This window comes from Stegodyphus dumicola, chromosome 1, assembly GCF_044657685.1.
Source record: "Stegodyphus dumicola isolate Sdum_Otavi_A_Nest chromosome 1, ASM4465768v1".
NCBI lineage: Eukaryota > Metazoa > Arthropoda > Arachnida > Araneae > Eresidae > Stegodyphus > Stegodyphus dumicola.
The window spans coordinates 180,716,535-181,004,892 of NC_140768.1; the positions used below are offsets into that span (position 1 = coordinate 180,716,535).

General features: G+C 33.3%; 2 protein-coding genes and 1 pseudogene across 10 annotated transcripts; 1 reads left to right on the top strand and 2 right to left on the bottom strand.

The window, feature by feature from the left end:
- Positions 1 to 1,439: 1,439 nt before the first annotated feature.
- Positions 1,440 to 26,310, bottom strand: LOC146999402 (uncharacterized; annotated as a pseudogene).
- An 8,376-nt stretch (positions 26,311 to 34,686) lies between these two features.
- Positions 34,687 to 57,759, top strand: Polr1H (RNA polymerase I subunit RpI12). Its single transcript, XM_035353239.2, has 4 exons — positions 34,687 to 34,875; positions 47,886 to 47,998; positions 57,362 to 57,471; positions 57,582 to 57,759. Exons 1-4 carry the CDS (start codon positions 34,749 to 34,751, stop codon positions 57,604 to 57,606), a joined length of 375 nt encoding a protein of 124 aa, XP_035209130.1. The 5' UTR covers positions 34,687 to 34,748; the 3' UTR covers positions 57,607 to 57,759.
- A 5,295-nt stretch (positions 57,760 to 63,054) lies between these two features.
- Positions 63,055 to 240,779, bottom strand: LOC118183599 (grainyhead-like protein 1 homolog). Of its 9 annotated transcripts, none has more exons than XM_035353214.2 (20): positions 240,197 to 240,779; positions 194,930 to 194,962; positions 146,476 to 146,712; positions 127,316 to 127,661; positions 125,138 to 125,344; positions 113,637 to 113,846; positions 96,569 to 96,741; positions 95,213 to 95,304; positions 94,977 to 95,047; positions 85,733 to 85,886; positions 83,707 to 83,801; positions 82,833 to 82,889; positions 82,161 to 82,262; positions 81,497 to 81,563; positions 80,243 to 80,361; positions 79,661 to 79,728; positions 78,524 to 78,597; positions 73,443 to 73,528; positions 68,612 to 68,676; positions 63,055 to 65,757 (listed from the first exon to the last, which is right to left on the bottom strand). In XM_035353214.2, exons 1-20 carry the CDS (start codon positions 240,328 to 240,330, stop codon positions 65,640 to 65,642), a joined length of 2,508 nt encoding a protein of 835 aa, XP_035209105.2. In that variant the 5' UTR covers positions 240,331 to 240,779; the 3' UTR covers positions 63,055 to 65,639. The 9 variants fall into 9 exon arrangements, with proteins under 9 accessions (XP_035209105.2, XP_035209094.2, XP_085679563.1 ...); XM_035353203.2 differs by having other exon boundaries at positions 73,443 to 73,546; XM_085823437.1 differs by having other exon boundaries at positions 73,443 to 73,555; positions 85,775 to 85,886; positions 113,637 to 113,831; positions 240,197 to 240,778.
- Between the last annotated feature and the right edge of the window lie 47,579 nt (positions 240,780 to 288,358).

A 288,358-nucleotide genomic window follows, 5' to 3' on the forward strand; every position in this document is an offset into this window, starting at 1 on the left:
TTTTGCCTGAAGAATCATCCTTTTATAAAGTGGCCTTTCTCTTTGAAGTGTTGTGAGAATAGACGTCTCGGTGCCGTTGCTTCTCTGCCGTTCTCGTTTGAGTCGACGTCGGAGGGCCCGGCATTTCTTCTGTTAAACTCTCAGTTCACTGGTCCACCAGCTCAGTGTTTGTAGTCTTTTAGTTGATCTTGCTGGAAGAGTTTCCTCGCATGCATCCTGTATTGCGCTAACGACGTCTTCAGTGAGTTTTTCTAGCTCCGTCTGAGTGGACTCCTTAACTACCCTGATACGCATTCTATCCAGGTGGGTCTTACATCGCCTGGTGAATTGCTTTACCTTGTTTCCGGATAAGTTGTAGCGTCGTATGATAGAAGTAATCGTCTCACATGCTATGGTGAATTTTATATAATTGTGGTCGGACACGCTTATCTCTTCTACTACCTCCCATTCCTGTACCAGAGGAGCAACACGAGTGGTTGAAATAATCAAATCCGGCCACCCTTTGGCGTAGATCCTGTCAAAAGTAGGGGGTGCATCAGTAGAGTTATGGATTACTAGATTGTTGGCTGAGATAAAATCCTCCAGATGTCTTCCTTTAACATCGGTGTCAGCATAGCCCCAGCACACATTGTGCGCGTTAAAGTCTCTGGCGAATACAACGCCATAATTTCGAAAATCTCCGAGCACTTTAGACATGAATTCTGTGGTGGGGTCGGATACCTCTGTGGGTGGTGAATAAATAGAAGCTAGGACTAATTTCGTGTCATGCATTTCTAGTAGAACAGCTACATGGTCGCGCTCTAGACAGATGATGCTTGGTGTCCATGACGGATTGCAGATAGTGATGGCTGCTCTTGGTGGGGATTCTGGATCTTCCTTCTGGAACAAGCCCCATGTAAGAGGGAACCCAACCACTTTACCCTCTCTGGTATATGGTTCCTGGAGAAAGATTACGTCTGTATTGCTTTCCAGGCTATGGCATGTGCTGTAGCTGCACGTGCCTTTTGCAGGTTTATCTGCAGGCATCTTATCGGGTTGGTGTCACGCAGCTTAATTTCGTTAACTATGCACTTTGGTATTTCCGGGCTTGTGTTACTTGCTGAGGGATCCTGACACTGTTCGTTGGAGCTTATATTAGTACTCAACCGTGTCGCGATATTTCTGGACTGCCAGCTTATACTCTGGGCAGTCTCTGTTATAGGCTGGGTGCTTGTGATAACGTCTTGCTCCACAGCGGTGGATGGCATCTCCACAGCTAATGCATGCCTCGAGCTCCGATCTGCAGTCTCGCACACTGTGCTCCCCTGCGCAGTACGCGCAGAATTGCTTCTGGCTATGGCAGTTGGCCTGGGTGTGCCCCAGCCTTTGGCATCGGTAGCATCTTGTGATGCCGTAGTATTCTGATATGGAATGCGCATTCCATCCAAGAAAGAGACGTTTTACTTGATTGCTGCCGTGAAGCTTGCTGGCTGACATTCGATGATCCACTTAACTCTATTGCCTCGTCGTTCCTTGAGACGATAGAGCGCTTTGAAGTGACTATTGGGAGAGCTGGTGATGGCGCTGAGCTCATCGATGATATCCTTTGGCTGCGTATGCGCTGGGACATTGTGTACTGTACAGCGTGGTAGTCTTCGCTGTGGTCTCTTAATTTCTGCAGGTATGGCTGCCTTTTGCAGCTCTGTCTCCAGCGCCCCGACGTCATCGGTTGAGTTGCAAAAGACTTGGTATCCGCCTTGGCGAGTTGGAACGATCTTATCAATGAGCACTTGTAGTTTAGAGATCGGGATCTTTTCTTTTAACTGTTCTCTCAGGGAGGTCGGTGTTGTATCCCCTTTAGGTTGAATCAGCAGACTTGGTCTTGTGCGCCTGCGTGTGATCTCTGCGTACGTCTTAGTTCTTGGATGGCTCTGCAGTATGGGCTCCTGTGAGCTGCTAGTCTGTGCGGCTGGAGTCTGTCGTATTGCACTGTTGTCAGTGGTGGTAGCAACGTGCGCTACTGTCAGTACTTCCGTGTTAGTTGTACTGTCTGCAGTAGTTGGTGGATGTGTTCCTGCAGGGCCTAGGAATGCAAGTTCCTTGAAGGCTTCTAAGGCTGCCAATAGCCTATGTCGCAAGTCCAATGTCAAAATTCCTGCCCCTTTCTACTGTCGCGATGGCTACACGCTTGTTGAACACTGTGGTAACTTTATCGACAAAAGCAATTTCGGTTGAGGAAAGCAAGGACTGGAGGGCTAGGTCACCTTCGTAAGCCGAGTTTTCTAGATCTGGCATTTTATATTAACCGGGAATCACTGTGTAGGCTAGCACTGACGGGTTCCTCAACAGGTGCAATTAGTACTGCACTCCTATGGAAGCCTGGATGCTAATTGTTCATCTGTTTTTTATCTGTGTAATTTTAGTGTAATTCAGATTTTTAATCCAGGTAATCCGTATAATGGAATAGGAACACACACAAACACTGTAAGTACACACAGAAATAGCGAATGCTCGCACAAAAAAAAATGTAGAAATTCTAAGTCCAAAAATTAAGGCACAAATTTGTAAATTCGGTTCTAATAGACCGAATGACACGAATTTTGAAACGTGATCTCCTGAGGCACACTGATGAAGATTGGCGTTGGAATGGTCTCAATCTGATGAGCGGTTGTTTAATTAGAAGATGGTGCAATTAAGGCCACTACCCCTTTTTTAACAGGAGAAGAGCGCATTTGAAGCAAATGACTCATCTAACGGTCGCTCCAACGGTCAAAAACGCTGTAGCTCCTTCAAGAACGAACTTTTAGAACAGTAATTAAATCATAGTTAATTACATAGTTAATTGTCGGATCGTAATAAGACTTGTATCTTCTTTTTGAAGTACAATTTACAGGCTACACAATGATACCCAATTTATGCAGGCTCAGTCCACGACGGCTTCTGTAGGTGTTCTCAAAGACGAACAGAGCGGCGTTAGCTATGCTTCACAATACACTACAATTAGCGAAAAATTGAAAATCGATAAGTTCTAATTATCGTACAATCATGAAACTTAGCTCAATCTCTTCCAAAATTCTCCAGCTATACACTGCAACTACTATGTTGATCCGATGAAAACTTCCGAAGTTATTAAACGAAAACTCGGAGCGAAAAAAAAAAAAAAAAAAAAAAAAAAAAAAAAAAAAAAAACACGACTGCAACGTGGCTAAGCAAGATTGGAGTTCTATACGCGAAGGAAAAGTAACAACAAGAATAAGAATAGTTTATGATGCCTCCTCTAAATCTGAAGGAGCTAAATCGTTAAATGAATGTTTGATATCAGGCCCTAATTTAAATCCTAACTTGTTGGATATAATTTTAAAATTTCGCGTACATAAAGTTGCATTTTGTGCAGACATAGAGAAGGCTTTTCACCAAATTCAAATTGATAGTGAAGATAGAAATTTTTTAAGGTTCTTGTGGTTTGATCATTCTTACGACGATAGTGACAATAGTTTAGGCTTTAAGGTTTTTCGAATGTGCCGAGTGCCGTTTGGAATGACAACAAGTCCGTTTATTTTGTCCGCCACTATCAAACATCATATTAAGGGTTATGAAAAGAAATATAGCAAAGCTGTTGACATGTTAAATAAGTCCTTATATGTTGATGACCTTATCCATGGAGCAGACTCCGTTGAAGAAGTTTTCTCATTATCAACTGATGCAGTTAAAATTCTTCAAGACGCTGGTATGAACTTAAGAAAATTTGAATCAAATTCCGTATCTTTAAAAAAATCATTGGCAAGATATTGGTTTAATTAATAAGGAAGATAATTTGGATAAGAAAACGTTAAAGGTGCTGGGAATAATTTGGGATTTGGATGAGGACACATTGAAATTAGATGTACAAGAACTTTTACAACCAGTTGACTGGAAACACGTTACGAAGCGAAAGGTGTTACAGATTGGGGCAAAAATTTATGACCCAGTTGGCTTCACTGCACCTTTTGTTATCAGAATAAAATTCTTATTACAAGAGTTATGGAAATTGGGTATTGATTGGGACACAATTTTGCCCAGCTATTTGAGTGAAAAATTTAAAACTTGGTACTTTGAAATTGAAGTTATTCTCAACTTGTGTATTTCTAGAAAATACATATTAAATGATGAATTAATGATGAATGTGTAAATTTCGATAAAATACTTTTTGTCTTTTGTGACGCCAGCCTCAAGGGATATGGAGCTACTGCATATTTTCGTGATCCTGATTCTTGCTGTACGTCTTTTGTTCTTTCAAAGAGCCGTGTATCCCCACTTAAAAAATTAACCTTGCCTCGTTTAGAACTTATGGGAGCCATTATTGCCGAAAGAATAGTTAAATATTTAAGGAAATTATTTAATATCCAAGAAGATAATGTATTTTTTTTAGTGACTCTAAAATTGTTCTTCACTGGATCAGGGGTACCGCTGATAAATGGAAACCCTTTGTTGCTAATCGTGTACGTGAAATACAAGATGTTGTATCAACTTCACAATGAAAATACTGTAAGGGAAATGACAATCCGGCTGACATAGTTTCACGTGGATTAAGAGCTTCTGATCTAGTGGAAAATAAACTTTGGTTCAATGGACCAGTGTGGTTAAAAGAGAAAAATTTACATTCATCATCTTTTGATCCTTTGATCGAGCCTATGGTGGAAGAGGTACGGGTAGAACAGCGTCAAACTACTGTATGTTCTGTTATTAGTCAAGAGGCTGAATTTGAATTGACATCCAGGTTTTCATTCTGGAAAAAACTGAAACGCGTAACTGCATGGTGTTTAAGATTCTGCCACAATATTAAACCTACATCTTTAAAACTCAAGGGTTTTTTAACAGTTCAAGAATTGGATAAGGCAAGCAATTTGATTTTTAAAATCATGCAAAATTCCGAATTTAGAGAAGAAATTAGACTTTTGAAAGCAGGGAAGAAATTGAATCTCAGAAGTAAAATCCTGAAATTAAATTCTTTTCTTGATAGAGAAGAAATCCTTAGAGTCGGTGGTAGACTCTGTAACTCGAATCTTTCAGAAAGCACAAAGTATCCAATCATTCTTCCCAAAAGTCATTAAGTTACTGAATTGATAGTCAAACACTTTCACGAAGTGAACCTTCACGGAGGAGCCACATTAACATTATTTGCTCTGCGACAGAAATATTGGATCGTTAATGGCCAAGAAATTGTGAGAAAAATAATTTGAAATGTATAAAATGTTTTAAAAATCGAACAAGCACATCCAGTCAGATAATGGGCGACCTACCTGCTTCTCGCGTATTGCCGGATAGAACATTCTCGAATACAGGACTAGATTTTTCTGGCCCCTTTTTAATTAACGCTAGGAAAGGAAGAGGGGGGAAAGAGATATAAATGTTATGTTTGCCTTTACATATGCTTCACTACAAAGGCCATTCACCAGAAGTGGTCAGTGATCTAACAACTGAAGCATTCCTAGCATCTCTGAAAAATGTCACGCAGAGGAAAACCCAAGAAAATCTTTTCCGATAGAGGAACCAACTTTGTTGGGGGCTGATCGAGAATTAAGAAGATACATAGCTACACTTTCCTCTGACGAAGCATTTCAAAACTACCTGAGCGGTGAAAATATTCAATGGATCTTCAATCCTCCTGCTGCCCCTCACTTTGGAGGCCTTTGGGAGGCTGGAGTGAAACAAATGAAGATTCACTTAAAGCGAACTATTGGGACCCAGGTTCTGACATACGAAGAATTTCACACCTTAATTACACAAATCGAGGCGTGTTTGAATTCCAGGCCAATAGTTTCCATCTCATCTGATCCTGAAGATTTTAATCCTTTAACATCTGGACATTTCCTAATTGGGACTACATTAACAGCAATTCCTGAACCTGATCTTACAAATAATAAGATACCCCTGCAGAAAGATGGAAATTGACACAGCAAATTTTCCAGAGCTTTTGGAAACGTTGGTCTAGAGATTATCTTTCACAATTACAAGGTCGTACCAAATGGTTGAGGGATAAACCAAATTTAGCCCTCAATGACTTAGTCTTGATAAAGGACGAAAATTTGCCTCCATTAAAGTGGTGACTTGGACGAGTAATTGAACTATATCCTGGTGCTGATGGAAAAGTTCGTGTTGTGAAACTAAAAACTTTATTGGGCAAAATGAAGCGTCCTATACATAAACTTTCCCGCTTACCATTGAATGAATAAGACTCTAAAAAAACATTAATTGGATATTCATAATTTGTGTCTTTACTGTTATTAATTCAATTATGTTTCAGATTCAGAGAATGGACCACAATTGTGGATTATGGTAATTTAGCAGTTTTATTATTTTGTTTTCCTTCTAGAGATTGTAAGTATGTTTTATTTGTAAAATATTGTGCTAAATTTAATGTTGTTATTTAATTTAAATTTGTCATTATGCATTGTTATTTTATATTATATACTGTTGAACTTTTGGGAAACTTGTTTAAATCTAAAATTGAAGATCTTTATAATAATGTTGTAATGAACCAATGTTCATCGGGGCGGAGTATGTTCCGTCTTTTCGGTAGGTAGGTGGCGCTCTTGATGCGCGCCGAAGAAAAATATTCTACTTGACGCTTGAACTTGAAGAATGACGCATGTCATACCCTTTTTATGCTTGATTATGTTTCACGGCCGCTATAGGCGGAAGTAATATGCTATATCATTAAGTTTATCGTTAATAAATGTTATTTCTGTGTTCTGTGAAATCTTGAAGTTTTGATTTGAAATTCTAATGCTCTCCCAACCTGTTTTCTGCAAAACTAAACACCTTCGAAATTATGACTCACGAAGGAGACACCATATATATTTTATCTAGAATGGTAAGCTAGCCCAAAATCGAATCAATAATAACAGAGGATACAATAAAAATAACTGTAACAATAACTTAACAGAATTAGTTCTCATTCGAAATATGCTTTAGGCTATTAACTTCTAAAATGTCATCTAGAAATATTTCAAATCAAAACATATTATATATGCTTACTTGTACAGTGTCGCAATGCAACTACAAGTTGTTGAAACATTATTTATTGGCTGCCACATTCGAAGCAATCCATTTTTTTGCCTTTTGGGTTGCTTTTCTTTGGGAAAAAACATATGCATTTCTATTTAAGAAACGTATTCTAATAAAAGTTCTCACTCTGCAAAATAAACGAATTGCTTCTTTGTTAACTTCAGGATAATGTTTCTCCAGTTTATTAATTAAAGAGCCAATTACATGCTTCCCTTTATAGTAAGTTGTACCATGAACTGCACAAAATATGTTTTCGAACTCATAAACTGTATTCATCCATGAATGAGAAGGTGTAGTCAAACCTCCTAAGGACAATAATTTAATCCATTCTGAATTAAATATTGGTTCATCAGCACTGTTTTTAGATATTGTTCCCAATGGTGGGTCTTTGTCTCGCACACGATAGGCAATACAACCTGCAACATATCTTAATGCTTCTTTTTCGGCTGTCGAAAATTGTCTGTCGGAATTCAATTCTAATTCCCAAGCCATAGGAGAAGGTTTCTCTATGAAATCCAAATCCAAATCATCAATAATATTTAATGGAAAAGCATCTTCGTCCTCAGTTTTCAAAGCCCTTTCAAGTATTTCTGATGTTAAATATGAATCAATATTTCTGCTTTCTTTAGTCATGCATACTTTTGAAGATACATTTGGCAGCTTATTAGCGAGTATTAATTGCTTTAAGCGGCGTATAACTTCACTAATGAGATACATTCCGCTGACATCATAGATCACGTGACTTATGTATACCTTTTGTAAACAAACAATGCAGATGACCTCAGAGATCACGTGACTTATGTACAGCTAATGCAAACAAGCAAGGTCATTCTTCCTCTTCTTCTCTCGCGGAATGTATCTCATTGATGGATGGTCATTAAACCTACCAAGCCCTCGAATCTGACTAAAGAGAATTTCAAGTGCATCCTGAGTTAATCTAGAGGTTAAAATATATTTAGCATCATACGATGATTTCAAATCATGGTGTAGGCCAAAAAGAGAATTTATTGAAATTATTATTCCTTTTTGGAAAGGCAGTAAGTTGGCTTTTCCCTGAACTCTTAATCCACCAATGACTTTCTACATTAATTCGAAAACTTGAATTTGTTTTTCATGATTTTCATTTAATCCCAATGGTGCTTTAAGTATTTTATCTGAAGGAGGGTATGCTTTGGTACTATTCATAATATCGAGAAAATTGTCGATTAACTCAAAGAAGTCGGATGCTTTTTTATTTCCTGTGAGGTGGAGTATACCTTTTGCGGTAGTTCTTGAAAATAATGTTTTCGCTGGAGCGACTTTTTGTCTCTCGTTTCCCTTGACCATTAAATAATTTGGTTTTAGTTTGTGACACAATTTAATTTCTCCTGAATCTTTATTTAAAACCTCTTTAATAATATCAACATTTAAAACAATTCCATCTTCTAAAACAAATCCTTTATCTAAAAAGTGGTTTCTCAGTAATTTGAGGCAGTGCGCTAAATCTGCAAAAACCCATATTTTTTTCGTTTGCAATACTGGATTTGGAAACTGAGAACTATTAATCGAAATCTGTAACTCTTTCCACAAAGTACTACATCCTCCTAAATTAGACAATATTGCTTTCACTTCTACTGAATTGAATATGTCTTATGAGCGAAAAAAGAAGTTCTTTCTTCATTGGAGTGTTAAAATAAAAAAATATTGGTTCTTTCCACTGCGAAATGAGACCTCTGATTAAAACAAACTGCACTTTCTGAAAAGGACCGAGAATTTGGTCCAGTTTAGAGTCATAGCAGAGTTTAGAATCTATGTACATTTCGTCGAAACTGAGAACGCATATTTTTTCTACAGAATTCAAATATTCGCATCTTTCCTTCATTACAGCAAGAACATCACTCTGAATTCCTGGACTACATGAAAATTTAGCGCACCATCTCTTTAATGTGCTAGTGCTAGGTAAAGGAATTCCCATTTTTTCTTTCCAAAAATCGTAGCTTTTAGATGACAGAGCTCTTATGACAATGCAACGTGAAATATCTTTACTAGTCCACCTGATTTTTTCCTTCTTTTCTAGCAATGCGTTAATCCGCGTCTTTGTAAAAATATGCTTTAGACGTTTTTCCAAATTCTCCGATCTGTGCTGTTTTTTCCTAAATTTAGCTCTTTCGGATTTTAATTTCTGAATTTCCGATACAAATTTCTTTCTAGATGTAGTCCACCTTCTTTGTCGCTGAGCAAACATTCTAAAATTTTTCTTTTCTCTATTTTTCAATATTTTATTACAATTTTCTAAGGATATTATTTTGTTCTTCAAATTATCAATACACTCTTGTTTATCTTTACACTTAGGGCATTCAGGGATATTGTCACATAGGGCATTTTCACTTGTGAGTTTTATTTCAAAATCATTCACATTTGATTTATTATTGTCAGCTTCAATTTCGTTCTCGGCCTCAAAATAAATTTTCTTTGGGCTTAATTTGTATAGTCTTTCAAAAACACTCTGCATTAGTTTTCTTTTCAAATGTCTCCGATTTGGTGTTATTTCGTTTACTGCGCACGATAAATTTATTTTCGACACAGTATTGCATTTCAACAGTTTCTTTTGCGGCAATCTAAGCAAGCGATTTCTCAAGTCATCTTCATAATCACTGCACAGAAAATGTTCGCTGCAAATTCTTGCGTTTTTCACATTAATAGAATCCTGTAATCGACATTTAGGTATCCATTCTTTCGTCAAAAGCAAATTGTCCTTGGGGGAAGCATGAAATACAATATCTCTTCCTTTCGTATTTCTATAAGCTTTACGGCATGTTGCTACAGCACAAGAAGCCATATTACATAAAGGATATTTTAAATATAGAATTTAAAAGGAAAACTGACTAAAACTATATATATATACATAAATTATTTTAAATATTTGCATTATTAGAAAACAAATATGTATGATTAAAATTAATTTGGGATATGCGACCTCCAGAAAATCGTCTCGCAGCTGAATGAAACTACAGTTTTAAAGGCGCGAGCAGGTGCAACAGAGACACGTCAGATTACTTCCAGTTCCCCCCCCCTCCATGAGGCTCGCGTCGGCGAGGAGTCGAACAAAGGAATGACCTAGCCCTTCTATTTATCCCTGCATCGCAACCACAATGAGGTAACTGGCATATACTTTGAAAGATGGCCAGCATGTACTTCTTCAGCAATGGTGCTAATTTGGTGCCAAGGTCGGATTAGGGTTTTAAAAATTTATAGTAAACTATCACAAATTCTGCAAAAACGTGCCTTGTGGTATATAAAAAATTTCTTCAAATTTTGTACATGCCAAACAGATCTTCTTTTGTGATCTAGTTTTGGCTAGCCTGTATCAAATAATATAACAAAACAGTTTGCATCATACAGGCAATCAGTCTCTTCAAAATTTGTCACCAGTCACTGAGAAGTTATGACCACTGAACACGGGTAGTTCTACCAGGTTTGAACGCACACAAATGATCTAGCTGTATGGTTGTTTTTCTCCATGTGTAACATGAATATGAGCTAGTTTCCCTTAGAAAGTTCTCCACAAAGGTATCCCTGTCCTTAGGCATGTAGTCCTTGTGTACTTGTGCCATATTAAAATAACCTAACCTTAAATTTGAATGCAGTTTTCACAGTTATGGTAAATCAGACATTTTAAGGTATTTTTAAAAAATTTCTTGAACTATAGAGAAAATTACTCATTATCTGTAATATTTGTTATTGATCGTTTCGTATTCCTAGACATCCATACTCTGTAGGGTCATTAGGCCTTTAACTGTAATGACTCATTTGCATCTTTGGAAAGAAATATTATATCTATTGCAACGATTCATCCACTTCCACTTGTTTTCCTATATTTTCCTTTTTCTATATAACACACATATACGTCTAAGTTTTTGTGCTTTTGTTCTTACCATATACACAGTCATCTGTTTTCAGGTAAGAAAACATCTGAGAATATTATAAACTTGCTATTAAAATTCTAAAAACAAAAAGAAGAAAGAGATGCATGATGTCTTTAAAGCAAGCCACATTACAGTGTATGCATGCAGAATGCTAAATATGAGATTTTGCCGAAAACAATCAAAACTGCACTATGCTGTCCACCACTAGGCTAAAACATTAAAATTCCCATTGGAGGGATCACAATCTGCAGTCGTGCTACTGAAAAACCATCTGTGAGAATGCTATACATATGCCTGGGTTGAACAATAAATATTTTTTGGTAACATCATGGGTTGCCACGTAAATGCTTCTTGGCGACATGGCACATTGCTTCATGAATATATTCTCATGGCTTATGGGGGGGAGGTGTACAAAAAAAATCAACTGGCAAAATATTAGGTACTGTTCTATTATCAGGACCGGATTAGCAAATGTATGCATGTACACATACATTCGTACTTACATATATGAACACATACATCCATATATACATGCATACATATCTACATTTCTGAATTAGGTCCTGATAAACGAACAGTGCCAAATATTATACAGAAATAGATAAATTATGTGTTTAATAGACAATACCGTGGCTATTAAAATAACGCCCTTATCAACCAGTTAAATATCCTTTACCTACTTCAACACAGCCTCCTTTTGCTCAAACATTTATAGATTTAGAAATTTCCTGTGAGGAGACATCAGTAAATTTTCAAGTCCAAGTGTAATGTAGAGTTTTATGAAATTAAGTAAAACATACGTAATACAGAGTAATGACACATTTCTATATTTTAAAAAGAAACTAAAAGACATTCATCATTGGAGGACATCAAAATCAAAACATACTGATATGGCAACGAAATGAACTGAAATATAAACAGAACCTTAGTTTTAAAAATGTTACGATACTTCTTTAGTATTGCAGCTTCCATTTTTTTTAAACATCAAGCTGGCATCAGAATTATTGCCAACTTCATGTCTCATGTACACTTTGTTACTGCCCTGCTTTCTCAATTGCTTTTAATATGGCATAAGAAGCATTCCAAGGTCTCAAAGATTTTTGCTATATTAACTCTGCAAAGTAAGATTCGTGATGATAGTGAAACATGCCTCTTCAATTTTTATTCCACCGCTTAGTGAAGCTCCACACTCTTTTTATATCTTATATATGAGCAGCTGTTGTTAGATCAAGAAAATGAAATTTATCGTCCGCAGAAAAATATCTGTAAGCTGGTATTTACCAATTCTTGTCTTTTATATTCTCACCAGAAGTTTGAATAAATTGTCACTCCCTCATCTAGATGGTCGACAACTTTTGGCATGAGTGTGGATGGAATTTCTATTTAGAAACTGAGCGAGAAAGAATTTTTCAGTTTTTTGGCATAACTTGTCATTTATACAGCATTATGAAGGAATCATGCCAGTTTTGGTTTTTTGCTGTGTAAGCAGATTTTCTGCTATGTTTAAAATTTTTTCAGGGCCACCTATTCACATATTTGGTTGACGGATCATATGCAGAGAATATATCTCTCTCGTAAAAATGTTTCAGTGAATAGTCACATTTTTCTAGTGTTTCTTTCATTTTATACTGTTACAAACAGTATTCTGAAACCACTAAACCAGTTGTTAAAACATATACTTTTCTTTCATTAGCAAATTTTCAAGCTGCACCTCTAAATGCTTTCTCTGATGTGAAATTTTATTGAATGTCCATTTTTGCATATTCGAATGTGATGTAAAATATGTGTATTTCTTGAAAGAAAAATATAGCAAGCCTCTTCCTCACTTCCCAGTAAATTAAGAATTTTAAGATTAAAATATAAATAAAATTCATTAACATATAGAATGCTGAGAGAATTCTGAGTGATTATGAATTATTAACATTTGCATGGGAAGAAATGTGATCACATGGTCTCCTCGAAGCTCTTCTCATTATAAGCAAACTGTAAATCATCATTGTTGGGGCTGCCAGATGTTTCAGAATAGTTTACATTGGCGATTCATCAAAAATCTTGACAACTTTAAAAAACAGGATCCATAATAATAAGGAAGAAAGAATATCACATCCTTATGAAAGCTTGGTTTAATTTATTTGATTATACCACATAAGGGCTATCAACCTAAAACGAAGGATGTCTTCGTGAAGGACTTTCTGGGGGAAACTGGCTCGTATCTACACTAGAAAAGCCTGGAATCCATCTTTGAAGTAATTTTTGTGTATTTCACGGGATAAAAATGTGTTATTTAAATTTAGTGTGGGTGCAATATATTTTTCAAAACTATTCAGAACAAACTTATATACACATTAAAAATTCTGAACATGTAAAAACTTTAAAAAAAAAAAAAAAAAATCTTCCAGTAGATCTTTTGTTTAAATATATTACATGATAGTTTTTCCATCCAAAAATTATGTAAATAATTTATATTTAAACTAGATTCCTTTCAGATATACAATAAAATAATACAAGTTGTCACATTTTTTACAAAATGTTCGTAATTTTAAATTAATTAATTATTCATTTGAATAATATATAGAGAAACAAATATTTTTTTTCGAATACAATGATGAAATTAAAGCGCAAAACACTAATTATTAGATGAAATGTATTTGAAATATTAACAGAATGAATTTAAAACTGAAATCTCATATGTTTCTCAGTGATTTAAAATAAATACAAGAGTATATTGAAAAGCTATACATGTTAAATGTTAATATTTGGTATGTATTTAGTTAGCATCTATAGTATTTTCAGAAAAATTTTCTCTGCTTCTGAAATTCATATTGCGCAAGCATGTTTCAATTTATGCTCAGAAATTTACTGAGCTTAAGGGGCGTATCTTTGATGCGACATCATGTTACACACAGGCGTCTCAAGACCAGAAGAGGAAAATGCGTAACCTAATGCTGATTGATTATTACAGGTCACGTGGTTTTCTTTCCTTTGGACGTCAGCATTAACACTAGAACTTAACTGTGTAAGTTTACCACTTTTGGCGAAAATTTAATATTTAGAATCGCCAAAATAAAAACGCCATATCATAATTGCTAGTTGCATCGTTTGTGATGAATTACCAAAATAATTCATTAGTAAGATAGGGAATATTAAAAGGAGGGTAAAATCCTAGTATACGGTGCAGCGTTGGCGCGATTTTGAAAATTATCGCCAACACCAAAAATGATCCAAAGAACGTCTATATATATACTATATACTACGTGTGTATATAACACAGTATATACTATGTATAACTATATATATTCTTTGAATGATCCGTTTACTACTCATCGTATATGTCGCGTTTTTACTGCTCATCATAAAGTCGCCAAAAGTAGCCAAATCCCGTGTGCACCGGATATTAGGATTAAACCAAAAGTAGCAACAGTTTGCTTAAAAATTTACATTAAGGTTCAGAAGTGGTGTCAGTGTTTTCAAAGTGAGCCAGAGTCAGGCCTAAATGTTAATACAACATTTTGTTTATTTAACACTGTTTATATTATATTGTAGTTCATTAGTTTGCGATGTGCTGTTTACCACTTTATGAGATGAATGTATTTCAAAGACTAAAATCATATTTTGATGTTCAAAGTAAAGATATGATCACATAAAAATGGAATATATAACGCATTTTATAACATATGGAATTATTTGCATGCATTTCTCCGGTCATAATTAAAGAATTATAAAACAAAATTAAGAATTCAAGTGTGAACAGGCATACCAAACAGTATATTTGAAGTATTATATTACACAGGAATTATATAGAAATTGATTTGAAATAACTGGGTTTGTATTATAATAAGTAAGTTGCAATGACAGGAATATTATAGTAATGCCATTGTGAATTAAAGTATATTTCTGCTATGCAATAGTTTTGCAACTGATGTCAAAATTAAAATTGCTATATTTTATAACTGCAGACTGGTTTAATAGTTATAAGTGTATCTAGTTATAATTTCCATTAGAATATCATTTATGTTATTGATAATTTGTCAGTATGTTTTCTGATGTTAAGGAATTACATATTGTTACGAATTTGGTATTTAAAAAGCTAATGTTAGTTCAATTAGAAATTAAATGGTTTTATTTCTCGCGCAGTGCAGCGCGTGACGAATATTAAAAGAAAGCTAAGCCGGAAAATTGAAAACACAAGAGCGCGTGCATTAAATAAATAAATATCTCTTTTTGATTTCGAGAAAGTACTGGAAAATTCTAGCGCGTGATTTTAAAATCTTATAAAAGGAGGAAAACATCTCAGTTTGTAGTAGTTGCTTAGTTTGTTGTTGTTTAGAAAACTACTGTTGTTGATTGTAGCGAATTCGCGGATTAGCGTTCTTTAGCTGTTTTGAATTACGTTCTATTGACATTTGAGTAGTTAAAAGAAAACTACTGTGAGATATTGTAATACTGCATGATAATTTGAGAAAATTTAAGCATTTTTGTTGTGATAATAATAAATTTTTGTTCATTTTTCATCGGACTTGTGCATTCATTTCATAACGAACCCGTACGCACGCAACAATTTTTGGTAGCAGCGGTGGGATTTGAATGCCAATAACAAGAGCGATGGAAGAACAATTGAGACAGCTCATTAGTGCTTTTGCTGCATTCCAAGAAAAGATGGAAGCTGGCCAAGCATCATTTAAGGAAGAAATGAAATTGGGCCAGGAATCCGTTAAGGAAGAAATGAAATTGGGCCAGGAATCCGTTAAGGACGAAATGAAAGCTGTTCAAGCTGGTCAAGAAGAAATGAAAAGAGAAATTACTTGCATAATAGAAAATAAATTTGAAGCTATGGAAGGCAGAATTGACGCAGTTGAAAATAAAGTTGGACATATTGAAGAAAGAGTTTCTTCGGTGAAAGAAGAAATAGAAGAAAGAGTTTCTTCTGTAAAAGAACAAATTGATGAGAGAGTTTCTGCAGTTGCCAAAGAAATGGATACTTTAAAGAAATTCGTAGCGTCGGCAGGGAGCAGGAGTGATGATTTTAAATTCTTACCAATGCCTGCTCGTCCACCTCTGAAGCTATCCACATATGATGGGAAGACCTCCTGGCAGGTGTATAAGACACAATTTTCTATCGTGGCGGATGCGAATGGATGGGATTCCCAAGCTAAGGCCTGTCATCTCGCCGCTTCTCTAAGAGCCGACGCAGCGGATATCCTTCAGACTCTTCCCGAAAACAAAAGGTTAGATTTCGAAGCTCTGTCCGGTGCCTTGGAGTTGCGCTTTGGGGAGAAGTGTTTAAAAGACTACAGCAGGCTCCAATTAAAATCTCGTCAACAGAAGCCTACCGAAACACTTCAGGAGCTCGCCGCGGATGTTGAAAGGCTGTCCCATCTCGCCTTTTCGGAATGCCCGACAGAAACAAGGGAAATCCTGTCCTTGCAATACTTTATCGACGGCATCCGAGATACTGAAATACAGAAAGCTCTACGAATGGCGGATGTAAAAGATTTAAAAAGTGCTCTAGTGTACGCCATGAAATTTGAGGCAGCCCAGCAAGCCACTCGTCGAGACCGCCACCCAGTCAGAGCTGCTCAAGTCCAGGAGCCAGGGGATCAAGTCACCGCTCGACTTGACGATTTAACTAGACAACTGAACGCCTTGAGACGGAATATTGGTGAGAAGAAACCGACCGTTAAGTGCTGGAACTGCGGTGCTGAAGGACACATACGACGAAACTGCAAAACACCCCAGGGTACTGATGTTAAGACCGCTTCTAACAAGCAGCAGGGAAACTAATTAGTGGCCATCTCGCGGGGCGGAGGTTGCCAGATAATGAAAAGCCCCCGTTTAAAGCGCTTCAGATTTCTGCAGTGAGAGGCGGCAGTAATGGACTTTTCATAATAGGACATATTAATGGAGTTCCGTGCAATATGACTATAGATACAGGAGCCAACGTCACCATCATCCGAAAAGATTTGGCTCAACAACTAGGAAACAAACTTATCTGGACGGCGCCCTGCGTTACCCTCCAGACTGTGTCCGGTGAGAAGATCGACATCGACGAAAAAGTAAATGTTAACATCACGTTTGGAAGTGCCGCTTACCATCACACGGCATATGTAGCAGAAATCACTGATTCTTGCATACTCGGATTGGACTTTCTAAGGAAATACAATTTTTCCTTGGATTTTAAAAATAACGAATTGCATTCTACATCTGAGGACATAGCGTTATTTCTCGTTAATGATGAAGAAGTTAAATCTGTCCATAAAATCATAGCACAAGACTATATTACAATACCGGCAAGAACAGAAATTTTACTTCCTGGATCCATAGCCGAAAATAGAAATTTCCGCTACGGCATCATAGAATATCCCAATAACTGTAATATCCCAAAAGGAGTATTAGTAGCCTCAACACTCGTCGACCTATCCAGAACGGTTATCCCGGTGAGAGTCGCCAATGTAACTGAAAAGTCGAGAGTTATTAAGAAAGGTGAAGTGGTTGCAACATGTACTCCAGTAACCAGCATTGAAAAAAAAAGTAACATCCCAGAATCCGTGTCCTCAGAGAGCATTACATCGGAGTTATTGCAGAATGCACAATTAAACGATAAAGAGAAAAATGCTGCCGATCGCGTCATTAAAGATCTTCAAGTTGTTTTCTCCCGCTCGTCTTCTGACGTGGGTCGAACTAGTTTGACACAACATAGAATAGATACTGGCGATCATCCCCCGATCAAGCAACATCCAAGACGTCTACCGTTTGCTAAACAGGAAGAGGTGCGAACACTGTTAAAAGATATGGAAGAAGGCGATGTCATCGAGCCTTCAGCGAGTCCATGGGCATCTCCCATCGTTCTCGTCAGAAAGAAAGACGGCTCAACAAGATTTTGCGTTGACTATCGCCGGTTGAATGAGGTTACGAAGAAAGACAGTTACCCTCTTCCTAGAATTGATGACATTCTAGACACTCTTTCTGGAAGCAAGTGGTTCTCAACACTTGATTTAAAGAGTGGGTATTGGCAGGTAGAAATCCATCCTGATGACCGAGAAAAGACGGCATTTACTACGGGACAAGGACTTTGGCAGTTCAAAGTGATGCCGTTTGGACTGTGTAATGCGCCGGCAACATTCGAACGTCTTATGGAGACTGTTTTGAAAGGCCTTTCCTAGGAAGCCTGCCTGATATACCTGGACGACATCATCATCGTCGGAAAGAGTTTTGAAGAACATTTAGAAAATCTTAGAAAGGTGCTTCAGAAACTGAAAGAGGCCAATCTGAAGCTGACTCCCGCTAAATGCAAATTGTTTCGAAAGGAAGTGACTTACCTGGGACATGTCATCTCTGCAGAAGGTGTGCGCACGGATCCTGAAAAGGTATCAGCGGTTAAATCCTGGACGCGTCCCGAAAATGTCCATCAGCTGAGAAGCTTCCTAGGGCTTTGCACCTACTATAGGAGATTCGTGAAGAACTTTTCTTCCATCGCAAGACCACTTCACAAGCTGACAGAGAGCAAGCAAAGATTCTTGTGGACAAAGGAATGCGAGGATGCATTTAACAACTTAAAGGAAGCTTTAACATCTGCTCCAATCCTGACGTATCCTCAGCTCGACAGACCATTTATTCTCGACACCGACGCGAGCAATGAAAGTGTCGGTGCTGTTTTGTCCCAAGAAATAGACGGCCAAGAACGTGTAGTAGCTTACTGGAGCAAGTGCCTGTCTAAACCGGAGAGGAATTACTGTGTCACAAGGAAAGAGTTGCTCGCCATAGTCAAAGCTGTAGAACATTTCCATCATTATCTATACGGGAGAAAATTCCTTCTCCGCACGGACCATGCCTCATTGGCGTGGCTTTTAAATTTCAAAAATCCTGAGGGTCAAATAGCCAGGTGGATACAGAGACTCCAAGAATATGACATCACTATCCGTCATCGTAAGGGATCATCACACGGAAACGCCGACGCCCTGTCTAGAAGACCTTGCCAAGAAAACTGCCGATATTGTTCCAGGGTGGAAGCGAAATACGAACTGCTGACTCCGGTCGCAAGACAAATTACAACATCAACATCGCTGCTCGAGACCCGTGGAGTGATGATGAAGTCAGGAAAGACCAGCTGGAAGACCGCGACATTAAACCCATACTTGATTTAATAGAGTCATCAAACAGAAAACCTACATGGCAGGACATTCCTATCTGTAGTCCTAGAACAAAACAATACTGGGCACTCTGGGATTCACTTCACATTCGAAACGGCGTCTTATACCGGAAATTCGAGTCGGATGATGGGAAGACGTTCCGATGGCAACTGATACTTCCGAGATCCCGGATTCCTGATGTCCTCAAAGAACTACATAACAGCCCTACAGGAGGTCACTTTGGAATTATGAAGACCTTACAGAGAGTTCGTGAGCGCTTTTACTGGAATAATGCAAAGAATGACGTGCAAAAGTGGTGCCGATCTTGCGATGCCTGTGCAGGTCGGAAAGGACCGAGGAAACGCAGCCGAGGCAGACTGCAACGTTACAACGTAGGTGCGCCTTTTGAACGTATCGCCTTTGACATCCTGGGACCTCTGCCACGAACTGCTGATGGCAACAAATACATACTCGTTGTCATTGATTACTTCACCAAGTGGCTTGAAGCTTATCCTATTCCTGATCAAGAGGCAGTCACAGTAGCTGAGGTAATGATACAGCACTGGATTTCCAGGTTCGGAGTGCCTCTTCAGTTACATTCCGATCAGGGAAGGAATTTTGCCTCGGCAGTAATCAAAGAACTATGCAAACTACTTGGCATTGACAAAACTCAAACGACGCCATTGCATCCCCAGTCGGACGGCTTGGTAGAGAGGTTCAATCGAACCATCCTTAATAACCTCTCATTAGTGGTTTCCAGAAACCAACAGGACTGGGACAAGAAATTACCACTCTTTTTACTGGCTTACCGCAGTGCTGTCCACGAGACTACCGGCTATTCTCCATCACAGATGCTCTTCGGTCTTGACCTTCGTCTGCCTTGTGATCTATTGTTTGGCCGCCCTTCGGATGCTCCTTCATCGTCTGAGGAATATATTCAAGATCTCCAGGCCCGGTTTGAAGTGATGCACAATTTTGCACGAGAGCGAGTCAACTTGGCGACGGAGAAGATGAAGACCCGATACGACACAAGAGCTACTGAACATCAATTCCACGAAGGAGACAAGGTGTGGTTGTGGAATCCGACTCGACGGAAAGGACTTTGTCCGAAATTACAGTCACCTTGGGATGGGCCGTACACAGTCCTAAACAGGCTGAATGACTTCGTTGTTCGGATTCGTAAGTCTTCGAACTCTAAACCTAAAGTCGTTCATTACGACAGGTTAGCTCATTACTATGGCCATAGTACATAATGTAAATAATTGTAAATAGTATAAGACCATGGTCCATTTTTGTTTTTAAATGTGTATTTGATTTGTATTTGATAGCATTTGATTTGTTTTATGTATTGCATTTATTGTTCATGTTGTTTATTATTGTAATGTAATGCTTATTAATGCATTTATGCCACAGTTGTAAGTTTTGCTTCCTGTCCAGGGATTGTACTGCCCGGGACGTGCAGTCCTTGGGAAGGGGGCAGTGTTACGAATTTGGTATTTAAAAAGCTAATGTTAGTTCAATTAGAAATTAAATGGTTTTATTTCTCGCGCAGTGCAGCGCGTGACGAATATTAAAAGAAAGCTAAGCCGGAAAATTGAAAACACAAGAGCGCGTGCATTAAATAAATAAATATCTCTTTTTGATTTCGAGAAAGTACTGGAAAATTCTAGCGCGTGATTTTAAAATCTTATAAAAGGAGGAAAACATCTCAGTTTGTAGTAGTTGCTTAGTTTGTTGTTGTTTAGAAAACTACTGTTGTTGATTGTAGCGAATTCGCGGATTAGCGTTCTTTAGCTGTTTTGAATTACGTTCTATTGACATTTGAGTAGTTAAAAGAAAACTACTGTGAGATATTGTAATACTGCATGATAATTTGAGAAAATTTAAGCATTTTTCTTGTGATAATAATAAATTTTTGTTCATTTTTCATCGGACTTGTGCATTCATTTCATAACGAACCCGTACGCACGCAACAATATTAACATATTGTTTATTTTGAAGATACAACTTTTGTACCTTTTTTTTTTTTTTCAAATCCATTTCACTTAATAAATAATGTGAGGCATTTCAATATATATTCTTTCACAAGATATTTTGGCCCTGTTCTGTTATCGGAACCAGATTCAGAAATGTATATATCAGAGTTGGCCAAACTTCATTTCAGTAAGCACGTTTGAATTCAGGAATGTTCGAGAGCTGCATTTAAATTTTCTAAAAGCCACAAGTTCATATTTACATCATTATAGAAGTAGTGGAGGAGGTTTTAAATAGAAAGAAATCCCTGATAACTTTGTAAAAAGAGTCTAAACTAATTAATTACTTCCTTTTGGACACTGAATAGTTTTAGTTTACCATATTTCATACATATATTTTATATGCATGAGCCGCACAAATTGCCTATGAAATTGCCATATGAAAACTATGTCAGTGCTTGCATTATTATAGTATTCTGTATTAAGAATTAGTCAACTTTTTATATAAACCAACAGATTTTTAACATCTGAGATAAGTATGAGTAGTGTGCTCTCTAAATTTTTTATCGCTTAATATTCAAATTTGGCATCTTCGCTTATTTGTTATCTGATGAAAGGTTTTTACTTGTTTCATTCTCGTTATTCTCCATAATACAAATGAAATAGTTAAAATTATCTTTCAAAAAATTAGCAAAAATATACAAATTTTATTCAGCTTTATTTTCCTAAAATAAGCACTTGCATTTATGCTGGAAATAAAGCAAAGATAGCAAATTTTCGTTATTTCATATAGCCCACCAGAGGCCGAGCGGTTAAGACACTGAACACTGGTAGTTCGGTCCGAGGTTCGAATCCTGTGAATGGGCTGGCTGCATGGGCGTTTTCATGGTTTTTCCCATGTGTAACGTGTATACGAGCCAGTTTCCCTTAGAAAGTCCTCCACGAAGGCATCCCTTCCCTTAGGTAGATAGCCGTAATTAAATAAACCAAACCAAAACCATTATTGATCTTCATCAGTAACTAATAATAATATATGTAAAACAATAATAATAATTCATAATAAATTCTCCTGGTCAAAAGACAAAAAAAAAAAAAAAAAAGTTAAAGTGAGACATTGAAATTAAATTATGAGCCATACTGTGCACTTTTATAACAACTTTTCCATATTAAGGAACAAGTAGTACAACAAAATATACATGGCAGTAGATAAAAAAAATAAGTTGCATTTTTTGTTAAATTTTTATAAGACATTATAATAAAAATATACAAATTGCACCCACACAGAAAAATAATCTTAGTTGTTAAAACTATAGTGTTCTGAAATTATAAGTTTTATAGTAATTAATGTATGCTAATTTTTTCAAATAAATGTATATTTGTGTGCTGAAACAGCTTAAATTAATAATACCATATATATGTTTTTTCAAATAAATGTGTGTGCTGAAATAGCTTTAATGAAAAACACCGTATTCATTAAGCTATTTAATTTGAATATAAAAAGTTTAAGGGCTATATACAGAAGTCATGTAATATATTTTTCTTATTTATAATTGAACTAAAGAACAAAATAAGGAAAAGATCATTACAAACCTTGTTTTTTATGGAACTCTAAGTTTCATACATTTTATCATGTTATTATAATTATGGCGAGTCTTTAATCTTAATCTTAAAGTGACTTAAAACTAACTTAAAAGTGAAATCTTAAATCTCCTGTGGTGAGAAACAGTTCTAGACATCCTACTTCACTGAATTTAATATTTTTTTCACATTACGTTATGAATGCATATTCTGTGTTTGCTTAAAATTGATGACGAATATGGCGTAACTTTAGCGACGGTATCTTTGTGCATACGTTTATGTGCTTTTAAATATCTCATCACATAGAAAGATGCACTGCAAGATTTGCATTATGTTTAAATATCTATATAATATGCATATGTTTAAATATCTATCTCAGTAATAAAAGCAAAAAGAAAGAAAGCGAAGTGCAAGCTCTTTGATTTAAACAAACTGCTAACAATTGACAAGATACGCAGTTGGAGGAGAACTAGAAATAGAGCCAACAACGTTTCAGGACTGTCATGTGATATAGTCAATGACAGTAAAGATAAGCATTTTGCGTTATCTATCTTGAGATGCCTGTTGCAGCATGGCTCTAGAAACTTCTGGATGAATTGGTCACAGGGCTTCGAAAATAGGTTTTCGTGTCATAACGAACTTTGCATTTATCTTGCATAACATATCCTGCAGAGTATAAATATGGGTCTGAGAACAAGAGAGCTTGTGAATCAGGTGCCAGACTTTGCAGTTAGCTGAATTACAAGTTAGTGAGTGATTTAGGAAACTTTAGAATTTATTTCATGAGCTAAATATGAATTGCTAAATATCCCTATTCTCCTTGATTTGTTTTCAGCCATTTTTGTTCTGTGTGTAATAGTATTGTGCCTATTCTCCTAATAAATTGTTCATACCATCCTGCTTATCTGGACTCATTATTTAAAGAAACATCAGCAATCCTATCACCTAACTGGACAATGATTACGTATATGATAAATGTGTAATTCACATTTACAGTAGAATGGTTATTATAAAGCATGACTTTATAAATAGATTTAATGTATGCGTAGATTAAGTATAGGATAAATGCATAGCTTAGATATACAGTAGAACAGTTATAACAATTTTATTAAATTTATAACAAGATACATAATTAAATTAAAATGAGACATCCAGATTAGTTACATAAAAATCAAATAATTTGTTATAAATACACAAATTTTAAAAATACTTAAATAGCATAATTTTCTTAAACATTATTTAGTGACTTTTCTTTTAAACTTTTGGCATTCAATTCACTGCAATACAAATGATCATAGCTGGGATCTGAATTAACAATTAATTGATTTAATAAAATAGGTTTGGTATTATTTTTTTCTGCTGTTGAAGGATTTCCAAACTGTACTTTTTTACACACTTTTCGTTTTTTAACTGAATAAAATCTCTTTTGGGGAACAATTTTTTTATTTGTTGGTTCTTTTGAAACTGAAGCATGTGCTTTATCTAACAAAGGAACTTCTAATAAATGTTCAATTGCATTTAAATGCTTTTTTATTTGTGTAGCAAGATTAATGTCCATATTTTCAATGCAGTGTAATTTTTCAGAAATTGAAAATAAAGATTGAATAAGTTCACTAATGCATGTTTTACTTACTGTTAAAGATTCATAATTATTCCTAGTAGGTATTCTGTTTAGAGGGCCTATATAAGGTTCTGTCTTTTTTTCAGACATGATTACAAAATGTATATGTTTACACATATTATTTAAAATAGAATAATCATGGCATGTACATTTATAAGCTTTTAAACAGCATGAACAAAGTCTACAAGTTATGAGGCATAAATCATTACAAACATGATCTCTGATAATTTTATAAGAATTTTCTCCCAGTTCTGATGAAACTTCCCATACATCATCTTTTTTTACACAGTTAGCATTTAAAAGCTCAGCAGCTTTATGACGTTGAAATGTTTTTGTTGTCTTCTTTGTTATTTTTCCTTTCTGATATTTTATGTAAGTGTCAAACTTTTGATCATTGACAAGATTAATTAACTCGATGATACATTTATCAACCCGTTTGGTTTTCTTCCCATCTAAATAAATATATTTTAATTTCCGATGAAATGTTTCAACATACATATTGGTGTTGATTTTAGCCCCTTTTCTGAAACAGTATGCCCACATTTTGGCTCTTTCAAAATAGTATGTCATAAAATATTTATGGAATTCTTGCATGTCTTCATCTTCACATAGTTGCTCAGAAAATGTTTCTAACATTTTGTTGAACATTTCTTCATCTAATTCATACATTAAAGTTTTGTACACTGCTTGTCTTTTATGTTTTGGCACAGAATTCAAATGACCTTTCCATGCTCTGTCCACATGCCAAGCACATAATAATTTTTGGCAAGAACCAAATGTATGCTCCCATGCATTATAGAACATGGGAGCATCATCGCTCATGAAAACCTTTGGCTTGATATCAATGATCTTTTTGATGCAGTTAAAAAAGTTTACCAAAATTTTTTCTGATACTGTTGATGATATTAAGAAAGCAACTGGTATGCCCTCTTCATACTTATCAACGACAAGCAATGTTACAAGTTCAAATCCATAAGCAGAAATTCCATGTGTAGAATCAATACAGATTCTATCATTACCAAATTCTATCAAAATTTTTTTTTTTTTGAAATTCTGTCATTATTGCTAACATGAAATCATTTTTGTTTACATTTGCATATTTTTCTCCTTGACGTTTATACATCAGAACGGGGTTGAATTCCATTTGCGACATCGTATTAACCCAGGACCAAACACTTGTCTCATCATCTGTTAAAATTAATCCTTTAGAATTAATGCTCAGACCAAAATCCCTCTTAATGTTATGCAGGTCTTTTCTCGTTATTAACTGTTTTGTTTCAATATCATCTCTCGAAGAGAATCTTGCAAAATTCGTTTCTCTTCCACCCCCTGCAATAATTTACCTGAAATAATTTAAAAAGATAATTAGGAGATAAAAATTATATATACTATATGCAAAATAAAGTTTTTCATTTATATGAACTTGAAAAGAAAATTTTATATTATTTTATACCTACTAAATATGAATTCCATGCAAACAATGGTATATTAGAATATCAGCTTGCAACTGAAATTTTTTTTTAATGAACATTTCATTGCCCTAATCAATTCTTTCAACAATATATAAAATAGTAAGTGTTTTGAAATTTGAACATCAACTTAAGGAGTACAGCAACTGAGACCAATATTTATCCAGCGCTTTTTGCATTTCTGCCTTATAAGACACAAGCAACGTAAGTTGCAATGTTTCAGGAAGTGAAATGTTGGTACCCTAAGTAGAAGCCGGACATTATAAAATTTGATTTTGAAGCCGCAGCCATCAATAGCTGTGTGTTAGAATTTCCCAGTTCGACTATATTCGGTTGTAACTTTCATTTTAATCAATGTTTGTGACATAAGATGAATGGGGAGAAATGGGTGTAATAAAGGAATATAAAGAGAACGAGCATATAAGACATGTCTGTAGAATGATTTCTGCCTTAGCTTACTTGCCAGTAGAACATGTAGATGATACTTAGAGCATTGTATAGGAAAAAGCTTTTAGCATTGACAAACTTACCACATTCATTGATTCTTTTGTCGAGTAGTGAATGGAAAATCAAAATATGCCCATTAAAATACGGAATGTACATGGACAGCATCATAAGACAAATAATTCTGTTGAAAGGTGGAATTCTAAATTAAACACAATCACTGGCAGAAACCAGCCTATTGTGCACTTATTAGTTAAAATACTAAAAGAAGAAACACAAAAACGTGTCTTTTAATTTGAAAGCCAGAGAATTAGGCGACCCTGAAATAACAAGGAAAAAAGCATATGTAAAATTGGATGAAAGAATTAAAAACATCCTAAAAGAATTCGAAACATCAAACAATTTAGAAAAATGTCTAAAATCTTTAAGTTTTGTAACTAGGTTGGACTAAATTGTAAATTATATTTATGCCTTTATAATAAAGGATAGCTAGTATTTATTTACTAGTATCTGTTTTGTATATTTTACTTCTAATATTTATTTTTACTTACATTAATGCAGCTAATTAATTTTATGGTAACTGCACCTGTTCTAATATTTGACTCTAAAATACAGTTTTCCACAAAATCCCTGAAATTTTTATTTTTATTACATTTTATATTTACACAAAAGTTTTTATTTTTATTACATTTCGCTATGTTTAAAATGCATTCGCACTATAATATCATAACAATTTAAATACATATAAATAATTAAATATGATTGGCAAAAATGTATTTATCATTGTAATTCGATAATCGAGTGCAAAAACAGAGAACATCGGTAAAAGAGATTTGCCACTTAAAATACTGTTTTAAATTATATTTGCAATTTTTAAAAGTATTTATTTACTTATTTATCCGCACCCTTTATCTGTTCTAAGATGGGGAAAAGATGTGCAGCTCTAACCACGATGAGTTTCGAAGTGTCTGCTCTGATCGCGAAATTGTACGTGTCCGCTCTGGCAACGTCCGGTGTAGCAACACCACCTGTTCACAAATGTGACAATAGATTACTGGCGAAAACTCTAAACTGACTATTAGCTCATTAGTATAATATAGTTACTGAAAAATGTAAATATCATGACAAATGTATCTTATATACTAAAAACTAATGGAATAAAAAAAGTATCTTTAAATTTACAAATATGCCTATACAGTAGATTAGTAAGAAATATGATACTTAATTTAATAATAAGAAAAACAATTGTTACAAATCTCAGGTTACTTAAATATAGATAATTAATCACTTTTATATAAATATTTAATATGCTGTTCATAAATACAAGAGAAAACAATTTACCATAATTTTAAATCAGGCAAAATATTAATCTTAGTTTCATCTAGATTTTGAATCAAACTTCAGCATTTTCAAGGTCCCTCTTCTTCAAGAGAATTATCCAAATTTATATTAAAAGCAGTTGACAGAGAAACACAAACATTGAACCATTCAGATAAAACAGTAATGAAATATAACAAATTAAGATATTAAGGCCCGTCCACACGAGGACGCTCCCGACGTAGTTGACGCAACTTTTTTGACGCCGGCGTAAATTCGCATGACGCAGAAGACGTAAAACTGAGGACGCTCCTGTTCAGCTTTTTCGCCCGCGACGCGCGCGTTCGTCCAATAGCCGACCGAGTTCTTATCACGTGTCATAATCAGAAAACCTTCTTGCTTACCCGTTTCAATATGGCGTCAGAACCACACAGAGATGAGTTTTTGCTTAGAAATGTGTATACAGCAATAAAATAATCACTCCATCTCCAGATTTCTCAAACCGTATATATTGGTATAAATTTAAAATTCTCATTAAAAGGAAAAACTGTATATTTATAAAACAATGATCCGACCAGTATATGCTTCACCTATTTATAACACCGTAAGTAATAGGAACCTAAATAAATTACAGTTTCTACGAAATCAAAGTTTCTGCCTTACAAAATTATCCTTAATTATTATAAATATTGGCTATATCATGTGTAATAAAAAGCTCTATAAATATCCCAATATTAAATACACCAAAAACTAACTTCAGCAATATAACATCTTCTAAAATAAAGCAGTTGACTGTGAAAGAGTATTCAATAAAATACAATTACGAAATTTTGGAGGAAAGTTACAACTTGTGTCATACAGGATTAATTTATTGAAATTTAATTAAATTACCTTTGCAGCGACTTCTACTTGTTACATTATTGTTCACGAATACTGCTATCACAGATAGCTGAGTGGTCAGCATGCTGCTTTGCGGAGCGAAAGGTTGCGAGTTCGAACCTCACCAGTAGCCAATACATAAATTCAGTAGTTTTTCTCATTTTGAAACGTGTTTCTCATATTTAATCATGAATCATTATATTATTACCTATTATTATTGTTTTCATTTCTTATTTTATTCATTATTATTATTGTTTTTAATTTAGTTTAAAAATGTGCATTGCAAATAGAAATCCTTATATAATAATATATCTGCATCTCTTTATCATATATCATCTATAAATTCTCTTTATTTTTACTTTATTGCATATTTTATCATGCACATAATTTCTCATAAACTGTACAAAGTGTTATATATGTAACTGTAACTGTATCTATTATTATCTTAACCATAACTGTAATATAGAATAGTTGATGAGTAATGTAGAATAAACGATGTTTGTGTACATCTTGTAATCATAACTGAGCAGTACCCAACACATATAAAATACAACACATGGCGCAGCCCGTCGTTGATTAAAAAAGAAAATCTTTTTTTAAGAACCATGCAGCCTCGGTAAAGATGTTCTAAACAAAAACATCATGGGAAGTTGTTTACTGTGAAATCGAAACTTATATCGCTGGTAAGTGAGTTGTTTATTTTTATTGGAAGTGGCTAAAAATACGTATATATAAACTATTTAATGTCCTAAATTAAATATGGATGGATTAAAGCCACCAAGTAATCTCAGTTTCGAAGGAAATTTAAGCGAAAATTGGAAGAAATGGAAACAAAAATTCCAAATTTATATGTTAGCGTCTGGTGGTATTACTAAATCACCTGAAATTAAAGTAGCTATTTTATTGCATATAATTGGTGAAGAAGCACTTGAAAAATTTAATACTTTTAATTTAAGTGAAGAAGATAAGAAGGATGTTGACAAAGTAATTGAAGCTTTCGAACATTTTTGCATACCGAAAGCAAACGAAAGTGTTGATAGACATATATTTTTCTGTCGAACACAACATGTAGGTGAATCGTTTGATGATTTCTTAACCGATTTAAAGAAATTAAGTAGCAACTGTGGATTTGCAGAATTAAAAGATAGTTTAATAAGGGATAGAATAGTAAGTGGAATTCTAAATAAAAATCTCAAAGACAGATTATTAAGGGAAGATCAGTTAACATTGGAGAAATATATTAAAATGTGTAAAGCTTCTGAATTAGCAGAACTTCAGCTGAAAACTTTAACTGAAGAAAATAAAATAGAAGCTATCAAACGTAATAAATTTCAACCTTCAGAAGAAAAAAGTCAGCCTTGTAAGAAAGACTATCATGTAAAACAAAGTACTAAATCTTCTTCAAACTATCAAGGAAATAAGTACAATAATCCAAAACCATGTAGAAAATGTGGAACTTTTCATAAGTTATACAACTGTCCTGCTTATAATAAGATTTGCTTGTACTGTAAAAAGAAAAATCACTTTTCTAAAATGTGCACTTTTAAAAATGTTAATGTTGTACAGAATAATTTAGAGCATGAGTTACATAATAATGGTAATGAATATATTTTAGGGTCAGTAGAAGATATAAATCCATTTTCTAAAAATAAAACCGAATGGTTTGAAAAACTAAAAGTAAACATATCTAAATATTTATTTGTTAAGTTGGATACTGGAGCTCAGTGTAATGTGCTACCATTGCCTAAATTTAAACAATTAAATTTAAGAGAGAAATGTTTGACTAAATCAAAAGTCACTTTAAATAATTACAATGGTACTACAATTGATGTAGTTGGAAAATGTAAATTATTATGTGAAACATCGAAAGGGGACAAGGATGAAATAGAATTTCAAGTTGTAGCATGTGATAAAAATGTTCCAGCTATTTTAGGGTTACCTACATTGCAAAAATTAAACCTAATACAAAGGATTTGTACAGTAAATCCTGATTCTAACGAAAAGTTACCAGAACTTTTAAAAGGATATCAAGATTTGTTTAAAGGAACTGGGAATTTAACTGGATATACATATCATATTAAATTAAAACCAGGAGCTGTTGGTAAAATAGAACCCTGTAGGAAAATTCCACTTAGCTTATTAAATCCATTAAAAAAGGAATTAGCAAGAATGGAAAAAGATGGTATTATAAAGAAAGTTAACCAACCAACAGAATTCGTGAATTCATTAGTGGTAGTAAGGAAAAAGGATGGAAATTTAAGAGTGTGTTTAGATCCTCAGCACCTTAACCAAAATATACTGAGAGAACATTATCACATACCAACCTTTGAAGAAATTTCATCTCAAATGACAAATGCAAAGGTCTTTAGTATTTTAGATGCAAACAAAGCATTTTGGCAAATTAAACTGTCAGATTCAAGTTGTGAATTTACTACATTTAACACTCCGTTTGGTAGATATTGTTTTTTAAGGTTGCCATATGGACTGAGTTCATCACCAGAAGTTTTCCACAGAAGTTTTTCTGAAATTTTTAGTGATTTAGAAGGAGTTCAAATATATATAGATGACTTATTAGTTTGGGGTAAAGATAAAAAAGAACATGATTCAAGATTAAAGAAGTTGTTGGACAGAGCCAGAGAAAAGAATGTTAAATTTAATTTAAATAAATGTAAATTTGGGCTGAATGAAGTGAAATATATGGGACATATATTTTCTAAAGATGGTTTAAAACCAGATGAAGACAAAATTAAGGCTATTCTAGATTATAGATGAAACCGAGATACATGAAAATAGTAGGAGCACTTCAAATTTAGATGTGCCTGTAAGTCCTTCAAAATCTAACAGAAGTGTTGTGTCACCAAATAGCAAAAGAGGTATAATATCATCAAATTTTTCAAATGGACATAACTACGTCACTCGATCTGGTAGGACTGTTAAGAAACCTTATTATTTAAAAGAATATGTTTAATTTTACTACTATTATTATTTTTTATAAAAAAGGGAGATGTTATATATGTAACTGTAACTGTATCTATTATTATCTTAACCATAACTGTAATATAGAATAGTTGATGAGTAATGTAGAATAAACGATGTTTGTGTACATCTTGTAATCATAACTGAGCAGTACCCAACACATATAAAATACAACACACAAAGTTTGAACCTCATTCTAAATTCAAAAATAAATAAAAAGAAAAACAAAAGGCCAATCGAGGGGGAGTTAAAAAATATGAAGTTGGTTTTATTATATGGTGTATATAAAGAGAATTAAGTGATTTAATTCTCTTTATATACTGTATTCCAAACCAATTTTATAAATCCTAATTTTCATACAATATAGAATCTGCAAGTCTGTCAAACTGGTCGATACTCATCCTGAAGTAATTACAAAACAAGTAAGATTAAAAAAAAAAAAAAAGTTAATTCCTACTTAGGTCCACAAAGAAAAATTAAAAAAATACAAATAAATAAATAAATAAATAAAAATACAAACAGAATTTTTTAATTAAAAATTTAAAAAATTTTAATATGTGAAAAAGCTGTATTAACATCAAGTGTCATTCACTACAAGTTTAAAAAATTGTATTTGAACTTGATGAATAAAAAGCATTTTATGTACTAAAAATTTGAACAAAATATAGGGAGAGTGTGAGATAATAGTAGCAATTTAATGATTCCGGATATTCCTTTCGTAAACGAGGCAGTAAAAAAAAAATCTAAAATCTCTTTGAACATAAATAAATCTTTCGGACCCATTCTTGGCATTTTTTGCGGTTTTGCCTCTGCTTAATAATTGCACTTAATAGTAAAATTTCAGCTATTAAAAAAAATCATCCGATTCGGACAACTTACCGCAAACATACAGAAGCACGCGAAGTAATAAGATACAGCTCTGTTGACGCTATATTACAGCGTCACGTGATTTTTGCGCAAAATAATTCTATTGGTTAAACGCACTCTTCGCAAGCGTACTCGTTTGGACGCTTTTACGCTGGTAACGTAAAAGCGCGTTCGTCAGCTACGTTTCGAGCGTACTCGTGTGGACGGGCCTTTAGAATTATAAATGTGTTAATTCCTTCATAACACATTTAGAATTATAATATCTTGGTTTTACATGCTTCATTATTATTTTCCACAGCAGACAGTGTTACGTTCATCTTTACTTTGCTCTACCCACTCCTTCCATTTTGCAAAAGTTTTGTACTCCTGAAGAGATACCTGTGTCTGATTGTCCTCAAAGCTGATAATTTTATTTAAAATCTATGCAAATTAAGTCTGCTGTTAAGCCTAATTTTAAATTTCACACTCGCGTGTTTCTCTCCCAATCTGAATTTTCCATGAATGATTTTCGTTATCAACTTCATTAATATTAAAATTCATTCACTTTTGGAATTTTGAACCACCTGTATATTAATGACAGCTAGAAAGGCTCCAACTGCATAAGTAATTATAGTTTTATTTAAGAGAAATTAATACAATCAAAATACGGTCTAACACATAACTTGCCTGCTATACTTTGCTTTTCTTGTTTAGGAATAGGGAGATGATAAAGGGATTTTTCATGTTTGTAACGTTCTTTAAAATATACAGCTTCAAAACGATTGCCAAAATCTTTTAGTATGACAGTAGCTGTGCAAGAGAAACCTGTTTTGGAAGTCCCTTGTGCTTTTAGCTGTCTTTCACCTTTGCCTTTTGCTTTGTATGTCCCACTTCTATTACAGCAAAACAGCGTCCTGGTGTAATTTTTATGTTTCTGCCCAGATGAATCTACCACAAAATGAGTCTTTGTTTTTCTTTCTTCATCCGATAGCCATGAATAAAAGTCTAATAAATAAATAAATGTATAAATTTTCCTAATAAGGGCATCTGATTAGTAAATAAAAATATGCAGATTGCAGCCACACAGAAAAATAATCTTAATTGTTAAAACTATAGTGTTCTGAAATTATATGTTTCAAAGTAATTAATTTGTTAATTTTTTCAAATAAATGCATATTTGTGTGCTGAAACAGCTTAAATTAATAATACCATATATATGGTGTTTCTTCAAATAAATGTATTGCTGAACTAGCTTTAATGAAGCTATTTAATTTTAATGTAAAAAGATTAAGGGCTATATACAGAAGTTACGCAATATATTTTGCTTATTTATAATTGAACTAGGAAAACAAAATAATAAAAAGTTCATTGCATACCTTGCTTTTTTTGAAACTCCAGTTTTATACATTTGGTCATATTGCTGTAATTATGGCAAGTCTCTAAGTGAGATCTTAAATCTCCTATAGTAGAAAATAGTTCCTGGCATTCGTCTTCGCCGCATTTAATATTACTTCGCCTTATATTATGGATACGTATCCTATGTTTAGCTAAAGAATTTTTTGTACAAAATTGCTTCGTACAATACGTACACGAAAATGGTGCAACTTTATTATTTAAATTCGTGTATTCTTTGTGCATGCGCTTTCAAATATCTTTTCGCATAAAAAGATGAACTGTAAGATTTACATTTAAACATATCCATTTTGATAATAAAAAAAAGCAATATCCTTGATTTAAACAAACCGCTAACAATTGGCGAGAAACACAATTGCAGTTGGCGAAAAACCAGAAATAGCGCCTAAAACCAAAGAATCTCTTACAGATTCTTTGCCTAAACGTTTCGGGAGTGTCACGTGGTATACAGCCAATGACAGTGAAGATAAGCATTTTCCTCTTCTGGTCTTGAGACGCCTGTATCTTACACGTAGTTCGAATGTCACGTGACCTCCCTGCGCGTTTGGGGATTTAGCGCTGACCGATTTGTTTATTAAGATATACGTAGAAGATGAGATTTTAGACTACTGAGCTGGTGAATAAAAAATTATATTTGATGTTGATATGGTAATCTTTTTTATTTTATAGTAAGAATTTATTTGCATTGTATTATATTGTTCCAACTGAAGATCCATAAAGGCGTGCTGTTTATATTTGTTATAATCTCATGAATATTTTCCACGTTCAGCGGTCATCAGCGCGTCAGGTAGAGTTTCCTGAACATTCCTAGTGGTTTTAGCTTTCTTGACTTTCTTTTTTGGAGATTTGATAAAATCTGTGATTTCGTTGATCTAAAAGATTTGTCCGTGTCCGTATCGACATCTTCCGTAGCATTCGAAGGTGTCCTAAAAAAGGACATATTTTAATGTAACCGAAGGTTTCTGCAAACATTAGAGTTTTAAGCAAAATTTGCGAGAGAACTGAGCGTGGACTGGGACAGTCTGCGCGAATATTGATGTCATGAGTATAATATGAGCGTGTTTGCGTTTCATCCTCAACTAAACTTTTCGCCCTGTGGGCAGAAAGATTTAGCTTGTGCAAAACATAATATCAGTCTCGTTTTAGTATGTTTTGTTCTTGTTAATTTAATACTCATGTCGTCAAAAAATTTCATTAACTCAGATCCTGATTTTTGTGCTCGTTGTGGAGGTGTGCTTCCACTCCCAGGAAACGAAGATGTTGTAGTTTGTTCTATGTGCGCGTATAAAGTTGATGTTAGAAGTAAGCTAAATTCCGCTGAAGTCGTTATTTATCGAAAATATATCCTTCAAGATTTCTCGATTGTGATGAAATGTGTAGTTGTCTTTATGTCAATTCATTTTTAAATTTTATCGTTTCACATACTCGTATGCTATCGCCCACCAGCGGCCGAGTGGTAAAGTCGCTGAACACTGGTAGTTCGGTCCGAGGTTCGAATCCCGCGAACGGGCTGGCTGCATGGGCGTTTTCCCCATGTGTAACGTGTATACGAGCCAGTTTCCCTTAGAAAGTCCTCCACGAAGGCATTCCTCTCCTTAGGCAGATAGCCCTCGTGTGCTTAGCCATAATTAAATACACCAACACCAACGTATGCTATCCGTTTCTAGGCTTTGTAATGTATAATCCACTTAATAGACAACTTAGGATTACTAGAATGTGATGAAAATTCTTCAAGTATTTACGGATATTGCTATATTATTGTTTAAACTGTTTTTGTGTTGGTTGTAAATGTAAATTAATATTTGGTGCATTTTACGTTTATATTTACTTTAATCAAATACCAATACTTTACGCATACCAATGCTTTACGCATGCGCATTTGATTTTTCCTTCCATAATAAAATATGTGGAGATTTTTATGTAAAAATTCCAATTCTTAATTTCACTTAGGCACTAAATAAACTACCTCGTTATGGAAAAACAATCATGTAAGCATTAATTTGTGAGATTAATAATTTGGCTCTGTAGCTGAATATCTACTTGTATATTATTTTGTAATCTCCGTAGCTGAATATCTACTTGGCCAAAATTGTGGACACTTTTGGAAATTTTTATGTTTTTGAACTTTTTATGCTTATAGAAAATGTTACCTTTCGCAAAATGCTTGTATATATCATTTTAACTTGTATATATCATTTTAAAGAGAATTTATTACTGAATTCAATACAAAACACAAAATTAAATTATTTTCAATACGAAAAAAGTTATATGTACTTTAATATAAATAAAAAACACAGTTATGAAGTGGTTTGTGATGTCTAGCTTTCCGGTCCAAACACTGTTCTTGTTCTGAGAACCAATCAAATGTAGTAACTGCCAGTAGAAGCTGACATCATGTTTACACTTGAAACAATTCATTATTTTGCTTTATTCTGTAGAAGGAGGACCTGTTTCTTATACACTGCAATCACAAGTAGGAATTTTTGTAAAAATTTTTAATATTTAGTCAAGAAGCAATGGCATCAAATAAAGGAGTAAATTGGACACTTAGAAAGAGATGTAATGTTATTGTGTTACGAGAAAGTGGTCTTTCCTATGCTGAAATTGCAAGACAGGTGGGTGGTTCAGTGACTACATCTGGAGTCCGAAAGTTTTGTTTACGATATCAGGAGACAAATTCATTAAAAAACAAAGAAGGAAAAGGCCGAAAACGGTGCACCACATCTATTGATGACAGAAGAAGAAAAAGACTATGTCTCCAAGATAGAAAAATGTCATCTACGGCCATCAGAAGTGATCTGAATGATGCTGGTGTTTCTGTCAGTTCAAGAACAATCAGGAGAAGATTAACAGATGTTGGACTGAGAGGTAGAATTCCATGAAAAAAGCCTTATCTTAATTTTCAGCAACGAAAAAAAAAAAAAAAAAAGACTACAGTGGGCAAAGGAACACATTAATTGGACAGTGGTCACAAGTTATATGGAGTGATGAAACTAAGATATCGTTATTCGGTAGTTATGAATTGGAAGTTGATCTGTCAGTACTATCCTTATCTTCAGGGCAGATGTTTTTATTTTATTTGGCTTATATTTCCTTACTAAATGTAGTATTTCATCTCAATGTACTCCTTCTTTGATATGATTTAAATCAAATTCCTCGTCATTAGTTTAATAAAGTAAACAAATAAATATTAAGCTTTTTTTTTTTTTTGTAAATTTTGTTACCCTTTAGATCATAATTGCTCTTTATTTCATAAATTACAGTTTCATATTTTTAATTTTATAATTTCTGCAAGCAATCTTACCAGATTTAAACTGATGATCTATAATCCGGAATCGCCGAAGTCCCGACGATTCCAGATTAACGACTTTTGACTGTATTATATGCTCAGTATACAGAATGTCTCAAAACTTCACATACAGATTTTGAGGAGCCAGAGAATATATTTATGTACCATATTTATATAGGAAAGCAGGGCTGGAAGCAGATAGGGGCATTTTATGCCAGACCTGAAAGTAGATATCTAAGGCTTTCTCTTCAAAGCTTACAGTGATGTATGAAGGACATGTTTTATGTATACTGAGTTGGCAGAAATCCTTTTTTATATGGACAGTAATGTAGGGTTGGAGCCTTGTAAGAATGTATGGCTAATCTTTGGAATATGGTGACAGGTAGTTTGGCGACATTTTGGTAAGGCGATCAAGGTTACTAGCTGGGACTTTAAAAAAAAAAAAAGCAGTGTACATGGATATAGTGAAGAGTGTGCGCAATGCCATTTTTGTGCAATTCTGGGATGTTTTTTTAAGTAAAAATAAGTCGCCGTGTACATGGTTTAGTGATATTTTAATTAAATGATAGTTATTTTGTGAATTTTATGTTTGTAGGAATTTGGTATATGTTTAAGTAAACGTGCATGGAAATAATTTAAATATTTGATACTAAGTATTTCTAATGCTTGCGGTATGAATTCGTTGGTGACGTGTATAATGTAATAGATGATTTAGAGGTAAAAGTTTTTGGATATTTTATTTATTTTATATGTGGAAATGTTCATATTTGGAAAGGGTAAATACTTTTTCGCGATCAGGTAATTTCATATATGTTCCTTTTACCGAGTTTAAAGATTAAGAAAATTGTCATGTATTTTCGTGAAATTTTTCTAATTTATGAGAAAAACGCAGTGTACATGGATATAGTGAAGAGTGTGCGCAATGCCATTTTTGTGCAATTCTGGGATGTTTTTTTAAGTAAAAATAAGTCTGCGTGTACATGGTTTATGTGTATGTGTTATTTTGAAAAACGCGTAAGGAGTATGGTATTGTGCACTTTTTCCCAATTTTGCAGTGAATATTTGTCATGATTAAGCAGTTTTGTTAGATAAAATTTCTAGCATAAGTGTAATTCGGCTAGTAGATTGTTGGAAGAAGTGTTCAGTAGATAAAAAGAAAAGAAACATGTCTTTACTTCGGGAAGACAAAATGGCGGCGGGAAAAAAAAATAGAGGATTGCTGTAGGAGAGTTAGTCGCCAAAAAAACGCCAAGTTACCATAATGTAAAGATCAACCGAAGTTCTTCATTATATTTAAGATTTTAAAAGTGTTAACTGCTGCTTTATGATAAATTTACGCATTTCCTTTCAATTCTTTTCACTGATACTGGTTTGACCCGTGTTTGATAGAGAATAAGTCTGTACACCATTTTTCTTCAGAACGTGTTGCCAGTTTCCATTCATTATGATAATTAGTTTAGCAGTATACATGGATATAGTCAAGAGTGTGCGCAATGCCATTTTTGTGCAGTTCTGAGATGTTTTTTTAAGTGAAAATAGGTCGATGTGTACAATGATGATACCGTGTATGTGCAATTCGTAAAAACGCGGCAAGCAGTGGGCGATTCTGCACTTTATCCCAGTTTCGCACCTAATCTTCGTCATGATTAAGAAAGACTAATTAGAAATTATAATAGATCAGCTATTATTCATCTAAATAAAATGAATATGGAATTTGAAAACAGAATGTCTGGGGAAATCTTCGAGTAGTATTTCAAGATTATCTGAAAACGTTTCATTCAAAATGACAGTGTGTTCACGTGTGAACCATAAATAAACTTCCTCATTATTTATAAATAAAGTCTTGATAAATAAAGTTCTGGTTGATCTTTACAATATGGTAACTGGTAGTTTGGCGACATTTTGGAGGCGAAAAAGGTTACTACCTGGGACTTTGGTAATAATGTGAGCAGTACTCAGTTCCGATTACGCATTATTTTGTGTGAGGGAAATGAGAGATCATGGGATATGTCATGTGATATTAATGGACGAATTACGGTTCTTTAATCGGAAAAGGGGGGAAATCGGGAAAAAATATGGAAATTTTGTATTTGGCTTTATTCTGTGTTGTGTGAAACAGTGTTCGTGAATTTTTGGATCCCATGGCCGTAACTAAAGTGAATTCGAAATGGGTATTTATGTATGTATTAATTTAATGTATGTGCTCATTTATATTTTAAGTAGTGTTTTTGAATTTAATTATATTTTAATTAAATTATAGTTATTTTGTGAATTTTATGTTTGTAGGAATTTGGTATACGTTTTAGTTGAAGTAAACGTGCATGGAAATAATTTAAATATTTGATACTAAGTATTTGTAATGCTTGCAGTATGAATTCGTTGGTGACGTGTATAATGTAATAGATGATTTAGAGGTAAAAGTTTTTGGATATTTTATTTATTTTATATGTGGAAATGTTCATTACTTTTTCACGATCAGGTAATTTCATATATGTTCTTTTTACCGGGTTTAAAGATTGAGAAAATTGTCATGTATTTTCGTGAAATTTTTCTAATTTATGAGAAAAAAGCAGTGTACATGGATATAGTGAAGAGTGTGCGCAATGCCATTTTTGTGCAATTCTGGGATGTTTTCTTAAGTAAAAATAAGTCGCCGTGTACATGGTTTAGTGATATTTTAATTAAATGATAGTTATTTTGTGAATTTTATGTTTGTAGGAATTTGGTATATGTTTAAGTAAACGTGCATGGAAATAATTTAAATATTTGATACTAAGTATTTGTAATGCTTGCGGTATGAATTCGTTGGTGACGTGTATAATGTAATAGATGATTTAGAGGTAAAAGTTTTTGGATATTTTATTTATTTTATATGTGGAAATGTTCATATTTGGAAAGGGTAAATACATTTTCGCGATCAGGTAATTTCATATATGTTCCTTTTACCGAGTTTAAAGATTAAGAAAATTGTCATGTATTTTCGTGAAATTTTTCTAATTTATGAGAAAAACGCAGTGTACATGGATATAGTGAAGAGTGTGCGCAATGCCATTTTTGTGCAATTCTGGGATGTTTTTTTAAGTAAAAATAAGTCTGCGTGTACATGGTTTATGTGTATGTGTTATTTTGAAAAACGCGTAAGGAGTATGGTATTGTGCACTTTTTCCCAATTTTGCAGTGAATATTTGTCATGATTAAGCAGTTTTGTTAGATAAAATTTCTAGCATAAGTGTAATTCGGCTAGTAGATTGTTGGAAGAAGTGTTCAGTAGATAAAAAGAAAAGAAACATGTCTTTACTTCGGGAAGACAAAATGGCGGCGGGAAAAAAAAATAGAGGGTTGCTGTAGGAGAGTTAGTCGCCAAAAAAAACGCCAAGTTACCATAATGTAAAGATCAACCGAAGTTCTTCATTATATTTAAGATTTTAAAAGTGTTAACTGCTGCTTTATGATAAATTTACGCATTTCCTTTCAATTCTTTTTACTGATACTGGTTTGACCCGTGTTTGATAAAGAATAAGTCTGTACACCATTTTTCTTCAGAACGTGTTGCCAGTTTCCATTCATTATGATAATTAGTATCTAATTTTATTGTTGTATATATTATCATCTGTAAGACATTTTAATCATTTACAAAATATTAAGGGCTTTGTAACTGTTCAACTGGTTTGTTTGTAATGTAAATATACTGTAAAATTTTCTCTGAGTTTGTAGTAGTTTCAGAAACTTAGACAAATAATATAAATCTAATTATAATATTATAAATTTAATTAAATGAAAAGTCTGAATGTATGAAGTGTAAATGAGATACTTTTCTTGATTTCTTCATTTACTACTTCATTACTACTATGCATAACTTATCACAAAAGTTGAATGTGTAGTATTAATAAAAATATATATACAATTTATCACATAAACTATAGTTCTTAATCTTACTAAATTAACTGCAGGGACTAGTAATGTATTTTGATGGCTTCTCGCAGCAACTTGAGTTGAAAAATTTATTTTATACACAAAATACATAACTCTTATCATATAAATACATACATAACTAAATATATACACAAAATACATAACTCTTATTATATAAATACATACATAGCTAAATATATACACAAAATACATAACTCTTATAAATAAATACATACACTCTTATCATAATTAAAATATATATACAGTATCTTTATCACATAAGACTATAGTTTTTAATCTTATTAAATCAACTGCCCAGACTAATAATTTATTTTGATGGCTTCTCACAGCAATTTGAAGTGAAAAAGTTTATCAAGGGTCTTCCGTTCCTCATTCCCTACTACCAACTTCTTGAGGGGATTTATCCTTGCTGTGTATGTTGAGTGTACCCTTACCATACAAGCACTATATGCTTACAATAATCCATGCCTTCTTCAGAATTACTTAATGCAACATCTTATTGACACAGGTACAGGTTGAAGCAAAGCTGGCACCTGTGCATACAGTTAGGTAGTTGCTAGCTGCTAAGTTTCTCTCCCGTATGGAGTTCGGAGGGACGGCATCCTAGGTTGCGGTCCGCGATGGCCTCCAACACCAAACTTTCGATAAGATTTCAGCTCACCATGTATTTTGAATGTGCTTTTGCTGTGCAGGTGCACTCAGAATGATTTCAAACATTAATGCCATTAGCATCACTAACTATTTTCCCATCTATGTGGCATTTTATTGCCACAGTGAGATCTAAATGATGGATAATTTTATTGGTCAATATGCATATTTCTGTTGAAATATGATACCTGACATTTTTGTGATTACAATCAATACTTTCTTTACTTCATACAAAGAAGTAAAAATAATACATAAGAAAATTCATGCAGCATACATTTCCTCAATCTGCATCTGTTAACTTATTCAAATCTTTAGAATTTCTGATACACAGCCCCGTGCGTTGGAGATAATTTTCTTCCCCCTGGTTCAGTGTTGCCGTTGGTTGCTTTGAAATCGTTGAGTTTCTTTAAAAAAAAATTTGTTGAAGTTTTACAAAATATGAAATAGATAATAAAACATAAGCCCTTCTCTAGAGGAGAGTCACAACAAAAGCATACAGCTTCATTGTTTTGTATTCAGTACAACACTGAATTCAGCTGCTTTATCTGCTTGCAAGAGCCCCCTATGAACGTCTATATATAGCAGGTGGTGGACCTTTAAAAACTTAAAAGAAGATGGATTCTATTACATATATCTGTATTCATTTAAATTTAAACATGTTAATGCATTTCAACAGGACATTCAAGCCCCCTGAACCTTCGGGGCCCTATGCAATGGCATTCCTTGTATAACCTTATTTACGCCACTGGGTCTCTGCCCATACTAGAACTGAAGGTAAGATTTAAGATTCAAAGAAAATTCAATGACAGAAAAACCGCAGGCTTGTGAATTTAATGCCAAAGGTCATTCAGTATTATAGAATTATGAATCAGACATAATTTCAGGAATGAAAAATCAATCCAGAAGGCACAAATTCTAATTCTAGGGATTGCCCAAACTGAATTCAGTCCTTATCTAAGTGTGCCATGCAATATTGATATTGCCTCAGAACATTGGTAGATATAATTTAAAAAAATATATAAGCATTAATTGTCATATGAGCAGTATAGACTGATTTCATCCTTTGAGGAATACAATATCGAAATCTGTAAATACAGTCAAAAGTCGTTAATCCGGACTCGTCAGGACTTCGGCGATTCTGAATTATAGATCATCAGTTAGAATCTGGTAAGATGGCATGCAGAAATTCTAAAATTAAAAATAAGAAACTGTAATTTATGAAATAAAGAACAATTATGATCTAAAGGGTATTAAAATTTACAAAAAAAAAAAAAAAAAAGCTTAATATTTATTTGTTTACTTTATTAAACATTTCTTTCAATGTAAATTGTTTAAGTTGCTTCGTTTTATGTGATAATACTTTCTCTTTAATTCTATAAACAGACATAATTTCTTGTTCAGTTATAAAATTCCGCTGTTCAAGTCCTATAATTGCTGTGTCGAGAATACCGACTAATTTGTCAATCGAAATTTTTTCGTTTTCAATAACCTCTGTGTCACTTTCTTCACTATCAGAAGCGAATTATAATGACTAGGAATTTGATTTAAATCATATCAGAGATGGAGTACATCGAGATGAAATACTACATTTAGTAAGGAATTATAAGCCGAAAAAATAAAAACATCTGCCCTGAGGATAAGGATAGTGCTGACAGAACTTCAGTTCATTGCGCGCCACGGCGTCCCTCTTCCCTGCAGAGCAGCATGAAATTGATAAACAGATTTCGGAATGGTTAGAGAAACAAAGGATATGTCTTTATCCATTTTTTACAGCAATTCCACTTTTTGTTTGATGGACATCGAACATACTTTCACTTTGTAGATCCTTTGGGAGCTCCAGCATTGGAAATTCTATTTGACATAATCGAAAGTTCAAGCTTACTTTTATAAAATTGCTCTAACAGTCTACAAAAAATAATAAGCCAGATCCAATTCGAAGATTAAGGACGCAATCTGCAACATTAACTGAAATAGATAATTAGATAATTTTAGCTTATACCGTCCGTTTACATTAAACGTGCATGCGTAAACGTATTATGCGCATGCGCACACGTGTATGCACAGCCGTAAAGGTCTTGCGCGCATGCGTAAACGCCTATGCACATGCGTTAACACAACGCATGCACAGAAAGTTTGTAGCTTTGAGGTCCGGATTATAGATGATTCCGGATTATGGGTGTCCGAATTAACGACTTTTGACTGTAATTTAATTCATTATACATTCTTCATATTGTATACTGAGATAAGTATAGTAGCTTGGGCAATTATTTTAAATTTTATCTTTATGAATATTTGCTGATGCAAATTTAAATGGTGGAATGGCTAAAGTTTTGAAATATTGGTAGTTCAACATTAATTGTATTTCTGGCAAATAAATAGAATGGCTCAATTTTGTCCTTTTTACATTCTGCGTAAAAAGTCTTCCACAAATACTTTTATTCTCAATAGGAATTTTAAGTGCTTTACCATATTCCAGTCCAATCTGATCTTACATAAAATAATTATTAAAAGGTTTTTATAAAAATGGTTTATGAAGAGATATTGTGCAAAACCTTTAGTAATTTAAAATGGTTTCTAATATTAAAAATGTTTTAGAATAATTTTTATTAGTTAGATTTTAGACCAGGGTTTCTCATTTGGGTTGATGAATTTTTAAAGGGTCTCTATGATGGTCAACGATTCGATATACAAATATGCAATGACAATTGATCAGCACAATTAAGATTCCACTGACTGTAAAAAAAAAGTATTCATAAAAAAGGATAAGTAATAGTATACTGATATAAAACCTTCTTATACAAATAAATCAAGTCATATTCAAAACATATGAGTGCACTAAGTTTGGTAATTTATAAATCATCTGAGAGAAATATCTCAAAATTGAAGACGTTACCAAACCAATATTATAGAATTGTCTTCCTCTTACTTACCAGAAAGAAGCTTTAGTCAAATCAACAACTTACTACGGGAAGCAAGAAACAAGCTGAGAATTAAGCAGTTTTATGCCAAATATTTAAAAAATTATTTCAATACATCAAGTGCAGCCATTACATTCATTAAAATCAAACTCTGGGGCAGTTATAATCTGTGATTTTGCATCCTGTTTATATCTCTAAAGTTCAAAATAATAATAAAGCATAAATCTAAAAAAATATTTTTTTTTCCAAATCTGTTATGCATATTCTTAATCTACTTCTATAATCTTTGAGCTATGTATACACAATTATTTGTATTGATACTATGTTGTATGCTATATATAGTAGAGAAAAATATAAAAGGGTTAATGAAGAAAAAGGCTGGGAATCCTTAATTTAAACTATAAATGTTTAAAAAAGTACTTTGCTTTACAGGGCTCATTCTTTGTACTTTCAGATGTTATGCAATATATATAAAGAATGAAATCTTATAGAAATATGTGTGGGTACTTATATTAATTTGTCTGTAGAAAAAAATCAGAGTAAACGACAAAATTATCTACAATCAAAAGCTTAATTGCACAGAAAAATACAGTTTTTCATGAATTGAAACTAAACAGTGTTTAAAAAATTGAAATAATGTAAAAGTTCAACTGAGAAAAGTTAATAGTATTGGATATGAGTTCTACATTTCCAGTGTGTATAGAAATCAGGGTTGTGCTCTTCTGTTATTGGGACCACATCCGGAAATGTATGTATACAAAATGTACATAATATATTTTGATTTATATATACAAATTCTGCATATTTACTTCTTAAATGTATTTTATATTTTCTGTTTGGTTTACTTTTACATACATACTGACATAAAATTTTGATTGAAAATAAAGTTTCTCAAGTTCACTTCTAAATACGTGAGTAATTTTTTCTTTCAGGCAAACGATTCCCTTTTTTTTTTTTTTTTTTCTTTTTTGTTTTTAACTCACTTTATTCTCATATGAGTTTACCACATTAGGAGGAAAAAACCATAAATTAATAATAAGCATCTTCAAAAGTTTGTTAATTTTCTATACTATTTTTCTTTCCGAAATGAAATTTTTTGTCCTATGACATAAACAGCCTGAAATTTTCAAACAATTTTTTGGATTAAAGGCTCTAAAAATGAGAATAAATAATATTAATTAAAAAAAAGCTATATAAACTTAGTATACGGATCAGTCATTCTCTTGGAAATGCTTTGCTCACTTTCCTAAATAATTGAAATGTATTTTCTTTGAGATAAAATGCCAACGTCGCGTGTGAATCTGTCACATGGCAACCGTTTTTGCCTGATTCATCTAGCTTTAGTTTCTTTTTGTAACAGACCTTCAAGGCCATTGTGCACAGAATACCCATTACTTCTGATATGGAACTGGTGATAAGAATTACCATGACCATTACTAATATTTACAAAACTTTTGAAAATATTCAGCAATTCACGTAGTATCAGTGTTAAACATATATCACTGCAAGTTCCAGGAACTTTTAACACAACTGTATTCTACGTACAGTAGATACATCTGGTGGATAGAGAATACAGTTTATGAAATTGTATTTTGTATCCACCAGTTGTTTACTAACACATAGTACTTTTAAGTTATACAGGGTTGGACAAAAATATGGAAACACCTCATAAAATGCATGTTTGAGCTGAAAGGTTTATTCTTAAAAAAGCTATCGGTGGCACTGATGTGTTTGCTCACTAACACCACTTGCAAAACATCCTCAATATGTCGCAAGTACAATTTGTTATCGAAACAATGTTCTGTGCAGTTGTTAGTGCATCATGTTGGAACTAAATGAATCCGAATGTGGGCAAATTGTAGCTGAAGTGTTTGGTGTTTGAAGAAGCACAGTATTTAAAATTTTTTAATTACAGTAAGACTGGAAAAATAGCATTCTCTAAATCGAAGCACAGACGAAAATGTTTGTTTAATGATCCTGACAGACGATCATTGAAGAGGAATTTGATGAAAAACAAGAAGACTACAGTCTCAAATTTGACTGCTGAATTGAATGTCACACTCTCAAACTCTACCCTATTGGCACCGAAACAGTATGAAAGGAGCTCCACAAGCAGGGTCTTTTTGAGCGAGCTGCAATTCAAAAGCCACTGATCAGAGATAATTAATTAGAAAAGTAGAATGCCTTAAGAGGAGAAATAAAATTTGGACTATAAAGCAATGGATGATGTATTTGGTCAAATGAGTCTTGCTTCACACTGTTTCCGACTTCTGGGCAAGTTTATGTCTGGCGAGGCAAATGCTGTCTCAAGCATATGATGGACACTGTTTGCTGCCAAGAGTCAAACATAGTGGGGGTTTGGTCATGGTTTGGGCAGCCATATTATGGTATTCCATGGGGACACTTCATTACTGTCAAGGATTATGTGATCACTTTTGCTGATAATGTCCATCCCATGGTATAAATTTTCTTCCCCAATAGTTCCAAAATAACAAAGCTTCTGTTCACTGATCTCACATAGCCCAGGACTGGTTTCTGAGCATGAGGGTGAACTTCCTTGTTCTAGCATGGCCACCACAATCACCAGATATCAATATTATTGAGTCTTTGGAGAGAAATCCATGTGAGCTCTATCCACCGCCATCATTATTAACCATCATTGTTTACAGGAAGAATGGTACAAGATCCCCTTGCAAAGCATACAAGACCTCTATTAGTCCAAGCCTGCAAGCTGTTTTGAATGCCAACACTTTTCCTGCACCACAGCAGTGTGTTTTTATTTCCTTGTTTCCATATTTTTGTGCAACTGCTATATTTAATAAAATACTTTATACTGCTTTGCATATTGTGTTTTTGTTATGTCTTTGTCTCTCTATTCTATCTACTACAAGTGGTGTGTCACATTAAGGTTTCCGTTTTAAAAATGGTTCATATCAGTCTTCTGTACCTCCTCTCAAACTTTGTATAAGGAATTTTGAGACAGCCTGTGTATATTTATTATAGTTATTGTTTATTAGAGGTTTGATGTGAAGTTATTACTTTACATTTTATGGTACTTCCTTTTTAAAGTAGCCACATCAATCAGTCACAAAATTGGCAAACGTAATTCTGAAATTTTTAATATGCAACATATTTGATTATGAAACTATTTTGATTAGTGTTGTCCATGTATTATCAGTCCAATATTTCTTTTTACTTTTAAAATATTTACCATTTTTAATTTATAATTAATTAGAAAAGTAGTATTTTTGTTTTATTTATAATGTAATATATTTGTTGTATTTATAATGTAATATATTTGAATTCCATTACAAAAGTGTAAGTAGTTTCAGTATAACATTTTAGCTAATCAGCAAAATTTTAGCTTCATATACATTAATTAAAGACCTTGCAACAGATATTTCCTCTTGTATCTTGAAATAAAACATTTTAATTCTTATTGATGCAAATACAGGGATAATTTAGACATCTATTTTTCACGTATCTGTATTTAATTTTTTAAGTATTAAAAATTTGTTTTTCAGAGTTTGATGGCTTAACTATTGCTTATGAAATCAAGTTTAATAATAAGGGCAAATATAGGAGAAAAAAGGAAAAAGAAAAAGAAGAAAGAAAAAGTGCTGCTCTTGGTCCTTTGGTAATATTGATCTTATAACAGTTTGGCTGTTTATAACTTTATACTATTTTATATATTAGATTGTTCAATAGGAAAAACAAAATCATTTGCATATATTAGATTGTTCATTAGGAAAAACAAAATCATTTGTATATATTAGATTGTTCATTAGGAAAAACAAAATCATTTGCATGACTTGTAGCATTGTTGTGGTGGGTATGTTAGACAATGACCTTAAACTACTGCTGGATGCAGTGACTAATTAAGCCTCTAGTAAGGCCGAGATAAAATTTTAATTTGGGTCCCATTTATATAGGTTGCTTGTAAATGAAATCTGAGGTCAGCAGCTGGCCTCCTAAAGTAGTTATTATACAAAAGAAAACGTGTATATCAGTTTTAATGATTCCAGTTAATGCAGTGTCACAGGTTCAGCTAATAATTGTGTTTATTATTACTTTTAAAAAAATTCTAGTTTTAAGAAATAGTTAAGAACTGTGTAAATTTCAAAACTTTATTAGATACTTTTCTGAATATTGAAATTTTAAAGTAAATAGATGTGCGGAGGCTGAAAATTTTAGCATTTTTTGAAAAATCCCAAAGACTGGTAAATTATGTTTGAAATTCAGAATAAAAATGCTACCTATCTTGCAGTGCCAGTATCAGCTGGAAAGGACCAAAGGAATGCAGACAGAGAAAGTTTGCAATGTTATAGTGTAGGAGCAACCTTTTGAAGGCATTGCCTTCAATATCCTGGGACCTCTGCCAGGAACTGCTTGCTGTTGGCAATAAGTACATCCTCATTGTGATTGATTACTTCACCAAGTGGCATGAAGCATATCCTATTCCTGATCAAGAGGCTGTAGCAGTAGCAGAAGTAATTATATAGCATTGGATTTACAGATTTGGAGTGCCTTTTCAGTCACATTCCAATCAGGAATTTCATCTCGGGTTATAAGCAAAGATGTCTGCAAGCTACTCGGTATCGACAAAACCAAAACGACAATTTCACATCTGTAGTCAGATGGCATGGTAGAGAGGCTTAATTGAACCGTCTTTAATAACTTCTTGCTTATAGTTTCCAGAAATGAACATTACTGCGATTAGAAGTTACCTGTGTTCTTACAGGCCTATTGCAGTGGGGCTGTAATAGGCACATGAAATTAATAGTGCGACTTTGCTGGCTATTCCCCATCGCAGGTGCTCTTCGGTTGGGACTTTTGTCTGTCTTGTGTTCTCTTGTTTGGCTGCCTTCCAGATGCACCTTCATCACCTGATGAGTACAGGAATGATGCACAATAACGACTCAGCTTGGTGACGGAGAAGATGAGGACCCAATGACATGAGACCTACAGAACATCGATTCAACGAAGATGACAAGGTGTGGTTATGCAATCAATTCGATTAAAAGGTCTCTTTCCTAAACTACAGTCACTCTAGGATTGTCCTTTCACAATCCTAAACAGGCTGAATGACATTGTAGTTCGTATCCATAATTCATCAAATTAAGCCTAATGCTATTAAGCTAGGCTAAAATTATACAACGTTATTCATTACGGTGGCCATAGAACATAGTCCTCATTGTGTATATAATGTAAATAGTATACAATACAAAGTTCAAAATCTGGATGTCCAATATCCAGAATGATCTAAAATGCAAAACTTCAAAACCGCCAACAACTTAATGCTTTACGCATATGCTTTTCATTTTTTTCCCCATTCGTAAAACATGTGTAGAGTCCCGATTCTTAATTTCCCTTCAGCACTAAATAAATACAGTACAAAGTCTGTAATCCGGACGTCCATTATCTGGAATGATCTATAATCCGAACCTCAAAGCCACAAACTTTTTTTTATATGCTTTTGCGCATGCGTGTTTAATGCTACGCATGCGAGTTTAATGTTTATGCATGCACGTTTAATGTTTACACATGTGCATTTAGCACAAAAAGCGAAGCAACTTAAGCAACTTACATTGAAAGAATGTTTAATAAAGTAAACAAATAAATATTAAGCTTTTTTTTTTATGTAAATTTTGATACCTTTTAGATCATAATTGCTCTTTATTTCATAAATTATGGTTTCATATTTTTAATTGTATAATTTCTGCATGCCATCTTACCAGATTTAAATTGATGATCTATAATCTGGAAAAACCCTTAATCCGGAATCGCCGAAGTCCCAACGAGTCTGGATTACGTACTTTGTGCTGTACCTCGTCATTAAAGAAAAAGGAACAATAATTTAGCATAAATTTGTGTGATCAATAATTTGGCCCTGCTTGGCATACATCTCAAACCGAAACATTCTAGATAGAAACACCTACTAATATTTTACTCATTGATTTTACACCTACTAATATTTTATATACCTGGCTCCAACCTGGCGAATCATTATTTATTATATTTTGCTTTCGCCACTGAATGTTTATCAACATGTGACAAGTAATGACTCATGCAGCGATGCCCAAACAATTTTTTTTTTCATATTAGTACATAAGAGTATGACATTCTTATGCTTGGCAATGATTACAGATATAAGTTAAATGCACTATAAAATACTGATAAGGAAAAATTTAACAAAAATTTTTCCGTATGCTAAAAATAGATTTTGTTAATGATACTCATTAAGCCAAAAGATTACATTAAGTGTTATTTGAATTAAGAATAACTGATTTGCTTTTCACGTAAACTCAGAGTTGGCACCAGAGATCGTATTGCCACACCGGGTGGCAGAATTTAGAAAAGACAAGATTTTTGGAATTTAGAGAAGCACCGAGTAACAAAATTAAAGGATGAAAATATTTTTAGAATTTAGGGAAAGCACTGGGATCCAAAATTTAGGGGCCACAAAAATTTAGAACATAGGGAGACACTTGGTAGCCAGAATTTAGGACCCGCAGAGACTGCACCCGGCAGTAAGAAATCTAGATAGATATTTAGTGCACGATAGGAGCAGGATGAAATTTAGGGGAACAACTTGTCTCTTGTCACCAATTTCATGATACATAGCCAATAATGTATAGCGAATGCTATTAAGCCAGGCTAAAATTATACTTTACTGATTCCAAGGAATATCAGCCAATATAGCAGATTGTGCTGTTCCTTAACTTTCTGATTTGATTCAATTATTTTTTGAAGGCTGTTTTTATTATAGCAATTTGATGAAAATTAAAGTTTCAGCTTTCGATCATGTTGAAAAGAGTTTCTAATTCTCGAGCTGCAACAGGATCTACAAAATGAAATCATATTTTGATGTACATTAAACAAAATGTGTAATTGCTGGGAAAAAAATGGATAAAGGTATATCCGTCTCAAAATTATATGAGGAGTATGGTATTAGGAAGTCATCTGTATATGACATAAGTAACTTTATGAATTTTTTGTGGATTCTGACACCCTACTCTCAACGAAAACAAAAAATATTCATTATGCTAAAAGGGAAGATCATGACAAATTGATAACTGAATGGGAAGCATTGCAGCGAGCGCTTGTCATTGGTCCGGTCAAATGCTAATGGCGCAAGCTAAAATATTTCAATAAGAAATGTACTTAGAAACTGAGTGCACATATTTGACAGATTGGTTAACCAAATTTAAAAATCGCTATAAAGCAATTAAGAATTTCAGGTAAAAATGCTTCAGCTGATATTATTTGCAGATGAATTCATTGAACTCATTAATATATATCTCTAGAACAAATTTATAACACTGATAAAACTGGTCTTTTCTGGTAATATATATTTGCAAAATACTTTGGCAACCTCTACAGAAAAGGCTCCGACTCGTGTCAAAGATTCCAAAGCAAGACTAGCAATTTTTGCATTGTGGACAACTGTTTAGCTTACTTCACTTAAAGTTTTAGTGAACAATAATGTATTTGTATTATTCTTTTTTCCAAATTGTACATCAATCAATCATTCAGCCGATGGATATCAGAATAGTGCACGTGCTGAAATGGAATATAAAGTAGAATTTTTTAAAATCTATGTTAAATTTCTTGGATAATAGCAACACTCTTCAAGAATTTTTTTAAATATTTTAGCATAAAATCTTTGTGGGAGGATGTGTCTCCAGATACTTTCAAAAATGCTTGGCATAATTTATTGTCAGCTAACATGTTTCATAGTGAGGTTGACGAATATGATAGCTGCGAATCTGAAGGTTTTCAAATATCGCAAACCAAAGGCTAAATTTTCCACTTAATGGAATTTTTAAAGAAATGTGGAGAAGCGGTAATAAATGAAGATGATACAATGCAAGTTTTTCATTATGTTGAAATTGCCCCAATTATCAATCAACGGACGCCAAAATATGTAGTATGGTTCTATATCCAGAAAGTACCACTACCGATAGTGAAGAAAGTGTGAGAGAAGTCATTAAAAACGAAACAATTTCGATTGACAAATTAGTCAGAATTCTCGGCACAGCAATTACAGAACTTGAACAATGTAACTGAATAAGAAATTATGTCTGTCTATAGAATTAAAGAGAAAATATTAGCACAAAAAAAGCAACTTAAACAACTTACATTGAAAGAAATATTTAATAAACTAAATAAATAAATATTAAGTCTTTTTTTTTTTCAGATTTTGTTACCCTTTAGATCATAAATGCTTCATTATTTCATAAATCACGATTTTATATTTTTTATTGTATAATTTCTACATGCCATCTTACAAGCGTTAAACTGAGGATCTAATATCTGGAAAAATCCGGAATCACAGAAGTCCAGACTATGGTACTATTTATATACGTAGCTGTAAATTCATGCATTTATGTTTTGATTTAGTGTTTGATTTGTTTATTTATTGAAATTATTGTTTTAGTATAGCACTCATTTTCCTTAGTTGTAAGTATGGCTTCCTGTCCAGAATTGTACTGTGTGGGACTTTCAGTCTTTGGGAACACGGCAATGTAACAAATTTCGTGAATATGTAAATAATTTTAGTGAAATTATATGTGTATTCCTAGTATTCTTTATATAATATAACATGAAATGCTCGGTGGCCGGGGGAGGGCAAATACTAAGAGCATGATTCCCAGTTATTAGGGCTGGAGAGAGCGTCAATTTCCCTGTTATTAGTTCAGAGCTGAATTCAGAGCTTTGAGATATCTGTTAGAGCTTCGCCTTTTATATGCACTGTTTTTAATTTTCTTAGAAGTTTGAAGTGTAACTACTGATTGCATTCTGTGATACTGTGAAGAGCCGTACAAGTATTTTTGTGGAAAGTTCCAGAAATCTGAAGTGTTTCTTTTCGTAGAATAAATTTTATCGAGCTATTGTGGGTTCTGTGTGCATTAAATCTATTATGAATCCTTATGCATGCAACAATATATAACCAATAAACAGTCACTTAGCTAAGTAAATTATAAATAATTTGACAATTTTACAACAAAGTATGTTAGAAAATTTCCTGAAATTTTGAGGAATCAATTTTAATGGAGCTGTGAAATTATTTGCATCAGTTAGAGTATTGTACATTGTATATATATATATATAAGCGATGCACAAAAAGTTGCAAATTATTCTGCTAATTTCGAACAGAATGTTAAAAATATTAGCAGTAATATCAGTATAAATTGGCAATAAAAATAATGTAAACCCTAACTGTATGTGATAGGGCAACACTATTTTGTAATCTTCTAAGCTTTCAAAATGCTTCTAATTTTTATCAGAGAATCTGTATTTGGGGATAAAAAATTTCATATATGTATTTTATGAATTATCTGTAGCATTTTACTAGCTAATGTTGAATTAATATATATATGTGAGGTAAGAAATATGTAATTCTGAATTGTAGGTTAAATTAGTAATAGCTCCTTAATTCCTCTTTTTTAATTTGGACACTTCCCCTCTCTCTATTCTAAAAATAATAACTTTTCCAAAAGTGTGTCATATCTAAAAATTAAATCCACTTTATGTCATCTTAACCATTTGCATTTTGTTCTTAGCCAATCAGATTAACAAAAAATTTTACTATAAATACTGCTGCAATCCAACTACGTTCTCTCTTTTGCTGCCTAAACTTGCTTGCTAAAATGACATTTCTTCACTTATCGGCATTCTTCCATTGTTCTAAAATGTGACTCCGAATACAAAATTGTGGGACGCATTTTAGCACCTCTAGTGTTGTACCAGTTAAGAAAAAATGTGTTTCTGAAGAATTGTTCCTATTAAAAAATAAAAATAAGGTTTTTAACCCCCAAGCCATTTGTGATGTTTCCTCCAGTCATCATCTGTACAACAGTCTTCTCGGCTATGTTAAAAAGAGAATTGGTGTATATTCCCAAATTAAGTTATTGTAATAATAAGTTATCTGCATTACATACACAGAATGTTTCATATTGAATGAGACAGAAAGAATAGGCAGAATTAGCTCTTGAAACTACAATTATACAGGTTTTATCTGGAACAGGGAAAATTCTTCCGTTATGAAATCACAGCTAGAGTCACTGTTAATTAAAATGGTGCCATCCATGCAGGAGAAAGCGTACTGCATTTAGCAATACGCAAAAGCATTATAATTTATCATCGTTCAAAGGCTTTTTCGCATGAGATATGGTGAAGAACCGCATCATCACAATTGTAAATGCTGGGTGAAGCAATTTCAGGTTATGTGCTGCTTGTGTAAGAAAACCAGCCTAAAGTGGTTGAAAAAAATTTATGAACCGCTTTTAGGAAGTCCACAAAATCAACATGTTCTGCAAGTTCTGAACTCAATGTGCCTCATGTAATGTCCATAACAGTGTGTTATGGAAATGTCTACAATTCTAGTCATACACTTTCAGATGGTGCAAGCGTTAAAACCTTTGATAAACTGTTGCATAAAGCTTTCTGTTAGAATTTGCAAATGAAGTTTCTGGTAGATGCAGGTAAGACACTCAAAAATCACGAGATTTTTCTCAACGACAAAAAAACTTTTTAAATGATAAAAATATATTTTTTAAGAATGAATTAACTTTTAAACAACTCTGAAAGTTCAGTTACTAATTCTTAAACGAAAACAGTATAAAAATACTTACTTATAAAAAACATTTTTATTACTTGCATCTTTAAACAAAAAATAATACTTTAATCAGTTTTTGTGCAAAAATACTATTAACAGTGGCAGTCAACATTTATTGGTAAAGAAGCTGCTCCTTTTTCAGCTGCTAAATTTAAGAGGTGATAGGTGCACCTCATAATTTGCAAATCTGAAGCTTCTTTTTTTAAGATACCTGCAACACCAGTCTTCAAACCTACCATTACTGGTGCATTATCAGCACCAAACACAGAAATTATCCAGAGGAATTGCATTTTAAATCTTTAATAATTAGCTGTGGTTTAATAAAACCTGTCGAATGGCCTTCTAAGGTGGGAACAGAATGTAAACTACACTCAGTTTCTGAAGGAACTGGATTAAAATAAGAAACAACAATTGGATACAGTTTTGAATCAGTATTGTTACGAATTTGGTATTTAATTAGCTAATGTTGGTAGAATTATAAATTAAATTGTTTATTCCCCGTGCAGTGTAGCGCGTGACAAATATTAAAGGAAAGCTAAGCCAGAAAATTAAAAATACAAGAGCATGTGCATTTAACATTTAATAAAGAAATATCTCTTTTTGATTTCGAGAAAGTTCCAGAAATTTCTCACGCGCGATTTAAAATCTTATAAAAAGGAAAAACCTCTCAATTCAGTTAGTTAGCTTGTTGTTGTATTAACAGTTTGTTTAGAAAACTGCTCTTGTTGACTAGCGAATTCACGGATTAGCTTTCTTTAGCTGTTTTGAATTAAGTTCTCTTGAACGTTTGAGTAGCTAAATAACTACTTAGAGATACTGTAATACTGCACGAATATCTGAGGAAATTTAAGAATTTTTGTTGTGATAATAATAAATTTTGTTCATTTTTCATCAGACTTGTGCATTCATTTCATAACAAACCCGTATGCATGCAACAGTATTATTGCTTCCATCCATAGAGAGGCAGAATGGAGCTTTATCAATGCAGTTAATAACTGAAGATTTATTTCTCATACCCATTTCCTTAACAATTGCAGCCGTTTTGGTCCTTGCACTTTAATATTTCTTAGCGATTTCGCTATTGGGAAACAATTTTCTAAATAAAGCTGCAGCATGATCCGATGCATTCAGTAGCAAGTTGTGCTCAAGTGAAAAGGCAGAGAACAGACATCGGTATTAATTACTTTTTGGTCCTTTGTTTCCACGGTAAAATCTAATTATTATTATTATTTTTTTTTTCAACAGAATTACTTTTGTCCTTGTTTATTCATGTACACACATGTTTGAGAACATCGGCTCTTCCACCATGCGAAATTGAAAAATCGCAATGACAAACAGTACACATTGCAAATGTATTACATTTTCTTGTGGAAATAGTAAAAGGAAAGTCATCTGTGTACGATTTTTGAAAAGTGCATGAGCATTTTTCCTTTTTCGCAGACATGACTAACACAAAAGATCGTAATTTCTTAAGCTATTTCTCGAAAGCATGTGTGCTCACACCGGTCAATGACAAGATGAATGAAATAACAACCAAAGAAAGTATAACACATATTCTTTGTAACAGCTTTGATCTTGGTTTCTGCTCATTGGCAGCTAGTATTGAGCCAAGATACATAAAAATCGGGAGAAATTTTAAGAATAAGAAAAAAGTCTGGAGAAATCCATTGAAAATCAGATTGGTGGGAGAACGGTCTGAAATCGGGAGTCTTCCTCCTAAATCGGAAGAGTTGAAACTCTGTAGATGGTTTAGTGAACAGACTCATGTTTATGTATGAAGCTACTTTTCATATTTCTGGCAACATTAATCACCATACGTTGTAATTTTGGGGGACGGAAAATCTGCATGGTGTAATAAATAGTACATGAGCGTGATTTTCCGAAAGTGAATATTTTCTGCGCCTTTTCCAGCAATTGTAGGTTTGGTCCTTTTTTTCTTCATGGAAAATTTGATTAACAGGTACATTTACCAAGATATGCTATTAGAGTGGTTGTTCTCTCAATTGAAGGAAGCGGACCCAGCTTCATTTTGTAGCAAATTCTGCTCCACCACTTTGCCATAAAAACATGCACCAATACCTGAGTGATAGTATATCCAATGTGTAGGGTATGTATTCACAGGCATGCTTTCTTTTTGTCCCATTTAATATGAAACATCCTGTGTATATATATTTGTATTCACGATTATTTTTCTTTCATATTTTCTGTAGTTTGAGGCTTACAGACTTTCCCTCATAGAAGTTTGTTTCTAAATATGAAAACCTTTATAATTGTTAAAATATTGTGTTCTCTCTTGCACTTTTTCATGGTCTTTTATACATATGTTTAGCTGTAATTTAGTGTGTATTTGTTTATCACTGTACATTTTTTTATATACAGGTTGACAGAGAATGCTCAAAATGTGGAAATCAGAATATGACATATGCAACTCTACAAACTCGATCTGCTGATGAAGGGCAAACAGTTTTTTATTCGTGTCCTAACTGTCAGTACGTTATATTTTTTGTATTTATACAATTTGAAGTATGTTTTCATTGGTTTTGAATTTTTTTTTAAATTCGTGTATGTTTGTGAAACACATTTATTTATTTTGTTTTAGACATCAAGAACATGAAAATTCTTAAATCAATGTGGATTATTTACCATTTTGTGATTAAAGAATTTGAGAATTTCATGAGGAATGAAAGATACAGTCCTTGAATGATGTTGTATAGTAAATTTGGGTTTATTTCATATAGTTTTATATTGTATATATAATAAAATTTTTCATAATTTGAGCATTCATTTGATTTTTTCATTTTAATATGCATTTTTGTAAAGGGCTTATTATATTTTACTAAAAACATTGGGACTTGTACAACTTTTTTAAATCAGTCACAAAATCAGTGTTCTTCTGCTGTGTAAATAAAGCCCTGAAGAAGAGTTTGCTGCTTAAATTTAGCCGGAACCTGGCTAATGAAACTTTCCAGTTTTTAATTGATATCTTAATTCCAGCTGGAATGCACTAAAACCACAAACGAGATGAGCTGTAGACTTTCTCTGCTATTATATCATAGGTTCTCAACTGGGGGAGTGGATTCGGTCAGTCCGACTCTACTTGCTTCCTGTTGTGCTGTTAAAAAATTATGTAAATCTAAATAAATGTGCATACATTTTTCCAAGTTTTGAAAAGAGAGGGGACAGTGATCGTCTAGCAATGGTAAAAGGGGCATGGGGCAGCAAAAGAGAACCACTGTATTGCATTAATTTGCAATATCAGTAAAAAATACTGTTATTTCTTTTAACATTTTGCAAGACGGATATTAGCTACTAAATTAACCTTTGAATCGAAATTTGACGTAAATTTAAAGGTTCCTCCCCCCTCCAGTGACTTTGGAAACTTCTTTTTAGGTGACAAGATACAAATAAAATAAATTGAAAGATAAAATCATTTTAAATCTAAGTATATGAGATGTAAGGTTTGCTAGTCAAGAGACCTGAAAACTGAAATGCATGATGTGTTGTGGATAATGCAAAGTAATGTGAAAGATACAATATCTGTTTCTGTGTTATTCCCAAATCTAAAGATTTTTTTTTTATCAGATTTGAGCGATTAAAATTAACAGGTGTAAAACTAGATATCTAACAAACTTTTCATAAAAGTTCTGATATATTTGTGAATGTGATGATACAGAGTTAAATATTTATATAAAGGATGATCATAGCTGTCAGACACAAGGCAATCTTGTAATTTGGAATGGCACATCACAGTCTTCTTGGTATTTCCATAATGTGTGTTTTCATTGATGCTTTGACTCTGCACACAAACTCAATAAGTGGGTTATGTCTGTTTCAAAATACAGTGGTTATCTGGATATCAATCTGCTATGTTTCATCTGTCTCCTGAAAAATCACTAATATATATACCAAGGTAAGGTCATGTCCAGGATTTCAGAACTATGAAAAGTCACCTAAAATTTCAGTATCTAATTGCCAGAAGTTAAGCGATTTCTGAATTTGTTTATCCTCGTATAGCAAATCATCATTAGTTTCAGTTTCTGTTAAAAATTTCAGTTTTTCCATATGAGAATATTACGCACCATATAGAAGAGATATATTTTTAGAGATCACTTTTTATATTATTCCATGAATTTTTTTAACATAACAAAGAATTTATAAAAGCACAATTTTATTATAAACTTTGCAGCAGCAAAGGATAGATTTGATTTTACAATTTGATTTTTTCACTGTTTTAAGAGACCTTACTATTGACATGTGGGCACTTTTCATGAAGAAATAAATTTTATGTTTCTCAAATTCAAACCAAAAATATTACTGAACATAAAACAGTGCCACTATCTAATTGACCTTGTAATGAAAACTTCTGTTATTGTAAGTATCTCAGTGTCATATCTATGTGCATACTACTACAACTAATTTCTTTCATTCTGTTTTTATTGATAATTAGATACTGCTCTATAACTGTCTCATATTTATTTGAGTAAAAGTTAAGCAAAAAGCTTTTATTAATTAATTTTAATTTGGCAGCTATGGAATTCATATAGAAATACTAATTCAGAAGTCAAACAACAAAAATCAGCGTTAATTTACAAAATTTTCACAGGACTAGTTTCGATGGTTTTACCGAACCATCATCTTCAGCTGCAAAACCGCAAATGAACAAGACCTGTAAACCCTCGATTCCAAAGATTTTGGCTCCTATCGAAAAAGCTTTCAAGTTCAGTAAAGTTTCAGATTCACAGAAAGAAATGATTAGGCATCTTATCGCTCATAATGTGAAATTCAATAATAAACCTTTGAAATCAAATCTAACTGCGAGAGAAAGAGCTACAATGCGCGAGATTCATTCTAACCCGGATATTGTCATTTCAAAGGCCGACAAAGGTGGCCAGATAGTCGTCATGGATAAGAACACTTACATCGATGGTGTCACTAAACTCTTAAACGAAGGACCATATAATCCGATCCCTAAAGATCCTTCACCTTCGGACTTATCCAAAATAAAAACTGCGATCAAATCTTTGCAAATCATTTCAAGCAACTTAAAACATTCGCTTATCCCATCTGTTGCGAATTGTGCCAGATTATATGCTCTTCCCAAAATTCATAAAAGTGGTATTCCTTTCCGCCCTATTGTATCAAATTTAGGTACTGCCTCGTATCCATTAGCTAAATATTTAGTTTCTAGATTTTCCACTCTATTAGACAATAACATTTACACCATAAAAAATTCAATAGAGTTTGTAAAAGAGGTTAAAAACATTTCTCCTCGTAATTTACTCATGGTTTCTTTTGATGTAAAATCATTATTCACCAATGTCCCAGTGGAGGGTGCATTAAGATGTCTAGAAACCAGACTTCGCGAATTTCATTTCTCTTGCATCGAAATTGATGAGCTAATTTCTCTCACTCAATTCTGTTTGAAACAAACACATTTTGTTTTCCAAAATAAATATTACAAGCAAACTGAGGGATTAGCCATGGGAAGCCCCCCCTCAGTCCCATCCTGGCTGATATCTACATGCATTATTATGAATCAAAATTGTTTGAAACTTTAAACTTCCCGGCATGGTTCCGCTACGTAGACGATACTTTTACCCTGTTTGAAGGTAATAAAGATGATTTAAATAGAGTTCTTTCAACAATGAATTCTATTGATCCTGCTATTCAGTTCACTTTTGAACTTGAGACTTGCAATTCTCTTCCGTTTCTCGACATTCTGGTCACACGTAACACATCCAACTTCAGTACTACAGTTTACCGTAAACCTTCATCGGTTTGCCTTCCACCACACTTTAAATCATGTCATCCGACTAAACAAAAGTTAGCTTCATTTTATTCCTATGTTTTCCGTGCTCTTCAAGTTTGCTCCTCCAAACTAGCCCTTGATGAAGAACTAAATTATTTAAAAGCAATAGCTATTGACAGGGGCTTTTCACTCAACATTATTAATCAAGCAGTTAAAAAATTCTCATCTCAACACACTAAAAGCCACACTCTTATTTTAGGAGATTATAAAAATTCTGTTGTCATTCCCTTCTTTCCATCAATTGGCTATAAAGTTGCACATATTTTGCAGAAATTTAACTTTCGGGTTGTTTACTCTCTCATCAATAAAATTCCAACTTCTATACTCAAGGACCCCAGTCCGGATATGAATTCCTGGGGTATTTATAGGATTCCTTGCCAGTGCGGTTTAATTTACATTGGCCAAACTAAGAGAGCCTTAAAATTTTGCGTCAAAGAACATGAGGCATATGTTAGAAAAAAGGAAACACAGAAGTCTTCTGTTGCTCAACATTGTTGGTCCGAAAATCACACTTTCAATTTTTCTGCTGCCAAAATTATTCAAAAAAGCATTATTATGAAGGCTTTTTTGAATCAATCAATGATCAATTTTTCTGCTGCCAAAATTATTCAAAAAACATCTTCCATTGGAGAACGGGATTTTCTAGAGGCATTTCACATTCATAAAAATCTTTCTGTTCTAGTTAACGATCCTAATTCCAATCCAAATTTGCCTTCGGCTTTTAGAGAAATTATGTTTTAGTTCTGGTTTCGCCAACAGATGGCGCCACTTGCTTATTCTTGTCCAGGCTTTCTTATCTTATCTAAACATTATTTCCTATCTTGTTCATTTGCGTTTTTTGCAGCTGAAGATGATGGTTCGGTAAAACCATCGAAACTAGTCCTGGGAAAATTTTGTAAATTAACGCTGATTTTTGTTGTTTGACTTCTGAATTAGTATTTATTTGGCGTGTTATTGTGTCTTAATCATATAGAAATCTTTAATTAAATTCAATCATAACATGCTTGGCTTAACAGAAATATAAATTTGTTAAAAAAACAGGAACACACATTTGTTTTTGAAATTCATAATTTTTATTTATTATTTTGAATATTTCTCCCTTTCCCAACTTCGTTTTTAATATAGTCAATGAAACGCTTACAAGAGAAGCAAATGATCATAGTCTCAGCAATTAAAATTTTTGCATAATTATATATAGGATTATAAAGTTAATAAATGTTATAAAAAATCATGCAGCTCCTCAAAAAATATGCAAAAAAGTCAAGGTTGATTTTCTGAATATTACTTCAATTTCTCTTTTATAAATCAAATTCTGATAGGCTTGATTTGTGGATACTTCCAGCTGATATCAGACCAAAATTAGTGAGTAATACTACATATTTCACCTTTCACCAACATTGCCATATATAATGCATTACCAACCCAAAAACTACTACAAGCTATTAAAATTGCTAAAAGTTTACCTATGAATTATTTATTAATGCTTAAAAAATGAAATTATTGAGTGTATAAAGTGATGAAAATGAATTAGTAAGTGAAGATTTAAATAGCAACATAATAAAATGTGTTAAATCTGCAGACAGAAAAACAAGAATCAAGATTAAATCAAGAATCATTTGGAGTCAGGCTGATAAATTTTTAAAATACATTTAAGAAATTCACAAAATAAATAAAAGTTTTATATATCTGAGAAATAATAATCTTTCACATTCTAAAGAAATTTTCTTTTAAATTAAGTGCAGAATCTTTGAAGCAGGTGAGAATTTTGACTTCATGCTACTTAGTGATGAGTTCAGAAAGCAAAAGCTGATTAAATGTCATTAAAATATGAATATATTTATTTGGTAATAAGTTTGATTCATTAAACATGTCTTCAGAATTTATCATATGCAATTTTTAAGACTTATTTACAATTTTAAGACATTTTATTACAATTTTAAGACTTATTTATCATATAGTCAAAAAAGTCATTTTGCAATATTTAATTTAATCTATTGATATGGCATCACATTTAAATCCTGAATATGCCAGATTATTGAACTTTTGCTGTATTTGTTCTTGACTTCATTCTAGTTTCAGCAAAAGGGGTTCAAAATACTTAAAATGTAAATTGTGTGTGTTAGAACTGAAAGTGCTAAATCTTAAATCAAAAATGAGCTATTCTGTTATGTTTGTAAATACATATCAGTTTAATAATGCTTTAATCTAATAATTTACTAAGAATTTAAGGTGGTATGTGATGTTAAAAAAATTCAGATAATCATTTAAGAAAAGATACAATTTATTTTAAAAAAGATGGTATATTTACACTGATATCAAATCATAATAATTCATACTGTACATTTTAGATACCAAATCCCAGATATGTACAAGAAATTATAATTACAGTAGAAAACCTAAAAGCATTAGAGCAAAAATATACTTGAGATTTTTCAGCTGCCTTTTGATTACCATAACAAATATATTAAACAAAAACAGTATAAGTAGATTTGAAAAACAAATAATACATAATATTGTGCGATTTTAACGAGTAATATATATATATTGGAAGACACTCAAAAGAATGAGTTAACTTATAGGAATTTGCAAGTCTAAATATGTAACGAAAAATCTCAACTTTGCACCTAAATTTGCTGAGATCTTTCAGTATTTATTATTTTGGTAAAAATATTTACACTGCAAATGAAAATTATAAATTAATGAACCAAAAAACAGTTCTTTGCTATTGTGCTTCAAATTGCAAGTATTCTAATGAAAAGAATATGATCCATATTCTCATGTTATTCTAATAAACAAAAATTATGTAGTGAATTTTTAAAAATATTATAGTTCTGAATTCATAGTATTATGAAGTTGATTACCACCTTTGATAGGAAGTAAAATTGAAAGTTTTTAAAATTTAAAGGTGGGAAAGCACAAGCTTTAGTATAAAAATATGCTTAAAAATTTTCTATTACATTCAAACTATTCTTTTGTAATCACATATGTTTCTCTATTTTAAAATAGTATCAGTTTCACTTGAATGAGCAAAGTACTGTAAGAAAACATGACAAATCACTAGCAAACATCTTACAACCTTCAGATGTAATAAAATTCATAAAAAGAGGTAGCAACTATCACATTCCCAAAAGCATGAAAGTAGTGGGTATATAAATGATAAATAACTATATTTATGTGTCAGATTCTTTGTGGAACTGCCATAAAAAAACTAACACCCTTCCCCAACAACTCATGAAAGACTCAGTGTACATTTTTAGACACAATATATATACAATTCTTTGAATTATTGAAATACTACATAATCTCAACTTTTTTAATGCAGATATATATAATATAAAAATATCTGATAAGTAGTTTGAAAGCTTTTATTGTTTGGAAGATTTGAAAGCTTGAGAGAGGAAAATCCTTTCTGTCCTCCCTCACTCCCAAAAGTTGTAAAACAACAAATTGCTTTTACTATGTAAATATAGTTTCACACATACTTTCTTAAAACAAGTGTGTCCAAAGTAAATACTTTGTTATCACATTTCTATATAATAAATATTATGTAAACATATTTACAATATCAGGCATTATTTTGATTAAGGCTCAATATATGAGGAATTGGTTGTTTAAAAAAAGGGGGAGGGATAAAAAATTGATAAATGATTTCTTTTTTTAATTTTACTATACACAATTCTAAGGAAGAATTTATAAATGATCTAAACAGAGAAGAATAATCAACATGCACATTAAAAGTTACAAAACACATATACTTTATAAAAACTGTGTGAGCAGTAAGAATTTATAACACAGGCATTATTTTGATTAAGGCTCAATATATAAGGAATTGGTTGTTTAAAAAAGGGGGAGGGATAAAAAAATTGATAAATGATTTCTTTTTTTAATTTTGCTATTCACAATTCTAAGGAAGAATTTATAAATGATCTAAACAGAGAAGAATAATCAACATGCACATTAAAAGTTACAAAACACATATACTTTATAAAAACTGTGTAAGCAGTAAGAATTTATAACAACCAATTATTATAGTCTTCATTTGCAGACTAAACTTCTGTTAATTATATAAGAATTTTCTTACTGTACTTTAGATTATATATTTTATTAAAACATCCACAGTATATTTTCATTTCTACATGCATTCCAATTTTATACAGAAGCTACACATTACCGAATATTTTATGGAAAGTTTAGGTAAATTCATTATTAAACACATCTAGAATTTTAATATTGAAAAGGTCCAGTAGAGCATAAAATTCATAAATTGTAAAAATATGCAAAATACAACATATTACACAACGATGTAAAAACAAAGTTTCATGATTTGGCACCAGACTATGTTTACATTCAATATTTTTAGCAGAATTGAAAGATAAGATTATATTTTTATTGAAGGAATACTTAATATATGTTCACAACAACATTATGACTGATTGTAAAAAAAAGATTTTATACACATTTCATCATATCATTTAAATTTTGAGAAATGCATACAAAAAAACAATGACAAGATTCAGAAAATAAGACAAATTATAGAAGCTCATGCTTTCCATAAAGTGAAAACTTTTAAAATGACATTAAATAACCAGTCCCAAAGCAAATTAACTTTTTAAGGAAAACAGTTTCGTAAAAATATGCTTCCTATGAAATAATAATAGTACATGAATTACAGCTTGAATGATTCCCCAAAATGACATGCAACAAAATTTAGTGAAGCAAAAGTTGTAAAAAATCTTGCATTGCTGAATATCAGCAGGAAGTGAGCTGATTTTTCAATACTTGCTTTATGACAAGTACAGAAATAATGGCAAACTGAAGGATGATTGGAAGAGCAAATAATACATCACACTAGAGTTCTTCTAAAGTTATATCATATTTATTATCTTCTGTTTTGATGATGTCCACAATAAATGTATCTTCATTGCAATATAAGCGAACTATATCATCATCCATTACCACAGTAATTCTAAAAATAAATAAATAAACTTAATGCCTCTGTCAACTATTTAATCATTAAAAAACTTTTCAAAATTATTTATTGTAAATTATGAATAGGTGTAAATTAGACTGATATTATACAAATAAGTCTGTCATTGACATTTATATTTATTAGGAAAGAATACTGTTTGAAAGAATTTCTTAAATGTTATTTATTGTGTATTTATTGATTTCTATTTGGAATTAAGCATGAAGAAAAGTACAAAAATATCATGAAGTTAGTTTATTGATTTCTATTTGGAATTAAGCATGAAGAAAAGTACAAAAATATCATGAAGTTAGTTTATTTTGTTGAAATTGGAAAAAGTCTTGATTTTAGGGACTTTCAGGAATTACATTAGTCTATAAAATTAGAGAATCACCCTTGTTAAATCATTTTATTCAGAGCAGTTGTACAATGTTAATGAATTGTTAAGAAATTCCTTTGAAAAATAAAGGGTCTGCTTTAGAAAGTAGTTCAAAATGCAAATTACCAACAATAAAGTAAAAATTGACATTGGCATGAAAACTTTATACAATGGATGGTTCTTTTAGAACTGTATGTTCTATTACTTCTCACGGGATAAGCAGTTTCTCAAGTCTATCTCATCAAGGTGAGACATAAGAAGGTTGGAAGCTGGTCAAAATCAATGCATCATTATTGGATTTATTACCATTGGAATGAGCTGAAGTATAACTGTAGGTATGTGGAATGTGGTTCCAGGGCACAGAATGTATACAAAGATGTCCTAGCCATGATAACTTGTATGCTAACATATTGGATGATGATTGTTTTTTTATCAGTAAGAGCCCTTTGGAGCAGATATCAAAATGCTACCCCCACTTGCAAAGACAACTTTTAGCAGCAACTGAATGAACACTGATGAAAGCAATTTACAGATCCCTTTGTATATGAGGGAATATGGATATAGGCCAAATGTTTGAGTTAAAAGCCTCCCAACATCATAAGCTCGAAAGAATTGACACAGCTTGAATGAAGACCCTTCTCTCACTAGCCCAGATTCAACCTACAGCTGGATAATTGATGATTTCTTATGTGAAGAAAAGGTGACGCACGATACAGTTCAGTGCATATTAAAGAAAGATCGCATTTTGCTGAAGACAGAGTGCATATTTGGGAGGGAAAAGATTAGTTGGGCATACTAATATAAATTACTTTTGGAATGAGTCTGTGGCAGGTTAAAATTACAGGGATAAAATTCTGAAGACTCTTGATCATGCTTTATGCTGCTGCCATTGGCGATTCTGTTCTTTTATACATTACAATGTCTGACCTCATCCAGTCTGCTTTATGAACCTGATACTTGAAAGAGAAACAATGGAGCTTATGGATTGTATGGCATGCCTCTTGGAATCTGAAACCAACAGAACATGCTTGGGGTACATCAAGCAGATATTTTGCTATTAGACCCTCCACAGATACATCTGCAATATCATTCTCAAAGACTGAGGAAGAATCTCTCAATACCTTAACAAACATCTCATTCATTCAATGCCTAAGAAGTATAAAGCCACTTCGCACATTCAAAGTGGTCACATTATTATTAGACAGCATCTTATTAGATGGTTGAAAGTTCATCAGTGCTTGTATATGGAGGGATTTTCCCAAGAGAAAAACTGTTTCCTTGCTTTTAAACCTGTATATATACATGGTTAAAGAAGCATTTAGAATGAAAGAATTTGATATGAATTAAATTTAATTGAAAGCAATATGTTTTTCATCCAACATTGTTAATTGTGAAAACAGGCAAAGCTGTCCAATTTTTATTATATCAGGCTGTTTATGTTAAGATCTTCCTATGGCATATTTTCGAGAGCAAATGATGGGGCAGAAGAGAGAAAATTCTGCAGCTGATTAAATTCACAAAATGCTAATAAATTGGGATGTTTTTCACTAACAAACTATGTATGTTATACTATGCAACTGTATGCAGTAATAATTACAGTTTAGATTATTAAAAAAAAAAAAATAATGTTCTCTGAGGAGGGGATTATTATCTTTACTGAAGTAATCTATTTTTATGATCATTCTGATACCATGAATGAATGTCAAAATTTTAAATTTATTCTTGCTCATAAATCGTCAAAAACAAGAGTTTTAAATATCCTTAAAATGATTGGTTTGTTGGAATTAGTAAATCCCATTTGGATTTCAAATTTAGAAAAATGTATAAATTAAGTGATATACATACTTGTTAATATAGAATTATGTGTGCCTGTATGGGTGTAATAATAAACTCTATCAGCTAAGAAGAATACTTTTATTTTATCCACAAATGAGTCATATTAATGAAGCAAAATAGTAGGGTAATGAAATTTTATTTTTCTGGATTTTTTATTACTTTTTTTTATTTAAATTTTTTTGTATTTAATGCAATTATTCTTGTTTTCAAATTACTTAAAAATTATACAATTTTAATATATGAGGCTAGGCTAGTTGTTTGTATATATGGCAAAGCACACGAGGACTATCTGCCTCAGGGGAAGGGTATCTGTAAAGGAAAATTTTCTCATGTGTAATGTGAATACACTTTCTCATGTGTATTCACATTACACATGAGAAAAGCCACAAAAACACCCATTCACCTGGGTTGAATTACTGATATTCAGTGGTTTTAACCACTCAGCTATTGATGGGGACTAAAATATAAAGCAGTTAATATGAATGGAGAAAACATTTTTCATAGATGGGCAAACGACTATATACCATATATGAATATTTTCATAGTCCCATTTTTTTAACATTGCTGGGAAAATTCTAATCATTAAAGGTTGCTGTAATATGAATGTTTTAAGAATATTGAAAATAGAAAAATACATACCCTTTCTTGCATCGTTTGTAAAAATTTCTTATTAAGTCAGCTGTAATATTGTATTTACTTTCCAACTGTAAAGAGGGTGAAGGGGGAAAAATATTATTTTATATATATTGTGAAACTAAATTATCAAAAAAATATGCATCAGTTTTAAGTAAAACATATGAAAAAATTGACCAATCTTTATCTATATTCATGTACCTTTGTAAACAACTATACTTACATATTAATTTCTGAGGGATGTCTATAAAAATCTTAAATATGAATTCCAACTTGACTAATAAGCATGAGATTGAATTGTGCTTATTTCTTTTTAAACTGTCTCATTATTTCATTTTATTCCTTCTTTTTGGGGAGAGGAAGGAAAATGAATTAATGACGTGAAACAATGAAATAATTCTAAAAAAGGAATTTTAACAAATTCACTTAAATTTTTTCCCCCTCTTAGTTTCTCATTTTGTAAATCTTGGATTTCCTGCATGCAGAACATATATATGTTAGATGAAATAAATAATGAATTCAATCAAGTTATAAATTAGTATTGTATTGAAGAAAATTTAGCAGACTAACATGCCTGTTCTTTCTATGCAAATTTTGCATAAGCTCATCCGTTCAAGTATAGGATGTTGTAAGTGATGTGCAGGATGTCTCAGAACTGTGTGCAAACTTAAAAAGGCAGTAGAGAACACCGATATGAATCATACTGGCATACGACAGCATTACCAGATACACCACTCGCAGGATGACAATCGATATAAAAACACATCAAAATGCACTATATTTCTATAGTGTATATAAAGTACTTTCTTTGTTAAGCAAAATTTTCCACTACAGAACTAGTAAATGCAAAATATATTTTCACAAATTATGATCAAAGTTTCGAATATTCATAATGATGCAAGCTTAACACTGAAGCTGCATACTGAATGGCATTGAAGGTTTTCTACAGAAAAAAAAAAAAAAAAATTATGCTAGATAAATCAAGTGAACACAGGGACTGTGCAGTAAATCCACTATGTCCAGTCTTTTTATTTCTAAAGATCGGATCCAATATAATTGTACACATTTAGCATAATGGGCTGCAGTCCTCTTGTATTAAAACCACAACCAGTGATGTACATTCGCTCAATAAATGACACAGAATCTCCTCCAGGGAGATCTGATACTTCCAAGTATCTAGTTGGGATAGTTACAAGTATGAGCCAGCTATTCACAACACCCACCTATGCAGCAAAATGGTGTCATTCAACATGAAATAATGTAAAGTATGGGTTTTTGTGGAACATCATGTATTATAGTAATTGAGGGCTATATACAGGAAAAGGATGCTTCATCTATGAACAGGACACAGCTTGTAAATTAGAGGTCACCCACATTTTCTGCAGAAATCACAGTGAAAATGCCACACATCATAAATAATATGTTTCCTTCAGATTATCTGGAATTGGATGTATTGCATATTGATGGATATGAAACCACAGCATGCATAATGCTCCATACACTGGGTCAAGATACTTCTATTGCAGAAGCAATAACACATATGCTTCTGCCTGGATTACTGTCCAGTAATGCAATATATCTGATTTTATAAGGTTTTGGATCAAATGGCTAACTTTTTCCTGAATTCTGTTCCAGGATGATTTGTGTTTACTCAGGTTCCGGTGTAAATACTTAATGCTGTGGTACATAATCTGGTTGGGTACCCCATGCATTCTTACAGTGGTTTGTTCGTTACCATCAGCCAAACCAAAGTGCATGCCCGCTAAACAGCGGTTAGGGTGGGGCAACAGGTGATATTTGTGCATGGGTACAGCATTCAAGGGCACCAAATTGATATTAAGAAATTTTAAAATGAAATATTTTCCATTCTTGGCGCACACAGAAAGGGGTGCAAAATCTTCAGTTGTACATGGGTGCTGAAAACCCTAGCTATTGGAGAGAGTGTCAATTTGAACACCTGCCACTAAACTAGCATTTGTAAAATGATGCATGCTTCTATTGCAGCACTGCAAGTTTTAATGAAAAAATCCAAGGTGCCAACGTGGAGTGCTCCCTGGCTATCAGTTTCTGAATCTGCTTTCTTATGTGATTAAGGCTCATATTGATATTCTTTACTTCCCATGTCAGAGCTCGTATATGCAGTTTTGAGACATCTTGCATATTAAAACTGACATAAATTAAACATGCTATACAACTGATTACTGAACATTAAAAATGAGAAGTTGCAGTTGTGCTATAAGTCAACAATTATAATTAATAAGAAAAATCTTAATTGTTCTTATAAAGAATAATTATATTTTATTCGTATTCTTGAATACAAAATATTTTAGTTGGTATAGTTTAATTGCAGCTAAAAGTGAATGATGGTTATATAAAACTGCAAGATGTCTCGTACTTAATGGCAACTACTTTTTTTATTATTATTATTTGTGTGCACATGTGTGTAATAAATGAAATTCTTTTCATTTTCTTTCTGTAACAGATTAGATTCATTAAATGATATTAGATTTTTAACAAACTAGTGCTTATTACCATAGGATTGTTATTGTTTATTAGATAGGTTCATTTTGCACCTACATGTAAACTTGAAATCATATTAATTTTATATTGCACTTACATTTATTTAATGACATCATTTAGAAGAAATTAAGGTACGTCTGCAGAAAGTTAGCTATTTGACATAAATTGCAGTATGAAAGTATAGATCAGCAAAGCTAATTTAAATGACTACCTGCTTGCACAGCTATCTGTCTAAAATAGTTATTACAAAGAAGGAAAAATATATAATTATTTTAATGATCCCAGCTAGTGGTTAATAATAATAGAGATGAAGAATTGTGTTTATTACTTTTAAATTGCTAATTTGTTATTTGAAAGAAAAATCAAATATCTTACACTTTCCTAGATTTCAGCACACCAGCACTTTGGAAGATAAAAATATTTTATTTTGAATAGTGGTAGCACATTTCTTTTAAATCACTACGTTTGTTGATTAAATTTGAAAGACAAATACCATATGCTTTACAGAGTGGCAGCAGAGGTCTTTTAAATAGCTTAGTTTGCTAATCAAAATTAAGTTTACATAAATTTTTTTTTTTTTTTTTTTTTTTTTTTTTTTTTTTTTTTTTTTTTGTAAATTTAAAATTTGTCTTCAAGGTACACATATTCTAATGGCGGACTAAGCGTGTCCAAAATCTGGCGATTCTAGGTACTGTTGTTTTTCCATAAAATGAGGAAGGAATATACATACACTCTTTTGCAAAAAAAATCGAAGCAACAAGAAGGACTTTTGCGATCGCGGCGAAATTTGGTATGCAAAAACATCTTGCTCAAACATGCAAATGATCACAGTTTCAAGGCAAATGAACAGGAATTGCTATCATAGCGTGCAGCAATTCGCAAAGTATAAAACCAGTAACAGAGGTGGAAAATTGATCTTCTTCTTCTTTTTTTTTTTTTTTTTTTTTTTTTTTGTTGTTGTTGTTGTTGTTGCTGCCATTGTAATTCCCTAAAGAAGCCATTACGACGATATCGAAAACCTTACGGACAACTAAACAACTTCGAATGTAGTCGCATTGTAGGGTTGTGTGAAGCTGGGTGGTCATACCGAGCAATAGGCTGCCACCTACAGCATACGGACACTGCTGGCTCTGGAAGGCCAAGGATTGCAAATGTGAGGCAAGATAGGATGATTGTTCGTCAGGCCCAAATCGTCCCAATGGTATCATTGTCGATTATTCAATGCACTACAGCCACATCTATACTTCCCTTGGTACCGTCCACCATCTCACGGTGCTTGTCTGAGGTGGGGTTATGCTCACAGAGGCCTTTAAGATGTTTGCCTTTGACCCCACAACATCTGCAGAGTTGTCTGGAGTGGTTTCGCAGCCGATCATCATGGCTGCCATCTGACTGGCATCGTATAGTGTTCAGCGATGAATCCCACTTCATTCTTGAAGCAGATGACCACCGTGTTCATGTCTGGAGAGGACAGGGCCAGCGGTCCCAATCAGCCTTTGTTTTACAGACGCATACAGCCAAATAACCCCTAGTGTGATGGTGTGGGGTGCTATTTTTTATGACAGCAGGTCATCTTTAGTCATCCTTCGTACATCTTTAACAGCTCAACGATATGTTGATACCATCCTGTGGCTGGTTGCGTTACCCTTCATGGCATGTCATCCTGGGGCCATTTTCCAACAAGATAATGCCAGGTCACATACCACTCGCATATCTCTGTGCCTTCTCCGTGTGGTTGATACTCTTCCTTGGCCAGCAAGTTCACCAGACCTTTCACCAATCGAGCACGTCTGGGCCACCAGATTCAAGCACCACAAAATATCACAGATCTGGAGCAACAACTGATGAATGCCTGGCAGAATGTGCCACAGGATGACATTAGGAACCTCTACCACTCCTTGCCTCGATGAATTCAAGCATGCTTTGCCGCCAGGGCCAGTTCGACCAACTACTAATTTGAACACACAGTGGGTGACTGTGAGCCGTGAACAGGTACTATGACCTTGATTTTTTAATCATTTTATTATCTGTGTATGAGCTATACCATCAAAAACAACCACTTTCTTAATGGTGCTTCGATTTTTTTGCAAAAGAGTTTTTTCTTTTTATTGTTTTTTCTTTATATTTAAATAATAGAGGTAATAATGAAGTAATTTTTAAAAAAGTGGAGAATCTATATTGAAAGGGTTAGGGGTATTTTAAGAATTAAATTACATAGTGAGTTTATTTATGGATATTACACCAAAAATAAAATGAAATGCATAGTTTGAATTCACATATTATGATAAAAGTTTAAAAAAAAAGTTAATGTACTCACTGCTTTAGCAAGTCCAGCTAATGATGGTGGAACAAGATGGAGAGGATGGAAGACACCTTCATCAGCCCGCTTCACATAAAGTAGCACTGAGTCCCAATAGGACACTGTTAGTTCTAAGTGTCAGAAGTTACCATTCAACATGCAAAATACTACACATTCAAATAGCCAGCATATTTGTCTAGACCAGTGTTTTTTATACAGTATTTAAAAGGATTAGTGTTCTCACTCATGCAATTTTAATCAGATTTTTCAATTTTGGGGGCGCACCCGATATATAAAGATGTCTTTTAGACATATTTGATGGCACAATGAAAATTTTTTGCTTTAGATAGTGAATACTTCATATGCTTAAGAAAACTGAGTTGGTTTAATAGATATATCAGCCACCATTATGGTTAAAGTGATGTGGTAAAAGCTCATTATTGACAAGAGCAGATCAAAAAAGACATACGTGGCTAATATTGAAACCTAAAACCAGTATCACATCTACATGCTACCCTTAATAGTGCATTGAAAAATGGTGCAATCAGTAATGCATCAAGAAAGACATTTGCTAGAATTTTTATTTTTGAGATATTTAATTGGTTGAATTATGTGAAAAGCAGTTGTTTGGAGAAACTGTATGAGGGACAAATGAAACATTTTCAGTTCAGTTTCAAAAAGTCCCACATAGACGTGGGCTCTCAATGAAAGAGCTAGTCAGCTAGGAAACCTCAAGTGGTAGGCAATGGACAAGCTCATTTCTCAGGGAAGTTCCTTCTAGCCTCATGCATCTCTAGATATGATAGCCCCATAAAGGATCTTACAAGCTGGAATATAGTTTACAGCCACACTTAATGGTGTCATTATCTTCCATCTGATAGCATTTAATATTAGCCATACCTCCTATAGTGAATAAGTGAAATCTAATGAAACATAACTGTTTTGGTAGCTCATAGTGAAGATTATGAGATAATCCAATGGGTTTCACCTTTGTTGCATAAAAATATGCAAATTTTTTGCCTCTTTTTTCATGACATGTTGAATGAGTGCAAGGGGTTACTTTAGATTCTAATTTCAAGGACAGAGACTCAAGGCTGTAAAAACCTAAAAGTACCCAAAAGTGTTATGTAAAGAATCTGGGAATGGTTAAGTGGCATTGTTCATGTATCCAGACATCTAGGTCATGTATCCAAACAACCAGGTATCAGAGATTAAATTGCCAGAATAGACTCTCAGGTAATGATTGTTAAAAGAGACGGATAACTGATCTCAGCCCATATTGCAAGGGGTTTTACTCCAGCTACAGGAACTCCAATTATCCAGATATACTATGAGTGCTAAGTTGCATAAAAGAAGGCTGTACACATTTATATCTCATTCATTTGGTCTGCCAAAGCACCCATTTGCAGTGGTGCAGAGATCATCATGATAAGAGCACCATGGACTGAAACTGAATTCTCTTTACAGATGAGTCTCATTTATGTTTGGGGAACAATTTCAGACGTTTTACAATCTGGCGAGAGCAAAACACATGCAATACGCCTGGAACTATATGTGAAAGGCATACGCACAAATATGATGAAAACATGATATGAACAGATATCTTTTTGAATGGCTGAACTGATCTACATATTTTTACATGCATTTGGCCTACATATTTTCTGTATTGAAATCCTACAGAACATATTATGGGATGTCCCCCATATACATTCATATATGGGAACATATGTATATGCACCATATCCACAGCTTGCATCCATCACCAGTACTGTCTAGGAACTTCAAGGTGCTATTAATCCTGAATATACTTTATTGATGCAGGAGCAATCTAGTATGCTGCATGGAAAATTACTGTAAAGCTTGCATTTCAGCTAGGGATAACCACACCTTATTAATTTTTCTATGTATCTCTAAAAAGTTGCAACACAACCATTTCTCTTCACCATTTTATATTTCATTTCCTGTGTTCTTTAGACCTAAATACCTATTAAAGAAACTACCTTCAATATAAGCAGAACTCTCTGAATTAGTGTTGGATCTTGCTATCTTTGACAATATATGTTTAATGTTACGTTATCTTTAGCAGTGAATCCTACTTCTGTGTCAGTGTCAACCATCGTATATTGTGTACAAGAGCAATGATACATATTCTGATAATGCATACGTTATCAAATTATGCACAGCCATCATATCTGGTTAGGAACAGTCTTGGGAGCTATCACCTGACAGCTAATCTCTTCTAGATATGCTATGAGGTAGTCTGTTGGTTTAAAGATAACTGACACAAACTGGAATCTGTATACTGAAGACATTCTGCAGTTGATAGCTCTATTGTCTGTGTTACCAACTTTGGACCTTATTACCAACAAGACAATGTTTAATCCCATGTTAAAGAACTTTCTCAATAGTATCTCTGAGGATATTATACCATTGCAAGTTCCCATAACTACTACCAAAACAGCATGTCTAGGAGATGTTGAGATGGCAATTAGAGCCCTTTCAGAGTACCATTAAAATATTGCATGACCCGTTGCAAAATTTGTGGCAAAATCTTCTACAGAGAGACATATATAACTTAGCAATTTTATGCTGCATCAAATATTGACATGTATACATGCTAAGAGGGTGATTTAATTTCTACTAAAATGTAATCTTCATGTTACTACCACTTCTTAATAAAATGCCTTTCTGACAGAAAAGTCTAATCATTTGGGTATCACCTCTGATAATATACGCATGCTAAGTTTCACTAATGTTGCTTTATTATTATTATTTTGCTTAGTGCATATATTTTTTGGTAACACAGTGTATTTCTTCTTAAAATTACTTAAAATTTTTGCATAATAACCCAGTTTTTATGTACATCAAATATTAAAAAGCTTTTCAGTATATTGTGTTTACTTGCTGAGTAGTCAAAAGACACTGGTCCAGACATTTATATTATAAATGAATGCTGGGAAAGTAGTGTACAGGATGTCTCAAAAAGAAAAGATGTATGAAGTTTTAAATGAGTCTTTAATACATACAATATGGATAAACAAACTATTTTAGTTCAAAGGCATACTCATTAAATGTTACAAACATTTAATATAGACACAGTTTGTCACTTCAAGAATGTCAAAATGGTAATCATGTTTATTCTAAAATGTCAGTGGTAATCTAAAGAATTACTTCTGTATTTTCCCGCTTGATATTTGTAATATCTGCAGCAAGGGTGGTAAAAACCTTAGCCTTTTAATTCCCATAAAAAATCACATGCAATTAAATCAAATGAATATGAGTAAGCTTGAATTTTGGATCTCTTTTATTCACCTTTCATAACTTGAATTTTCTACATAAACCTTAGAAGTGACAAAAATAGAAGGATGTTAGCAGAAGTTATGATCATTTAAAATTAGTAACATCTTTTTGAGGCATCCTGAATAATTAATACTAAAAGAAAATAATTAAAAAATAAGTGATATATAGCATAATTTTATTTGCACATGCTCAAGAAAAAATAATGAGTTAAATATAGACTATTTTCTAATATCTGCAGCAAGGGTGGTAAAAACCTTAGCCTTTTAATTCCCATAAAAAATCACATGCAATTAAATCAAATGAATGTGAGTAAGCTTGAATTTTGGATCACTTTTATTCACCTTCCGTAACTTGAACTTTCTACATAAACCTTAGAAGTGACAAAAATAGAAGGATGTTAGCAGAAGTTATGATCATTTAAAATTAGTAATCAGACCAGATTCTATTGATTGAAAGGAACACCGCCCGCGAAATTTCTCTAATTTTTCGTCGATTGTGACGTATTCACCAATAATGTAAGCCTTTTGGCAATTTTCATTGAAATCGGCAAAAAATTCTCTTACAGCCGCCAGTTTGTCCACTTTTCCCCCCCCCCCGAGATTCACGATCGGTCACATTGTCTAACCGTAGACACCTGAGAAGAAATATAAATCTTTTATACGACATTGTCTTCCATAAAATTTCAATGCCTGATCCATCAGTAGCCCACAAATCTTGCGCATTCATATTTGACGATTTATGCAATCCGCACAGATATAAAAGCCCAAAAAGTGCTCTAACTTCCACGTCATTTGTCGTTTTGACATCTCGCTCTCTGGTGTAATTTACGGATATTTTTCAATATAAATATTTGTGCACTCTACAATGGATCGTATTATTTTAGCATTGAAAAACAATTCCCGACTTTCTAGAGGCTCCGTTATACTGCGTGCAGTACCTTTAAATCCTGGAAAATGAGTTATTATATTTTGAGAAGATGTTTTCACTTTTTGATTTGGTTTTTCTTTTTGCCAAACTGTCTTGTTTTTGCTAAAAAAAAGTACTTTTTCTAAGTCAGGATTTTTGTCGTTTTCATCTTTCTGCTCAAATTCACTTTCGCTGTCGTGAGAACTGTATGTTTCTTCATCAGATTCATTTTCACTCTCTTGATCAATTTCTTCGTCAGAAGACTCTACTTCATCTAATAGAGTTCTCAAACGTTCCATCTCTTTTTCATATTCTGTAAATTTATGTTTGTAAGCCATTATCTATCAAATTAATCCAACAGACAAGTAACGAAAACACTCCAAAGCACGAAGCTAGAACAAGCTAAACTGCTCCTAATGAAAAATTCAGTCGCACAGGGTGACTGAATCACCCTGTTCTCTCATGCATTCCAAGAAACGATTGCTTCTCTGGGAGAAAGGAAAAACAAGTAAAAATAACAATACACATTCCAAGGGGAGTGTCAAACAGGAGGATACTAGAAGGATGATTCATTAACATGAAATATTTCCGGTCTGGATTGTTGATTTTCGACGTATGGGGTGACTCAGTGCCCCGCGCGATCTCTCCCGGGTTAAATCACTTGACTTAAAGTTTATATTCAGAAATAAAATAATACTACAGTAAATTTAAAAATTCTTAAACGTCAAAAATCTAAAAGTCTGAATATTTAGTTGTACTCAATCGATATATGTCCTGTGAAGGACAAAGATTCATGTTGTTCAGTTAAAACTTTAAAACTATGCAGATCAATATCTGATAGAGCTTAGAAACCAAAAATAAAAGGCAAAGTAAAAATTTAATTTGAAACATACCTCGATCTACAGGTGCAAGTTTGAATTTCTTTATTGGAGGTGTAATAGGAATTTCAAGGGGAGCCTTTACCTCTCTGCAAAGAAATACATTTTTAATACAATAAAGTATCTGTTTAATTTATGTGAATATTAACTGCAATTAGACATAGAATAAAAAACATAAGCTGCAGAATAAATGAATTTACGCATATATTTCATCATTTGTGTGGAATACAAACAAATTCAGCCGATTCAAAAATAATTACATAGTGATTTTAAAATTCGATATTGTAAGCAGATTGTATCTATTTTAAAATGCTGTTTATAAGTAGCAGACACTTGAATGTAACTGAATTTATTACCTAGTATTTTTTTTTAGTTTTCTAATACCACAATCAATGTAGAAATACACAAAATTTCCTTTATTAGAAATTTTCAATATTTAACAGAACTCTTCTTGAACCTATAATTTATTCTTAATGGTGTAAATCCAGTGGTTATATTATTTAAAACAAAATTATAGAGACGTTTATACGGGTTTTTTTCCAAGGTAAAAATATTTCATAATTTTATTAAAAATTTTTTCATAAATCTAACACAAAAATGTTCCTGTGAAAATAAAAATAGTTTTATGTAGCAAAAATAATTTTGCTTATTTAACAATCTCAGCATTCCTGTGAATAATAAATATTAAGGAAATTTTTTTAACAGGAAGGGGAAGAGAATGAAGATTAGTTAAATTTTGCTAAAGATACACAGATTATTTATTTCATTTGTTCAGTTGCTTTTGAATGCTTATGAATCTTAACTTGAATCATGACATTTGCCTGATGGTAGAGAATACAAATTTTATTTACCTGAAGAAAAACTGTTATTAATTTTTCCAACTTCATAAATCATTTTCCTTCATAAATTTCAATAAAAAATTCTGAAATTAATTGTTTAATATTTCTGCTTTTTTTCTTGAGGATCTCTATTCAGTTTTGAGATTATTAGCAAACTTGAATTGTTATTTAATACATGTCATGTAATAACTTTAATTACTATGTGCTTTTGACCTTTTTTAATACTTGTTTGAAAGCTGTCTTTTGTATGGTTACAGATATTTGAAAAATATAGTTAATGCATACGATAAATAAAAATAAAACGTAAGCTTACGATACAGTCCCTGCAGCTTCATCTGGTGTTGTAGCAATTGTATAAAATGTTAATTCATGTCCATTTGACTGAAAAAAAATTTTTTTAATGAGCAGTTGGGTATATGAAAGATGGAATTACTCAAATATATTCTTCTAAGACTCAAAAGTACTAGATATTCCAGCAGTTGTAAGTATTCAAAAATAAAAGCAATTCTTATTCTTCTACATGTGGTTTTATATGATCTTATTTCATAAGATGCTATGAATTTAATGACATGATATCTGATCTTATTTCATAAGATCATTTATTTTCCTCCCTATCTAATCTTATTTCATAAGATGCTATTAATTTAATGACATGAATCAAATTATAGCTAATAAACATAATTTCATTTCAACAGATTTAAATAAAAAAATATTCCATCTGAATGAAAAACATCTTAAGACATTACGTAACATTAATATTCAGTTTCTAAGCTGCCTGAATATTTCGCAAATCTACTTACAGTGGTTGCAAGTGAAAAGTTGAAATTTTATTCAAATTGTGATCATGTTATAAGATCTCATATGTAGTTTTCTTGAGAAAAATAAGAATGCATACTTTTTCTGTGTCTTCGTCAGGTGTGAAAAGTATTGGTGGTTTGGAGAGATCACTCATGGAATAGAATTCAGACCTTTCACATGGTGGGTGGTACATTTCTTCAATTTTCTTTCTACTGCCTTTAAAAAAAATAATTACAATTAAACACATGCCAGTATTTTAGATACATAAAGCATTTTTTTTCCCTTCTTTTTGATATACTTAACTACAAATATGAGGAAATTACAGTATAAAGAAGTTTTGTAAATAAATTATTTGATATAATTGGAACTAACATCACATATCAGATATAACAAACAATCTGCTTCTTAGTGAAATAAATATATTTTTAAAGTTCTTCAAAACTTCATACATAAATATTACTGAAAAATAAATTAAATGCAATCCATATTTAAAAAAAGTTATCCAATTATTATTATTTGTATAATTTATTCTAATAATTTATGCAATTATTAGAATTTCAACTACATCGTAAATGTAGTATTAGATTAAATTTTTACAACAAATTAAATAATCAATAGAAATTTTTTTAATTTAATATAATTATTTAATTAATACTAAGCTGTACTTAAATTCACACTCTAAGTAATTTTCTGTATTAAAATGACAGATATATTTCAAGTATAGGAAAAGATCAATAACTAGTATTACAGTATACTCTCTTAACCAACTTCCATTTAGCTGGATCTCTGCTTTAACCAGCTGTAATTAATTTAAATATGAAAATAAAAAATAAACAAACAAAATTAAAATTCTGTAATTGTGTATTTTAAATACTAAATAAAAAATAAATAGTGCATTAATGTATTAACGCTCATTCCTCTTAATCCCAAAATAAAAGAGTTCCGGAATATGTGTAGGGAAGGTATTGACTGAAATTATTAAAGTCTCTGCCAGTGCACTATTGAGCTGTTAGGACTGCCTGGATGACTCAACAGCTATTCAAAGAATGGTTTCATTCTGAGTTTGCTCCAGCTGTGACAAAACATCTCAAGTCAAAAAACTTACCAATGAAAGCACTGCTTTCAGGTTAATATGGTACATATAAAAAAAAAATTGTCACATCATATGTATGATGGTTTGCAAATTTATGGTTATTCACATAGATCCCAGTATCAGTTTTGAAGGCGAGATTAAAAGATGCATCATATGTTTTATTTTATTTTCTAACAGTATTTATTTATTTGCTAATGTAAGCGAAATTAAATTGATAATGGCTGTAACAGTTGTTAGTATTTAAAAATATGCACATACTTCCTGTTGCTGTTAATTTTCTTTTGGCCGCTCTCCTTTCTTCGTCTCGCGTTTTCCTCTCAGCACCCTGTTGGGTAACAAAATATACATATATAAGTAAAATATTTTACACTTGAATTTAAGATTTATATTATCAATCAATAGAAAAAAAGAAATTAAATTAAAAAAAGTGTGATATGAAACTTAGTTATCTTTTTGATGGGAGGGAATCAGGTAAATTATTTGTATAGTGTTGTTACCTTAGCTTTAAAGAATTTAAAAAGGTTCTGTTTTTGTCATCTCATAGCCATTATTCTTACCATGTATTAAAACAGTTTTGTAAAGGACTTTATTGTCTTATAGACTTAAATTACAATAACTTTCTATACCAAAGCAATAACTAGGGCTGCTGCAGTTTTTGGATTATATCCAGTTTATACTTTTTCAGATAGACTCACAGAAGAAAACCTAAGTGTTAAACTAGAAAGTCTGAGTCATCATGACTGTTCATAGTTTTCACTGTCAAATAGAGTCCTAGGGTATTTACTGAGCATGGAACTTCATTTGATTTCTATATGTCATATGCATAATTTATTGAAGTTACAGCTGTGTGGTTTTTGCCGATACCCTACATAATGGATCACAAATTTTTATTTTCCTTAACTACATAAATTATTATACTTACTTTATCGCAGAATACTTTGATTTGACAATAGCCTCTATGTATAGGTAGAGCTCCTTCCCTTAAATCATCTGTTGTATCTATCTGTATGTGAAGAGGGAAACCCTGAAATATAAAAGCATACTGAAATTAGAAATTATACTAAAATAAGTAAAGATGTATATTATAAAAGCATAGTTGATATACAAATCTGACCAAAAAACTCCATAAATGATTTCAAAAATCCAAATCATAATTAGTATTTTATTAACTTTATCTTAACATTTTATTAATTTTTTCTTAACATTTAAAACTGGGCAAAATACTTTATGATGTTAAATTACTGATAAGCATTCAAGATATAAAAAAAAAAAAAACAAATAATTTTAGCAAGTTGATCATCCCTAGGCATACTAGATATATTTTATGCTCTTGAAATACTGCATATGGATAACAATACTATAGAAAACCTCTTCTTTTCTTCATATGAAAATCTTCACATATTCATTTTGTTTTACCACTAATACTGAATAAAGTGATAACCAATGGCATTAGTTTTTTCTAAATCCATAATAAATGGACCTATATATTGCATAACAATGCCATGTCATAAATGAGTGCTTATCTCAATTCAAGCTTTTCAGAATGGCTAATTATTCTCGTAATTCAGGAATAAAATTAAAGAAATTTACTAACCTTTACACCTTTTTGATTACTGAAATCCGTGCTGAGACAGTGAACTGATACACTAATCTGAAAAGAAAGGAGAAAAATTCAGATGTTTAATGAAAAATTTCATAAACTGACATTTCATTTTTATCAGAATGTAATAGACTGACAAGAAGCCATCTACAAGTAATGAAAATGAAAAATGCAAAGGAAACTATTTTCAAACTATGAGGTTACAGAGATATTTGGTCAATCATTTTCAGTAACTATTGACATGATTTATGTCCAATAAATATATTGCGGTTTTGCACTACCTTTATAATGGGATATGCAACAATTATTCTAAATAAAATTTAATATCAAATACATTTAAGCATCATATATTAATACTTAACTACAAAATCACATATAATTTGACTTTTGCGGTTGGGGAGTGCATGCATGTATGGGTTTATTTTTCAAACCACTTAACCTCTGAAAAATTAGGTTCTTCAGCAAGCATAATTGCCATTCAAACTAGTATTCATTCTAGTCCTAATATTCATTCAAGCTAGGTTTTTAACAATAAACTTATTCAAAAAGCAAAAGCACTTGGTTATTAAAATTTTTGTAAAAGATATTGGTACCTTGTTATCAGGACTGGATTTTGCATGTATAGATGCATGTATGTATGCTCATATATGTGTATGTATACACACATACATACATGCATACATTTCTGAATCCGGTCCTGATAACAGATGAGTACCAAGATGTATGTATACACATATACATGTACAAAATATGCATGCATGTATGAACACATACATGTATACATACATTTCTAAATCCGGTCCTGATAACAGATGAGTACCAAGATACTTTGACTAGACAGAAGCATCATATAGAGTTTTCTTCTTACCTTTGCAGGACCTTCCATTGGATTCCAATAGAAAGCTATGGCATTATGGGTAAGTTCTTCAATTTGACCTATGATACCACAACTGTTTTTGGTATCTAACAAGTAAAAAATTCCAGTATATAATATCAAAGCATAAAACACAAAACTGAATATGTAAAAGAGAAAAATGAATTAAAATTCTGTTCATGGAATTTGCACATATTTCAACCCAATCACAAGTATGAATACTTAAACAAACCATACTACATATCAAGGTAAGTGTTTTCCCCTTCACTACAAAAATAAAGCATTCCCATGAAATGTTTCATAAGCCAAAATTCCATAAAATAAAGAAGCAATAACCATTTATTGGCATTGGAAAAAGCTTTAAATATTCTACCATATTCCAATATATATATATATATATATATATATATATATATTTAAACAAATTTAAATTTTAACACATATGTATATTATATAGTTCCGTATATATATAATATATATATATATATGGAACAACTTTTTAAAAACTTAAAAATTTTTTAAAAAGTTACAGAGCTAATGATATGATAAATACATAGATTAAATAAATAGAAAAAACATAAGTACAACGCAATTTTAAACTCTAAAAATGAAATGAGATTGAGAATGCAAAAATCATAATGGTGGTGGCCAATTATGATTATGCAATGAGCCGCCAGACATTTAATAGTGGCAGATATATAGCCTTTATTATGTTGTAGACAAAAATTGAATATCTTCCATAAATTTATCATCATTTATATCCATCAAATCACTGCATCTACATTTAAGGCTATGCTTGGATGCCAAGACTAAAAATTGTTTCCACCTATTGTAAAATTTCTTACAGGCAATTAAAATTCACTGCAAAATTGCCATAAACCATATGCTATATTACAATTAGGCAGAATTTTTTGTGATGATTGCATAAATTAAATGCTGATCTATACTTTCTATCGAAACCTTTCTTCAAAAAGTAAAAATTGCCTTTAGAGTTGTTTTGTTAATTGAAAAGGATAATAAATTATGTCTTTCATAAAAGCAAAGCTTCATAAAGTGACTGCTGTTAAAATAAGGGATAAGTGTATTTGAGGAGACAGAACTGCACAAGAAATTTCATGCATATTAATAAATCCAATATCAATATTTTGTAATTCTAGTCACTCTTCATCTATATGTAGAGTATAATTTTTTCAGTTTATTTAAAATTTTTTCTTTTGATTTCAATAAAATTTTTCACAATTGATTTCTGCTAATATTTTTTAAGTTACAGAATTAAAATTCTTAATATTATGTTATTAATTGAATTAACAATAATGAATAAGATATCATTCTATGATATTATTTCGTGTTTCAACAGCTCATTCTGCTAGCAGCATTAGCCCATTTAAATGTCCTTGTATGAGATAATATATTTACTTAAAAGATCAAATACTTATTGAAAAATTTCAAGCGCATCACACATTAACATTATAGTAGAATAAAACTGATACTTGTAAATGAGTTAAGAAATTAATTTCAAATTTAGCAAATATGCCACATACCAGGTACATCCATCAGTGTAGGCAATAAAATAAAATGTAAGATAAGTATAAAAATTCAAAACATATAACATTTGCAAAGTAAATTACATTTATAAAGCAGTTAATAACTGAGATTTGAATGTAAGGTCAAGTACTTGAACAATGCATACAAATGAATTTCCTGTTGGTAGCCCATATGTAATTTATGAATTTACATTTATACAAATTATATGTCCTCATACTATATGATGCTATTAAAAATAATTAACAGTTAAAACGACATAAAAAAATAAGGGGCATATTCAGCACAGACGAACAAAAAATAGTCAAAACGGAAGTTAAAGTCAATTTCAATGAAGATGATGTATCCTTACGAAGGATTAAAATTTAATTTCTGAACATGAATGCATCTGAAGAACATCTCTCTTGTAAGAGTGGGTTTTAATTTATTATTAAGATTTTATACTGAAAATATAGGAAATTATCTTCTCAGTTTATACCATTATTATTGGAAGCTGAAAATTCCTTTCTATGCTTCTTACCCGCATCAAGTATTCGTTGCTTGACACTATGTTGCCGACTGTGCCAGAATTTCCATGCTTTAAGCTCATCTTCTGGACTCTTTTCTTCTCGGAATACAAGCATCACAATGGACTGCAGAAAAAGAAAAAAACATCCATTGAAGTTGAATTTTACATCAAAAATTAGCAACAACTAGGGCTGCAAAAATAGTAGAGCCAAAAGATCACATCTCTCTCTGTCAAAAAAGTCCAATTTTATTAAAGATTCTTTCATCTATGTGTACTAGTATTGTATTCTGAACTAAATTCCATTCAGCAATGAAAGTGATAGAAATACATTAAAATCATTTTTAATTAATTTCAAATTTTGAAGAAAAAATTTAATATACTTATTAATTTAAAAGGCAGCTTTTTGCAGCATACTTATTTTATTGAACTTAACAAAAATAAGTAGTTGTGCAGAAATTAGCTACAAAAGGCTTGTGTGATAGTTGTTACACTTTAAATTTAATAATTAATGCTATATAAATGGCATAGTTTCTAAATAGTAAATTTTTAAAAACTTTTTAAAATATCATCATTTATAGTTCGTCAAACTCTTCTAATAAAATAACACCAAATAATTATTATGACCTAATTATTCAGCACCTCTTTAGCGCAAATTATGTAAAAAGATAGTGTTAGGTAATGCATAAAATTTCCTTCTTCTTTCTTCCTGTGATATGGTTAGACTTTAAATGGACTCTAAAATGTTTACCTTACTGCCAGGAGAGCTTCGAATCTTTGGATCTTATTGATAGAGTGACACAGTTTCAAAGACTTTTATAAGCATGCATATTTTTATTCGATAAGGAATCAACACTTGTTAAGTTTTATGCAATATGAAAACATGTAATATAATTAAATTTTTTAAATAACACGAAATTAAATTTTTTTTTCCAAAGTGATGCATTAAAAATAGGAAAAAATGGCAGAATTGAGGTACTTTAATATTTATTAACGAATATTGTACTAAAAACCTAATGTCTTAAAACAATAAAATTCTTTAACATATTGTTGCGTGCATACGGGTTCGTAACAATTGAATGCACAAGTGCGATGAAAAGTTAACAAAATGTATTCTTATCACAAGAAATAAAACAAAATGCTGAAATTTTTCTTCACAGATATTCGTACGATATCACAATATCACACAGTAGTTCTATTTTAAACTACTAAAACGTTAAATAGAACATAATTTAAAGCGCAGAGAAAGCTAATCCGATCTCAAAATGACAGCAGCGGTACTTTTCCATTTTGTCGGCGCAGGCGATAAAGTCGCCAATAATGCTACAACTGATGCCAAACGGAATATCTTCCCCATAGAGGAAGTTAGTCCTTTCTTACCTCCATGATCCTCGCTGGCAACCTTTTACACCTCATTTTCAAAAGCAGCCATTTCTTATCAGAGTGATTTTTTCTTTCAATACCAGAATTTTTACCAGATAGTTTAATTTTATGCCTTAAGCCTTCCGACATGTTTGTCGGACGCTTACGTCCCATAGTAGAGGGGTTGCTAGATTTGCAATTTTTTCGATGATTATTTTGCTTTCATTTAAATGAAGTTCTAAATAAATAGTGCATAAATAAATATGCAGTACTGGATGCATATCCAGTGCACAATTTACAGTGGGTACAAAAAGTATTTGCACACATACATTTTTGTTCACAATTTATAAGAAAATGCATTAATAAATACAAAAATTTGCATTTAAAAAATAGAATAAGCCAATTCATTTAAATTAATTACAAAAAATACAATAATATTAATAAAAAAAATTTTTTGCAACAATATTAAAATAGCTTATGTCAAAAAAAGTATTTGCACACTCAACTCAACTCTAGCAAATTTGCATTTTATGCTATATTTGACAGTCATCCCGCAGTAAATAATATATGTAAGACGACTATAAAAGAAGGTGTCGAAACGTTATCAGTTGATTGCCGATTCAAATTGTAATGGCACCTAAGAAATCTGAATTGTCGATTTCATTGCGAGAATTTTTTTTTTTTTTTTTTTTTCTTTTTCTTTACGTGAAAATGGCCTAAGTTATCAAGAAATAGGTAAAAAAGTAAATGTCTGCTTCTCTACTATTTGGTATGTTATAAAGAAAGAGGATCTACATCAAATAACTTGCGCTCTGGACGCCCAAAGAAACTTTCACTGCGAATGAAGCGAAAAATCATAAGAGAAGCATCAAAAAATCCATTTGTTAGTGCAATTACTTTAGCCAATGATGTCGCTTCAACATCTGGAGTTCAAATCTGTGCCCAAAGTGTTCGAAATGTCCTGCACGATGCACACATTTATGGGAGATCACCAAGGAAAAAACCTCTCCTAACTGAACGAAACAGACTGAAGAGACTTGAATTCGCTAAGGAATATATCAAAATGCCAATCGATTTCTGGAAAAATGTCATATTCTCCGACGAGAGTGAGTTCAATATCTTTAAATCAGATGGCAGAAAATTAGTTTGGAGAAAACCTTGTGCTGCTTTTCATACCAAAAATGTGTTACCTACAGTTAAACATGGAGGAGGTTCTGTTATGATTTGGGGGTGCATGGCTAGCAAAGGAATTGGTAATTTGTGTTTCATTGATGGGAATATGACAGCTCGAACCTATATTGATGTGTTGCGAGATAACTTGCCACAAAGTGCAATAAAATTGGGTATCAGTAATCCGTACTATTTTCAGCAAGACAATGATCCCAAGCACACTGCCGGTATAACTCGTATGTGGTTGCTTTATAATGTACCCAGAAAACTTGCCGCTTCACCACAATCACCAGACTTAAATCCTTTGGAAAATCTGTGGAATTCTTTGGATTTAAAAATAAGAAAAAGGAAGATTTCAAGCAAATCTGCCCTTAAACAAGCCCTTATTGAAGGGTGACCGAATATTGAGCTTCTGTTACAGAAAATTTAATTAAATCAATGCCAGCAAGATTACAAGCAGTAATAGATGCTAAAGGCATGCATACTAAATATTAGTTATTTGAAATTTTCTTATATATTTTATTTCTTTTGTATTCATGCAGGTATGCAAATACTTTTTTGATAGGAGATATTTTAATTTTGTTACAAAAAAGCATTGTTATTTATATTATTGTAATTTTTCTGTTTGTTTTGGATGATTAAACTTATTCTAATTTGGCAATACCAATTTTTTTATTTCTTGATGCTTCTTTTTATGAATTGCAAACAAAAATGTAGGTGTGCAAATACTTTTTTTACCCACTGTATTTAGAACAAAATGTATGCAATGTTTATATTTCACTCACGATTTCTAATCAATCTCGTAAATAATTTGTGAATTTTTTAACTTTGTTTTCACTCTTCATTTATATTCGCGTATTTTCGTATTAGAAATTAGAAAGCGAGAACAAAATATAGTAAATACGGACTAGATTTGTAAGTCTGCAGGCTGGAATGCGATTTTTAATAACATATTTTCATTAATAAAATAATGGTAATGACTAATTTAATGAAATAATAATAATATTTATTACCATTAGATGATTAGAATGAGATTCAATACAATTAGGTTTTGAGATGAACTTACAGCAATAATAAAGCTTTACATAACAATAACAGAGATTTAAATCTGCTTTTTTCGATAATTTTGTTATTATAATATAAAAATCAAAATTCGAGATACATTGGTTGCGTTTAATCATTTAACTTTAACAAATATTACATTGGACTATCAGGCAAAGAAGGTATATCTTTAACGAGAATTTTTCTTTGTAAAATTGGCTTTTGTTTATGTTAGCAGAGAAAAAAATCCGTGACCTATACATGCAATCATCAAAAGAATTTTGAGAACAGCTTTAAATGTTCACGAAGAATTAATTATACATCAATTTCTTTTCATGGGTAGAAATTTCGTCTAAAACCATCGTTATATCCAAAGGTTGAAGTCTATTTCATTTTCAACGAATATTCTATTTGCACATAATATATTTTCTAATTTATTTTAGAAAGAGTAATATTTCACGTTTTCAAAAGAATAAGGACATACTGGGTGTTAACACAATGTAGTAAATCTGTTTTTCATATTTCTTCCAGTAATGAAAACGATTACCCTGGAATATTTTCAAAGCAAAATTAAGAAAACCGTTTACGCCAAATTTTGCATAAAGTATCTTCTCGTGTATTTTTTTATTTAAAGTGTGGAATTTTCTCTTTGGAAATATCAAAAATCATGAACGGAGCAAAATTAATTCTTGAGAAATAACTTTGAAATGCAATAATTCCATCGTAATAGGAAATAGTGGAGAAAAGTGTAATACAGTTTATTTATTCACAAATAATCCCCCTCAATATGCGTAATTTATGTACTGTCGATTGAGAAATATAGGTTAGTAAATTAAACCGGTTATTTCAATACTTTTCCTTTATCAATATTTTTACGGGCTCTTCAGTAGAGCGGTAAAGGTGGCTGAAAACTTGTAGCTCGCTCGCGTTTGAATCCCGGCTAAATACTTGGATTCACGGTTTTTGTGTAACGGTTTTTGTGTGTAAATGCAAGCCAGCTTCTCTTAGAAAGTCTTCCGCGAAGGCATAACTCCCCTTATACAGGTAATTGTTGTGTGCTTTGATGTAATTCAGTAAGCGAACAAAATTAATCCAATCAAACCCGAAGAACGGATTGATTACATGTGGAGTTTTCCACCAGGAACGTAAATGCGAGCAATTTTCTCTTAAAAAGGTTTACACCAAAGCATCCATCCCCTTAAGCAGATAGCGTTCGCGTTCTTTTCCGTAATCCAATCCTAATTTTCATACATTTAATAGTAAGTTGACATACACCTTATTACAGACAAAATAACAACCTTTTTAAAGATATTTTTTTATTTGTCTGAATTCCCTTTATCTCTTGAGGAGTATAAGAATTTCAGCAAATAAAACTGGCCGAAATTTTATACAATTTAACTGATGTTTTGATTCAATTTAGAAGTAACGTGAGCTTTACTGATATTTAAATACTTTTTGGCAGATCTCATCCTAAAAGAGAGTCTAAAGATAATTTGATTTTATTTAATTTACAATCAATGAAAATCACTGAAAGCAATCACTGAATGAATGAAAATCACAAAAACTATTATGCATACAATTGTCTCTTATTTATCTCCTGATAAATCAGACAAAATTGCCGACATAATAGAAGCACTTTGAAAGAGTTAACATGTAACTTAAGGGTTTTATGCACTCCACAAAAAAATGTCAAAATAAAATCTTATTATTCATAAGTATGAAAAGGAAGTAAACGATAAAAGCAGTTTTACCTATTTTCTAGAAGGGCATTAAATCTAAAATATTAATCTACTCTTATCTGTTATGATTAAAAAACATTAAATATGGTAAGCTTAAAGAGCGTGCAAAATCGCTGACGTTTTAATCATAGCAAAGGTCAGTACTAAAAAAATTAGCATTAAAATTATGAAACAGATTGAGAAAGAGATGGCCTCTATTTGATTTTCAAGTATATTGGCGCGAGACGAAAGCTGTGGTTTTTGCTAAAATGTCGCCAAACTGATAAGAAGAGGGAAATAATGCGTAGCCAGAGGCTACTCTGAGCAGCGACAATGGACCACCCAGAGATCTACAGATAGGCGATTCTTTAAAATGGGGAAGGCATGGATGGTACGACAGTTGTACCAATGCCGGCTTCAGAAAGTTAAGATATTATCACACCGCTCACCCGAAAGCGAAAATATAGAAAAGGCAAAGACAAGGGTTAAATTCATCAATTCTAATGAGAATGCACTAGCGAAATAAAGCACTGGTTTGGTTTATTGGTTTATTAGATTACGGCAAAGCACTCGATGGCTATCTGCCTTAAGGGAGGGATGCCTTCATGGAGGACTTTTTAAGGGAAACTGGCTCGTATACACGTTACACATGGGGAAAATCACGAAAACACCCATGCAGCCAGCCCGTTCGCGGGATTCGAACCTCGGACCGAACTACCAGTGTTCAGCGACGTTACAGCTCGGCCACTGATGGCCCCCCGAAATAAAATACTGCGGTTTTACATAAGCTATTCGTACGAACTGAAGTAATTCTTGCATTTAAACTTGTATTCCAAATTAAGATTTAACTTGAAATTAATGTAGATAATTACTGAGAGATTTAGATTTTTGTAGCGTCGTTTACGTGAGATGAGATCACTTGCGGTCACGTGTTACGAAACGGCGAATCAGGATGTTGAACTATGAAAACATAGTATATTCTTAAACTAATGTTATTTTACAAAATTTTAAACGATATTAAACGTTTATGCCTTCAAAATTAAAATTCATAGAACTAACATTTGTTAACATTTTTTATGTGTATACTGTATGTTGTCGCCAATAAAGTCTGCTTGGCGAGATTTGCGCCGGCGAAACGGGAAAGTACCACAGCAGCTACGCAAACAACAACTGAGCTGAGATGTCTTTCCAACCTTTTAATCGATTACGAAAAAGTTCTCGTAATTTCCGTTTTCTCGAGATTTCCGGAAAGCAAAAAGCGTAGAATTACGGTTAGAGTTAACACTTTAATGAATTACATTTATTCAAATTAAATATCAAATACGGATATAAACTTTTATTAACTTGCATTTTTACTTTCCCGGCGTAACTTTCTCTTAAAATTCGTTACGCGCTGCATTGCACGAGAAAATAAAACAATTTTAACTACAATTCTAGTAAAAATATCTAACTAAATGCAAAATTCGTAACACTATATTCAGAATTTTAAATTTTGTCTTAATTTGTAGATAAAATATTATGTATTTTACATGCAAAATATATAATTTCATCATTAATTAATATTTTTAATAAGTAGAAAATACTAAATATTCATAAATAACTATAATTATTAATATTATCCGCCTGTAACAAAAGATCTTTTCGGTCCGTCGTATTTGAGCACGCATGTTTTTCCCACGGAAAAAACATATGTGCCGAAGAAAACTTTGCGATTAACATCCATTGTTTATATTCACATTAAGGCTATGGATGTCACTTTTAAAGAAAAGAATAAACGAGTTCTGTGAAATATGTTTCCAAAACGACAACGGCGAAACGACAAAATAAGAAAGAAAAATCCATTTCAAATTTAATATTTAAAAAAAAAAATTCTCTTTATATAGACGATTCTCCAACAGGTTTTTCATGTCGTCTTCCCGCTTGTGTGCTACGTATTCTCCACCCTCTATGGAACAGAAGACGAGAAAAGAGAACCGGTGCTGCTTTATTTAAATTTAAATACTCGAAGTCACGAATTTCATGAAATCGTGAGAAGGGACGTTGAACTCTCTCACTGTTTATTTTTACCTTGAAGAAAGATAAAAAATAATAAACCTAAGTGAATATTATCACTTCATATGCAATTATATGAATGCTTATTTTTATTTGTTACGAAATATTTTATTCATTTACATGACGATGTCCTAAAAATTTTTCTCATCATTCTGACATTTTTCAGACATAACGTTTGCTTAAATGTTATGTCCATAACTAAATCCACAGATTTCGATATAGCGCAGAGTATTAGTGTAAGAAGTATTATTTCAGAAGCAAGTGATAAGAGTCACTAAGTATATGTCTTGTAAAATACTGTCTTGCATGGCACAGCGAACGAAACGGAAAGACGGAGTCTGTAATGATTATTTTAAAGGTAGATGAAGACATTTTAGTGCTAAGGTGATTTAATGATAAGGAGGTGAGGATATAAATGACGCCTTTTGATATTCACGAATTAAACAATCCACTTAACATATTTCTTTAATTTAAATTTCTGATTATATAAAGATCATATACAATGTTATATGTTTCATTAATTTAAATTTTTGACAGCTATTGAATTTAACTCCTTATTAAATCTAACGCCCTGGGCAGCAGTCCGTATATCCCACCCCTTAATTAAGTATATTTAGGCCTCTGCAGGAATAGGAACTAGATTTTCAAGTAGTATGTTATAAGATGAGAAATTCGAATTTTTGAATGTGCTTATTATCGTCTGATGTACTAATTTTGAACAACGGAACGTAAAATTAGATTAACGAAAAGCTGCATTCTTTATTTCAAATACTTGCTTGCCACTTCATGTTGCTATTACAATTCTGTTCTTCAGAATCGCTCACTTCATTTGAAACAAATTAAGCTTTAAAGGGGAAAGGGTATTACTGAAATTTTAAATAATTAATATTTTCAGATTTTGTTTTGATTTTGGCTTGTGTTTGCTTTTAATCGGCGACCATTGTAGAAACTCGGCAATAATCAAAAGAATAAATTATTTTATGCGCATTACGCAAATAATTTGTTTTGTCCAAGCAAAATAACTGTAAATAATTTACTATATTCAGGCCTATTAGGAACGCTCGGTATAGGTTTAGTTGAATGTTATATTTTAATATATTTCCCTTTCTGATCTATTTAGCGCCCACCAGCGGCCGAGCGGTAAAGATGCTGAACACTGGTAGTTCGGTCTGAGGTTCGAATCCCGCGAACGGGCTAGCTGCATGGGCGTTTTCGTGGTTTTCCCCATGTGTAACGTGTATACAAGACAGTTTCTCTTAGAAAGTCCTCCATCCCTTTCGACTGATAGCCCTCGTGTGTTTTGCCATAATTGAATAGTCCAATCCAAATCCAATCTCTGAACTATTTTTCATTCAAAACATGCTTATGAACATTTATTGTCAAGTCCCTGAAATATTTTTATTTTTTCTTGAGCGTTTTATTAGTTTTCTCACTCCCCCCCCCCCCATTTCTACAAGAAGTAGTCAAAAATTACATTTTGACGTATTGAAACGTAACTGATTGCCATTTTTATGTTTATTCTAAATTTCATTTTTGCATTACATTTAAAAACATGTAAATACAAATTTTGATTTCGTCATAAATTAGTGCAGATCTTCTCAACCTTCTTTTCTTTGAAATTATTTGTTGATGAATTTCGATTATAAGAGTAACATTTTATATTACTCAAAAAACTTAGTGAAAAAATCATACCTATAGAAATTATCTTTTTTTAATCAGGTACATATATTCATTACGGAAAAGAATACTTTTATTTAATTCCATATTTCCCTATTATGGGCAATAGCATTTTAACCGCGCATATCCTAAATAATGACAAAAAAGTATAATTACGAACATTATTTAATAAACCACGTATGAAGTTTTGTTCTTACCTTTACAGTACAACTTCTCAGAGGCCTGTCAGGATCAGGAATGTACTCTAGAGTGATACCATAATATTGACCTAAGACAGATAATTTAATTTATTAATTACAAGCAAACTGTGATCAAAATATTAAAAACTAGATTATTAATGGCGATATGAAAAGGTAGATCGTAGAAGATAAGGTTTGATAACATTCAATAAGTAAAGACATTTTGTTGTAAGACTTTTATTTAAATTGCCTACCTTTATTAATATAAGTCATTCTGTCATCTTCTCTTCTTTGACTGGTTGAAATAGGAGATTCTAAGTAGTAATGAAAACCAACATCGGAAAATCTGTTGAAAAGAAACAAATATTAAGAAATATTGTTAATGATCGACGTATAGTATAATCTAAAACGAATTAAACTTCTTAGTACATTCGGTATAAAATAACTAATATTTAACAATACGGAGGCCATTAAGCATTACCGAATTAAAGGTGGTCTGTCGAAAGAAGGTCGAAAAGTAGATGTAAAAAAATTAATTTAAATAAGCTGTTCGCCCAATATCGCATGGTGTCAGAGACGCATCTGCCGTGGGCTAAAATATAATTATTTCTTCGAGTCACTAAATTCCTATGAACGCCAATAAATACCCGACATTTATTTACACTGCGAAAATTTGCGAATTTTGTAAGTTGTCCAGCCATTAAAGCTGTAAGGCCGTTTTGCATCTAATGAAGTGTTTCGGGTTACACTGACGGAATTTAATTAACTGAAACCAAGTTGTTGTCTAGTTTCCACTTATGCTTATTAGTGAGTTCAACAAATTAAGTAAAAAAAAAAAAAAAAAAAGTTGTACAAATGATCGTGGCATGGATGTGCTTCTATATTGCAATCATACTGCTTGTCGTTAATTCGGTCATGCTTAGCCTATATTTTCTATAACGTTTCTGATGTTGTAGCTCTTCCAAAATTTCGATAAAGTAGTCGTATTTTCTCCCGTTTCGGGTTTAAACCTTGCGAAAAAGTGCGAGATATATATATTGTATCACATAATTTCCAAATAAATCTCACAAAAAGAGACTTGATGGCACAGACAAATCGAATTGATTGAAACCAGAGTCTGTGAACCATTGTTGGACTTGAATCATCTCGATTAAAAACAAAAAATCGAAGATTATGGGATTTTTTTTTAAACGTCAAGTGACTTTGCTATGGGAACATCATACTTTCACCACAGAAAACGAAAGGTGGCACTGCCAGGTTTTAAGAGTAACTTATATCAATATAAATTTTTATTTCTAAAATCTTCGATTTCTTTCCTAACTTGCTTTTAAAATCAATTTATTGAAACATGAGCAATTACGTACATTATGTGTACTTACAAGCACATGATCGTGTATATATAAATATACTTACACTAACTCCATACTCACACGCCTAACCTAAGCCAACAGTTTACGTAATAGTTATCTTTTGGAAAAAACATTAAACGTAGGGAAGGGGCACAGTACTAGATACACTTCATAAAATACGAGTACAGAAAACAAAACATATGTTATACTTTTGAAACTACAAGTTGCAGTGTTTGCAAAGACTTTACGAATTACTCTTACAATTTAGGAATCTGGACTTTGTCTAGCTCTGCATTTCTGCCATACTCGTGGTTCCAGGAATTTTTTCTTGCTGGAGATGGCACTGGTGTAGTTCTTGAGGTCGTCGTTGAAGAGTCCTCGTCTGTAGGTTGCAGTATGGGCTGTGCTTGCGTTATTTCAGCGTAATCGAATATCTGGAATGGAGGAGGCATTCGATTAAAACAAAGACCTCAACTACATTTTTGCCAGATAATAGAATAAAAACATTTAGAACAAAATTAAGAGAATCATAATGTTGAAATATTAGAAAATATCTTATAGATGGATATTCAATAATTTTATTTAAACATTATAAACAGGTGCTTGTCCTGCGTGATTAAAACCGAATACTGCTAATATACCCAATTCATATACGAAGAATAATCCTCAAACTATAACTTTATGCCCAAGATTCGGAATTTATCAGTTACGGCCAAGGTCCATATATCATGACTATATTCTGAGAGGTCGAATTGTTTCGGAAAAGGTAAGTTGAAAACTTTATGGTAAAAATGAGTAAGCCTTTTTCAATTGAAACTGAATTAATGCTAAAGTTTGAATTTTATTACAGTAATATTTTCGTTAAAAAATAATAGGTAATATTTTTGTTTTAAAAGATAAGCGAAATAAGCTTCAATAAAGCTTGGCCATAAAATTCGGAATCAAACAATTCCTGTTTAATTTTTTAGGTACTCAAGAATAAATATTCCTCATAAAAATTCTTCATTATCAGTTATTTTCCTATAACAAATATATTCCTATTTATATATAGTGCTACGAATTTTAAATATATGTAAATAGTTTTAGTGAAGTCATTTTAAAATTATGGTATCTTTCGTATAATGTAACATGGAATGCTCGAAAGAGACGAAAATCTGCCGGAAAAGTAAGATTACAGGGACAAGTCGGCTAACTCGCTGAATTGGAGAGATATCGCTAAGCTGGCGATGGTTTTGGCGACTAATTTCTGTCGCCACATATGAGAAGAAATTGCCATAAGTCACCAAACATGACGAACATCTGTAATTGAATAACTGTAACTGAAATTAAATATTATACATATAAAAGTAAGAATTTAAAATCCTGCTGTGGAGTGATATTCAGCGAAACAGGGTACTATACACAATGCGACTTTGCAAATCGAACACCAGTAACGCGATTTCTTCCTGATCTTACGTTTGTAGCAATGCGAACACCTTCGCGTAGGTTTTTTTTTTTTTTTTTTCCCCCGATGTTTCGGGTATATAATCCGGAACATGATTCCTGCTTTATTGGCTTATATTAGGTCTAAATGGCCGAGTTTGTGTCGATTTCTTTCTTTCAATTGCATACGTCGCAAAAGTGTCTTCAATAAATTTGAGCAAAAAGTTGATAAGCGATAAGGTTCCATTATTTTTTTTATATAATATGAATGCATTCAGACACATAATGTCTACGAAATGGAGAAATATCTTCTTGTAGTACTTTTTGAGCCGTTTTCTTGCTGTAGAGTACGCTATGATAATTCCATCACTCATATCCATTCACCCATTTTTTTTATTATAAACAATCACTAGCTCCGGTTTCTTTGTTTATATTTTTTTTCTCTGTTTCTATTACGTTGTCATTATGTACAGTACTTACTAAATAAACCTCTCTTTCCATTTCATTTTACGCATGACGAGTATACTATACGAGTATACGCATGACGAGTATAGTATATAAGAAGCGGCACGATTTTGTGTATTGACGAGTATACTATACTCGTCAATACACAAAATCGTGCCGCTTCTTCATGACGAGTATACTCGTCAATCACAGTTAACTGGTTAAGCTAGGACCTGAGAGATCAGGTGGCAAGTTTAAATTCGGATTCCAATTTAAAAGTTATTTTCATTCTAAATTGGTAGCTAAAATATTATCACTTGTTTGGTGAACTGAAGGATCGCTGATTTGATTTCGTTTGATCTAACTATAAAGTATAATAAATAAACCTCTTCTCACTCCCCCCGGGAGGATACTTAATTCGAAAAAGGTTAAGAAAAAATATACGAAACTCAAAATACTGAGACTGAGATGTGTATGTGTGGAAGAGGGGGCGGGGGTTGAGCTTAAATTCAGCTGGAGCCGAGTTCTGATATTTCTCAATTTTCGAATGAAATTTCAAGTTCAGACACAGTTTGAAATAACACCAGCTCTGGTATGTTACTGCGCTGCTGAATCGCAATATTAACAGAAACTTCTGCTTATCATCCCAGTGTTTAAGAGTTAATGAAATTGATAATAATAATAATAATACGCACTTTCAAGTACTTATTATTCAATTCTTGCTTTCCTTGAAAATAGTAAAACATCCAGGAAAACTCATATATCAAAGCGTGTGACGAATATGTCAGAGTCTTGTCCTCAGGAAGAGCGATTTTCATGGGGTATGCCCACTTGATCAAGAAAGTTTGCGTTATGCTCATCTAATCAAAATTTAAATGGATCTGAAGTCAAAATAAGGAAGCAATTTTCCCCCAGACCACGAGCAATATTGCCTAATTTTTCTTTTATCCTTGGTACGTGTCTTCCTTACTTACGTGACATTTGTGTTGTTATTTTATTTGATGTGATGATTACATTTTAGTTTATTATTAATTTATTTATTTTTGACCTGTTTTGTTATTTTATTTAATTTTTATGGCACTTTAATATTATGTATGTTTTTGTATTTAATTTAATACAATTTTAATTATAATTCATTTATTGTTTTGTTTATTATTATTATTTGTTAGTCCAAAGGGGAAACTTGCCCTGAAGGACTATTATTTTCGTTTTGGCATTTTGCGTTGGTTCACTATAAATGTCAGATTGCTTTTTCAAATTACTGTCACCAAATATCATCGCCCTGTACTATATTTAATAATATTAAATAATGAAGAGTCTGCATAAATGTAGGTATGTTTCTCGCGTTGTCATAAAACAACGGTACCTAGAGTCATCCAATACTGAATAACATACGTTTTCACCCGAATATAGGCAACTGACAGCCCGAATTTGGAATTTGTTTTGTTATCGACTGCTGCCAGCCTTCGTCTGGCTTTTAAATGCACCGGAAAAATGGCTGAAGGGAACACGAAACGTTAAATTTAGAAACTGCTCAGAATTTTACTCTCCAGAACAACTTCATAAAAAAAAGTTATTGCGTAAAACAAATTTACAATGAAATAAGCAATATCCCTTAATACAAATATTAATTGTCCTAATAAATAAATTAACCAACTTCCCTTTGCAAAATCTTAAGAACTCAAATGATATAAAGGAAGTTAAGAACTTTGTTTATTAAAAAAATCACTCAAAACTTTTCAAATCTTAAAGACAGTGAAATGAGCAATAAATAACATAAAAGAATACAAAAAACAAAAAATTCTGAAAAGCAAAGTATAATTAATGATATTTTATCTTATATTTTCAAGAGAAAAAAATTACAATGAAATAAGCTATATCCCTTAATACAAATATTAATTATTCTAATAAAAAAATTAACTAACTTTCCGTTGAAGAAAAAAAATCATGCAAAAGCAAAAAATAACATGAAAGAAACTCAAAAAACAAAAAAATTCCGCACACGATTTTACTCTGCAGAACAACTTTATCAAAAACATCAATAAAAATGTATTATATATATAAATGACAATGAAATATACCAATCTCTTAAAAACAGTGACATAAGAAATACGATGAAAAATTGTTGCCAAACCCATATTTCTAAAAAAAAAATGAAACTATTCAAAATCATGCGATTTCATCAAAAATCTATCAGCAACAATAAGAAAGGAAAATTGTTGCCAAAATCATATTTTTTAAAGATGTGAGAAGTGTACTAGGAAGCTTAATTTAAAAATTTAAAAAAAAAAAAAAATCTGAAATGTTTCAGATTTTAAATTACGTCCAAAGGGGCGTTTTTTAACATTTTGTGTGTTACCTTTCTTTATTAAATATCATGTTCCTCGCACTTAAACCATAAGATCCAGTGCAACAGCAATATCGCAAAATAGTTTTAAAACGAGCATATCTTTAGAATTTCCGATACAGAGACTCACGCGCTGGAGATAAAAATGTTTTTTCTGCACAACGTTGCCATTGCTCGCTTTGAAATCCTTGAGTTTGTTAATCAAAAATTCGTCAAAGTTTTAAAAAATAGGAAATCGATCATAAAACAAATTTCAAATTTCAAATTTGGTCTTCCACATGCTCGTATTCGTTGGAGGATTACGCTATTCAAAATTCGATGACTCTATGTACCGTTGTTTTATCACAATACGAGAAATATACATACATTTATGCAGATTTTTCATTATTTAATTTCTTCAAATATAATGCAGGACTCTAACATTTTGTGGCAACAGTTTGAAAAGTGAACCGACATTTATGAGTCCGACGCAAAATGCCAAAACGAAACTAATAGGCCTTCGGGATTCAAATCCCTTTGGACTAAAAAAAAGCGTAATTTAAAATCTGAAACCTTTCAAATATTTTTGAATTAATTAGTTATTTATTTTGCGTCTTATTTATTTATTATTTTAGCTCATGACTCTTGATGGCTTTCTATAGAACTCCGAAACTTCTAATTTTTAAGTTCCAGACAGGCGGTTTCAGATAAATCTAATAAGAATATGAAATGCGTTGGTTATTAAAAGCTTTGCAGAAAACTTTTATAAATTTTAAAATAACTTGCTGAATGATAGTCAAAGAAAAGCAATCTTAAATGAGTCCTAATTTATTTGTTGAAAGAGTATGCTTTCGAAAATGACCATTTTTAGATAATACGTAATATTTAGAAAAAACGAAATAAGCAGCGGAAAAGCAAATAAGCAAAAACATTGACATGTTAAATGAATTGGCTGGACCGGTTTCAACAGCATTACTGAACTTAAAAAAAAAAAAAAAAACACATTTTGAAGGAGATCGTACGGTGGACATTGTCGAAACCGGTCCAGGTAATTCTCGTTTAATATACCAATTCTGCATCTAATTTTTCTTTCTTTTTTGATTTTTAAAACATATTTTTTTTAAAACATATTTTTATTTTGACTGCTTATGAATAAGAAATGTTAAGAAAAATTGGTTTCTGGAGCTAGATTACTCTTATTCTTTTCTCTTACATCACGGATGATCATCCCCCCCCCCGGAAATTAAAGAGATACTAGTTCTACAGCAAAATCTCAGCGGATTCCAGGTTGACAATTACAGGAGCAAATATTTACTATGCTAACAAATATCAGAAACTAATTACAAGAGTTATTATACTATAGTACCCCAAGTTACGCGAATTCGCAGATACATGATTCTTTATTTTATTTTTATACTATAATTACGTTAGATTGAAATAATTGACTAAGGCAAATGAGAGTTATATGCCTAAAGAAGGGTCGGTAAACCGCGACTCGCGAGCGGTTACGGGCTCTTTAGCCACTCGAGTGCGGCCAGCACCCCTAGAACTTAACTGTATCTACGGTACGGCTCAGCCGCGAATCGATTTGGATTACATATTGGCGAGCGGGATATAAGAGACCTTTCTTATAAGGTCCATGTGTATGTCGGGTTGACGTAGAGCATGGGGCGGGGACTTTTTTGAGAAATGAGATTCTAGAAAGTTCATGAAAAGAAATTTGGTTCTCTAAAGAAATCTAAATTGTAGTGCTAAACTCTGGCTCTTTTTACTAATGAGTCGGCCGACCAATGGCGTGAAGGAAATGATGTCTTCGTGCAGGATGTTTCAAGAGAAACTGGCTCGTTTTCACGTTAAACATTGGGAAAATTACGAAAACTCCCATTCAGCCCGTCCGTTCACTGGGATTTAAATCCGGATCGAACTGCTAGTGTTCAGCGATTTTACTTCTTGGACATTGGTGGGCTTTACACATTTATGCTCGTAGTTAATTTGCATTTGAAATTATCCTCAATTTAGAAAATGTTGATAAAAAAAACATTAGTCTGCCTAAATAAGAACTCACTTTAAAGACATAATATGCATCACAGTCGAAGAATTTATGTTTAATGTTGTAAAACATCGCACTCCTCATCGAAATCTCCGATCATGTTATAAATGTGTTTGTTCACAGGCAATGCAAATGTTCTGTGCTTATACAGGTAGTGTAGTCATTGTTTTAGTCTTTGGTCCAGAGAAAGCGAAGAACAGAGTTCGACATTCTACATTTGTTATTTTCTTCCCGCTTTGTAATCAAGTCCTCAGAGCAATTTGTTAAATTTTATAAAGGGTCGAACTGGCTCTGTATTATGCAGGCATCGAACTAACTCTCTTTTATGCAGCACATTTATTTTAAAGTTATTCTGTCTTAATATGTTATACAGACTATATTCTTTTCTTCTAAACAAGTGTCTTTGGTTCTGTTCAACTAAATTTCGTATATGCCAAGTTAAGAGTCCAATTTACGCTTTTCCTCGGATGCATAATTTTAGGGTATTACCGCATTCCGCTAGGGGCTTCAGGGAATCTCACATATTCCCTAACCCCGAAGAAGCAAATCCAAATTTAAATTTCGCTTATTAACTAGGCGGCCAACTTCGATCAATTTCACTCGATCTTCGGCAGCAGAACAGGCTCCAAGCATTTGCGACTCAGGCAATTGCTTAGAGTACGTCAGTTTACGGAAGGGTGCTTATTAAAGTTTTCTTCGCAAGCGAGTGTATTTTAAAATGTATTTTGCTTTGAATTGTTAATGCGTAATTTATGTGGGCTGATCGCCTACGGCTCCAAAAATGCTGAAGCCAGGCCTGCTCCAGAAACTTAGCTACAGCTTTTCCCGCCTGGGACGGTCTGTTTACTATCCCTCTCCACACACACTAAAAAATCAAATCTATAAATTGTCAAAACGACATATAGGGAAATAAATAAAACTGTCAATTTTTGAAATATAACTTTACTTCCAACGTTCTTAAGTGTTATTTTGCTTGTTTATCTATTAGCAAAATCGTCAATAACATTTCTAGAAGTTTGTTTCATTATTCCAGTTGATGCTCATTTTTAGGTCTTGGGTGATTCTTAACTGATTTGTACCTAGGAAAAAAAAAAAAAAAAAAAAAAAAAAACCCTCACGAAGCGTAATACTTTAGTAGTTTCAGTAATACTTTTAGCAGTATAATATGTATAACTCCTATAATATGTTTAACATGAAAAATACCGCTCCGAAAAATGTGCTGTACATGGCCTGTTGTGTTGGCCTCGCAGCTGAAACTCTTCGAAAACAAAATTGAATGCTTTGGCGGAAAAAGACTGACAGAAAGAGAATCATGACTTTTTACTTCCTTGTACGTAGTAAAAAGGAAGTATTGTAATCGCGAAAAGTTTCAGGCAGCATATTGCAACGAAAATATCCAATTTTGACCGCTATCGAATGCAATTTAACGATGTTTTTGCGTGATATCTGTACGTAAGGACAGAATAAAAGACTCTTTTCCTCCAAAAAGTTATAAAACTGTTTTAAAATTAATTCTGAAGAGAATTTTTCGTGGCGTCTGTACGAACGTATGTATCTCGCATGACTCGAAAACAAGTAGCCTCAAAACGTTGAAATATTGTATATAGGACTGCTATAACATGTAGATGTGCACCTCGTATTTTGGTTGCAATCGGCCGCACCAAACGTATATAAATACCATATATATATATATATATATCCATTCTGTTACTCGGCACAGTGATCTCAGTTTCTTTACTCTTATGTTTGTAAATTGTACATCTTTTGCTTTAAAAATGATTGAATTATGTTGTTCTTATCTTCCGGTTAAGGTTTTTATGCCTTTCGTAATTCTGGAAGCAATATTTGTACAATTATCAACAATTTAAAAGCTTTTTAAGTGCGGTTAAGTTTTAAATAACATGGCGGACCTATTTGTTTACATCTGAGACAGCAGAATTGTAGATTTGTTGCCAATCTAGAGAGACTAAGCTTCGCAACAACAAAAATAATGCCTTGATTTATTATTGCGAATTAATCATGCTTACTCCTTTCTGGAATTTTGTCGAGGAAATAAGTGTTTAAGATTTACTTCGTAATTTTTAATACAGATATTTTGAGTTTTTATGTATTTTTGCCTTGTCGCGAAGTGAGAACTGAATTAATTGAATGAGAAATACTAAATCGTTCGAAATCGTGTGAAAAACTGTTTCTTTTCTGTTTTGTTTACTTAATTTCTTTCATACATTGTTCTAGCTTTATTATAGAATTTGAATAGAACATGTGGCAACGATAAGATAATTCTTCAAACGATATAAATTTTGTGCATTCAGAGTGTCGTTGTTAGTAAACAAATATAGTGAATTTTAAAGAGTGTATTTATTCTATTGTGGTTTATGCGCTGTCGACGAAGTAGATTTATTCAATCCAATCAATTTAGATGAAATTCAAGAAAAAAATGCGTATAATTTAATATTCCGTACATGGAAGTCATGTGGTATACACATCAGATTTTTTTCTCCTTATGTTCAAGAATAAGCATTTCCGGGAACTAAAAGTATTCATTATTTTGTGATAACATCTGCGGAAATCTCTTTTGGTTTAATGCAAAGAAAGCTTATTGCAATTCATAAATTGTTTTTACTATGAATTATTTTTATTAAATTATGTTTCCGGTTAGACAACGAGTAACATTCTCCATTTCTAGAAATGTTGAAAGATTAACTTCTATTTTGAATACGTTACTTTGCCGATGATAACTGGTCCAAACAGATTACTAACATGTTAATTAACGTCTGCGAATTCTAATAATTTCAGTGCTAGAACAGTTCCATCATCTTGCTATATATTGACATATTTAATTACAGCAAAGCGTGCAAAGGTTATCTATCTAATTATAGAGATGCCTTCATGAAGGATTTTCTGACAGAAACTGGCTCTTATTCACGTCACATATAAAGAAAAATGCAAACCAATCCGTTCGAAAGGATTTCGACTGAAGTCCAATTACTCGTGTTCAGTGATTTTACCCGTTCGGCCGCTAGTGGACCATTCATAGGCATTAGATCCTAGGCTTCGGTTTACTCTTTTCATTGCATAAAAAACAAAAAGTTCATTCAATATAGAAAGAGAGTTGAGATAACTGTTGAAATTTACACCAGGAAACACTGACGCGGTCAGACATTCTTAAGGGAATAGCTTTATCATTCTATACAAATTTCAATTTATTATTAACTTTATTACTTAGAATATAATGTAAAGGAGCCAGAGTGGACACAAGTTTACACGCTTTCAACAGACCAGGTTTACGATCTGCAACAGAAAGACAACAGGGGGAGGAAATCCTCAAAGAAAAAGATATATAAATTAAAGAAGGGATAACCAGGTATGCTCATGTGCATCTTATTACAGAAATAGTACTGAAATATAAATAGTTGCTAAAACTACTATATTTTTTTAAGTAGATGCGCCTCTGTAGCGTCGCAAATGTGTGTCTCCCCACATACGCAGCTCAGATGAAATTTATGGATATTTTCGTAACTTTTTGCATTTGTAAATTGAATACGGCACAGTTTCGCTCAGAGTCTCCTACGAAGACATCATTTACCTTAACGATAGCCATTCCTACTCTGTTTTAACCATTTAAACAAGTAATTAAAGCAGAAGCAAAAGAAATATTCTTTACACTGATATAACTAATACCAGCAGAACTACTGCTGTAAAATAATTACCTAAATATTTGATACAGCAAAAGATGAAAATTTGAAAAAGATGACTATCGCATTTGTTGACTTTTGGTAGCGGCGGATTATGTAAAAATAAAACCTAACATTTTGAAAAGTCTCCATAAAATAAAGAATTTAGTTAGCAAAATATTCGCTATGCTTTAATTAATTAGGATGAAAAAAAAAAAAAAAGTTACATACCTTTAGAAGCAAAACTCGCCATGTGCTTAATAAAAACTTTTCAGACCAGCTACAAATCGAATAATGAGTATAGTTTTATCCAAAACCGAATCACCAAAACGAGCAGCTTTTCCTTTCCTTGCGGCTGCTTCTTAAATTTCTTCTCAAAAGCGTTGAGTTATGTCGGTAGACATGGAAAACTGACTTAATAAATACGTCCTTGAATACCCACGTAAATCTCTCATGTCGAAGTGTGGAATTCTATATTTTAATTTATCAAAGCATAATGAATATTTTAATGAGTAAAATCCTTGCTTTACAGTACAGGTCTTCAACCCATTGCCCACTGAAGGCATTTTAGTCGCCCCACATTTGAATTTAAAGAAAAATTGAAGAATTTTAAGAAATTTTGATTTTAAGAAAAATTGCCTTGTCAGCTTTTTGTCGTAAAAAAAACTTTTTTCTTCTCTTATTCTTGATATTCAAAACATTTTATTGGCATGCCTGATATTACTTGAGATAAAATTTTCTCAAAATGACGAATTTTTCGAAAATTTCATTTTATCGTATGTAATTTTAAGAATAAAAAAAATGACTACGCATTAAATCTCAATTCCGTAAAAAAGGTAGATTCTTATCTCTAACAGGTTTGCAACAGATGTCAATTTTTCATCGCCAATCAATCAATTTTTCGCCAAAGGTTACCTTGAGCGTGTCGCTCAAGGTGCCGCATGAGTTTAGTGATGAAAAATAGTTGAGAGACTGGCATTTCTTGTCGATATTACAGGTCATCTCGAGGGTTTGAACTACCGCTTACTGGAAAAGATCTACTTGTTCATAATTTTTATTGCTTTGTGAAAGCTTTTGAGACAAAATTAATCCTGCAGAAAAGTCAGTTGCTAAATAAGAATTCCACTCATTTTCCAAAATTGATGGAGTGTGTGAAGAACTCTACAACATGGAATTCAAATAATTATGTGCAACGCATTTCAAATTTGAAAGAGGAATTCAAAAGCAGATTTTCCGATTTTCGGAAAAATGAAATTTTTATGAGAATATTCTCCTTGCCATTTTCAATAGACGTTGTAAGTGTTCCACCTGAACTTCAACTAGAATTTATAGATTTTCAGTGTGACTCTGCAGTAAAATGCAAGTTTCTTGAAAATACTACATTAATTGATTTTTATTCGAAGTACGTGACCAAAGACTCCAGGAATTCGTAAGCATGCACTCTTCATGTCTTTTATCTTTGGCAGTATCTATATATGTGAACAGCTTTTTAATAAAATGAAAATCCTAAAATCGAAAACAAGAACACGGCTGACAGACATTTGGAGGAAACTTTACGAATTGCAACAACACAGATTAAAACTATGAAGTAATTGCCCTCTCCCGCTAGTAATGAAAGATTTTTTTTTTTTTTAATTGTAAATGCATTTTGTAACATTGTTCAGTGCAATCATCTTTACTTTTTTTCACAGTTTAAAAAAAAATGCAAAACATTTTAATTCGATTTTCATTTAACTTTTTGGAGCCAATGTATATATATACAAATCTGTAACACTATCTCTTCGCTTAGAATCAATTGTAGTGTTGCAAAACAAACCTTCCTTTTTTATATAAATTTTCTGACTACACTATTTTTTGACAGACATGTGGCCCGTGGATCTTTATGAATTTATTGATGTGGCCCCCGGGCGTGAAAGGTTGAAGACCCCTACTTTACAGAATACCATAAAAAGAGAGATTTTATTTTTACCGAAACTCTCCAACTGAAAACATTGGAACCATCCTTTAGAAATACTGTATCTCATATTGAGAAACTCTGTAAGTCTATGCCAAAGATCACCGTTTAAAGAGATCAAAATCTGTAGCTTCCCCCCCCCTCCAACACCTTAAAATATCTTCAGAAATATACCGTTTTTGTCTGCCAAAACATATTTTTATTTCAGTAAAGTGGCAAGCGACTAGTTTGTTCCACCGCTTCTTGCGATGATAACATGAAAAACTCATTTAAATTTGTTTGGCATTTTCCGTCTTTATTGCTAAAGCTTTATTTTAGTTTTAATTCGTAGTGTTGATCTGTTAATTTTTATGAGCTCCTCAGAGACAGATTTAAAATTCAAAGAAAACGAAATTAAAATGGAAGATGTTTTGAACATTTATCGAGACAAGAGGAGGAAAAAGCAAAATTACTTTCAGACACTGCAATCTTTATTTCAAAAACATGCATTTTTAAACATTGCAGCATTTCCGGTCTTCTGAAGTCAGAGACGTAATGAAGATGATTACAAATAATGAACTTTCTAGTCTTTTGAGCTGTCGGTTAGCAATCTTTACCTTCTGAGCGCGTGTCTTCCATTACTTGTCTGACCTATGAACTCTTCATGATATAAACGGACATTAACTAAGATTATCCTCGGGCCAGTTCATTGACGTAGGATGTACTCGTATATGAAGGTGCAGGTTTCTAAGCTCCGCCTCTAAGCATACAATTGTGCAGAAGTGAATATATATATATATATATGTCAGACCGCATAACTTAAGTCAGTGCTTACTCAAAATGTAAATGACGCTCATTTATACATATATTGATTAATCAAGTTATGATTAAATTCAAAAGAATGCTTGTAACTCATGACTGCGACATTAAAAGGTATTTAAGTCAAAGAGTGGAAATAGCCTAGAGGACTGCATCTAATCTTTGAAAACCGCATTATGTAAAGAAGAGCTAAGAGGAAGAACAAAAAGGCAAAAACTATCAACAGCTTTGATAGCATAAATTGACAAAGCATCTGACGCCACTGATGATTCGATAATCATGGTTATACAGGATGTTTCGAAACTCATGGGCAAAAGTTTTAAGGGATGATAGAAAATATCTAAACAAACAATTTGCACAATACCATGCATGGCCAGAGACCAAGAGGTGAACCGCTAGACGGCGATGTAATGTAAAGCATAAAGAGCGAGTTTTCTTGCACATCGGTCATTTCTAGCGTGAATTTCAGAAGGCTTGTCAACGTACAGTAATCAGGAAAAGGCGGACATGCATCTTATGTATGATCTTGCGAATGGGGATGGTCTGGAAGCTGTAAGACTGTACAGGCAGCGTTCTCCGAGAAGACACGTGCCAAACCGGAAAATGTTCGAGCAATTACATCGGTGCGTGTGTGAAACGGGATCCTTTTGTCATCGGCATGCATCGGCATACAGGCCACAGGAGGAGTGTGCGAACATTGTAAGTTGTAGACGACATTCTGTAAAGAGTGGAAGATCGTCTGGATATTAACACGTGAGAGGCTTTTCGTGCCGTAAATGTGCCCCACTCAATTGTTTGGCAAGTACCTATGGGACGAAGGATTACACCTCTACCCATATACAGAAATTGCAAGCCTTCATACCCGCAGAGTATGCTCCACGTGTCGAGTTTTCGTGTTGCCTTTTGCAACATCTAGGAGCGCTGTCTAATTTCAGTGCATATGTGTTATTCACGGATGGCTGCACCTTTACTCGTGAAGGCCTTTCCAATAACATACTTTCCAACCTATGACACTCAAAAATCAGGAGATTTTTTTAAGAAATCAGGAGATTTTTCACAATGTTAAAAATACTTTTTAAATGATAAAAATATAGTTTTTAATGATGAATTAACTTTAAATAGTTACTAAGTCTTAAATGCAAGCAAAACAAAAATACCTTAGACATAAAAAACATTTTTATTACTTGCATCGTTTAAAAAAAAAAAAAAAAAAAAAAAAAAAAAAGACACTTTAATCAGTTTTCATACAAATGTTATGGACAGTGGCAGATTTTGCTCTCGTTAAGAAAGAAACTTCATAATTTTGTTCATAGCAATTGCCACGTAGGCCTGCTTTCGCTAATAAAAGTTTTTCTAATGTGTCATCACTAATATTAGATCTAAATTTAGTCCTCGTTTTCGCAACAACACTGAAAATCCTCTCACACTCCGCATTACTATGGGGAACTGTCAAGATGGCCAACATAATTCTAGAGAGTTCACTATATTTTAAAATTCCATCAGCACCTTTCAATTTTCCAATTAAACTCCACTGGGTGTCAATCCTAGCTGATTTTATAACTTCATCCAAGTTTTCTAATTGTAAACTGCAAAATTGCGACTGCAGTATATCAGTAGCAACATCACTATCGTCATCTTTCATGACTAAACGAAGTAACACAGGAAATCTGTTCAAAAAGTACTTTATATCAGAAAAAGATGCATTTGCTAGAGCAGAAACATCAGCAACTTTAGCATGCAAAATCAGTTCATCGTTGACTGGGAATTTATGTAGTATGTAATCATATACTCGACAGAAGTAACTTCTAACATGAAGATAAACTTATTTTTGTCTTCTTCTGAAAGTTCTTCCACTACTTTTGTAGTTGCAGCTCCTATTACCAAATCTTCATCTTTCTTCTGATTTTCTGTTTCACCATAAATCACATCATATATAGAATTACAAGACAAAACACAGACTGGTTTTACAAACTTTGATAAAATGTCTTTAAACAGATCATAAATCATTGATTGCAAAACATGAATTAATGGAATTCTGCTTTGTAGAATTGTGTTAAGAACATCGAATGATGGCAAAATGAATTGTAAAAAAAAGCAAAAAGCTTTGTTAAGGTCCGAAGAAAAAAACATAAATATTCGTTCTTCACAAGATAAACTTACAGTAATCGGAAAATGTTGTGTTGAGCAATTTTTTTATTTTGAGAGAAATTTGTATCAGCTTTACGCTTATATTTTGCAGTATTATTTTGAGAACTGCCAGTTGAATTGCTGAATGATGCAGAAATTACTTTATTTTTCTCAAACCTATTTTTAACAATGGAAGTAGTAACTACATCTCCATTTACTTTAGGTACTTTATAACTTTCAATAGAGCCTTTTATCTTAACTCTCGAAGCATTTACTTCTTCTTTAAAAAATGCAAGAAGTGGGTTCCATTGATCGAGGATTCTAGATAAGCATTTCTTTAAAGACAGCCAGCGTCTACACACGTTTCAAAATTTTTCTTATTTCAGTATTATGCAGCTGTTGGAACTGTTTCAATTTTTCCTTTCTTTTAGAACTTCTTTCAAGATAATAATAAATATCAACAATGTGTTCATCCACATTTAATGGTAAGAAGCTGCCCCTTTTTCAGATGCTAAATTTAAGAGGTGACAGGTGCACCTCATTATCTGCAAATCTGAATTTGCCTTTCTTAAGATGCCTGCAACACCAGTCTTCAAGCCTACCATTACTGGTGCATTATCGGCACCAAGTGCTAAGCAATTATCCAGAGGGACTGCATTTTCTTTTAAAGTTTTAATAATTAGCTGTGCTATATTAAAGCCTGTCGAATGTCCTTCTAAAGTGGGGACAGAAAGTAAACTGCACTCAATTTCTGAAGACTCTGGATTAAAAAAAGAAACAACAATTGGATACAGTTTTGAATCGGTATTATTGCTTCCATCCGTAGAGAGGCAGAACGGAGCTGTTTTAATGCAATCAATAACTGAAGATTTATTTTTCAAACCCATTTTCTTTAACAATTGCACCTGTTTTGGTCCTTGCACTTGAGTATTTCTTAGCGATTTCACTATCGGGAAACATTTTTCTAAATAAAGCTGCAGCGTGATTCGATGCATTCAGTGGCAGGTTGTGCTCCAGTAAAAAGGCAGAGAACAGACATTCTGCATTAATCACTTTTTGGTCTTTTGTTTCCGAAGAAAAATTTAATTTTTCATTTTTTTTTAAAACAACTCATGTTGTCCTTGTGTTTTTGTGTACGCACATGTCTGAGAACATCTGCCCTTCCACCATGCGAAATCGAAAAATCGCAACGACAGATGGTACACATCGCAAATTTATTACATTTCCTTGAAGAAATAATGGAAGGAAAGTCAACTGTGTACGATTTTTGAAACGTGCACGAGTATTTCACCTTTCTCGCAGACATAACAAAAGACGATAATTTCTAAAACTATTTCCCAAAGGCACGTGTACTCACACAACTCAGGACAAGATGAACGAAATAACGAAAGAACATCCAAATAACGGCCCAACGGCCAAAGAATCTTCTTTGCAACGGCATTGAGCTTGCTTTGTGCTCATTGGCTAATATATGCCAGATGACACGCAGTGGAGCTCGATGCCCATTGGAGAACTGGAGAATGACGTTTCTGGATACGTATGCTGTCACTCACAAAGCAGAAATTCTCATCTGATTCGCAAGGTTTTATTTTAGATATAATGTAGAGAAAATTCAGTTCCAAAATCATTTTTTTTTTTTTTTGGTTCATATAACGAAGTATTAAGCCAAGTTCCATAAAAATCGTGAGAAATATTAAGAATAAGAAAAAGTCGGGAGAAATATATTGTAAATCGGGTTGGCGGGAGAGCGGTCGAAAATCGGGAGTCTCCCGCCTAAATCGGGAGAGTTGGCAACTATGCAATAAGCATGTGTGGGCATCTAGCAATCCGCATGACCCACGTCCTCATGCGTATCAAAAGCATTTCAGCGTAAAAGTTTGAGGTGGAACTGTAGATGACCACCGTTTGATCGGCCCATACCTTCTGTCATTCCGATTGGACGGCAGAATATACCTCACATTTGTACAACAGGTACTGCCAGAGTTACTCCAACGTGTTTCCAGCACGACGGAGCCTCACCCTATTTCAGCTTGGATGTGCGGAGCGCGTTAGGCGCTAAATTTCTATGCGACGGATTGGTCAGGGTGGACACATAGCTTGGCCGCCTCGCTCACCTGATCTGCCCTGTCGGGACTTTCCTGTGGGGCCATTTTGAAAAGTCTCGTCTACGAAAACCCCATCGACTCCGATGAGGATTTAATTGCCACGATCTCTGTTGCTGCCGGCGCCGTCCGGGAAAAGCCAGATGTGTTTGAAAAATTGCGAACGCCTGCATTATCGCACGGGGGTCGCTCTTTTGAGCAGCTTCTGTAATTTTGCCACATATGCTATCAATAATATTACTTAGCACTGCCTCTATCCGTTTGGTGTTTCGTTCTTTCATGTGACTTTCATGTAAATTTTCGCCCATGAGTTTCGAAACACCCTGTAGTTCCTGACTGAAGAAAAATCTTCGCTAGTTTCCAAGGATTTTGATAAATTAAATAAACCAAGATATGTAAAATAAGAGTTATATTTTAGAAGAGTTTACTAACCTGATGCAAGGAATCTCTGGGAGTCACCGTCGATTCCCCAATTCCAGAATCTGGTGATGGTAAATCGACCGTTAGACCATGTGGCGACGGCTTGTAATTTTGTCTGATATACCTCTCGACATAGGCAACATTGTCGACAGCTTCTGGGTAGGTTGCCAGATGTTGCCTCATAGCCTGGGTGTATTGATCTGTTGGCTGGGGAGCATAGTACTAAACATAAGACAGAGATGGAGCAAATGGTAAAAATAAAGAGATTGATAATTGAAATACCTAGATTAACATTATTATAAATATTTATCATATTAATTATTTTAGGTGTCTTTAATACAACACATTTTAATTACACTGAAAAGATAAATTATTACACATAGCTTTAGTGGGAATGTCTAAACGAGCTAGAATGTGCTCAATCAATGGCTAGCAGAGAGATAATTATTTAAAAAAATTGGATATAAGATCGGAGCTTCTGCTGACACGTAAGAGACACCCTCCATGGATCACAGCTGGCGAATAGCAAGACCTCGGGAAGCTTGCATGTTCCACTTCAGCAAGGACCAGACTTTTGGGCATTTCTCGTAATACCGTAGCAAAAGTATCCAATAATATGGTTAAAACCTGTGTTCGCAAAGATTGTAGTAGGAAACAGAAGAGAATACTCGAAGTGAGTGGAGGGCAGAGATTTAGCTGCATATGAATTCAGAGCAGGATGACATTTGGGCAATTTAAGATTTTAATGGAAATGCGCTTCTTCTGAGTTCATATCACTTCCTGTTGCTAAATGCAAGACATAAGAGTTTTGAAGACGCAATTTTCAAAATCTCATCGCCATTGGACCGTAGAGGATTGGAAATGTATTATTTGATCAGATGAGTAAAGGCTCAAACTCATGCTGATAACGAAATGCGCCATGTGGAGGAAATACTATACAAAGGAATGGATCCATTGTGTCAGAAAGGTTAAGCACAGGTTGGCGCGAAATGCAACAGCTTGGGAGGCGTTTACTTGAACGAATGTGGTATTTCTCACATTTCTCTAAGTATTCCTAATGAGCTTAGGATACGTTAACGTAACAAGCGGATCATTTACACACATTTATCAGTAACTACAACTCGGATAACGATAATACTTTTAGCATGGTAATGCTACATTTAACTACTCCCAATTAAGTATTGCAAGATTAGCTGCAAGAGCATTTCAGCGAGTTTTTAAACTCACGTGGGCTTTGAATTCCTATATCGCAACTTATGAGAATTTGTGGAATGAATTTGAATCCTTTCACGCTCCTGATCCACCGCCATGTTCTATAAAGGATCCGCAACAGGCACTTTTCGAATGCTGGGCGAAAATGCTATAATTTCGATTCAGATATCTCACTGAAGCTGCAGTTAAGCGAGTGAAGGGCGCATTATTAAAGAATTATTAAAGAATTTGTCCATTCATTGTGAATTCTATTGATTGAGATTTCAATCATGCGTGGATGAATTTTTAATACTTATTTGGAAGTTTCCAATGCTATTTAAGATATTATAGCAGAAACTGATTTATTCAAGGTTTCACCTGCATTATCTGAAGCGAATCTGTAAATGCAACACACCACTCTACGAAAATGAGGTTTTCATGTTGAAATGTTGTTGTATCCGATATATAATTTTATTCTTAAAAAACGGCACAGCGTTATAACACATTGCATAACATTACGACATGATTTGAATAATGTGTGAAATATTGATTAAATGCATAGAAAACAATATGAGCCTACATGATACATAAAGACACCGTTTTCTTATCCAAGTTGCTTCACAAAAGATTAAGAAAACCTAACCAATGATTACTCCCCATTACTTTTCAAATTTAAAAGAAAATAAAATGCTAAAAATCAAAGCTGCTTTGCCAACTCTATTCTTTCAATAACCCTTCTTTTCGGTTAAATAAAATATCAACTTGCAGATTTTCTTTTTGAGAACTTTCATATTTTCCATGTCATATCAATAGCGAATGATAAAAACAATTGAAGAATTCGAGTCTTAAACGAAGGAACTCAAAACTATGTGAGAACACAAAACGACTCTACACAAAGAAAGTAGATGCATTATCCATCCATGTCAATGAACCTTATTGCTTCCACAGAAGGCGACCCATTGTGTTCTCGTAGTAATTATCACAGAATTACATTATAAATTTCAATGCATACTTTACTAGATGTTTATAACAAAGGTGATTTTATGTAGGGAAAATTATTATCTTCAGGCAAAGAAAATTATTTTTACAACGAGTCAAATGACGTAGCCTATTCAGTCGAAATTCCTCATAAGAGAGTTCATAATCTATATTTGCCTTCCTTAATTTTACAATGGAATTTGGTGTAAACATCAAATTCACTTTTAAATTTTTATCTGCTCAAACCTCGTGATTTAAAAGGATTGAAGTCAGTTACATCTTGAGTGCTTGGGATAATTCAAACTTGGGTTTAAGAATCACAGTTTTTGTAAACTCATTAAAGATTGTTTATCATCGTGCTCAAACTTGCCCTCTTAAGTTATCTGAACTTGTGCCGTTTCTGCTACGAACCACAGACCTTTGTGCCTTGTGTAATCAAACTAACAACACAACGTCTTCGAGAATAAAGGTTTCAGACTTAGCCCATCTTTGTTTACTTTCGGCACTATTTGGGTTCCCGCCTCTATTTGATGTGGAAATCTGAACTCTGATTGCTACCTTTAATTATCATCATAATAATATCATAATAATTTTAGTTCAGTTTTCAAATGAATGCTAAGTTCCGAAATATAAAAACTATATTAATTCTCCCAACTTCTTTGTTGCATACTTATTTTTACTCAACGCATTAAAAGTAATGAATAATTAGTTTAGTAGTGAATGTTTTAAAAATAACGCTTCTTTCTTATTTACTGATAATTCATAGAATAAACATTTAACAACATATTTGATAATGAAAGGGTACTGAGGTATTATTAATTATTAAATTATTTTACATTCTTTCAGAATTAAACTAAAAATAATTCATAACACACAAATACAAATAAGAGATCCAAACTCTCATTGCCAAGGAGGGAGCTTAAAAATCCACCGTCGCACAATATTGTTATTGCTAGTTTTAATTCTCCTCCTGCCGATTTGGTTTTTAATCGCGTTCAATTGGAAAACTGGATTCCCTTAAAGTTTTTTATGTCTTTCTAGTTTGGTTAATGATTCTAATTTTGACTCATTTTTCTGTCAATTTCAAATAGTTTTTCTTTGGCTTTGTTTCTGATTTTTCTCTCCATCAAGCCAATTAGTTCTGTTACAATAATTTCACCGCATTTTGAGAGAATCATATATAAATTTCTTGTTACCCAGAAAAATTATTCAAATAAACTACTATGAATCCAAGTTGCTTTAAAAGACTGGCTGGTTTTAAAGACTTCTGATTTCACTACTTGAAAATACCTTCAATCTTTTTAGTTAGCAGGAAAGATGATTTAAGTATTATATCAAAATTTAGACAATGAAACGCACAGAAAACACTTTCAAAAGACCAATTCATTTAATATTTTCAGAATCACCAAGGAACAGGGAGAACGTACTGCTAGTTGTTTGGGCATATCGCAGAAATTCAATCTAGCTAAGAGATAGCATATAAGTACTAAAAAAGATAAGGGTAAGATAAGACATACAAATAACCTACAGAAATGCATTGTATGTTAATAGATTAATAGATAGGAATCAAAAGAATGACCACATAAATCGCATGATAATACCCGTTTTTGAATTTACCACCTAAATTAGCCAAAAAATAAAGATTGTAAACCATTATTCGCGAGATAAGATAATGTTTCTCAATTGCAGATGCCGTCTCATTTATAGTACTGCTGCGTTCTACGGATTCAGGGATTTGAAGCGATTGACGACAACACTTGATGAAGAATTAAAACGCAATTTATTCGCCAGCAACACAGCACAACGGTGAATACAGCTTCTCGCTAAACGTGATCCAAGATGACGGAGACCACATCCCTTTTCTGTGACGTCACTTCCGCCGGTCGAGTACCTGCGCTTACTACTTATACCTCCCGATTCGATTTGGTCGCTCTCAGACTAATCTCTGAACTCAACACACTTCACTCTCCGCGCACAGGTAGGGTATATATAGCTTTAACCTACTTTCGAGAACATTTACAAAGTAAACCGCTAAGAATGCGTTCTAGAATGTTCTCACTCCGCCTATGGCATATCGCCAATTTTGACGCCAGATGGGCGATTTCGCGCCAAATCTGGCGACTTTCTGGCCACCCTTACCCTACTTTGCAGGGATGCTATCTTACCGCAGCTGGGTATTTCGCAACAGTACCTTGCCTGTTATGAATTTTACCTGCTTTGATTTTCATTTCACTTCTGAATTTCAGCACCGTTTAATTGCTACCTTTTTCTAATTGCATTTTAATAATGTGTAAGAAATCCAAATTGAGTTTTCTGCTCAATTTAATACAGCGTAATAGATTTAGGCAACGAAAAGCTTGCGATCACAGTAAAGTATCTCAAAACCTTTGTTATTTTTCAAATACTAATTATTACCAATTTATTACAAAACAAGTAATTTTCTTCATATTTCCTCTCCTATTCCTTACTGGCTGATGTTTCTACAGAATCCTCTAAGTTTAGATCCCGCTTAATTCAGAACTTGTTTATTCACCACCTTTCGCTATTCATATGCGTTTCCTTCCTTTATCTATAAAACTTTTTGCAGTTATAAAGCAATGATCAACTGCTGAATAAATTTTAGCATCTCTTACTAGGGTGATTCATTACACGTTAGTTAAACTGGGATAGGTTCACAACTTCTCATCACAAAACAGGAACCTTAAGTTAGAGAAAAAAAAAAAAGAAAAATGTAAATTTTCTATTGACAACATTTATGCTTCTATGCTTTCTATCCTCCTTTTTCCTAAGGCTAAAGTCAGAAAATCTTCTTCCACGAATGAAGGAGATTTCCTTGAAATTTACCACATTCATCAAAATCTGTCAGTGTCAGTTATAATTCGATTTCCATTTCTTACTGCATAACAGTTTGTAAGGCACATTGTTTTTTTGAATTTTTCTGATGATTATTTTTTTTTTTTTTTTTTCCCTTTTTGCATATGTGTGTGTTTTCCTAATAGACAACGGCAAGCGCTTGTTCCCCCCCTTTTCTTTCTTCCCCCCCCCATTATGGAACATGAAAAACTAATGAACTGAGGCCTTGCCGGAAAAATAAGAATACAGGAGCAAGTCTATTTAACATTGACTAAATGGCTATCTCGCTAAATTGGTGACATATCGCCAAGCTGGCATCGCTTGCGGCTAGAAATCGCCAAACCTGGAGATCATCTGGTGATCTCCAGGTTCCAGGCATCTGGTGATCTATCCGGCCCTGTATAAATGTTAATGGGTACTGTATCTGAATAACTGTAATTAATCTATATATGTAACTGCAACCGTATCCGACACCTTATGCCTTCCAGTAAATTCGAGAAGTAGTAAGTTCTATAAAGATAGAGAATTCACGGCGGCTGAGGAAGAGGAAATATGATGCGTCACATTCTGAGGTGTTGTTAAGTCAGAGACTCCGGAGTATTAAGTTATCAGTGAGAGCTTCGCCTTTTAGATTCGCTTTGCATTGCATTGTGTTTAACATTCCTAGTAGTTTGAAATGTAACTATTGATTGTGCTCTGTGATACCGAGATGTGCGAGTATTTTTGCGTAAAGTTCCAAAGCTGCAACGTGTTTCTTTGGGTAAAACAATTTTTATTAAACTATCATCGGTTCTGTTTGCATTTCATCAATTACGAACCCGTACGATTAATACTGAACTGCCTGGGCTAAGGAAACGGTAGCAAGAAGTCTCCATTTACGTATTATTTTAAATTCGATAGGCATATACACTGCAACTGAGAAAGATCAGTCGGTAAATAATTTTCTAGTACATAAACCTATAATAAAAGAAGATAAATAATCTAATTAATGAGGTATTAATAACCAAACTCAAAAATGAAGATTAATAACTTTATTATCGAAATGATATTTGTCTAGTCGAATTCACATACACAGGTGTAACCCTGATGGTATGGTGATACCTTGATGATAGGGAAGCGCAGACATGGATGTTTTTAAGTATATGGAAGCATTTAAAACATTGTTGAGTCGAAAGTCTTTAACCCTTTCAAGGGCGATATATAAAAGAATTTAAATTGTGGTAAAATTTTGAATGAACTGTAACTGTAACTTAAAAAAAGTCTAGAGTGAAATCATGAATTTTATACCAGTGTCCCTGCAAAACATTGGAAAAAAAAAAAAAAAAACTGAAAGCCACATTCAACTTGCATTATAAATAAGTAGGCCCACCAGCATCGAGCGGTAAAATCGCTGAACACTGGTAGTTTCGACCTAGGTTCGTTACAGGCGAACGAGCTGACTGCATAGGTGTTTTCGTGGTTTTCCCCATGTGCAACATGCATACCAGCCAGTTTATCTTATCTTATAAAGTCTTCCATAGAGGTATCTATTCCCTTACGCAGATATCCCTAACGTGCTTTGCCATGATTAACTAAACCAAACCATAATTAATTTGACACTATTTTACAAAATGCGATTACTACTGCACTATAGTTGCTTGCATTCAAAAACTTCTATTGATCAAGGATTACTTCGGAGATCCCAATTCGAATGTTGTTATGAGCTTTCTATGTTCTCTTACATTCGTCACTAAATCGTCACTTTAAACTCGGTGTACATAATCTAATCTAATCGAACAATTTTTTTAAAAAAACGTTCTCCATTGTTTCTCTTATTTTATTCTTTTAAACTTTATAACTCCCAATAAATTCGTATTCTCTTTTTAAAAAAATTTAAGCCCTAAAAAGCTGAGCTTCTCTTTGGGCTTCGGAATAAAGCTTTGATATTTTTTCTCAGCTCTAAATATCGAAGATGTCTTCTTCGCTATCATTCATCTTCAAACTAGAATGCCAAACGTAAAATGTTTTTTTTTTTTTTTTTTTTTTTTTTAATGCTTTGCAAAAATATATACTACAGCTTTTTTTTACATCTACTTTTTATTATATATAGCATTATTTATTATACTGAGTAGATGAAATTGTATTTTCTGCTTCCCCGCTTTTTTCATTCCTAATTATTCTAAGTAGTCAATCAGTGTATTTTATCTTAACCAATGTAATTATGTTAAATTCCTCTTAAAAGAAGGTAATGTACATACAGCCATGCAGATTCTTCATTTAATTTCTTTAAATGGTGGCAACAATATGAAAAGCGAAACAGACATTTCTAGTGAACCGAAGCAAAATGCCGTTTCGAGACTAATAGTCCTTCTGGTCTAACGATCCTCTAGGAGCTAAAAAAAAAAAAAAAAAAAAAAAAAAAAAAAAAAAAAAAAAAACGAAATTTTTAATTGGGAAAGATGGAAAGAGAACTTGTCCTTTTGCCGTCTAATTAAATCAAAATTTTTCTACTTCAAATTCAATACTGATTCAAAATCCTAATCTATCAATTAGCAAGGTGAATAACTTTTCCCTTTCTTCATTTTTAGCAGCATAACTGTTTATGAAAAAAATCTGCAATTCGTATGATTTTGCTTCTTACATCAAGGAATTAATTTTAAAATTAGAAATAAATAAATAGACAATAAAAAATTAATTCAATCTGAAAATTTCTTCCTTTCCACCTTTAAAAGATAAATTTTAATAAAACTATAAATAGATATACAGTTTTTTGATCAAGAAAACAAATACGAGACTCCTCGTGTTCCACGAAGCATTTTACGAGGCTTCCAGATGTAAGTAAATAACTCGTAGTAGAAGGAAATACAACTCAATAATAAAAACATAATATCTAGGTTTTGAGACAGCAAAGGAAAATATATAAAATACAAATACTATTATAATAAAAATACTAAAATATATCATAAATAATTAAACTATGTTTATACTCCCATAAAAGAAAAAAAAAAGCAACTTAATAATAATACAATAATAATAAAAATGAAACATCAACAGTATAATACATCAATCCATACCGTAATCATATATCGACAATATGCAAACTATTACCATGAAACATAAAAGAAAAAAAAAAATCTAATCATGTAAATAACAATACTAAAAGTTCAAAGAACAAGTAAAGTGTAGCAAGATTGCAAAGGCTTCGGAACTCTTAACAAGATCGTAGAAAACAGGAGGCCAGCAAATAGGGAGCTGCCCTAAACTCACTTCTGGCACTTTCACGCAACCTGCAATGCAATAAAATATATTCCACATCTTCCACAGAATCGCCGCAAACACAGAGTCTACTAGTAACAATAATGAAACGAAGTAAGTAAATTCCAAAATTTCCATGACCGGTCAAAATCTGAGTAAGTTTATAATCCGGATGGAAATGCCTACACTTAAGTCGTTGAAAAAAGCAAGATATTCAGCATTCTAGTCAACCATTTTTTCCCCAAGCCACATGCTTCCAATAAGACTTAGGAGCAGGCAACATTAATTCAATATCACGATAAGTCGCTTGCTTACCCAAATCTGGTATATTGTGAAACGAATTACCTGCGGGTACGAGGATAGAATTGTATAGTAACAGAATAATACTGTAACATTTCGCACCTGGTTGTCAGCTCTGCGGTTACATTACTAGAAACATTTCTGAGAGCTATTTTGTTGCAAAATGCAATAAACTTATTCTTATTTCTGTTAATTTTCACTACCTTCTTAGTTTCCCTAGCTTCCCGGATAATTTTTTCAGTCTAAACCTACAGAAAAAGTGCAGGAAAGAATGAAGAAGATAAAAGTGAACAAGAGACCATGGAGCCCGTAACCGAGACTTACAGACATTTACAAACATTTTAAGAATTTTCTATACTCAAATTGGAAACAACGGAAACATTCGCTTCGGCGATTTTTCGAAACAATTATTTTCATGATCTAATAGCAAGAGCTTTCCACTGAAGGCTAATTCAGTCAAGAAGCAAAGGACAATGTACTCCTTTCACTTTAATAGGCACCTTTTTTAATGCAATACACTGCGGAAAAAAAAACGGGGGACAGTTGTATATTTCTCGTTCTACCGGGTCGATTCATGAAATTCAACTTACGTTTTACATGTCTCAATAGCGCGGCTTAGGATATGTATTAGGTTTATATATAGCGTTGTTCTAAGTATTTTGACATAAAATCGGACTTTTCTGAAATACCATTTTTTTTTTTTTTTTTTTTTTTTTTTTCATATTTGGATTTTATGACTGAAATTACGCCAAACTGCCAAGTTTTGTAAAAATCGCACGAGTAGTTTTTAAAAAATGAGCTCTCAAAATTTTAGCTCCTCCGTGTTAACTGAATCTTGTATATATTTATTGATGTATCTTTTTTATTAAATTTATTAGATTCTTCCTTTCACATCTCGAAATTTAGGTTCATTCCAAATAAAACTCACCCATTTTTTATGAATTATTTTAAAAATCTTTATTTTTAAATAATTTTTACAAATTTTTCGAAAAAAATTTTGAATTATAACCTATAAAATTTCTACCACGATCTTAAAGCAGATGTATTTCCAAGCATATCTGAAAAAAAAAAAAAAAAAAAAAAAAAAAAAAAGAAAAAAAAAATTCAAAAGTTCCTAATATACGTGAATTTACATGTTAACGCGTTTTGAAATTTGACATATTTGTTATAAGCGTTAATAACGCCATATGTGGTTTACGCACTTAATTGCTTGAAAGTATGAACGATGACTTTTTCCCGCTCGTTTACAATGAACAAAAGAAAAGGAAAATAGGTTGCTATAAATTAAGAAGTTCGCCAAGTAAATTATTCTTGATGAAAACTAAAAAAAAAAAAAAAAAAAAAAGCTAAGATAAATTTTTGAATTTCTCACCAAATTAAAAAAAATTTAGTAATATTTAGGTATAATTCGAGTCGTAGAATCGAAATATTGAAAAAAAGTGGCACGTCATTTCAGAAAAAGTCCGATTTTGTGTCAAAATACCTACGTTAGAATGATGCTATATATATAAATCTAATACATATCCTAAGTCGCGCTTTCGAGACATGGAAAATGCAATTTGAATTTCGTCAATGGCCCAGTAGAACGAGAGATATAGAACTGTGCCCTCCCCTTTTTTTTGTGCAGTGTGCCACACAACAACAACGAATTCTCTGTCGGCGGAAGAAATATGAAGATATCGAATTTTGCTAGTTTATTCCATTCTAGATAGTTTTTTCTACTTTTGTTCTAATAGACCTATTATTATATTAGATTAAATTCTTGAGAATCTATGTTGTTCATTCTTCTCTTGACCACTCCTTATGTTGAAAATTGAAGTCTTATTTTTAATGAACGAATTCCATTCAAATAACAGTCAAGCACACTAATTTGTATAGATGAAGTAAAAAATATTAATGTTTCTAATGGCCAAAGAACGAGATTGAGATTTGTTCCCATTTCATATGCTCACAGCCAGTAAGGAATGCTGGTGGTGGTGGTGAATAAAATAATAACAGGAATGATTTTTTTAGTCTAAATATTAGAAATGTCCTTAAAATTTTTCATTGTTTAGCAAAGTTTGCGTAAAATACGTGTCTAAGTGGATGAAAGACTCTAGAAGCGTTTGATCGACTTTTGCTGCTTCATTTATTATGACGAGCTTAAAAATGCAGCCCCACACTTCCTGTGGAACTGTATACCTCGAGTTAGCAAGAAATCTGTTTTTTTAAAAAAAAGTATTAAATTTTTAAAAGGAATCTAGTTAAACCCTTTAAGATACTGCCAAAAGCACAAATGTGAAACAGCTCTCCATCTTTTATTTGTACATCCAGGAGGATAATAAGACAATCTGACAGGTACATCGTTGAAGGACTATATACCGTAATATTTGATTGGTCATACAGTTCTTGGAAAGAAAGAAGATGCATTCATTAGGCATTGGAAAAATGAAAACATTCGAAGCCATTTAACATCATATCATTACTCAGGTATAAAACACAGAGCAGAATTTGATATTGCAAAACCTCTTTTCCCGTTGTTGGTAATTCCACCAACTATTTGAAGACCTTCAGGATGGCTTATAAACACAATGAATAATTCAATAAAAAAAATGCACAATCAATCTTATCATAATGACACGACTCGGATACGAAATTTATTGAAAATTCAATTCGCATTCACCAGAAAATTTTTTAAGCATTTGCCTCCATTAAAAGGTAATTTCATACAACATGCTTAATTCCATTTTATGAGTGATAATGATGAGGTGAAAGGCCATATTAATTGAGTTTCATACACTCTCCTACCCACTTATGAATAAAACTGTATTACAAGTCGTGAACACAACATAATAAAAAAACTGCATTTGAAATGTAATGAATGAGAGCTGTTTTTATGTCTATTACCGATGCCAACATTGATGAAATTATGAACTACAGATATTCACAGAATATGAAACAAATACGAAAGTTCTTACCTCTCTGTAATAGTCGCCTGTTGTTAGTGTATATACATTGCTGACAGCTGGAGTTTGGGCGCCATACTGTGGAGGTGCGACGGTTACAACGACATTAGTGAGGACACTGTATTGTCCCGTTCCTAGTGGTTCATAAGAGGATGGTGAGAATTCGCCTGACGGATATGTTGCTGCCTCCAGAGGGATATCGCCCGAAGACGTTTCGGCCTGCAAAACACATCGCCAGCAATTAAAAACGTAATCTATTTGAGAAACATATCAAGAGTAATTTTCGGAGGGATAAGAAAATGAGAAATGAAAAGTAACTGCCTCACTACGGTATTTATTTCTGAGTATTCTGCGGATGATTTACAGTTTACGATATTACACTAATAAAGTAAAAGGAAAAATGTGTTATCTCTTTATACTATTTTCAATAAATTAAATTTAGTTAATATTACAGTTATGTGAAAACAATCTGATACAGTACATTATTCTCTGAAATTCAGCATAATGAAACATGTATAAAAAGTATCCTCATTTGCATTGTATATCGTAGACAAATAAATAGCTATCTTTTAAAAAATGCATATCAAATTCGTATCTTATCAGATGTTCGAAAAATAATGCTACAAAAATCATTTAACATCTATCCTAGATATGATTTCCAATTACTCGTAAGATTTGCTTGCTTATTTATTTATTTGAATATGATAAAGCATATAAGGGCTAACCGCTTAAAGAGAGGATTACTTTTGTGGAGAACGTTTTAAGGAAACTGACTCATTTTTATGTTTCACAAGGAAGAAACCAAGAAAATAGTTGTTCAACCTGCCCGTTCGCAGGAACTTTAACCCGGCACGAAATACCAGCATTCAATGGTCTTAACCACTCGGTCAGTAGTGGACTAAACCAGAGGCAACATAAATTATGCATTAAATTAGTTCTTCAACAAATGATTCTGAATTTTATGAAAATGTGGATAGGATGGAAAACATTCTGTAAATATAAAACACAGTTTTTTAATATGCTTCCTGTATAGGAAAAATTCCAGTCATTAAAATATTATGCTTGAATGAAACGCTAATAAAAATTTCCATATTTCTATGAGCAAAATTCGCAAAGATATGAGTAGTTAATATTTTCATGGAAATAGTTGCAAATAACATTTGCTGTTTCACCTAACTATCAAAGATGAATCTCCAAAAGAAGCAATGGTTTTTAATTTAAATCTGGTCAAAAAATCTTACATATCTTATAAAGAATCATTAGCGGCATTCAAAATTGCTTTTTTTTTTATTAAAACGAACAGGAATTTAATCTAGATTTTTATCATCGAGTTTATCGAAGAAAAATTAAACTTTTATTATAAATTAGTAATATCACGTATCAATTTTAGCTTCATGAAAGAGTAAAAATTAAAAAATTAATTCGTAAGCGCAGACGAACTGCACAATCGGTTGACAAAGGTAAGTTTGTTTCATTTTTGAAAGAAAAAAAAAAAGGGGGTGAATAAAGAAACTTTTAATCTCAAGCTGGCTTAAGATTGATCATGTAATATTTTCAAATGCTCTTCAGATTAAAGGAAGGAATTAAATATAATAATCTAGAAATAAGCTTAAATTCAATGCTGACCTTTACAGCTCACATTTACTAAAATTAATTATTTCAGTCCAGTGGTAGATCCGGTGTATATTGACTGTTCGCCCCGGTTTCAAATTCCGGCAAAGGAACTAATTGCATAGGAATTTTCGTGTTTTTTTTATATATGTAACATGGATAATAACTACTATTTGCATCTCTCAAAGTCTTCCACAAAGGTACCCCTCTTCCTGAAACAGACAACCCTCATGCACAGCACGGCATAGTAATGTATTAAACAAGCAAATGTAATAGAAGGATTAACTCTTCCTTTACAGAAAATGAAAAATAACCTAACCAATTATAAAAGGAGTTTAAAGCCAGAATCCTGCAACCTAGAGTAAACAAACACTTTGGACATATGAGCCTGTCTTAAAAAGTAACGCCACTTTTAAGAAACGTTTGTAAGGAATTCAAATCTTTAAGATTTAGAATATAAGCATTTTTCTTTAAACTGCGGTTAAAGTATAAAGAAAACTTGCCAAATAGAAGAACCGAAAATACTTCAGAACTTTAGCACAATTTGTACATTTTTCAGCTATACATGAACATACATACCTGGATATCCCTGGAGCGAGAAGAATCTGTTCCCATATCCGCTTCACCATCATCCCCGTCACTGCCTTGCTTCACTTCGACCGCTGTCGGTGCCAATAAGGGCAACGCCTGACTTCCCTCTTTGTCCTCTGGTTTTCCGGTGCCCTCTACCATACCATCAGGGACCGGCTGGATGACAGAGTCTTCCCGGTCCACAGTCTGAACGATGACCGGCTTATCGCCTCTATGCAGGTATATGGCTCCGGGAGTTGACAAATCGCTCGGTTGTTGCGCCGGGCTCTGTACAGGAGATATTGAGTCTGGATGAGCAGTGATGAGCTCTGGTTCGGGAGATGTCACGGCCACACTGGTAAAGAAAACAAATTGCGAGGTTAAAATTTGCACATAATCTAGTTATTGTGCAGTCAAGAAGCATTTACAGAGAAATCTTTGGACATTAAAATCAATGAAAACTGTGAAAAAGACTAGGAACCAGGAATCTCATTATTTTATCTTTTATATCTGGATATGAGTTTGTTAAAAAAAATTAATTTATTTGATCCAGAAGAGATTTATCGTTTTATCAGAAATACTTATGTCATCGAGGTAGAAATGTTTGAAGAAACACAAGAAAGAAATCCACTTTTCAATCCAATATTTAGTTAATTATAACTAAATTGTAAAGATTTAATGCCAATTGAACAGAAAGCTATTATTTAAAGGCTGATCGTAATTACGTTTCATGGTAGGACTGATACATTAGGTTTCTGATATTTCAAAAAATACTTCATTTAAAAGAATTTGCTTGTTGTTATTAAATCCAATAATTTTTGATTTATTAGTTAGAGCACAACATTCAACAGCTGTCTGCTAAGAAAGAGATATATTCATAGTAGACTCTTCCAGGAAAAACTATTGTATTTTGCCGTACAAATGAGGAAACCACTAATTATAAATGCGGCACGGATTACACCTATCACCAGAAGAAAAGGGTTAGATATACCGCCGATAGTAATTCATATGAAAAGAAACATGAATTATTAATGAAGTAGTTGATAGAAAATGAAATAATTTATAAGAAAACCTCAAAAGCGGCAATGAATGGTATGCTGGTTAGCGAAGCCAACTGCAATTATATTGGTCCTGGGTTTGAATCCCAAAGAAAGCTTGGGTATTTATGGCTTCTTCACGCGAGAAACTACAATAATGTGTAGGTACACTACTGTGTAGGGTGTACATCGTGTGGCACACTTTGGGCGTCAATAAAAATGAAAGATCTAAGATTTTTAAATGATAGGATCAAATAGTTAAGCTTTAAAAAAATTGTTCACATTTAGAGATATATTTTCCTTTCAAATATTTCGACAAATGTATTACAGGGCAAAATAGGCTGCAATCGTGCTTTCGTGATTTTCGCCCACAAGTAAAATAAAAACGAGCCAGCTTTCTATAGAAAAGTCCTCTATAAAAGAAGGATTTTGATTATTTAAGTCACAGTAAAGCGCGTGAGGTCTATCTGCCTTAAAAAGTGTTGTCTTCGTGGAGAACTTTCTAAGGATATAATCGGCTCGTATTCATGTTACACAGAGGAAAAATCACGAAAGCTCCAGTGCAGCCAGCCCTTTCATTGGAATTTGCCTTAATAGCAACATTCTGGTCTTTAACGCAGAAAGCCTCTGTATGCTGTCTAGTATTTGATTGAAAAAGTAAATACAGGAGGAATAACATGAATTCAAAAAGTTGTTGAATAACTTTGTAAAATGCTTCTGTATTTCCAGCCATTGAAGAATCACCTAATTTTTAAATCTAAAATCGAATGCAATTTGCGAAATGCTTAAATATGATTGATCCTTTTCTTTAATAACTAAATACTTACGCTAAGTTATTTTCTTTGGCAGTTGCAAGGAAAGTTAAGACAAAATAAACTAATTGACATTTTAATCCGAGCTGGCATTGTATTCTACGCTATTTTAACTCCTATTACACATTAAATTTAAGTAAACTTGTAGAGACATTAGGTAATTTCGAAGCAGGAGACATGAAATTGAGCAACGCCCTCGCCGAGACTCGAACATGGTCCTCTTGAATTCGCATCGAGAGTACTGACCAGTACACCACGAAGGCATGCTAGGATGGTGGGAGAAATACCATATAAACTAATACACGATTTATTTTTCTATATGTATGGCAATTTGATATGTAGACAAGATTAAATTTCCTTCTTAAGCTGTTAAAAAATAAACATTTGGGCTTCTGTATATTAACGCTTAGATGGAAAGGCAATATGCTCATGTCTTCTAGAAAATTTTCCAACGCTTTTGAAATCCGCCTCTGTCTTTATTTTGGGAAACACGTTCGCAGCAAACTTCTTTTCTTTGTGAAAGGCAGAAAACGTTTTCATCGAAGATTAACTATCTTCCTCCTGATCGAGCGATGTAGGACAGCAATTCACCTACAACACCGCAATTTCAAACCTGCGACATAATCGGTGATGCGGGCTCCTTCACCAGGAAATAGCAAGGTCATATCTGGAAACAATCACCCAAATCGCAATTAGTCACTTCCTGGGATGCGTGGGACGATAGTCGATACGGGTTCGGGTGGGAAACAGTCCCCAAAATAAAATAAAAATCAACTATTTTTCGCCAGCTCGTTATGGCCCCGCTGAATAGGAGCGGAATTTGGCCCACAAGGCTCCGTTTGTAGGCTGTAAAAGGCTCCATTGGTTTCTGGTCTTTGGTCAGCTGGACAAGAGATAACCATTGTTGCTAAAAGAGACGAGAAGGTTCGTTAGTATTCAGGGTGACGGACGCTCTATGCAGCCAGGCGTGAAGGAAGAGGTTTTCGTGTGGGCCGACCCGATCATTTATACACTCGAGCGTAGAGCAGGTACATACACACAGCTGATGAGGTCCAAACAATAGCAAGGTGAAATCAAGTGACAACATTTTATGTAGGTGTTGAACAGCGGCACAAACAGCGGTGTCGGAATATTGTAACAGAATCAACGTTTACTCTCCCGCAATCGTTTCTCAGCTATTATTTGATCAGCAGGGAAATTAATTTATCATCTACCTGGAATTGATTGGTGTTATTTTATCCTCCGAACTGGCTATCGCTTACCACAAACCAATGCTATTTTTGTCTTTATTTATTGGCTTTTTACAAATTTTAAATCATATTAATATGTTTATGCCTTCAAAATAAAAAATTCTTAGAACTAAAATTTTTTATGTGTATACTGTATGCTGTCGTCAACAAAGTCTGCTTGGCGAGATTTGCGCCGGCGAAACGGAAAAGTACGTAATATTCTTGTTAAAAAATTGAATGCTTTAAAAAGAAATATAGTTGCATATTAACAAATAAATGCTATGCTCATTAAGTGAGTCACACAATTAAGCTAAATAAATGTTAAAATTAAGTCCAGTAACATTCCAGATATTGGTACTAACTGGAACACCACCATACTCAGATATACAAAAAACCAAATGCTTGAGCTGTCATTTTTTAAACACAAAACACGTATTCAGTTCAAGTCCTTTCGATAGAATATTAACACGGCTTTCTTATAAGTAATTTATTTACTAAATTATTTCTTATATATATATATATATATAAGAAATAATTTAGTATATATATATATATATATATATATATATATATGTATGCAAAATAAAATTTTAACTTTAATTTTCTGCAGCCCCTTAAGTTTCCCATTTAATTTCATTATTTTACCCTTTCTGTTCTAAAAATAGTAACTTGCTTATAATACATCTCTCTAAACTGCATCATTTGAAAATTAATCCATGCCAAAAGATTATTATAGAGAGATACTAACGCCGGTGTTTATATAACGCTTCAATCAATAATAATGTTAAAATTTGAGATCTAAACCATTACTTAACCGACAGGGATAAAGTAAGACCAAAAACTAAATCATTCTTACTCAAATTTCGAAGTATGATCTCCGCTTCTCTGACTTGCAAGCATGTTGCCATTGTTGCTCTTTCTTTCTTCCAACATGTTACAAAAATGTGTACCAATGTAACTATTCAAGAAGAGGCGCGCTTTTTGCACGTGCAAAAATATTTTACCAAGAATTAAAAAGTTTAACCGTCCTATGAAATCGGCTTTCATCGTTAACACCTACATTGCCATGAAAAATGATACCATGCGTATGCATTTAAGATCAAATTCCATATCTATCCTAAAAAATAACGTAAAATAAACGCTTATCATAAATCATTCTGCAGCGCGCTATTTAAAAAAAAAAAAAAAAAAAAAAAAAAAAGTTTACGATCCCCATAAATTTAACGGCTTTGGTACTTTGTATCCTCAAAGCAACTCGTTAAATCATAACTAGTATTTACTACGCTTTTCATCACGAGCGTTAATATATAAAAAAACAGTCATCATAAAAAGAAAACTCAAAATTTATTCTCATCTATTTAGAAAATATAGTTCGAAATAGCTTCATTCAGAATTTTCTTTAATAAATTCTGCATTCACCGATAAAAACTGCATTCAGCGATATAGCCAAATGCTGTTGTGTTAAATTTAACCTTATTATCAAGTATACCTGTTTTCTAGTATATACTACTGTTAAAAAGTAAAAATAAGGTAATAAATTCAGATTCCCCGTGTTTGTGTACTTAAAATCTATAAATCGGCCTAAAGATTGAAATAAAATTTCATAATCAATTCTCAAAGGACTAGGCTTATTTTCAAAAAGTACGGTGTTCTAAATTTTTATTCTATACTTTTGGAAATTAAAATCTACTGCTGATTTTCATAAATTTTCCAAATAATAATATTTCACTTTATTTTCTACTACATTAAATGCGTTTTTTTTTTTTTTTTTTTCGAGATTTTTTTTCCGCTAAGCCCCCCTCCACCCTTTTTCCTTCATGTAAAATAAAATTCTAACTTGTATTTTCAGCCCTTTAAAGTTTTGTTTTTAATTTAGTTACTTCTTTCTGACCTATAAACAGTAAAATGCTTATAATAAATCTTTCTGAAATGCCTTACTTCAAATATGAATCCCAGTTACAGAATTCACATATAACGCGAATGACAGATTACTTACATAACGTTAAAAGTGAAAGCAAAATGTTAGAACTAATTAGAATTCAACAAAATCAATTTCAGTAAAATAATACTATGTTCGTCTGCTGAAAATCTACTGAATTAAATCATTTATAATCTAATGTCAATATAATATTTGCTATTCTGATGCTTCTGTCTACTTTGGTAACATCTCTTCAAGTTGTCCGGCTCTTTTGTTTCCAATTACATTGTTTTAATATTTGTGCACATTATCTCTACATATAATAAAAGAAAGGGTCTGTCTGTGTGTCTTTTGTTCGTGCTGCTCGTAAACTAATAGACCCAGGGCTACGAAATTTGGTACATAGGTGCATCTAAACAAGAGCCAGTGCCCCTCGAAGCGATTTTTTTTTCAAAATTCGAATCAGATTTTTTTATTTTATCTTTTTTGATGAAATAGCATCATTTTCAATAGTTTCATTCTTTTAGAAATGTAGTTTCGCCAACAGTTTTTCATTCAATGCTTTGTATACTGGACTGCTTACTGTTGAAAATATGAGGTAAAATATTATTAATTATACATTCTTCTTATTTTGACGAGCATGTGTCTCGCCTTTTCTCTCTCTTTATTAGCTAATGGCAAAGAGGTTTGTACATTTAAAATTATGTCAGCCACAAAGCACAATTTTGATTGGTTATTGCCTTCTGAGGATACTTTCATTCTTTTAGAAATGTGGTTTTGGCAACAGTTTTTCATTCATTGCTTTGGATACCGGACTGCTGACTGTTTTCTTTTGAGAATTTGAGATTTATTGCTTATGTCATTGTAATTTTTTATATTATGTTTTATATAATATATAATTTTAATTATATAAAAAGATTTGCATGTTTTTTTTTTTTTTTTTTTTTTTCCAGGAAACAAAGTTCTTAACTTCCTTTATACCATTTGAATTCTTAAGATTTTGTTACGGAAAGTTGATCAATTTATTTATTAGGATAATTAATATTTGTGTTAAGGGATACTGCTTATTTCATTGTAATTTTTTTACATATATAATACATTTTTATTGAAATTTCTGTTTTTTTTTCGTTTGTTTTGTTTTTTTATAAAGTTGTTCTGCAGAAAAAAATTATGTGCAGTTTTAAATTTAATGTTTGGTGTTCCCTACAGGCATTTTTCTGGTACATTTAAAAGCCAGGCGAAGGCTGGCCGCGTAGCAGCTAGTGTTTTAATAAAGTTTCAACATGTCACTTGCTACGCCAGCATTTAAATTTTTTATTATGAACGTATGTATTTTTATTATGAACGTATGTATTGAATTTTTTATTATGAACGTATGTATTTTTATTATGAACGTATTGTTACGAAATGTCAAGGCGCCGTAAGGTAGCTTTCCGGCAAAGCCAGTTTAGAGTTGCCATAAAATGGTAAGGGAAGGCAGAAATGCCATAATTGGCGAGAAATCGCCCATTTGGCGACATAATTGACGATAAGCCATGGAAGGATGGAGAACCTTCTGGAACGAATTCTTACCGGTTTAGCCCAGAATGTTCTCGAACGCAAGCCGAAAGCAATATAAACCTTGCTGGTCCGCAGTCAGTTAGAGTGTGCCTCGTCAAGTGAGCTGCCAGTCAGTCATTGAGCGAGTGCCTCGAAGTCTAGTGCCGAGTGGGTCGTCGAGTGCACCGAAGAGTCTCTTAAGCTCGTATCACACGGCGTTTGTTTCATACGAACAACTGTTTCGAACAATTTTTCTGCCTGGTTTACTATTGAAAGAAAGACGTGCGACTTTTTCCTTCCTTTCGTAAAAAGTTGCAAGTTGTTCGTTTTCAACCAATCAGCTATCAGTGTCGAATGCTGTTAGCTCGTTTGTAATTGGAGAACCAGTTTTCCCTGTGTTAAGCCCAAAGCGATCTGTGGTGATTGGCTGTTGTGACAAAGCAGAAAAATTTTTCCAAACAGTTGTTCTTTCGAAACAAACCGACGTGTGATAGCAGCCTTAGTGTATCGCAGTTAGTGCACCGTCGAGAGAGTTTGTTAAGCTCCGGGGACGACTGAATCGAAGAGTCGGGAGCTGTGCTCTGTGTGTCGCCGTGGAGAGTCTCGAGAGTGCGTGGAGTTCCGAGAACGATCGAGCAGAGTCGGGAACTATACTCTGGTGCTTTGCAGTGAAGCTGTTTCTACCGTTATTGCCTGACAGTGTGAAGGCTGTGTCGCTGATTGTTCCAGCTGTTTATTGTAGATCTTCGACGACTGTAACAGTGCTTTGAAGCTGTCCTGATTAATATTGGTAAATAAAGTGTGTTTGGATACTTCATCAAGTGTCGTCGTTATTCACTCCAAATCTTCAAACCCCGTACGAACGTGAAGGAAGAAAATAACACAACAACCGGTGTCAAAAGAAAACGCAACAGTATTATAAAAGCCAAGATGGGTATCCAACTAATCAGTAAGTACATCCGAATTACACTTAGCTTTGTTTCCGAAATACATTATGTATATGTATAGTGAGAGACAGAGTATTTGATACTCCAGGTAAGATGCTTTATCTTCAAAACTAAAGTAATAACTTCAACCTTACGATCAAGTTTACATGTTTTTAAAGGTTTCTATGTTTTATTCTTTTTAAATGTTCTATGATCTCCATATGCTAAAGCTTAAAGCAAATTTACGTTTAACAGTTACGATTTGCCTCCTAGTTTGAAAATTAATCGCCCAGGAATCCATATTTAAAACGAGCTGTCAAAAGTACAACTCGTTTTAAATATGGGTAAATAATAAATATTTATGAATATTAAAGATTTATAAAGAAGACAAATTATTCGAGACGCGGCAGTACATTTATTTCACAGAATCGCTTGCGCACGAAGCTTGCAACTAATATTACCCTCAAGGAGTAGCACCTTTTATTTTGCCAGGGTATCAGAGCTACTTTGTAAGAATAATAATTACCTCAAAAGAAATTTCTTTGGAAGTGCTTGACAAAACGTAAATAAAGTACACACATACATCTCTACCCCCTCCACGAAAAAAGGACTACACTTATGCTACATAATTTGAAATCCCTTACGCAGAAAGATAACAAGCATAAGATCGTCGCACATGTTCAGTCTCTGCTTACAAAAGATTACTTCTAATGACTAAGAATGAAGTAAATAAAAAACAAAAGGCATAATGGTCAGGGCTGTGGAGTCAAAATCGGAGTCGGGCAGATTTTGGGATAAAAGGAGTCGGAGCTGGAGTCGCTAAAAGCAGGTCGACTCCGACTCCAGTTTTTGTTGGACAGTTTGAATTTGAAATGAAATTAAAATGAACTGAAAAAAATTAATATCAAGCTGAGTTATTATTTTTATTTATGGACTATATACATTAATAAATAGTTATTTTCTATTTTTTGACACATTAGTAAATAAATATAAGAGAGGAGGATGGATGTGATATTTGCCATTAGTGATTAAACTGATTCATTTAGTTATTTAATTTAGTTACAAATCTCACCGGCAAATTTAGGTAAGCAGCAATAACTCCCAAAATTGATGCCATTCTTAGGAAGCGAGCAGGAAAAGTGTAAGGATCCTAAGTTTTACTAACGTTTATTTTATTTTAAAACTGTACTACCACTTCTTATTTTCTACTTCCGGCCAGAATTAAATGCTTTAACTTGTTTATGCAAATTGTCTTGCTAACGCCAAGTACTTAAATTGTGGCTTTTTGCCAAAAGAAAGAGAGGAAGGGGTTATAGGAAGCAAGCCGCTTGCCACTGTAGTTTTACGAGTTTTCACTCTGTTGCTGGTTGCCTTTAAGGCCCGAGGTTTAGCCCTCTTGATAATTGCAGACGTATCGTAGTTTTAGCAGCTCGGCGTACTACATACGTACCTTTTTTTTTTTTTAATAAAGGCCAATCTTAGTGCTAGGCATTTGTATACTAATTCAAAGTTAGTTTTTAGTTAGTAGTTTTTATATTCTTACGTTCAGACCACAATTGGTTGGTCTTTGTATTCCGAAACTCGGAAGATCTTGTAAAAGATTGAAAATAAAGAGTTTCGTATACCCTTCCTGCTTGTGTTGTCTACTTCACACTTTCTTAAACATAGCTTGAGTAAGCTCCCTGTTCCGATTCAGGACCATTCATGCTTCCAACGCAAAGCAAGAGAAACACCAGTCCTGACAAAAAGAGCAATTTTTGATTAAGCAACGCGATTAAGAAGTACATATTTGATGATAAAGAGGTTTTTAGAATTAAAAACTTTTTTTAGAAGATGTAGATAACCCTAATGTTCCACTAAAAGAAAGACTGTGGAATGATCTTGCAGAATTGGAAACTCTTCTTTCTATATCGTATATAGCCACAAAAAAGCTGCAGTCTGAAGAATTGACAGGACGCGAGAATGGGATGTTTGTTCTTTCTGAAATGGAGGGTTTATTGTAGAAGGAATCATTTCTTCAATGAAGAAAAGAGAAACTAGTTTGCTAGACAATGAGATCTTGCTGGGTTCAATATATGGAGATCCGAAACACCGAATTTTCTTGGATGACGAACAAATTAAAAAGGCAAAGAATGCCATCTATGAACTTTCATCAAGAATGAAATTATTCTCAGAACAATTGGAGAATTCGAATCAGGACAGTCAAACTGCAGACATTGAAATTCTCTGTCATCCATTTCCATTCATGAATTAGATTTTGAGAAATATTTTTGGATAATATTGTAAAAAGGCTAAGGCAAAGCGAATGAAAATAAAGAAACAAGAGCCTTTAGATATAAAAATGAAAAAATACAAACAAGATTTCTGCACGGCCTTTGAAGAAATAGAGAAATATGATTGTGCTTGCAAAAGACACCTTTTTTGGAACTTATAAAAATCTATCCTGAAAAGTTAAAAGAAGTAGCCCTAATAGTAAGAGCTCTTCCTCCTACTCAAGTTAGTGTGAAAAGGACACTTCTCAGCTCTGAAGTTTAACATCGGATCTAATGGCCCTCCAATAAAGATCTTACCGAAGCTATACTACTGTTTCTTAGAAATACCTAATGCCAGTTTTTCCATTTCGTAATAAATTCTAATTAATATAAATAATTTGCTATGCCATCATTTTTTTTTTTTCTGTAGCATCTATTACTTCTTTTATATTAAAAAATAAGCTGTAACTCATGCGTTTATGTTTACACACACACATATATATATGAAGGAATCGGAGTCGAGTTGGAGTTAGAGTCTTTAAAATTACCGGAGTCAGAGTCGGTCATTTTCTCTACCAACTCCACAGCCCTGATAATGGTTATGGCCCAAACATGTTATGTACACTGCTCAAAAAAAAAAAAAAAAAAAAAAAAAGAGGACAGTGCTGTATCTCCCGTTCTACTGGGCCGATTGACAAAATTCAAACTGCGTTTTTCATGTCTCGAAAGCGCCACTTAGGATATATATTAGATTTATATATAGCACTATTCTAACATAGGTATTATGACACAAAATCGGACTTTTTCTGAAATAACATATCAATATTTTTCCAGATTTCGATTCTACGACTCAAATTATGCCAGAATACCATGTTTTGTAAAAATCGTACGAGTAGTTTTTAAAATATTAGCTCTCAAAATTTTAGCTAGATATTTAGCGGTAAAGTCGCTGAACACTGTTAGTTCGGTCCGAGGTTCGAATCCCGCGAACGGGCTGGCTGCATGGGCGTTTTCGTAGTTTTCCCCATGTGTAACTTTTATGCGAGCCAGTTTCCCTTAGAAAGTCCTCCACGAAGGCATCCCTCCCTTCGGCAGATAGTCCTAGTGTGCTTTGTCATAATTAAATAAACCTCTTGATGAAACCTGTCTTTCCTTTCATCTCATACCTTCAAAATGTTTAGCCTCCAAAAACTGATAAAGGCTCTGACCAAATACTTCGTGAAGAACTTTCTAAGGGAAACCAGCTGGCATACACGGTACACATGAGAAAATCCACGAAAACGCCCATGCAACCAGCCCGTTTACCGGAATTCGAACACCGGAGTGAACTACCAGAGTTCAGCGACTTTACCGCTTGGCCGTTTGTGGGCCTTTATGAAATGGAAGGCGATAACTTATGATTGTCAGAAATATCAAGATATTTCGAAAAGTTGGGTGCTTTTTAATGTACTTGCACAATGCCTAAAGAAAAAGAGCAAGAATAAAGTAGAATGCCTGAAGAAAAAGACAAGAAAAAATAAATTTTTGCGTAAAATTTAGTATTTGTACTTTTTTTTTTAATTAAAAACTTTTTAATCTTATGATATTTGATTCTTGCGATTTCAAAAATAAAATATTTGACTAAAATATGAATAACATTTTAAGAAACCAAATGTAGGATAAAATTGTGTAAAGCAATGGGCACAATGATAAAACTGTTTAAAGCAGTATATGCAAGTCATCCTAAGTTAAAATGTCGGTTATACATCTCTCTTATTTATATATATCTTTTCTGAATGGAACACTGAAAGGCGTGTTAACTGTGCTTTACTGTATTTTCTCTTTTAATCTATGCAGTTTTCAAACGCATCGTAGTCTGGGTTGCAAAGTATTCTTCCGAAAGAAACGCAATTCAAATAAATAAAATCAAATTCTGGAAAATTTATATTAATAAATATATTTAAAATGCTCAGTTCGAAGGAATAAATAGAAAATTTTAAAACAATTATTTGAAGAGACAATGCAACACAAACAATTAAAATAAAAGTATAAAAATTTAAAAATTACCTAAAATAATAACTACGACAAAAAATATATATAAAGAAAACTATTTGAAAAAAAAAAAATAAATAAATAAATAAATAAATAAACGCTGCACCTTTATTTACGCAGTTCGAATAGGTAAATAGAAATTTTTAAAACAGTTATTCGAAAAAAACCATGCAACTTAAACAATTACAATGAAAATCGAAAAAGAAAAAATTACTTAAAATAATAAGTTATAATTAAAAATATAACATAAAGAATATTATTTGGAAAAAAGGAACGATGGTGACTTTTTTTTCTCTTACGGGAAAGGAAACTAGGTTGCCATATATTAAGAAGTTCGCCAAGTGAACTATTCTTGGCGCAAACTGAAAAAAAGAGTGCCAACATAAATTTGTGAATTTCTCCGTAAATTTCGCTCCAAATTTTACAAAATTTCATATTTAAGCGTAATTTGAGTTATAGAATCGAAAAAATAATTGTAAAATGTAAAAAAATTGGTATTTTATTTCGCAAAATGTCCGATTTTGTGTCAAAATACCTATGTTAGAATAGTGCTATATATAAATCTAATATATATCCTAAGTCGCGCTTTCGATACATGAAGAACGCAATTTGAATTTTGTCAATCGGCCTAGTAGAACGAGAGATATAGAACTGTCTCCCTCTTTTTTTTTTTTTTTTTTTTTTTTTTTTTTTGAGCAGTGTACATTCAACCTAAACTAATTTAACATCTTATTTAAATTATATGTGCTGTAAAGTTATTTTATTATGTCATTTGAATCAACGAAATTGAGAGCATGTAAATGAATTACAAGCATACTTAGCATACTCAGAAAAAAAAAAAAAAAAAAAAAAAAAAGAAGTTATTCATATAACTGGGAGTTCCGGATAATTGAAGGTGAAATGTGTTGGCAATCTGTGGAAATACTGATATTTTGCACAGGAAATTAAGAAATGCTGAAGTTTGGGTATTTGCTATCAATTAAAATGCAAGTTAGTTGAGGAAAGAAAAAAATATATTTCGTCCAAAGATTTACTCAAATAAACATTGATAGTAATAAAAATAGCATAGTGCCTTAGAACATTCACTTATCATAATAAAAAAAAGCATACTGCATTAGAGGTAAAAACATGAAAACTCTTTGCTATTTGGAGGAATTTTTCAGCCCCTTTTCTAAAAAGGAAGTGGTTCGATAGTAAAAAAATTAAATTTCAGAACTTAAAACATAATACTAAGCTGTTGACAACCCAAGCATCTTCCATTTACCTTTCAGTATAATGAAAGAGGCATTTTAAAATGAAAAAAGTAATTTTTTAATTATTTTGATACATTTCAGTGGCAACAAGTATTTTGTTCACGTTAGACCCAAGGGAAACTATAAGACCCAGAAGAAGGGAAGAAGCAGGGAAAACCCATTTCACCTAGAATCGAAAAGTGACAACAGAAGCAGTTTACCAATTCGGGCTAATGATAAGCGGAATCATACATACATACAAACTGAAGAACCATAATTCGAGAGCTAAAGTTTTAATTATCATATGTTATTAGAAGGAAAATTTAAGGTCTAAAAAGAGAAAATAGCTCTTTTATATACAGTAAATGAGCAGTGCTTTATGTGATGCACACGGTATAAAAAAGAGCGATAAATGGAGTGTCTTTGTTTCCGTCTTACTTTAGGTGTAATAGAATAAAATACATTGCTTTTAACATATTTTTCTTTGGCCTATATTAATAAAAGACCAACTCGCTCCAATGACCCACATCTGTAATCCAAAAGTAAAAATGATATTTCCTCTTGCAGCTAAATAAAGCTCTTCTATTCTCTCACTTTGATCAGTAATTGCGGCGGAATTCAGATAATCTTGATTCAAAATCAGTCCAACATGCAGTTATAATTCAGAAGAGAAAGCTATGGAGTTTACTAAAGGAGGAAAAAAGTACTCCATTACAAATAATAATGATAATAAATTAGAAAACTATTATTATTATTAAAAGAGCAAAAATAAATTTGCAAAACTTTAAAAAAGAAAAATGAAAGAAAGGTAAAAAAGGGGGAAAGAAAAGAAAGAAGTTACTAACTACTGAATGAAATGTTACAAGTTGCTGAAAATGAAATGTTACTCAACTTACTAAACTGTACACTAGAGCTTTAATTATCTGGATTCCATATATCCGGTGCTCCAGTTATCGAGATTTCTTGTTTCTTCACTAAGTGTGGTTAAGCTGTTAATATATTTTCGGGTTTTCAGTTTTTTTTTTTTTTTTTTTTTTCCTTATTAAAATTATCAAAAATTATTACAAACTATCAGCGAACAAACATATGCATCATGTTGCAAATCTTAAATAAAAAGTAACGTTATAATGCTTAATTGCGCTACGATTTTAACCGAATAAAAATCAGTTTTGTATGATAAAAAACTATATTATATGCACACTTAATGCGTCGATTTTTATTACCTGTAATCCATTATTTTAACACAGCAACAACTATTAGGCAGGAAATAATAATAATAACCTTAATTTAGAAGTCAAACCTACAAAAATCAGCGTTATATTTGCAAATTTTCCATTATTTTTGTTGTTTGACTTCTAAATTAATCGTTGTTCGGCGTGTTATTTTAACCTAAATAACCTTAGTTTGGCGTTGACTTTGAATAAAACTCCATCGATTTCGAGGACATTCAGACACAGATTCCTCTTCTTCAGGAGGGGGGGATTACCAATTTTTTTTTGGGGGGGAGAGCCTATTTTTTAAATTTTGCAGTGGCATATATCTCTTCTATTAAAAATTGGTTATATATTTAAGTAATTAAAAAAAGTTTTATTATTTCATTTTCTCAAAAAATGTGTTTGTGTACTTTAAATAAAAGGCTTATTTCTTTCTCTTCTACCTGCATAAACCCTGGTTGAAATTAAATATAACAAATGAAAATTTTAATAGTACACTAAATTTATAATTTATAGTATTGATAACACATTTATAGTTTACCTAACTATCTCATTTATAGTACACTAAATACGTATTTGTACTACAAAAACAAGGCAAACCTATTGTCCTGATTTTTCGATTATCTGAACTGGATATGATCTGAAAGAATCTAAATATTTAGATTGCCAGTACTTAAATTTGTGTAGTGCAGGAGGTAATTCTGCTTGTGAAATAATTATTGTCGTTTTAAGTACCTTAACTTTAATCATTAAGCATGTTTCCACGATAGAATTTCTATAATCATAAAATAAAACAAGAAATTCCATAACGCAATTTTGTAATAGCAAACATCCCAAAATTCTTAATAAAAATTGCGCAATTTTTTTACTGCATCAAATATCATAACTTTTCAACATAGACCTGTTTACAATCTCTGCCTGCAGTAAGTTAGAGATGGTATGAAGATTATCTAAACTTTAACAGTCTATTATTGAAAGGCCGTTTGAGCAGTCTCTAGCACTGATCTAAGACGAGATAACTGCGTTTGAGAATGAAGTGTATAAAGTGTGAACTAAGCGTGCACTTCCTCCGTTTATAAAATTGCTGGACTCCATTAAGTTACCATACTTTAACATAACGACGTATTTTTAATTAAAAATTTTCCAAAATACAATTATCTGAAGATTCGCCAAATATTTCTGTTGCCTATCCAAAAAATATATTTGGCCACTCGATTGCGATCTGAATTGAATGTTAGTCATCACTCTCATTAGTGGGATTTCCTCGGATATTCGTATCCATGCTCTGTGAAAAAATCCATTAGCCATTTGAATCTGCCGAGGGGGATGGATAGGCTTTAAAATCTTATTAGCAATTATCCTAAGCGCAGTTGATTACAGCAGTGCAGAAAAACTACTCAGCACAAAAAAGCAATCAAATAGGTTCCCTTGTCTCAAGACCTCGTCAAAACGTTTAGATGGTCTTTTTCCCACTGGACCGTTGTCCAACCATTGCAAATTGTCGCACGCACGCCTTATCTCACGCTCTTTTCGAGGTCGAACTGTTGTGCCCCACAGATTTGAAGGAAGTCCTTCAGGAATTACGGATCCACTTAAAGAAATCTCCACGGATTTCAACATCTCAGTTTTAATAATCTCTCAAGTAACAGTCTCACGTACTTGGGGGACAAAAAGGGGAACCTAGAGTAATAAAAATTGTTAAGATAAAAAACTAACCATCCGCGAAGAGGTCTTCAGAGGAGGATTTCGCAGCCAATGAGAAATGACACAGACCTTCAAATGATATGTCAGAGGAAAGCGGGAGAGTAATAAACTACTTGTTGCAAAATCACTGGCTGGGTTTATTGCACCGCTCAGTGGCGAAACATTTGCTTTCTTAATTCCAGATGAATTTATTTTTCTTCTTTTGTCAGACTAAAGTTTCCTTTTGCCTATCATGCGAAACTGAGAGAAAAATCAGATATTACAAAGCTTTGATTAATTAACAGATGTTAAAGAATTAGTTGTGCACAAGTATTTTAATTTCAGTTTCAAAATTTAAATATCTGTATGCAATTAGGGTGAAGGAAAAGTTTTGCTGTTAATTGAAGCCATTAAACATAATGCCCCCGGCAATATGTATAATGTCTGCTAATCACTTTGTTTTGTATTACTGTCGGAAGATAAAGCAAGATTTTTTTTAAAAAGCCCAGAAGGAGCGTCAGCCCCTATTCTCGAAACAAACGGAGAAAGCTTAGTACTACTTAAACAACATATTTAGAATATCCACCAATTCTTTGTTTAAAGGCGAAATTTTGATTTGAAATTTAAATTAAATTATTTTGTTATTTCACTTTCGGTTTCAATTCTTTGGATAAAGTACTCTTTCTTTAAAAGTAGAATTATGTTTAGAATTTACTTTGTTTTTTACCTTTCTTCGGGGAGGGGCCAGAATTTTCGGGTGAACTATTATAATTAAAATACATTGGAATGGTTCATCGGCTAATTCGGGATACAGAAAAGCAAGGCTTTTTTTGTGGAAGAAGAGATTTCAATTGATTTCAGTGTTCCTCCTCCTGACGAAGTAGCATTGGAGTTGATTGAAGTCTTCTTCTGTTATGTTCTTTTCTTTAACTTTCTTTGAATTTTTAATTTAGGGTATTCCTTGTTTAAAGTTTTTAGTATATTAACATTAAATTCTATTTGCATTTATTGGATTTTATTAAATTTTTACTTATGAATTTCAAATTTTGGTCTTGATAAAAGTGGTTCTGAATTTTTTACTTTAGCCTTTATTGATATTTTTCAGTAGCTTAATGTGCAAAAATACTAGATATGATTATATCAGAATTTAAAAAATTGTATTATAATTATGATATATATATATGAAATGTAATTTCTCATATATTATTTGTTTTGTGCAGCCGGGGCAACAGGAATGAGACAAATTTTGGAATATAAAGTGCTAGGTTTATTTTAGCATCCCTCTCACAAGCGTTCTAATTGTACCTTGAGCAGAAGCCCTACTTATACATATGTGTGCGTCACGAGGCTCATCCAGTCAGCGACATTAATTGAAATCACGAGGTGACGCTATCTTCTCATCAGGAGTGTTCTTAAGGACTTTATGTAATATGACAGATTTATGACATTGGCGATTTGGCGGGCGCCAACAGGTTAATATATTTTATACTAAAGAAAGGATTTCGCCAAAATTTAGGAACAGGGATGCAATTTAGGTAGAGAATCGCCAACACATTATTAAGCAATATTATTAGAATTTAATTTAATCAATTGATTTAAAAATATCATTACATATATATATATATATATATATGTACTCACACACATACGTTTGGTGCGGCGGATTGCTACGAAACAGGGAGGTGCACAACTACATGTTACAGCAGGCCCATATACAAAATTTCATCGTTCTACGGTTACTCGTTTTGAGCTATACGAGATACATACATACGTACATAGAGATGTATGAACAAAATCTCTTCTGAATCCATTTTACAAACCGTTTAGCAAAAAGAAACCCGTATTCTGTTCGTAGGTACAGATGTCACGCAAAAACATCGTTTAATTGATTCAAGAGCGGTCAAAATGGATATTTTCCTTGAAATGTGATACCCGAAATTTTTCGCAATTACAGTACCTCCTTTACTTCGTGCAAGAAAGTAAAATCCCCGCAATCCATTAGGACTCCGTTATTCGTTGAAAGCGATAGTAGTTGAATAATTAAAGCCACATGATTCTGAACGTAGTCAGCTGCGTAAGTTTTTCGATGTAACATAAATATAGGTCAGTTTTCCTCACCCATGAAGGTCGAGATATCACTTCTGTCTCTATGCTCTCAACAAATCTCAATGATCCCTTCTCATAACTGAACAAAGATAAGGAGACGTCTTTTGCCATATTCTGCCTTCTTACAGAAAAGTACATTAGCAGGTAATCTTAACAAGTTTTCCATATTCAAATAATGTAATTCAATATATTATTGTTCTCCTCCAACCAGAGAAAGCTGCTCGCACAGTGTCAGTACATACCAGCTCTTGTATACATAATTGTAGGAATCCTCAATTTACGCTATAGAAGAGGGAAACAGACTAGAAAACAAGTAGTAAACTTACCAAAATAAAATGAAGCAAGTCTTAGAGAATGAAAGATAACTTCTCGGATGAGGTAAAGGAATTCTTAATTTTTAGGCTTTAATTCTTAATAGAGCATGAACCAGCTCCACATGAACATTTTATTTTTTATTTATTCCTTTGTGTCTAGACCAGTGTTTCCCAATCTTTTTTGTGCTATGCCGCACCAAATCCTCTCTTATGTTTTCCCTAGCATATACGTATTTTTTAATATTCAAAAATTGAAATGTTCACGAAAGAAACTTGAATGATAGGTTTTAGGAAGAAATATCTAAGCATTCAAATGTCCATGTCTACAGCGAAAATTCTTATATGAAACTTTTAAAATGAACAGCAATTTAAAAACTTTTTTACGTATACATCTCTTGCATTATTATTTATTTTTGAGAATAAAAATTAAAATTTCAACTTCTTGAAGAAAATTTGGAAATTTGAACGTCCCTTGTTCTTAAATTCTGGGTAAGTCTATTTTCGAATTGCCCCACGTTAAGAAACACTGGCCTAGACAATTATTCGTATTCAACAAAAACTCATTTAGCTATACTTTCCTTATTCACTTTTCATGTAATCGGCAACTGAGACTAACTGCTAGTTTTCTTCTCGCGCAATATAAATGCGAACTAATTTTTGTTAGAAAATCCTTCATTAAATGCAGCAATTTCCAACAACAGGTAGCCCTCGATTGCTTTGCTATAATTGCTAATTAATTAACCAACGAATCAATCAAAAACACTCAACGATATGAATGAAATTATTTTACGCATCATAAAATTTTACGATTGTTCACATTTTCTGATGATGGCGATAAAAACGTATCCACTAAAAGGCTTAAAAGAAGTGCCTTACCTCCAGATTGCGGGTAATTTTCCAACCAGCCCTTTTCCGAACTTGGCAAGAGGTGGCAATTTATATGTCTCATAGATAGTACTGACTCCATCTTCGACGCCTCCGTTAAGTACCACCAAAGGTGGCTGATAATAAGCTCTCCAGTTTTCTTCTGATATGGAAGGTAAAGGAGTTTGATTAGAAGCAACCACAACTGTTGGAGGTTCATCTTCAGGTTCCTCTTTGACTGCGATAATCCTATAATAAAGAGATCAATATTAATCATTGCTTTGGGAAAAAGATAAGGAAAACCGAAGTACACAGTAACAAATATTTTGCTCACAAATAATACCTGCAAAAGTTTTGAAAAGCATATATAAAGAATATGCGTAACTAAAGGCACAATTAAATAAGATGGTTTAAATTTGAATACAGTTCTAAGATAATTAATGAACAGTTAGGTAACATTTATCCTCTCCTAAGACCATATTTACAATGTTATGGATTTGAAAAATCTTTTGAATCAAATTGTAAGCTTTAATTTCGGTTGTGAAGCTTCTTTATGAGTTATAAAATATGACTGATATTTGTTTTTTACCCCTTCCGATCATGGTAATAGTTCAGGGAGATAGTCATAGTATAATAAAATACAGGAAATACTTTCCTTTCATAAAAACATTTGCAGTTTTATACATCTAAAATGTATATTCCGCTTACAACAGAAGATAATAGATTACATATATTTAAGTCTCATCTAAAGAAAGTTCATTTGGAATTTCACATTCACATAGCTTACTGAAGCCTATAAGGACTTTTCTATTAACACATTGCACTAACTGAATTTATATTTCAGAACGCTCTTATCTGATAATTACTTTATTACCAAAATTTTGGGTAATGAAATTAACGGAGAGGGATTGTGAAGTTGCAAATAGCAGGTTATTTACAGATTTCTAAATCTAAAATCCTACTCCATTAAAAAAGAATCATTGACAAGTATTTCGCTCAAAACTGATCATATTTTCTGTTGTTGTCGTTGTTATTGTGACTGACTTGTCTGACGGTAACATGAGGAGAACATGAAATTCATCGTGGCAAGGAGTGCAAGAATGCTCTTATCGTTGGCTCCCATCCCTTCACTTCTACCACTAACCTCTCGAGAGGACGTTCGGTTCATCGCATATTTAGAGTGCCCCCATGTCGCACGGACACTATGCATTTACAAACATCCATGCCTTCTCTAGGATTCGAACCCGGACTACTACTGTTCCACTTCAGCGGCTTATAATTTCTAGATTAGCATAGATAGAAATAACGGTTATTTTTTTGAAACGTATTGAGGGTAAGTATATACCAGGTGAGCGTCCATTGAATTTTGAAAACCTATCAGAACGATTCAAAGTGATTTTTTTTTCTCTCTCCACACCAAAGAGGTCAGACAGCGAGATTTCAATCACCACAGAAAATGCTGCTTTATTAGATCATAAATCAATGCCACGTGGAGACTTTAGAACTGATTTAATGGAGAAAAGAAATAAATATTCGAGATACAGTTACGCATTTTTCATTTGATCACTTGAGCATGAACGTAACGTGCCGAAAATATTTACTGTAAGCCATATGAGCGAGTGTTAACAGCTTCCGTTTTATTGGGACACAGGTGTAATAGCTTCTGTTTTAAGACGCTTTCGCAGAGCGAAAACAACGAACTTCTTCGAGATGTTAATAAAAATGTGGTTTCTCTCAAATATTATTTATCTCCCTAATTGCGAAGTCAAATAAAATATCGCTAACTTTGTTTTAAAAAATTACACTCACCAAAAGTATTAAATAAATAATAATAATAAAAATCTGAAAGGTTTCAGATTTTAAATTACGCCCAAAGGGGCGTTTTTTTTAACATTATGTGTGTTACCTTTGTTTATTAAATGTCACGATCTACGCACTTAAACCATAAAATTCAGTTCAATAGCAGCATCGCATTATAATTTTAAAATGAGCATATCTTTAGGATTTCTGATACATAGTCTCGCGCATTGGAGATAAAAATGTTTTTTCTGTACAACGTTGCCGTTGCTCGCTCTGAAATCCTTGAGTTTGTTCATCAAAAATTCGTTAAAGTTTTACTAAATATGAAATCGATAATAAAACAAATTCTAAATCAGGGCAACCAGATGCCCGTATTCAGTGAAAGATTTACGTTATTCAAAATTGGATGGATCTAGGTACAGTTGTTTTATCACACTAAGAGAAACATAGATACATTCATGCGGATTCTTCATTATTTAATTTCTTTAAATATAATACAGGGCGATAATATTTGGTGGCAACAATTTGAAACGTAAATCAAAGCAAAATGCCAAAACGAAATTAATAGTCCTTCTGGGCAAATTGCCTTTTTGGACTAATAAATAGATTTTATGAAATTAAATAAAAATTATGATATTCCTAATCCGAATAAGACAGCTGAATACGCAGAACTTTCTAGACAACAAATATGTACGCAGAATGTAAATTTTATACATAATTATTATTTCCATTTGAAAAAGAATATGATTGATATGATATGGCACATCTGCTGAATATTGTTAAGGTCCTTTAACAAGTTAGAATATATTTTCGAACATTCCATCTTTTTTGCCTCGTTGCGTCAACTTTAAAATATTTCAATTAGTATGGTTTTATTCAGTATAGATAATTTATTCTACGGTAAAAACAATAAGAAACTGATGCAATCGTAGTACAAGGTGATAAAACAATTGGCGTTAAAACAGTAAGGTTTGATTATTAGAAGGCTGTTTGTTCTACTTGTAGCATTGTACCAAGAATAAATTAGCTAATTAAATATCATTACCTAACTGTGCAAATGTCCTTCAAACAGAATTAAAGCGTAAAGGTCAGAATTAAACACATATTATAATTCTCGAGATCAAACTGAAAATGCAGTATGCTAAAGTTTATTTTTCCGTAAGATTACTCACATTTTAGGATATATGAACTATTTCAATGATATCTTTAATCTCAAATGCCTTAATAAAAGATTAAGGAAAAGCCTGAGGTGGGATCATGGAGGTAGGAAGTAAGTAGTTCTTTCTTGCTTCCATGGGTGTGACTATCTCCCTAAGGTCTTAGAGGAAGATCTAAGTGAAACAAAAACGCCCGCTTTTTCAATGTAGTTTCTAGAACAGCTCAGAACGGAACTGTAGAATTTGGTGTTCTTTATTAGTAACATAAACTGGTATCGAAACTCCTAACAGACTTGGAGTGAATTATGGCTCATCTAAAGATAACGATAATGACTTGAAGAAGAGGTTATAGCCTTTTTACAAAAAGGTTATAACCTTTTATTGAATCAAGACCTTGAACATAACATGCACGTCTTAACAAAGTCTGCCAACTATCTGGGACGATATAAAGTCGCAGTTAAATTCAAATTCAAACTATTTTATCTAACAATATTGTTACTTTTTCCTCTTCTTCTGACACCAGTTGTTACGTTATTTCCTTCCTTCACGTTCTTACGGGGTTCGTGCGGATTTGGAGTGAATAGTGACGGCATTACTTGATGAAGTATCGAAACACACTTTATTAGCCAGTATTGTCAGGACAGCTCCAAAACACGTTTTACAGTCGTCGCTGAATTACTATAAACACGCTGACACAATCAGCGACACAGCCTTCAGATTATCAGGCTATCACGGTGAAGACAGCTTCACTGCAAAGCACCAGGGTACAGCTCCCGACTCTGCTTGGTCGTTCTCGGAACTCCAAGAACTCGCGATGCACTCGAGACACAGAGCACAGCTCCCGACTCTTCAGTTCAGTCGTTCCCGGAACTCAACACGCTTTCTCGACGATGCACTTAGAGACTCCTTCGGTGCACTCGACGACCCACTCGGCACTCGCTGGCCAGCTGCTAACTCGATCGTCACCGCACGGACTAACTAGATGAGACACTCGCACTCTAGACGAGATACACTCACTCGCCCTCTCGACGAGGCACTCTCTGAGACACTGACTGCGGACCAGCAGGGTTGATATAGCTTTTGGCTTGTGTTCGAGAACATTCTGGGCTAAACCGGTAAGAATTCGTTCCAGAAAGTTCTCCATCCGTCCATGGTATATCGCCAATTTTATCGCCAAATGTCGCCAAATGTGAGATTTCTTGCCAAATACAATTTTATGGCAACCCTAAAACTGCTTTGCGGAGAAGCTATCTTACCGCACCTTTACATTTCGTAACAATATTATTATTTAACAATTACTTAAATAAAACAATTTATTTAACACGAAGTTGTCTCAACGATTCCACCAGCGTAACAATTTAATTGTCGGCAATCACAATACAAAGCTGAAGACGACAATCTTAACTGACCTAGCGAAAAACCTAATAATGTGATCTCAATTGGCGAAAACATGCTCTTGTTTTAAAATCCAAAAACCTCCCCTTAAATACTCCTGAACTAATTTGCATTCTGGTAGGGAAACAGAAAGGAGAAGTAGCAGTAAAGTTCTAAATCATAATAATTAGTTAAATTAACAAAAAAGAGCCTTACAAAACTACAAGCTTTCTATGATGTTAGCAAATCGGTTACTGATTAACATAACACAATGTATAATTTCTTAAATAAAATTTTCATGCCCATGTTGTTTCGGGAAGAAAAATAATAAAAAAAAAAAAAAAAAAGATGACATTGGCTCCATTTTCTTAAATACTGACATACTTACTTCCAGTTACTAAATTTCTAAAAACAAAGCAGAGAATTTATTGAAAACAACCTTTTCACCATGACTAGGACAGTCCTGTAAATGTGAAAGTTAACTTTTCGCACTATTTTCGCCTTTAGAATCGTTCGAATTCTAATCAAAAAACCGTGAAAAATTTTAACTGAAAACTTTGAAAAAATTATTTTTATTAACCTTCACCAGAAACGTTCGTTAAAAAAAAAAAAAAAAAGAACGCAATTGTTGCAATTTCATCGTGGCAGCCTTGAGTGCTGGACGAGGATCCCAGACCGAGAGTTAATGTCTGCAGATAATTTAGCGTTTACCTTTTTAACACTTGAAATGATCTTTCTTTAATCTATGCTTACTTTGATTTAAGGGGATTCCGGAAAAATGCAAAAAAAGTTAAGTCTTAACAATTTTTTTTTGGGGGGGGGGTCACATTATATTGAGAAAATGAACCGCAACATTAGAGTTCAATTATGTACTTGATTTCCTAAATTTTATTAGCATTTATTTTTTTTAAATGATTTCTTAAATGTTTTCAATAAAGCTCAAATTTCAAATGCCACTTTCATTAAAAACTTCTAATATTAATTATCCCGTCTACATATTATTTTTTATATGAAGGATTACAAAAAGCTTGAAATATCTGTTTGGGATTCGGATTAAGGGAAATTTAGTATTCGTCTCACCTCTAATTTCCAAAGTGATCTGAGAGAAATATCGACTGTCAAAATCCCTTGCATCAATCGAGAACAAAACATATCATATAATTTTTGCATGCACAATACAAACGTTTACGTAAAAAGTGAAGCAATATAATTTTCTTAAAACGCTGCCTTTCAAATATTACCAGAACATCCTAACATCTTACTATAACAAGAATTTGTTACATATTCCTAGTTTATTCCGGAAAGAGGAAATAGTCGCCAAAGTGACACTTGTTTGAAAACACAGCTGTCACCCATAAAAAATTATCTGCTCATTAACTACAACGCACATCTGCCATCAGATAATAGCGTCGTCGCAAAAAAATTGCACTGGTCAGGAAATCAGGTTTCATTCACTTAATTCGAATTGACACGTGAGAAAAACAACTGATCTGAAACTCTACTTGCTTTCGCTTTATGAAAAAGTAAGAATTCTAAAATTTCACAAATTTGGATCTTTAACGATTCTCAAATCTATCGGATTTCGAATTCCTCGTATACTTCGCACAAGCAGAATTATAAAAGACTAAAAAAGAAAACGTTTTCTAACTATCTAAACTTTTAGAATTAAAACAAATTCTGAAATTCTCTTTGACTGGAATCAAATTTAAGAATGCAATTTTTAAAAATACATTTTTATTCATTAAGAAAATGCTACTTAAACGAATGAAGTACGTAATTAATTTTAATTCTTGATTAGTCACTTTTCTGAATTTAATTTGATAAAACATATTTTTAAAAGAGCTGAATGTTTTATGTTATTCCAAAATTTTTTTTAATTACCGCAAAAGAAAGTTATTTCAAGAGTTAACATTAACACTAAACATGGAAGGCTAAATTCTTTCCAAAAAATAAAACTACGGCACTCAGAGACATCTTGAATTGATACTGATGACCCAGGTTGATTGAATTTGCAGTAAGTAAGTACATTGCACACACACACACACAAAAATGGGACAGTTCTACATCTCTTGTTCTACTGGGCCGATTGATGAAATTCAACTTGCGTTTTTAATGTCTCGAAAACGCGACTTAGGATATGTATTAGATTTATATATAGCATTGTTCTAACATAGGTATTTCCCGGTATTTTGATACAAAATCAAACTTTTTCTGAAATGGCATGCCAATTTTTTTCCATATTTCGATTCTACAACTCAAATTATGCCAAACTGCCAAATTTTGTAAAAATCACACCTGTAGTTTTTAAACAATTAGCTCTCAAAATTTTAGCTCCTCCATGTTAATTGAATTTGGTATATATTTATTAATGTATCTTTTTTTTTTTTTTTTTTTTTAATTAAATTTACTTGATTCCTTTTTCCAGAATTCGAAATTTAGGTTCATTTTATTTCTAAAATTTGCATTTTTAAATAATTTTTATAAATTTTTCGAAAACAAATTCAATTTATTACCTATAAAAGTTTTACTATCATCTTAAAGTTGATGTACAAAGCATACTTGCAAAAAAATTTGAGTTCTTATTCAAAATTTCGTAGGATATACGTGAATTTACACATCGGCGCGTTTTGAAATTGAGAATAACGCTAAATGTGCCTTACGTATTTTGTTAAAATTATAAGAAATAATGAATAATGATTTTTTTTTTTTCCCCGCTCACTTACAATGAAAAAAGGAAAGGAAAATAGGTTGCTATAAATGAATAAGTTCGCCAAGTGAATTATTTTTGGCGCAAGCTGAAAAAATTCGCCAAGATACATTTTTGAATTTCTTCGTAAATTTCGCACCAAATTTTACAAACTCTAATACTTAGGCATAATGTGAGTGGCAGAATCGAAATTTGGAAAAAAAAATTGGCACGTCATTTCAGAAAAAGTCCGATTTTGTGTCAAAATACTTATTTTAAAACAATGCTATATATAAATCTAATATAGCTCCTAAGTTGCTCTTTCGAGACATGAAAAACGCAAATTGAATTTTGTCAATCGGCCCAGTAGAACGGGAGATATAGAACTGGCCCTCGTTTTTTGCGAAGTGTACATCTTTTTTAAATAATCGCTCCCCCCCTTTTTTTTCGGGGAATGGAACAGAGACGTCAATAAAAACTAATATTTCAAAATTTGACAGTAAAACGCTTCTAGATTTTGGGTAAGGATTCGAATGACAATAAGCTAGCAACAATTTTAGTGTCTAATCTTTAGTTAGGATATTTATTGATGGAGTAATTTTACGTTAAATTCGAAGTTGTTAATTTAGTTAAGAAGTTAAGTTTTTAATTTTGAAGCAACGTTCTGAGATCCAGCTCTTCCATTTTACAAGTTTTGATTAATGCACACGATTTGAAAATAAGGGTGAAAATTGGAATGTTGTTGTAAAATATCGGTAATAACATCAGTTGTTTATTAGAAGTTATCTGAATATGGCAAAGCACATGAGGGTTTGCGAGGGCTTTGTATAAGGGAAGAGATGCCTTCGTGGTTAACTTTCTAAGGGAAACTGGTTCATATTGGCCATACATTTATACTTTACGAAATTCGTTAATCACTTTTGTAAAAATCGACAGTATATGCAAGTACAAAATTAGAAAAATATTTAGTAAAGAATAAATATTTAACTTTTATTAAGTTACAAAATTCTGCCTGTGCTTAGACAAAAAAACTGAATACATTAAAAAAAAAAAAAAAAAAAAAAAAAAAAAAAAAATTTGGCATTTAAACAAAAAATTTTGGTCTTGGTTAAACTTTTTGTGGCAGCTTTAAACGTACTCAGCCACATTTATTAAACCCAGGCCAATTATGAGTTGAATACAAAGAAGTTTACCTTTGCCCTTATACTGTCTTTCCTCTTTGTCCCTAAAGGGCCTTAAAAAAGCAGTTCACTTGTTTAGAGAAAGGAAAAGATATAAATGGTTCACTCATATTTGCATGGAAATGGACCTGTGTACATAAGCTTGACTGACGATGAATTACCCAAGCTGAAGTTGATGTCACAACTAATTATTCCATTCCTCAAAAAGCAAGGATGATGAACCCAGAGTAAAGAAGCACACACCTAAGAAATTCATATTCTTTGGGAGCTGAAGAATCATACTGATTGAAGGTAGCAAACTCAAAAGGTTATTTAAGTGATTATTAACTAATATAACTCAAGGAAAATAAATAGTTAAATTTGGTAAGTGTATAAGTAAACATCTCATAAAAATAATACCGAAATAATTATTTTAAATCACTTTATTTTTGTAGTTAAGTGCATGGGAGTGCATTTGTTTGGCTTCCTTATTTTCATTTAAAATTCTTTCTGGAAGTTTTACTATAAGAACTTTAAATGAAATTATCATAAAGTTTTATTTTGTTTAATTTAGCATTTATGCTGAGTAGGTACTTAGAATATGTGCGGTTTTCCTTTCCTTATAACTGCATTTGTGTATCTGAGTAACACTTGGTAAGCCTTTTTTATCTTTTAAACAAATTTATAGGCATACACATTTGGATTATTTTTATGACAATATACTTTTGTGCTCGAAACTTCTGCGGAATTGTCATATAACACGCGTTTTTGATTTAATACGAAGAATTTTAAAGAATCCAAGAATTGTTGTTAGAAAGTGTTAGCGTATACTGTATAGAAGAAATGTATGAAATGACCCCATACGTACTGCATAGTCCGTGTTGTAATGCAAAAGGCATTAAAATATGTTTTGGCCATTTTGCGCGATTCACTGTATGAGCAAGGTAGCTGCAATTTATTTGATCAGAAACAGATCCCCATCATACCACAACCACCTTATATGCGAAATCTCTCACTCTGTTCTTTCATAGATTCTTATACAAGGTCAACGTGCTCAGACAATTTAAACGATCTAAATTATTTAAATTATCTAAAATTTAAATAATTTAGGTATATCTATTTAAATTATTTAAATTATATAAAATTTAAATAATTTAGATATATCTATTTAAATTACTTAAATTGTCTAAAACGAGCTTGACAGTCAGTTTATGCTAGATACCAAAAATTTACTTGTGGACTTTTCGGGCTTTTCTTTCCACGGAAACCTGTGAGAATTTCTAGCATGGTGGCTAAAAAGTAAAATAACAGTACTCATTTTCAGATTAAATTATTCGGTCTTTGAAAAAACCTGTAATAACACCTTTATGCAACTGTATTAACAACATTTATTCATTAAACATTAAAAGTGCAATCTGTAGATCAAATCTGTAGCCTCATTTGGTTATGAATTTTCAGCAATTTGAAACGAGGAAATCAGATCCAAAATATTGCAAATTATAAATCAAAGAATATGTCGTATTAAATCAAATCTTTGTAATTGATATTCTGACATACCATGAAATTATTCGCTAAGTATGTCACACTTGATCCAGTTTATCCTTTGTTATTTTCTTCATTGTAATAGCAATGAGAAGAAGGCTAAAGGTGAAAACTGCACTAAATGAATTAACGGAAACATGCGACTTTTAATCCGATAGATTTTAATAATACCTCAGATAACAAGCTGAGTTGAAAGTTGTATTAGATTAAAACTTCGAAAAGTAGCGTTATAAGGTATTTTCTTCCTCCTTTCTGCATGCCTTCGTGGTGTAACGGTAGCGCACTCGACTCGTATTCGAGAGGTCCGAGGTTCGAGTACCGGCAAGGGCTCGTTTTCCACTTCTTCAGTATCAAAATAATTTAATGTCTCTATAGTGGCGCCCGAACTAAGAGGTGGTGGATGATGATTCTTCACCACCAGGATTTGGCGATTGGGTCCCCTAACCTCCAGTCGCCCTTTAAAAGAAGATTTTCTCCATCCTTTCTGTATGCCCTCGTGGTGTAACAGTATTGCACTCGGCGCATATTCGAGAGGTCCAGGTTCGAGTCCCGGTGAAGGCATTGTTCATTTTTCACATCTCTTGCTTCAAAATAAGCTAATGACTCTATAGCTTTGCCTAGGATAACAGCAAATTTGTATTAAATTACCTAGGATAATTTAATAAAACGCAAAGCTATCGTCTAAGAAAATATAGTATTTTATTTTAAATAACAAGGTAATTATCACTTTTTTTCTTTACACAAACGCCATTTCCTTCAATACAACTACCCTTAAAAATGAATAGCAAAGCCATTCGCGTTTTGATTTCAAAACATATAGAGATCTCATTTTTTTTATTTAAATGAGTGCGTTTCAAAAAATGGAAATCCTTATTCTTTTTTATTTGCGCATGTCCTGCACACCCTTTAATTAATCCAGAAAAAAGCTTCGATTTTCATCTATTCGAGAAAAGGGGGGAGGAGAGCAAGCCCGTTCAGCCGACTGAAGTCAAGGCGTTTTCTGCTCACAGCTGCAGCCTAAATTCTCTCTCGTTGATCCAGGTTCCGCCCTTCTACCAAAGAACAATAGACACAATGCAGTTAAAGGGAGCGCCTTGAATATGAAATTAGGCCTAACTATAAGAAACTATCAGTTAACTCCGTAGTTCGCCAGGAAAAGAAATATAACTTCGCAGAGATACACGACCTTCAATTAATAGGAAAAGTTGATACGCAATCATTCTTTACAAGCAACTTAGATATTGCAGAGAATAAACGTTTACAGTATAGAGTTTAAAAAAAACTTTCCGAAAAGCAATGCATCAAGAATACCAATAATAATCTTCGATCATGTCTACTTCGTCTTGTTTTTATCTCTTTGTTCTTAAAGTGGTGCGTGACTCAAGCTTCGTCGAATCGACGAAGAACCTGTTTGTTTATTACCATTTTAATGATGCTTGAAACATATTTCATACCAGATGAGATCATTACATACCAGTACAGCCTGAAGAGAGCAAAAACATTGCAATTATAAATTTTTCGTTTATATACTTTCGTTTTACACAAGCATGGAAAGTGTAAAAATTACCTATCACAGAGTCTACATGTTATGGACAAGTTATTTACATAATTCCACCCCTCTTAATCGGAGATATTTTATAAAACAGCATCTACTTCTGCAACTCATCCTTGCGGAAATGCGATGAATGGTCGTATAAGAATACCTTTGTCTATAGACTTACATAGGAAATCACTGTCTGTGGTTAATAGTCTAAGATGTAATGATTTTCCTTCAGATGTTTTCACGGACGCTACTGTTGGTCACAGAGGCTTCTACCATATGGAGATCCATGTTCTACCAGGCAAAAATCGAGGGTAAGATTGACAAAGTGTTGTTCAAGGCTACACAAAGCTTGATTGCTCATGTGCTGATTTTGTGTGTGCAGTGTCGGTAGTCCACAATGCAACGTTCTCGATGATAAATTTGTAAAATGGCATATAGATAAAATGCCAAATTAGCAAATGCCCAGGTTGCTAAGCTCAGTTTAAAAAGCAATCTAAAACAAAGCCATTAATACAATGTGGCTTATGATAAATGGGCTGGACTGTTTAGATTACGACAAAGAACGTAGCAGGGTGAACTTGTTGAAGGACACTATATATAGGGTAAAACCACGAAAACTCCTATGAAGTCAGCTCGAACTGCCACTGTTCAGCGGTTTTACCCTTCAGCCAGTGATGGATTGGCCAGTGATAACTGTTTAGCTTTCTAAATTTCTATAAACAGGTAAAAAATATACTTATGTGAAGTTTATATTACTCACTTGAGGTTCAAACTAATAATGAAAGACTTTGTGCTGTTGTTTAAATGCATCAGTCCCCTAGATATACTGGCCATTTATATTCCTCCAAATCAAGAATAAATACCTACATAAAAATATTGTCTCTGTAGCTAAACGTAGATTGACGTGATCAGCAATTGTAGATAATAGTCCAACAATAATTAGCAGTGACATGTCAAGACCCTCTTTATTTTGATTAACATATCAGTCTACGCTTCTGCACACATATCTTCCATTTTGCAAAGGATCATTGGTTCGATCATTTTGAGTAATTTTCTCATTCATTCGAGTCAAATACATAAGTCAGATGAATACAAGCCTGATCAATGATCACCTCAAATAACTCCATTCGAAACCTGTTTTCACAAAGCAGTGTAAATGTTTAAAATGTCCATTTGATTTAAGGTATTCTTTATTATTAATTTTAAGTATGAATATCATTTTTTTAATAGCAAAAGGTTAATAAAAGTTTAACAGAATGATTAACAAAATTAAAAATCCAAAATATTTATCAAAAACTGTGGAACCCTCGGAAATGTTCCACCCAAAATCCAGTTTGAAAATCACTGTTACCAAAGCTGTTTTTGATCCAGTGATTAACTTAACAGACATCCCTCCCATCATCCACGCCCTTCTTGGATTAATTCCTGTAGTGGTTGTTGTTTGAAGTAACTTACCCTTGGGGCAAGTGGAATTTTGAGTGATTTATTTGCCTTGAGAAAAGTTCTGGGTGAGAATTTTTCAAAAGCAGGCGTGTCTCTTTGCAGTTTGGTGTAATAAAATTAACTGTTTTGTAAGTAATTACATTGTCTACTCTATTTCAAAGTTTACAGCATTTTAATCATTTTTACACCTGAGTATGATCTGATAAATTTTGGCTATTTTTATGTTAAGTTTTATTTATTATTTATTTATTAATTATTATTATTTAATTATTTTATGTTAAGTTTTAGTTTTATGTTAAATTTTTACATAATGGAAGCACTGGCAAAGGGAATAAAGCGCTTAACAAGCAAATAAGACTGGGTTGAGAATTAGGAGACGGAGAGAACTTCAGACTTGACAATTCTTATCATTTTTAATTTTAACTTTGAAAGAAATTTAAAATGTCACGTGGTAATATATTATAATTTTTTAAATCCGAATAGCGATCATTAACGCCCACCATTAAATTTACTGCCGACTGTTAAAAACACCAAAAAGAATTATTTCACTTTGAGAAGATAGTCACTAAAAAATAAAAAATAGCTAGGCGTTGCTAATTCAAATAGCTAGGCGTTGCCAATCATCACGTCACCTAAGATGATTGATTTATCTCCAATCAGTACCTTGCTTAGCATTAGAATAAAACGATATCCTTAAAAACACGAATCTCTCTCTCTATATATATATAAAGAAGAAAGTTTGTTTGTCTGTCATTTAATAACTCAGTCACTACTAGAACTGTGGTCGCCAAACTTTCTACGATTCTTTTCAGAGTCCTGGAAAAGGCTGACGTCCACTATTTAAAAAAAAAAAAAAAAAAAAAAAAAAAAAAGAGAGAGAGAGAGAGAGAGAGAGTAGGCTAAAATCAGAGATATTAATTAAAAACTCGAAAAAACGATCATTTTCGCCCTCATTGTTCTGATTGGCAACAGTCTCGCAAGGTGGTGATAAAAATCTGATTTATTTCGAAAGTTGTTGCCACGGGTCGCTTTCAAATCGTAGAGTTTGTTAATAAAAAATTTATATGTGTCACGATGAAATAAAAATAGCATCGCCAAAGATTAAATACATTATTCCCAATTCCAAAAATTCATGGGAAGCCATTTCGACTATTCCCATCTTCGTAAGACTTTAACAGCCGAGATATTAAAAACTCCAAAAACATTAATTTTCGCACTCAGTTTTCCGAGTGGCAAAAGTCTCGCGCGTTGGAGTTAAAAATGCTTTATTTCGAAAAATGTTGCTATTTTGCTCGCTTTTAAATCGTAGAGTTTGTTAATCAAGAATTTGAAAGTTTTACAAAATCTATACATATAAAGAAAAATGTCTGTTTGTGTGTTTGTTATTTGTTCGCGTTATTGATTTCTGATTTAATCGACTAAAATTCACTATAGGTGAAATATTGGATGAAACTTGAGCTTTTAGACCATTGGATTAGAAAAACGAATTAAATACTGCATGCCATTGTTGCTGATATAATGCAAGAGAATTAGATAATTTTTCTATCGAAATTTTTTATGTGGGTTCCATATCGCATCAGACTGAAAAATGTAGGTCTATGAATCGTATTTTTTTGCATTGTTATTAACAAGGATTACAGCGGTATCGTTCTCTTTGTTGTTATATGCATTACTCTGAATCTAACTTGGGTACTTCCGCTAGTTTCTTAATATTTGTGTACGTCTCAATGGCAGCACGATATATTAATATTTATTAATATGATAATAAAAGATGTTTTGTGTTTGACTATAGAAATTCTTCTTAGATCTCCCAATTGTGCACGATAATCTACAAAAATAAAACCGAATTGTAATAAAAATACTATAGCAATGAGTATTATTTTAAGACATGGTAAATACATGGTTTTATTATATGGCAATAATGTACGCTATTTTTGTTCAGAGAAAGAAGCAAAATATTTGTACGATATCTTCCTGGATTTTATTTATTTGAAGTGATGATTTTGCAGACATCAGAATATGATAGTTATTAGTCTCACTTAAAAAAACTAAGATTTGAACTTTCGTATTTCATACTGTTGGGATACTAGTTTATAATACCTGCAAAGTGAAGGACAAAACTGTAATTCTTCAAAGACGTATTCTAGAAAGATTTTAAACAAAATGCCGACAGTTCTTCAAAGTCAAATGAATAATCCTGAAAGTATTTTTTTTTATTTTAAAAATATGAATAAACGAGGTCATAAGTATATTGCGTAGTCTTTATAACTGGTTCTCTCTAAGTGATTGATCGAACAAGGTGTCATGTAAACAGCAAGTATGAAAGAAGCTTACAGATGAACTAAGAAATAAAAAAAAACATAAAAATAATCTTTTTTTAATAATACGGTTTCAACTAAATGCACTAAATTTTTTTTTAAAAATTCCTTCACCAAGAGTGAAGCATTTCAGGATAAAGAGAATACAAAAATAAGTTTCAGTAGATTTGACCTCAAAAAAAAAAGGGGGGGGAATCAATTTAAATGAAAACGTCTAAAAAACCTTCTTTCCCATTGCATATAAAGCGCATTTTTATATATCAAATGCGTATAAAGCGCATTTCAGTATAAAGCGCATTTTTATTGCATATTGTTTACCATTCAATATTTTACGGACAGCCAAACCGGGATAGTGGTTAGCGACGCTGACTGCCGTTCCGAAGTGCCCGGGTTCAAATCCCGGAAAAAGCATGGATGTTTGTTAATGTATAGTGTCTGTGCGGCATGGGGGCACTCTAAATATCCGGCGAGCTGAAAATCCCCTCGAGAGGGTGGGAGACCCTCGGACGCGGCCCTCTCTCCGGGGTGCTCTCCATCAAAACTGGGGGCAGAACTGAGCAAAGTTGTAATGTCACCTGTACCCCCCTTAGACAAATAGCTCTAGAGTCCTTTAACTGAATAAACCAAACCAATCTCACTTGACAGTTAGGATTGATGTTCATGGTAAAAAATTCTTATAAATCCTGGATTGAAGCTATCTTATGCATACAACTGACCGATTACTCATTTGACTTTTTGTTTGTTTGATTACTACAAAGCACTTGAGGAAAATTCGCTTAAGAGGAGGGGTGCCTTGGTGGATTTTCTAAGGAAAACGGTGGGCTCATTTGACTCGAAATAACCGAATAAACGATACACAGAAAAGGAAAGAAATGCATAAAATATAAAATAAACAGATCGACAGGAGAAGATTGCTTTAAATTAACACTGGCAATTATATTTATAAATAATTGATCGGATTATGTATCGTTAGGTATAGTCGTAATATATTCCTTTAAGGCTACGAGTGTTCTGTGTAAGATCTCAAAAATATCCCCCCCCCCTGAAAAAAACAAAGAAAGTGTGACAGGTAGAAGTAACGCTGCCTTCGAGAAATCGGGCAAGCTTTCTTCTTCAGTTACGTCGAAGTAACGGAGTAAGTAAACAGCAAAGGCAACTTTAACAAAGCTTCCATCACGTAAAATTTATGAAGCTAACTTCATGACTAATTTTAGGTGAAGCAACCTTCGTTTGAAATTTCATTTTAAATACCAAATAGCTAAACTAAAAACATCCTTCTCATCTTTGCATGTTACTGTAACTGGAATTTTATGCTCGTGATTGGAAAGGTAACCGCACAAACTTTTCTTATGTTTCTCATCTTAGCCTATTTTTACAAATATCCCTAATACCCTACATAAAACAAACAATATCACTAATGACAGCATGGGGAATATTAATAAGGACCAAGGTAAAGAGTTTTCGGAAAATACCAGAAGGAATAAAGAATACTTCCGCTTTCTCTAATCTCATCACATTTCATTTTCTGGCCATAATTTAAGGAAACCAGTAAGGCCAAATAACCCTGAGAAAGTTGAATAACAACCTTTACACTAAAAAAACTGTTCAGCATTCTTAAATCGTGTAGCTGAAAACATAAAATGCACTAAATTACATTTCTTAGGCTTGAAAAAAGTACGTTCCGAAACCTTGACATGGTCTCATTTCTAAATCTTAATATGCAAAACAACTTCCCAGACACTTCCCTTAATCGTCTAGTGACGTCATAAAAAGGATCGCCGCCATTTTGGTACTTCATTTTTATCTTAATTGCGTTCTGTTTCTTTTGGAAGCCTGGGCTGTTTGAGTAATGGAATAGGCGACCTTCGATGTCCGCTTGCTGTGCAAGTAAAAAGCCAACGAAAGGGTCGGAAGGTCTGAAAAATGAGGCCTTGGGGTGCCTCAGAATACAATAAGTGCCCAAGATCTTCATATCTCTCTTTTTGATAACTTCCATGAAGTGCGTTTTCACGATCGGAGCAGATAACAAATTACAGATACCTAAGGCCCCATTTCCTGCAGCTTGCGAAATTTCAAAAGGATTAGTTGTTTTTGTTGGTAATATGCTGAAAACGAATTCAGGCAGAAATTGGAAGTGTCTCAAGAATTAGCTTTTATTTGCTAATTTTTTGTTTCATATTTATTTCACTTGTTTTTCAATTTTTAGAATATATAGACGTGTACAATCATTTTCTCAGCCTTAGATTTCAATACAAAATGTGGCACAGCACAAACGTTACACTGAGTTCACCAAAAACAATCTTTTTACAAATACGACATGAAGTATAACTGCGAACACAGAAGGAGTTGATTTGGATGATATGAAGTATATTTGCCAGCACATATGATATGGAATTCATTTGGATGATACGGAATCTATTCACCAACACTCTTTTTAATAAAGTTGCTCACAAGTAGTCGAGTGGATAAGAACGCTGATATTTTGTTCCGGGTCCAAATTTTGGTGAACAGGTTATATAGTTGCATGGTTTTTTTTTTTTTTTTTTTTTTTTTTTTTTTCCCTACATGTAACCGTGAACACGAGCTAATGTCCCTTGCAAAATCTCCATGAAGTGATTCTGCTTCTTAGGCAAGTAGTTCTCCCGTACTTCCATAATCGAAATAATCTATTTCTACTTATATTTTTATTAGTTCATATTCAGAGCGATTTCATAAAACATTTTTGTGTGAAGCAATTTTAATTATGATAGTTATTGGGTAACAGAAATTTTGGTTGTGTACTTTTTTTAGCATGAGTTCATATGGCCAAGTTAACAACAGCGTTGAGCACTATCAGACGAACAGGCTGGCTGCATGAGTTTAATAATTTTTCTCATGTTTAAAATATTAGGCAGTTTTCTTTAAAATGTCCTCTACGAATGCAGCCCTCCCTTTTGGCAAAGAGACATCGAGTTACCTCAGTCAATGAACCAAATTTAATTTTCTCCTATTTATTCAGTCGCAGGCCTTACTTCTGTTAGCAGATCTTCTACGGGAGTACTTTACCTAAGGTAGACCTATTACCAATTAAATGTTGGTTAATATGGAAGTTCAAAAATTCAGAAGAAGAATTTTGTCTTTCCCCCCCCCCCGCCTCTTCGCTTTAATGCCACCGCTTTTACATCATTCGGTGCAAGATATTTTGATTGCGTATATAGTCAGATGTAAATATGACTAGAAATCACAGCTTTTAGGAAAATGTTAAAAGGTGAAATTATTCCACTAAGTCAAAAATTCCTTTTTCAAAATAAACAATGATGAGAAACAGATTTATGTATTTATAAAAATATATATTCGATTAAGTAGTAATTGCATTAAAAAGCTAAGAAAAGTGAAATCAGATTTTGCAGTTTTAATATTTAAAAAGCAGACTCAGTTACCATAATCAAGGAATCCGTCTCAGCAGCCTTGTTTAAATCAAAAGGCAGGATTAACGTGAATTGCAAATGTATTGCAGTATTGAAATGGGAACATATCTATTGCAAATGCCGGATATAGGTAAGTTGTCATATCACGCAACAAAACATTCTAAATATAGATTTTTCACAAGAAAATTGTCAGGACTAAGCATAAAGACCTCCTAAGTCTATACAATGCCTGTAAATCATTCTCCTGTAAATCCTGTACATCATTATACTGTAAATCATTTGATCACAAATGGAAAGCATAACCTCACGCAGTCAATACCAAACTTGCGTATGGAGTTTTCTCATTCTGAGGTCCAAACTTCATTTAAAAAAAATATATATATATATATATATATGTATATTTATATTTTTTATGTATATAAAATATATAGACATATATTTTGCTTCCATTAGGATATGCTGTACTGTTTACCGCAACATGATAACATTACAGGTGACGAATACTATTAATGAAACGACTTAAGATATAGCAAAAATATCCAGAAGTTCCATAGTATTTTAATATGAAATTATATAGTCTACGACAACTAAGCTTCAGTAACGAAATAAGGAGTAACCGTGTAGAGATATTAGGTTATTTTTGAAGCAGGAGATGTGAAAGAATGAACAATGCCCTTGCCGGGATTCGAACCTGGGAACTCTCAAATACACCACGAAGGCAAGCTAAAAAGGCGGGAGAAATACCTTACATACTCCCTCTTTTAAAGGCGACTGGAAATTAGGGGACCAATCGTCAAATCCTGGTGGTAAACAATCATCATCCATCACTCGCCACTGTAGAGACATTAGGTTATTTCGAAGCAGGAGAGATGAAAAATGAGCAACGCCCTCGCCAGGACCTCTCGAATACGCGCCGAGCATGCTGGTTTTTGCACCACAAAGGCATGCTACGAAGGCGGGAGAACTATATTATAACGAAAACATTAATTTTATATTGATTATAAGAAAAAACAGGAAGTAAAATATAAAATTACTCTCTAAAGCCTGCAAGATAAATTTAGCCGTTATTTGCTTTTACAAATTCTTATTTCAAACAAGAGGAATTTTGATGCTATCGGCATAATGTTCTAGAAAACAACGAGCCTCAAGTACTGTTTTGCCCGTACTATACAGCAGTTCTCACTTAAAAAGAGTTTTTAAAGCATTTTTCAAATAGCTAGGAAACCTTAAATACGTTCTATAATAACTACAGTTAATAAGTTAACCTGATCAATATATTGTAGATATAAGTTTCCAGTAATCACTGACATAATTTCAATAATCATTGAAAATAATACCGTGGATAAGCAATTTTCTATATCAGTACAAAACAGTACTTACTGTAAAATGCGATACCAAGAAAATCACTGGTACTTAATTTTAACTTATACGGCGATCTGGTTAACTAGAGACTAGTATTTCAAATCTTCATCCAAGGAATTTCGATTCTCCCTTTCTCTCCGTAACGTAACTTGCGTTTTAAACCTTCCAATTATAATTGCTCAAATCTATAACGTTTATAACGAATATGATTATTTTAAATAAGTCATTGATTACAGATTTCAGCTAGAGAATGTTACCCAAATCAGATTTAATCTTAATGAACGGAAGAGTGTAATATATGACTCGAACAGCTTTTTTCATTCATTTAAAATATGTTCAATCGAAACAGTTTGTAACAAAATTTAGTAAAAATATTTTTTAATGATATAACTAAACCAAAATTTTGAATTTTTCTGAAAACGTCGTGGAACTCTTGAAAAATTTCAGAGAAATCTTATGGAAATACCATTGCGATGTAAGCACTTTTAAGTGGGTAAGTTATTTAACTAACAGGCACGTTTAACACAAAAGAGAATGGGTTTGTAAGATAACAAAAAATTATGTTTGAAACTTCTTTTCCGATTCGATATAAACTCCTTCCATGATAACATATTTATAAACTCAAAAGAAATATTCCAAATTTCAGAACTAATATTCATTGTCTTGAAGAATAGAAAAAAAAAAAAAAAAAAACAGGCATAATTACACTAGTAAACATCCGACTGACGAAGCTGATTGGTTAAAAATTTTTAATCCCTAAGCAAAAGGTAAACATCGAAAAAGAAAGCTTTCTGAGTGCAACAAAGAAAAAACCTAATTCCAGCTTTGAGACAATGGACGAAACAAATTTGCCACGTGAAAGCAAGTCCTTGCAAACACTTCGTTTCGCGCTTCAGCAACTTCACATCAAAACATCTCGGGTTTGGCTATTATTTTTTCTTCTACCCACCCCTCCTAACACATGGCTCAGAAGACGCAACAAAGCCAGCTGAATAGCAGAAACCTTGTTCGACACGAAGACACCAGTAAATAAAACAGAAATGACGCTCAGACGATTTTGCTTGGTGAAAATTTTCCCTATTCTCTTCTTAAGGAAGTTTCCCGTTTCCTAGAGCAAGTTGGAAAATTATCGTTAACCCCCCTCCCATTTTTTTTGCATGGTTATCGACTGTGAAAGAATGCTGAGGGAAAGTGTTAAGTTTTCCAGAACTCCTTCATGCGTCGCTTTTTTTTTTTCCAGCACGTTTCTTTTTCCCTCTTCTAATAGAACACATATACGTCAGGTACCAACTTCAGGGATAAAGAGAAAGTAATTCACCTGTAAGCTTGCGCAGGTTACCCAAAACAAAGCCGTACCAGCAACATTTTTTTAAAATTTGACTTGTAAACTATTCGTGATATCCCGAACTTCCCTTTTCAGTTCAACAATTTGCTAGTTTAAGTTACTGTTCTTGTTTTCGGAAAATCGTTCGGAGAATATTTTTATAAATGTCATAAAACTTCATACATTTCAAGCAATAATTGTCAGTTTTCCCCTGCAATCCATTGATTTCTCTAGGGTTTTTGATTAAAGTACACTCTGGGAAGAAGGGATAATTTACATGGAATTAATTCACGAGCCCCAAATGAAGATCAGACTGTAAGCAAAACATCATCACAATTTAACAATCAAACTTGAAGATAAAATTCGTTATATATTCTCTGAAAACAGTTAGATATAGCACATCTCTAGGTGAACTTGGAAAGTCACGCGGGTGATAAATGCCCTCGTTAATAGCTTACTTTGGTAACTACTTACTTACGGTACTTTGGTAACAGCTTCAAAAACCCGAACGATTCAGTATTGATGTATATAATATATACGGTTAGAAACATCTTTTATTGATTACAATAATGCTATAAATGTTCAAAATAATTAACTAAATACAATATAAATTAAATTAATAATATATTAGATATATCTATCTCTATATCTAATAAAGAATATATAAATGAAAATTATCTCCTGTTAAATGTGAAGTGAAATTTAGATAGTAAATGCGTACTATTGTGGAAATAATTAATGGGACTTTGTAAATAATTTAACTGAAATTGTTAATTAAAATACACAACTAAAGAATAAAAACATGAGAATTATTGCCGATTCCATAGAAAGATCCAGGGAAACTGGATCCTCTTCATACAACCATCAACAATTTATGAGAAACGCATTTCGTTATTATATAGACTGAAGAGACAAAACATTATAGCCATCTACTCAATAACGTATTGCACGACCTTTGGCCTGCAAAACAGCTGCAACTCGCCTTGGAGTAGAAGCCACAAGTTCTTGGTAAATGACTGAAGTTGTACTAAATGTTTAAGCAGCGGTCACCAAAATACAGATATTCCAACGTGGTTCTATGACACCGCTCCATGACATTCCAAATCTGCTCTGTTGGGTTAAGTATCCGGCGATTCAGGTAGCCAGAACATTAACTGGAATTCATCCTTATGTTCCTCGAACCACTACAACACAGTTCGAGCTTTGTGACATGGTGTGTTGTCCTGTTGGAAGATTCCATTTCTATTTGGGAAGATAGACGCCATGGAAGACTGCAACTGATCTGCACTTATATTCAGATAGTCCGCAGCTTTCATGGACTACAACTAAGGATCCCAGACCCGCCGCCCATGAGAACGTTCCCCAAAACATAATACTGCACCACCGGCCTGTGTATAAGCTGCTGTACGGGGGGAGCAACTGTTCGCCTGGAAGACAGCGCACTAGACAAGACCATCGACGTGATGAATGAGAAATCGGATTCATTCGACCAGGTAACTATCTTCCACTTATCCATGGACAAATCTCGATGCTCCTGAGCCCACTGTAGGCGTAGTTGACAATGGCGTCTGGTAACAATTATAGTTTAGAAGATAAATTAATTGTCTTATACACTGACTACCAATTAAGTATTTGGACACCTGTGATAGAAAAGAAAAACTAACTTTATTCAAAATCAATAGTTGGTAGAGCCTCCACGAGAGGTAATTACAGCGTGGACCCTCCGGGGTATACTTTCCACAAGTCTTTGTATGACAGCTAGTGGTATTTTCTTCCACTCGGCTTGGAGAAGACACAGAAGTTCCTTCACCGATTTTGCACGGGTAGTGCACCCCTGAATTCGGCTATGCAACTCGTCCCAGAGGTTCTCGATAGGGTTCAGGTCTGGACTCTGGGCAGGCCAGTCCATTCGATGAACTCCATTGGCACCATACCAAGTCTTGGTTAACGTCGAAACATGAGAACTGGCATTGTCGTCCTGAAAGTAACAGGGGTCCAACCCCTAAAACTGCCACAACGTAGAAAGCACACTGTCATCCAAAATATTGCAGTAGGCATCGGAGTTGAGCTTACCATGAATGGGGACCAAGGGTCCCAGCCCATACCAGGAGAAACACCCCCAGACCATAATTCCACCTCCGCCGAACTTGACTGTTGGCACAATGCATTCTGGCAGGAGACGTTCTCCAGGTAGACGCCAGACCCAGACCCTGTCATCCGAACGGTAAAGGGTGAACTTTGATTCGTCACTCCAAATAACCAGTTTCCACTGATCTACGGTCCAATTTCGATGTGCTTTGCACCACATTAACCAAGCAGCGCGGTTGGACTTTGTGATCAAAGGCTTATGGACAGCAGCACGACCATGAAAACCAAGCAGATGTGCTCCCTTACGGATGGTATTCATTGAAACAATACTCCCGGATGCCTGTTGAAACTCCTCGCGGATGAGGGCCATCGGTTGGGTGCGGATCTTCCGAATTTCTCTGGACAGCACTCGTCGGTCTCTATCTCCCAGTTTCGTTGGTCACATTCCGACAATGACCGCTCACCTTCCACTTCTCAATCACATAGGATTTTGGATACTTCAGATCGCTAGGTATGTTCCTTAAGGATCGGCCACATTTGTGATACCCGATAATTATACCTTTCTCGAAATCAGAGAGCTCCGAACTGCGAGGCATCTTGCATGCGACTAAAGTCGATGCTGTTTCCTACACAATATATACCGGCGGAGTCCGTGATGTACGTTAGGACCGCAGATATCGTCATTTGCGTAGGTGTCCGAATACTTATTGGTAGTCAGTGTATTATGTCGATCGGCAACATCATGGAAACTATCTGTCTGTGAGGTTGTGTGGAAAATGAAGAAATTATATTTCGTGCAATGGCAACATTTCCTAAACACAGTAGATGATATACAGCATGAAACTGTAAGGTAACTTTGTAACTACAAATGTAATATGTTCCTCTAAAGATACTTCTAATATCAGAAATAACAGACTAGAGTGAGAAATTACGTATCTAATAATGTAATTTTCTTTGAAAACAATAAGACGCTGAAATCCTCATAGAAAAGTATATTATCTTAAAATAAAACGGATAGTGCGAAGAATTTTCATAATAAAAATGAACGAATGGAAGATACATAATCTCTAGCAAAGTATAGACAACAACAATGACAAATTTAGAGATTATAGCAAATTTTTAACAGAAACTAAAGAGGATAAATTATTGGAGCTAACGAGTTGATTATTTTATTTTATGTAGTACGTCCTACTTAAAGTGGCGTTGCAAACTTCGATGCTTCAGTAAAATAACGAAAATGCAAAACAGATCGTCACACACTCTAGCACATTTTAGAGCACTCTCTAAATATAACTACAGATATTTATGTTTAAAATTTCCTTTTAATAACATGAATAATTTTTTATCTTACAATCACAAAATATTTTATTAAAAAAGTATCCCCCCTATAAAATTAATTACAAGCTTTCTTAAAATTATTTAATTCTAATGAAAAGAGTATTCCAATCTTAACACTGAAGAAATTTCTCTCTAGCAAAGTACATAAACTGTACAATACGCCTTGTATTTGTCACTGTATTTCAGAAATAATGCTCCTTGCAGTATATTTAATATTAATAGCTCAAGAATAATTTTATCAACAATTATACTTTAATCGATTAATAACTATTTTGTACACTCTTAATAAAATTTATGTAATATTTTTAAATTACTATTTATAATATTTTGTTAGTTATAATTTAATTAAGAAAAGAAAATTCTAATTTAATATTAGTTTTTGAATATTAAACTATTTCAGTTACAATATTTTTCTTGTGTTTCTTCCATCAAATAAATAACACAGTTGAAATAACTAGTCTTTCAGAATTTTGTACATGTTAAAAAAAAAAAAAAAAAAATATAATTAGCATGTATTTCTGTCTCTTACAGTGTTGAATTTAATGGTTACACAAACAAAGGCTTTTTTTAATGAAAAATGGGATTACCCGATGTATTTATATTAAATGTTTCTTTCCAAGTATTTAATATATGGAATTAGAAACAACTTTTAGTAACTGCAATAAGTATAAAAATAATTTTAAGCAATTATATTTATTAAGAAATAAAATGAAAAACCGAATTATTAAGAAATGCGTTTATCGTTCTTAAATTGCTCAGTTTGTTAAACAACTAAGAACTGACTAAATTCGAAAGGTAAACGAAATAACTTACGTTTTGACAAATGGCAACATTTTGGTAACTGGTGCGGATAATAAAAAGACCTTATGCTTTGAGCAGTGGCAAAACTTGTTAAGGCTTATAAGGTATTTCTCCTGCCTTCCTAGCGTGCCTTCGTGGTGCAGTGGTTCTGTACGCTGGAACGGTATTCCACAGGTCCGTGGTTCGATTCCCGAAGGCGGTTGCTCAATTTCTCATCTGTCCGGTTTCCAAAAATATACCTAATGTTTCTACAGTGGCGCATGAACTAAAAGGGCGGTGGAAGATGATTTCTCTCCACCCAGGATTTGGCGATTGGGTCCCCTAAAAACCCAAAAGTGGAGTCGGAGGTGGAGTCGCTTAAAACAGGTCGACTCCGAATCCAGTTTTTTGTTGGACAGACTGAATTTGAAATGAAATTAAAATTAATTGAAAAAATTAATGACAAGCTGAGTTATTATTTTTATTTATGGATTATATACATTAATGAGTAGTTATTTTCTATTTTATTGACATATTAATAAATAAATATAAGGGAGGAGGATGGATGTGATATTTGTCATTAGTGATTAAAGTGATACATTTAGTTACAAATCTCACTGGTAAATTTAGGTAAGCAGCAATAGCAGCAAGAACTCCCAAAATTGATGCCATTCTTAGGAAGCGAGGAGGAAAAGGAGCAATTATTGATCAAGCAACGCGATAACGAGGTACATATTTGATGATAAAAAGGTTATTAGAATTAAGAACCTTTTTAGGAGATGTAGATAACTCTAATGTTTCACTAACAGAAAGACTGTGGAATGATCTTGCGGAATTGGAAACTCTTCTTTCTATACCGTATATAACCACTAAAAAGCTGCAGTCTGAAGAATTGACAGGAGGCGAGAATGGGATGTTTATTCTTTCTGAAATGGAGAGTTTATTGCAGAAGGAATCATTTCTTCAATGAAGAAAAGAGAAACTAGTTTGCTAGACAATGAGATCTTGCTTGGTTCAATATATGTAGATACGAAACACCGAATTTTCTTGGATGACGAACAAATTAAAAAGGCAAAGAATGCCATCTATGAACTTTCATCAAGAATGAAATTATTCTCAGAACAATTGGAGAATTCGAATCAGGGCAGTCAATCTGCAGACATTGCAATTGAGTCTCTATCATCCTCTTCCAAAGATGAATTAGATTTTGAGAAATATTTTTGGATAATATTGTAAAAAATTAAGACAAAGCGAATGAAAATAAAGAACGAAGAACCTTTAAATATAAAAATGGAAAAATACAAACAAGATTTCCACATAGCCTTTGAAGAAATAGAGAAATATGATTGTGCTTGCAAGACACCTCTTTTATAGCTTATAAAAAATCTATCCTGAAAAGTTAAAAACATCTTAACAGTAACAGCTCTTCTTCCTTATCAAGTTAGTGTGGAACGTTCTCAGCTCTGGTGTTTATCAAACTTGATCTATGGCCCTCGAACAAAGAAGATCTTGCTGAGGCTATACTGCTTCTTAGAAATAACTAATGCCAGTTTTTTTCATTTCATAATAAATTCTAATTAATATAAATAATTTGCCATGCCATCAATTTTTTTTTTTTTTTTTTTTTTTTTTTTTCCTGTAGCATCTATTACTTCTTTTATATTAAAAAAATAAACTGTAACCCAAGAGTATATCGGAGTCGGTCATTTTTTCTACCGACTTCACAGCCCTGCTAAAAACCCCAGCTGCCCTTTAAAAAGGGGAGTATGTAAGGTATTTCTCCCGCCTTCATAGCGTGCCTTCGTGGTGTAGTGGTCAGCACACTGAGCTGGTATTTCAGAGGTCCGTGGTTCGATTCCCGGCGAAGGCGTTGCTAATTTTTCATCTTACCTGCTTAAAAAAAAAAAAAAAAAAAAAAAAAAAAAAATCATGTGTTTGTGATTATGGCAAAGCCTAGAGGGCTATCTGCCTAAGGGAAGGGATGCCTTCGTGGAGGACTTTCTAAGGGGAACTGGCTCGTATACACGTTACAGATGGGGAAAACCACGAAAACGCCCATGCAGCCAGCCCATTCGCGGAATTCGAACCTCGGACCGAACTACCACTGTTCAGCGACTTTACCGCTCGGCCGCTGGTGGGCCTAAAATACATAATATCTCTACAGGTTAGGGGATGATATGATTATGGCAGTTTCATGTTGTAGTGGTTGCTAAATCACAAAAAGGCTGTTTGTGTTTAAGAATAACTTTTCATTGCTATATTTTAACGAAAATTATTTATAGATCTTCTTAAACAACATTATTATTCTAAAACATATTATTTTTTTTTTACCTTTGCCATTCCAGTATACATAAGGTTTCAGAAACAAAAAGATTACATATCGTCTGTAGAGATTACAATGTAACGATCCAACAATTTTGGACAGCCTCTATCAGGATGTTTCTAATATCAAAACTTCTGATTAAAAATGGTCCAATGAATTTTAAAGGAAGTCTATATACTTGCTCTGAACGTACTAATTACATGACTAAATCTAGATTTTTTAGTTCAAATTTATTGAGCTTAATTTCTGTTTTAATTACAAAAGCAAAATTCTAATTGAATGGCAGTGTTTTTTCTTTTTCTGAAAGATGACAAAGGACAACATTTATTTTCTTCATAAGCACAGTATTCTCTTCCCTTAAAATTAATAAAAAGGACACCTTTTAAAGCCTTCGAGACGTATAACTCAAACTAAATACATGTGAAAATTTTAACATTTATTGTTTGTAAAAGAATTTATTAAATTTGATATACAGCACTATATACATTTAGTAGACTGAATGTAATCATTTCCTTTAACATAAATAGAGATTTTTATTTCCAAATTCAATAAATATATACCCTGAGGTATTATAGAAAATGCGACGAGTATGAAACAGCCGAAAGAGAATAATTATCGGCATGGATACTCTTATGATAATCATATGTATCTTCAGCAATGATGCAAGACTAAGTCAATGGCGTAACACTTCATATTATGGAAATCATTTCTTCTTCACTAAGGTGTATGGGCTGAAATCCATTTTTCATTAAAGAGACATGGCACGTTTTAGCTTTGTTCTTTCTTAAAGATGTAGAATTTTGGAATGTAATAAATAAATTTAACATCCATACCATTTTCATGACCTGAATCCCAAACCAAAGCAAGCAGCCGAACCGGTTGCGCTGCTTTGGTAAAAACAAAAAGAAATGCAGTATTCAAAGAAAATATTGTTTGTAATAAATAAACGATAATTTAAAGGGCGCAGAAGAAATTCTTCTTGCAGAAGTGTTTGTTTTCGTTTGTGCATAAACGTCGCAAGACATTTTGCGCTTGGTTTTTCAGATTCGAAAACATGAAACGAGTTCTGCAATTCTGAGTGCTTGTTTTGTTCTTGCAATTAATTTTGCCTAATCGCATCCTGTTGCTTAAGATACATTTATGTATTTAGAAATTCATAAAAACTTTTGATCAAGCACCTTTTAAACTTTCTCGGTATCTTGCGGATGATACTGAAAAGTTCACAACGAGTATTATTTTAATTATCAAGCGCTATTTCGAAGATAAAAGTCATGAAATCTTTTGTTGGCTTAATATTAATTTTTTTTAATTAAAGAAACATTCCAAATCTGTGTTAATGAAGAGTAATGCATCTTTTTTCTTAAGATGACACCTATATTTATAAAACCTCTGAGTGACACGGCTTTTGACTGTTCATGAAGAACTCTTTTAAACCGCATTCATTTGCTTAATTTGTGTAATTAATTATTTTACTCTGTTTTCATAAATTTTAATTCTATAACATGATATTTAGACCTCTATAGGAAATAAGAAAACGAAGTATTTTAAATAATTCCAAATAACAAAATGTCTCATGATCGGTTAAAGGTGGAGCCAATCAAAGGGTTTAAGAAAAAACAAATTTTGTAAATAAAATACATAATACCATTGAGCCTATCCGTGATATCCCAGTACATACAGAATGAAACCCTTCTTCTCGTCAAGTATCATAAAGTGAAACTGTTACCATTTTCAAGATGAAACTCTAACATTACCCTTGTGCGAGACTCTTTTAAGGCTACTTTCCCAGTCTGTGGTTCTCAAAGCCTGCCCTAGCGGTCCTCTTAGATTTCTCAAAATAAAAAAAAATAAAAAAAAATTCCGAAAGCTTTCAGATTTTATATTACGCCCAAAGGGACGTTTTTAAAGTTTTGTGTGTTACCCTCATTAATTAAATATCATGTTCTTCGCACTTAAATCATAAAATTCAATTAAGCGGCAACATCACAAAACAATTTAAAAAGAGCATATCTTTAAGATTTCCGATACACAATCACGCGCACTGGAGACAAAAAAAAAAAAAAAAAAAAAAAAAAAAACTTTTTCTTCCCCCCCCCTCCGCACAGTGTTGTCACTGCTCGCTTTGAAATCGTTGAGTTTGTTAATCAAAAATTCGTTAAAATTTTACAAAATACGAAATAGATAATAAAATAAATTCCAAATTTGGGCTTCCAGACGCCTATATTTGAGTGGAGGACTATGTTATTCAAAATTTGATGTCTCTAGGTACCGTTGCTTTTTCAAAGTGCGAGTAAAAGGCATACATTCGTGCAGATTCTTTATTATTTAATTTCTTTAAATATAATGCAGGGTTTTAATGTTTGGTAACAACAATTTGAATAGTGAAACGCCGTTTATAATGAACGAACTCAAAATGCCAAAACGAAATTAATAGCTCTTCTGGGCAAATTGCCTCTTTAGGCTTATAAATAAAAATTAAATTTCTTACGTATACCAACCACACTTTGCTAAAAATCTCAGAGCTTGAAAATTACACAAGGCAATTATCTATCAGTTTTTCTGCAAAGACAACCATTTTATGAAATTTATAGCCGGTTAACCTATTTACGATCTTCCACCTCTAGTTTTAGCTATGAAAGAAAGATTTACAGCATTACAACATGCATCCAAACACAGAACAGCTATGAGAGAGACGGCAGGCTAGTCTATCTCATTCGTAAGTACAAACATTTACTTAATTCTTGACTAAAAAAATAAAGATTACTCAACTTATAATAGCTTTCAATTATTAAAAATAAATATAAATTTTCTTTTATAAACGTAGTTACTTAATATCACTATAAAATTTAATTAATTTATCCTAAAAATATAAGTATACTAATAGTAACATTATGCTAAGAATTGCCTTCGAAGGGCACAAGAGTGAGATGATCAGCAGGATACTTCTAATTTATAAAAGTGGTTCCCGTTTGAAAGAAATCTGAAGAACGCTTGGTACAAGACATTTCCAAAAAATATCGCCGTTTTATTGGTTTTCTAAAAGATGCACTACATCGTATTGGTGAAGTATTATTATAATACAGATGCGGATGTTTCAGTTTTATTATCATCCCTATATAACAAGACTATCTTAGGACGAAAAAACGTGCAATATTGGACATTTCGAATCTCAGATCATTTCTGAGTCAAATATCCCGTAGGCCCACTTTCAAAAAAGTTGATGCCAGACACCATTACTCACAGAGCACAGTATTTTATATGGAAATTCCTCAAGTAGTTAAACAAAATATATTTGTGCAAGTGTTATACACCGTGTTTCAAAACGAATATACGTATTACAAAGTGTTATTTTGTCCAAACTGTCGATCACTGCGCCTCGACTCGGCTATTGGCGAAACGAATACATGGTTTATATTAATAGCCGCTAGATGTCAGTGGTCTTCTGTTTTGCGTTGCAACCGTCACATGCATAAAATGGCTACTCCGAAGCAGAAATTATTTTGTGTTCTCGAGTTTGACACCCAGTGACTTCTCCCTGTGGGATTTCATTAAAGACAACGTTTATGTACCACCAATCCCACAGAACCTGGAAGTGGTAAAGAACCGGATCCGTACTGTCATAACATCAGTGACGACGGACATACTTGCCGGACTATGGGAGGAATTGGAGTATCGATGTGATATTGTTCGTGTCGCTGGTGGAGGACATATTGAACATTTGTAACGTCTGTAATCTGAACTTGAGAGGTTCGTACATATGTGTGTAAAGTTTCATATTCGTATGTCATACAGTTGAATAAATATATGCATTCGAAATACGTATATTCTTTTTGAAACACGCTGTACTTTCATTCGATTGTTTTGAGTCCGCGTTTTTTGTGCTATAAATAAATATCATCGTGTTACCTTCATAGGCTGTAACTTATATCCCTTAAAATGGATATTAATGCTTACTACGGATGTCTCTTTTTCGGCCATCTCGTCTAAGCAACTAGCAGCAGAAAAACGTAAGCGAAATAACGAAGAAAGAAGGTTCATCTAACAGATATAAAAAAATTCCTTGTTAAATAAATAGAGTGGAGGAGCAAGGGAAAAATATATGAACAAATAAACATTACTACTGAAGTAACTCACAGAGTCTCATTATTCAACTACTGCACAGCAAACACGAGATAGTTACGTTAATTACATCCAGCATTGATTAGAAAACCGATGAGCAGAATCCGATATATTTTATATACATCTTACCTCTCAAAAGAGAATTTCTAAGAAGCTTACCCATGATTACATTTTATGTATCAGGAACAGATCCAGACAAAACCTCAGGAAATTAAAAATATTATAATACTTTCAGCATTTTAAGATTTAATGCTATCTGCAGAGGAAAACTTGGTGGAAATTATCATTAGGCAAAAAAACACGATCTGTTAAGATAATTTGTAGCTTTCTTCCTCTAGTAAATGAACAGTTCGTGATTCTTCAGGGCATCTTTCCGTAATCAACATGCAGGTCAGCAACAAATAAAAAAGCAATCAATTTTGCTTCAATATGCTAAATTACTTTTCATTAGAAAGGAGCAGTCAAAAGATGACACACACAGTCCCATCCAAATATTACCCAAGAACGACAAAAACAAACTTAAAGTGAATTTTTTTTTTTTTTTTTTTTTTTTTTTAAAGAATGTTATCTCATTAAAAAAAAAATACAACATAAAATAAGATTTTTCTAGTTCAATTTTTGTCTTTTATTTAATATTTACGCTATTCTAAATGCAACTGCACTAACTTAATAACATAGAGTAAAAATTAAAATGTGCGGCAAGACAAATACATTCTAGATAGTTACAGGTGCTCAGACCTTATTCTTCGAGAAGGTGTTGGCAAAGAGAGAGAGACTGTGACAGAGATTACATAACTATAATTCATGTATTCTCCTAAAAATGTTATATTTTGACTCAGGCACCTATGTGTAATTTATACATAAAAGATATAGCTATTAGATAATGTTATTTTATTAAATTCATTGCAGTTCTGAATTTTTTTTAATTTTTTAATTTCAATTTTTAGTCTAAAGGACGTTAGCCCAGAAGGGCTATTCACTTCGTTTTGGCATCTTGCGTTGTTTCACTTTTCAATATGTTGCCTCCAAATACTGGAACCCTGTATTATATTTAAAGCAATTAAATAATAAAGAATCTGCATAAATGTATGTATGTTTCTCGTATTGTGATAAAACAAGGGTGCCTAGAGCCATCTAATTTTGAATAACGTAATCCTCCCCAGAATATGGGCATCTGGAATCCCTAATTTGGAATTTGTTTTATGATCTATTTCATATTTTGTCAGACATTAAAGAATTTTTGATTAACAAACTCAACGATTTCAAAGCCAGGAATGGCAACACTGTAAGAAAAAAAAAAATTAGTATTAAAATTCTGAAAAAAAAGGTTTTGCTTAAATGCTCTTATTTGCAATCCTAATTCTTGCTTTTTGCACTCAAAATATGCGCACTGTTTACTTTCCAGCTCGGAACGGTTAGACTTATGTCTAACCGTAAATGTCTTCATAGCATCATTTACAAAAACTTCACGACAAATGATACACACCGGAAGTACATCTTTATCCGTATATTCGGGTCAAAGAATAAAGACATATTTTAAAAATTCACTGTCATATTGCCTGGTATAAGGTTTTTTTTTTTTTTTTTTCTTGTGGACACTCAAGTCCTGTTTCGCTGTCATTTTTTTAAACGTTGCACTGGTATTCAAAACATTCAAAAGCGTGCCTTATTTACTCTTCACATAATTAAGGGCTACAAATTATTTTTCTTAGCTCTTATGTAAGTATTAAAAATTACCTGTAAATTAACTTTTATGTTTGCCAAAAGCAGTTAACCCTTTCATTGCTGACTTTTAGTATACACTCTACAATTCCATGCTCTCCGAAATATCCAGTATACAAAACTAGCGCCTGGGCAGCTCAACATCATAAACACATCGGTTTTAAAGCGCATGCGCGCGGATTTGGAGGTTGGGGGGAAGGAAGAGCAAAGCTTTCGGCAGGGAAGGCTCAGGTGCGAGGCACTTAACAGGCTTCTAGGCTGGGAAAGCAGAATGTTCCCTAGAATGTTCGCCACATTTAGGGACCTCATCAATTACACAGCCGGGCGCAATTTACTCGATGCATAAAATTATTGTAACCCTTTCTCTACTGCAAACACTCCATCGAGTTAAAAAAAATGTGCGGGATGACAGATGACGTGACAATGATAAAGTGACAAATGTGAACACACTCGTGTTGCCAACCTTCAAATACGCGTTTGATTATTATTGCTCTAAATGCCTTAATATGCAGAAACTTGGAATTGGATTCGGTTTAATTACCATCACGTTTCACTCGACAACTGTAAACAAAGTTCAAATAAATCAGATAAACAGTTTTTCATCTCTTCTTATTTTTACTTGCAGTTTTCTTTCCATACTTTCATTGAAGGTTTGTCTACTTCTGCAATTATGTTCTGCAAACTTGCTGATATTTTATTCCGTTTTGCTTGGGGAGGAGAAAATTATTGGTTAGATTATATTTTTTTATTATAGAAAAATCTCGAGAGTCATCTGTCTTGGGAAACAAGCCTTGGTAAAGAACTTTCTCAAGAAACTCACTCGTACTGGTATTATTTATACAAAAACTAACTCCTACCCCCCTTAAAAAAAATAGAACAAGCAGTTAACTTATTAATTTGCTAGGAATCGAAGCCTGGTGGAGGTATCAGTGTTCTGTGACTTATCTACTTGGAGATAGGAAGACCTAAAGAGAAAACTAAGGTACTTCATTTTATTTAACCATCCAAATAATTAGCAAATAAAATGAATAATTTTAATTAAAGCAATTAGGCAGTCCTAGGGATAACAAAAATCCTTGAGCCTTTTACGATTTGTATTCATTTATATCACTGTTGTTGATTTCTCTTACTTAGAAAATAGTGAAATTTGATAAATAAGAGTTGCTTCATCATTTTCTCCTGAAATGATAGAACTAGTATATCATAAGTGCATTGCATTACCAGTTATACTGTATGTGCTTTTGGCATAAATGCGTCTTATGTTTCATATTTTCATAAATTTTACCCATTTAAAGCAGTTCTGAACAATATTTTGTACTTTCAATGCATAGATTAGACATCATTCCTAATTTGAAAATTATAAGTCTGTTTCATTTTACCGACTTTAAGAGAAAAACACGTGATATTCAAAGAGAAAATGAGCTTTTATTGGCTTACAGCTTTATGTAACTAAATGGAATCATATTCCGTTCGTGGCGAATAAAACGACAGACAAATATACTGAATTTCACAGAAATAAATTTGATATAATCTTGCCACATTTAAACTATAGGAATTAGGCTTAACATATACCTGTGATTTACCAAATCTGAAATTTTATGCGACAAATAATAAAAATCGTTTTTGAACAAATAGCGGAAGCATTTTAATTTTGATCCCAAAATATTTTATAAATGTTCCGAAACCCCTTTCCACTCTGAAAATATAGAATACAAATTTCCAAACATTCAGTTTACATTCTGAAATGTAAAAAGCTCAGAAACTGAAAACTGAATGTTTGCAAATAATTTTGCATAAATGAATTCAAGCATTTGAATTTATTAGTTTTCACTTTAGAGTGTTAAAAAAAGAAATTAGAATCAGATTGATCATAATGAATTTTTAAACGAAATTTCTTAAAACTATTTTTATTTCATAAATTTAATCTTAGAATTTTTACTGAGTGGTCGATCAGTAGCTTATCTTATTAGAATTATATTAGTGACTGGTAAAAATCGATTTTAATTTCCTTTAAATTTTAGTAATACGTCTAATACTATTATACCCTGACATGAAAAACTAAAAGGAAAATTAAAATGGAATAAGCGTAATTTCATACCTGCTAAATCTTTATATTTCTTTATTATTATTATTGTTTCCCTGTAAAGAGTTTTATAGATGCGTAAATGCTAAAATTAAAATGGAATAAGCCTAATTTCATACCTGCCAAATCTTTATATTTCTTTATTATTATTATTATTATTGTTTCCCCGTAAAGTGTTTCAGAGGTGCGTAAATGCTAAAAAAATCACTCGCCCAATAATCATCTTATATTTAGTTATTTTTCATAATTAAATACCAGATCGTTAGGCGTCGTTAAGGTTAAATCAAGGGCGTATCAAGTAAACATTATTGAAAAATCTAGAAATGACATTTACAGGCAAAAAAAAAAAAAAAAAAAAAAGTTACCTGCATTTTTGGGGGTCCAAAGAAGTAAAAACATCTTGCTTTCACTATGTTTGAAATATGAAATGATAATAGATTTTTCAACCACAAGCAGGCTTGCATCACAGGGACGGATATGGACCCGAATCTTAATTCCTCATAAGCCTATTTTTCGCCCAGAAAGCAAGTTAAGTGTGCTGGATGTTCGAAGAAAGTAATACCTACAGCCCCAGGCTGTGTTTAAAGAAGCTTAGTAAAGGCCATCAGATCTGATAGATCGAAATAGCATCTTTTCCCAGAACATTTAATTGAAAGCAGAGGCGTAGCTAAGGTGTTAAGCGCCCGGGAACACCTAAGGATTTTGCGCCCTTTACTGTGTTCCAAGAATGGTGTGTGTGTGTGATTATGGCAAAGCCTCGAGGGCTATCTGCCTAAGAGGAGGGATGCCTTCGTGGAGGACTTTCTAAGGGAAACTGGCTCGTATACACGTTACACATGGGGAAAACCACGAAAACGCCCATGCAGCCAGCCCGTTCGCGGGATTCGAACCTCGGACCGAACTACCAGTGTTCAGCGACTTTACCGCTCGGCCGCTGGTGGGCGTTCCAAGAATGGAAAACATTTTATTCTGAAATGTGTACCATCAATTTGCCGCCCCTTGGATGCTGCGCCCGGGGACGGAGTCCCCCCTTGGCCCACCCTAGCTACGCCACTGATTGAAAGCAATTATAAATAAACGTGAAAAGTATAGTTTTTTTTTTTTTTTTTCATTATTATAGTTGCAGAAAAATAAGTAAAGGATACATTTTTAAAACAGTCTAAAATCTGGCAGATTTATAATTCAGTTTAAATTTTATCTTTATAACTCAATTTTATAACAAATAGGTGTTCTTGATTTCTGTCCTCTTTCAGGTTACGTTGCTAATTTATCTAGCGTCTATTTCAATTTTCTTCTGCCAACATAATCCCCCCCTCCTTTTAGTGAATTAGATTTTCTTAGAGCTTTCAACATTCTTCGTAATCATCCTGTGTGAATTCTTGATTCACGTACAAATCATCTACCAACATACTACAGGGTGTTTCTAAATGAATATAGGGGTTTTAGCACTTTGTAGAATTTATTACGTAAAACTTGCAATTATAATTAATACATGAAATGAAAGAGCAACTCAGTTATACCTACAAGCTTACAAGTGTTCAATGCGAGCATCTTTCGTCACACGGCACACATTAAGTCGATAGTCCAGTTCTTCCGAAACGTTGATTAGTGTCTGCAGTATAATTCTTGCAACAGCTGCCTCAGTCCTGTTTCTTCGGTAAGGTAGGTCAGCTGATAGTGGAGGTACACATACACAATCTTTTATGAACTAATTTATAAGGTATTTCTCCCACTTTCCTAGCGTGCCTTCGGGTTGGAGTGGTTCTGCAAGCTGGGCCGGTATTCCAGAGGTCCGTGGTTCGACTCCCGGCGAAGGCGGTTGCTAATTTTTCATCTTTCCGACTTCCAAAAACCTTATGTCTCTACAAACTCACGCGATCCTTTATGAACTCAACACTCTCTTTACTAACCCTTGGCCGTCCTGTAATCTTCCCTTTGCAAAGGCAGCCGGTGTTTTCAAACTGATAATACCATTCACAGATGTTTATTATCACTTGGGGGATCACATCTGAACTTAATCCGGAACGCACGTTGTACAGTAACTGCAGATTCGGTCTCTCCAAACTGCAGAACACAAAAACGTTTCAAATCACTAGTTGCCATTTTTGCTTTTATATGTACCAACAAACAGAACTGTTTGAGTTGCTCTTTCATTTCATGTATTAATTATGATTTTAAGTTTTATGTAATAAACACTACAAAGCATTAAAACCCCGATATTCATTTAGAAACACGCTGTATATTTAAAACCTTGTATGCGTCCAAAAATAACAATGAAAATCGGCCTAAAAGTTGCTTATACTCATTGGTCCGCCTGTCTCATAAGGCGACTTGGTCAAAATTCCACTTGCAATCAGCGAGCTTCAAGCTTTTGTGAAAGAAATGCCATTTCCTCCTGCAGGCCCTCTTTATAGCAACTGCCTTCCCCTCTGTCTGAAGATAGTAAAGCCTAGTAAAGATTCCTACAAAAAGTTTTAATAGTTTATCAGGATATTTACTTATCTATCATCATCATCATCATCATCTGCTTAACTGTGCATGTTCATAGCGTAGCATCACATTGCCCCAAATCTGAAGAAAATATACCGTCTTCTCATACAAATTCAAAGTGAATTTCATGCTATTTGAGGTCACGCAGCTGCATTTATGATGGAGCCTCTCTAACGACCGAATTATTTTTCTTGAGATCTTTGATTTATTATCAGACTAAATTCGTACCAAGATCAATCACGCGTTATCGCCTGTAAATAAATGAGCAAAATGGAAAATAATTGCCATTTTGCACAAACTGGAAGGTTTCCTTTGTGGTTGTGATCAGGAGACATTAAAATACTATAATTTTAATATTGAATATATTTTGCAATTTTTAACAAGGGATTTTATATGCATTGTTTGTAAACGTCACTTACTCCAATATAAATTGAATGCATACTAAAGAACAAAATCCTTTTTCTATAGCATGATTTTTCTTTAAAGTTTAGGAAATGCTTTTAATGCAAAATAAAACATTATTTGCTACCTGAATTCCGTGATTATTTTTGTGAGTTTTATAAGATTTTTAAAGGTATCATCACATATACCAAATAAATCACTGAATTCCAAATTTTCTATTTTCTATATAATGGTGCATAATGAAGTAGCAAATAAAGTAGATTTTCTATATAATGGTAGTAGATAAAAACTTTATTTGCTTCCTGAATTCCGTGATTATTTTGCGAATTCTTGACTTGAAAACTGTTAGAAAAGATTACATTAAAGAAGAAAATGTATCCTAGTGCTCCATTAAATGGAATTCTTGAACTCACGAAATGGTGTGATAGCTTGACGAGACTTTGAATGATTCATTACTGATCAGTTTGAAAACATTTACGATTTAACGCTTACTGATGCTCATATTTAACAGAATATCTTTGGAAAAGGGATGCCAGAGTAAATTCTCAAATTTTTGCGAAATCGTTAGTGTAATACTAGACCGTGAATTTTTCACGAATGCTTTCTAGCGTTTCATGTGTCAGTGTACCAGCAAATCGCTCGTGCAAATCGCAAATTTTTCGCGAAACGTCGTGATTGACTTTGTGACCGTCTTGCGAATGTCTGTAATTTTTCTGGGGATAAGATCACTGCCCTAACAATAATCTCCGTTCCTTAACTAAGGTAAATAATAAATAAATAAACTGAAAGATTTCAGATTTTATATTACGCCCAAAGGGGCTTTTTTTTAAAAGCTTTGTGTGTTACCTTTACATGTTAAATAACATGTTCTTCGCTCTTAAACCATAAAATTCAATTCAACAGCAATATCACAAAATATTTAAAAGAGCATAGCTTTAAAATTTGCGATACCCAGTCTCGCGTGCTGGAGATTTTTTTTTTTTTTTTTCCCTTGCAGTGTTGCCATTGCTCGCTTTGAGTTTGTTAATCAAAAATTCTTTCATGTTTGACAAAATAAGAAAACGATAATAAAACAAATTCCAAATTCGGGATTATAGATGTCCATATTCGAATGAAGGACTACGTTATTCAAAATTTAATGTCTCTATGTAACGTTTTTTCACAATGCGAGAAACACACATACATTCATGCAGATTCTTCGTTATTTAATTTCTTTAAATATGATGCAAGGCTCTAATATTTAGTGGCAACAATTTGAAAAGCGAAACAACGCTTATCCTGAATCGACGCAAAATGGCAAAACGAAATTAATATCCCTTCTGGGCAAATTGCCTCTTTGATAAATAAATAAATAAATTTAAAAAAAAAGAACTGAAAGCTTTCAGATATTACATTACGCCCAAAGTAAATAAAGGTAACACACCAAACGTTTTATTAACGTTTGGTGTGTTACCTTTATTTATTAAATATCACTTAAACCATAAAATTTCATTCAACAGCAATACCGCAAAATAGTTTTAAAATGAGCATATCTTTAGCATTTCCGACATAGTCTCACGCGCTGGAGATAAATACGTGTTTTTTTTTTTTTTTTTCTTTTCGTATTGCCATTGATCGCTTTGAAATCGTTGAATTTGCTAATCAAAAATTCGTTAAAGTGTTAAAAAATATCAGATCGATAATAAAAAAAATTCCAAATTTGGGATTCCAGATGCCGATATTTGGTGGACGATTACGTTATTCAAAATTGGATGGTTCTGGGTACTGTTGTTTTATCACAATGCGAGAAACATACATATATTATGCAGATTCTTCATTACTTAATTTCTTTAAATATAACACAGAGCGATAATATTTGGTGGCAACAATTTGAAAAGTGAAAGGGCATTTAAAGTTTTCAACATGAAATTCCAAAACTAAATTAATAGCCTGGCTGTTAATCTCGTTTCTGGGCTAACGCCCTTTCGGCTAACAATTTTTTTACTCATACTCATGTTAATTTTATTTATTTTTATTATGAAAGTAATCTGAAAATTCTTGGTACCAAATTAATTTCAGATTGCGAAAAATAAATTTAAATAATACTTAAATGTAAAAAAAATATATATTAATATTTTTAAATTTTTCATGTTTCATTTTACCTGAAATCGAAAATAAGTCATAAAGATCTATCTTACTAAGGCAAATTAATTAATATTTGAATTATATCTAATTATATAAAGAAATCGCTACCATTAATGTTCTTGAATTTGTTTCGCAATAACTGCACACAAACTACCGTTTCTTTTTCTCGCAATACAAATACTTAGTAATACAGCCTAAATTGGCATTTAATCAAAACTAAGTTTAAAAGTTAAAAAAATTCTGAGCGACACATTTTTCCCTCCATCTTTTTATGGGACATAAGCATATACAAAAGTCAACAAGGTTAGATCATCGAATGAAAAGTTATTTTAAAAAATGTCGAATTAGCATACTGACATTATGTAAAAGATTTGAAAAGGTGGCAATAGTATTATCCGATATCGGTGTACTGGAAGTATATTCATGCGATGTAACATCGAGTTAATTTACCAAACTAAACAAAATACCAGAGAAACTATAAGATTTAAAATTATTTCCTTGACAGTGAACGATTATTTCTAGAGAGAAAAAGGACCTTATAAATCTAAACGCCAAAATGTCAACGGAACATTGCTACCCGGTTGTACGGAAAACAATACGCATTTCTTTTGTTTTAGAAGTTACGTCATATATTGTCGTGAAGCTGAATGAGCTTTTTCGATCAGAATTGCAGTAAAAAGTGAAAGAGGCGTAGTAAACCAAACAAAACAAGAATTACATAGTGTGTGTTATGTGTAGTACTTTAGCATTGGATTTTAAGACATATATAAGAAGAGTTTTATTACATCTCTACTTTAATTAAAGCACTAAATCCCAAAATATAATAAAAATGAGTCATATAACACTTTTTTTGCATTTAAAAATGTTTTCCCCACCTTTCCCGGACGTTTTCGATATATTTCACAAATTTAAAGCTATGTGACATTTATTTTTCACTATCACTCGCCTTTACAGAAGCCGGAGGAAATAAACTTCCTTGTGCCATTAATTACTCTTATTATTCAAATCCTTTTTATCCGTGACTTTAACAAACATTTTAATGAGGCTTGGTTTTTATTGACAGAGGTAAATTAATTATTGCATTAGCATTACAAAAAGAAATCTCGTAGAACCGACATATTCCTTAGATGAAAAATGTAATTGAATTTAAGGTTTTCCTGGTGTACACTGCATCCCCCCTAAAAAAAACAGTTCTATATCTCCCGTTCTACTGGGCCGATTGATGAAATTCAAATTGCGATTTTCATGTCTCGAAAGTGCGATTTAGGATATATATTAGATTTATATATATCATCATTCTAACAGAGGTATTTTGACACAAAATCGGACTTTTTCTGGAATGACATGCCAATTTGTTTTCCATATTTCGATTCTGCGACTCAAATTATGCCTAAATATTAAATTATGTAAAATTTTGTGAGAAATTTACGGAGAAATTCAGAAATTTATTTTGGTGTATTTTTTTCAGTTTTCGCCAAGAATAATTTGGTTGACGGACTTTTTAATTTGTAGCAACCTATTTTCCTTTTCTTTTTTTCATTGTAGACGAGCGGAAAAAAGTCATCGTTCATAGTTTCAAATGATTTTAACAAAGTGCATAAACAATATTTGGCGTTACTATTGCTCAAAAAAAAGGATATTTTGATTAGCAAATCCAACGATTTCAAAGCGAGCAATGACAATAATCTACGAGGGGGGGAAAAAACGCAAACACATACACATTTTTATCTCCAGCGCGCGAGACTGTGTCGGAAATTCTAAAGATAGGCTCATTTTAAAATTATTCTGCGACATTGCTATTGAACTAAATTTTTTGGTTTAAGTGCAAAGAACATGATATTTAATAACTAAGGGTAACACACATAACGTTAAAAAAAACGCCCTTTTGGACGTAATTTAAAATCTGAAACATTTCAGATTTTTTATTTTTTATTTTTTATTCTTTTTTTGATTAAATCATAAAATATTGTAAAAAATGTAATTCAGTGTGGCAGATACTATTTCGAAAAAGAAACAAAAAAATTAGAAGAATCATCTGATTCTAAATATGAGAATCAATCTTATAACTTTTCAGCCAGCTTTCTTATAAAATATGAAATATACATATCCTCATAGGAAAGTCTGGTTTTTGATTCAAACATGAAACCTACTTCCCCGTGCTGAAGTTGTACATTACTACATCCTTACAGAGCTAGATAATCAGTTTCTACTTGAAGTGAGTGTATTTCAAAGATTAATTCCTTGAATGTTTAGAGGCGAGCTACAGAAAAGATACATTCTCATAAATTTCTACGCTAAAAATTATTTTTAGGTCATTATGTGCGTTTCTTGGAAAATATTATGTTAGTTTCATATAGGTCATGAGACAGAAACTCAGCATTCTCATTCTGTAGAGCGCATTTAGAGGCCCGCGCCCATGAAAGCATTTTCCAAACCCATTTCTTTTAGATACTTAACCCAGAATTACTAATTAAGGCTAAAGAACCTTAAAATACTGTGAAATGTTTAAGAATTTCACAAAGTATGATTTCAGTTAATGGCTTTTTTGACATCAATTTTCCTTTGGTGTTCTACTTAATTAAAAAAATAAAAATTAGTTCAAATTTAAATAAAAAATTCAGAACACACATATATCAAAAAGCTAAACATATATTTCATCTTAAAATTCACATGTTCTTATTATTTGAATTAGATTTTAATGCACAAAATATAAATTCTTCATAGATGATCCATTATACTATTAGAAATTCACTAACTCAATGAAGATCAAGAAAGTAAAATGAGCAAAGTTGTTAAATATATTAAACAGTATAAGGTAACAGAAGCGGATGCAGCCCGACCCACCTAACTAAACAAGTTGGTCCCATGGTCATGACAGGCCATGCCATGTATTTTCTCCCTCCTTCCAGCATGCTCTTGTGGTGTAACGGTAGCACAACTCCGCGCGTATTCGAGAGGTCTAGTTTCGAATCTCGGCGAAGGCATTGCTCATTTTTCATGTATGCTGCTTCAAAATATCCCAACGTCTACAATAGCTCCTGAACTAAAACGTGGTACATAATAATTTGCCACCACCAGAATTTGGCGCCTCGGTTCCCTAATTCTCAGTCAGCCTTTAAAAGGATGAGTATACTGTAAGGTATTTTTTCCTTCCAGGGCATGCCTTCGTGGTGAATTCTCCTTCCAGGGCATGCCTTTGGTGAAACGGTAACACACTCCGCGCGTACTCGAGAGATCCACGTTCGAGGCCCAGCGAGGGCACTTGCTCATCTTTTATGTATCCTGCTTCAAAATATGAGACCTAATGACTCTATAGCAATTGTATCATTTTTCTCAAGACACTGAGGAATATGTAAAGCTACCTGCAACTGCAAGCATTTGCCAAATAATTCCTCATATAGCTTTTGCGAAACAAATATGCATATAAGAAGTGAACTAACAAATTATGCTAAAGTATGAATCTTAGTATGTATCACAAAAGATCAGCGAATATTATAGTTGGATAATAACGCTTATGACATTATGGTTTAATTATAGCACGGCAATTACTTTACCAGGTTATTATTAGATATATTTTAATAATGTGGCACTAGCAATTACCACAAGATTTGAAATTTTTAAAACCCTTAGAGTTTTAAATCCTCAGTTTCATATAATATTATGACGAAAAGTTTACCGTAGAGATTTATAACTATTTGAAAACCTTCCCAAGTATTTTTAAAAGTCTTTAAATAAAATATTTAAAAGTTATTAATAATCATATTTGAGTCTTTAAATCCTTTCTTGAAAATTGTTATGACCAGTTAATAAAATGAAATAAGAAATATAATAGTTTACTGCCTGAAAAAAATGTGCTGTGCATTTCCAATATTAGAAATCTGTGCAAAAATAATAATTAAAAAAAGTCTGAAAGCTTTTAGATTTTATATTACACCCAAAGGGGCGATTTTTTAACGTTTTGTGTGTTATGTTAATATCGTTTTTTTTTTAACGTTTTGTTAATATCGCAAATAATTAAAAAAGAATATATCTTCAGAAATTTCGAAACACAGTCTCGCGGGATGGAGATTTTTTTTTTTTTTTTTTTTTTTTTTTTCGTGCAGTGTTGCTATTGCTTGCTTTGAAATCTTTGAGTTTCTTAGTCAAAAATTCATCAATGCTTTACAAAATATGAAATAGATAATAAAACAATTTCCAAGTTTGGACTTGCCCATATTCAGGTGCCCATTTTCGGGAGCAGAGATCCATTAATCAAAATGTAATGGCTCTAGGTACCTTTGTTTTACCACATTGCGAGAAAAGATACATACTTTTATGAAGATTCTTCTTTATTTAATTTCTTTAAATATAATACAGGGCGATAATATCTGGTGGCAACAATTTGAAAAGTGATTCAGACTTTTAAGTGTTTTCGACACAAAATGCCAAAGCGAAATTAATAGCCCTTCTGGGCTAACGCCCTTTGGTCTTTAAAAAGAAAAGTTCAATTTTTTTAAAATAATAAATTTAAAATCGTAATTTAAGAGTTGGAAAATGTATGAATCTTTCCTCACCCTTGCAAAAAAGGTGTGTTTGTTACGTGTTACGTAGCATTCTCATATTCCGTGTTATCCAGTTGAAACTTTCAAGAAAAGAGTAGCACAAATCCGGCATGTTGTAGCACTTATTTACTTATTCAGAAGTCAAACAACAAAAATCAGCGTTAATTTACAAAATTTTCACAGGACTAGTTTCGATGGTTTTACCGAACCATCATCTTCAGCTGCAAAACCGCAAATGAACAAGATAGGAAATAACGTTTAGATAAGATAAGAAAGCCTGGACAAGAATAAGCAAGTGGCGCCATCTGTTGGCGAAACCAGAACTAAAACATAATTTCTCTAAAAGCCGAAGGACAGTCTTCCAGTTCAAGTAGTTCAAAAAATCTTCCCATTGTAAACATCAAGCCAATAGTTAATATTTCTAATGTTAGTCTTTCAGAAGAACAAGAGAGAATTCTAAAATATAATTTTAACTTCTCACAAACCTGTAAACCCTCGATTCCAAAGATTTTGGCTCCTATCGAAAAAGCTTTCAAGTTCAGTAAAGTTTCAGATTCACAGAAAGAAATGATTAGGCATCTTATCGCTCATAATGTGAAATTCAATAATAAACCTTTGAAACCAAATCTAACTGTGAGAGAAAGAGCTACAATGCGCGAGATTCATTCTAACCCGGATATTGTCATTTCAAAGGCCGACAAAGGTGGCCAGATAGTCGTCATGGATAAGAACACTTACATCGATGGTGTCACTAAACTCTTAAACGAAGGACCATATAATCCGATCCCTAAAGATCCTTCACCTTCGGACTTATCCAAAATAAAAACTGCGATCAAATCTTCGCAAATCATTTCAAGCAACTTAAAACATTCGCTTATCCCATCTGTTGCGAATTGTGCCAGATTATATGCTCTTCCCAAAATTCATAAAAGTGGTATTCCTTTCCGCCCTATTGTATCAAATTTAGGTACTGCCTCGTATCCATTAGCTAAATATTTAGTTTCTAGATTTTCCACTCTATTAGACAATAACATTTACACCATAAAAAATTCAATAGAGTTTGTAAAAGAGGTTAAAAACATTTCTCCTCGTAATTTACTCATGGTTTCTTTTGATGTAAAATCATTATTCACCAATGTCCCAGTGGAGGGTGCATTAAGATGTCTAGAAACCAGACTTCGCGAATTTCATTTCTCTTGCATCGAAATTGATGAGCTAATTTCTCTCACTCAACTCTGTTTGAAACAAACACATTTTGTTTTCCAAAATAAATATTACAAGCAAACTGAGGGATTAGCCATGGGAAGCCCCCTCAGTCCCATCCTGGCTGATATCTACATGCATTATTATGAATCAAAATTGTTTGAAACTTTAAACTTCCCGGCATGGTTCCGCTACGTAGACGATACTTTTACCCTGTTTGAAGGTAATAAAGATGATTTAAATAGAGTTCTTTCAACAATGAATTCTATTGATCCTGCTATTCAGTTCACTTTTGAACTTGAGACTTGCAATTCTCTTCCGTTTCTCGACATTCTGGTCACACGTAACACATCCAACTTCAGTACTACAGTTTACCGTAAACCTTCATCGGTTTGCCTTCCACCACACTTTAAATCATGTCATCCGACTAAACAAAAGTTAGCTTCATTTTATTCCTATGTTTTCCGTGCTCTTCAAGTTTGCTCCTCCAAACTAGCCCTTGATGAAGAACTAAATTATTTAAAAGCAATAGCTATTGACAGGGGCTTTTCACCCAACATTATTAATCAAGCAGTTAAAAAATTCTCATCTCAACACACTAAAAGCCACACTCTTATTTTAGGAGATTATAAAAATTCTGTTGTCATTCCCTTCTTTCCATCAATTAGCTATAAAGTTGCACATATTTTGCAGAAATTTAACTTTCGGGTTGTTTACTCTCCCATCAATAAAATTCCAACTTCTATACTCAAGGACCCCATTCCGGATATGAATTCCTGGGGTATTTATAGGATTCCTTGCCAGTGCGGTTTAATTTACGAGTACATTGGCCAAACTAAGAGAGCCTTAAAATTTCGCGTCAAAGAACATGAGGCATATGTTAGAAAAAAGGAAACACAGAAGTCTTCTGTTGCTCAACATTGTTGGTCCGAAAATCACACTTTCAATTTTTCTGCTGCCAAAATTATTCAAAAAACATCTTCTATTGGAGAACTGGATTTTCTAGAGGCATTGCACATTCATAAAAATCTTTCTGTTCTAGTTAACGATCCTAATTCCAATCCAAATTTGCCTTCGGCTTTTAGAGAAATTATGTTTTAGTTCTGGTTTCGCCAACAGATGGCGCCACTTGCTTATTCTTGTCCAGGCTTTCTTATCTTATCTAAACATTATTTCCTATCTTGTTCATTTGCGGTTTTGCAGCTGAAGATGATGGTTCGGTAAAACCATCGAAACTAGTCCTGTGAAAATTTTGTAAATTAACGCTGATTTTTGTTGTTTGACTTCTGAATTAGTATTTATTCGGCGTGTTATTGTGTCTTACTTATTTACTTATTATACCACGGAAGAAAAGCTACCCTTGCGTACACAACGTTTTCGTGGCAGGGGTCATAAAACACTTGAGGACAGTCCAGTGTTCTGAGGAAACTTTTGACGAGAAATCACTCTTTTTTTCCCTTTTAAATTTTCAACGAAATAATAATAAAAAATCTTGCTTGACAGTTGCTCATGTGCCCTAGAAAGTTGCTGCCATACGTCTGACAGTACCAAAGTTTGAGAACCGCTGAATTAGGAATCGCACAGTAACATGCACTATAAAGGAATAAGTTGAGTGAGGCCAGAAGATAAATAGGTCGAAGCTTAAGTATAATTATTGCAAAATATTGTGGCCATCATTTAAGTTTCAATTTTAACTGAAAAAATATTAATTATTTTTTATTTTTATACTTCATTTTTTTTCCTTATTTTGGCCTAATTTCTAAATCGGATTGAGCATGTATCATTGTAGATTGAACCTTCGCAGACTTGGATGATTTGCCGATTAATAACTCGTATTTTCTTGCTTTCTTCTTATGTAAGCCTCATTAAATTATTATAATTATTTTAAGTATTATTAAGTCTTTACAGAGATTTTTATTACACATAATTTACATTCTGAACGATATGATATATTTATACGATCTGAATGATATTTTTATACGATTATATGAAATTAAAATTCTTTGGTAAAATCTCTCAAGAAACTTTTCGGACGACAAGAAATTTAAACTTCCCTAGGAAAGAAACTTAGAATGGTTAATACTACTTGATAATAGGTGAAAAAAATTGAAAATAGGGAAAAATAAAAGGTACTTACTCATTGGCACAATGGTTGTAGTAAGTGTGGTTCCTGAAAAAAAAAAAAAAAAAAAAAAAAAAAAAAATTCAGAAACTAAAATCTAAAAATATTTTTAGTAATTAATAAATTAAATTTTTAATCATTTGAATAGCAATGTTATCAAGAGTAATTATTGCCTTGATATACAAAGAGCACGAACTTAAACTAAAAATTTAACAGATACTTGTTATCATCATCCTCTGTAAAAAGCTAAATTTACACTTTTAAAGCATTTGGTAACAACACTTTCACTCCCCCTCCCAATATTATTCTCTCTCTTGTTCATTATTCACTACAAAAGTAAGCAAATGGTTGATGGATCAGTAAAGAGATTAATCATGATTGTTATTTGCTCATAATTTCTTTTAAATGAGACATTTCTAAGTAATTTTGGTATCAACTTACTATTCACGCCACGCTGAATAAAGTAATTATATTATGAGATAAGCAGAATTATCTCATAACATAATTACTTTAACAGTTGAAAGGGCTTACATGAAGCATTATTATCTACACATTAAAATATAATTTATATGCACGTTTAACCACATGCTTATTAACCACATCATTATTTTTCTTAGTAATATATGATTACTTACAAATAAAAATCTTAGATCTTCATTTTAAATGTTCCGTCTATTTTCAATGTTTTGTAGTCAAATCATTTCCCAACATAGTTTCTAGCTATTTCTCTACTGAAAATGTGAGTGTTTTTCAAGTCAGCCAACAAAATAATTTACCTCTGTAGTCTTAAAAGTGTAAGGAAACAATCAATTGTAAATTAAGAATATTTTAGAAATTTATCCCAACTTATAAAGCATCGAATATAAGGTGAATAAAGTTACAGGCCATGAAAAACACAGCTATATTAATTTCAATTTCTTTGATTTAAGACAGTGAAAGGGCACTTCTGGATATGTTTTTATCGTATCAATTAATTAGGTGTCTCAAGTAATAAAATTCAGCAACCATTTGCTTACACTGTAAGTTCTTTGAGCAAGAGCAAGTGCTCAACTGCCCATGAAATAAGAATGTCATTGGTTCAAATCTTAGGTGGAATAGAAAAGTATTACATTTGATATATTTCATTTATATTTTCCAGAGGTAACTGCTAGTGTAATTAGCTAAATGTGCTGATTAAGAAGGAACAAGAAATACATTCAACAGCATTGCTTAGTGGTTCGTACTGAAATCCCCACACACACACATCCATATGTCCAATGAGAAAAGATCATCTTCACAGAATTTTAACCAAGTCAGAACGATGGCAACATGAGCAGGAGTCATATAAAACCATATATTGCATTTGATACAATAAAAGCCTTGATGCGATATGCAAATTAGTAATTTTGCTCGGTGACATGGCTTGGTACCGATTCATCATTTTCCAATTAATCTTTGCTCAAAATCGTGCCTTTTTTCCTCTGTCATTCTTTCTTTGCGAATAACAAACACTGGTGATTTCTGATTTCTCCTTTCTCTTCTACACCCAGTGGTGTAGCTAGGGTGGGGCAAAGGGGGGACATTTGTCCCCGGGCGCAGCTTTCAGGGGGCGACAAATAGATGATATGAAATTTTAGAATGAAATGTTTTCCATTCTTGGCACAGAGAAAGAGGCGCAAAATCTTCAGTTGTCCCGGGGCGCTGAAAACCCTAGTTACGCCTCTGTCTGCATCAAATATTAGTGTTTGGAAACAGTAGCTTTGTATTACCTGTTTCATAATAATACATTTTATTCATTTTGATATGAAGTATATGAAAACAATTACAGCTACCTTTCGTAAGTCAGCTTTATGAATAGTTAAGAGAAAAGCATTATCGTAGCAGAAGTATGTAAACATCGTTTGAACCAGAATCGTAAATAAATCTAGATGGACAGAATTGCTTTCATACATCTAATTTGGTTATTAATTTCAAATACAGTTTTTCCGAATACATATGTTTATTCGATTTTAAAATGCAACTCTTAATGTCAGTACCAACAGCAAGAGGATTGATCCTAAACAAAAAAAACAAAACAAAAAAATAAATAAATAAATAAATAAAATAAAATAAAAAAAATTAAAAAATAAATTAAAAAATAAAATAATAAATAAAAAAAATAAAAATAAAAAATAAAATAAAATAAAATAAAATAAATAAAACATTCAAATAGATTTAGCAAATATTTTTTAATTTTGTCACCCTTTTTTTATAAGCACTTTTTATAAGAGTTATGTACCCATTTAAATTTAAAAAAAAAATCTGTGATTCTAAGATACACTTCTTTTTTAGTCTAGATGGAGAAAAGAGGTTCACTTTACAACCGTAGAAATAAAGAGTTAGTCTTATAAATTTTCAAAAAAAAAAAAAAAAAAAAAATCACATGAACGCAATATCATTAACCCTTCCTTCCAAAAAAATAATTAGAAACTTTAAGACTGCTTCACCCAGGTTTAAATAAGTAGTAGCAAAATGATCACTATCATTAAAATGTACTGCAGGCAGAAAACAAATTAGCTGGCCTTACTAGAGTCGAAAGTGGAAGCATTTGATCAATTTATTAAATTTTTCCTGTATTTTATGAGACATGTGAACACTGAACAAGTCTTTTCCCCATTTCTGATTTAAAATTATGAACATCTCCGCCGCTGTTTTTATCAGAATTCCTATTGCATTTTTTAGTGTTATAAGAATGGGCCCAGCCGCCCAGTCGGTATAGTGGCCAGGGAAGCTGACTGCGATGCCGAAGGACCTGGGTTTGAATCCCGGAGAAGGCATGGTTGTAACTGTCCGTCCCTTCATAGGAAAGGTGATGGTGGCCCACCTATTAGGAGGGTGACTCCATAATAAAGAGACCACCACATCCGGCCTTGTATAGATTAATGGACTGGGTTACATTTGTAATTGTTCACAATCTGCCATTAGAAAAAAAAAAAAAAAAAAAGAATGGGCCGTTTGTTTGAGGCATCAAAATTTTGAATTTACAGATTTAAATTTTTGAATTTATTAGATTACGATCATGCACACTAGGGTAATCTGCTAAAGTGAAGTGATGCCTTCGTTGAGGCTAAGGAAAACTGGGTCCTATTAACGTTACACATGGAGAAAAACCAGGCAACTGCTGTGTAGGCTAGTCCTTTTGTCAGAATTTGAACCAGGTCAAACTATCAGGATTCAGCGATCTTAGCTTTAATATATAGCCGTATGGAAAGATTATTATTACTGATAAATTCCAAGCAGCCGATTGAAAACAGTATTGTATATAACGCTTTTCCATGCTTCCAAAATTACTTAATTACTACAAATAGGTATATCACATTACTATAAAAAGGTAATTTCTTAGACTGATGAAATAGGGAGATAACGTGAGCAGAGAATTTAAGCTTGTATCAAGTCATTTATTGGTTTTGTATATAAAAAAAAAATTTTTTAAATTTATTCAAACCTGTGTTCCCTCTTTCGGATAGTGAGGTTTTCAGCAAAGGATGAAACGGTAAAACGGATTACTGACGAGGGAAGTGGAGAATGACAGAGGATGAATCCTATGATTTTGAGTACAGAGCAACATCAGAAAGAACGAGTTGGGATTTCACCGAATGCAATGCCGTTCAAAAGAATAATAAACAATAAACGACCAAGAGTGCCTGATGAACGCAACCGGTCAACTATATAGTAATCAAGAATGCCGCATGAAATTAAAGGTTTTCCTATCAAATGTTGGATATAATTACAGTCCATTGCGCATTTTTAAATTTAAAAAGAAGACGACGACAACTGACATAAACTAAACAAAAGAGAAACAATTTACTTTCAGATTCATAGTTGCCATCATTGATACTGCAAGGTTAATTTGATTGCATTACACTACAGCAAAAACCTTTGAAACTTAAACCTTGAATGTCAGAGTATAACGTATCATTTTCAGCTACAATTAGATGTATTAGTCACACCTTATTCTCGATCATTTCATGAATCTTATCGAAACAAAACATGTATAAATGTTAGATCTCGAGACGTACATTGAATCTATTTTTATAAATGCTCATTTACTCTGCATTAAATAAATCAAGAAGGAAAATTACATTAGAATGCTGAATTCATCAGTCGCAGTTTTTTTTATTTTTTTCACATTTTAAAAATTATACAATTGACCTTGCTGAAACCAAACTTCTTAACATTTGTACTTGTACTTGTTTTCAAGAATACCTAACTTCCGCTTTATTTTTAATACGTTTTAACTGAAAACACGTTAGACAACTTCACACGATAATTATTTATATTAATCGGCCTTCATAAGGTATTAGAAAAAAATTATTTAATATATAACGAACATGCTATAATTTTTACCATTAAATTAGATTATTGGATAAATTTTTTATAGTAAAAAATAGAAGATGAAAAATTTCTTTGCGCTATAATTATTGACAAAATGATTTACGTTAATGGCAAAACACGACAAAATGACTAAGTACTCTTTAAATTCACATAATTTGAAAACTTTATGATGTTCACCTTGATAAATAAAAACTAAATTATTAATAATATTATTATTAATTTATTGACAGAACAAAGTTTTTTTTAAAAAAGAAGATATTCAAGAAATAAAATTTTTATTTAAATTTAGTTTGCTTTATAATTTAGCAGCAAATACTAAGATGCTTGGAACACACACACACACACACAAAAATCATACGTAATCTACATATTTATCTGTACAGCATTTACGACTGATATTTTATGTTCAGCCTTCGCTTCCCAGGAAGGAGTTAAAAATTCAGTTTTCAAAATGTAAAATAAGTGAATTAAAAAAAAAATCACTTATTCTCCAGTTACGTATATTCACGTCCTTTTTTTCTTCCCAATGTGCATGAAGCCATCTAGCTCTACAATATACAATTTACAGAGCAATGAAAATATTGCAGACTTATTTAACTACCGTTTTTGGGTTTCGATAATTAAACATAGATGCACTGCATGCATTTAAGCCTATTTTTTTAATCCCCCCCCTTTAACTTTTTCTTCTTCAGTCATTTGACTTGAAATTATCTGTTGTCGAAATTAAAAAGCGATACTTCCGCTTGACACTTTGGTTACCGGAAGGAACAGAATTCCAATGTATTTTATAAATCCTCGATTTAAACAAGTCATCCTTTTAGAATAGATCCAAATTCCATTCCTAAATAAAGAAAAAAGGATGCAAATTCTTACATACTTTCAGATTAAGTACAAACCAGAAGTTAAAAACTACGTAATATTTTATTTCTAACTATTTTTCTTGCTCTTAATTTGAGATTTTGAAATCTGATGGTTACAAAAGACGCCGCATTTCACGCAATAGACGAAGCCAGCGACCGAGCAAAATGCTATCCTGTGAGTATCATATAAATAGAATTCCACTAATCACGGCGACAAAGGCTACCATTGTCTTCGTTCATCTTTGGGATCATTCAACTCCGAAGAAACAACGAACTGAGGACGAAGTGCGAGGAAAATCCAATTCATGAGATTCAACATACACATTCGGGGAATATTTATCTCCAGTATCATCGATTCTCCTTCAGCTATTGTTGCAGCAGCTTAGACACACCTGAAAAGAGATGGCGATATACTTCCCTCCTCCGCGAACTCGAGTGCGATGTGAATACTGCTCTATAATGGACGGTTTAGTGTGATATTTACGATACAATATCTAGAATACTTTATAGTATGCCGCACGTTTAAGGTCAGTTTTTGTCTTCGGATGATAGAATAAGTATGCATTTCCGTTTGGGTTCAGAGGCCTAAGTTGAAAAAATGGCAAAATGTTTGCGTTCATTTGAATTTTCCTTGACGCATTTTGTCCTCTTGATTTCCTTAGAATAAACTTATTTAATACAATAATATTTTAATTTAATTTATGTACAGTATAACTGTTTATGTACAGTATGTACAGTACAACTATCCGAATCACTTTCAGAATTTAAGAAAAAAATTAAGACGGAAACGTAGTGTTGGAAAATCAACGATTTCAGACATTAAAAAGGAGCAAACCTGCACTTTTAAACTTCGTGTCACTGCTTGAAAACGAAGATAGAAGCTCTTCGAGAAAATCAATAAAGGCGGCAAACAAAAATTTAGAAGGTGTCGTTTTTAAGCGGTTTTTGCAGCAACGTTGTATGGAAAACCCAATTTCGGGTCCAATTCTTTGTGAAAAAGCTAAGATCTTAGCTCAGAATCTTCGTTGTTCACCCTTTAAAGCAAGTAACGACTAGCTAAGAAATTTTAAGTTTAACCTAACCCAGATATTCAGCAAGCAATGACTTTCAGCACTTGTAAGTACTGTGCAGTAAGCTATATAACATGTACATGAAAGTTCTCCATTTCAATTAATTAAAACCTCTTTTTATACAGTAATTAAAGTGTATGTAGACTCTTTCTTGGGAAAAAATCCAATTATCCTAATTTTTTATTATCCGAATGGTGTGCGGTCCCAGTTGATTCGGATAACGGGAGTTCTACTGTACTTTTAAGGAACATTTGAATTTCCTTAACATGTCTTTTTAACTCTTCAGTGCATGGTGATGCATATATGAATCATACCAATTTTTACTGAATTTAGCATTAAAAAAATTACAAAGCAAACAGTTTACTGGGCTGATTTTTATCTTACTATACCCACAGCAATGTTTAGCTATTCTTTTCCCTAGTAGATGGCAACATAAAACTGTACTCTTTATTTCATTAGTGCCAAGAACATAGAAATCATTTTTGTATTTTCAGTGGGCAAGTTAGCTTTGTATTATTCATTAATTCGATGTTAGACGTTTAAAAATTTTACTCTGTATAGCTGAAAGTATGTAGTTAAGAGTTAAAGTTAAGAGTTAACTACAGAATTGTTTTAAAATGAAATATTTCAGTTTTTCTGTTTGATTCATATATGCATTTATGATTAGACTTCACTCTAGAGTGCAGTGTGATGCATACTATATGAATCAGGTTAAAATTTAGAGTCGATTTTTAATTATACGTAAGACTTCATAATACCTTATATTTCATGATTATTTTTATATCAGCACCACTCGATATTTACATGAATTATTCTTATTTATAGTCATAAAATATTAATTTTATGTCTCTAATTATGTAGTATGTATATAGTTTGTCTGTATTGAAAATTCCTTTGATTTTTTTTATTTATGTTCATTACTGGGTTAATTGTTTTCAAACTATTTTTTATGTGGTCTCGATGGAGCTTCCAGGTTGCAAGCTCCTTGCAGAAGAGCAACTGAAAAGAGTCGAGGAGAACAAGAGTTGAATACGTTGCAGACTGCGGTGGAAATTAAATATGTAATTTAGTGTGGAAAGACAATAAGAATGTGCTCCTGTTGCTTAGGTTTGCTGGGAAACACCCCATTGAATAGATATCAAGATTCGATAAGAAGAAAAAAGAGGCAGTTACTGCGGGATCTGCCCGAATGTTGTGAAACGATGCAACAAACATATGGGGGTGGGCGTAGATTTGCTGAATAGCCACATAAGAAGATATAAAATAACTCTGAGATCGAGAAAGTGGTACATGAGATTTTTTACCACCTTTAAGACCTTGCGGTCATAAATGCGGCTGCTGTACAAAAGAGTGTCTCTACAGAATGGCGGCAACCCCAAGGATTTGCTAAACCAGACCGCTTTTCGGGTTTTGTATTGCTGAACATTAGTTGGACTATGCACAATGGGTGAAATTTCACTTTCTAAGCGTGGAAGACCGAGAGGTCTTTTAAAAAAATATTACAATGTGAAAAGACAGGTCCTGCATCAAACATTCCTCTAACCTGCGTCACACAGGATAAAATTCAACATGTTCCCATATGGAATAAAATTTGCACTCGTTGTAAAATGCCAAACTGCAAATTCCAAACATTTATTGAATATGAAAAATGCCCTGTAGCATTATGTCTAAATAAGGATAGAAATTGTTTCGAAATTTTCCAAACAACACAAATTGCACAATAAATATACATGTACAAAATATTTGATACATCATTTTTATTTAAATTTTCATCACAATTTTAATCTTTATAAAGTAATTAATTAAAGTCAATATGTTCTAAAAACAACAAAAAAATTAAGTATTTTTTGCCAGCATTTATTACATATATTATTGTAAATGATTTTTCTTGTGGTTTACATTTTAGTGCTAAATGCATGACGATGCATATATGCATCAAACCTAAAAATTCAAAAAATAAACAATAAAAAGTGTTAAATAATTTTTTTAATATTTTTCCATATTTATTTCAGCCATGACCATGAAAAAAAAAAGTTTGGTAAAAATATAAAAAATCATACATTGAAGGGTTAAAACATCTAAAGGTACAGGGATACATCACGATTTTAGACACATGCCTGACACTACATACATCGACACCCTCACTTGCCGGCACACGATCGACACGGGACGTCAAAAACCAGTTTCGATCTCATCCCGGTATTTGTTTTGTGCCGAGTCGATCCTGTGCACTTATTCTAAAAAAAAAAAAATTATAATTTAATCAAATCCTTTCATTCTTGATTTTGCATCTTGCTCATTATAAACCTTGTATACTCTCTGCTAAAGTCTATTTTACGGTGTCTGTTCGTTAAAAATGAAGGTTCTAAGCTGTGCTGATCCTGATCAGTGTCGATTGTGACAAATTTGTGAAGGTTACCAAATGTGTGTTAAATCCTCTTGCTCATTATCAAAGTGTCTTTTTGTTCGTGGCTTTCATATTCCGGTAACTAGTGTCAATCGTACGCCGATATCGGTTCTGTACTAGCGTCAATGCTGTGCAGTGTCGATCCTACGCAATGTAGACTTTGTACAGTGTCATTTCTAAGCAATGTTGATCTCATGAATGCATGCCACGATACTGTAGTTTATATTCTATTCGGTCTTCTTAACCCTTTGCGGCACACTGTCTCTGGTCTGGACACACCCAAAAATTTCCTTCTGTACGCAAAGAAAAGTTGAATGAAAAAGGATTTATAGGTTACTATAGGTTACTCTGAACCTTCTTTATTTATAGTAGATGGCAGCTCAACACAAACCAGTCCATATATTTTAGCTATGTTTAGTTTTTTAAGACCCTCATTTTTCAAAGAAATCTTCCAGATTTTTTTAGGGTATAAAAGGAATTGTTTGAAAAGAAATTTCTATGTTATTTTTTTGGATGTATGCTAATATCCTCATTCTATATTAGTTTTAAATTTTTACCTTGAAATCTTGCCTAAAATCAAACGAACCCTAGGTGTGCCCAGACCGTGCTCACCGATAATCTAGGACAACTGAGAATCTGTATTCTTTGTCTCCCCGCATCTCATCGGTCAATTCATTGACAACAATGCTCGTTTCAGCACTCTTTTTCGAAGCTCTATCCAATCAGTGTGCCCACAGAATTAAAACGATAAGTGCTATCTTCACAAAATTGTATTGTGTACTCCTCTAGGCCTAATTAGACTGCCTACTTTTCTTTTTATCAAAACTCCGACTTTAAAAGGTAGCGTGCGGGAAAGAGTTAAAGTGGTATTAAAATAAGTTAAAGGAATTTTTCGATTTTCCTATGCATATGAATTACATTATACATATGCACACTGGGAAGTAATAAAGAACTCTGTTTCTTATCGTTCACATATTCACGGGATTAAAACTCGTAGAAATGTTCTTTTCCATTCGGATGTTCATTAATTATTTGAAGCAGAAGATGCGGTTTTAATCACTTAAGATTTCGTGTATGTCGTCCTTCCTAAAATTAACAGTTTGAAAATTTTAATTTAAATTGAGAGACTTCCTATTTCTTGTTTTTCACTTGAGATACGATTAATTTTAATTTCAATGTATAGTATCGTCTGTATAAAAGTTTGAAATGTTGCGACAGTTAACAGCATATGGATAAAATACATGAAATTTATGAATTTCTATGAAAAAGAGAAATTCACGAGAGTAATACAAAGTCTTTCTATAAGACCTTGCGCAAGATAGTAACTGCTATGAAATCAGACAATCTGGAAGTTCACGAAGTATCGTACAATAACTAAGGTAATATGGAAGTTGAGGAATAAAGAATGTATCTCTGGAGACATTTTCTGAAATTAAAAGCTTCACAATAGTATGAAAAATTGCAGATGTGAAATGCGATTGACAAAATGGTGTTTATCGAATGCTTGATGCGCAACTACTGTAATTTTTTCTTTGTAAGGTAGGATGAAAAACAACATACTGCAAAAGGCAATAGAATGAGTAAGCGTTTATTCAAAGTCGTAAAAGCTTAAATGAAAGAATACACTTTGTTTACAAATTATGCGCATAATAATTTTACACTTATGTCCCTCAAGGCTGAATAGCTTGAATAACTTTTGACAGGTAGAGTTGCGAGTACTTAGCCTGAAATAAGCTGTTAATGCAATAATACTTGTCTTCAGCTTGCGAACACTACAACGCATCAATAGTTATATACCAGAAAACAATTTCATTATTCGTTGTTCTTTGTTATATTTCAATGGAAATTTGGTTTCAGAAAATGCCCAATGTTTAATTAAATAACAAAAGCATATTTGTATTTTATAATTAAAGCACAAATAGTAAATGAAATTTTCGGTTTATTTAAAATAAAGCTGATGAAAATTATCGTTATTTTAATTTCCAATTATAATACTGTCTGTCTACGAGAACAGTCCCGCCACAGTGTCTGGCGGCCGCTATAGGGCTAGTACATTTCATATAGGGGCGAATTAAGGGTTGTTATTTTGTTTTTGGCGACTGTTGGCTGAGGGGAAAAGAGTTTATCATTCGTCTTCAAAACTACCTACAGAAAATGGACCAAGTCTCGTTTCTACGGCAACAGACAGCTGCAGACTAACTGGCGAGAGCTTTTCTTATGATAGACAGACTGTACATACTTATCTCAATATTTTCGGCACAAAACTACCGATAAAAATCTCTTACAAAACTGCCTTATAAGGTAATCGCATGCGTTCTCATTGCTAGCCCAAAAAAGCTATTAAATCTCGCAACACGATTTTGCGTTGTTTCACTTTTCCTTCGAGTACGTGGCCATTCAACAAAATGTAAGATATTTATCTTTTAAATTTCATCTGTTTGTTATCGATTAACAAGCTAAGCTCTTTAAAAGCAAAAGATGCAGTTCTTGAGAATATTATTTTCTGACTCTTTTAATCTGATTGATTAAATAAAAATGCATTTAATTCATCACATATTTAATTTAAAACGTTAAACTGTCATTTTCTTTTGATTTTTTTTCTTTGAACAAACAATAAGAGTTTTATATTACCGTTGGTTAATTTATTGCACGTTAAGACGCCTAAGAATCTTCCTTCACGAAGAACTTTCTAAAGAAAACAAGTCATACTTTTGTTATATACACGCAAAAGCATGAAAACTCAGATGCACGTTTCATTCAGCTATCAAAAGCCGATTTCAGCAGGAAACATCAGTATTCCGCAATTTTAGTCACTCTAAATTTGCAGCAAATATAATTTTAAGAGTTGGTATCTAGATTAGACACTTAAATGCATAAAATTTGAAGCAAATGAAAAATACCTGTTAAAAAATTTTGTTTTCCATTTTGAACGAATTTGTAACCCACAGAAGGCAAGCAAATAGAAAACGAATACGAAATTGAAATTGAAGAATAGGAAAGTAAATAAGGCGATTTGATAGTTACTGATAGATAGATATTTGCAAGCTTGTAAACTTACTATGAAATTTTTTAGACAGATCTCTTCGGGATCTTAATATTCTAGGAAATCTCGGTAGCTAGATCTTAAAAAACCCACAAATACTCCAATAAATATACCTGCTGAACATTAGCAACTCGATAAAAATTATATATTGATTTAAAAGATGCAACTGGAATGCGTAACTTAATTTTTTTAACTTTGAGGCTCATTTCCTCAATATAATTGGACAAAATATATTGAGTAATAGTTCAAACATTTTACGGCCCGATTAGATTTTTGGGGTTTTCCCCATGTGTAACGTGTGTACGAGCCAGTTTCCCTTAAAAAGTCCTCCACGAAGGCATCCCTCCCTTAGGCAGATAGCCCTCGAGGCTTTGCCGTAATCACAGAAACTAAATCAAGCCAAACATTTTACGTGTACCTTTTTAAATCGAAGAAATATAGAAGGAAAAGAAATAGTCCAAGCGCTAACACAAATAAACATTAAATACGGAATGTTGCATTCTTTTCAAAAAATCTGGAGTCTGGCACTCAGCGTCACCACGATGTGATCCGGGTACCACTGAAATTGCAAACAACCGAGTTCAATGTTTTATAAAAGTTTTTGCTTGGTCGTCAGTGAAGCGAATTTTTCCAAATTTGTCATTTAAATGGTATAATGATTCTGTAGTTTAGGATTTGAAAGATTCGAATACGAAATTACGCATGAGTTCCGAATCTCGAATTCTTTTCAACACTTCGAAGATTCGAATCGCCCATCCCTGTTTATTACAATGCACTAAATTCTAGCCAACAGCTGAATGCTTAGGGAAGGGAGATTTGTCTTTATGTATGTGTATTAAGCTCAGTAACTCGATTGATTCTTCCACCTGTACAAGATAGCATTGTTACTTAAAAACGTACAATATCCTTTTCATTAGTTTTTAATATGATTATCAATAAAAACTGAAAACTAACTTTTATCCCTTTGGAAAAGTTTCGGAACTCGCTTCGAATATCACTGGAATCTTATTAAATTTCAGCTGTTGAATCGACTCGGATCCGGTCTTTGAGAAAGAATATTGTTAACAACTCCATTCAATATCGAAATGCCTATATTAAGTTAAGAATTAATATTTAAAACTGCTTGTGCGATATTAAATTTTTCATGAATTTAAAAGGCATTTATCAGCATTTCTAAATAACTGAAATAGGTCTGGTTTATTTAATTACGCAAAGCAGCCGCGGGTTATCTGCCTACGGAGAGGGATGTCTTCGCGGAGGACTTATAACTAGATAAATAATAGTACAAACATTGACATGAAACATTAGAACCATCTTTTATACATTACAATAAAGCTGCAAAGATTCATCAGAATTATAAGTTGATATATTATAAATTGTGTGTACTTTAGTTTATGCCAGATATTGAATTATACATAAAAACATATTTAAATTAAAAACAATCGCATTTATTGCTCTGATAAAATTCGAAGAATTTATCGCTTACTAGACTACGGCAAAACACACTAGTTTGGTTTGGTTTATTTAATTATGGCATAGCACACTAGAGCTATCTGCCTAAGGGGAGGGATGCCTAAGGGGAGGGTGGAGAACTTTAAGGGAAGCTGGCTCGTATACACGTTATACATGGGAAAAACCACGAAAACGCCCATGCAGCGAGCCCGATCGCGGGATTCGAACCTCGGACCGAACTACCAGTGTTCAGCGACTTTACCGCTCAGCCGCTGGTCCCCACAAAACCCGCTAGAACTATTAGCCTAAGGCAGGGTTTCTTAAATTGTGGGTCGCCAAAAAAATTTTAGCTGTTTTGATATTTCTTTAACTTATTATAATAACAATTACAGTTACCAAATATTTTTACACAATGTATCTGAAAATAGATAAAGATAAGACAATACAGACAAAAAAAAGAACGAAAATGTTTCGACGCATTCTTTTTATAATATAAACGTTCACTTTCCTTGCTTTGCACGTGACGCTGTCATTTCGTCTGTCACATATTTAAAATTTTCACAATGTCTTAAAATTAGAAATTAAAGCTTAGAACCTAAAACTGCAACGGTTTATTACAGTACAAGTGAAAAAATTGACAGTTTGACTCACGCGTGTGTCGGATTTGCGCAATACTTATGGGGTCCCACAAAATTGTTGTAAATATTATGGGGTCCTGGGGGTCGCGAAAAAATCTCGGTGATAAAAAGGGGTCGCGACTGAAAAAAGTTTAAGACACCCTGGCCTAAGGGAAGAGATGCCTGCGAGGAGGTAAAAAAGCTTCTATTCATTTCACGCATGCGTAAAACCGCAATAATGTCCATGCAACTAGACCTTTCGTCGGAATTTGAAGCTGCGTCGAATTACTAGTGCTCAGGAGCCTTAACCTTCCAGTGGTTGTTGGGAAGATTAAATTTGAAAGAAAAAAATTCAGTATCTTACCTTTTGCCAGGAGACAACTTTTTGGGAACCTGATACGCGAAGCCGCGTGGAATATAAATTAAAGACTCCTATTCTGAGGAGGTAAAAAAGCTTCTATTCATTTCATGCATGCGTAAAACCGCAATAATGTCCATGCAGCTAGACCTTTCGTCGGAATTTGAAGCTGCGTCGAATTACTAGTGCTCAGGAGCCTTAACCTTCCAGTGGTTGTTGGGAAGATTAAATTTGAAAGAAAAAAATTCAGTATCTTATCTTTTGCCAGGAGACAACTTTTTGGGAACCTGATACGCGAAGCCGCGTGGAATATAAATTAAAGACTCCTATTCTGAGGAGGTAAAAAAGCTTCTATTCATTTCACGCATGCGTAAAACCGCAATAATGTCCATGCAGCTAGACCTTTCGTCGGAATTTGAAGCTGCGTCGAATTACTAGTGCTCAGGAGCCTTAACCTTCCAGTGGTTGTTGGGAAGATTAAATTTGAAAGAAAAAAATTCAGTATCTTATCTTTTGCCAGGAGACAACTTTTTGGGAACCTGATACGCGAAGCCGCGTGGAATATAAATTAAAGACTCCTATTCTGAGCTATGGCTAAGGGGTATGTGAATGATTTTAAGCGTAAAGCCAACCATTCAAAAATTTTGGAAAGATTGCATTAAAAACATTTCGAACGTCAAAACGCTATGATATAATTGCATAAAAAAAGGTTGAAAAATCCTTAAAACGTCCGATAGATATTTGGTTTAAGTGTCACTGCTCTAGACAGATTGCCACAGATTTTTCTAAGTTTGGTCGGAACTTGAAAAGTTAGAACCGCGATAACGGTTACTATCGGCTCGCTGCATGTCAAGAGCAACACCCCGGTGATATGATTTCTCCTCCCCCTTCTTACCGTTTGCCACCCGGTGAGCGAATCGTGGAGCAGATTGGCAGAGAGCCCACACTCGCTTGTTAAACCCACGCAAGTTTCATTCCTCAGTTTCACGTCATCGTCGCCGGGTTTTCCCTATCTATCAAAAGAGAGTAGGGAGGGGGAAAAATTCCCTTAAGCAGAAAATATAATTTCAACGATTTCTGAAAGAGCCGCTTGGGCTCATTAGCAGAACATACTGAATTAGTTACGGTATATTGAAAGTATAAATCTTCAAAAGATTTCCCTCAACTTGTTTAGCAAAGGCGTTCAACTGAGACGAGATATCAAGGTTTCAAGCAACTGTCTTCTGGGGTTAATGAGTGACTCATCGTAGCAGAAAAACAAAGCTTCGGAATTAAAAAACACCTGTCCCGAAGAGCGTCCTGATCTAACTGCTATCCTTTTTATTTCATCGAACTGAAAAATCATTTTGGAGAATTCCTTTTCGAGGGAAAAAAAGGGGGACTTATTATATCTGATTGAGAAATTGTGCAATTAGTTGAGAAATTCTTCGAAAAGTTCCGATATAGTTTTATCTTTCGTATATGAGCATTTAAGATAAAAATCTATTCTAAAGAAAATAACAGTGGTGAATAAAAATGTTGCATAATCTGGCTCGATTTTGCAATGAAGAGAATGAACTTGTTCTTCGCCAGTGCCCAAGCCCGCTGAAAATATTGTTAGTTTCTTTCGGATTTCGTTCTCAGTGAATGGGCTGCTTACATGGGGTTCCGTGAATTCGTACGTATCTAATGTGAATAATGAGTCAATTTCCTAGGCAAAATCTTTCGCGAAGGCCTCCACTTAAATTACAGGTAGTCCTCACTTGCTTTGCCATGCTCTTTAACTAATTGTTGAGCATGTTCACAAGCCTCTTATTGCCATGCTGACATGAACACTGATCAGTTGCCATATTACGTACTACATATTGCTTTCACTTTAAACAAAACTGGCTCACCAGTCGATTATACTGTAGTTCGACCGAGGATTTAATCCCCTATCGAACGGGATGGCTGAATGGGCGTTTTCGTGGTTTTTCTCGTGGTTTCATAATCAAATCAAACCATTACATGCAACATAGAGCGGAGATTGTGATTATTTAACAAATTATTTTCATTTTAGGAACCCAATGCGGTACTTTTCCGTTTTGCTGGCGCAAACGATAAAGTCGCCAATAATGGTACAACTGATGCAGAACGGAATATTTTCGCTGGTTGATTGTTTCTTTCAATACTGGCATACAATTACATAGAATTTTTACAAGATAGTTAAGTTTTATGTCCTAAGACGATTCGAGGTAATTAAGTCAATTAGAATGCAATCACACCGCTCACCCGAAAGCGAAAATATAGAAAAGGCAAAGTCAAATGTTAAATTCATCAAGTCTAACGAGAATGCACTAGCGAAGTAAAGCACCACGGTTTTACATAATTTCTGAGTAAGCTATTCGTACGAGTTAAAATAATTCTTTCATTTAAACTTGTATTTCAAATTAAGATTTAACTTGAAATTAATATAGTTAATTACTGAGAGAATTAGATTTTTGTAGTGTAGTTTACGTGAGGTGGGGTCACGTGATACGAACCGGCGAATCAGGATGTTGAACCATGAAAGCATAATAAATTCTTAAATTAATGTCTTTTACAAATTTATTGTTGTTATTTATTGGCATTTTACAAAATTTTAAACCATATTAAAATGTCTATGCCTACAAAATAAAAAATTCTTAGAACTAACATTCTTTAACATTTGTTATGTGTATACTATATGTTGTCGCCAACAAAGTCTGCTTGAGATTTGCGCCGGCGAAACGGAAAAGTACCCCAAATGCTCATACAAATTGATGAAAGGTGGGAAATAATATCAAAAACTTGAAAAGTAACTTTAATTCGGTTCAAATGATTTACTAAAATTAAAAAAACAAAAAGTGTCGTTTCAACTATTATATCGTTTCGTACTGCAGAAGAGCATGAAAAACGCAAGCTAATTTCCGTTAATTCAGAAGCTAATTTGCCTCAGCTTAATAAGCTGAGGCATATTTCTAATATTTATCTGAATCTTATTTCTAATAAGATAGCGTGAGAAAACTATCTTATTTCTAAGCTAACGCAAAAGTAGCTTCCGATTTCCCTACCATGAAATGCACTCGCACGTCGTTATAGCGTTATAAACACAATTCCATAATCACTTCTGTTTAAGACACACCGTAGTTTGCTTATGAATACATGTTTGATAATTAAAAGGCCAAAACAGAACATAAATATATATTGCACAGATGTTTGAATATAATTTAGAAACACCATTAAACATTTACAATTTTCGTTACTACAGGAAGCAGGCTCAGTGTACCTCTTCATTAGAGCAATTTGATTTAAAAATTCTAGCTGCTTTGCTTATTGGGGGTAGGGGTATGAAAACGTTAGAATTCCTTCCAATTATGTATATACGACATAGGGAAACTACAAATATCCACCCCTATACAAGAGTTCAAATAAAAATTTGACAATTTTTTGCTCCCCGAACTGGAGAGTTTGGGGTAGGGGGAACTGAACTTATGTTTGCGTATTTTTACCTCGAGAATAGCATCGCCAAGGTTAATGAATCTGGTCGGACAAGTAAATTTCAAGAAGAGGTTAACGGCTTTCCTTGTCTCAAGTTAGTATCAATGTCCTCGCATTACCTTCAAACGTTGCTACTAACTCAGAAGCAATTTCATGAAAAAATTTTCAAGGTGAAATGAGTTCTCACTCATTTTTTACGTCTAGGTAAAACACTAAACTGCCCATGATATCATCGCTTTCCACTTGAAATTCAGAATCCAAGAAGCAGCTTTAATTTTCAACAATAGATCCCCGATCGGATACGCGTATTTAACCTTTATGTTCAGCTTAATTATTTGGTTTGGCTTATTTGATTACACCAAAGCTTCGAGGGCTATCTGCCTAAGGGGAAGAAAAATGCCTTTGTGGAGGATTTTCTGAGGACTTAAACTGCACGTATACACGTTACACACTGGGACACACACGAAAACCCCCTTGCAGCCAGCACGTTCGCGGGATTCGAATCTCGGATCGAACTACAAGTGTTCAGCGACTTTACCGCTCTCGCCCGCTGGCAGGTGATAGGAAGGCTTATTTTAACCTATTTGTAAGAAATCTATTTTCTTAATGAGAAAGATCGTTTATGTTTGTTTGTAAAACATTTTCTGAAGAAAACCTTACTATTATTACAAGGACATAATTTCTAAAATTAGAAATGCCGAAGACCTAAGGAAGGTCGTTAGGAAAATTAAACAAAATGAAATAAATGAAATGAAATATAAAAAAATAAAAATTAATTAAATCAATGAAACAGGTTAGCCGTATGGGGTTTTGTGGGGCCGAACCCATTGGAGCCTGAATTTAAGCCCCTGATTATTGCACATGAGCAAAGCCACAAAACCCCATATACAGCTAGCCTGGTTATTCCCCCTCCCCTAAAAAAGGCAATAAAACAGAAATTAAATGAATACCAAAAAAAAAAAAAAAAAAAAAAATCCTCTAAAGTTTTAAACTATGTTGCTGTTTTTATGATTTATTCAGTTACGGAATGTTAATATAACTATTATTTTCATGTTTTCACCAAGACATCAGAAAGCATTTGAGCTAAAACACTTTGCCATCTCACAATTTTAATACATGTTCATTTCATTAAGTCATCTGATACGGTGTGTTTGTACAATTTGGATTTTATTCACCATTCGTCTGGCGCATAATAACCTTCAAGGTTTTGTGCCATTAAAAGTCAACCAACCAACCAATCTGGCAATTTTAATGCAATTGACTGCTCTACTATGCATTTTCAATGCAACTGACTGCTTTACCATGTTTTTTTACTAACTCTTACCTAAATAGAATTCAGATTACGAGAGAAAATGAGAATTGGTGGGAAAACCAATTCTACAGTTTACATTTGACTAAACCTATATTTGAATCTTTCTCAAATGAACAAACAAAAAAAAAAAAAAAAAAAAATTATTTATGTTCTTTGTGCCTTTGATATTACAATAGGTCCCCTTCCCCCCAAAAAAGCCCACTATTACTGAGCAAAGTAATTTTGTTTCGCTTACGAAAAGAAATTCCAGCTGCTTTTAAAATGTATGTATGTGTGATTATGGCAAAGCCTCGAGGGCTATCTGCCTAAGAGAAGGGATGCCTTCGTGGAGGACTTTCTAAGGGAAACTGGCTCGTATACACGTTACACATGGGAAAAACCACGAAAACACCCATGCAGCCAGCCCGTTCGCGGGATTCGAACCTCGGACCGAACTACCAGCGTTCAGCGACTTTACCGCTCGGCCGCTGGTGGGCCGCTTTTAAAATGAATAAAATAAATGCTTTTGTTCATATGCAGTCTTTATGCTGCTACAGTAGAAAGTACCAGTAATAGGTTGCAAAAGAAAAAAAGCATTGAAGAAACTTGATTAACTTGAATTAATTCTTTTTCTACTGATTCAACATCAAGAAGCCTATTAAATATATCATTTAAAAATTTACTCTTTTTAAATACGTTATTTTAAGCTCATCATTTTAATTGAAAATGGCATTCGATTTTAATACAAGAAAATAATACTACCCAGTTTATTCGGCATATTTATATAGAAAATTCAAATTTTATCTGTCTTAGGGTTCATAATACTCATGAAAACTCTTTACATATTTATACAACGGTATTAAAGATACAATGCGTCTTCAGATAATATTTCTTATAAAAGCATTTGTGGTTCAAGCCAATACGTTCTGTATACCTTGAATCTAAAGTAATTTGAGATACAAATTTTCCAGGAAGAAGCACTTTTAAATATATTGTTCTAAACCTAAATTTGCAAGTTGTTCTTCACAGCGTTCGCATTTTTACACAACGGTGTTTCCCACAATGAATGAAATGCTTTCCACGTTGGTGTTTTTAATGAACGTATCGAATGAATTATTCGATTATATTATCGAATTATCCCGCACATCGAGGGCCGTTGTTTTCCATAGGTTATTATGGACATGATTTTCATCAGTTTCCGAAATTACTAAATGTAGTACAAAAAAACTCGAGAACATTAAAAATATCACCAATGTTGGAAATATTAGGAATTTACTGATTTATAAGTTACAAAAATTATGTAAGCTCAGAATTTTTAAACCGCTTTAACCTGAGTCTTCACTAGGTGTGAAGATTCAGCTATCCCTGACTGTCTTCTTATATATTTACTTTCCATTTTTTGAGGTCCAGCAAGGTTAAAATGTTACCCCAAGAGTAATATACTTTCGATTACCCGTGTGCTGGATTATCCTGCGTTTGCAATCTCTATGCGCGAGAACGTGTAAGTGAGTCTTGAGGTATAATTTCAACGACTAAATCGTCTTTTCATAACTCTTATTCAGGAATATGACGATTTATTGAAATTCTGAAAAAAGTTGACAGTATTGGATGCCTTATATACGGAGTAACAAAAGCTTGGTCGAAAGTAAAACTAATGGCATTAGTTTGATCACGAAGAAAGGTTATTTCTGATAGAGAAATCAGAGATTTATCTAATTGTAAAGAAGTCGAGGCAATAACTGAGGTTGTATGCCAAGAAAACTGAAAATGTAAAATTCTTCGAAAATATCGATCGGGAAAATATCCAGAAATGATTCTATGGCGATTCCACTGAGCCGACTGAGCGAATGTTTGAGTGATATCGTTTCAAACGTCACATAAACAGAAGAGGCAGACGATGATTCTGAAAATACAAGCGAAGAAGGATGCTGACAGTTACCCCAATTCCGAAACAGCAATGACTTCTGTAGAAACTCTATTGGACTTCATCGACCAAAGAAGATTCGAATGCAATTAATAAAATAGCCAAAAAGTACGCAGTGACATTCGGCAAATATGAAACTTTCTCAAAAACATGGTAAATTTACTAATTTTTTTTAAGAACTGCACACATTATGTATTGGTTTATCCGTGACCTGCTTCTCCGGCATTAACCCGGATAATCGACAGTACATTGTACTGTCTTTCTACGAGAAGAACAGATCCCGCTACAGTGTCTGGCGTGTGGTGGTCGCTATAGCAACAGGGCTAGTATATTTCGATTTAGGTCTGTTTCCGCGATTCCTGTTTGCGCGTTTTTAAAAAATCTTCCTGCTTGCGCGAAATCGGGGAGTACAGTCCCCCTCCCAAAGTTCCTCAGGAGATGTTAGGATGAGTCATTAAGAAGAGCTGGGCAAGTCCTTTGTGAATAAGTTAGTGATCTTCTTGACATTGTTAGACAGAAGACGTGTCTTAGTTTAGGCTCCTCTCGAAATCTTTAGTTTCATTCCACTTTAAAATCTTTAGTATTAGCTGTTATTTTTCGTATCTAAATCAGTATGGATGTTTTAGAGATTATGAGAGCGAAAGAAAAAAATGTTCCACTTTCTCAAATTTACAATGAAGAAGTTGGAAAACTATAAAATCAAGGCTTTGACACATTAACTAATATTCCGCAGTTTTCAAGTGTTAAAACAGCTCTATACAAATCTAGTCAAAGTGCCGAAGGATACGATCGAGCAGCTACATATATGGAAGATTTAGAAATTCCTAATGAATTATTAGCAATGGATGATAACTTTAGTTTCTTGTTGTTCGATGATTTAAAAGATAGCCGAATTTTGGTATTTTCAAGTAAGAAGGGAAGGGAAGCAATAAAAAGCGGCAAAACTTTCTTTATGGATGGAACTTTTAAAAGTTGTTCAAAGCTTTTTTCTCAAATTTATACTATCCATGTTGATATTGGAAGTACATCTAACGAGATTAATGTTGTTCCTGTGTTGTTTTTGCTTACTTCCCGATAAGCGAAAGCAGACTTATGAGAGATTATTTCGTTTAATTAAAAATCATACTTCTGATTGGGATCCTAAAGAAATTGTGATGGATTTTGAAATTGCAGTTATAATTTCGCTGAAAAATATTTTTCCTTCTTTAAATATAAGAGGTTGCAATTTCCACTTAAATCAGTGTCTGTGGAGAAAGATTCAAGATTTGGGACTTGTTAACGAATAAGATTCAAGATTTGGGACTTGTTAACGAATATAGGCATAATGAAGAAATTAGATCCCATCTCAGAATGTGCGCGTCCCTTGCATACAGTTAGTCAATAAAGTCTGCGTACATCAAGAAAAATAACATCAAATCCAAATTTTAAGGTGCGAAAAGGGTAGTTTCTTAAAGTTTTACTTTTTAAATATTTAGTTTCAATAAGGGACTTTGAAATTATTTAACTGTAATATTTTCATATCTAATAATTTATGCACACTAATTTTTAAAAGATAAGTGGCCAGAAATCAAAGCCAATAAAGTTTGCGTACAACGCGAAGGAGGCGGGGGATTTTTAATCTAACTTTTAAACTTCAAACTTGAGAATGCAAAGAAGGTTACACTTTCAAGGTCATTGACTTCCGAAGCGAATTTCACGTTGATTGGAAGTTGTTATTTCTATTTTCTTTGACGAAAATGACAACCAATAAAGAAATTCCTTTAGTTACGAGACAACTAATTATCAAATTGAGAGATGAAGATAAAACTCTTCGTTATATTGGTAAAACCATTTTCTAGTGGGTAAAGAGTTATTCAAAACTATCTTGACACTGATAGTCTTGCTGTAAAACCAAGATGTAGGAGACCGAAGAAGCTAACGCAGAGGGAAAAAAGAACAATTCTTTTACGAATTAAACAAAATCCTAAACTTTCTGCTGCAAGCATTGCAAAAGACATTTTTTTAACTAGCAACAAGGAAATTTCTCCTGAAACTGTACGAAAAGTGCTGCGAAAGGCCGATTATCATGGACGCAAACCTAGGTCTAAGCCATACATTTCCGAGACAAATAGAAAGAAAAGAATTGCTTTTGCCAAAACACATTTAAACTCTTCGCAGGACTTCTGGAACAATGTAATTTGGTCAGATGAAAGTAAATTTACAATATTTAAAGTTAATGGCCACCCTATTGTATGGAGAAAACCAAGAACAGAACTGAATCTGAGAAATTTAAATCCAACTGTCAAACATGGAGCTGGCGGTGTGATAGTATGGGGGTGTATGTCGTCGAAAGGAGTTGGAAATTTTGACATTATTGATAAGTATGGATAAGTATGTTTAAGTAAGTATTGATAAGTATGGATAAGTAAGTCATGGATAAGTATGTTTATCTAGATATTCTGAAGAAAAATCTACGAGACAGTGCCCGAAATTTAAACCTTTCTAATACTTTTATTTTCCAACAAGACAACGACCCGAAACATACAGCTAAAATTGTGAAGGAATATCTCCTCTATCACACTCCAATACAGTTGCGTACTCCTCCACAGTCACCAGACCTCAATCCAATCGAACATTTGTGGGCAAAATTGAAGAAACGAATTCGAAAACACAATATTACGTCGTGAAATGACTAATTAGTAAATTGCAGGAAGAATGGGCGAAATTTACGTCGGATGACATTGAAAAACTAGTTCAGTCAATGCCCAGACGTCTGCAAGCTGTTTTGAAGAATAAAGGATAATACTACAAAGTATTGAAGTAATGTAAAAAATCTTACATCTTATATTGTAAATCTTATATTTTGCTTTTTTTGAAAGTGTACGCAGACTTATTGGAAGGAATTTCTGAGTTCTTTTGATAAAATATATTTTTGAAAAAATGTAAAAAGTATTACATTGATATTTTTTACTTTTTATTTAAGCTTACAATTTTAGCTAATAGAAAAAAAAAATGCAATGATTAAAATACATTTTCCTATGCTTTAAGTGTTTTTTTAATTTCAAATTTAGTCTGTACGCAGACTTTTGTGACTAACTGTACATACCGCGGAATGTGTCGATGATGGTTGGCTGTGCATACAAGAAAGTTCACCTCGTAATGCAAAATTAGAGGCATTTTATGATTACTTTGTTGAGCAGTGGCTTGAAAATGACGTCGTAAGTATACAGACGTGGAACTGCAATGAAAAACTGCACAGGACAAATAATATTTTGAAGGATGGCATCATAAATTAAATTCTGTTATTAGGAAAAATCCATCCTAAAACTCTAGAACTGATAAAATTTTTGAAAAAGAGCTAAAGAAAGTGATTATTTTATAGATCGTCGTTATGTAAATTTAGAAGGGAAAAGAAGGAAAACAAGTGTGGTCAAAAAAGAGGAAAGAATCCAACGTATTATGCAAGAATTTGACTCATCACAAAATATAAGAAAGTGATTAGTATCTCTTTCTTATCTATAAAAATTCGATTAAAACATATGAAAATTTTCTCTAAAAATAACTTAATAATATTTTTTTTTTTTTTTTTTTTTTTTTTTTTAAGGAAAGTGACTAACATCACACAACTTTTAAACACGCCAGTATTTTTACTGCCAGTCCTAAGCCTGGAAAAGTGTGAAGGAAAGTTGAATTTTCTCTGTTATTAAATTGATAATTTTAGTTATAAGGTATTTTTTGCTTCCTTTCCGCATGCCTTCGTGATTAGTTGGAAGCATACTCGGGCGTGTATTCGAGAGGTCCAGGGTTCGAGACTCGGGGAGGGCACTGCATATTTTTCACGTTTGCTGCATTGATTAAACCTAATAACGTCACACTGTAATCAAATTTATTAAATTTTCTAATCGTAGCATGCATTTTAAGGGATTATCAGAGATTTCGAAAGCACGAATTTTAAGGGATTATCAGAATATCGCAATATTCGACGAATACTTATTTCTCCACTTTTTAAATATCCATCGTCAGAGTAAACTAAAGTCGTTTGATATTTGCCTTAAAGAAGCTGATTGTACTTACTCTTCAGTTACAACTGTTGAACCAGTGTTTCCGAAGTTTTTAATATTGCCACCATACGAATAAATTAAATTGTGAATTGCATTTACAGTTGGAATTGAAAATGACTCACAAAGTACAGTTTCTCTTAAAAAAGAAGCTAGAGGAATAGGAGATTTAGAAAAAGAGCATTTTAAAATGAAATAATATCAAATAAGTTGATAATAATTAAGAATTTCATTATATACAAATACAGATGTGTATATAAAAATAAATGATTTAAAATATACTCTTTAACTATTTATATTTACTGTCAATAATTACTAACAAGTATATACACATAATTAATTATTTTAAATTAGTATGATAAATATATACAATCACTGCTTAATCGTGGGCTATGCTTCTGGAATTTCTGAATTAAATCTTTGAAACTAACAAATTTACCTTTGTCAGACGATTTAAAGCTTGGAAAAAAAAGCTTCTTTTGGCTAGGACAAAGCTTTCTCAGAAGCTGCCTTGATATTCGAGGTATATTTTCTTTTCATCTGCCTTTCTTTTCGCAAAGAATATATATTCTGAGATTTTACTATAATTTACCTTAATACTATATTTACTATAATATTTTTATATTTTACTATATTTACTATAATTTACCTTGCAGAATTTCGGAAGAATACTGTTTTTACTTTAGGAAACGATCTTTTAGTTCATTGCCAAAATCATCGCAGAGTTTGAACATCTCTTCCCTTTTAAATACAGTACTTCATTTATGCAAAGATATACAAAGACTCAGACTTCGTAAATATCTTTCGATTATTTCTTTTAAAAATTCTTTTTTTAATCTAAAAAATGTTTGCTTTCCTACGTTTCGGAAGAGGCCAACGCCCAGTCGGTCCCCCATTATGAAACCCTTTGGAAGGGGGAGTAACGAAGATTGATGATTTCGCGCAAACAGGAACGTTTTTGACAACCGCGCAAACAGGAAGACACCGTATATTTCATATAGAGGCAAACTAAAGTTGCTTTATTGTTATTTTGTTTTTGGCGACTGTCTGTTGAGGGGAAAAGAGTTTATCATTCGTCTTCAAGACACCCCTACAGGAGATGGATCGAGATTCGTTTCTACAGCAAACAGACAGCTCAAGACTAACTGGCAAGAGCTTTTCTTATGATAGACAGACTACAGTTAGCTTCTTGTTTTTCAAGATGGTCCAGAAGTAGTACGTGGCATTGTCACTGTTCGTCTTGAATGGGATGTCGCGGCTTGGCTGTGACTTGAAACTTTTCCCAATGTAAAAGATCTTTATGATTGCAGTAAGCATGACCTTTTGTGTTCTTCCCCTCCTAATCAGAAGAAATTCTCCCCCCCCCCTGGCTTCCTCACGTTTCCAATAATGGAGAGTGAAAAACCTCCTGTGGAGCGGTGTCAGACCACCTGGGTGCCTGGGCGGAAGGCCCTACCCCAGATCGAAAATTTGAGCTGTTCTTAATTATGCAGACATAACAGTTCACATTAGAGCGCGAAGGAGTGAGTGAAGAATCTAGCAGAGTTAGCGGTTTGAATTTCAGACATTATAGCTGAGAATTTTTGAAGAATATTAGCAATGGAGAAAACCTTTGAACATATTGTATATTTCTTTCACTAACTTAAATATATCTGAGAAAGCATCAATGCCAACTTCTTTAGTTTTATGCTGTTATCTGCCTGATTTCTTAACCTCAGTCGTAGCATTCTGTACAGTGTTAAAGCCTTGAATGATGTTCATAAGAAATTCCAGGAGTAACCTGGGTGGATTTCACTTTACTGACTTCCGTACTGTCATTACTAGTATTTTTAACTGGTTTCGGGAATTTTGGGCACCCTCTGTAATTTGCTGTGTGTCCTGTTTCCAGGCAATTGCAACACTTGACAATATCTAATTTCTTGGATGAACAGTCTGAAGTTTTATGTGGGCCTGCGCATGAAGCAGCGTGAATTAAATTTACAAGAATCAGAATGGCGGTGGAAGTGTTGGCAGTAATGACACTGCACAACAGCTCCACTCACCTTATATTCAACAATTTGAACATAAAACAACATAAAGTGTGTAATATCATAAACCTTCTCGACACCTTTAACATTTTCTAATTGAATTTGGAAGAGAGGTATTGGTGCGCGCGATCTGAGTCGATGCATTTGTCCAACTTTTCTTACTTTGAAACCTAAGTTCAAAAGTTCATCTTTAAATTTCGTCTGTTGAACAATCAATTGGCAGGCCTCTAATAACTGCTTTAATGGGTTTGTCTATCTTTTTTTTTTTTTTTTTAATAATAATAATATAATGTTTGACATTTTTAACCTCAAGATAGCTTGTGATTCCTCTGTAGTCATCACTAGTTTTAGGAAAAATTTTAAGAAAGTCACCAGTGACTTTTCCTGCAAAATTTAGCTTAGTATCTTCCCGTAATTGTTTAAGAAAGTCAGAATATTTACAGACAAACCGGAATTTCCATATTAGGTTTCACTAGCTTGGGAGGGCGAGCCGTATTTTTCGGCAACGTAAAGCCATTCGCATCAATCTGTTACAAAGAGCGTTTCTGAGATTTTTTAGGAGGCCGTTTAGGCTTAGCAATTTCGTTATCAATAACTGAATTATTGCCATTAGGATTACTAACATTTGAACTGCATGCATTAGCAGGTTCTTGTGAAATAAAAAGCGTTAACAACAGATTTATCAGATGCACTAACATTGGAATTACTAATACTAATTTGCATAAAAGGTAATAGAACCCACTAATTGAACAAATACGTTAACTTCCCTGCTTTTGTGCTTAAAGTTTGTGTCTAGGCCCAAAGGTTTACACAATCTTTAGTTATATACATTGAGTCAAAGCAGAAAGTGAAACTAATTTAGTTTCCTTTTAAGTCATGAAAATTCGCATTCATTTCGTTTCATTTTGTAATGAAGGATTCAGGTAGTGTTGGTCGAGTTCGTTATGACAGACATTTTCCGGTCTATTCGCAAGCTCGTTATACGAGGCACTATTACACGTGTATGAACTAGTATAACACTTATGTATGAACTAAAGATTAAAAAAAAAAAAAAAAAACACCCACCTCTTTTTACGTGGAAAAAAATAATTTTTTTCATAAAGGCTTGTTTGCTTGAATGAAATGAAACCAGATAACCGACAAACGATGAAATATTGGGGGTAAGAGGGATACACTGACCACGGTCAAACCTAATTTTTTTTTTCCCGTTATGAATTTTAAAGCTTTATATTTACATGCTCTATAAAACTTTATTTTAACCACCTTATCACAAGCCATGTTTGTACTTCTAAAATTAGCTGATCTAGAAAGTAGAAATATGGCGTGCTGTAAGATGGTTATAGTAAAGATTTGCAAACATTCTACTGTAACGAAATCCATAAAACAGCTACATTTTACTAGAAGGAAATCTATGAAATATTTTTCACATTGCTAACAACTGGTATGTAGAAATATATCAGCCTGATCAATTAACTGTTACCGTTTACAAACATTTTATTGATTTCTTTCTTTTGCAGTAGATCCTTACATCGTTAATTTCGGATGAAAACAATAATCAGCCATTTGAATTATACTTCAGACTAGAAGAGTACTCTTTAAACTTCATCATCTCAAAAGATCCGTTAAACTATTCTTAGCAACCTCCCATTTGAAGAAACGTAAACGTTAAGAAATAAAGGAATCTCCCATTTTAAGAGAAGTATCTGTTTAAAAAAGTATTGAAGATATATCAATGATGTGCACAAGATGAAAACAAAATCATTTACATTACTTTATTATAATTTTAATTCGTAAAAACAGATTTACTTTGTTACATTTCATGATAATAACGATAAAATATTAATTATGTTAGATGTTTAGTAATGCTATCTGCTTGGTATTGAAATATTATTTTGGATTTTGACTTCGAATAACTGAACCTCTGGCATTAAAATCTAGAATCCCATGAAACCCAGTACGGACTAGGCCTTATCCACATGAAAAGTAAATAAACAAATATTTTAAAGCATTGTTCTGCCAAAACGAATTGATTTGCCTGTCTAATTGCAGCGTACTGTGAATATTTAAAAATGCCCGTGCAACTATAATAATTTTTAAGTACAGTTATTTTTAAATACAGTAATTCAACGTACAGTCATCGAAATTTTTTAACTATAAAAGTATTATAATCAAGTATTTTCAGTTGGGTGAGGGAGGATTTGAATTTTTATAATGAAGTTGATGGCCTCCTGAACCTATTCCATGGCATCCAGTTCACATATCGAAGACCATAAATGTATATAATTTATTTTACTTTTAGTCTCCATTGTTTACAATAACTCCTTATTTTGAAAATTACTAGGAAATGGAGGGAGGGAAGCTTTTGTAGGAAGTAATTCAAGAAGAGATTTGACTGAAAAGTAACAACAAAGTAAAAATTAAAGTTTATTTAATATATTTTTGCTAAGCCGTGAATGACAATTTGTACGCCTACTACAATGCCGCTTTTCCGCTCAAAACTACGGACCACCCTTATGCATTACTTAGTGAAACCTTCCGCTTCGAAATGATACCAGAACACACCCATTCCTGGAATGGTAGGTTCTGGAGTGTTCTATTCATCTATCAGCCCCTCCGTTATCTCTTTTATTCCCCTTCCCTTAGAACCATGGAGGTAGGAAGTAAGACTCCTTACTTTACTTTACTTACTTTACTTTAGACTTTCTTACCTCCATGCCTTAGAAAGGGGGATTTCAGGAAGGAAATTTACAATTTGATTTGCTTGCACACGTGGGAGTTATACCATACCTCGTCGTAAAAGCGACTCTTCAAATATCTTGGTCTTGGGTGAGTTGACCTTTGAAAAGGTGCTCACGACTCCTAATAACTGTTCACGTAAATAAGACTGGCTCTTAAAATGCATATAGAGCAAGAATTTTATGCTAGTTAGCGATTTGATTTAAAGATTGGTTTTAATTCTGGAATTAACTTCTTAGCAAAAAACAGTTACAATTCTTTCTTGAATTGCCTGTCTGCATCTGGTATTTTCTCATCCCCCCCCCAGCTGTTAAAGAACTTTTCAAAAGTAATCCAACATTTTTCTCTTTTCGTTGATAGTTAATTTATTGATAAGAATAATATACAATATAAATACCCTTAAAAAGTTATACAAAAATGTTTCCCTTATTATGTATGTTGTCTTTTGTGTGATATTACATAATGTAAAATGCATACATTCAAATATTGCATTATATATAAATAGTTGTAATTTTTAATCTTTAACGTTCGTAATTGCCAGTTTAAGTATAAAGTATGAAAACCGATGTATACCGTTTTTAAGGATTTAATTCAAGAATAAAAAATTTTAAAGTGCATATTTTTACTGTTTATCGCCTTCACTGACGTAAAAAATCTGATGTGTACACCACATGATTTCCTTGTATTGGAATATTAAATTATACGCATTTTTTCTTGCATTTCGTTTAAACTTATTGGATTGAATTAAATCTACTTCGCCGACAGCGCATAAACCACAATAGAATAAAGGCATTCTTTAAAATTCACTCTAGTATTTGTTTACCATAGCGACACTCTGGCGCTAGATTCACTTAACAGTATTAATAATTATATAACAGTTAACTTATATAATAATTATATAACAGAAACTAAGTTAACTGTTATATAATCAAATAATTATATAACAGTTAACTTATATATTTCGTTCATATTATAACTCATAATGCACAAAATTTATATCATTTAAAGAAAAGAATTATCTAATCATTGCCACATGTTCTACTCAAATACTATAATAAAGCTAGAACGATGTATAAAAGAAATTAAGCAAACAAAACAAAAAAAGAAACAGTTTTTCACAGACGATTGAGTATTTCTAATTTAATTAATTCAATTCTCACTTCGCGAGAAGGCAAAAATACATAAAAACGCAAAATATCTATATTAAAAATTACGAAGTAAATCTCAAACACTTATTTCCTCGAAAAAATTCCAGAAAGAATTAAGCATGATTTAATTGGCAATAATAAATGAATGCGTTATCTTTGTTGTTGCGAAGCTAAGTTTCTCTAGATTGGCAACAAATCCACTAGTCTCCTGTTTCAAATGTAAACATCAATTGCCGCCATTAAAAAAGGCTTAGCGGCAATTAAACAACTTTAAAATTGCTGATAATTCTAAAAATATTGCACACAGATTTATTAAAGGCATAAAATCCCTAACCGGAAGATAAAAACAACATAATTCAATCATTTTTAAAGCAAAAAATGTACAATTTACCAACATATAAGAGTAAAGAAACTGAGATTACTGAGTGGGGTAACAGAGTGGATATATATAATTGGTTTTTTAAAAATTGTTATTACTGCTTTGCTTGATAAATTATATAAATATATTTATATACGTTTGGTGCGGCCGATTGTAACCAAAATACGAGGTGCACATCTACGTGTTATAGCAGTCCTATATACAAAATTTCAACGTTCTGAGGCTACTCGTTTTTGAGTTATGCGAGATAGGTACGTATATACGTTCGTACAGATGCCACAAAAAATTCTCTTCAGAATCAATTTTAAAGCAGTTTTATAGTTTTTTTGAAGGAAAAGAGTATTTTATTCGGTCCTTACGTACAGATATCACGCAAAAACATCGTTAAATTGCATTCGATAGCGGTCAAAATGGATATTTTCGTTGAAATATGCTGTCTGAAACTTTTCGCGATTACAATACTTCCTTTTTACTTCGTACAAGGAAGTAAAAATTACTCATTATTCGAAAAATTTCTGACGAAATAAAATATTTCATATGGCGAAATGCTTCCTATTTTTTTAATTGGCATCGAAAATGAATTAAATATTGTTTTTGTTATTAATCTCACTTGCCTGTTATCAGAGCAAGTCCACGCAATTCGTTGTGGCAAGGAGGTAAGATTGTGCCTGTCACTGGCAAAAGCAACGGACAGAGTATCTCACCCTTCTTCCCCTACCACCAACCTCTGCAGAGGACTGCCGGCTCGCCACATATTTAGAGTGCCTCCATGCAGTATATACACTATACATTTAGAAACATCCATGCCTTCTCCGGGATTCGAACCCAGCTCTTCGGAACGGCAGTCAGAATCAACATTTTGTGTGAGTTTGACCACCGCTGTTATTATTACGGGTTTGATTTAAGATTAAAGAAAAAGGAATAAGATTTCCCGCGCTGTTTAACTACCATCAGTTTGTTGCAAAGAAAATATTACTCCCTCTTAAACATCCACCTGCTCCTCAGATTTGACATCTGGAAAGCACTTTCTGTTCTCTTCAAAAAGAAAAATTTCAAACATTTCAGAAAAAAATAAGAAGGAAAATAAAGATTCCTTTAATATAATTTTATACTTAATGCATCCACAACTTTGTGATGATAACGAGCCAACTTATGAAGTAACGTTCTGGAAATTTCATTCTGTTTAAGAATGAGATTCCGTTTTATTAAATCATTATCTTCTGCTGAAGAATTTTACTATGAAGTAACAGTATTTAAAGAATCATCATACGGCCAAACAACAGCAATTCGTATTTCAAGATTTTCCTGCATTTACTGTCATTTTACTGCTTTCTTAAAAGATAATTTCATTGATCTAAAAAATTTTTCTGATGGAAGACAATACCTAACAGTTCTCTCTTTTACAAAATTCTTTCATGCGCATGTGAAATTCAAAAATTCAATTTGCATTTCACATGCACAGGAAGTTTTGTTTCTCATTTATTCATTCAAATTTATTGTGTAGAATATTTTATAGATTATCAGAAAATGTTTTCTTGTTTGTGCATTTCATAAACCAGGAATTTTTTTGTTTAATTATAATAATAATAATAACTGTACTATTTACCTAAGCGCTTTAACTAAAAAAATTCCTAATATTTATATTGTCAGCCATAAATAAATCATACCATCCCTGCAAGTTCTTTATGCAGCATAAATATGCAAAATAAATTGTCTCGGTATTCATATAAAAAATAAATTCTCGATTCATTCCTTATTCGAGGTAAATTGACTATTATTTCTCATTAAAATGCATTAAGTGCGTAATAATATGCATCAACTACTTTATGATGCTATTTCCTAGTTTGAATTTTTGTTTATGACAACATAAAATGATGCAAATGAGAAAATTAAAAGATTTAATTTTTGTTTTCATTCGCTAACTTATATTATTCAACCGGGGAGGGGAAAAATCATTTCCAATTTAACTGCTTGGATTGGATTATTGATTGAATTTAAGCATAGCAAAAGGCTATTTGTCCAAAGAGAAGAATTGTTTAAGGGGACTCATACACCTTAAAAGCCATAAGATCTTCGAATATGTAACTGATGCAAGAATTGGGATAACTTACTTATTTTAAAAGCAATTACTTCCAACTTTTTACAGCTGACTACATAATATAGCTGCATTCTGAAATAGTAATCAGAAAGTTCAAATATTTTTATAATTTAATCCGCTTCGTGACAAAATTTTTCGTCATGTTTCTACCATGCACGCAAAGTTTAAAACATTCTTTTGCATAATGTAATTCCATATATATAGCTTTTATAACATTTGGAAACTACTGTGAACCAAAAATTCTAAGAATTTCATGTTAAATTTTTATTTTATTTGGAGTTGAGTTTATAAAATGTATTTTATTAAAAAAAATCTGTAATGTTTTCAGCATAAAATTTTTTAATATTAAAATATTAATCAGATTTTTGGTTCAGTTAAAAAATAGTGCCCATATAAAGAATTCCATCAAATTTCAAGTACGTACCATTAGCCATTTTTAAAATATCATGTGCGCAAAGTTGAAACATGACGAAAAATTTTGTCACAAGCGGATTAAATTACAAAGATATTTGTGCCACAAATTAGTTCCCAAAGCAGGTATGTTATGTAGTCAGCTGTAAAATGTTAGAAGTAATTGCTTTTTAAAATAAATAAAATATCCCAATTCTTGCAACAGTCACATATTCGAAGATCATAAGGGGTTAAGGTGTATGAGCCGCCTTAAGGAAAATTCGCTCATATTCATATTGCGCACATTAAGCTGCTTGAAAACTAATAATAAGGCTACCCATTGGAATGTTACATTGATAGCAATTCAATGATTGAAAACACTTTGTATTATCCTGCAAAGGAGGATGCTTACATTCGTGGAGGATTTCCTAAGGGAAATTGGCTTGGCTAGTATTTACGTTACATATGAGGAAAGCCATCAAACCCCCAAGCATGAAGCACGTTCGCGAAAATCTGAACCCAAGTTTAACTACCAGTGTTCAACATTCTTATCGATTCGGTCACTCGTGGAACCAAACTACTATGCAGTCGTTAAAATGAATCAAAAACTGCAAACGATTTTTTATATACGAGTATATAGACGGGCGGCTCCATTTTTCCCACCCCCACCCCCATTAGGAGGAGTGTTTTTCACTTCCCACTGAACCCTTGCCCAAGCTTGGTTTGGTTTATGTGATGACGGCAAAGCCTCGAAGGTCATATGCCAAAGAGGAAGGATGCCTTCGTGGAGGACTTTCTAAGAGAAACTGGCTGGTATACGCGTTACACATGGGGAAAACCACGAAAACTCCCATGCAGCCAGCCCGTTCGCGGGATTCGAATCTCGGACCGAACTGCCAGTGTTCAGCGACTTTACCGCTCGGCCGCTGGTGAGCTCACCCTTCCTTAAAAAAACTTCTTTTATAGCTAGAGGTACATTAAAGCCTGATCTGTGAATTTGCGAATATTATTATCCAAAAATCACTGGCGATGGTATTTTAAGTTTTTATATTTCCTGCAAATGTGAATATTTTCTGTGAATTTTATCCAAAACATTTCCTCCATTACGGATATGATTATCCATTCTCACGATTCAAGAGACCCGATTCGAAAAAGGATTCCAATCTTCGGTGTTGGCTCGTTTCCGATTCTTTAACCAATCGAATAAGCGAAAGCGTAAAAATCTTCCAAGATGCTAAATATTACTGCTAACGCTGGAAATAACAACAAAAATAACAATAAATAATAACTACAGTAGAGGCAACTAATGCTCTAAACCTCATTCATCTTATAATAGTATCTTAAAACTCACATCAAAATAGTTCGCAGAATGCAAATCATAAAATTAGATCATACTAATAAGGCTGCTTATTGATTATGTTATCGGAATATAAAAAAATTCAGTTTTAAATACGTAAAAATAACATCTTTTCCAAAAAACTTAAAACTTAGATTTCATTTTAAATTGCTTAACAAATCATTATCATCCTTAGCTTCAGAACAAAGAGCAATTAAGTTAAACATTTTGATATTTTCCAGTGTTTTCAAACAATACGTTATAGCACTTGTGTGGATAAGTAATGTAATAAGAGCAAAAAATAAACCAGATATTTTGAACTTCTTTTACAGCTCTAAGCTTACATTCAAGTGAAGCAATCCGGGTATATTTATCAATTTACATTCCAAATAAAAGCAGTACGGCGAAGGTTAAAAAAAAAAAAGAAAAAGTATGGCAATATTTAATACATTGTAAACGTAAGCATAGTCTGTCTATCATAAGAAAACCTCTCGCCAGTTAGTCTGCAGCTGTCTGTTGCCGTAGAAACGAACCTTGACCCATTTTCCGTAGGGATGCCTTGAAGATTTACTTTTCAGTTTGCCATCTTGGCGCATTTAAAGAGGAATTGGCAACCTTTGGTTCGCTCCTATTTGAAATATACTAGTCCTGTTGCTATAGCGACTGCTATCCGCGAGACACTGTGGCAGAAGCTGTTCTTCTCGTAGATAGACAGTATTGATTATCTGAGTGCGTCCACTCCCCACTCATTCTTTGTTCTTCACTTTCTCTAGTATAAGATGGCAAAACACTGGAGAGCTATCAGCTTAACGGAAAGAATGACTTCGTGGAGGACTTTCTATGGAAAACCGTCTCATATTCATCTGATACATGGGAAAACCACGAAAACGAATCTGCAGCCAGCCGGTTCTCCTGGAATCGAACCCAAATCAGTATTCAGCGGGCACTGAGGTCAGATCTTAGCGAAAAGCACCTTAATCTACTCGATTGGGAACAGCTAGTTCATAAAAATTTTTGGAAAAGTATTAAATGTCGAGAAAACATGGATTACATACTTTGACTTATATGAGAATTTAGAAATAAATATTTAGTTTCGTATTTTTGTGGAATGGTACTTTTGGACAGTTTCTCTTTTGGTTTATATAACTCCCTTACAAACATACAAAATTTATATTTTTATATTTTCATATTTATTATGTATAAAAATGTGTAATTTGCCGTTTATTATCTGACAACTTGATAATCGAAAAAAAATATACGAAATTAACAAGAGGTAATATTTATGTCCGAGCCTACTTTTATTATTTGAATTGCAAAGAAAGTCTTGTCTGGAAAAAGGGAACTGTTTGATATCCAAACGCCGTCTTTTCTTTTATCTTTCAAACCATAACCATAACCTAAGATACGTGAAAAAGAATGAGCCTTTTAAAAGTTAAACATATGCTATTTAATAATATTTTAAACATTTCTCAATAGCAAAAATGTTATCAACATCTATCTCTCAAGTATATTATTTTTCTCTGATTTTTTTTAACTGTATATCACAGTCTTCATTAAAGCAATACATAAATTGTTTCTCCTTTTTTTCAATGTATTGCTCCTTTCATGATGAAAAACTCAATTTCGATTCTTTTTAGTGTACATATCCATCTCTATAGTCGTTCTTTTAAGGATCCTTTTTGATGGACCCTCAGGAAAGCAATATTTGAAATGCAAGATTTGTTATCTTAAAACAGATTGAGAAACATAGCTCCGACGATTTCTGGGAAGACCTAATGGCCCCATTGAATGTTTAGAGGAAGTACCTCGAAGCGCGCAGTTCTCGGAAAACGTGGTTCGTATTTCACGCCTGACCACCGGTGTGGAAGTCAGTCGGAGTGTGAATCCGGTGGTAATGTTTGCAAATGGAATGACGCCGGAGGTAAAAAGAACTCACCGAGACATTTAGATGTGAAATGTCTCCCCCAGGTACTTAAAATGCAAAAGGTATCAGTTCCCCAGTTTCTATCATTTTGGGGGATATATATCTGCTAATCCTATTAGCCAGAGAACCAGCACTTCCATTGTTATAATATTCAAATCACTGAGATAGAATATGTCAATCCTTTAGCTGTATATTTGATATGCAAACAACCTTCAGCACTTCAATATTCTTTGCAGTATAAATAACACTTTTCGCACTCTCAATTTATAAAACAAGTAGTACTATTATTTGCAGAGATTTTTAGTAAAATTCAATTATGCACCTTTTTCTTCTTCAATGGCTCGATAGCCCTGGTCTTCTCCAGGCATCTCTCTACTCTTGGCAACTGTTTTCCAGTTTTAACCCTTAAAATATTAAGATCTTTTTCGACACAATCAATCCATCTTAGCAGGGGTCTCCTCCGAGGTCTATCCTATGGGCTTTACCAGAAAGTTTTCTTACAGCAACGACCTTCATTCATTCTAGCCAAATGGCCAGCACATTTAATTTTTGGCGAATTTTACAGTATCAGGTTGTTTGTAAATTTTATAGAGCTCTAAATTAGATCTTCTCCGTGATTCCCCTTGGACTCCACGAAGAATGCAACGCAATATCTTTCGCTCAAAAATTCCCAGAGCTTCCTTATCACCTAAAGTCAATGGCCCAAGTTTCTGATGCATAAGTCAAGACAGATCTTAGAAGACTTTTGTAAGCAATTATGCACCAATCATATAAAAATGGGATTATCTTCTGCTTTTCATTCTTATTTTGGATAATTACTGAATTTCTATATATGTTTTATATGACACAGCTCGTTTGCAGTTAGAATGACAATAATATTGTATCTCATTGTCTGATTTAAAACTGGAAATATCAAATCTTTCATTACTAAAATTTAAGAATGCTAAGCCAATTTTTAAGTTAATCAGAAGTGATTTAATAGAATCTCGAAAAACTGTTTGAACTGAAGATTTAGCAAGAAAGACATTTTTTAAATAGTCTTAGGCGTTGTAGCTCGGGAATTATATAAAAAAAATCAAAGTTTACAACTAAGTAAATAGAATGTTTAAAAAATAAAGAAAGAAAAGAAGAAGAAAAAAAAAAAAAAAAGAAAAGAAAAAAGAAAAGAAAGAAAGCTTTCTTTAGAAAAACCTATACGAAAATCCTCCATCAATTCAGATTACCGTCGAAAACTTTGCTAAATTCGAATAAAGAATCTAAAACAAAAACAAAAATTACGATTACATTTCAGATAAAGATGATACGAAAAGCGCTTCTTACAAACACACAAATACCCACCAGCGGTCGAGCGGTAAAGTCGCTGACCACTGGTAGTTCCGTCCGAGGTTCGAATCCCGCTAACGGGCTGAATGCATGGGCGTTTACGTGGTTTTCGCCATAAGTAGCGTGTATACAAGCCAATTTCCCTTAGAAAGTTCTCCACGAAGGCATCCTTTTCCTTAAGCAGAACCAGTCAAAAAATAAAGTGTAAAATCTTAGAAAGAAATTAACTTCGAAACTGCTCACTGCCACGTAGGGCCGGTGCTAGACTTTTTACCGCCCGTTGCAAATGCCAGGAATCCTAAATTCTGCCTCCCGATTCTTTCCTAAGTTCTAACAATTTTGGTCATGCAATGCGACCGCACCGGTTGCACATGCTCTGGCGCCGGCCCTGCTGCCACCTTACTAAAAGGGAACGATGAAACCAAGTACCCCACTTATTATTATTATTTCTCAAGAAGGGAGGTTGCTTCCTCAGATTATGTGAAAAGTGGATCATGTTGTAAGGTTCATCCTAAGTTTTTAACAGTTATCCTTAGTTAAACCTACTTTCCTGTCCTTCGTAATTTCAGCTTACGATTTCCTACCAGAATGAATGCGTTTTTAGAATCGCGTTTGATGCAAATGAGTAAGAGTGGTATTTAAGTCGAAGTTCTACCGACTTCGAGAGACAGCCTTAGAGTTTCTGACTAGAATTAATAATTCAACTCAGAATTTTGATAGCTTCGGCTATATCCTTTTAGTTAAGCATTAGTTAACTAAAACTAAGTGGCGTAACAGCCCTAATGGGCGAAGTTCTGCAATGCCCGAAAGTATGCTTTCTTGGGCGTGGGCCCCGGGGTGCGTAAGCATATGCCCTGAGCAAGTGGTCAGCTTGTCGCAGGACCCCCAGTGTTTAGCTCCCAAGCGAACTTGGTACTCATTTTATCGACCCAAGTGATGGAAAAGCATTAGTTAAGTCTTAGTTATTATTTTGAGTTCAAGCCCAAGTGGAGGCTTTGTTGTACGTCCTGAGAAAGGGACCGACTGTACATTCTTATTTTGAGAAATAAAGGGTAATTAACCCTTCTTGTGTTTACGTCTATGTTCACAAGGTTCCTACACATTTAGCTGTTAGGTAAAAGGGTGCAACCCCACAATATTATTACAACAGTCATGTGCGAAAAGGTTCTGAAGTGAATGAAAAGATATACTGATAAATTATGTTTTGAAAAGGATAGCATATTGGGCCATAACAATAAACAAGATTTGATAAATAAAACCAGAAACGTCTTTCAAGTTCTAGAACTGTTAAAATGAAACTTTCATATGTTTAATTAAATTAGGTTGTCAATTTATAGCATGAATATTAATCAATTTCTCTAAGAAAGTTCCTCCTGAAACCATTTTTCCTAAAAGGCAAATCGAATATTTTGCCCAACCACTTTCTGGTCCAAAAAAGAAAGAAGAATTTAATTTCATTCTTTAACTTATATCCAGGAATACTCAAAATTTGCACTGAAAATAAAAACTTAACTTTCTCGATTGATTTTATTTGTAATGTTAAATATATTTCGGTAATGGATTCCAATTTAAAATCGGCCCAATGTCACACTCATGTGCAAACACAGATCACCTTCTGTTTGCAGAAAATATTGGTGGAATTCGGAACCTCTTGTTGATATTTTATAGACGATTACTTCAGCGTCATCGGAATCACATTAAGTGTTAATCCCAAGTCTTATTAAGTCTACTTATTAAGTCTGTAAGTCTCCATTATATCATCATATTTATTTATTACAAATGCCCACAAGACTGGCTATGACGTCATTAGATCCCTAGCCTTCCAATATTTCTTAACTTTACAGTTTAAAAACCCAAGTGCAGAGCACGAGTCCGCTATTATCATCATATTCTCAACGGAAACTTTGTACAGGGAAGTGATTCTTTTAATTGCATATGAAACTCAGTAATTAAATTATTCCTCTTTCAGACTGTCTGATTGACATAATACACGGTTTGTAATAATTGACCTTTTTGTTTAGGGATTTTTTTTTTTTTTTTTTTTTTTTTTTTTTTTTTTTTTTTTATAAATGACAGGTAAAGACTTGAAATTTACATTAACAGTATGTTTTTCAAATAGAAACAACAAAACAAAACAAACAAAAAAAAAAAAAAAAAAATGTGAATTCTGAGGTATAACTTTTGGTGCTTTCACTTCAATTCAGGACTTCTTAAAACATTTTAAATCAAGGAAAATTTATCTGAATGAGCAACAGAACTAAGCATTATACGAATCCAAACACTCTAAAAATATAATGTGATTTTGTAGTTAGCTGATGTTCATAGAAAAAAATAAAATATTTCCGAGAATGTTAGTATGAGCATTTCAACTCTTATTTAAAGCAGAGAATTTCTACAATAAGTCTTCATTTAAACTGAAGGATATTTTGTAACATCATCTCGTTTTCAGACAAAATACAAGCTCTATCCAGAGATCAGTTGCTTTTTTTTTTTTTTTGTCTGTCTTAAAGTTCTATTTTAACTGAAACCTATGAAAATCAGTATAAAAGAAAACAGCTTCGTTGACTATCAACTTTTAAGAAACTGATCCCCCCCCCCTTTTTCGCCAGTTGGCCATACGTGCAGCAAAGGTTTCCGATGTTACCTATTTCCTTAAAACGAATTATTTCAGCTTAAAGTTCCGAAAAAAAAAATCAATCGATTTAACATTAGGAAAAGGCATGCCAAATGAAGGGAATATGAATATCGATTGATGATGAAAATTCGCAAAACCTCTTTTGACGGTAGCTAATAAATAGTTGAGGATAATTTTGAAATCAGTCCTGTACATTTTCATTTGTTACTGTTAATGTTTTTTTAAACTAATCGAAAAGGTCAATAAACACAAACGCTTTTTATCTTCAGTAAACATATCGAAATTTCAAGTTGTTTATTGTTTTGAATTCGTGGATTTCCTGTCCTGGCAAAATAAAATATTGAAATTAAAGGGAAATATTTGTTGAAAGTGACTAAAAAAAATATTATTATTCAAAAAACACAGTCATGAAATATTTGTTATTTTAATTTAAATTCACAGTTCTTTATGTGGCATTAATTTATGATGAAATGGTATGGTATCAATCTTTTCCCCTACCATTTGGATCGGCTACTTATACATGATTTTATGCTCTGTATCTTTTCATTTCTGTGGGATTAATTCTTAAAACAAGCTTACTTAGCTTAAAATTGTTTCAGGCATCAAAAGTAAAATCCGCATACCACGAACAGACTACAGTTCTTTTTTAATCTTATAATTTTTTAAAGAACTTTTTGTGACTTTAAATTCTTTGAAATATTAGGCAGTAGTCGTAAGTTTTCAAACTGCCTTTTTTAAATAAAGTTATTTATCTGAATATTTGAGAGATATAATCGTTTAGTTAGCGGTTTTTGGCATCAGTTCTCCTCTCATCCAAATAAAAATATCCATAATGGAACTTATTATTTTAATTTTTTAAACCAAATGAATTCCTTTTTATGTAAAAACTGAACGGATAGTTAAGTATTGTTTGTCCACCTAAATATGTCGTATACTGTAAAATCAATTAAGATAATTATTAATTTGCTTTGTATATAGGCTTCTGGTATTAAAGGTTTTTATTCCCATGCAATTAAATTGAATCACTGTGGAAAGTTGCAAGTCATGTCGACAATACAACAGAAATAGCATGACGCGCAAGGTTTGCGTCGAGTCGATGTTGATAAACATTTCTACGTCAAAGTAAATGTTCAGTGTTTATCAACACGGATTATCGAAAACGTTTCTATCAGTTTAGATCACATTTATAAAACTTTTTCCTAATTTGCATATGTATTTTTTTTTTTTTTTTTTTTTTTTTTTTTTTTTGTATAGATTCTGCGTTTTTTCCGATCCACACATTACTTTAAAGGTATATTTTAAGTTGCATAAAAAGTAGTCCTTGAACAAAAGAAGCTGCAATATTTTAATATAAAATATATAAAATATAGGAAAATTTGCATACCTTATTTTCTCAAATTAATCACATAAATGTGAATAAGAGATCAGCATTTACCCTTAAATAATTTATAATAAAAGAAAACCAGTATTATGAATTTTGTAATATTACAAATTACTGCTCTGCTAATATAAATTATGGGTTAAGTATCATAATTTCAATGAAAAATCGTAAATATTATTAAAAAATTTTGGTTGATCTTTACAGTACGGTAACTGGTAGTTTGGCGACATTTTGGAGGCGATAAAGGTTACTACCTGGGACTTTGGTAATAATGTGAGCAGTACTGAGTTCCGATTACGCATTATTTTGTGTGGGGGAAATGAGAGATCATGGGATATGTCATGTGATATTAATGGACGAATTACGGTTCTTTAATCGGAAAAGGGGGGAAATCGGGAAAAAATCTGGAAATTTTGTATTTGGCTTTATTCTGTGTTGTGTGAAATAGTGATTGTGAATTTTTGGAATGCCATGGCCGTAAGTAAAGTGAATTCGAAATGGGTATTTAGTGGTATTGAAAAGGATAGTAAGAAATGTTTTTTAAGGTTGTGTGAGAGAGAAATAAACATGTTTTATTATGTTATTTATTTTACCTGGTATCTTGCTTTGAAAGATAAGTATGATTTTAAAGATTCTGAAAGAGAATGAAGAAAAGTGTATCCGCCACGTAATGAAGATTCTGAAAGAGATTAGGTAAGTTAGTATTTTTAATTATTTTTATGCATTGTTGGAAATGTAAGGTGGAAAGGAATTTGGTATTATTGGGAAAATTGTTATTAGCAATGATTTAGTTTAAAGTAATTAGGATTGTAAGGTAATTTTTATTAATTGAATGTATGTGCTCATGTATATTTTAAGTGGTGTTTTTGAATTTAATTATATTTTAATGAAATGATAGTTATTTTGTGAATTTTATACTTGTAGGAATTTGGTGTATGTTTAAGTTGAAATAAACGTGCATGGAAATAATTTAAATATTTGATAATAAATATTTGCAATGCTTCATGTATGAATTCGTTGGTGACGTGTATAATGTAATAGATGATTTAGAGGTAAAAGTTTTTGGATATTTTATTTATTTTATATGTGGAAATGTTCATATTTGTAAAGGGTAAATACTTTTTCGCGATCATGTAATTTCATATATGTTCTTTTTACCGGGTTTAAAGATTGAGAAAATTGTCATGTATTTTCGTGAAATTTTTTTAATTTATGAGATAAAAGCAGTGTACATGGATATAGTGAAGAGTGTGCGCAATGCCATTTTTGTGCAATTCTGGGATGTTTTTTTAAGTAAAAATAAGTCGACGTGTACATGGTTCAGTGATATTTTAATGAAATGATAGTTATTTTGTGAATTTTATGCTTGTAGGAATTTGGTTTACGTTTAAGTTGAAATAAACGTGCATGGAAATAATTTAAATATTTGATACTAAATATTTGTAATGCTTCATGTATGAATTCGTTGGTGACATGTATAATGTAATAGATGATTTAGAGGTAAAAGTTTTGGATATTTTATTTATTTTATATGTGGAAATGTTCATATTTGTAAAGGGTAAATACTTTTTCGCGATCAGGTAATTTCATATATGTTCTTTTTACCGGGTTTAAAGATTGAGAAAATTGTCATGTATTTTCGTGAAATTTTTCGAATTTATGAGAAAAAAGCAGTGTACATGGATATAGTGAAGAGTGTGCGCAATGCCATTTTTGTGCAATTCTGGGATGTTTTTTTAAGTAAAAATAAGTCGGCGTGTACATGGTTTATGTGTATGTGTTATTTTGAAAAACGCGTAAGGTGTATGGTATTGTGCACTTTTTCCGAATTTTGCAGTGAATATTTGTCATGATTAAGCAGTTTTGTTTGATAAAATTTCTAGCATAAGTGTAATTCGGCTAGTAGATTGTTGGAAGAAGTGTTCAGTAGATAAGAAGAAAAGAAACATGTCTTTACTTCGTGAAGACAAAATGGCGGCGGGGAAAAAAAAATAGAGGGTTGCTGTAGGGGAGTTGGTCGCCAAATTTTCGCCAAAAAATCGCCAAGTTACCGTAATGTAAAGATCAACCAAAATTTTCAATATACAGTCACGATTTTATATAATTTAAAAATATTTTTAGTTAAAAATTTCTTTTAAATATTTAATTTCTTAAATTGTGATATGCATAGTTGCTAAATGAAAGTAAGAAATCCGACTAATTTTTGCATCTTACTAAAGCTGCATCTGCAAAATTTATTTTAATTAAAAAAAAATTAGAAACTCGTTTTAAATTGATCATACAGAAATACAAGTTTTGTTGCATTTACAAGCATTGTTGCAGAGAATTTAATGCGTTAGTGTGTATATATAAACAAGTATGGGTTTAGAACTTTATGTAAATAATTTCAGCAGCTCCTTCATCAGATATTTAATTTATATAATTAAAATTTGCCTCCTCCTTAAAAAACCAGTTAATTATGTTAAGTAATGTAATAATAATGATTATGCATATTATTCGTTTAGCTTTCTAAGTTATCTACGATCCTCATTTTTTATAAAGAAAACAAAATTTATTTCCCAAAATGTTTTCAAAAATTATACATATACAAATTTTCGTAAACACTAAATTTGCCTTACTTTATTTCTTTATCAAAAGGTATTAAAACTTAGCGAACACATGAGCGATGAGGAAGGTTTATTTGATATACACACAGTTCTGAAGAATGTAAAACACTTTTTCTGCCAAAGGCTGAAATACACTTAAAGTTAAGAAGTCTTGCTTTTGAGTTAAATAACATCTCCGAGGAGAAATTTCACAAATCAAGCAAACTGTCCGATTATATTTTTTAAAAAATGACCAAATTAGGCAATAATATCAGTACGATCGTACTTAATGAGTGTCCCACAGTATAGATTGTTCTGGCGCGAATACGAATTACGACTAAAATTTGATCTACGCCTTAGGCACCATGGCGAACAGACTAAGTAAACAAAGATTATAAAAAATATCTTTCCAGAGTGGGATGTAAACTCACCTGTTGCCTGCTCCGGGGGTCGGGGGAGTCGATTCCCCGTTGTTCGCCTCGTCGCTACAGGTAGAAGAAGCGGCCGCTACACCTGCTACGCTGGACGGCGACGAACCCGAAAAACCAGTCTGATCTGCTTCCATGGCCAACCTTCTGGGAACCAGTCCTCCCTGTTTGCCGTACAACCAGCTTCTTCTCGATCCAAAACACCACACACTTCACGCTCACGCCAGATCACAACAGATTCAAACTCTTCGGACACGATTCACTCACAGCCGGACCTCAGTGTCCGAAATCGAAAATGGCGGCTGTCCGGTTCGAATACACGTCTCTCGTTCTTCCTACCACAGACAACCCAGGTTGAATCACCTCATGGTATTCCAATGTGTGCGAAAGACTAACGTCAAGAACTTTCTCTACTTGCGAAGTCAAAGAACTCCTTTGGCAGCAACTTCGCGCAAAGAGCGCAGAGTATTGTAGCAGATGACGTGGCCTGTTCTATTAATTGGCGATTCCAGGTACGAGCGAACACCCCTCCGTCATCGGTAATGGCAGCGGTCCGCGGTTGCTACGGCTACGGGACCGTCCCACCAAGACAGTGCAAGGTCATCAAATCACGGAGGAGGAAAAAGTGAGTGTGGATGCATGTGTGAACGCGCAGGGGAGGAGGGAAGGAATTTTTTTCTTTTATTTGCTGTTGCAAAGTTATTCTCTCCCTCCGCGCAGGTGAGTGAATTGAGTATAGGCATGCGGCCGCCCTCCCTTTTCCCTCCGAGCGGAATATCCCTGGGGCTATCACTGTTTTGGGAATTTGCAATGGCTGACGCACTTGCATGAGGGGAGATAAGTCTTGTTCTTTCTTTTTCTATGTGTTGGATGGACTGAGGATAGCAATGGCTTATTGGCCAGTCACAAAATCGCTAGCGGGGTAGCTATAGCTTGTGTGAACCTTTGGCAAAGAAATTTAAAGAAGGAGGCGCAATTAAAAGTAGCTTTCTTAACTTTCTTTCTGTTTTCAAATTCGCTGCGCGGAAAGGTTATTTTCACTTTGGCATTCTAGAATGCTTTTATCATAGTACAGACAAAACAAGTTTAAAATACATAAGAATGTATTTAAGAATACATTTTATTTAATTATTGGATCGGGATTATTAATTAATTAAAATTAACTTTGGTTTAGAGTTTTCTGTTGCGAACCAATATGTTTGAGAAAGAGAATTTCTCAGGATTTATTTATGATTATAAAGTGTGAATTGTTAAAAATTTTGGAATTAAAAGGAGTTAGAGACTCGTGTAAACTTTTTATTCGGGTAAGAATAAATTTCTAATCGATTAATAGGAAAATGTACCATATTTTTCTCATAAAACTTTACATTAAAATACACCAATAGAAATAATTTTTAATTAATACGTCGAAACATTTATTGGACTTTACATTCTTAGTTCTACTTTATATTACTTTAAAATTACCGCTACAATAATAAGGAAAAATAAATTAAAATAGAGGTGAGTCATCCACTTATTAAAAATAAAATTTTAAAATACATATATGTAATAAAAATGCAATTAAAATTGAATAATACAAACTCTGTTATGAAATGCACCTGTATTATTCAATTTGTTTTGAAAATCAGAATTTTTGTTGTTTTTGATTTATTTAACCACAATTTCAAAAAAAAAAAAAATATTCACGTTTTTCGACTATATTATATATATAAAAAAATATTCGCAATATTCGACTCACATAAGTCGAATATTGCGAACTGAACTTAAGGCTCGTCAGCATGGTTTTAATGTTCCAGGTACACACAATAACCCCCCCCCCCAACTGTGCAAATCTACTTCCTTAAAACTTTTATACAATTCAGTTTTCTTTTTATCTCCATTAACATTTCTATTTCTTTTGGCAAGCATTTGCAACTTTATTTGTTTTTACTTTTACAGAATCTTAGGTTTTGTAGTTACCTCATACAATTCATTAAATACCCCGGTTGAAAAATATTCATTTAATTCATCTACAAGAAGAGAATATTAATCATTAAATAAAATAAAAACATGTGCTTAGGGCACCACGAGGAAGAGGCACAACAAAAAAGGGACTCAGGAAAGGAGATGTCACAAAAAAAAAATCCTATTTCCGGTTTTACCTTGGTATAAATTGTGCAGCTAATCCAAGGATTTTTGCTCAGTTGCGGTGAAGTCGTAAATTAAAAAGGAAAACCCAAAACGGAGACGCTAAAGTAATCACTTTAGTTGCCTTTGAAAGGGGATTCTCAAGGGAAGAACATTTTTTAAACAAAGTTGTTTTTTAGATCTCATTGGGATATCAGATAAAAAAAAAGTATAAAGTTCTAACAATATCAGACTTATCATCTTAGTAAAGTTTAGATAAAGTTCGATTATTTTCGTAAGCTGCAGAAAAAATTACAATTAAAGACAAAGTAAGAAATTTGGAACTAATATTTCACGAAGATCAAAAATTGAAATTCAGAATTAATAAATTTCAAATAATTGCAACAAAGAGTTTAAAAATGTTAAAACCAAAACACTTTAACCAAGCAAAACTCCACTTCAAGAAATTAATGAAATTTAAAGAAAAATGAACAAAAACAGGTGAGGAATTTAGTCAACTTTAATGCTACTTCATTAGGGAGAAGGAACACTGAAATCAACTGAATTTTCTCTTCTACAAAAATCCTTGCTTTTCTGTATCCAGAATTAGCCGATGAACCATTTCAGTGTATTTTAATTATAATAGTTCACCCGAAAATTCTGGCCCTTCCTCAAAGCAAGGAAAAAACAAAATAATTTCTAATTAGAATAATTAGAAAAACTTTAAGAAAAGATAATTCTGTTTGATCAAAAGAGAATTCTATTTTATTAAAATTGAAACCGAAAGTGAAAAAAACAAAGTACTTCAGCAAAGAAGAAATGGAGTTTTGCTAGTTTAAAGTGTTTTGGTTTTAACATTTCTAATTCTTAGTTGCAATTATTTGAAATTCATTAATTATGAATTTCAATTTTTGGTCTTAGTGAAATATGAGTTCTAAATTTCTTACTTTGTGTCTTTATATACAAGCTGGTTAAAATTAAAACACCCCCACTCCGAGCTCTCTATACATAGAACTACTGAGTGTAAAGGCCCCAAAATTGTGGAACATACTATTCAAGACATGTAGGAAGCGGATTACGTGAAAAAAAAAAGTTAATTCCAGAAACACCGATAGGTTGCGCTGAGCAACGGAAAATATACTGAAAAGGCACAAATAATAATAATAATAATAATAATAATAATAATAATAATAATAAAGAAGAAAAGAAAGAAAGAAAGAAAAAGAAAAAGAACACGAAGTATGGAAATATTTCTTTTTAATTTCTATTGCTGATATGGAAAAAAAAAAAAAAAAAAAAAGAACGCAACAAAGTTAAGAAACTTAAACTGTCATTGTAACTGCAATTTCGCTCTCTGGCCATCTCGTTCTTCAGATCTTAATCCCTGTGAATTTTGGCTGTGGGCAGCGCTGGCGCAAGGCTATCGGGATCCTGCCAGCAAAATAACTGAAGTCAATCCCGCCTTTTTTTAATTTTTATATAGGAGAAGGAAGTTCTGAAGAAGTCATTTGTTGAAATTTTTGTAACAATTTTTCGAGAATAATTTATTTTTCTGCATTTCATGTTTACAATTTTTTTCTATAATTTCTTTTGCATCTATCTCTTAACAGATTTCATTTTCAATGGCAATCAAAGCTAGATTTATGAATCTTTCTTGTGATATACTTGACCGTAAATACGTCTTGATCAATTTTAATTTGGAGAATGATCTTTCGTTATAGAAATACTAATATGAATGCTAAGTAGTATTCTCAATATAACCTTCGAGTTCGGAAAGCACCAATTATTTGACATAGTTAAGTTCAGAATATTGAATGAGTCATTCATACCGGCTGTAAAAATGTCTTTCGAAGCTATTATTTCGTCATAAAGTTCTTCTGCGTTAATATTTTTATTGCCACCACACTGTAACGATTTTTCTAATTTACAGCATTTCATTGTCAAATTTGCATTATCGATTTCTGATAAATTACTCAGGAAACTAAAATTATCGAAGTGATTTTTCATTGCATCAAATTTTTCATTTAATGATGCTTAAACAATATCCCAAATTCTAAAAAAGACATCCTAAACTTCTCTTCTGGAGATTGAGGGGATTTGTCAGCATGCTCGTAATCGAAGTGACATTTCGCTTTTCTTCATCGGACTTCTTCCAACAGTTTTAAACTGCGGCTCACCATCCACGTCTTCACTAAAAGTTGTTTGCCTTTCTCAGGAATACTTTTGTAATTGATGTCACTTCTATATTCTTCAATGAATGTTTTTAAATTACTTATTGCCTTTAAGGCTAGTGTAACACTCAAATCCTTTTCTTGCAATTGTACTGTCAGGATTAATTCTGTTGAGCAAATCGTGCCAAAGTATCAAGTATAAATAAATAAAATGGATTAAATAAGGATAAATAGAAAGTAAAGTAAAATAAGTACGTACTTCATCAAATGGATTTTTCTTTTCCAGTAGCAGTAAGGTTATTGTTCGTCGATAATTTTCTTCGCCAAACGCTTAATAAATACGAAGAAGGAATGTGTAGATGATACATAACACGCGGCTTTCTGGACACATGGAAAAGGACCATTATATGGTACTAGGTGCGCAGAAGATTTATTTTGAGTTGTGCATAACGTCTGCGTGTGCATCGGTGTAAGTATGGTATTACCTAGATTAAACTTGCTCACAGCGTGAATTCCCACGGCTTTTGGAACTCGAATTTCTTTGTGTGGCACTGTTGCTAACGATTGATGGATGGGTGGCAAGGCATTAATAGATGGTCTGGAGAGGAAAGGGGAAGCGCAAAAGCCCATCGTCCCTGTCCTGTGTAGCATTCAAGGTACATTTATTTTTCTTCCTTGGTAAAAGCAAATTCTTGTCAGTCCATGCCATTTTACCCTGAATAGTAAAATGACATGGACTAACCACTTTAATAATGTGTTAGGACGCTTTTCAAAACTTGATCTCACCAAAAAGAGTTTAATCTATCTTTCAACTATTCGTCCCATCATGACGTATGCCTCACCTATCAGCCTGGACTACCGTGACAAAAACTGATTTAAACAAGCTTCAGGTTGTGCAAAATCCTTTTCTAAGACAAATAACTAGTGCTCACTACTTTGTGCGGAACGAAGTACTCCACAGGGACTTAAAAATTGAGCGACTGGATTACGCAAAACAAATAACAAGTTCTTCCAGAAAGCTAAAGACTGTGAACATCTGAATTTATTTAATCTATTTCATTATGAAATATTAGACGAAGACAGACATCTCCGTCTTTTTTGCTGCTTTTATCTTGAATAGCAATCAGAACTTTCCTACGTAATTGCTGTCTATTTCATCTAGTGACCATTGGAACTCCAAAACGCAGCAGCATTCATCAAAAAAAAAAAAAAAAAAAAAAAAAGGACAGTTCTATATCTCTCGTTCTACTGGGCCGATTGACAAAATTCAAATTGCGTTCTTCCTGTCTCGAAAGCGCGATTTGGATATGTATTAGATTTATATATAGCACTATTCCAACATAGGTATTTTGACACAAAATCGCACTTTTTCTGAAATAACATACCAATTTTTTTACATAATTCGATTCCACAACTCAAATTACGCCTAAATATGAAATTTTGTAAAATTTGGAGCGAAATTTACGGAGAAATTCACAAATTTATGTTGGCACTTTTTTTTCAGTTTGCGCCAAGATTAGTTCACTTGGCGAACTTCTTAATATATGGCAACCTAGTTTCCTTTCCCGTGAGAGGAAAAAAAGTTACCATCGTTCCTTTTTTCCAAATAGTATTCTTTATATTATATTTTTAATTATAACTGTTACTTATTTTAAGTAATTTTTTCTTTTTCGAATTTCATTTTAATTGTTTAAGTTACACGTTTTTTTTTTTTTTCGAATAACTGTTTTAAAAATTTCTATTTACCTATTCGAACTGCGTAAATAAAGGTGCAGCGTTTATTTTTTTCAAATAGTTTTCTTTATATATATTTTTGGTCATAGTTATTATTTTAGGTATTTTTAAAATTTTTATACTTTTATTTTAAATCTTTGTGTTGCATTGTCTCTTCAGGTAATTGTTTTAAAATTGTCTATTTATTTCTTCGAACTGAGCATTTTAAATATATTTATTAATATAAATTTTCCAGAATTTGATTTTATTTATTTGAATTGCGTTTCTTTCGGAAGAATAGTTTGTAACCCAGACTACGATGCGTTTGAAAACTGCATATATTAAAAGAGAAAATACAGTAAAGCACAGTTAACATGCCTTTCAATGTTCCGTCCAGAAAAGACATATATAAATAAGAGAGATGTATAACCGACATTTTAACTTAGGATGACTTGCATACATACACTGCTTTAAACAGTTTTATCATTGTGCCCATTGCTTTACGCAATTTTATCCTACATTTGGTTTCTTAAAATGTTATTCATATTTTAGTCAAATATTTTATTTTTGAAATCGCAAGAATCAAATATCATAAGATTAAAAAGTTTTAAATTAAAAAAAAGTACAAATACTAAATTTTACGCAAAAATTTATTTTTCTTCTCTTTTTCTTCAGGCATTCTACTTTATTCTTGCTCTTTTTCTTTAGGCATTCTGAAAGTATATTAAAAAGTATCCAACTTTTCGAAATATCTTGTTATTTCTGACAATCATTTTAAATAAAGTTATCGCCTTCCATTTCATAAAGGCCCACAAACGGCCGAGCGGTAAAGTCTCTGAACACTGGTAGTTCACTCCGGGGTTCGAATCCCGATAAACGGGCTGGTTGCATGGGCTTTTTTGTGGATTTCCTCATGTGTACCGTGTATGCCAGTTGGTTTCCCTTAGAAAGTTCCTCACGAAGGCATCCTTCCTTTTAGGCAGATAGCCCTGCTTTGCCGTAACTTTATAATCCAATTTAATCCATTTTATCAGTATTTGGTCAGAGCCTTTATCAGTCTTTAAAGGCTAAATGAAGGTATGAAATGAAAGAAAGACTGGTTTCATCAAGAGGTTTTGGTTTATTTAATTATGACAAAGCACACTAGAGCTATCTGCCTAAGGGCAGGGCTGCCTTCGTGGAGGACTTTCTAAGGGGAACTGGCTCGCATACACGTTACACATGGGGAAAACCACGAAAACGTCCATGCAGGCAGCCAGGTTCGCGGGATTCGAACCTCGTACCGAACTAACAGTGTTCAGCGACTTTCATCAGGAGGAAAAAAAAAAACATATTTAGATGACATCACTGGATAATCTCCTGAATCTTCAAATAATTCGACTGAGAAAATAACGGGATTCTCCATTTATGATACGATATGATGTTCTATAATGTAATTTAAATTTATACAACTATATAGTCTAAAACCAGTCGCTCTTCACTTTAATCAGCAATGATATCGTTTTTGTCTTTTCTGTTAACACAAGATCAATTGATGGTATTTGCTGGTGTACACATCCAAGCGTTTTCTCTTTGAATCCCTAAATTCTTTGAAGTATCCTGAAAGTATATCCAAATGCGTCCAACTTTTTTAAACATCTTGGTATGTCTGACAGCCAAATTTCCCTGAAAATTTTTGCTTACTTTTCTCCATAATTTTCTTCTTTCCTTCTACAGTTATTTTCAGTGCTCACACAAGAAAATTAAGATTTTTCGATCGCTAGACTTCCATAAATTTTACATTCTTGTCAATTTTTTAAAATATCAATTACATGAATTGCGTTTCAGCTGAAGACAGCTTTTCATTTTCTAGTCATTTTAACTATAAATAAAGTTTAAAGCGAAGTCCAAAGGATAAATATTTTAATTAAAAGATTTTTGCTAAATGAAAAAGAAATAAAACAGTCCAGCAGGGTTTATTCTGTACCACTGAGTGACCCGATTCTTATATCGGCTGAAACAATCTAAATCCTATTAAAGATCATGTTTTTTTACACAATCTATAACGTGAGAGAAAAATTAGCTTCTTAAAACTTTCTTTCTAAGAGGATTAATATAAAAGATTATATTTATATATATATTTTTAAAGCTGGGACTTGAACCAAACTGTCATAATTTTAAAGTTTAATTTACATGGTGGTTATAATTAAAGTTCCACTTTGAAATGGTCATAAAAGGAAAACTACCGGACCAAATGTTATCAAAAATGGCGATGTATGCAATATTGTTAAATGAAATAAGACATGAAAACATCTGTTTAAAATGTGTTTAATAGTTTCCGAAACGTGTTACAAAGCATGTTCAATGTAGCGTCCAGCATTTTCCGAAAGCAAGTTAAATCCTGTTACTGCATTTTCAACAGCAGCTCTTAGCATATCAGGAGGAATGTTACGGACATGTCAGTGTATCACATTTTTCATTTTTGCCAAATTGTTTAGATTATCACCATAAACAGTGCTTTTGAGATAACCCCATAACAAAAAGTCACAGAGGTTGAGGTCTGGTGGGAAGAGGGGAAGTGTCGGCCTATAAGACGTTCATTCGGGAAATGTTGCCTAAGTAACTGTGCGACACACGTGAGGTGGGGCGCAGCCCTGCATAAAAATCGTAGTATCTAAAATGCCACATTACTGCAGTTCATGTATCACGGAACATTTTAACATTGACTCTAAGTGAACTGCAATCACAGTGGTCCAGCTGTCGACTGCTCTTCAGAGAAAAATGGTTCAGTTATAAAACTAGCTGTAATTCAACACCAAACGGTGTGGAATGACTGCTATGCAATCTAATACAGTATGAGAATGCAATGAAACTGGATAGATAACATGAGGGATTTCTTTGGCCCAAATCGATTAAAAGCGTTTTGAATCAGTATCTTCATGTTTTAGGGCCGAATTCAGGCTTCAAAAATTACAAATTAGCGATCTGTAAGAAAACGATTTCCAGATTGTACGCACTTGTGCAAGTGATTTGCGATCTTACATTTTCTAATCGCTAATTCGTGGTTTTCACGGACGAATTTCTCACTTACACGGATGGCGCACTCGACTTTTATCGAATTTAAGCACCGGAGCCGAAATCCGGTAGGCTCCGGCACAATTTAAGCTCTGATCGTAAGGGGGGAGTTCGTTTTTAATCACAAAAATTAAATATACTTAAAGTATAGCTGATGAAAATTCCAGGGAGAAACAGAATGAGGGTATGAGTGGGTGGAAACAAAAAATGAGGGGAATCTTGGTGAAAAAGATTTTCCTTGACCGCGGCTCTCTGCTGATATAATTATAGCCATCAAGCAGATGTGCGTCAGGGGTAAAATGAGTCCTGAATCTGACTCCTAAGGATGAATGTAAAGTTGCTGGTTACGTTTCCACCCCATTAGTGGATACTGTGGAAAGACGTTGTATATAGGACATGCTTGAGCAGTTTATCTGAGTATTTCACTCTTATTGTACTCGCTGTCACTAAATGCACATTTAAGAACACAAATTTTCCTTCCTGCGAGGATAAGTAACTGTAAGCATCGATAACAATACACTAGATACGATGGCATGGCGAGAAATTTACGCGTTCCTAAACAAACTCCCCCAAATTTATTGCTTTTCTTCTAAAGGGAAAGGTTTCCGCATGTGAGTGAGGGGACTTTACTTGAACGTCTCATGTTCTCATGAGTTCGTATTGCTAGGGAAATAGAGTATCGCAAGGTCTGCTTATTGTTAAACTAAAACCTTAGGAATGCTAAATTTTTCCCCCTTTAAATTGTGGTTCAGTTTTATAAAAAGAAGTACCAGAGCTCATCTTATTCAGAGCTCCGGTGCGCTCCGGCTAAAATTGTAAAGCGCTCCGGTGCGCTCCGGCTAAAATCTTAAAAATTGAGAAGTACCGAAGCCGGGCTCTGGTGGGCTCCGGCGCAATTTAAGCACTGCTAATATTGCTGGATTTAAACACTTCTGTAATCTTCCGAGAACGTTCCTTTTTTAGCTCATATTCCAAGAATATTAAGTGAATACAATTATTGCAAAAGAAATTGAATATTCATTTGCACTACGGCTTGGTAGTTTACTAACGAGTTAACAAAACTTAAATTCTGATTTTTGTGTCTAAGAATACAACAATATTTTAAGTATTTACAAATAAAATATTAAATTGGAGATTTAATTGGAGCTTCACCAGTTGCCTAGCATTTGAAGATTGTACTAATTGTTTGTTGCGAAGTCTAACCCAGGCTGCATGGTTGGTTTTCGTAGTTTTGTAGGTTCTCTAAAAGGTTCTCTATGAAAGCATCTCAATCAAATAGCTCCCATGTCTTCTTATGTTCAAATAACCAACTAACCTAGTTTATGCACGATTTCCAAGTGAAGTTACTAGCAAAACCCGAATACTCATTAAAAATCATATAGCTTGCCAATCGGGAGTAACATGAAAGATACGGCGCCAATAATTGAATTGCTGTTACGGTACGCTGTTTCTAAAGTTAAATGGGCATTCCTTAATTAAATATAATTGATTTGTAACTTCTACTAGAGCTGACGGTAAGAATTGAAGTGTAAATAAATAATATCGTGTGTAGTCTTGATTAATATAAAATTAAAAATATTTGCATAGAAAAATATTTGCATTCAAACAGAACGTTTTTTGAAACATTTGCAAGTACTTTATAAGAAGGATATATTAATAACCGTAATAATTACTTATTATATTACTGATGATAAGATTCAGTTCTTGACAATTACATTCTAAATTAGAATTTTAAGGATATAATGAAAATACGCTACGCACAAAAATACATTTTAGGATAAAAATGAGTTGATTTTCTATGTTTTAAAAATTCTTAAATTCGTTTAATAAACATCGTATCCTCATTGTTAATTGAATCCAGAATGTTGGGTGTCGTTTATATAATTATTCTTACTTGTCCACAGAACCTGCTGACTTATCCAGCCATTAAGTAGCTGCAGATCACTTCTTCATAACCATTGAACTTCCATTAATTCAGTCTCTAGAGGGTTGTATGTTTATATCATAATTTGACTTTTATAAAAATGATTAATCTAAATCTTATGTTTCTATAAAAATATACTGTGCTTTAAAAATATGGATGATAGTATCAGCCGCTCTTTCAGCCACCAGTTTGTTTAGAAATAAATTATGCAGTTAATGTCATAAAATATTTTAATAAAATTCAAGTAAACATCAAACGAAAATTCTCCGTTTTAGACAATTCGATTTAAACGAAGTTAAGTAGCAGACGATAAAACGCCGAAGGTAAAAATGTACTCTCACAAAAATTTACTCTTATTTTTTACTTCCTTGTACGAAGTAAAAAGGAAGTATTGTAATCGCGAAAAGTTTCAGGCAGCATATTTCAACGAAAATATCCATTTTGACCGCTATCGAATGCAATTTAACGATGTTTTTGCGTGATATCTGTACGTAAGGACCGAATAAAATACTCTTTTCCTTCAAAAAAACTATAAAACTGCTTTAAAATTAATTCTGAAGAGAATTTTTTGTGGCATCTGTACGAACATATATACGTACGTATCTCGCATAACTAAAAAACGCGTAGGCTCAGAACGTTGAAATTTTGTATATACGACTGCTGTGACATGTAGATGTGCACCTCGTATTTAGGTTACAATCGGCTGCACCAAACGTATATAAATATATTTATATATATATATCCACTCTGTTACCCCACTCAGTAATCTCAGTTTCTTTACTTTTATATGTTGGTAAATTGTACATTTTTTGCTTTAAAAATGATTGAATTATGTTGTTTTTATCTTCCGGTTAGGGATTTTATGCCTTTAATAAATCTGTGTGCAATATTTTTAGAATTATCAGCAATTTTAAAGTTGTTTAATTGCCGCTAAGCCTTTTTTAATGGCGGCAATTGATGTTTACCTTTGAAACAGGAGACTAGTGGATTTGTTGCCAATCTAGAGAAACTTAGCTTCGCAACAACAAAGATAACGCATTCATTTATTATTCCCAATTAAATCATGCTTAATCCTTTCTGCAATTTTTTCGAGGAAATAAGAGTTTAAGATTTTTACCATCATCTTAATATAGATATTTTGAATTTTTATATATTTTTGCCTTCTCGCGAAGTGAGAACTGAATTAATTGAATGAGAAATACTCAATCGTCTGTGAAAAACTGTTTCTTTTTTTTGTTTTGTTTGCTTAATTTCTTTTATACATCGTTCTAGCTTTATTATAGTATTTGAATAGCACATGTGGGAATGATTAGATAATTCTGTTCTTTAAATGATATAAATTTTGTGCATTCTGAGTTATAATATGAATGAAATATAATACTTTTAGGTGAATCTAGCGCCAGATTGTTGCTATGGTAAACAAATACTAGAGTCAATTTTAAAGAATGCATTTATTCTATTGTGGTTTATGCGCTGTCGGCGAAGTATATTTAATTCAATCCAATTAAGTTTAAATGAAATGCAAGAAAAAATGCGTATAATTTAATATTCCGTACAAGGAAGTCATGTGGTGTACATATCATATTTTTTAAAAATGAAAGAAAGAGAGAAATTTAAAAAAAAAAAATCTATAAACCACATTTGGCGTTATTATCGCTTCAAAAGAAAAGATGCCGAATTTCAAAACGCGAAAATATGTAAATTCGTGTATATCTTAGAAAATTTTGAGTAAAAAATTCTAATTTTTTGCAGATATGCTTAAAAATACACCTACTTTAAGATGATGGTAAAAATTTTATAGGTTATAATTTAAATTTTTTTCGAAAAATTTATAAAAATTATTTAAAAATAGAAATTTAAAAAATAAAACACAAAAAATGGGTAAATTTTATTTGGAATGAACCTAAATTTCGAAATGTGAGAGAAAAAATAATAAAAGTTTAATAAAAAAAGAGATATTAATAACTATTTACTAAGTTCAATTAACAATGAGGAGCTAAAATTTTGAAAGCTATAAAACTACTCACAGGATTTTTACAAAACTTGGTATTCTGGCATGATTTGAGTCGTAGAATCGAAATATGGAAAAAAAAAAAAAAAAAAAAAAAAAAATGATATGTTATTTCAGAAAAAGTACGATTTTGTGTCAAAATACCTATGTTAGAATAGTGCTATATATAAATCTAATATATATCCTAAGTTGCGCTTTCGAGACATGAAAACGCAGTTTGAATTTTGTCAATCGGCCCAGTAGAACGGGAGATATAGCACTGTCCCATTTATTTTTTTTGAGCAGTGTACATATGTATATAATCTTTATTTAACTAAGAATATTGTTTTTCAACTATTTATACTGCATTTTATTTTATATTTTTCTTGTATTCTATATAAGTTACTTTTTGACGAATACTTCAACACCAATCAGATGTCATCTCAGAGCTCAAGTGACCCCTTTCTACATCTCAGCCAAAGAAAGTAACAATACATATTCTTTGTCTCAGCTTCGCCCAGCTCAAGCATTTCTCTACCTTCAGCGCTCTTATTAGCATCTAAATCAAGACAGCCTGAACACAGCACGTAATTATTACTGCTTGCTATTAATCGCAGCTTAGAGAGGAACTTGGAGCAAAAGAGCTCTGTGTCGTCGGTGGGTCAGCGCCCCTCTCTTGGTCGGCTGCAGGCCCGCTTCCGCCGGCCCTGGCTGTGGGGTTACTTAAAAAATCTTGTTTGTCGACGACGTTTGGTAACTTTGGCAGATTTGAAAGACAGTATCACTCTGCATGTGAGAAGCATCTCAATCGACCCATTACGTTCAGCAGTTGAATAAGCTGTCCACAGACTCCAGATTTTACATCTTGAAGAAGGAAACCATTTTGAGCAGCTTCCCTTGCATCGATAAGGTCTTTGTTATATGAATGTTTGGTACGTTCCAATAAAATGTGTTATAAAGTGTATTTTGTGTTATTTCAGCACATGATCTGTTGTATAGCGCCACCTGTCGATGCTATATGTATATATGTGTGTGTTTGTGTGTGCAAGATGTAAAATATGTAACTCAAAATTATAATTTTAATTAGGAATAACCCCGTAATTCCTCATTTATTTTGATATTTCCCCTTTCTGTTCTAAAGGTAGAAATTGTTTATATTTTTTCTGGCCTGCGTCTTGCCAAAATAATCCGCTTCATTCCATCTTATTTAATATATAAAAATTTACCGTATGAATTACTAATCGAAAATAAAGATGTGTATGCACCAACTGAAAAAGCTAACACATTGCTCGGAAATGGTCTGATGATTACCACAATGTGAACAAGTAAAATTATGACATCCATTTTAAAGTGATTTTAAATCTGATGACTTAGTTATGTATGAAGAATTTCGATAGATCAGAAAACTTTCTTTTCCTTTTCCAAGGCCTTACAAAATTTTGAAACAATATTCTGAAGTTGCTTTTTAAATAGCCAAACCAAATTATTTTACTAAAAAGAAATCCAAACTAGTTTCCGTAAATAAGGATAAATTTACCTGCCCTGTATTTAATCCAATAAAAGGTATTACTATAGACAAATATTTTATGTTTAAAAAAAAAATCTGAATTTCAAGTTTTAAATTCGTAACAAAGGTTCAAAGGGGCGTTTTTTTAAATTTTTTTTAACGTTTTGTGTATTACCTTTATTTATTAAATATCATGTTTTTTTCACTTAAACCATAAAATTCATTTCAATAGTCGCAAATGTATTCAATAATGTGGTAAAATAATTTTAAAATAAGCCTATCTTTAGAATTTCCGGTACATAGCTCCGCGCGCTGGAGAGAGAAAGGTTTTTTTTTTTTTTCTCCCAGTAGAGTGTTGCCATTGCTCGCTTTTAAATCGTTGAGTTTGTTAATGAAAAATTCGTTCAAGTGTTACAAAATATGAAATCGATAATAAAAGAAATTCCATATTTAAAATTTGGTCTTCCACATCCCCATATTCATAGGAGGATTACGTGATTCAAAATTCGATGGCTCTGTACCGTTGTTTTATCACAATGCGAGAAATATACATATATTTATGCAGAATTTTCATTATTTAATTTCTTCAAATATAATGCATAACTCTAACATTTGGTGGCAAGAGTTTGAGAAGTGATTCGCCGTTTATAGTTATTCAAAGCAAAATCGCAAAACGAAAACAATAGTCCTTCAGGGACAAAACCTCTTTGGACATAAAAAAAAAAAAAAAAAAAAAAAAAAGTGTTTTTGCATCCGCGAACGGGTTGAAACTGACGATTGGAATTTATTAAAGGAAATATTTTCAGCTTACGATTTTAATTCAGAAAATATTCCATTTCATAATTTTTGTGCAGTTACATACAACAGTTTTAAAGATATTGATAAATATTTTCCTCAAAAACCAAATTAGTTTTTGCATTACATTTAAGTGACAAAATTTGTATTGCGTCTTTGCGGGCTACCAGAGACCAAGCGGTCGGAACACTGGTAAGTTAGTTTGGGGTTCGAATCCCGTCGAACAGGCTGACTGCAAGGGCGTTTTCATGATTTTTCTCATGTGTAACGTGTAAATGAGCCAGTTTCTTTTAGAACTTATGACACGCGTGTCATAAAGGACACTTGAACTGAATTTTGGGTGACACACATCACACGTTTTCAGAGCCGCCGACGGAGATACAAAATTGCATAATAGAAAAGTATTCCTCTCTTGCAAAAGTGTCGTCAATTTCAACATGTACTACGCTTATGAGAGAATGTTCGAGTGCATTCTTGGCAGACTGATGATACGGATAGAAGACGAATGAATCTATATGACACGGCACCAGGATTAAGCTAGGATTTTTCCGAATTTTGAACACCGAGCTTAAATCCTCGCCATCACTGCCTTGGAAAGTCCTCCACGAAGCCATCGTTCTCTTAAGCAGATAGCCTTCGAGTGCTTTGCAATAATCAAACAAACGAAACCAATCTTATTAAATCTTTAAGCTTTGTCAGAGCAATGTCACATGTTACTGTCTATTCAAAATATAAATTCACTTCAAAATTGGATTTTCCTAGCAAGAAAGTTATTTCCAAATTCAAGTTCTCCTCAGAAACCAGAAATTGCCAGTAATGTGCTCAGATTTACAGGCAGAATCCTCGTCCATATTTTAATTATTCAAGATATAATGTTACAATTTTGCTGAAAACTGGAGTCTTGTTTAAGAGAAAGAACTTCTGTGATGATAATATTCTTGCAGATTGCCAGGGCTTTCGTCTTTGCTCGTGGCACTATTTGAATAGCATTTATCATTAGACACGACAATAACAACAACATCATATTCCCAGACCATTTCTACCCTAGATCTTATTTGCCTCAAAATCTGGTCTGGAGAAATGTTCAGGCTCCACCTTTCGGACATCCAAATTCACAATATCCAGCACTGAATTATAATTCATTCCCATCCTATCAAAATCAAATTTCACCTAAAAGATAACAATATTCTAATTTAATGTTAAGGTAGGGAATAATATTTTCCAACTTTTATAGATGCAAGCAGGTGCACACAAAATTTTCAATATGATTTCTGGTGTTGGTGTATTTAATTACAGCAAAGCACACTAGGGCTATCTGCCAAAGGGGAGGGATGCCTTTCGTGGAGGACTTTCTAAGGGAAACTGGCTCGTATACACGTTACACATGGGGAAAACCACGAAAACACCCATGGAGCCAGCCCGTTCGCGGGATTCGAACCTCGGACCGAACTACCAGTGTTCAGCGATTTTACCGCTCGGCCGCTGGTGGGCCAATATGATTTCTTAAAATACTTTAAGTTGTATTGATAATGTTTAAACTCTCAAAAAATAAAATTCAGGAAAATTATTGTCTGGATAATACTAGAGGTTTTCCTGTAACTAAATTAACTAAACTATCATGCAAAATTGGAAGATTATGTGAAGAATGGAGGATTATGTCTGGATAATACTAGAGGTTTTTCTGTAACTAAATTAACTAAACTATCATGCAAAATTGGAACATTATGTGAAGATATGGTATTTTATAAATTCTAATTTAAATTATTTATTGTTGTTTTCGTCTTGTGTTTTTTTGTTTGAATGACAACTGAATTTTACTGATTACGAAGTATCAGTTTAAGAGGATTATAAGTAAAGGTGTGCATATTTATGAGAAAATACTGAAAATGAAAAGGACTATTTTAAAAAGGTGGAAAATAATGAAGTGTGAAAATTTCTGTATAAATGAACAGTTGAAAGAATTATTAAATAATTGTAGTCATATATTTTCAAAAATTAAATATGATTTCGGTTCTATTAATATTGAACTTCCAAAAGTAATACTGACTTCCGAACTTCCTGTCGCCTGTAGACCGCATAGCGCATTCTCTAAGGATAATAATGAAATTAAAAAACAAATAGAAGAATTATTACATGCAGGTAATCCTAAAACCATCATCTAGCTCCTAAGTTGCCCCTGTAACTTTAACCTAAAAAAGAGATGAAAATACAAAAATTAGATTATGTATTGACTATAGGAAATTTAACCAAATTACTAAAACAAATGCTATAATAAACCAATTAGCAAATGCAAAAGTGTTCTCTACATCAGATTATTAAAGTGTTCTATACATTAACATCTGGTTATTGGCATATAAAATTAAACGAAAAAGATACTAAAAAATTAGCATTCGCAGTAAATTTTGGTGTTTATGTGTTTGTAGAGACATTAGGTTATTTCGAAGTAGGAGAGATGAAAAAATAAGCAATGCCTTCTCCGGGACTCGAACCACTGACCTCTCGAATACGCACCGAGCTTGCTAACCACTACACCACGAAGGCATTCTAAGAAGGCGGGAGAAATACCTTACATACTCCCCTTTTTAAAAGGCGACTGGGGATTAGGAGACCCAATCGCTAAATTCTGGTAGTGAAGAATCATCATTAACCAACTTTTAGTTCGAGCGCCACTGTAGAGTTATTACGTTATTTCGAAGCAGAAGAGATGACCAACTGTTTTTCAGAGAGATGTTGGATAAATTTTTAATAAGTATCAAATTCGGTTTGATTTAAATTATTTTGATATTTTCCCAAAATTTTAAAGCACATTTACAATATCTTAAAATTAATATTTGATTTATAGATTTTCCCAGATATCAAATATTAATTTTAAACAACGTAAAATTAAAACACTCAAAGTTCCGCTTTTGAAAAAAGAAACGATGAGTTTCCTGCGACATTAAGTTCAAGAAGCAAAATATCAATCCAGTATTGATGTTATTAAAAAATTACAATCTTCTAAAAATGTTAAAAAATTACAAAGAAGTTTTTGGAAGTATTATAAATTTATTCCAAACTATGTAAAATTAGAGCTTCTCTATCAAATTTGCTTAAAAACGATACTTCATATAAATGGATAACTGAATGCCAAATAGCCTTTCAAAATTTAACATATGTTTCGATTTCTAACCCCATTTTGACACTATTCCAAAATGTCCCTGTCATATACTATTTCTAGTATCTAAAGAAGCTCTTGGTACAGTTTCAAAATAAGTGTTCCCATATGGTAATTTATACGTTAGCTTTCCATTTTCGAAAATTAAGATCTTCGGAAAGAAATTATACAATTACTGAATTGGAAAGTTTAGTATTTCTAGATGCTATAATAAGTTTTAATGCTATTTGCATGGAAATCATTTTGCTATATATGCTGATCATGCTGCTTTAGTTTGGCTTAAAATGTAAAACATGCTACAAGTAGATTATTTCGATGGTTTTAAATATTACCTATGTATGATTTTGATACAAAATTTAAGAATTCTAGTTCTTCTAATGCCGACATATGATATGTTAATTGGTATCCTCTTTGCCAACATTTGTGTGATCTCTTCAATATTATTCGGCAGGAATTATACAAGATATTAAAAATTATTATAAACAATTTTAACTTTTGGCACAGAAAGGGCACATATAAAAATTAAAATGAAGAATAACGACGCTATTGCTAGTTTAATTATAATTTTGAGTTACATATTTTATATCTTGCATATCAGTCGACAGGATATGCAGGATATAAAATATGTAACTCAAAATTATAACTTAAACTAGCAATAGCCTCGCAGTCTTCATTTTAATTTGTATATCTCCCCTTTCTGCTCTAAAGATAGAAATGTTTTAAAATAATTTATCTGGAATGCGTCTTTCCAAACTAATCCTCATCATGCCGTCTTATGTAAACATAGCATTCCTCATCTTTTTTCACCAACGAGGTTAAAGGACATTTTAACTACTTTTCTAAACTCTAGAATGGACTAGAGTATACACTGATGACTCTAAACTACGAGACAACACTGGGGCTTGTGTATACAGTAAACTTTTTTCCCCATGTACTTCTGTGGGACACTTCATGTCGAATTTTGATGCAGAGATCCTTACAATCTCACTGGCTCTGGAAAACCTCAAGATAAAGATGGATTGTTTCTCTAAAGCAGTTATTCTTGTCGATTCCAAAGCAGCCATCCAGACTGTAGTTATAAATAATGACGCAAATACCCAGATTATCTCAGAAATAAGACAAACCTTCAGATTTCTTTATAAACACTACAAAAGAATCGTTTTTCAATGGATCCCTTCATATGTAGGTATCGACGGTAACGAAAAGACAGACTCACTAGCCAAGAGAGGAACACTTGCGCTAGAAGAAAGCAAACACATCATCTAGAGTCACTTAAAAATATTTTTTTGAGAAATTAATGGATACTCTTAAATCTTACCAGGCAGCAAAAGCAACAGGCAAATACTAAGCATTCCAAACTTCATAACATTCAAGACGCGTGGAAAAGTTTTGTCGAAAATCCCGTAAAGAGGCTGTGACAAACTTCAGACTGCAAGCAGGTCACAATTGCATGGCATATCATCTTAATAAAATTGGCATCCTTCCATTTAGTATATGCCAAATCGGCAATTCCGGCATCAAGAATGCAAAGCATCTTCTTATATGCCCAGAACTAGATAAAGAGTCTCAGAAACGTGGTCAGATAAGTAAACTATACTGGAATGCCAGAGCTTGTAAAGTTTACATCTCTTATTTTCCTTTCCTTGTTGCTTAAATTTTAAATTCTTACTTTTGTTCCCATATTCATTTATTCTGATTCTTACTTTATAAATGTTTGTTCTTTTTTATAATTTATCATTGTTCTCGTGTGACACTGGAGATGTTTTATATGTTTGGATTGATCTTTCCAATAAAGCCATATGTAACAACAACATAATTCTGCATCATGCTTACCATGATAGAGGGATTCCTCGTGAAATTTCCAAGGTTATTGACTTCATTTCTTCTTCCAAACTTTGCCCATATTTTCCCGTACATTGCAAAGTCCATTAATTGTGCTCTGAAATAGCTTTTTTTTCTAGAGTCCAAATGTACAATATTCTATAGTGAAACGTAAGCAGACTTCGTGTGAATACGTTGTTATCTGTATCTTATTTTTTTTTTTTCAAGAAATGCAGTGATTCTTTTCAAAGTATGACTCTTGCTTTGTCTTCATGAAGTTTTACTCATTTAAAATCATTGAGATAAAGAAACGGAATTTTTGTAAATATTGGACATAAAAATCGCATAAATTTCTCGCATTGTGGCAACGGTACATAGAGCCATCGAATTTTGAATGACATAATTCTTCTACGAATATAGGCATGTGGAAGACCAAATTTGAAATTTGGAATCTGTTTTATTAGCGATTTCATATTTTGTAAAACTTTACCGAATTTTCGATTAACAAACTCAAGGATTTCAAAGCGAGTCATGGCAACGTTGTACAGAAAAAGCATATTTATCTCCAGCGCATAAGTCTCTGTATTGGAAATTCAAAGATATTGTAACGTCTGAACACCCGTGTTGAGTGAAAGGAAAGAGCAGTTGTCTTTTAAATATTTATTTTAAAACTTAATAAGAATTTCTTGATTACTAATAAATAAAATAATCAACCATTTCAGCCATAATACAAACAATGGCCGCTGAATGCAGCCATGACGCTGCATTGCATCTTCTTCCGAGTCTTTCACTACATAAAAAGCTCACACAAAAACACCTCTGTTTCGTTTTGTTAAACGTCTTGTCGGAAAATACCTGGAATGGGGTAATTACTATGTGTCCGGAAACCGCACCAGAGGATTTCCGCAACACATTTCCTCAAAATTCTAACTAACAATTAGTCTCTGAACAAAACAGGAAGTTCTTCTCATTAAGCATATGTGTGTCAGAGGTGTGTATATGTTACAATATGCTCATTTTAAAACTATTTTGCTATATTGCTATTGAACTGAATTTTATGGTTTAAGTGCAAAAAACGTGAATTAAGTCAATTTGTGCACTAACTTCATGTCTTTTTGTCGAGTGGGACCAAAAGTAAACTTTCAGTTTTGTGCAACGAAAAATCTGCCTTCCTGCCCGCTAGCCGAATTGCTTGTTTTTGCGTAGAAACTCTAATTTTAACTGTAAAAATTATTTTCAACTGTTTTAATGAAAACTCCAATAAATATTTTAATTATTAAAGAGTGCGTTTACACCTTTCGAATCTCTTGATTCATTAAGCTACAAACGATGCGATACCAGCCTGGAAATAGCCTGTAGAGTCACTTGGCAAATACACTCTAGCCAGTGAATTAGAGGCCCAAGATCAATAATTTATTGGACCACCTTTTGCACGGATAACTGCTCTGATTCGTTTGCGCATCGAGTCTATATGCTTCTGGAGTGCATTTACGTCCAGAGAATACCATGCATTGGCTGTGCAGCTTTATAGATCTTGTAAATTAGACGGAAGAAGAGAATACTGACGGATGCGTCTTTCCACCCTATCCCATACATTTTCTATGGGTTAAGATTCGGGCTATGCGGTGGCCAGGGAAGGTGTTAGAAGTCAGACGGATGTTCAGCGAACCAATTTTGAACACTTCTGGCACAATGTATAGTTGCATTATCGTTCATGAAGTATCCGTCGCCATCTGGGTAAAAATGCAACACTGCAGGGTGCACTTGAAACTACCAGTATATCTAGGTATCTCCAAGGCTATTTGTTACCCTCAAGGAACATCAGGGCACCACTTCCATACCAGCAAAACATGCCAGGTGATGACCACGCATGCGCAGTTTAGCCGAATGGCGTCTCTCTCACGAGACTTACATTAAAAGGACTGATAGTAAGGAAGTAATGAAAGCAACCAACTGTATGCCAGCATAATGATAAACGTGGTTCTATTTCTATTTTTGTGTTAACTATGTGTTTTGTTCGTGTGTTAATAAACTGTCCGTGTTGTTTAATGTCTGTTATATGCAGTGTCCACATACGTTCACGTCTACATTAAGCAGGAAATATATATGCAGAACCCACGCAGCAGTAATGTATGACACCCTATATCGTAATACTCCCACTAGACCCTTGCACAGTGCGAGTAAGGCAAGATGGATTCATAACATTATGGGGTTCTCGCCAAATTCGACGCTTTCCATCAGTACAAAATAAGGTGTAGTGTGATTTATTAGACTACATTACCCGCTTCCAATCCTTAAGAAGTTATCACACATGGCTACAGTCCCTGATAGATGGGACTTTTCTGAGAAACGAGATTCTGGTAGGACTGATTTAAACGGGAGCATTCCTAGAAAAAAGAGCCCCGCCTAGCTAGCTTGCGGCCACGCGAGATTTTTTTCAAATTTCACCGAAAATGTCTCGGCTGCACCTTAGTCGCGGGTAGAGACAACTTAATCAGACGAATGTTCTGCTTCTGAAGCCTTGCGTGATCCCGATCTGAGCGATAAGCGATTAGTGTTTGGCGTTCAAGTCTTTGTAGTAAGTGAAAATGGTAACATAGCTACGTAGGTTTCCTGGAATTGTGCGAGTTCTGAGAATTGTCCCTTTCGACGTCAAGTCCCGTAGCCGAAACATAATGTGATGGGAACTTAAGATGTCCACTGTCTTCTTTCGCGAAACCGCTGCAAACGAATTCTTGCATATGTCGGATAGGAATGAGTGGTTTTCTCACAGGCACCCGACTATGCATTCATATCCTCTGCAATTCTCTGCGCATGAGCTGAAATGTGTCGGGAAGACCCTTAGTTGACGATCTGTGTCAGTTTGAAACACAGTAGAGGCTCTGTTCTGCCGTACAATTCGTCGGAGACGACACCGATCACTCTCTTGGAAAACTGTGCACGAACCGCAGTTACGTGTTCTAGAGAAGGACTGTGGGTTCTGATGTCAGCTTTTGAAAACCTTTGATATGGCTGCTTTGGAGAACTCAGTGAGATTTGTTGTCTTCGAAATCGAGGTTCTTGCTAAACGGGCACCAACAATAAGCCCTTTTTCAAATGGTGAAACATCTGTCGTTTTTCCCATTGTACTTCATTCATCGTGAAAAGCACTCTTACACCTTACTTATACTAGTATTCTAGCCACGTTATAACCCACGTCATAAAAAAAAATTGTCTACTTCATCTCTTCCACGCATTCAAATGAAAATCTCAAAGGTTTCTAATTCATTGGTCAGTGTGTGTAAATTGGATTTTATATACCTTATGATGAGAAATTTTGTCAATGATAGATTCATTATAATGTAACGTGAAAGTCCAAAATTTAGAAAAATTCTGTTAAAAAACATTTACAGTATCATAATAGGAGGTTTGTAACAAAACTAAATAATTTTAAATTTGAAATAAGTGAAAATCGAAAAAATAATACTAACTGCTGCTGTAAATACCAGCCGTTAGGTGACGCTTTTGGTATCCTGTCTTTGAAATATATCCCCCCCCCCTGGGCAGTAAGAAATGCAGTAACAAAAGTGTAAAGCCTGATAATTCTGAATACGTGTCTCTAACAGTTCTATGCTGTATTTGAAAAGTTCATCCACAAAGTAAATAGCGCTTAGATTTAAAAACGATTAGCAATTTGTTTTCATTTTTACTTTACTACAAAAAAGTCTCGGAACTTTAAGCTGCTTCAGCATATTCACCATGCGAATTAAGGCACGTGGCATTTCTTGGTAATAATTGCGCTTCTTAAAATTCGGCCACTTGAGACCTGAAGCAGTTCTGGACATTTACCTTGATCATCTCTTGCAAAATGTTGGCGTGCAAGAAATTTCTTGAGCTGAGAAACCAAATGGAAGCCGGATGGAGATAGATCCGGACTGTAAGGAGGGTGGCAGAACGGTTCCTAACGCCTAAAATAGTTATCACAAAAAAGAAAAAGTATAAAATGATTTTAATAAGTCCAAATACATTTCATAAAAATATTCAATATTTCTAACTGACCATCTCGTGATTTTAATACATGCGTATTTAAATCAATCACATTAAAAAGCAGAAAAAATATTTTTAAGAACTATGTTTATTGATTTTAAATCATTTAATTTATTATTTAGTAAACTTCCAGATTAGAATTGAAAGTATTTTACACTGAATGGTAGCACGTTGGCGCTTGTAAGATAAAAGGATTTTATTTTCGGCAGCGGCAACATGTTGCTTTCATAACATCAAGTTTGTTAGTTTAAATTGAAAGATAAATATCTTACATTTTCCCGAATGGCGAGAGTCTCGCGGACTGGAGATAAAAGTTTTGATTTTGAATAGCGTTGCCAGTGCTCGCTTTCAAATCGTTGAGTTTGTTGACAAAAATTTCATTAAAGTTTTACAAAATATGAAATAAGTAATGTAAGTGCACATGTTCTGGAGGAGGATTACATTATTCATATTTGATGGTTCTAGGTACAGTAGTTTTTTCACAATGCGAGGAACATACACGCAGATTTTTCTTAATTAATTTTTTTTAAATAATAAAGGACTATAATATTTGGTGGCAACAGTTTAAAAGTGATATGCTTTTTATAGTGACGTTATATTAAACTGTAAGAATCATTCATATTAATAAATTTGATTTTAAGTTTAATACTAAGACTATTTATTTATTTATTTATTTATTTATTTTTTTATTTTGGTTGAATGGAAATGCTAGTAACATTAAATATAGCAAAAATTAATTCTGTAAATGACATGTTCTAAAAACTGTGAACTGCAATAACACACCACGAAGTCCTTTTTAATTCGCAAAGTCTATTCCAAATTATGTACCCGAATCGAGCCTAGTTACTTCTTTGATTTATATTTAAACAATATGTCTATTTATTATATGATCATAATAATGAGTTATAAAGAAATAAATTAATATGCAAAAGAATTGCATAAAATTTAAATACTATCGGTATAGTAAAAAATTATCATACCTGTCTCAGGCATCTTATAATATGATTAGTCTCCTTTTAGGAAAGCAAAATCTTAACGTTAATGATTCCTTGTGGTTGTGGTTTCATTTTATTAAAAGTCATATCAGGTTTACGAATCATTTCATGTGTATTGATCACTTATTACTGCAGATTAAAATTAAAGGTGTTACGCATCTCTTGCACAATCAGTTAATTTATATATCGCTTAGAAGCATAATAGCTAATTTGCTCGGAAGTGTGATGGCTAAAAATTCCTAGTTTCATCCTGAGTTCGATTCTGGAGTGAATATTTACTTTCATCATATACAACACAAACCAGTTGCTTATAAAAATTTGCCAAATTTACCTGCTAAAAATTATCAGCATTGATGAAAGCAGACTGAATATCTATTTCGAATTCATTGAAGAGTTTTCACTAAATTTGGGAAGACGAGAAGTTTTAATTTCTTTGGTGTGCAACAGAGAATGTTCGGAAAGGTCTCTGCAGTTTGATTTTATTGCATATTGATTCTGTGCGTATACATCCAAACATAAAATTCTTTAAAATAAATTATATAACATTATGAAAACAGCTTCTGCACAGAGGGCAGTGTCACCCTCCCTGTGCAGAATTAATAAACATAATTCGGAGGCAAATTTCTAATTAATAAATCATTTATTATACTTTAATTAGGTAAATAAAAACATAGCTTTCCCTTACTTTACATGCAAATTTTGCGAAGATTCAATAGCTAATGAATACTTTTCAGCAGTCGCCCAAACGGTATAGTGGTTAAGGTCGCTGACTGCCGTGCCGAAGGGCTGAGTTCGAATCCCGGAGAAGGCATGAAAGCTTTTAAATGTATAGTGTCTGTAGGGCATGAGGGCACTCTAAATATGCGGCGAACCGAAAATCCTCTCGAGAGGTTCAGGCTAGGGTAAGAGGGGCGGGAGACTCTCAGAACCGTCCCTCTGGAGCACCCTCTGTTAAAACTGGATTGCAACTGAGCAAAGTCGCACTGTCACCTGTAAGATGCTCAAGGCGGTTACCAACGACAGCCGTAAACTTACTCTCTTTGCCACGAGGAATTTCTTGGGCTTGGGTTGACTATAGGTCAGACAAGTGAGCAGTAGCAGCAAAAACAACTTTTCAGAACCTAAGTGACTTAATATTTAGAATTCTTTCTTGATTATAAATGTGTCTTACCTTCTTTAACCTTTAAAGATTGTAAAGTTCGTAAATGTTTCATTTAAAAAGACGGGAAACAGGAATGCACTTCTATCCCCTTTGAGATGGAAAGAGAACTACCAAGACTTTTGAAACCTTCCCTTTAGAGAGTCGTTAATTTTAATTTAAGTATGTAAGGATTATGTTAATTTTATTAACAGTGAAATTATGAGTTAAATTTCCTTTCCTATCAATTCTTAACTTCAACTTACCACTTCTGGCCGGAACGTACTTTCAGAATCACGTCTGAATACATAATGAGGAAGAGCGGTATTTAACCGCGAAGTTCTTCGGTCTTAGTGAGAGGAATACCAGGTATTTTGGCTGCACGCGTCCGCCTTTTTAGGCTACTCTCTCGTAAGCTATTATTACGCTCGGCCGTACTTTAGGCCCATGATAGCTTCGCAGTCTATTAACGTTAAGGGGCCAACTCCGTTAGAATTTAGATAGCTTCGGCTATATCCCTTTAGTTAAGATTAGTTTAGTTTAATTCTTAGTTTCTTAAGTTCAAGCACAAGTGTCGGCTTTACTGTACACTCCAAAACGGAGTTTTGTTAAACTTTAGTTGGAATAATAAAGGGCTTGTTTACACTTCTATCTTGTTGTTTCCTGTCAAACGAACTCAAGCGATTATTCGCTTATCAGTTCTTAAGATTTTTCACTTCCAACAATAACTTAGAATTACATAGTGAGGAACGTTACAAGATAATTGGAAATACAAAGGAATTTTTTTCGATTTCCTGCTAACTTTTATCTCTAAACTAAAAAAATCCACAAAGTTCTTATTCTATAGTGGAATGAAAGAACATTAACTTTTGCAAAAACTACCTTATATTGGAAACAGAGCTTCGTAGCAAATATTTCTATTCTAATCAATTTTAGTTTGTTTTTAAACTGAATATAGTTTAGAATTACATGTATTAATTAACAGTTTTAATTTATATACGAAAATAATTTTGACCATTCGTTTCATGCTGAAATCTGCATTTCGCATTCATTTTTTTTTTATGAAAATCGAGTAAAAATTTTAGTTATATATACATGTATATTAAACAAATCCCCTTGCATTTTTGCGATATTAGCAGATTTTTTTTCTTTTCAATTTGAGTATTATTTTTAATGTTCTCATATAGTTAAAAAAATATTTGATTGATTTTTTCCCTTTTGTACTGTAGTAAATATTTCATCATTCAAACTATATCACTGTTCATTTTTCTTTCCAGCATTTTTGTAATAATAGCATTCTTTTTCCTTTTTTTAATGCGTGTCTTTTAGTTATCTTTTGTTAATATTGTTACGAATTTGGTATTTAAAAAGCTAATGTTAGTTCAATTATAAATTAAATGGTTTTATTTCTTGCGCAGTGCAGCGCATGACGAATATTAAAAGAAAGCTAAGCCGGAAAATTGAAAATACAAGAGCGCGTGCATTAAATAAATATCTCTTTTTGATTTCGAGAAAGTACTAGAAAATTCTAGGGCGTGATTTTAAAATCTTATAAAAGGAGGAAAACCTCTCAGTTCGTTGTAGTTGCTTAGTTTGTTGTTGTTTAGAAAACTGCTCTTGTTGACTGTAGCGAATTCGCGGATTAGCTTTCTTTAGCTGTTTTGAATTAAGTTCTATTGAACGTTTGAGTAGTTAGAAGATAACTACTGTAATAGATTGTGATACTGCACGATTATTTGAGGACATTTAATCATATTTGTTGTGATAGTAACAAATTTTCTTCATTTTTCATCGGACTTGTGCATTCATTTCGTAGCGAACCCGTACGCACGCAACAATTTTTGGTCTCAGGAGTGGGATTTGAATGCCAATAACAAGAGCGATGGAAGAGCAATTAAGATCTTAGCCTATGCCTCGTTGAAAGAAGATATGAAATCTAATTAGGAAAAGATTGAAGCGGGACAGGAAGAAATGAAAGCAGGACAAGAATCTGTTAAGGAAGAGATGAAGCTATTCAAGCTGGTCAATTAACTTTTAAAGACGAAATAAAAGTTGTTTAGGAATCTGTTAAAGAAGAAATAAAAGCCGTACAAATAAAGATTGAAGAAAGTCAATACGAAATGAAAAGAGAAATTGCCTGCATAATAGAAACCAAATTCGATGCTATGGAAGGCAGAATAGATGTGGTTGAAAATAAAGCTGGGCAAATTGAAGAAAAAGTTTCTTCCGTACAAGTTCAAATTGAAGAAAGAGTTTCTTCGGTGAAAGAAGAAATAGAAGAAAGAGTTTCTTCTGTAAAAAAAACATATAGAAGAGGGAGTTTCTGCCGTCGAGCAACAAATTGATGATAGGGTTTCAGCCGTTGCGAAAGAAGTCGATACTTTAAAGAAATTCGTAGCGACGGCAGGGAGCAGTTCGGATGGTTTTAAAATTTTATCAGTGCTTGCTCATCCCTCTCTGAAGCTATCCACATATGATGGGAAGACCTGGCAGGTGTATAAGACACAATTTTCTATCGTGGCGGATGCGAATTGATGGGATTCCCAAGCTAAGGCCTGTCATTTCGCCGCTTCTTTAAGAGCAGACGCAGCGGATATCCTTCAGACTCTTCCCGATAGCAAAAGGTTAGATTTCGAAGCTCTGTCCGGCGCCTTGGAGCTGCGCTTTGGGGAGAAGTGTTTAAAAGACTACACCAGGCTCCAATTAAAATCTCGTCAACAGAAGCCTACCGAAACACTTCAGGAGCTCGCCACGGATGTTGAGAGGCTGTCCCATCTCGCGTTTTCGGAATGCCCGACAGAAACAAGGGAAATCCTGTCCTTGCAGTACTTTATCGACGGCATCCGGGATACTGAAATACAGAAAGCTCTGCGAATGGCGAATTTAAAAGATTTAAAAAGCGCTCTAGTGTACGCCATGAAATTCTAGGCAGCCCAGCAAGCAACTCGTAGAGACCGCCACCCAATCAGAGCTGCTCATGTCCAGGAGCGAAGGGATCAAGTCACTGTTCGTCTACACGATATAACCAGATATTTCTTCTCAATGACTTGAGAAGAAATATCAGTGAAAAGAAACCGACCTTAAAATGTTGGAACTGTGGAGCTGAAGGACACATACGGCGGAACTGCAGAACACCCAAGAGCACGGATGTTAAGACCGCTCCTAGCAAGTAACAGGGAAACTAATTGGTGGCCATCTCGCGGGGCGGAGGTTGCCAGATAACCAAAAGCCCCAGCTTAAGGCGCTTCAGATTTCTGCAGTGAGAGGCGGCAGTAATGGACTTTTCATAATAGGACACGTTAATGGAGTTCCCTGCAACATGACGATAGATACAGGAGCCAACGTTACCATCATCCGAAAAGATTTGGCTCAACAACTGGGAAACAAACTTATCTGGACGCCGCCCTGCGTTACTCTCCAGACTGTGTCCGGTGAGAAGATCGACATCGACGGAAAAGTAAATGTTAACATCACGTTTGGAAGTGCCGCTTACCATCACACGGCATATGTAGCAGAGATCTCTGATTTTTGCATACTCGGATTGGACTTTCTAAGGAAATACAATTTTTCCTTCGACTTTAAAAATTACCAATTGCATTCTACGTCTGAGGACATAGCGTTATTTGGAGTTAATGATGAAGAAGTTAAATCTGTCCATAAAATCATAGCACAAGACAATATCACAATACCGGCGAAAACAGAAATTTTACTTCCTGGATCCATAGCCGAAAACAGAAATTTCCGCTACGGCATCATAGAATATCCTAATAACTGTAATAGCCCAAAAGGAGTACTAGTAGCCTCAACATATGTCGACCTATCCAGAACGGTTATCCCGGTGAGAAACGCCAATGTAACTGAGAAGGTGAGAATTATTAAGAAAGGTGAAGTGGTTACAGCATGTACTCCAGTAACCAGCGTTGAAAGAAAGAGTAACATCCAAGAATCCGTGTCTTCAGAAAGAATTACATCAGAGTTACTTCAGAATGCGCAATTAAACGACGAAGAGAAGAATGCTGCCGATCGCGTCATTAAAGATCTTCAAGTTGTTTTCTCCCTTTCGTCTTCTGACGTGGGTCGAACTAGTTTGACACAACATAGAATCGATACCGGCGATCATCCCCTGATCGAGCAACATCCAAGACGTCTACCGTTTGCTAAACAGGAAGAGGTACGAACACTTTTAAAGGATATGGAAGAAGACGATGTCATCGAGCCTTCAGCAAGTCCATGGGCATCTCCCATCGTCCTAGTCAGAAAGAAAGACGGCTCAACAAGATTTTGCGTCGACTATCGCCGGTTGAATGAGGTTACGAAGAAAGACAGTTACCCTCTTCCTAGAATTGACGACATTTTAGACACTCTTTCTGGAAGCAAGTGGTTCTCAACACTTGATTTAAAGAGTGGGTATTGGCAGGTAGAAATACAGCCTGAAGACCGAGAAAAGACGGCATTTACTACGGGGCAAGAGCTTTGGCAATTTAAAATGATGCCGTTTGGACTGTGTAATGCGCCGGCAACATTCGAACGTCTTATAGAGACAGTTTTGAAAGGCCTTTCCTACGAAGCCTGCATGATATACCTGGACGACATCATCATCGTCGGAAAGAGTTTTGAAGAACATTTAGAAAATCTTAGGAAGGTGCTTCAGAAACTGAAAGAAGCCAATCTGAAGCTGAGTCCCGCTAAATGCAAATTGTTCCGAAAGGAAGTGTCTTACCTGGGACATATCATCTCTGCAGAAGGTGTGCGCACGGATTCTGAAAAGGTATCAGCGGTTAAATCCTGTAAACGTCCCGAAAATGTCCGTCAGCTGAGAAGCTTCCTAGGGCTTTGCACCTGCTATAGATGATTCGTGAATGACTTTTCTTCCATCGCAAGATCCCTTCACAAGCTGACAGAGAGCAAGCAAAAGTTCTTGTGGACAAAAGAATGCGAGGATGCATTTAACAACTTAAAGGAAGCTTTAACATCTGCTCCAATCATGACGTATCCTCAGCTCGACAGACCATTTATTCTCGACACCGACGCGAGCAATGAAAGTGTCGGTGCTGTTTTGTCCCAAGAAATAGACGGCCAAGAACGTGTAGTAGCTTACTGGAGCAAGTGCCTGTCTAAACCGGAGAGGAATTACTGTGTCACAAGGAAAGAGTTGCTCGCCATAGTCAAAGCTGTAGAACATTTCCATCATTATCTATACGGGAGAAAATTCCTCCTCCGCACGGACCATGCCTCATTGGCGTGGCTTTTAAATTTCAAAAATCCTGAGGGTCAAATAGCCAGGTGGATACAGAGACTCCAAAAATATGACTTCACTATCCGTCAACGTAAGGGATCATCACACGGGAACGCCGACGCCCTGTCTAGGAGACCTTGTCCAGAATGCTGCCGATACTGTTCCAGGGTGGAAGCGAAATACGAGCTGCTGACTCCGGTCGCAAGACAAATTATAACATCAACATCGGTTGATAGAGACCCGTGGAGTGATGATGAAGTCAGGAAAGACCAGCTGGAAGATCGTGACATTAAACCCATAATTGATTTAATGGAGTCATCAAACAGAAAACCTACCTGGCAGGACATTTCTATCTGTAGTCCTACAACAAAACAATACCGGGCACTCTGGGATTCACTTCACATTCGAAACGGCGTCCTATACCGGAAATTCAAATCGGATGATGGGAAGATGTTCCGATGGCAGCTGATACTTCCAAGATCCCGGATTCCTGATGTCCTTAAAGAACTACATAACAGCCCAACAGGAGGTCACTTTGGAATAATGAAGACCTTGCAGAGAGTTCGTGAGCGCTTTTATTGGAATAATGCAAAGGATGACGTGCAAAAGTGGTGCCGATCTTGCGATGCCTGTGCAGGTGGGAAAGGACCAAGGAAACGCAGCCGAGGCAAGCTGCAACGTTATAACGTAGGTGCGCCATTTGAACGTATCGCCTTTGACATCTTGGGACCTCTGCCACGAACTGCAGATGGCAACAAATACATATTCGTTGTTATTTATTACTTCACCAAGTGGCCTGAAGTGTATCCTATACCTGATCAAGAGGCTGTCACAGTAGCTGAGGTGATGATACAGCACTGGATTTCCAGGTTCGGAGTGCCTCTTCAGTTACATTCTGATCGGGGAAGGAATTTTACCTCGGCAGTAATCAAAGAACTATGTAAACTACTCGGCATTGACAAAACCCAAACGACGCCATTACATCCCCAGTCGGACGGCATGGTAGAGAGGTTCAATCGAACCATCCTTAATAACCTCTCATTAGTGGTTTTCAGAAACCAAAAGTATTGGGACAAGAAATTACCACTGTTTTTACTGGCTTACCGCAGTGCTGTCCACGAGACTACCGGATATTCTCCATCACAGGTGCTCTTCGGTCGAGACCTTCGTCTGCCTAGTGATCTATTGTTTGGTCGTCCTCCGGATGCTCCTTTATCGTCTGAGGAATATATTCAAGATCTCCAGGCCCGGTTTGAAGTGATGCACAACTTTGCACGAGAGCGAGTCAACTTGGCGACGGAGAAGATGAAGACCCGCTACGACCCAACAGCTACTGAACATCAATTTCACGAAGGAGACAAAGTGTGGTTGTGGAATCCGACTCGACAGAAAGGACTTTGTCCGAAATTACAGTCACCTTCGGATGGCCCGTACACAGTCCTAAAAAGGCTGAATGACGTCGTGGTTCGGATTCGTAAGTCTTCGAATTCTAAACCTAAAGTCGTTCATTACGACAGATTAGCTCATTACTATGACCATAGTACGTAATGTAAATAATTATAAATAGTGTAAAACCATGGTCCTTTTTGTTTTTAAATGTGTAGTTGATTTGATTTTTATTTAGTATTTGATTTGCATTTAGTATTTGATTTGTATTTGATTTGTTTTATTTATTGCATTTATTGTTCATGTTGTTTATTATCGTAATGTAATGCTTATTAATACATTTATGCCACAGTTGTAAGTTTAGCTTCCTGTCCAGGGATTGTACTGCCCGGGACGTGCAGTCCTTGGGAAGGGGGCAGTGTTACGAATTTGGTATTTAAAAAGCTAATGTTAGTTCAATTATAAATTAAATGGTTTTATTTCTTGCGCAGTGCAGCGCATGACGAATATTAAATGAAAGCTAAGCCGGAAAATTGAAAATACAAGAGCGCGTGCATTAAATAAATAAATATCTCTTTTTGATTTCGAGAAAGTACTAGAAAATTCTAGGGCGTGATTTTAAAATCTTATAAAAGGAGGAAAACCTCTCAGTTCGTTGTAGTTGCTTAGTTTGTTGTTGTTTAGAAAACTGCTCTTGTTGACTGTAGCGAATTCGCGGATTAGCTTTCTTTAGCTGTTTTGAATTAAGTTCTATTGAACGTTTGAGTAGTTAGAAGATAACTACTGTAATAGATTGTGATACTGCACGATTATTTGAGGACATTGAATCATATTTGTTGTGATAGTAACAAATTTTCTTCATTTTTCATCGGACTTGTGCATTCATTTCGTAACGAACCCGTACGCACGCAACAATATTGTCTTTCAGTTTTAGTTTAGTCTTAGACTTTTTTTTTTAATAAATTAATTGTATCGCATTGTATTTTGCATTTCTCAGATGGCAGTATTAGTGCAGAATTCTAGAGAGCAAGTAAATTATACAAAACACGGTGAAGGTTTTTTTGCCCCGAGCTGACATTCCACTGCTGAGGGAAAACGAAAAGGAATTTATGAAACCGTAAGTTTTTTAGTAGAGCGAATGTCATCGGACAATAACTATCCTAAGTGACAGAATTTTCCTGGTCGATATTTCAGCCGGCACCCTTTTTTTTTGGAGTGAGGGACATTACAACTTTGAATTATATTTCGGCCACCGTCTTCAAAGCGTAATTTTCTTGTAATTTAATTTCGCTCCTCACGTTTCTTAAATGCAGTTATTTGGCGAAACCTAGGATCTGATTAGACATTCGCATAAAACGTATCTAATACTAATGCGTACAAAAAAAATCTACTTAAGACTTTTTTTTTTTTTTAATTTATGGAAAATTTCAGAAAAAAGCTTTATAAGAAGCTTTTAGTTAATATTCCTATTTGGCCTATATCGTTATGAAAATCTTTCATTGGGTCTCTTGAATTTTCAACGAAACATTCATTGTTTATGTAATATAGCTGATTGATGTCTATCCCTTTTGTATTTTCTCTGATTTGGAAGGTAAATGTCTAAATAGTTAAGATTCTAAGAAAAACATGCTCGAAATTTTTGCGCAATCGACGCTTGTTATAACTACCGTTCAATTGCAATGACTAGTAGAAAAACGCTTACAATTATTTGGTCAAATTCGCAATAACTGTCATTCGTTATAATATAGCTTTTGTTCTATGCGATGCAAGAAGTTCAAATATATTTACATCAATACCTTATGAATCCAATAAGATTTTATTAACAGTTTAAAAAATCTGATGTGTACGCCACATGACTTCCTTGTACGGAATATTTAATTATATGCATTTTTCTTGCATTTTATTTTATATTTATTGGATTGAATTAAATCTACTTCGTCAATAACGCATAAACCACAAGGTCAACAGACCTTTCACCAATCGAGCATGTCTGGGATATAGTAGGCCGCCAGATTCAGGCACCACAAAATATCGCAGATCTGGGCCAGGGGCGGTTCCACTAACTACTAATTTGAACACTAAATGGGTGATTGTGAGGCGTGAACAGGTACTATGACCTTGATTTTTAATCATTTTATTATTTGTGTATGAGCTGTACACATATTCAATTTCATCAAAAACAACGATTTCCTTCATGGTTCTTCGATTTTTTGCAAAAGAGTGTATATACATCATTTATTGAACTTTTTTCATACTTCTTACTTCTATAATGCATTCATTCATCAGTATTTTCCAATAAACCGGGAAATCGGGCGTTCTTATACTACTTGAGAGATCATGGAATTTTTGAACCACTATTCTAGTTTTACCCAAGGTAAGAGAATTTCAAATTATTAACTATTTGCATATTCCAGTTAAATTATTATAAGGATTAATCTGCATGCATTAGAACTTAAAAAGTACTTGTTTACAAAAAAACTTCATCAATCTATCACATGATCTTAAGAAATGTTGAGTAGCATTATAATCTTTTGCAAAGATCTTGAGATATTTCTACCTTCTGCTATCTATTAATACCTGTTAAACAATGCAGAATGTGGCATTTATTAATGCGAATTGATCCTTTTAGGGTAATATTGTCCATTCCAACTGGTAAACAGATTGTGTGTAAATAATTGTATCAGGTCCTCTAATTCATCCAAGAAATTCGCAGAGTTCTGCTCGTCTTTTGGCGAAGTACTGTGTCAAAGACTTTAATCAAAGAAAAAAAAAATAAAATAAAATAAATAAAAATAAATAAATAAATAAATAAATAAAGATTTAGATTTTAAAAAGCTTTTTATTTATTAAGACCGTTTATGTTCCCGCTGAGCACAGCAGGTTACCCATCTGCTTTTAAATTTCTCTTGCAAATATATATTTATATATTTTGTATACTTACTTGTTAACTTTATTAACTTGTTAACTTTATTATTTAGCATCGCTTTCCACACACTTACGCCGCAAAAAAATCCAAGAGCAACTATTTAAAAGCAGCATATCTTTAAAATTCCAGATAGAATATTATAAACAACTGCCTTTAAAAAAAAAAAAAAAAAAAAAAAAAAAAAAAAAAAAACCTATTTTTTTTTTCTTTTTGACTTGGCCATTCGAGTGGCTATTAAGAAATATAGGGAATATTGTTTTTATTTAATTGGAATGGCCAGTAGCCAAAAAGAGTCACTATACGGAGGGTGTTTACATAGTTTTAGAAAATTTCGGGGTCGAGCTTTTTTCTGGATTATAAGTCTACATTGTGATTTCCATGATGAAAAAGACTTTTTGTAACATTTCTAGGGGCATTGATTTCCATTCCTTTTCACCTGCTTTCCAAAGTCCATCTATCGTGGCGACATACATTCACACACATTTTATTATTCAGAAGTTTCGAGGCGGTAAAGCCAAACTCGAAACGGTGTCTATTTATTGATAACAAGCTGCTCATCTATAAATCCACTTTGCGTCCCATGTTACGTTATGTTATGCCTGTCAAGTCTGGGCCTATTCTTGTCGCACTAAGAGAGAACAGTTGCAAATTGCCCAGAACAATATTCTAACTCCTCTGGTATAATCAGAATAATAATATCCACGAAGAACTAAAAATTGTTCAACTGCGTACGCATTACTATTATCTTGCAAGAAGCTTTCATGAAAGGCAGAATAGCCTTAATAATTCGGCAATCCATATTTATGATTATAACTATAACGATGACACAAACAAAAAACGGCCCTTGGCCATTTTAAATCCTGGTATTGTTATGGAAAAATAACGTACTTGCATATTTGGTTATACTTTTATATTGTCTTGTACCCTTATAATGTGTTTTGTATTTCTGTAAATGTGTTATGTTCATTTTGTATGAAATGCTTTCCTACTTACTACTGATACCTTGTGACTAGTTCTAACTTGTATGTGACAAGTATCAGCTCAGCAGCTTTCTGTGTACAACAGTTTAAACTCTTCTGCTTAGTATCTAAATGAAAAAAAAAATTAATAAATATAGCAAAATATTGCAAAATCAAATCAATAAATATTGCACAAAAAATTTAAACAAGAATTAATTATCGGATAAGTTAGTTTCTTTAATACTATTTCGAAACTTTGAATTTATTCCATAGGAGGTAGGACTTCTTGCCGAAGCACCCCGGTGTCTAACATCATTTTATCCTTCTTCCAGTCGTGGTAGGTTTGTGCTTGGAAAGAGCTCTTTTCAAGGCATTATAGCCCCAAGATGAAATTTTAAAGGACTTCGCAGGAACACGGTGAAAAAAGGTGTGTATGCATTACCTGTGTCACTCTGTGTCAATCCACGCTATGGCACATTTTGAAAGATGACTTCTTGCGTTGATGAAGTTTCACGCTTTGAAAGTCAGTGGGATCAAAAAATGGAATTTCTTCTGTAAATATTGAACGTTAAAATTTCCTTGATAGTACGTTGAGTTGATTTTAATATTTTTGTCTTCTCAACTTATTTTAATTTCTCGCTGTAAAAGAATCCTGCGCTAATCATAAACCCCTTATTAGAACTCTTTTTTTTTTCCATCGACTTGTACGATTTTTTTCCTTCGTTTTCGATAGACCTTTTTTGTTGCAGTCATTTAAACAAACCTATGGTTCATCAAGGGTATTTCCATGTATCGCCTGCTTAAATGTTTTCTCTTAGGCTTGTAGAGACATGAAAAATGTCCTAGCCGGGACGCATATAAGCATTCTGTACCACTCCACGCGCATAGAGAAAACTCTGTACTTGTGATTGGACATACATTCTAATGACATCATTTTCTCTCGGTGTAATGAACTTTAGGCAGGATTCTTACGGTTTTGCTTTCGTTGAATGACACGGAAGCCTGAAAATTACGGTTTATTTTCTTTGAAACGAAAAAAACTAGCTGCAGCGCTCTGCAGATGACTTCCTGTTTCATTAATAAAATTATAAAATCTATCAAAGATGCTGTTAATATTAAAAGCAATTTTAAGCACTTAGATTATATAAATAGCTGAGTTCACGAATTTAGTGCAAAACCCAAAACACGACGTTCTTAATTCAACTATAAAGGCATTGTGTGCTAGTAAGTATATTATAATTATTGCAATTTTGTTGCATTCTGTTCCTTTCGCATTGCAGAAAATATTTCCTTTGCGAATGTTAAGTTATTTCCATGTTAATGTCCATGTCTAATATTCTGTTGGCTTAAATGAAAGAAAAAAAGTCCATTCAGTATTGTCGCTGAATTTAATACACGTGTATAAGAAAAGAAATTTCCTTCTCTGACTAACACTATCTTTATGCAAATGTACAAAAGATGTTACACATTAAAAAATGAGCAATATTCATAAAGTAATATTATTCAATTTAAAATACCTATCTTTATTTCTCTGTTCTAAATCTATATTAGTCTAACTTCGAAAATAAATTAAAAGTCATAACAGCTTTAATATGAAGGGTTTTAAATTAAGAATACATTTATTAAAAATCTCTGCACTTAACACACATTTACGGAGTTAACGCAAGAAGAAATAATACTTTTTCTTTCTAGGAAAAACAATCAGTACATACTTTATATTAAATTTACCACACTACAGTGTTGTAATCTCATAGCAACAAAAATACGACGCACGTAATAATCTTTTCGGTACTGCTATCAAATTGTAAACAAACGGTAAGGAGGTGTACCCTCGAGCCCAAGCAAAGTCAAGGCATTCCTAAGGTATAGAAGAAATGATGTCATCGAAAACCATAGCCAATCACGAGACGGGATTGTCCCCTATGTGCGTGGCGCGGTACAGAATGCCGGCGGGACTCGACCCTGGACCTCTCGAATACGCGCCGAGTGTACTAACCATTAGACCTCGAAAGCATGCAGAAAGGAGGGAGAAAACACCTTAAAGGGCGACTGGGGATTAGAGGACCCAATTGCCAAATCCACCAAAGAATCATCATCCACCACCTTTTAGTTCGGGCGCCACTATCCGGTCATTTAGAATTTTTTTCCTCGATGTCAGGAAACTGAAGAAATGAGCAATGCCCTCACCAGGACTCGAACCTGGACCTCTCAAATGCTCGCCGAGTGTACTAACTTTCACACCTCGAAGAAAACGCCTTATAGGCCTCTACAAATCGTTAATCGTTGTGTCATATTTTTTGGCAAAAGTTGGTGAACATTATATCTTAAAACTTTTTTTAAGTTGTAAATCTTGGTTTATTATTAGCCAAAGGAGCATTAGCCCAGAAGGACTACTAGTGTCGAAACGATATTTTGCGTCGAATGACTATAAACAGCTGTATCACTTTTCAGATTGTAGCCTCTAAAAATTGTCGTCTTGTATTATATTTAAAGAAATAACAAAGAATCTGCATGAATGTATCTATGTTTCTGGCATTGTGAGAAAACAACGATACGATACCTAGAGCTATGGAATTTTGAATAACACACTATCAGGTGAATTGAATTGATTCTACACACTATCAGGTTAATTACCAAGGAGATACACTCAAGTGTAGTTCGTTAACAGGGCCAAAAAATGTCATGTTTAAGCTTGTCACGGTTCATGCAAATCTGCGTGTACGTTTTCTTAAATTTGTCATATTTTAAAATTTAATTAAATATTCATAGAGGAATATCAACGGCTGGTTACTGAACGAGTTGGATGAATAAAAGTTTTACGGCTTACCTTTAAGTGTAAAATAAATACGAGCAAATTTAGGATAGGAAATTTTGTCTTCGAAAATACATCGCAAAGCTATCCAAGATAAATATCCATGATCTGCTTTTTTGAATGATTACTAAAAGTTAAGTTACACTTTTGTATAATCAAAAGTGTAACTTTAAGCGCATTTTATCGGGAATTTAAAACAAAAATGTTGAATTTTGGTAGTCCCGGATTCAATACTCTGCAGCGGGAGCGTCTTTTGTTATTTTCTCTAAATATAGTAAGTACTCTTGGACAATATTCCTTTCTGCGAAGAATCTCAATGAAAGCAATTCTCTCGAAAGACATAGCTTAGACACTATTATCATAATCGATTTTCTTTTCTCGACGCATAGAGATATTCTGCCACTACAAAACAAGGAAGAGTCGAGGAACACAGTCCTCCTAATTCTCAACAGAACTGCAATCCTGCGTGCCGCATTTCAATGAATGATGAAATAACTTCTAGATTAAACCGTTCGATTTTTTCTGTACCAATTTTAAGATATATAAAAAAAAAGGGTAATGTGAAAGCTTTTAGTTTTTATATTACGTCCAAAAGGGCATTTCTTTAACGTTTTGTGTGTTACCTTTATTAATTAAATATCATGTTCTTTGCAGTTAAACCACATAAAATTCAGTTCAACAGCAATATCACAAAATATTTAAAAACAGAAAAACAGTATATCTTTAGAATTTCCAATATACAGTCTCGCGCGATGGGGGGATAACAAGGATAACAATGTTTTTTCAACACTACAGTGTTGCCATTGCTCGCTTTGAAATCGTTGGGTTTGTTAATCAAAAATTCGTTAATGTTTTACAAAATGTGAAATGGACAATAAAACAAAATCCAAATTTGTATCCAGATGTTCATATTTGGATGGAGGATTACGTTATTAAAAACTGGATGTCTGTAGATACCGTTGTCTTTTCACAGTGCGAGAAACATTCATGGATTCATGCAGATTCTTCATTATTCAGTTTTTTTATACATGACGATAATATTTGGTAGCAACAGTTTGAAAAATGAACCAACGCAGAAAGTGAAACGAAATGCCGTTTGACTAATAGCCCTTTGGGTCTAATACCCCTTTGGGCTGAAATTTAAAGTTTACTATGCAAAGCAAATTTATTTTCTCACCCAATTTAATAAAGAATTTAACTGATATAATCCTTTTCTTGAAACTGCTAGAGGGACATGAACTTCAGGATTACTTGGCTTTCCCTTATTTAATGAACAGGTATATCATTTACTGTCTTTATTCAAGTTTTCGTCACCAGAATAAACAAGGTAGATCTGACACCCTTTCTCGTAACAAAGTCTCTTATCTGAACTACTTAGTGAAGTTCATGTCACACTTTGGATTCCTTTCTCGATTATGTTGGGCAAGAGACAGCGTTCACTTCATTCTTCAAAGAGGAGGCAAAAAGAGAAGTGGAAAGGAAAGCAGAGAAGCTTCCTAACATTTCGCTTCAGTGCCATTGTAAGTCATCTATATCAGGGGGAAGGGGGGATTTCTTGCGTCTTCGCCGAGGCATGTCATATGCCAATAACTTACTTTTAACGATAGCTTTAGTGCATAGGAGGACGTGTAACGAACAAAACTTTTACTTTTTGTGGGCTCGAGTGTGATTTTTTTTTTTTTTTTTTTTTTTTTTTTTTTTTTTTCTATTTTTATTGGAATCGTACATACTATTCCTTTTTGTCGCATGGCTACTTGTAATAAATATTATTACTGCGTCAATCCTTGCATACAAATCAAAAACAAAAGAGATGGATTCTTAGTTATAATTCTACCTTCCGGCAAATCTCTGTAGTAAATCAAAGCATGATGGGGGGGGAGGAATTTAAAAAAATAAAAATAAAATCATCAAGAAAAAAAATTTAACAAATAAATCGAGAACTGCTATTTTTTTTTTACCTTATTTTCTTTAATTTCAACAAACGGCCAGTCAATAAAATTATGAGCACTTAGGATGATTTTCAGGAAAGACTGAATTATTCTATTATGGGAAAGAATGCTAGGGTCGTGTATATAAAGGAAGGAATACTTTCGAGCAAAGCTTTGTAAAGGAAACTGTTACGTACGTTGGGTAACAGGTAACCCCGAAAAAAGTCAGCCCATTGATCGGAATACCAAGCTTGGTCAAATTATCGTGTAATGTTCCTCCATTTTATCTATTAAATAAGTGTTGAGGAACCTTGTGAACAACTGAGCGAATAATCGCTTAAGTCCAGGAACAGAAACGTAAACTCAAGAAAGGTTAATTATCCTTTATTGCTCAAAATAAATACTCACAGTCGGTCCTTTTCTCAGGGAGTACAACAAAGCCTCCACTTGTGCTAAAACTTAAAAAAAAAAAAAAAAAAAAAAAAAAAAAGCGATAAATAAGAACTAACTAATGACTAACTAAAGAGATTTAGCCGAAGGTAACACAAATTCTAAACTAGTTGGCCCGTAATATTAAATTAGCTAGCGAAGCTATCAAAACCACGTAATACGGCCGAGCGTAGTAGCAGTTACAGAGACGTAGCAAAAGGCAAACGCGCGCTATTCAGGAATCTTAATTTTCTCTCCCGAAGTCAGGGGAACTTTGACTTAAATAGTTACTCCTTCTCATTTGCAATTAACGCGATTCTAAAAAATCATTCCGGTAAGGAATTGTAAGCTGAAGCTAGAAGAGGTAGAAAAGGTGCATAAACTTAAAATAACTGTTATAAAATTAGGATATACCTTATCACCGTTATACAGTGATCTTATCCGATCAGGCATTAGTGAGTCTTTTCAGGCTTTTAACTATTTTTATTGTGCAGGAATCATTGCGAAGGGCAATAGAAGTTTGCAAATTTAATAACTCTAAAGAGGATTTTGTTACATTTGTTTATTTATACGCTTGTTTATTTATACATTTGCTTATTTATCATTTTTTATTTTTAGTTATTTTTGTTGATTACTTAATGTTTACATCCAATGTAATTTATGCAAACAAAAAGATTTTAAACCTATTTTTTAGTTTCTGGACACAAAGTATTTAAAATCTATTTGGAATAACTATTTTCTGGCAAAGATATTGAAAGTATACGGCAAAAACAGTTGCTTTGAAGCATTCTAATTTCATTCGTTTATGTTTATTAATTCCAAAGTTCTTTTATATAAAGTTTATGCATTGATTTGAATGTATTTGTACATTTGATATGTAGACATTACATATGTGTAATTATTATGTTATTTTTTTTAGCTCTATTAGTGTGTAGGGTTTATATTTATTTTAACTAACATTTATTTTAAGTTTAAACTATCTTTCCTGTCAAGCCTTACTTTCCCCTAGAACTGCCAATGCCAGAATATGTAAATTTTAGTAGAACGCGCAAGGATTCAAATTATCAGCGGAAGTATTCTGATTTAAATAGAAGGAAACGAGTTCGTTGTGATATTCTTACTGCACGAGCGCGGAGGTAGTTAGCGAGACTTGAAGAACCCCGCGTTGCGGCCTATGTGCTTGGCGGGAAGTAGTGGTAATCGTTCCAGTGAGCTTCAAGTCTGCTGAATTAGCAGCGGTATTGTAAAACGCGGTGAGTTAGTTATTTTAGAGAGCCTCGTAGTTAGAATCTTGTCTTTACTTTCTTTTCAGGTTATTATTTTTATTTTGACTGCCAAGTTGGCACAGTCTGTGAGCGTCAAGAGCACGCAATTGTAATTTTATTACGTTGAATAAAAAGGGACTTAAACCCTTCACAAGGCTCTATCTTTTATACAAGTTTTCACAGTCACCTCTTGGTTGCGTGCAAGTTGGAGGCGCGCAACGTTATATTGGCGCCCGAACAATTATCGAACTGAAATGGCCGAAAACTGGATGGAAGCCGCTGGACAACACCAAGAAATGACAAGTCAGTTAGAAGGATTTGGATACCTGGTCCAGACTTTGAGAGCGTCAATCAAGCCAAACGTCTATTTCGACGGAAAAAATTCGGTGTCCGTATTTTTAGAAGGTCTAGAAAACCACTTTCAGCTCTACCCTGTGCCTGAAAGACAAAAAGTTGCCATCGCCACATCAGCACTAAGAGGACAGGCCGCGCTATGGTGGAAAAACATAGGAAAATTTCTACTAGGTGAATTTGGAAGCCCGACATATATATATTTGACAATTTCAAAAAATCGTTAGTAAAGGCCTTCCCCATAGTGAAAGATCGCGCACGGCTGGAAGCCGAACTATATAGTTTATACCAACGGGATACAGCAGAATTGACGGACTTTATTTTACGAAAAATCAAGCTAACGGATATGCTGTATGGAAAAAAACCCGATGCGGAGATTATTGAAATAATATTACCAAGATTGTTACCCGCTGTCCAAGACTACTTTGAAATTAGAAACCCAAGCACATGGCAGGAACTTTTCGAATTGGCGGTGAAGTTTCAAAATCGCAGAATAGCGGAAAAAGCGAGAGGGGAAACATATTCTCAACATACCCGAAGGAAGGAGGAAACCAGAAATGGAAATCGCTCATATGGGGGAAAGAACTATCAAGCTAACGCATCGAAACTCGAAGGTCAAGGCCCAAAAAGAAAATTTGAAAATAAGCATCCGCGTACCCAGAAGACACAGATTGAAAAGAAAGCTTTAAACGACTAGAGGGGCCTGTGAAAGGGAGGGTCCAGACCCCGGAAGTTTTAAAAAAACCCTCAAATAGACATTTAAACACGGTCATCGTAAAAAACTCACAGCTACCAATTATACAAGTCCTGGTTGGCGATGTACCAGTAGAAGCTCTCATCGATACAGGAGCAGAAGGAAATTTTATGAGTGAAAAGTTCTTCAAAAAGAATTTTTATAGGATACGACTATTTAAAACCAAAAATACGGAAATTATAGCGGCGCAAGGAAAAACATGTCACTGCATCGGGAAATTATCATTAAACTTACAGGTAAAAGAGGAAAATCTGAAAGTATTAATTTTTGTGGTGAAAGACCTACAACACTCTCTTATTTTAGGTATGGACTTTTTAAGGGCAACGAGGGCCAAATTAAATTTTCAAGATAGTTCCGTGGTGTTGGAAATGGACCAGAGGGTGGTGGAACCTGTGGAGACACCTGAAGTGGACCTTAGCCATCTGAATGACCATGAAAGTAAAGCAATACAGCAAGTGGTGAGTAATTTTTCTCATTTGTTTTCAGAAAAACCAGGAAACTGCCAGATAGTAACTCACAAGATTCAATTAAATGCCGAAAAACCTTGTAGGACTAAACTGTATCGTTATGATAAACAAAAAGACCTAATCATCGAAGAACATATTCAGGAGATGTTAAAGATTAAAATAATAACGCCCATAAATAGTGAGTACGCGAGTCCAGTCGTACTATGTAGGAAAAAGAACGAGTTTTCTCCTTCGGATAAAAGGGCTTGGAGGTTTGCTATCGATTACAGAAAACTAAATAGTATTACTAAATTTCCAGTTTACCCTTTGCCGGTTATAGACGAGATCATTAGACAGATCAAATCGACAAGATATATGTCTACTTTGGACTTAACGTCTGGCTACTATCAAATAGCTATGAGACCCGAAGATATACATAAAACCGCGTTTATAACAAAATCGGGCACTTATGCATTTTTACGCATGCCCTTTGGGTTGTGTGGGGCCCCATCAACATTCCAGAGAGCTATGGACATTGTTCTAAAGCCTGTCCTAGGAAAATCAACTTTAATTTATCTAGATGATATAATTATAACGAGTAGTACGTTGGAACAACACATTAATGACCTCGAACAAGTTTTTAAATTATTAAAAGAGGCCGGTCTTACAATTAACGCCTCAAAATGCAAGTTCGCAACTAAAGAACTTAAATATCTCGGTTATAAAATTTCGCAAAAGGGTATAGAAACGCAAGATTCAAAAATAAAAGCTATTAAGAATTTCCCACCGCCCAACACCGCCAAGAAACTTTCTTCTTTCCTTGGATTATGTTCTTACTATCGATCTTTCATAAAAGATTTCGCTAATATTGTTGAACCACTCTTAGTAATCAAAAGAAAAAAGAGTAAGTTTACGTGGACAGCGGAAGCTAACACAGCTTTTGAAAGATTAAAAGAAGCGCTTATTAATGCCCCTGTTTTAAAATTCCCTGAGGGGGACGAAAACCTGGAAATTGCAGCAGATGCGTCAGACTATGCGGTGGGTGCGGTTGTTATGCAAAATAACCATCCGCTGGCATTTTTTAGTAAAACATTGAATCAGACACAAAGGAATTATACAGCTACGGAAAGAGAAACATTAGCCGTATTAATGGCTGTACACAAATTTCGAGTTTATTTCGGCATATCGCCAGTAACAGTCTTTTCGGATCATGCGGCTGTTGGTAGACTTTACTCGGGAAAAAACCTAACGCCCAGGTTAATAAGATGGGCTTTAAAACTCCAAGAATATAATATCACAATAAAATATAAACCGGGTAAGGAAAACAATGTAGCTGACGCACTTTCTCGTATAAAACTGGACGATGAAGGAAATGAACTTAAATGCGCTGTGTTGACTTCAAAAATTTTAGATTCTAGAGATACGGTTATTACTGAACTGAAAGCTGATCCTGAATTTGGAAATATCTATGCGTATTTGAAAGACCCCGAAAGCTTTGAGCATACAGATATCGATGCGATAAGAAATAGAGCAAAAAACTATGAAATAATAGATAATTTATTATTATATACGAAAACAACAAACGAAAATCTTGAGTATAAGCCAGTCATCCCAGCCTCGCTTCGATTAAGCATTTTGAAGGAGTTGCACGAAGAAAAAACAGCGGGCCACCTCGGGATCAGAAAGACTATAAAAAGGGTACGCGAGGCCGTATATTTCCCGCAATTATACAAAATAGTAACGGCGTATGTCAGGTCCTGCAATCAATGTCAGTTAATAAATGATATTAATTACAGCCCGGCCGGGTACTTAAATAGCATTCGCGCTACATTTTTGAATGAAATTTTAGGCATAGATCTCCTTGGTCCCTTCCCCCAGAGCGAGTTAAATAAAAATCGTTTTCTTTTAGTAATAGTAGATCATTTTTCAAAATGGATAGAAATTGTTCCACTTAAACGCGCGTCAGCCAAAACAGTCGCAGATGCATTCTTACACAGATACATTTTAAAATACGGTGCACCAATAAAAGTCATTAGCGATAACGGAAAACAATTCATTAGTCAAATATTTGAAAACATATGCAATGGACTTGGCATACGCCATATCAAAATGGTTCCGTATAGACCACAGGCTAACATAGCAGAAAGAGTTAATAAAAACATAGTAAAAATAATTCGCAGTTACGTGAGCACACATCACAAGCGCTGGGATGGCTACATAAATGAATTAGCTTATGCTTTAAGAACGGCACATCATGATACTACGGGAAAAACTTCAGCAGAATTATTTTTAGGCAGAAAGTTAATTACGCCTTTAGATAAATTATTCTTTGTGCAACAAAGAGAGCAGGAGTTTAAACAAAAAGATGTGCAAAAGCTAATTGATCAGGCACTTAAAACCTCGGATACGGCAAGAAATAGGCAGAAACTATATTACGATAGAAAACGCCGTGAAGCAGATTTTAAAGTTGGGGATAAAGTATTGAAGCGGAAATTTTCCTTATCAAGTGCCCCAGACAATTTTATGGCAATGCTAGCTCCAAAGTTTGAAGGCCCCTATGTAATTCAGGAAATCAAAGGAGTAGTCTTATATCTTAAGAACGAGAGAGAGGAAATCTGTAAAGCAAGTCCCGACCAGGTGAAAAAATACTATAATCCAAATGATTTTGAAATCCTTAAAAGTTTCTTGCAGGACTCAAGTCTAAACGAAGTAGAAGAATCAGAGACTACAACAACTATTCCACCACCCAAGAAACAGAGAACTGAAGAGAGACCTAGCACTTCTACAACCCGGACGTCGGTATCAAAAAGAAAAAATAATTTTCAAACTCCAGCGTTTAAGAAAAACAAAAATACAGATGCACCGGGTAAAGAAACCGTGGTAAAGAGAAAAACACCACCTACAAAGGATAGCAGAAGAAATTACACATCAAGGAGAACGCGCACACGGCCACAGAGTCAGGTGCCAGCAAGGCCGCCGTTCCGGAAACTGAAACGCCAGCAGGAGGCACAAAAATCATGGAGGTAAGAAGTAAGACCTCCATGACAAAAATACGAGGAACAGAAGAAATTCAAGAAGGACTCCAGACCGGAGGACGTCAAGACCAGCCGTTCCAGGCAGAAACGGAAAGGCCAACAACCAGACGATTACTCCGTCAAGAGGCCAGCATGTAGAGGACGCAAAAGAAAAAGCAACGTGGACGACACTCGGAGATCAATAAGGAGAAGATTGACATCCATGAAACCTCTAACTTGGGATCAATTTTGCCAAAAACGGATG

Coding starts and splice junctions, on each gene's coding strand:
- Polr1H (XM_035353239.2), top strand. CDS start 34,749: ATGTCGTCAAAAAATTTCATTAACTCAGATCCTGATTTTTGTGCTCGT. Junction 47,999..57,361: donor GTGCTGCTCTTGGTCCTTTG/GTAATATTGATC, acceptor TTTTATATACAG/GTTGACAGAGAATGCTCAAA. Junction 57,472..57,581: donor TATTCGTGTCCTAACTGTCA/GTACGTTATATT, acceptor ATTTTGTTTTAG/ACATCAAGAACATGAAAATT.
- LOC118183599 (XM_035353198.2), bottom strand. CDS start 240,330: ATGGAAGCAGATCAGACTGGTTTTTCGGGTTCGTCGCCGTCCAGCGTA. Junction 95,048..95,212: donor AATGACTTATATTAATAAAG/GTAGGCAATTTA, acceptor TATCTGTCTTAG/GTCAATATTATGGTATCACT. Junction 68,677..73,442: donor TAGCTGGACTTGCTAAAGCA/GTGAGTACATTA, acceptor CCCTCTTTACAG/TTGGAAAGTAAATACAATAT.